Consider the following 205907-nt stretch of genomic DNA (forward strand, 5'->3'; position numbering starts at 1 on the left):
TCATAAAATAAAAGTTTAGTTGTCCAGTACTTGACTCTGTGTTTTACTGAACTAGACTAAGGGGTGTTAACTCTAGGAGCATAATTACATCTATACATAACGAAAACTTGTGCTCTTCCGGTTTGCGTGGTCTTTCTATTTGCGCAAAAAACGGTATGCGATGCTACGATTTTTTTGCCAGCTCAATCACCGTTCTCCTTTGATGCTTGTGCACCAAGTTTTGTTCCGATTGGTGGTCTATTGTAAAAGTTAACGAGGTGTAAATTCTTAAAAACCGTGTGTGCACAGATCGATCGCCTCTCCTGCCAGTCAGCGGCGTGCGGATTAGTCTCTTCTCCTGTCACTCCGCGGGACAGTCCGCCCCTTCCTGCGCTATCGTGTCTTTACTGGAGATGAGGATGGTTTCCAACTATTCGGAGGGACCGGAAGCGGCCCAGCCCAGCCCAGCGCGGGAGATGGAGACGGAAAGTGGAGACTCTGATCCCGGCGGAGGATAACGTCCAGCGACCAGCGCCCGCTGTGAGTCTCCATCGCACCGCCAGCTCCAGCCCCTTCCCCTCTGGTCCCCCTCGCTGGCTCCTGCCCCCCTCCCCCGTGATACTCCCCTCTCCCCCACAGCCCCCATCTTTTCTCCGAGCTCTCTCCTCCCCTGCCCCAACTACAACCCCCCGCCCCCACACACACCCCCTCCCCCAACACCCCCACTCGCCCTGCACATACCCCCGCTCCCCCTACAACCCCCACCCCGCCCCCACCCACCCCCCCCCCCCCTCCTCCCCTGCCCACATACCCCCCACAACCCCCCCCATCCCGCTTTCTAGCTTCACAATTTGTACTTCTCCTATTGTTATCTCCCACTTATTGTCTTTTCATCTCTGGCCTTTGTCCAACCATCTGCTACATTGCTATACAAAGTGTAGACTACGCTTCAGTTTGGTGTGGTCTGGTACTTTATTTGTCACCTGTACTGAGGGACAGTGGAATTCATTTTTGTATACAGTTCAGTACACGTATCACTATACATAAGCACTCAGATACATCTTACATAAGCATCTTAGATACCGTACAAGTGTATAGCAGTAGTAGGCTGAGATAGTGTACAGAGTCGCCAGTTTGGTACAATGATCAAGTCCCATTTGTTGTAAGTGCAGGCATCTTGATCTGAATGTCTGTTGTCCTGGCAGTGTTGCAGGGCCAGTCTGGCCAAGCCTAGCCGTGATGCTCCACCGCTGTAGGCCACGTGCTCAGCCTCTTGGAGTGGCGCCCGGTCCAGCCGAGCCCCAGGCAGAGCTCTCCCGTCCTTCGCTGGTCTGCTTCCCCTGCCGTCAGTCCGTCTCCTTCCAGTCTAGGCGGGCGAGCCGGGACTTGTGGGTAGGTTCTGCGTCGTGGGTCTTTGATAGGTTTGCCAACTGTCCCGTAGTAGCCGGGACATATTGGGCTAAATTGGTTTGTCCCATATGGGACCGCCCTTGACTGCTACTACTCGGGTCAAGAGGACTGTCGGGTTGGAGTGCTGCGTCCGGCCCCGCCTCGCCCGTCCCGACGTAGTGCAGCCCATGGAGTGCAGCAGCAGCGCCTCGCACGTGGCCCCATCGGTCGGCAGCCCGGCCAGCTGTCTGACCTTCGGACCTTCGCTTACCGCCGACACCACCCCCCCCTCCTTCTCATGGCAGATCATCGGTTCATGAGTTGGACGGGGTGCCGGACTTTGCACACGATATCGCGCGGCCCGGGCCAAAACTCCTCAGATGGCCCGCCGGCTGGGCTTTGTGTGCAGTCCAGCACCCCGGCCAACTCCTCATTCACCCAGCCACGGCCGAGTCGGTCAACGAATTGCCATTGGGAATTTGTCTAGTATTTTGACCCTTAGTCCCTTATTTGGGAGCGAGAAAGTCGCGACCCCAGTCTTCGATCCAAGGCGGTCGAGCCCACGGCCTCTGGCAGGCAAGCTGGACCTTGTGGTCGGGTCCTCGATCTTTGGTCCGCGGGTCCCCAGGAGCCAAACTTTTGTCTCACCAAACACTTGTGTTCGCTCTGCCAAGGCCAGCTCAATCTCCCAGTTGCTAAACATTTTAACTCCCCTTCCCATTCTTACACTGAGCTCTCTGTCCTGGGCCTCTTCCATTGCCAGGATGTGGCCACACGCAATCTGGAGGAACAGCAACTCATCTTCTGCTTGGGCTGCTTACAACCTCAAAGCATGAACATTGAATTCTCTCATTTTAGGTAACTAACGTACAAACAGCTCTCCCATTCTTTTCCACATTTTGCCACCCCCCTCTTCATTTGTGCCATGCCTGGATAAGGCAGAGATAGACAAATTCTTGTTTAGAACGGGTGTCAAGGGTAATGGGGAGAAGGCAGGAAAAACGGATTAGGAGGCAGAGATCAGCCATGATTAAATGGCTGAGTAGAGTCGATGGGCTGAATGGCCTAATTCTACTCCGATAACTTGTGAACTTGTGATTCATGATCCATATCCCTGTATTCTGTGCACTTCCACCTCTTAAATGCCACTATCGTATCTGTATGCATTACCATTCCTGCCCATGCGTTCCAGGCCCCCAGCACTCTGTGTAAAAACTTGCCCCGCACATCCTCGTTAAACTTTCCCCTTCACAACTTAGTGCTATGCCCTCTAGTGTTGGACATTTCAACCCTGGGAAAAAGGTTCTGTCTTTGCCTCTCATATATATGCTAGACCACCAGGGGCGCCGGGGAGATGGCTGCCTTGCGAATAAAGTGTGATTCTGATAATCTGATTCTGATTTATATATGTACTTCGATCAAGTCTCCCTCAATCTCTGATGTTACAGTGAAAACTATCCAAGTCTGTCCAACCTCTCCCCGTGGCATTCTGGTAAACCGCCTCTGCACCCCCTCCATATCTTTCAAGTGATGGGGTGACCAGAACTGCATGTAATACTCCAAATGTAGCCTAACCCAAGTCCTACAGAACTGCTTCATGACTTCCTGACTCTTACATTTAATGCCCCCAGCAATGAAGGCAAGCATACTTTACGCCTTCTTAACCACCCTATCCACCTACGTATATATTTATACACACACATACACATAAAAACAAACAATAATAGTTTGTTGAGTCGTGTGTCAGACGACGCATAGCTTGCTGTTGACTTCCGTCATCGTCCAACATGTTGACAGAATTGGTCACCCGACGCGTCACAGAATGCATGGACTGTGACATCGGGAGCTCGCGGGTCCGGGTTGGAGACCGCTTTCCGGAGCTCCCGCAACGCAACATCTCCAGCCCGTGTCGCGGGGTTGGAAAGACCCGGAGCGGGGCCGTACATCGCCCGGCGCGGCTTTAATGGCCGCGGGACATTCCAACTCCCGCCGGGGGCTCCAACTTTGTGACACTTAGACCTGGAGCGGGGCCGTACATCGCCCCGGGCGGCCTTAAATGGCCGTGGGACTTACCATCGCCCGCCTGGGGCTTCAACATCGGGAGAGAAATGGTGCAGGGGAGAGAAAATACTTTGCCTTCCATCACAGTGAGGAGATTCACTGTGATGGATGTTTGTGTGAATTGAATTGTTTGTGTGTCTTGTAGGAATTGTTTTGTTTGTATGGCTGTAGAAACAGAGTTTCGATTGAGCCTCACTGACGTTCAAATGACATGGAATAAATATTGAATTGAATTGAACTGTCGTCGTTTCCGGGGATCGCCACGAGGAGGCTTCTGACATGATCCCCACAATATTAGTGCAAAAAGACAAAACTAATGCCCCCTAGTCTATGTAGTTCAGAGCTTTTTTGGAGGTTGTAGTGTTTAATATCGTGAAGGCTGTAGGGAAGAAGCTGTTCCTGAATCTGGATGTTACAGTTTTAGGGCTCCTGTCCCTTCTTCCCGGGTAAAATGAGTGTGTGGCCAGGGTGGTGTGTGTCTCTGATGACGCTGACTGCCTTTTTGAGGCTGCGAATCCTGTAAACCCCTTCGATAGTGGGGAGGTCAGAACCCGTGATAGATTGTGGTGATGTTCATTTCTGATGTCACTATTGATTCGCAACATTTCATGGATGTCCAATTTTGGGCTGCCAGATCTATTCTACGTCCATTCCTTAATATCACAATTATCCTACCGCACAAAACGGCAGCACAATGGCACAGCTAATCGAGCCGCTTCCTGGTGCCAGGAACCCAGGTTCTGCCCTGACCTTGGGTGTGCAAGTTCACAGGTTATAGGAGCAGAATTAGGCCATTCGGCCCATCGAGTCTTTTTTTATTATTTTAAAAAAAAATTATTAGAAGTACAGTAAATTACAATAGTACAAGCCAGATATATCTTATTACATTTATTGTACCCCTTCATTTTTTAAGCTTTAAGGAAAGGTATAGATAAAGAAAGTAGAGAAGGTGAGAGAAAGAAAGTTGTGTTCGTGTAAAAGAGTGATCAATGAGAAAAAAAATAGAGACCCATTGGTTAGAGAAAAGAATTAAGAAATAGACCCTAGAAAAGAAAGGAGGAAAAAGGAAAAAAAAAAAACCCAAAGCTCTATTATAAAAACCGCGCAAAAGGGTTATACCAACTTCATATTTTTCCTCCCCATTTACCAGATCCTGGCACCATTTCTTTTTTGAAGTACTGATGCACCTTATACTTGTAGCAAGTCGATAAATGCAGACCACGTCTTTTGGAAGTGGTCTGATTTGCTTGCAAGGAGGAGTCTCATATCTTCCAGGTGTAATGTTTCAAACATATTTGAAATCCACATATTTAATGTTGGTATAGGAGCGTTCTTCCAGAATTTAAGTATAAGCTTTTTTCCCATTATTAACCCATAATTAAATAGATTCATTTGAAACACATTTAGTTCAGGGCTACCTTCCATTGTTCCAAAGATAATCCATTCAGGTTTTGGTATCAGTTTTATTTTGAATAATTTTGTAAAGATTTCAAAAATTCCAGTCCAAAATTTTTGGATTTTTATACAAAAAACAAATGAGTGCGCTATGGTAGCTTCTTGAGATCGGCATTTATCACAAATAGGTGAAACCTTAGGAAAAAGTTTACTTATTTTGGTTTTTGAATAGTATAATCTATGTAAGATTTTGAATTGTATTAGAATGTGTCTAACGTTAATCGAGCATTTATGCATATATTGTAAATGTTTATCCCAGCTCTCTTTTGAAATTTTTATAGCTAGTTCTTGTTCCCAGTCTCTTCTAATACCGTCGGTTGAAGGTATTTCTATATTTAAAATAATGTTATACAAGTATGATATTAAGTTTGCTGATTCAGCCTTTGTCTTCATTGCTTCTTCCAGTAAATCTGGTGGCGTCTTATAATAATCTTGTGTATAGTTTTTCAGGTAGTCAGATATGTGAAGATATTCAAAGTAATGATTATTTCTCAGATTATATTTTATTTGTAATTGTTGGAATGATAATAATTTTCCATTTTCGTACAAATCTCCAAGCGTTTTAATTCCTATTCTGTCCCATTGTGTAAATGATTTATCTATAATAGAGGGTTTAAATGTCGGATTATTAGCTATTGGAGGTAACAGAGATAGATTTCTTAATTTTGAGTTATGTTTTCTTTGTTTCCAGGTTCTAATTGTACTATGTATAATTGGATTTTTATTGTATTTTGTGTTATTCAAGTTCATTGGTGAGAGGAGGATCGCTCCAATATTACAAGGGGAGCAGTCCTCTCTCTCAATTATAATCCAATCCACCCGGCCCATCGAGTCTACTCTGCTATTCAATCATGGCTGATCTCTGCCTCCTAATCCCCTTCTCCCCATAACCCTTGACACCCGTTCTAATCAAGAATTTGTCTATCTCTGCCTTATCCAGGTGGGGCACAAGTGAGGGGTGGGAGAGAAGGGGATGAGCTGTTTGTAGGTTAATTACCTAAAATTAGGGAATTCAATTAGAGAATTCATACTTTTAGTTTGTAAACTACGAAAGCAGAATATGAGGTGCTGTTCCTCCAGTTTGCGTATGACCTCACCCTGGCAATGGAAGAGGACTACGGTGGAGCAGCCTTGATCTCTGCCTCCGAATCCCGACCTCCCACCGGGTGACCGACCTCCCACCGGGTGACGCCAGCAATGGCTGCCTCGCCAACAGTCTGTCTGTCCTTTCCTTCTGTGTTTTAATTGTATGTGTTAAATGTATGTTTTTAGTGTTCTTTAGCTTGTTGGGGGGGGGGGGGGGGGAAACGTTTTCTAATCCCTTACCTCGACGGAGATGCAATTTTTTGCTGTACCGTAGCTCCGTCCGCACTGCGGCCTAGCATCGTGGAGTTGGCGGCCTTTGCTGGAGACTGACCTTGAGAGCTCCACCGCGGTCGCCTGCGAACTTACCATCGCGGAGCTCGCTATCCCTTTGCCGGGGTCATCCTCGGAGCTCCAACTGTGGGTGCTTGCGGACCTAACATCATGGAGCCCGCGGTCTCTTGTCAGAGACCAACTTCGGGAACTCGTTACTGTAGGAGTTTTGACCACCACGACTCGGGAGTTTCGATCGTCCTGACGGGGGAGTTTCGATCGCCCCGATGCGGGTGCTTCGACTGCCATCTTTGGGAACTTTGATTACCCCGAAGGATGGTTCGACTGCCTCGACCGAGGGAGAATAAAGAGGAAACAGGTTGGACTATTTTGCCTTCCATCACAGTGAGGAATGTGGGGAATCCACTGTGGCGGATATTTATGTTAACTTTTATGTAGTTGTGTGTCTTGTTGCTTTTTTGTTTCGTATGGCTGTATGGTAATTCGCATATCACTGTACCTTAATTGGTACATGTGACAATAAAAGACCTTTGAAACCTTTAATTCCATTTTCCTGCCTACTCCCCAAACAAACCCAGCCTGTCCAACCTCTCCCCATATCACGTTCACACGTTATAGGAGTAGAATTAGGCCATTCGGCCCATCGAGTCTACCCCGCCATTCAATCATGGCTGATCTCTGCCTCCAAATCTAATTTTCCTGCCTTCTCCCCATAACCCTTGACACCCGTTCTAATCAAGAATGTGTCTATCTCTGCCTTAAAAATATCCACTGACTTGGCCTCCACAGCCCTGTGTGGCAATGAGTTCCACAGATTAACTACCCTCTGACTAAAGAAGTTCCTCCTCACCTTCTTTCCTAAAGAGCGCCCTTTAATTCTGAAGCTATGACCTCTGGTCCGTGACTCTCCCACCAGTGGAAACATCCTTTCCACATCCACTCTATCTACGCCTTTCATTATTCCGTAAGTTTCAATGAGGTCCTCCCTCAACCTTCTAAACTCCAGCGAGTAGAGGCCCAGTGCTGTCAAACGCTCATCATGTTAACCCACTCATTCCTGGAATCATTGTTGTAAACCAGTGTGGAGTTTAGATGTCCTCCTGTGACCAAGTGCTCTGGTTTTCTCCCACCTCCCAATGGGTTGACAGTTAACTGGCATCTCACTTTGTTCCTGGTGTGTGTGTGTGTGAGTGGCAGGAATTGATGAAATTTTTATTTAAATTATGACGTGTAAATAAATGGTTGATGCTCCACGCACAGTTCAATCTTTTACTTGGTTGCATTAAAGACTGTATTTTTTTTTACTGGGTTATGAATTTATTGTTTTTGTTTTTGCTTATTATATATTATCTACATGTATTGTGTTTACAGGCTTGCTACGGCGCTGCAAGTGAGAATTTCATTGTTCCGTTTTGGGAACTACAGCAACTTTCAAGAGAGAGTAAAATCCCAGTCCCATGGTACGAGTTCATTCCAAGAGTACACCTGAGTTTGCCCCGATTTCAAAGTTGGAGATTTACGGTAATGGCCACTCGTCGGTACTCGGGGCTCTCGTGGACATTTTTCATCATGTTGAAAAATCTTCACGAGTCTTCCCGTGCTTACCTGCCGTTAGCGAGTCTTCCCGAGTACCTGCCGTTAGCGCTAAGAGACGTCCCCGAGCTCTGACGTACCCGCTACGTTCATTCTCCGTGCTTACCACGAGTTTGATTTTCTTTAAACACGGGAGAGCTCTTGGAATGAACTCGCACCGTGGGACAGGGCTATCAGATATAGCTGTTAGGTCTAAGGGAATCAAGGGGGAAACAGCCAGAACTGGGCACTGATTTTGGATGGTGGATGGAGACACAAAATTCTGTAGTGACTCAGCGGGTCAGGCAGCATCTCTGGAGAGAAGGAATGGGCGACGTTTTGGGTCGAGACCCTTCTTCAGACCAGAGGTGACCAGAGATATACTCCAGCATTTTGTGTCTACCTTCGATTTAAACCAGCATCTGCATTTCCTTCCTACCGATTTTGGATGATCAGCCATGATCATATTGAATGGTGGTGCTTGCCAAAGATACTAGAGGAGCAATCTTTGGTGCTGGCTCTAAGGGCCGGATGGCCGACTCCTGCACCTATTTAAACGCTCTTGACTTGACTCTCAAGACTAATATGCAGATAGTTACTGGAAAAATGCTGGAGTAGCTCAGCGAAACAGGCAGAGGGAAGGAATGGGGAACTTCACCTAATTGTTCTCTCCAAAGATCCAGCATTTGTGTGACCATCTTCAGTGTAAAGCAGCATCTGCAGTTCCTTCCTGCACACTCTCTAGGCTAATGAGCCTGATGCTGTGTGTGAAGTGTTGAGGGGAGAGAGGGCGGCCTTGACCCGGAAGGCGGAGCGGCGCTGCCGGGGAGCGAGTAGCCCGGCCCGGCCCGACACACAGACACGTCCCGCCCGCCCCACTCTAGCCCCGACACACACTCACTCACTCACCCACCCGGGCCCACGCTGGCCAGGGGACCGGGCACTAGACAGGCCGCAGCTGCCCCGGGCCCAGGCGCTGCCGGCGGCCATGAGTCAGCCCGAGCCCGACAGCATCGCCGACGTCCAGGAGGCCGAAGTACAGGCCCTCAACGCCATCTACGGCCGCGACTTCACAGACCACAGGGACCGCGACCCCTGGAAGGTGAGGTGGAGGGGGGACGGGACGGGGGACGGGGAATGGGAGAGGGAGAGGGGAGGGGAGAGGGAGAGGAGGGGGGAGAGGAGAGGAGAGGGGAGAGAGGACAGAGGGGGAGAGAGAGGAGGAGGGGGAGAGGAGGTGGGAGTGAGGAGAGGGGGGAGAGGAGGAGAAGAGGGGGGAGGGGAGGGGGGGGGAGAGGAGGAGAGGGGAGAGGAGAAGAGGGGGGAGAAGAGGAGAGGGGGGAGAGGAGGAGAGGAGAGGAGAAGAGGGGGGAGAGGAGGGGAGGGGAGAGGGGAAGAGGGGGAAGAGGGGGGAGAAGAGGAGAGGGGAGAGGAGAAGAGGGGGGAGAAGAGGAGAGGGGAGAGGAGGAGGAGGGGAGAGAGGACAGAGGAGGAGGGGGAGGGAGAGGAGGGGAGAAGAGAAGAGAGGAGGGGGAGAGGAGAGGGGGGGGAGAGGAGAGGAGCAAGAGACGAGAGGAGCAAGAGGCGAGATACAGGAAGAGAGGCACAAGAGGCGAGGGGGAAAGGAAGGAGGTGGATGGAATAGGGCTTGAAGGGGAAGAGTGGGACGGGGGGGGGGGGGTTGATGGAGCAGGAGGGGGGACAGAGGAGGAGATAGGGAAAGGGGGAGAGAATAGATGGGCGAGGGGGGTGGGGAGGGCAGGGGATAGGAGGTATGATGAGGGGAAGGGGGGCAGGCGCCTCAGGCCTTGATGCAGGGATTCTGCCTAAAACATCTACAGATCCTCCTCCCCCCCGGGCATCTGTAGTCTTTTAAGGTTTCTCAGTTAATGATGAATGTAACAAAGGTTTAAGTTTATTATTGTCACATGTGCTGAGGTACTGTGACCAGTTTAGTTTTGCATGCTATACAAGCAGATCAGATCAGATATACCATTCAATATCTCAATATACAATTAGTTCAAACTCAAGTACAACAGATAGAGCAAAGTGGAAGTTACAGAGAGCAGGATATAGTCCTCATCTTTGTAACACATCGGTTCCTTAAGACAACTACTGTGTCCAATGTCCTCAATGGGGTAGGGATGAATCATAGTATACCCTAGCTCAGAGCTCTCAAAGGCGGGGTATGCATACCCCCAGTGGTACGCGAAAGGTCTTCGGGGGTACACGGCAATTTTCAGCTATCCAGGGGTGCAGTGCTGCTGGAGCTCACCGGAGCGTCACTCTGGCGCCTCTGTAAACCCCCCTCCCCAAAACGGGAATTTTAACTAGCGGGTGTGTGGTCGGGGTAACCTGATTGAAAGATGGGGAAGGGAAAGACCCATCACTACTGAGGTTCCCTGTAAGAGTGTGGGGAGTGGGGGGGGGAAGGAGCAATAAGACCCAGCAGAGTCAGACAACGTGCGAGGTTGTGGGCCTGGAACTCTGGTGAGGTGATGACTCTGGCCCGCTGGTGGCCGGTGGAGAGGCGAGTGTTGGCGGAGTTGCTGGTGGAGGCCCGTGGGGGGCTGGAGTAGAGGTACAGGTCAGCGGCAGCAGCATCGGTGGCCCCGAGGAGGTGTCCCCAGGGAGGTGGTGAGAGTCGGCAGTTTCGGCGGTCCGGGCCTGGGTTTGGCTGGGAAGGCGGTGAGGGTCGGAGAGGCGGTAGATGTTGTTGCTGCTCCCCGTGGTGGCCATCTCGGCCTTGTGGTGGTCGTATAGGTGGCACGGCGGTCCAGCAGTGGAGCTTCGGGCCTGTGGGCAGGCGGTCGAGTCGAGGAGTGTCGGTGGTGGGACCAGTCTGGAGGCTGGCAAGCTTGTGATCCTTGGTAGAGTCCAGATAGGCAAGGAAGCGTTTGTTGAGGGTGTGGATCTGGCATCGAATGAAGTAGTGGTCCATTGCAGGGGTGAGTGTGAGTGAGTGGGTGGGTGAGTGTGAGTGAGTGGGTGGGTGAGTGTGAGTGAGTGAGTGGGTGGGTGGGTGAATGAGTGGATGGGTGGGTGGGTGAATGAGTGGGTGGGTGAGTGAATGTGTGGGTGAATGAGTGGGTGAATGAGTGCATGGGTGAATGAGTGGGTGAGTGAGTGGGTGTGTGGGTGAATGAGTGAGTGGGTGGATGGGTGGGTGGGTGAGTGAGTAGGTGGGTGAGTGAGTGTGTGGGTGAATGAGTGGGTGAGTGAGTGTGTGGGTGAATGAGTGGGTGAATGAGTGGATGGGTGAATGAGTGGGTGGGTGAATGAGTGGGTGAGTGGATGGGTGGGTGGGTGAGTGGGTGTGAGTGAGTGGGTGTGAGTGAGTGGGTGTGTGTGTGGGTGTGTGAGTGGGTGTGTGGGTGGGTGTGTGGGTGGGTGAGTGGGTGTGTGAGTGAGTGGGTGTGTGAGTGTGTGTGTGAGTGAGTGTGTGGGTGAATGAGTGGGTGAGTGAGTGGGTGTGTGGGTGAATGAGTGGATGGGTGGGTGGGTGAATGAGTGGGTGAGTGTGGGTGGATGGAAAAGGGGTGGGTGGGGTGAAGAGGGATGGGTGGTGGGGTGAATGAGGTGGTAGGTGTGTGTGGGTGAATGAGTGGGTGAGTGTGAGTGGGTGGGTGTGGGTGAGTGAGTGTGTGTGTGAGTGAGTGTGTGGGTGAATGAGTGGGTGAGTGAGTGGGTGTGTGCGTGAATGAGTGGGTGAATGAGTGGATGGGTGGGTGGGTGAATGAGTGGGTGAGTGCGTGTGGGTGAATGTGTGGGTGAATGAGTGGATGGGTGTGTGGGTGAATGAGTGGATGGGTGTGTGGGTGAATGAGTGGGTGAGTGTGAGTGGGTGGGTGAGTGAGTGGATGGGTGTGTGGGTGAGTGAGTGTGAGTGGGTGAGTGAGTGAGTGGGTGAATGAGTGGATGGTTGGGTGGGTGAATGAGTGAGTGTGTGGGTGAGTGTGAGTGAGTGAGTGGGTGGGTGAGTGAGTGAGTGGGTAGACAAAAATGGTGGAGAAACTCAGCGGGTGAGTGGGTGGATGGGTGAGTGGGTGGGTGAGTGAGTGGGTGAGTGGGGTGTGTGTGTGTGTGAAGGCCCAGAGCTGCGGGAGAGTCAGGGCGAGTTGGTGCCGAGCCGCCACCTCTGTAAAAATACATGATTACCGTCTTTTTCTTTGCTTGCTTGATAATTAAATTTCATGATAACAAGAAGCAACTATAGCGCATTCCTTTGTTTTTTGTATAAAAATCCAAAAAGTTTGGAATGAAATTTTTGAAATGTTCACAAAATTATTTAAAATAAAACTGATACCGAATGCAGAATTGATTATTTTTGGAAGAATGGAAGGCAGCCCTGAGCTAACTGCGTCCCAAAATAACCTACTTAATTACGGTTTAATAATGGGGAAAAAACTCATACTTAAATTCTGGAAAGACGCCCCAACAATAAATATGTGGATTTCAAATATGTCCGAAATGCTACACCTGGAAGATATGAGATTCCTTCTAACAGCCAAACCAGACCATTTCCAAAAGATTTGGTCTCCATTTATCGACTTACTACAAGTATAAGGTGCAACAGAATTCTGAAAAGAAATGGTTTCAGGACCTGGTGAGGGGGGAGGAAAAATACGAAGTTGGTATATCCCTTTTATCTCTTTTTTTAACTTTTAATATATCTTCTGTTTTCTTTTTCTCTTTTTCTTTTTCTATGGCTTACTTCTTAACTTTTTTTTGAATTTTTCGTGTCTAAGGGTCTTTTTTTGATCACCCTTTCACACACTTACTATCCTATCTCACTTTCTTTACTTTTCTTCTTTTTAAAGTTTAAAATATGAAGTGGTACCGGAAATGTATTATGTTATTTTTGGCTTATATTATTGTAATGTACACTACTTCTAATAAATAAAATTATTAAAAAAAATAATTAGTGCAACCGTGTAATATTTTGTCATATTATTAAATTAAATAGTATATGTTTTATTGTACCATGAAATACGAATTGTTTTTAACGAGGGGTACAAGATGCTTACAGAAATTTACGAAGGGGTACATTGGCTATCAAAACTTTGGGAATCACTGCCCTAGCTTATGGAAGGACCGTTCAGAGGACGACAGATGGCACAATGGGCTAAGTGTTCGGCTGGCAACCTGAAGGTGGCCGGTTCGAATCCTGCTTGGAGTGTGTACTGTCGTTGTGTCCCTGGACAAGACACTTCACCTACCTTTGCCTGGGACTAGAGACGGAAATTAGCTACTGATTGGCTACAATCTCGCATATTTACATGCAAATGTTCATTAATATGCACTGTCTATAAACAAATTATTATTATTAAATTATTAAGCTTGATAACAGAGGGTAGGAAGCTGTTCCTGAACCTAGTGGTGCGTGCTTTTAAGCTTCTGTGCTTTCTAATGTGCAGGAGCAGGGAAATGGAGGAATGACTGGGGTGGGACAAGTCTTTGATTGTAGGTACACAAAATTGCTGGAGAAACTCAGCGGGTGCAGCAGCATCTATGGAGCGAAGGAAATAGGCGACATTTTCGGGCCGAAACCCTTCTTCAGACTTTGATTGTGTTGGCCGCTTTTCTGAGGCAGCGTGCGGTACAGATGGAGTCAGGGGTGGGAAGTCTGATGATGGACTGTTGTGTTCGATAAATCAGATATCAGAGTTTGATTCACTCAATAATTGATTACACTACTTAAGAGTCAAGTCAAGAGAGGTTTTTTGTCCTGTGTCCCAGATAGGACAATGAAATTCTTGCTTGTTGCAGCACAACAGAATATGTAAACATAATACAGAACAGGAGATAAAAGTTCAGTGTGTCTATATCCCACAGGACATATATATACACCTTAAATAAACAGATAAAGTGCAATAGGCTGTTATTGTTCAGAGTTTGTTTGATGGTGAGTTTAATAGCCTGATGGCTGTGGGGAAGCAGCTATTCCTGAACCTGGATGTTCCAGATTTCAAGTTCTTGTACCTTCTTCCCGATGGCAATGGAGAGATGAGTATGTGGCCAGGATGGTGTGGGTCTTTGATGATGTTTGCAGCCTTTTTGAGGCAGCGACTGCGATAGATCCCTTCGATGGTGGGGAGGTCAGAGCTTCATAATAAGGCAAATACACTCGCGTATCCCCGAACGTACTCGCAAATCCTGAGTACACAGCAGAGCATGCCGCAGGATGTTTCTACACACACTCACGTAAACCCGTACGCATTTGCAAACTCATCAGAGAGGACGCCACCCACAGGATGTTTCGTTGTTGATCACCTGGCACTGTTTTCGACTCTGTCCAAGGCTGAGGTTCCCTCATGGAAAGGGCGCCCAACACCATCCTTTATGGCATTTCTTATCAGAGCAGACCGCGCCACTGCCCCTCTCCCCGAGCCAATCATAAGCCCCCCTTGTCTGCAACGTTTCTGCGCTACGAGCGGCAGGGGCCGCGGGTGGTCTACCCAACTATTGCTGTTGTGTTTAGCTCACCAACGCTTTCCCATAGAATGGCCTGGGTGGGAAAGGCTGCATTCCCACACAACGCAAGTCCCCACACTTGGACAGGTGCAAGGCCAATTCTAGGAGATAACGCATCTGAATCTTGTTTTCAAGAGGCTATGGGAATGTAGGGCTGCTAATTTAGCTGATAACTCCACATTTTAGCTGAAATTGTCTGTTTAACCCTTATACTACACTCCACCCCATGGATTCATCAGCCTACATTAGTGCCCATCTAACCACATGTTACTGAGTATACAAACAATAATAATCAAAAGTACAGTATAATAATTATATCTCTATGAATGTGAGGTGATTTTGTGTCAAACTATCCATCCATGCCATAATGGCGTGAGTTATGTGTTCTATCAGACACTGAGCTCGTCTCGGACGTCTCTTTGAAAGCAGAGCTTATCCCAATGGCCTTGCAAGCATCCCCATGGGTTACTGGCCCCGTTTAATCAGCCCAAACATGCAGAGTGGTGTTTTGAACTTCTGAAGAGTCAACCAGGACAAGATAGTGTTTACCGTGCCATTCGAAATGTCTGCCGCCAGTGACGTCCAGGGCAGAGCTGGTGAAGGTTGTTGCAGTAAGTGCTGTCTCTGTTGGTGTGGTGCAAGGCTGTTGCAAGTGGGGCAGGAGGCTGTACGGTCCTGTATGTACTTGGCCATCCCAGGCCAGTAGATCAGGTTTTGTGCGTGGTCCAGCTGGGTGCCTCTTTGTAGTATTTGTCACGTAGCGATGAGGGGATCACGACTTTATGGCCCTTAACTATGACACCATCCTGTATCCAATTTGGCCTTGAAACTTTTATTATTAACCAACATCAGAAATGGTCATTCAAAAGCTAAAGAAACACTTTTCTACATTGGGCGCACCCGCCCGTTTGCAGACCGACAACGGAAGACAGTTTACCAGCCACGCTTTCAAGCTCTTTGCCAACCGATGGAATTTCCACCATGTTGCGAGCAGCCTTGAATACCCACAAAGTAACGGGCTCGCTGAACGAGCTGTCTGTCTTTTCACATCTTTCTTTTATTTTTAGTGTTTTGTTTGGAGGTCTATTCTTTTTTATGTGGGGGGTGGGGGAGGGGGAAACTGCTTTTCCTAGTCCCTACCTGGTCGGAGAGGTGGCTTTCCTCCGGGCAGCATTTTCGACCCGTCCTCGCGGCCTACCAATGGGTCTGGAGCGGCGTTTCCTGAGGGGACCGGCCGGAACCATGGCTTCGGCGGCAGCACAGCGCTGGAGCGCTATCGCGGAGCGGGCGATGCCTTGCCCGGGTCGCCACGCTGGAGCTCCGGAATGCTGAGACCGCAGGTGAAACATCGTGGAGCTGCGGGTCTGTGGGCTGCGCTGACTTTAACATCGGGAGCCTGGGATCTCTCGGCGAGTGGTGGAGATCCGTCCAGCGCGGCCTGACGGCTTCGGAAACCGCGGTCTCCGGTAAGGAAGCGGCCGTTCCAGGTATCCCAAGCTGCTGAGAGGGTTCTCCCGACACCGGAGCACCATCACCCGGCGAGAAGGGCCTGAAACATCGGGCCCCGTAGCGGTGACTGCGGAGGCCTCAATAGGCCCGACTATGGGTGGACAAGGGGATGGGGACTGGACTTTGTACCTTCCCTCACAGTGTCAACCATTGTAGGGGGATGTTTTTATGTTTTATGTTAAATTCCTTTATAATGTTATGTGGTATTCTTATTAATGTGCTGCAATGGCAACTTGAATTTCACTTCACCATTTGGTGTATATGGCAATAAATGAACCGTTGAACCTTAATGATCCTGAACGCCTGTTTCTGTTCCAGGTGAAACGTCCTCCTGAAATCTGTATTGTGCTGCAGCCTCAGGGATTGCTCAACGTTGAAGAGAGCCACGTAGCAGTCGACCTGCATGTCACCTGCCCGCCCAATTACCCAGACATGTGAGTTCCTGCTCTTCAATGCATAACTTGCTTATTCCTTTTGGAGTTTGGTGGAGGTTGTGCTTAACGGTGTGTGTATGTTCTACAAGCAGTTGTATAGGACTCTGGTGAGACCACATCTGGAGCATTGTGTACAGTTTTGGTCTCCTAATTTGAGGAAGGACATCCTTGTGATTCAGGCAGTGCAGCGTAGGTTCACGAGATTGATCCCTGGGATGGCGGGGATTCCTCATATTCCTATCATATGAGGAAAGATTGAAAAGACTAGGCTTGTATTCACTGGAGTTTAGAAGAAGGAGGGAGGATCGTATAGAAACATATAAAATTATAAAAGGACTGGACAAGCTAGAGACAGGAAAAATGTTCCCAATGTTGGGCGAGTCCAGAACCAGGGGCCACAGTCTTAGAATAAAGGGGAGGTCATTTAAGACTGAGGTGAGAAAAAACCTTTTCACCCAGAGAGTTGTGGATTTATGGAATTCCCTGCCACAGAGGGCAGTGGAGGCCAAGTCACTGGATGGATTTAAGACAGAGTTAGATAGAGCTCTAGGGGCTAGTGGAGTCAAGGGATATGGGGAGAAGGCTGGCACGGGTTATTGATAGGGGACGATCAGCCATGATCACAATGAATGGCGGTGCTGGCTCGAAGGGCCGAATGGCCTCCTCCTGCACCTATTTTCTATGTTTCCATGTTTCTAAGCAAGCCAAAGCAATTAGACTATGTTCATAAGGGATAGGAGTAGAAATAAGCCACTCGGCCCATCAAGTCTACTCCTCCATTCAATCAAGGCTGATCTACCTCTCCCTATCAACCCCATTTTCCTGCCTTCTCCATAACTCTTGACACCTGTTCTAATCAAGAATTGGTCTATCTCTTAATATTTGGTCTTAAAAATATCCACTGGCCTCCACGGCCCTCTGTGGCAATGAGTTCCACAGATTAACTACCCTCTGACTAAAGAAGTTCCTCCTCACCTCCTTTCCTAAAGAGCGCCCTTTAATTCTGAGGCTATGACCTCTGGTCTTAGACTCTCCCACCAGTGGAAACATCCTCTCCACATCCACTCTATCTACGCCTTTCATTATTCTCCAAGTTTCAATGAGGTCCCCTCTCAACCTTCTAAACTCCAGCGAGTAAAGGCCCAGTGCTGACAAACGCTCATCATATGCTAACCCACTCATTCCTGGGATCATTTTTGTAAACCTCCTCTGGACCCTCTCCAGAGCCAGCACATCCTTCCTCAGATATGGGGCCCAGATTTGCTCACGATACTCCAAATGCGGCCTGACCAGCGCCTTATAGAGCCTCAGCATTACATAATTGAACCTCATGGGAAATATAATGGGAGCTATTATGAATTTGATGCAACAAGTCTTTTAGGTGGGTGTGTGTTGTTTAACTTCAGCGACCGGATGTCTTTGTGGAACATGGATCAGATTTTGAGCAAAAGGTAAACTGCTGGAGGAGTTCAGTGGCTGAGGCAGCACCTGTGGTGGGAAATGGACAGGGTCATTTCCTGAAACGACTTTGGGCTGAAGGATGGTCCTGTCTCAAAATGTCCGCTGTCCATCTTTCACAGATACAGTCCGAACCGCTTCCTCCAGCAGTTTGTTTTTTGCTCAAGATTCGTATAGTTGAAGGCTTTTCCACCTCCATCGATTGAGTTTTGGTTGTTTAGTTTTGAGATACAGCCCGAACTGGGATCTCTGAGTCTACAGAAGGGCCTCGACCCGAAACATCACCCTACAGACAGGAAGTGTCACAGCTGGCGTCCTGGTGCCATTGCAACAACCTGGTGCTCAATGCTCTTAAGACAGTGGAATTGATTGTAGACTTTAGGAGAGCTCCCTCTCCCCTCCCCCCACTCACCATCAACAACGCCACAGTCACATCTGTGGAGTCTTTTAAGTTCCTGGGAACCATCATCTCCAAGGACCTTAAGTGGGGGGCTACCATCGACTCCACAGTCAAAAAGGCACAACAGAGGATGTACTTCCTACGGCAGCTGAGGAAGCACAATCTGCCACAGGCAATGATGGTCCAATTCTACACGGCCATCGTAGAGTCTGTTCTCACCGTCTCCATCATGGTCTGGTTTGGCTCAGCCACCAAGCAAGACACCTGGAGGCTGCAGCGAATCGTCCGATCAGCTGAGAAGGTTATTGGCTGCAACCTTCCCTCCATTGATGAACTGTACACTGCAAGGGCCAGGAAGTGAGCGGGCAAGATCATCTCTGACCTCTCTCACCCTGGCCACAAACTCTTTGAATCACTTCCCTCCGGACTGTCAAAGCTGCCACAGCCTGACATAAAAACAGCTTTTTTTCACGAGTAGTAGCTCTACTCAACAGCCAAAAATCTGTAGCCTCCTTTTACTCTGGTATTTTAATTAAATCACATGTTTAATCGATAATGTTTTATTATTAATGTTTAATGTATCATTCACTGTATGTCATGTTGTCACTTGTGGGCGGAGCACCAAGGCAAATTCCTTGAATTTGAATACTTATTCAATGCAAACTTATTCAAACATTCATTCATTCATTCATTCTTTCATTAATTCCTTGTCTTGAGTTTGAAGCAGGGTCTCGACCCGAAACGTTACCCATTCCTTCTCTTGAGTCTGAAGAAGGGTCTTGACTGGAAACATCACCCATTCCGTCTCTCCAGAGATGCTGCCTGTGCCACTGAGTTACTCCAGCATTTTGTGTTTATCTATGGAAACATGCCCTTCAGCCCACTGAGTCTACACTGACCATCAATCACCCGTTCACACTAGTTCTATGTTATCATGCTTTCTCATCCACTCCCTGCTCACCAAGGGCAATCCACAAAGGGCCAATTAACCTACAAACCCGCACGTCTTTAGGAAACCCACACAATCACAGAGAGAATGTGCAAACTCCACACTGACAGCACTCGAGGTCAGGATCGAACCCGGGTCTCTAGTGCCGTGAGGCAGCAGCTCCTGTGGCCCACTGAATCAGCGCCAACCATCAGGCATTCCTCAGCACCTATTCTTCATGAGCCCCAATGTATAATCCCAGCTGATTCTACCTATAATTCCAACTGATTCTACCCTTCAGCCTCACACTTGTACCTTGTACCTTCCGAAGAGTCCACCAGGGATTAGACTGGAAGTTGGACAATTTTATCCTGGACAATTTTTACATTTATCAAGCCAATTAACCTACAAACCTGTACGTCTTTGGAGTGTGGGAGGAAACCAAAGATCTCGGAGAAAACCCACGCAGGTCACGAGGTGAATGTACAAACTCCATGCAGACAAGCGCCCGTGGTCAGGATTGAACCCGGGTCTCCGGTGCTGCATTTTGCTGTAAGGCAGCAACACTACCGCTGCGCCACCGTGACTATTAACCTACCACCCATCTAGCTTTGAGATGTGGGTGGAAACTAAACCATCCAGGGAATCCACTGGAGTCACAGGGATAAATCAGGATTGAACCCCGGTCACTGGAGATGTGAGGCAGTGTTTTCTACCAGCTGTGTCACCATGCCACCAACAAGTTTGGAAGGATGTACATTGTTTAGATGCGTGAGAACTTGGTGGTAGATTGTGGCAAGGTGAAATTGTTGCTAGATGCAGACACAAGACACTGGAGTGCAGGCAGCATCTCTGGAGAGAAGGAATGGGTGACGTTTCGGGTTGAGACTTTCAGGTCTGAAGAAGGGCCTCGACCTGAAACGTCACCCATTCCTTCTCTCCAGAGATGCTGCCTGTCCCGCTGAGTAACTCCAGTGTCATGTGTCTTATCTTCGGTGTAAAAATGCGAATGGCATGTTGGCCTTCATAACAAGAGGAGTTGAGTATAGGAGCAAAGAGGTCCTTCTGCAGTTGTACAGGGCCCTCGTGAGACCACACCTGGAGTATTGTGTGCAGTTTTGGTTCCCTAATTTGAGGAAGGACATTCTTGCTATTGAGGGAATGCAGCGTAGATAAACCAGGTTAATTCCCGGGAGTGACATATGATGAAAGAATAATAATAATAATAATAATAATAATTTTATTTATAGAGCACTTTAAAAACAATCATAGTTGCAACAAAGTGCTGTACATCACTAATCATTGACAAAAAAGTTAATACACACCAATAATAACAATTAAAAGATGGAGTAAGTAAAGATATTCAAAATAAAGAAATATTAAAAACACTAAAAACAGGAGCAAAGTCTCATGCATGGTCAAAAGCCAGGGAGTATAAATGTGTTTTAGAATGGGTCGACTGAGCTTATATTCACTGGAATTTAGAAGGATCTTATTGAAACACATAAGATTATTAAGGGTTTGGACATGCTAGAGGCAGGAAACATGTTCCCGATGTTGGGGGAATCCAGAACCAGGGGCCACAGTTTGAGAATAAGGGGTAAGGCATTTAGAATGGAGACGAGGAAACACTTTTTCACACAGAGAGTTGTGAGTCTGTGGAATTCTCTGCCTCAGAGGGTGGTGGAGGTTGCTTCTCTGGATGCTTTCAAGGGAGAGCTTGATAGGGCTCTTAAATATAGCGGAGTCAGGGGATATGGGGAGAAGGCAGGAACGGGATACTGATTGTGGATGATCAGCCATGATCACAGTGAATGGCGGTGCTGGCTCGAAGGGTGGAATGGCCTACTCCTGCACCTATTGTCTAAAATTACCCTTAGGGCGGGAGGGTGGGAGACAAATTGGGGGGTGGGGATTGGAGGTTCTGCGAGAGAAAGGTGCGCAGAGGAACTTGGTGGAGAGCCATGCTCTGGAATCTAGGGATATACGGGCCCTTCAGCCCAACATACTGACTAAGTCACCCTACCAAGTTAGTCACATATCTTAGCTATCTTAAACCTCAGAGTCCTCTCCAGTATCCTGCCTAGCATGGATGTTAGGCACAAGAGTCTATAGTTCATTAACTATTGAACTATAGCCTATAGTCAATACTCACTATTGATGTCATAGGAACAGAATTAAGCCAATCAGCCCATTCAAGTCTACTCCGCCATTCAATCCCGTCTGATCCACCTCTCCCTCTTAACCCCATTCTCCTGCCTTCTCCCCGTAACCCCTGACACCCGTACTAATCAACAATCTATCTATCTCTGCCTTTAAAAAAAATCAATTGACGTCCTACACAGCCGTCTGTGGCAAAGAATTCCACAGATTTGCCACTGTCTGACTAAATAAATTATTTCTTGGCTTTTTTCTAAAGGTACGTCCTCTTATTCTGAGGCTGCCTCTGGTCCTAGACTCTCACACTGGTGGAAACATCCTCTCCACATCCACTTTATCCAGGAAGAACATGCAAACTCCACACAGACAGCACCCACAATCAAGACTCAGCGGGACAGGCAGCATCTCTGGAGAGAAGGGATGGATGATGTTTCGGGTCGAGGCCCTTCTTCAGACTTCTTCGGGTCACCCATTCCTTCTCTCCAGAGACGCCGCCTGTCCCGCTGAGTTACTCCAGCACTTTGTGTCGATCTTCAGTTTGAACCAGCACCTGCAGTTCCTTCCTACACTACTCTATTTGCTGTTCGGTCCAATGCTAATTGCTGCTCCTCTTGTCATCACCACAGACCTCCAGAAATTGAGCTGAAGAACGCAAAAGGCCTGTCAAATGCAAAGCGGAACCAGTTGCAGGCGGAGCTGGTGACTCTAGCCAAAGCTTGCTGTGGAGAGGTGAGAAAATTAGATTTGCAAAGTAACCACAACTCTGATTAGGCCGCACCCAACTGCTGTTGAAATTGACTGCATATTTGCCCACCAACAGTCTAACTGCTTGTCCAATCGAACATGGGAAATTCCAATGCTGTTCAGATTCAGTTTCGTTTATTGTCACATGTACCGAGGTACAGTGAAAAGCTTTTGTTGCATCCTATGCAGTCAGCGGAAAGACAATATATGATTACAATTGAGCCATTTACAGTGTACAGATACATGATAAAGAAATAACCATAGATGCTGCTGCACCCGCTGAGTTCCTCCAGCAAGTTTGTGTACCCATGATAAAGAAATAACATTTAGTGCAAGGTAAAGTGCGATCAAAGATTGTCCGAGGGTCACCAATGAGGTAGATAGTAGTTCAGCACTGGTCTCTGGTTGTGGTAGGATGGTTCAGTTGCCTGATAACAGCTGGGATGAAACTGTCCCTGAATCTGGAGGTGTGCATTTTCACATTTCTATACCTTTTGCCTGATGGGAGAGGGGAGAAGAGGGAGTGGCCAGGGTGCGACTCGTCCTTGATTATGCTGCTGGTCTTGCCGAGGCAGCGTGAGGTATAAATGGAGTCAATAGAAGGGAGGTTGGTTTGTGTGATGGTCTGGGCTGCGTCCACAATTCGCTGCAATTTCTCGCGGTCTTGGATGGAGCCGTTCCCAAACCAAGCCGTGATGCATCCCTGAATGCCGCCATGTATGGTTCAATTGGTTTACAAACCTACCAGTGAATCTTCTTCATACAATGGGAAATTGGAGGCTTACGTAGTTTTTAAATTTAGATATACAGCGCGGAAACGGGCTCTTCGGCCCACCGAACCAGCGATCCCCGCACATTAACGCTGTCCTACACACACTAGGGAGAATGTGCATTCATACCAAGCCAATTAACCTACAAACATGTACGTCTTTGGAGTGTGGGAGGAAACCGAAGATCTCAGAGTAAACAAGAGATCTCACGGGTCACGAGGAGGACGTACAAACTCCGTACAGGGTTGGGAAAGAGTAACCACATGGACACGAAGGCCATGACCACATATCTGCCTGACACATTTTCTCTGCTAATACAAGGTCAAATTGGGACAGACTGTCACGCAGGATAGTTAAGAGCTTCCTTGGTTAATATTTGGTAGCACTTTGGCCCATTACTACTTCTCACGGGGGTCGTGGAGAAAATAGCCAACAGCCAAAGTCTGTCTGTGCTTAGTGGCATCCATTTTAACAAAACAAGGGGGGGTCACAGCTAATGTGCAGGAAAGAACTGCAGATGCTGGTTTAAATCGAAGGTAGACACAAAGTGCTGGAGTAACTCAGCGGGACATCTCTGGAGAGAAGGAATGGGTGACAGGCAGCATCGCTGGAGAGAAAGAAGGGTCTCGACCCGAAACGTCACCCATTCCTTCTCTCCAGAGATGTCCCGCTGAGTTACACCAGCACTTTGTGTCTACCTTCAATTTAAACCAGCATCTGCAGTTCTTTCCTACACATGAGTTACTCCAGCATTCTGGGGTCACCGCTAAGGCCAGTTATAGTTTCAGTTTAGCTGATTGTCATGTGTACTGAGGTACAGTGAAAAGCTGTTGTTGCGTGCTAACCAGTCAGCGGAAAGACAATACATGATTACCATCGAGCCATTTGCAGTGTATAGATACATGATGAGGGAATAACGTTTAGTGCAAGGTAAAGCCAGCAAAGTCCGAGGGTCACCAATGAGGTAGATCGTTACAAGTATAACATGCTATAACATGACATTTACATTTCGAAGAAACCTTGTGTCATAGAAAATTAACCTATAAAAACACTTGGCAATGGGTGCAAATGAGTTTCAGACTTGACATAAAAGTGTTTTTCTGCTTTCAAAGTCTTTTTACTAGCTGCAAGTTTATTATTGTCACTGCAAGCGAAAAAATACTAAAGGCTGTGTGTTACATTGCTTAATAATCATTGCACCAGTTTCAATAGAAGTGATTAGTTGCCAATTTCAATGGCCACCCGCAGTGAACACGATAGACTGTGTTCCTAGGAGACAATGGTGTCTAATTACTGCAAGGAGGTTACATGGAAACAGTTTTCTTTTCCCTGAATGTTTTTTTTTCCAAGACAGCTTTTTTTTTTCCTGCTGGTCAGTTTCCGAAGTAAGTTTCCACTGGTTTTCTTGTTCCCAATTGAAATGGCATTGTAACCAATTTGGCTCACATAATGCAAACAGTGTTGTATCCAAATTGCCTCATGGAAACACACGTCGCACCATTATAGCCCTGTCCCACGGTTCGAGTTCATTCCAAGAGCTCTCCCGAGTTTTAAAAAAATCAAACTCGTGGTAAGCACGGAGAATGAACGTAGAGGGTACGCCGGAGCCCGGGGACGTCTCTTAGCGGCTCGTAACACTAAGAGACTCGGGCAGGTACTCGGGAAGACTCGCTAACGGCAGGTAAGCACGGGAAGACTCGTGAAGATTTTTCAACATGTTGAAAAATGTCCACGAGATCCCCGAGTACCGACGAGTGGCCATTACAGTAAATCTCCGAGTTCGAATCAGGGCAACTCTTGGAATCAACTCGTACCGTGGGACAGGGGTTTAACTACCTGTGTCGTGCAATCCTGTACTATGGTCTCTCTCTCTCTCTCGTGGCAGGTGATGATATATCTCCTGGCGGAATACGTACAGTCATTTCTCAGTGAAAACAACATTCCTCCCTCCAAGTCGTTTTATGAGGAGATGCTGAAGAACCAGCAAGAGCAGCAACAGCTCCGTGCACTGGAGCAACAAAGCAGGATGGAGGAGATAAAGAAACACGAAGAGAAAATGGTGGGTCCGACCTCTGCTATTACTTCATTCCTTTTGTCGCATCTCACTCTGCTGCACCGTATTGCCAGGAACTTCTCGTTATCAGCTATATTTCCTTTGTCTGAATAAAGGGCCTGTCCCACTGTACGAGGTAATTCAAGAATTCTCCCGAGTTTCCCCTGAATCGAACTCGGAGAATTACGGTAATAACCGTTCGTAGGTACTCGGGGACTCTCGTGGACATTTTTCACAGTGCTGAAAAAACGAGTACCTGCCGTTGGCGTTACGAGCCGCTAAGAGACGTCCCGAGCTCCGACCTACCCGCTACGTACATTCTACGTACTTACCACGAGTTTGATTGTTTTTTAAACTCGGGAGAGCTCTTGGGTAAACTCGTATAGTGGGACAGGGCCATAAGGGTGCCGACCCGAAACATCACCCATTCCTTCTCTCCAGAGATGCTGTCTGTCCCACTGAGTTACTCCAGCTTTTTGTGACTATCTTTGGTTTAAACTTGCATCTGCAGTTCCTCATACACATATTTCCTTTATCTCTTTAAAAAAAAACTATTTACCCCCTTTTAACCTGCTTCTTCTACCTCTATCCTTTGCTCAACATTCAGAAATAGCCTCCAATATCTACAAAACCTATTTCCATCTTTTGCCTTCCGTTCTATGACTTGAAGTCCACATGTCTACCACCAGCTCGACCTAGCATGCAGTCATATGACACTTCAGTTATTTGCCCCAGGTAGACACAAGATGCTGGAGTAACTCAGCGAGTGAGGCAGCATCTCTGGAGAGAAGTAATGGGCGACGTTACTCCCTTATTCAGCAGAGGACAGAATAACTGATGTTGTAAATTACACTTCAAGTAAGAGAGAAATTGAGAGCTAGATGCTCTATTTTACAGTACAGTATAGCACTGGCACAGCCCCTTCAGCCCACAATGTTTGTGCCAAATATGACGTTAAGTTAAACTGATCTCATCTGCCAGTACACGATCCATATCCCTCTATTCTTTGCACTTCTACGCGCCACTATCGTATCTGCTAAAACTTTATTCTTGGAACGCAGGAGGATGAGGGGTGATCTTATAGAGGTGTATATAATCACGAGAATAGATGGGTTGAATGCACTTTTACCCAGTCTTTTACCCAGGTTTTGCCAATCAAGTACAGGACACAGGGCGGTTACGGTTGCCTAGCGGTAGGGTTGCTGCCGGGTCCGCGCCGACCAGCGATCCCCGCACACTAAAGCCCCTGTCGCACTTTCACGACCTAATTGGCGACCTCGAGTTTGCCCTTGACTCATACTCACAGCATGGTCGGCACGAGGTCGTAGGAGGTCTTCGTAACTCTTCCTCATGCTCGTGAGTGGTCTCCGCGTACTCGTGGCCTCAAGTAGGTCGCGGCGTTTTTTCCAGCCTGATAAAAAATGTCCACGAGTTAAAAAAAAGATCGGCATGGAAAAAATTGATACTTTTTACTCGTAGGTAGGTCGTAGGTAGGTCGTGATGGTAGTCGTAGATCGGTAACTGGCCCGAGAAAAAGTGCAAACATTACATCATTTTATCATGTGATCAATTTCCAGTCGTAGCTAGTCGTAGTTGGTCTTAGGTGTGGAAGACTGAGGTCGTAGACATAGTCATAGGAGGTTGTAGACATAGTCGTAGGAGGTATTTTACTTCGGCGAGTCAACACGACCTTGACATTTATTTCAACTCGTCCAGGGTCGTCTAAACTCGTGGATTAGGTCGTCCAAGTGGAACAGGCCCTTAACACTCTCCTACACACACACTAGGGACAGTTTATACATTTACCAAGCCAATTAACCTACAAACCTGTACATCTTTAAGTGTTGGAGGAAACCGAAGATCTCGGAGAAAACCCACGCAGGTCGCGGGGAGAACGTACAAACTCCATGCCGACCGTACCCGTAGTCAGGATTGAACCCGGGTCTCCAGCGCTGCATTCGCTGTAAGGCAGCAAGTCTACCTCTGCGCCACCATGTGTGGGTATCGCTGGTCGGTGCGGTCTCGGGTGGGCCGAAGGGCATGTTTCCATGCTGTATCTCTAAACGAAACTAAATCCTGAATATTGCAAACTCCCCCATTAAAGTAAATGAGTTTTTCCTGTTCACCCCACCTAGGTTTCTCATACATTTGTGTACGTTGGTGGTAAAATAAGGAAGGGTGAAATTGTCTTTAATTTAATGGCGTTTAATTCCGATAAATGGGAGGTGATGCTTTTTTTAAGTTTAACCAGGTGAATGGTGGTGCCCTGGAGAGTGATGAAGGGCAGTGGGATTTGGAAGTACTTCTATAAAGTGGCATCGCAGGCTGATAGGGTGGTGAAGAAGGCTTTTAGCCTGAAACAGTTTCGCGATGTTTTTTGAGTAACACTGTTACATTCTTAATTGTTTTTGAAGCAACGTGAAATCCTCGAAGAGATCGAGAAGCGAAAAGAGGAAAAGAAAGATGCCAGGAAACTGAACCAAATAGCCAAACAGGTTCGTAGACCTCAAGAATATATGTTTGCCATATGCACCCAGATAGGAACCACAATAATGTATGTGCATTGGATGAAACAGCTCAACAAATATAATAAATTATTAATTATTTTAAGTTAACGATCATAGATAGGATAATGCAAAGACCAAATTACGAGAGGCAACCACAGTTGTGTCGATTGACACAAAATTGCTGGAGTAACTCAGCGGGACAGGCAGCACTTGCAGGAACAGTGCCTCATATTTTGCTTGCACAGCTTGTAACCCAGCGGTATGAATATTGATTTTTCCAACTTCGTAACCCTTGCTTTTGCTCTCTCTCCATCCCTCCCCCTTCCTAGTTTTTTCGACCAGTCTCGCTGTCCCTCTGATTAAATTGTATCTCTGTATGCCTGGCCACTCCCTCTTCTCCCCTCTCCATTCAGGCCATAGGTACAGGTGTGAAAACGCACACCTCCAGATTCAGGGACAGTTTCTTCCCAGCTGTTATCAGGCAGCTGAATCATCCTACCACAACCAGAGAGCAGTGCTGAACTACTATCTACCTCATTAGTGACCCTCGGACTATCTTTGATCCGACTTTACTGGCTTTACCTTGCATTAATCGTTATTCCCTTATCATGTATCTGTACACTGTAAATGGCTCGATTGTAATCATGTATCGTCTTTCTGCTGACTGGATAGCACGCGACAAAGCTTTTCACTGTACCTCGGTACACGTGACAATAAACTAAACTGTAACTGTAGATCTTGTTGAGTGCTGGAGCAGATTTGAGGAGGAGAATGGTCTACTCTTCCGTTTTTGTTAGATGCTAAGTCTGAACGCAACGCTCAAAATGTGTGTATGTATCCTTCCACTTTTGCTTCTTTTCTTTCCCCACACTCCAGGAATGGTTAGAAAGTGCCCAAGAAACAGTTCCCGCGAACACTTCCAGAATTGCTGCCTTAAGCCCGCAGCCGAATGCCAGTTTGAACAACAGCGCGATGGACCAGGTCACCCACAAGAAGGGAGGAAACAGCCGTCGCAGAACAAGTTCCAATGGCCGTTTGAAGTATGAAGATGGTGGTAGCATTTCAAGGAGAGTAGAATGCCAGGTGCAGGTTGAGCCTAGATGAAGGGGTCCCAATGGTCAGATGCCACTATTGTATCTGCCTCAATCTCCAACCATGGCAGCACGTTCCAGGCACCCACCACCCTCTTTATAAAAAAAAATAGTCACTCTACTCATCTTTAAACTCTCCCCGGAGAAACATAGAAAATAGGTGTGGGAGTAGGCCATTTGGCCTTTCGAGCCAGCACCGCCATTCAATATGATCATGGCTGATCATCCAGAATCAGTACCCCGTTCCTGCTTTCGCCCCATATCCCTTGATTCCGTTAAGAGCTATAACTAACTCTTGAAAACACCCAGTGAATTGGCCTCCACTGCCTTCTGTGGTAGAGAATTCCTTCTGTGGTAGAGACTCACAACCCTCTGGCTCTTTGAGCTGCGCCCTCTAGTATTTGATTTTTCCATCCTGGGAAAAAGGTTGTGACTGTCTATCCTATCTTTGCCTCTCACTGGTCAGATTTCACCAATCGTCACACTTTGAAAATGGTTTATTGTTGCAATTAGAATGAAAGATTTTTGTGGGCGTTTTGTTTCTTGATAATCTCCTGGAGGGCACTGGAATTGTAGAATGAAACACTAAATGTATAACCAGAGCTCTGTACAAAGATAACAGAGCTCCCTCTCTACTCTGATCCAGAATCCTTGAGATGAAGGTTAATATTCCACTAGTTTAGTTTAGTTTAGAGATACAGTGCGGAAACAGGCCCTCCAGCCCACCGGGTCCGCACCGACCAGCGATCCCCGCACATTAACACTGTCCGACACACATTGGCGATAATTTGTAATTATACCAAGCCAATTAACCTACAAACCTGTTCGTCTTTGAAGTGTGGGAGGAATCTGGAGCTCCTGGAGAAAACCCACATAGGTCACAGGAGAACGTACAAACTCTGTACAGACAGCACCCCTGGTCAGGATCGAACCCGGGTCACTGGCGCTGTAAGGCAGCAACTCTACCGCTGCCTTAGATAATGACAGTGTGCCACCCTAGATTATTTTTGTTTGCTTCTCCATTGGTTTTGTTTTCACGATTCCTATATATAGTTCTCAACAATCATGTTGCTCCTGCACAGTTCTTTATTCTCGCCATTTCAAAATACTCTATCTTATCCCTTTCTAAATCTCCACTCTCATCTCTTTTTACAGTCTATCTTTTGCAATAAGGTCTGGCCATTTCCTTCCACTTCGATCTTAAGATTAGTTTACGAGAATGATCGCTGGAATGAGTGGGTTAACATATGATGAGTGTTTGACGGCACTGGGCCTGTACTTGCTGGAGTTGACAAGGTTGAGGGGGGACCTCATGAAATAGTGAAAGGCTTGGATAGAGTGGATGTGGAGAGGATGTTTCCACTAGTGGGAGTGTCTAGGGCAGGGGTGGGGAACCTTTTCATGTTGGAATGCCGCATTAAGTTAGCTGTAATCTAATAAGGCCGCATCCAAGAAACTTCAATTAGATATACTTCAAAATGTACGTTATTTTGTTAAAATCGCCCTCATGACTTACTAATCATTTTAATTGTGGCCGTCAGTCGGGGAGGATTATTTCTTGAATCTTCTTTTACTCCTTGGTATTTTAAATACGTTCATTTTAAGATTAAAATAAAAATAATAAAAGAAGAACAAAAACATATTAATAAAAATAAAAGGATTTGTTCTACAAAATTTGGATCCATTCAAAAGGCCGCACTTCATGGCCTAGAAGGCCGCATGAGGCCTCAAGGCCGCAGGTTCCCCACCCCTGGTCTAGGGTCAAAGGTCACAGCTTCAAAACAAAAGGACGTTCCTTTAGGAAGGAGATGAGGAGGAATTTCTTTAGTCAGAGGGTGGTGAATCTGTGGAATTCATTGCCACTGAAGGCTTGGAGGTTGTCGATAGGTATTTTTAAGGCCGAGATAGATAGATTCTTGATTAGTACGGGTGTCAGGAGTTATAGGAAGAAGGCAGGGATTGGGAGGGAGAGATTGATCAGCCACGATTCAATGGCGGAGTAGACTTGATGGGCCATTCAATCTGCTCCTATCACTTATGAACTTTCCCGTTGAACTGCCAGAGAGAGGCCTGCAAGCAAAGAGATTGCTTGGCCTTCTGAAGGGAAAAGGCTAGAAGATAGGATAGGATAGACACAAAAGCTGGAGTAACTCAGCGGGTCAGACAGCATCGCTGGAGAAAAGGAATGGCTGGCATTTTGGGTTTGAGACGGCTACTGTGAAGATAGTTTTGTGATGTTCAAACAGATTCAAAAAGCCATTGCATTAACATTGTAATGTCGATTACTTTTCAATTGCAGGAGAGAACGGCAATTTTCTGAATGCAGTAATGAAGACGGTTCTAAAATACACAAAGTGATACATTTTAACACGGGATCGATTGTCCATGTGGGAAAGATTGTCGGTGAGGAACATTTTTAGTCACTGCGTTTTTTGTAAACCCTTTCCTCTCTTGAACCACGGTGGCGCAGCGGTAGAGTTGCTGCCTTACAGCGAACGCAGCGCCAGAGACCCGGGTTCAACCCCGACTACGGGTGCTGTCTGTATGGAGTTTGTGCGTTCTCCCCGTGACCTGCATGGGTTTTCTCCGAGATCTTCGGTTTCCTCCAACACTCCAAAGACGTGCAGGTTTGTCGGTTAATTGGACTGATAAATGTAAAAACTGTCCCGAGTGTTAATGTGTGGGGATCGCTGGTCGGAGCGGACCCGGTTGTTTCCGCGCTGTATCTCTAAAACTAAAAAGTAAATAAAAGTAAATTTCTAGACCTATGTAACAATTGGTGTAACATTATTAGGAGGCATAAGTGACTTGTGTATCTTAATGTGACAGGTGAGAGTGAACATCTGAGCCGAACTGTTTACAATGCTTTGGAAGAATTGACAGGGGATTTTGTGGTGATCTACGAATGGGTTCTTCAGTGGCAGAAGAAGATGGGAAAGTTTCTCACCAGTGAAGAGAAGGACAAAATCGAAAAATGCAAAAAGCAGGTAATGCCGCCAATCTGGACACGCGTTCAAAGCGATCTCGTAGAGTCATAGAGTGATCCAGTGTGGAAACTGGCTCAACTTGCCCACCCCGGCCAACATGTCCCAGCTGCATGAGTCCCACCTGCCCGCGTTTGGTCCATATCCCTCCAAACCAGTCCTATCCATGTTATAGCCCTGTCCCATGGTACGAGTTCATTCCAAGAGATCTCCCGAGTTTAAAAAAAATCAAACTCGTGGTCAGCACGGAGAATGAACGTAGCGGGTACGTCGGAGCTCGGGGACGTCTCTTAGCGCTAACGGCAGGTACTCGGGAAGACTCGCTAACGGCAGGTAAGCTCGGGAAGACTCGTGAAGATTTTTCAACACGTTGAAAAATGTCCACGAGAGCCCCGAGTACCGACGAGTGGCCATTACCGTAAATCTCCGAGTTCGAATCAGTGCAAACTCGGGAGAACTCTTGGAATGAACTCGCACCGTGGGACAGGGCTTTAAGAGACAAAAAACTGGAGTCACTCAGAGGGACAGGCAGCATACCTGGAGAGAAGGAATGGCTGACGTTTCAGCCCAGTGGTATGAATATTGATTTCTCTAACTTCAAGTAACCCTCTCTATCCATCGCCCACCCAAGTCACACTAGCTTCTGATTTTCACCCAACAAACAGCTAACAATGGCCTGTTTCCTTTATCATCGTTCCTTTTTTGCGTATATTTCGTTCATTGTTCTTTATCTCTCTACATCATCGTCTATGTCCCTCGTTTCCCTTTTCCCAAACCCATCTGAAGAAGGTTCTCGACCCGAACCTCCTCTGTCCTATCCATGTACCTGTCTAACTGTTTCTTTAACGTTGGGATAGTCCCTGCCTCTGGCATCTTGTCCCACACACCCACCACACTTTGTGATCTGATTTAGTTTTAATTGTCACTTCTATTTTCTTTGTCAGGGAGGTGGTAAGTTTGTGCAGGAAGGACCCGCAGATGCTGGTTTAAATCGAAGATAGACACAAAAAGCTGGAGTAACTCAGCGGGACATGGAGCAGGTCTGGAGAGAAGGAATGGGTGACATTTCGGGTCTCAAGAAGGGTCTCGACCTGAAACGTCACCCATTCCTTTTCTCCAGAGATGCTGCCCATCCCGCTAGGTTACTCCAGTTTTTTGCGTCTATCTTTGGTGGTAAGTTTGTTGGGCGGCACTAGTCTAAAGGTTTAGGACTGGAACACCATGCATTGTCCTGCAAGGAAGGAACAGCCATTCTCAGCATTTAATTGTAGCTGTCAGTGAGAACTGTCCGTTGAGAACTGTTGGGCACCATATCTGGAGAGGGTCCAGAGGAGGTTTACAAGAATGATCCCAGGAATGAGTAGGTTAACCTATGATGAGCGTTTGTCGGCACTGGCCCTGTACTGGCTGGGGTTTAGAAGAATGAGGGGGGACCTCATTGAAACATACGGAACAGTGAAAGGCCTGGATAGAGTGGATGTGGAGAGGTTGTTTCCACTAGTGGGAGAGTCTAGGACTAGAGGTCATAGCCTCAGAATTAAAGGATGTTCTTTTAGGAAGGAGATGAGGAGCAATTTCTTTAGTCACAGGGTGGTGAATCTGTGGAATTATTTGCCACAGAAGGCTGTGGAGGCAAAGTCAGTGGATATATTTAAGGTAGAGATAGATAGATTATTGATTAGTACAGGTGTCGAGGTTATGGGGAGAAGGCAGGAGAATGGGGTTAGGAGGGAGAGATAGATCAGACATGATTGAATGGCGGAGTAGACTTGACTGGCCGAATGGCCTAATTCTACTCCTATTCCTTACGACCTTATGACTTTATAACTGTGAAACTATTCTCCGTTTTGACTGAACCTGCACAGCTAGGAAAATAATTTGTCAAATGCAAATTGGAGGAACAGCACTTCATATTTGATATTGATGCCATTGACATATTCTTATTCACGGAAATCAAAGTCACTTGTCTAGAATGAACACTGTGCCTGCCCTTGCCACTCTCTGTCTCTTCCATATTTAGTTGAATGTGAAGAGCTGATTTATCATCAGAGAGAGTGGTGTGCGGTGATGGGAGAACGGTTCCTTGCCCATAAGATAGACACAAAAAGCTGGAGCAACTCAGCGAGTCAGACAGCATCTCTGGAGAGAAGGAAGAGGTGACGTTTCGGGTCGAGACCTTTCTTCAGGCCTTGTCCATGTATGACCCGGATTGAGGCTTCTTGGGGTCTGGAATTGAGGATTCCCAAAGCCCCCCTTTTTGCAAATATCCCACAGAATTGCCACATCTGGCGGGTCATCAAGTCACCGAGTTATTCAGCAGGGAAATGGCCCCTCACCCAAACTTGCCCGGTGCCAACCAAAGATCCTGAAATAGCCCCATCTAACGGCGTGTGACCGATATCTAGGCTTGCCGACTGTCCCGTATTAGCCGGGACATCCCGTACATTGGGCTACATTGGTTTGTCCCATACGGGACCGCCCTTGTCCCGTATTTGACTGCTACTACTCAGGTCGAGGGGACTGTCGGATGGGAGTGCCGCGTCCGGCCCTGCCTCACCCGTCCCGACAGCCCGACCTTCGCTTACTGCCCACACCACCACCCCTCCTTCCCATGGCCAATCATCGGTTCATGAGTTAGAAACATAGAACATAGAAAATAGGTGCAGGAGGAGGCCATTTGGCACTTCGAGCCAGCACCACCATTCATTGTGATCATGGCTGATCGTCCCCAATCAATAACCCATGCCTGCCTTCTCCTCATATCCCTTGATTCCACTAGCCCCTAGAGCTCTATCTAACTCTCTTAAATCCATCCAGTGATTTGGCCTCCACTGCCCTCTGTGGCAGGGAATTCCACAAATTCATAACTCTGGGTGAAAATGTTTTTTCTCACCTCAGTCTTAAATGGCCTCCCCTTTATTCTAAGACTGTGGCCCCTGGTTCTGGACTCGCCCAACATTGGGAACATTTTTCCTGCATCTAGCTTGTCCAATCCTTTTATAATTTTATATGTTTCTATAAGATCCCCCCTCCTTCTAAACTCCAGTGAATACAAGCCTAGTCTTCTCAATCTTTCCTCATATGACAGTCCGGCCATCCCAGGGATCGATCTCATGAACCTACGCTGCACTGCCTCAATCACATGGATGTCCTTCCTCAAATTAGGAGACCAAAACTGAGTTGGATGGGGTGCCGGACTTTGTGCGCGAAGTCGCACGATCCCGGGCCAAAACTCCTCTGCTGGCCCGCCTGCTGGGCTTTGTGTGCAGTCCGGCACCCGGGCCAACTCATCATTCACCCAGACACGGCCGAGTCGGTCAACGAATTGCTGTTGGGAATTTGATCCCCTATTTTGACCTTTTGTCCCTTATTTGGGAGTGAGAAAGTTGGCAACCCTACACATATCCCTGTCAGTCTTTCCTATTCCCGTGCCTGTCCAAGGGTAGGATGAAGTATAGTCGAGCATTGATTGAAGAGCTTGGGCCCAATGGCTATGACTATGACTATGTAATGTCCTTCCCGACTCCTCTGCAACTCCCAGGCATTTGTGAGGACACCTTTGCAAGGCTAACTGGAAGCACTTTTGCCTTGTCATAGTGCAGAGGTCAATGACGATAGACACAAAAAGCTGGAGTAACTCAGCGGGTCAGGCAGCATCTCTGGAGAGAAGGAATGGGTGACGTTTGGGGTCGAGACCCTTCATCAGACCAGCATCTGCAGCTCCTTCCCGCACACTCAATTATGGACAGTCTGTCTATTTCATTCTTGCTGTACTTCAATGTGGCATTTATGAGGCAATTGAAAGGCTTGCTAGGCCTTTTGGCAACGCAACCACCAGCCAACCAAGATTTAGTTCATCATTTCAACTGCTTCTGTTAGCAGCTCTTGCTCCCTTGCTCCGACACAAAATGCTGGAGTAACTCAGCGGGACAGACTAGTCTGAGGAAGGAGTCTCGACCCCAAACTTCACCATACCTTCTCTCCAGAGATGCTGCCTGTCCCGCTCGTAATCGGTTCAGTTTAAACCAGCAGCTGCAGTTTCTTCCTACACATTCTGTTTGCTTCCTTGCTTGTCAATCCCCGCAAATCATGTCCCTAAATGTCCGTAATCTGTGATCTCCTACGGTTTCTATCTCATCTGCTTCATTAAATCTCTACTGAATCACCTCCCAGGGGAGAGGTGCGGGGGGGGGGCAGCAAGAGTGGTTGTAGGGGTGAAGGGGGCAGCAAGAGTGGTTGTGGGGGGGAAGGGGGCAGCAAGAGTGGTTGTGGGGGGGGGGGGGGGGGCAGCAAGAGTGGTTGTGGGGGGGGGGACAGCAAGAGTGGTTGCGGGGGTGAAGGGGGCAGCAAGAGTGGTTGTAGGGGTGAAGGGGGCAGCAAGAGTGGTTGTGGGGAGGAGGGGGGCAGCAAGAGTGGTTGTAGTGGTGAAGGGGGCAGCAAGAGTGGTTGTAGTGGTGAAGGGGGCAGCAAGAGTGGTTGTGGGGGGGACACAGCAAGAGTGGTTGTAGGGGTGAAGGGGGCAGCAAGAGTGGTTGTGGGGGGGACACAGCAAGAGTGGTTGTAGGGGTGAAGGGGGCAGCAAGAGTGGTTGTGGGGGGGACACAGCAAGAGTGGTTGTAGGGGTGAAGGGGGCAGCAAGAGTGGTTGTAGTGGTGAAGGGGGCAGCAAGAGTGGTTGTGGGGGGGACACAGCAAGAGTGGTTGTAGGGGTGAAGGGGGCAGCAAGAGTGGTTGTGGGGGGGGCAGCAAGAGTGGTTGTAGGGGTGAAGGGGGCAGCAAGAGTGGTTGTGGGGGGGGCAGCAAGAGTGGTTGTGGGGGGGAAGGGGGCAGCAAGAGTGGTTGTGGGGGTGAAGGGGGCAGCAAGAGTGGTTGTGGGGGGGAAGGGGGCAGCAAGAGTGGTTGTGGGGGGGGCAGCAAGAGTGGTTGTGGGGGTGAAGGGGGCAGCAAGAGTGGTTGTGGGGGGGAAGGGGGCAGCAAGAGTGGTTGTGGGGGGGGCAGCAAGAGTGGTTGTGGGGGGGGCAGCAAGAGTGGTTGTGGGGGGGAAGGGGGCAGCAAGAGTGGTTGTGGGGGGGAAGGGGGCAGCAAGAGTGGTTGTGGGGGGGGCAGCAAGAGTGGTTGTGGGGGGGGCAGCAAGAGTGGTTGTGGGGGGGAAGGGGGCAGCAAGAGTGGTTGTGGGGGCAGCAAGAGTGGTTGTAGGGGTGAAGGGGGCAGCAAGAGTGGTTGTGGGGGGGGGGGCAGCAAGAGTGGTTGTAGGGGTGAAGGGGGCAGCAAGAGTGGTTGTGGGGGGGGGGCAGCAAGAGTGGTTGTAGGGGTGAAGGGGGCAGCAAGAGTGGTTGTGGGGGGGACACAGCAAGAGTGGTTGTAGGGGTGAAGGGGGCAGCAAGAGTGGTTGTGGGGGGGGGCAGCAAGAGTGGTTGTAGGGGTGAAGGGGGCAGCAAGAGTGGTTGTGGGGGGGGGCAGCAAGAGTGGTTGTAGGGGTGAAGGGGGCAGCAAGAGTGGTTGTGGGGGGGACACAGCAAGAGTGGTTGTAGGGGTGAAGGGGGCAGCAAGAGTGGTTGTGGGGGGGAAGGGGGCAGCAAGAGTGGTTGTGGGGAGGAGGGGGGCAGTAAGAGTGGTTGTGGGGTAGGGCAGCAAGAATGGTTGTGGGGGGGGCAGCAAGAATGGTTGTGGGGGGAAGGCAGCAAGAGTGGTTGTGGGGTAGGGCAGCAAGAAACATAGAAACATAGAATATAGGTGCAGGAGTAGGCCATTCGGCCCTTCGAGCCTGCACCGCCATTCAATATGATCATGGCTGATCATCCAACTCAGTATCCCGTACCTGCCTTCTCTCCATACCCCCTGATCTCTTTAGCCACAAGGGCCACATCTAACACCCTCATAAATATAGCTAATGAACTGGCCTCAACTACCTTCTGTGGCAGCGAATTCCACAGATTCACCACTCTCTGTGTGAAAAATGTTTTTCTCATCTCGGTCCTAAAAGACTTCCCCCTTATCCTTAAACTGTGACCCCTTGTTCTGGACTTCCCCAACATCCGGAACAATCTTCCTGCATCTAGCCTGTCCAACCCCTTAAGAATTTTGTAAGTTTCTATAAGATCCCCCCTCAAACCTCTAAATTCTAGCGTGTACAAGCCAAGTCTATCCAGTCTTTCTTCATATGAAAGTCCTGACATCCCAGGAATCAGTCTGGTGAACCTTCTCTGTACTCCCTCTATGGCAAGAATGTCTTTCCTCAGATTAGGAGACCAAAACTGCACGCAATACTCCAGGTGTGGTCTCACCAAGACCACGTACAACTGCAGTAGAACCTCCCTGCTCCTATACTCAAATCCTTTTGCTATGAATGCTAACATACCATTCGCCTTCTTCACTGCCTGCTGCACCTGCATGCCTACTTTTAATGACTGGTGTACCATGACACCCAGGTCTTGTTGCATCTCCCCCTTTCCTAATCGGCCACCATTCAGATAATAGTCTACTTTCCTGTTTTTGCCACCAAAGTGGATAACCTCACATTTATCCACATTATACTGCATCTGCCAAACATTTGCCCACTCACCCAGCCTATCCAAGTCACCTTGCAGTCTCCTAGCATCCTCCTCACAGCTAACACTGCCCCCCAGCTTCGTGTCATCTGCAAACTTGGAGATGTTGCATTCAATTCCCTCGTCCAAATCATTAATATAAATTGTAAATAGCTGGGGTCCCAGCACTGAGCCTTGCGGTACCCCACTAGTCACTGCCTGCCATTGTGAAAAGGACCCGTTTACTCCTACTCTTTGCTTCCTGTCTGCCAGCCAGTTCTCCACATCAATACTGAACCCCCAATACCGTGTGCTTTAAGTTTGTATACTAATCTCTTATGTGGGACCTTGTCGAAAGCCTTCTGAAAGTCGAGATATAACACATCCACTGGTTCTCCCTTATCCACTCTACTAGTTACATCCTCGAAAAATTCTATAAGATTCGTCAGACATGATTTACCTTTCATAAATCCATGCTGACTTTGTCCAATGATTTCACCACTTTCCAAATGTGCTGCTATCCCATCTTTAATAACTGATTCTAGCAGTTTCCCCACTACCGACGTTAAACTAACTGGTCTGTAATTCCCTGTTTTCTCTCTCCCTCCCTTTTTAAAAAGTGGGGTTACATTAGCTACCCTCCAATCCTCAGGAACTACTCCAGAATCTAAAGAGTTTTGAAAAATTATCACTAATGCATCCACTATTTCTGGGGCTACTTCCTTAAGTACTCTGGGATGCAGCCTATCTGACCCTGGAGATTTATCGGCCTTTAATCCATTCAATTTACCTAACAACACTTCCCGGCTAACCTGGATTTCACTCAGTTCCTCCATCTCATTTGACCCCCGGTCCCCTGCTATTTCCGGCAGATTATTTATGTCTTCCTTAGTGAAGACAGAACCAAAGTAGTTATTCAATTGGTCTGCCATGTCCTTGTTCCCCATGATCAATTCACCTGTTTCTGACTGCAAGGGACCTACATTTGTTTTAACTAATCTTTTTCTCTTCACATATCTATAAAAGCTTTTGCAGTCAGTTTTTATGTTCCCTGCCAGTTTTCTTTCATAATCTATTTTCCCTTTCCTAATTAAGCCCTTTGTCCTCCTCTGCTGGACTCTGAATTTCTCCCAGTCCTCTGGTAGGCTACTTTTTCTGGCTAATTTGTACGCTTCATCTTTTGCTTTGATACTATCCCTGATTTCCCTTGTTATCCACGGATGCACTACCTTCCCTGATTTATTTTTTTGCCAAACTGGGATGAACAATTGTTGTAGTTCATCCATGCAGTCTTTAAATGCCTTCCATTGCATATCCACCGTCAACCCATTAAGAATCAATTGCCAATCTATCTTGGCCAATTCACGTCTCATACCCTCAAAGTTACCTTTCTTTAAGTTCAGGACCCTTGTTTCTGACTTAACAATGTCACTCTCCATCCTAATGAAGAACTCAACCATATTATGGTCACTCTTGCCCAAGGGGCCACGCACAACAAGACTGCTAACTAACCCTTCCTCATTACTCAATACCCAATCTAGAATAGCCTGCTCTCTCGTTGGTTCCTCTACATGTTGGTTTAGAAAACTATCCCGCATACATTCCAAGAAATCCTCTTTTTCAGCACCCCTGCCAATTTGATTCACCCAATCTATATGTAGATTGAAGTCACCCATTATAACTGTTTTACCTTTGTTGCACGCATTTCTAATTTCCTGTTTGATGCCATCCCCAACTGCACTACTACTGTTAGGTGGCCTGTACACAACTCCCAGTAGAGTTTTCTGCCCCTTAGTGTTTCGCAGCTCTACCCATATCGATTCCACATCCTCCAAGCTAATTTTCTTCCCTTCTATTGCGTTAATCTGCTCTCTAATCAGCAACGCTACCCCACCTCCTTTCCCTTTCTGTCTATCCCTCCTGAATATTGAATATCCCTGGATGTTCAGCTCCCAGCCTTGGTCACCCTGGAGCCATGTCTCCGTGATCCCAACTATCACGGTTGTGGTTGTGGGGTAGGGCAGCAAGAGTGGTTGTGGGGTAGGGCAGCAAGAGTGGTTGTGGGGTAGGGCAGCAAGAGTGATTGTGGGGGGGGGCAGCAAGAGTGGTTGTGGGGGGAGAGGTCAGCAAGAGTGGTTGTGGGGGTGGGCGAGGAGAGGGGGGCAAGTTTGGTGGTGGGGGGGGGGCTAGGGCGGGGAGTGGAAGGTTGGTGAGAATGTGAGGGGGGGGGGGGGGGGGGGCAAATCCCTAATTCAATCTCTCTCGTGTTTTTTTTCTCCAGATACAAGGCGCGGAAACTGAGTTTAGCTCCTTGCTGAAACTGAGCCACACTAATCTGGTCCGCTACATGGCAATGAGCTGGAGAGAGCGGGAGAACTCGATCGTGATCAGCCTGCTTGTGGAGCACGTCAACTGCTCCAGCTTGGCGGAGGTCCTGGACACTGGGGCCCCTGCTGCTCCCGGCCAGCTCCAGCATTACGCAGCACAGCTGCTGGCCGCCCTCGACTACCTGCACGGCAACTCCGTGGTGCACAAGGTTCTCAACGCCTCCAGCGTGCTGATCGACCTCAGGGGCAACGTCAGGCTGACCGACTACAGCATCTCCAAGCGCCTGGCCGACATCTGCAAGGAGGACGTGTTTGAAGAAACCAAAGTGCGCTTCAGTGAGAACGCCCTGCCCTACAAGAGCGGGAAGAAGGGGGACGTGTGGAGACTGGGCCTTCTCTTGTTGGCCCTCAGCCAAGGGGTGGCTGTGAAGGAATACCCAGTAACGGTGCCCAATAGCCTGCCCGGCGACTTGCAGGACTTTCTCAACAAGTAAGTTGTATATCACCAGCAGTGTGCCTGTTGATGGTCACACACATCTCGTCACATGGTCAGTGTGCCATGAATTGTGGGCACAGACAGAGATGCTCCTTGAATGCCCCTGACGTGCATATTGAAGTGGGGATGTCATTTGTATGGTCCCGCTCCCCTCCATCCTGAGCTCCCCCACCCGATTCTCCATACAATACTACACTCCCATCTGAACCTTCTCTATCTCTTTCATCTCTCTACTCTCCTCTCTCTCTCTTCTCTCTCTCTCTCTCTCTATCTCTCTCTCTCTTCTCTCTGTATCTCTCTGTCTCTATGTCTCTCTGTCTCCTGTCCTCTGTCTCTCTGCTCTCTGTCTCTCTGTATCTCGTCTCTCTGTATCTCTCTCTCTCTGTCTCTCTGTCTCTCTCTCTGTCTCTCTCTCTGTCTCTCGTCTCTCTCTCTGTCTCTCGTCTCTCTCTCTGTCTCTCTCTGTCTCTGTCTCTGTCTCTCGCTCTGTCTCTCTCTCTGTCTCTCTCTCTGTCTCTCTCTCTCTGTCTCTCTCTCTCTGTCTCTCTCTCTCTGTCTCTCTCTCTCTCTCTCTGTCTCTCTGTCTCTCTCTCTCTCTCTCTGTCTCTCTCTCTCTCTCTCTCTGTCTCTCTCTCTCTCTCTCTGTCTCTCTCTCTCTCTGTCTCTCTGTCTCTCTCTCTCTCTCTGTCTCTCTCTCTCTCTCTCTCTCTCTCTGTCTGTCCCTGTCTCTCTCTCTTGTGCTCTCCACCCTCTCTCTCTCTATCTCTGTTTCTCCCTGCCCACTCTCGCCCTCCCTCCTCTCCTCTCAATGCTCTTTCTCTTTCGCCCTCAGTCCTCTGTCTCGCTCCCTCTCACTTGCTCTGTGCCCTCTCTATCTCATAGGTGTGTATGTTTGGAGGACAAAGTGCGCTGGAGCACCCAGCAACTCCTCCAACATCCCTTTATCAAGCCTCCGGTAGTGCGTGCTCTGTCCCCTGGCAGTGAAGACAGCCCAGAAGGTAAGCGGTCCAACCCATCACACTGCACAATATTGTTCTCCCTCAGCCCCGATGCTCAACGCAAGTCGGGTACGTTAGAAGCTAGGAACGACATCCTTGTACTAGTAAATCCTAAAGGCTTTGCACTACGATAATTTCGGTCTCGGTGGCCTACATCGTCTATTGCATCAACTTTTTAATAATATTCCTGCTGGTTTTAATCTAGTTTTAGAGATACAGCATGGAAACAGGCCCACCGTGTCTGCGTCGATCAGCTATAAGATCTCCCATACACTAGTTGTATCCTACACACTGGGGACAATTTGTTTATAGAAGCCAATTAACTTTCAAACCCGCATCTCTTTCGAATGTGGGAAGAAACCAGGAGAAAACCCACAAGGTCACAGGCAGAGCATACAAACTACACACTACACACAGACAGCACCCATCGTCAGGATTGAATCCGGGTCTCTGGCACTGTAAGGCAACATCTCTACCGCTGTGCCACCGTGCCTCCCTCTGTGCTACTTAATGTGAAATTACACTGTAGTATTAGTTTTGCTCTTACAAGCCCTTGTTCCAATTGTCTTCCATTTAACCAGTGGCAGCATTTGTCCACATCCTTTAAATACCATCTTTTTTCAAATACTGCCCTCGAGGCTGTTGGCAATATCTCCTTTACTGCTTTCCAGGAGTTGCTTCTATCGCTTGCCTATTTCTCTAGGCTCCGAAATGTACAAGGATGTTGCCAGGACGAGGTGGAACACTTGGGATATTGAACATAGGGGAAAGTATATACTTTCTGTCAAGACCCTTAACGGCATTGCTGTACCGAGGGATCTTGGGGTCCAAGTCCACAGCTACCTGAAAGTGGCAACACAAGTAGATAGAGTGAGATCCCCTTTCATCGATCAGGGGATTGAGCATAACAGTCTAGTTTAGAGATCCAGCACGGAAACAGGCCCTTTGGCCCACCGGGTCCGTGCCGACCAGCGATCCCCTGTACATTAACACTATCCTACACACACTAGGGACAATTTTTACATTTACCAAGCCAATTCACCTACAAACTTGTACGTCTTTGGTGTGTGGGAGGAAACTGAAGATCTCGGAGAAATCCCACGCAGGTCACGGGGAGAACGTACAAACTCCGTACAGACAGCACCCGTAGTCGGGATCGAACCCGGGTCTCCGACGCTGCATTCGCTGTAAGGTGCCACCGTGACCGTCAGGAAGTTATTTTGCAGCTACTTGGGGTAGGCCGCAGTTCATAAGTTCATAAGTGATAGGAGTAGATTTAGGTTATTCGGCCCATCGAGTCTATCAAGGCTTCAATCATGGCTGACCTATCCCTCCCTGCTAACCCCATTCCCCTTCTCCCCATAAACCCCGACACCCATACTAATCACAAATCTCTGTCTTTAAAATATCCATTGACTTGGCCTCCCCAGCCTTCTGTGGCAATGAATTCCACAGATTCACCACCCTCTGAAATTTGGAGCATTATTATGCAGTTTTAGTCACCATATCCTTTTTACTCCAAGGAAGGGTGGATGTGGAGGCTTTGGAGAGGGTGCAGAAGAGGTTTACTAGAACGCTGCTTGGATTAGAAGGTATTAGCTATAAACTAGAAGTATTAGCTACAAGGGCAGGGTGTGTTTTTGTTGTTGTTGCAGCATTGGAGGTGGAGTGATGATCTAATGGGTTTATAAACGTATGAGTGGAATAGGTAGGATAGACAGTCGAGAACTTTTTCCTCGGGTGGATATATCAAATATTAGAGGCCATTGCTTTAAGGCGAAAGGGGCAAAGTGTAAAGTCAAATCAAGTCAATTTTAGGTACACAAAAATTCTGGAGAAACTCAGCGGGTGCAGCAGCATCTATGGAGCGAAGGAAATAGGCAACGTTTCGGGCTGAAACCCTTCTTCAGACCTCTGTCAAGTCAATTTTATTTCTATAGCACATTTAAAAACAACTCTCGTTGACCAAAGTGCTTTACATCAGTGCAGGTACTAACATGCTACATACAGTGGTACATAGATCAACAATACATACATAAATACATACAGCGTTCCCTCAGAGGACCTCAAGAAAGGCTTGAGAGTAGAAATAGGTTTTAAGTCATAAGAGTCGATGGAGGGGGCAGTTCTGATGAGGAGAGGGATGCTGTTCCATAGTCTAGGTGCTGCACCCCTGAGCTAATGCTTGGACCGCGGGAATGTTTTTATGTAAAGGGCGGTGGGTACTTGGAGCACATGGTATAATGGTGTTGAAGAGGCGTTTATTGATATGCAGGGAATGGAAGGATGTGGAACACGTGGGGGCAGAGTTTAACTTGGCATCATGTACAGAGGTGGACATTGTGGGCCGAAGGGCCTCTTCCTGTGCTGCACTGTTCTATTCTCCTCTTTTCAGATTTGGCCGGAGGAACAGACTGTTCGGAAACCGTTATCCTCAACAGCCACCTTCTGAAAGCGTCACTCTTCACAGACACCCAGAAACAGCTTTCACATTATTACAAAGAGTTTGAGGAGCTGCAGCTTCTGGGGAAAGGTGCCTTCGGAGCTGTAATCAAGGTCATTCTAAGTAATAATCTTGAACTCTTTCCTGTATGCCTCCTGTAGTTTTTAAATTAAGTACTTTGTTTGCACTCTGCAGCTGCTCCTCAACTTACGATGGGGTTAGGGGAAGGTTGTGGATGCTTTGGGAAAGGCGCAGAGGAGGCTTACCAGAATGATGCCTGGTTTAGGGGGTATTAGCTGCAGGGAGAGGTTGGACAGTCCTGGATGCCAGAGGTTGCAGGGCAACCTGATAGACATACATAAAATGATGTGAGGCATAGATTAGTCAGAATCTTTTTTTTCCCAGGATGGAAAAATCAAATATTAGAGGGCATATCTCCGAGGTGAGAGGCTCAAAGTTTGATGTACGGGGCAAGTTTATTACACAGAGTGTGGTGGGTGCCTGGAATGTGCTGCGCGGGGTGGTGGTTGAGACAGATGCGATAGTGGCATTTAAGAGACTTTTAGATAGGCACATGGACATGTAGGGATTAGAGGGATATGGGTTATGTGCGGGCAGATAAGAGTTGGTTTTGGCATCATGTTCGGCATAGACATTGTGGGTCAAAGGGCCTGTTCTTGCGCTGTTCCATGTTTGATAAACCTTATTTATATATATATATATCACAAACAAATCTGCACCTGTGGTGCACGAAGGAAGGGACTGCAGATGCTGCTTTAAACCTAAGATAGACACAAAAAGCTGGAGTAACTCAGTAGGTCAAGCAGCATCTGTGGGATGACAGATGGCACAATGGGCTAAGTGTTCGGCTGGCAACCGGAAGGTGGCCGGTTCGAATCCCGCTTGGAGTGCATACTGTCGTTGTGTCCTTGGGCAAGACACTTCACCCACCTTTGCCTGTGTGTGAATGTGTGTGAGTGATTGGTGGTGGTCGGAGGGGCCATAGGCGCAGAATGGCAGCCACGCTTCCGTCAGTCTGCCCCAGGGCAGCTGTGGCTACAGAAGTAGCTTACCACCACCGAGTGTGACTGAGGAGTGAATGAATAATGCGATGTAAAGCGCCTTGAGTATTAGAAAGGCGCTATATAAATCCCATCCATTATTATTATTATTATCTGTGGAGAAAAGGAATAGGTGGCATTTCGGGTCGAGACCCTCCTTCAGAATTAGTCAGGGGAAAGGAAAATGAGAGATACAGACAGATACAGAGAGATATAGGACAAATGAACGAGACATATGCAAAAACGTATATGATCAAGGCAACAGGCCTTGGCTGTGGGCTGGGTGAAAATGAGTTACAGACAATGAAACTCACCAGGACAACAGTGAATCTAGTACAATGACCAGGGTGGGGGAGGGGCGCAGAGAGAGGGGATGCAAGGGTTACTTAAAGTTAGAGAAGTCAATGTTCATACCGCTGGGGTGTAAGCTGCCCAAGCTAAATGTGAGGTGCTGTTCCTCCAATTTGCGCTGGGCCTCACTCTGACAGTGGAGGAGGCCCGGGACAGAATGGGACGGGGAGTTAAAGTGTTTAGCAACTGGGAGATCATGTAGGCCTAGGCGGACTGAGCGGAGAGGTTCAGCAAAAACAATCGTCCAATCTATGTTTGGTGTCGCCGATGTATAAGAACCCACACCTGGAACAGCGGATACACGTAGATGAGGTAGAAAGAGGTGCAAGTGAACCTTTGCCTCACCCGAAAAGACTGTCGGGGTCCCTGGACAGAGTCGAGGGGGGGAGGTATAGGGACAGGTGTTGCATCTCCTGTGGTTGCAGGGGAAAGTACCTGGGGAGTACCTTGTGGCTCCATTCTCCAAGGTAGACAAAAGTGCTGGAGAAACTCAGCGGGTGCAGCAGCATCTATGGAGCGAAGGAAATAGGCAACGTTTGCACCCTAGCGGCATGAACATTGACTTCTCCAATTACCGGTAGCCCTTGCTGTCTCCTCCCCTTCTCAGCACTCCCTTAGCCCTTTGGCTCCTCCTCTGGCCCCTCACCCTACATCAGTCTGAAGAAGGGTTTTGGCCCAAAACGTTGCCTATTTTCTTCGCTCCATAAATGCTGCTGCACCCGCTGAGTTTCTCCAGCACTTTTGTCTACCTTCGATTTTCCAGCATCTGCAGTTCCTTCTCAAAGACTCCATTCTCCAATTCTATATGATCTTGAGCCACGATGTAAATGTCACGTTATGCTTCATTCTAGGTAAAGAATAAATTGGATGGTTGCTACTATGCCATCAAGCGCATTCTGGTCAATCCGAGCAGTAAGCAGTTCCGCAGGATAAAGGGCGAGGTGACACTGCTGTCCCGCCTGAACCATGAGAACATTGTCAGGTACTACAACGCCTGGATCGAGAAGCATGAAATCCAGCCTGCTCCGAACACAACCGCCGAAAGCGCGCAGGAAACGGCGGAGCCGGGCCCCCCGAATAAATGGGGGTCACCGGATGATGTGGAAAAGAATGCCTCGCCCGCAGTTACGACCAGCTCGGTGGAGTGGAGCACGTCGATTGAGAGATCGTCAAGTACTAAGTGTGGCGACAGGGAGTCGAGTGACGAAGACGAGGAGGAGGAGGATGTGTTCTGTGCATCTTTTCTGTGAGTATGATGAAGGATGAACAGAATGTTTTTGTTTAATCACTGCGGGGGTTACGGGGAGAAGGCAGGAGAATGGGGTTAGGAGGGAGAGATAGGTCAGCCATGATTGAATGGTTGAGTGTACTCGATGGGCCGAATGGCCTAATTCTACTCCTATCACTTAAGACCGTATGACCTTATGAGAATGCCGCCATTAATAGATATTTTCTGTATTCCTGGTCCAGGACACAAAAGATAGTCAAATTGTTTTAGTTTCGTTTAGTTTAGAGATACAGCGCGGAAACAGGCCCTTTGGCCGACCAGCAATCCCCACCCTACACCCACCAGGGACAATTTACATTTATACCAAGCCAATTAACCTACAAACCTGCCCGTCTTTGGAGTGTGGGAGGAAACCAAAGATCTCGGAGAAAAACCACGCAGGTCACGGGGAGAACGTACAAACTCCGTACAGACAGCACCCATAGTCAGGATGGAACCCGGGTCTCTGGCGCTGTATTCACTGTAACTCTACCGCTGTGTCACCATGCCACCAATTCACTTCAATACCAGAGGTTGAGGAGAGACCTGATAGAATATATTAAATTACGAAAGGCAGAGGTACAATAGACGGCCAGAACCTTTTTCCCAGGATAAATAAAAATATTAAATACTAGAAGGCATAGCCTGAAGATGAGAGGAGCGAAAGGAGTTGGCGTTTATTTCACACTGTGTGATGGGTGCCTGGAATGCACTGCCAGGGGTTGTGCTGGAGGCAGATACATTAGTAGTGTTTAAGAGGCTTTTGGACAGGCGCGTGGATTTGCAGGGAATAGAGGGGTGTGAAATAATGTACGGGCAGGTAAGGATAGATAGATCAGCCATGATTAAATGGCGGAGTAGACTTGATGGGCCGAATGGCCTAATTCTACTCCTATCACTTGTGACCTTATGACTTTGTCTTACCACTCTGTTCGGCACAGACGTTGTGGGCAAAAGAGCTCGATCCTGTCAGAAGCCTTTTCCCTTTACCCTAAAGCTATGCGGCGTTGAAATGTCAAAGACCTTTAGGGTACACCTTCAAGGTGAGAGGGCAGAGTTTAGAGGAGATGTGCAGAACAAAGGGTGGGTGATGGGAACACGACGCCAGGGTAGTGGAGACAGGTACATTTGTGGCAGTTTTGGTCCCCTAATATGAGGAAGGACATTCTTGCTATTGAGGGAGTGCAGCGTAGGTTTACAAGGTTAATTCCCGGGATGGAGGGACTGTCATATGCTGAGAGAACGGAGCAGCTGGGCTTGTACACTCTGGAGTTTAGAAGGATGAGAGGGATTCTTATTGAAACATATAAGATTGTTAAGGGCTTGGACACGCTAGAGGCAGGAAACATGTTCCAGATGTTGGGGGATTCCAGAACCAGGGGCCACAGTTTAAGAATAAGGAGTAAGCCATTTAGAACGGAGACGAGGAAACACTTTTTCTCACAGAGAGTTGTGAGTCTGTGGAATTCTCTGCCTCAGAGGGCGGTGGAGGCCAGTTCACTGGATACTTTTAAGAGAGAGCTAGATAGGGCTCTTAAAGATGGCGGAGTCAGGGGATTTGGGGAGAAGGCAGGAACGGGGTACTGATTGGGGATGATCAGCCATGATCACATTGAATGGCGGTGCTGGCTCGAAGGGGCAAATGGCCTACTCCTGCACCTATTGTCTATTGTCTATTAAAGTGGCTTTTAGATAAGCAAGTGGATATGCAGGGAATGGAGTGATATGCAAAGGGAAGAGATAAGTTTATGTTGGTAGCATGTTCGGCACAGACATTGTGGAACAGAAGGGCCTGTTCTCTACCGTTCAATGTTCTAACTAGTAAGACTTGTTTCCATTGTTCCAGCAGACAGAATTTGCTGCATCAGACTACATTTTATTAAGCGGGCAGGGGCAAGCCTGAAAGGCATTGTGGAGGCCTGTGGATCTTTCTCATGGGACCCTAATCAAGTCCTGGGGTGTAAATGGGCCTGGATTGAAATCATTACATCAATAACACCCCAAAAGCCCTTCATTTTCTCATATTCCCTTATGACAAAGAAAGAGGCTGTTCGCCCCATTGAGTCTATGCCAGTTCTCAGCGCATTCAGTGATCCCCCACTTATTTTTTTGTCTGAAGAAGGGTCTGGACCCAAAACGTCACCCATTCCTTCTCTCCAGGGATGCTTGTCTGTCCCGCTGAGTTACTGCAGCATCTTGTGTCTATGGTTTAAACCAGCATTTGCAGTTCCTTCCTACACATATTCATGGGGTAATCTATTTGCTCCTCATGTACCCATCAATGCCCCTCCGATTATAGTGCACAGGTTCTTCTGCCCTAGGGCCTTATTTTTCCTCTTGTTTGCCAAGTTTGCTTGATGTTGTATATTGAATGCCCTCTTTGTTTTTTACAGGCAAGCCAATAGTGATTCAGACAGTGACATTGTCTTTGAGAATGGCGATGAGAACAGTGACATCATCACCACGGTAAGGGACTAGGCACGGTGGAGCAGCGGTAGAGTTCCCGCCTTACATCGCTTACTGCACCAGAGACCTAGGTTCGATCCCGACTACAGGTGCTATCTGTACGCAGTTTGCACGTTCTCCCCGTGACCCGTGTGGGTTTTCTCCGGCCGTTCCGCTCTCATCCCACACTCCAAAGACGCACAGGTTTGCAGGTTAATTGGCTTGGTATAATTGTAAATTGTCCCTAGTGCGTGTAGGATAGTGTTAGTGTGCGGGGATCGCTGGTCGGTGCGGACTCGGTGGGCCGAAGGGCCTGTTTCCACTCTGTATCTCTAACCTAAACAAAATTAGAATGTTACCCAGGAATATTGTGTTTCGGTTTAAGAAGGAACTGCAGATGCTGGAAAATCAAAGGTAGACAAAAGTACCGGAGAAACTCAGCGGGTGCAGCAGCATCTATGGAGCGAAGGAAATAGGCAACATTTCGGGCCGAAACCCTTCTTCTATTTCCTTCGCTCCATAGTGCTGCCGCATCAGCTGAGTTCCTCCAGCACTTTTGGCTATCATATTGTGTTTCTGGTCAGCTTTGTTCAATTGCACCTCTAAGTCAGAAGGTAATGATAGACACTGCAGTACTCTGTTCCATCTAGATATGCTGCCCAGATTTAAATTTATTTCTTGTTGCTATCTTTGGCGTGTGACTGGATAACAACAACAACGACCATCACTTAAGATGTAGAAACAAAGAACTGCAAATGCCGGTTAATACACAAATGGAAACAAAGTGCTGGAGTAACTTAGTGGGTCAGGCAGCAACCCTGAGAACATGGATAGGTGATGTTTTGGCTTGAGACCCTTCTGCAGACTGAGGTCTGAGTTCTGAGGTTGGAGTGTCAGGGGATTAGGGAAGGGCCTGTTTCCACGTTGTAGGTCTCTGTAAGAATCTGCACCAATCTGAACATTAACAATACTCAATGACTTGGCCTCCACATCAGCCATCGAGCCATAGTGGCTGTGGGGGCCAAGTCATTGAGTTTTTTTAATGCGCAGATTAACAGATTCATGATTAGTGCGGGTGTCTGGGGTGATGGGGAGAAGGCAGGAGAATGGGGTTGAAAGGGAAAGATAGATCAGCCATGATTGAATGGCGGCGTAGACTTGATGGGCCGAATGGCCTAATTCTGCTCCTATCACTTATGACCTTATGAACAACGCTTGTATGGCAGTACCATATTTTTGTTCAATTTCCATTCAGGTCTCTTGCAGGTCAAATTGTTGTTCGATTAACTCTTTCAACAGTTATATCCGGTGGGGCGTGCCCGCCCTTCACCGTCAATGGAAACTGCTCATTTCCTTTACTTGCCAAGATGTTGCTTGAAAGGTTTTGTGGGGTCTTGAGTCGTGGACCTATTTACCAGGTGGGGATTGCCGCCGGAGCTGTTTGGGACCTCGAGCCTGCTGGGGTCTCGAGTCGTTGACCTCAAGACGGCTCCTCAAGGGCCTGTCCCACTCGGGCGTCATTTGCGCGTCACGCAGTCGGCGCGCGAAGATTTTGTACATCCCAAAATCCTGGGGCGCCGCGCACGACCGTGCGTCACCGCCTACGTCACCACGCACCATGCGCGCATCACGTGCGCAGCACGACGCACGCGTCGCACTTCGTGACACGTAAATGATGTCGCATAAATACCGCGCAAATGACACCCAAGTGGGGCAGGCCCTTCAGGCTGAGCTTCTTCAAAGATCACAAGGAGGCAGACCAGGGAGGACAATGACCAAGGACCAAAGAGGAGTCCTAGGTGCGGTGTCCGATGTTCTCAGGGGTTATTCCTCCAACGATCCTGCCAACTGCGCCAAGATTGTAGGACGACTGAATTCTCAATGATTTGCCAACTCCAGAAGTAGCAATTCAAAACGTTTTATTCTGGCACAATGGCTGTATGGTATTAAAATATCTGCAGGTCTTAACTAAAAACTGAACGTATCTTAACTAACAAGACAAAGGAACTATGGAATTCAAACTAAAACACTAAGTCTACTCCACTAAAGACTGTACATAACTCACAACCAAATTTCAACTGACAGCTTTCACACAGAACACACTACTGAAAAACAGGCTTCCTTATGTATATAGGGTGATTAGGATGTACCAAGCACCTCCTGCATCGTGAAGGGATCATTAGTTTAGTCTAGAGATAAACGCGGAAACAGGCAGTACGTCATTGTTCACAGTTTAGTTTAGACATTCAGCACAGAAACAGGCCCTTTAGCCCACCAAGCCCGCCCAGCGATCATGTCCAGTTGACCACCGATCCCCGCTGGAGTCTGAAGAAGGGTTTCGGCCCGAAACGTTGCTTATTTCCTTCGCTCCATAGATGCTGCTGCACTCGCTGAGTTTCTCCAGCACTTTTGTATACCAGCGATCCCCGCACACTTAAGTAAGTAAGTTTATTGGCCAAGTATTCACATACAAGGAATTTGCCTTGGTGCTCCGCCCACAAGTAACAACATGACATACAGTGACAGTTACGAATGACTCAGAGAACACTAAACATTAATAATAATAAAACATTAATGATAAAACACCATTGATCAAGCAATTTACACTTATACAGAGCCAATGAACCTACAAACTTGTGCATCTTTGGAGAGTGGGAGGAAACCAGAGATCCCGGAGAAAACCCACGTGGTCACGGGGAGAACGTACAAACTCCGTACAGACAAGCACCCGTAGTCAGTATTGAACCTGGGTCTCTGGCGCTGTAAGGCAGCACCTCTACTGCTGCGCCACTGTGCCGCTCATTCTATCAGTTGCATCTTGAGTTCACAAGCTGCCCTTTGTCAATGTGTTTAGCGAACCTGTTCTCCAGCAGTTAATGATCTTTTTAACAAAATTAACCCCATTAGTGCTCTGTGAGTCCCAACACCCAAAATATAAAGCTGGTTACCCAGGAAATAATTGTGTATGACATTTGACTATTTGGCTATTTGTACCTACTTTGTACTTAACCTTTTGTTTTGTAATAATCCTGTTTGCTTGTGACTTTGGTAGTTTCAGCCTGGAAGAGTTCTGCACTATTAAACCCCTGTCCCACGGTACGAGTTCATTCCAAGAGTTCTCCCGCGTTTGCCCTGATTTGAACTCGGAGATTTACGGTAATGGCCGCTCGTCGGTACTCGGGGCTCTCGTGGACATTTTTCATCATGTTGAAAAATCTTCACGAGTCTTCCCGAGCTTACCTGCCGTTAGCGAGTCTTCCCGAGTACCTGCCGTTAGCGTTACGAGCCGCTAAGAGACGTCCCCAAGCTCCGACGTACCCGCTACGTTCATTCTCCGTGCTTACCACGAGTTTGATTTTTTTTAAACTCGGGAGAGCTCTTGGAATGAACTCGTACCGTGGGACAGGGCTTTTAGATGTTATTAATAGCACGATATCTTTTTCAGTTGACAATTTTAAGATGTTACTCAATATTACAGATAGTTCTGCTATAACACAAGTGATGAATTGAGGAAATTACTCTGCATTTTGTGGCCAGATTGGTCTTAAGGCGACTTTGATCAGGAACTAGAGAAACATTTAAACGTTAGTTTGGAAATTGAAAATTCAAAAATAAAATACCTTGGATTTAAAAGAAGGCAGACAAAAAAATGCTGGAGAAACTCAGCGGGTGAGGCCGCATCTATGGAGAGAAGGAATAGGCGACGTTTTGGATCGAGACCCTTCTTCAGACTAATGTCTGAAGGGGATGGAGTGAGAAAGCAAGGACTATCTAAAATTAGAGAAGTCAATGTTCATATCACTGCGGTGTAAACTCCCTAAGCGAATATGAGGTACTATATAATTCTGATCTTATCACTTATGAACTTATGAAAAAGTATAGGAGGGGAAGAAATTCTGTTCTATACGCCGTCCCCACAGTAAACAGACATTATTCTCTCTTAAGAACACAGCTGCTACTTCAACCACGTATGGCCACTGAAATGGACAAACAATCGCTGCTATTAACACTTTTGCTATGATACTCTATTAAAAAATGTATTGTGCAGTCTTTAGTATATTTAGCTTGGAGTAACAAAAATAAACTGGGAACATAGAACATTACAGCGCAGGAACAGGTCCTTAGGCTCATGTTGTCTGTGCTGAACATAATACCAGGTAAACTAATCCTCCTTGCCTGCATGCGAGCCATATCCGTCCATATCTAACAAGTTTCACAGTTCGTAAAGCCCCTGTCCCATGATGCGAATTCACCCAAGAGCTCTCCCGAGTTTAAAAAAAAAAATCAAACTCGTGGTACTTCATCATGAGTATTTTTCTACCCTTGGAAATTTTTCACACTGTTGAAAAAACTTCACTAGTTTCCGCGTTTCCCGAGTAGCTGCTGTTACCGTTACAAGCCGCTACGAGACATCCACGAGCTTCGTACGTTCTACGTACTTACCACGAGTTTGATTTTTTTTAAACTCGGGAGAGCTCTTGGGTGAACTCGCATCGTGCGACAGGGGCTTTATGATAGATCTGTCGTGAGTTCACACTGTCTATAGCCACCAATAAGCCAATTGGGGAAACACCTTGCGTGAGGTCATCTGTTGCCGGCCTGAATTGTTCTGGTATTTTTTCTTTTTTCTCGCTTCCAGCTTCCCCCCCCGTTGCATTGAGTCTGAGCAAGTGTCTCGACCAGAAACTTCACCGGTCCATTTTCTCCAGAGATGCTGCCTGAGCCCTGAGTTACTCCAGCATTTTTGTTCTATCATTCTGGTAAACCTCCTCTACACTCTTTCTAAACCCTCCACACCCTTGCTGTGTCGGGGTGACCAGGACGGCACACCGCGCTCCGAATGCAGCCCCGCCAAAGCCCAATAAAGCTGCATCATGACTTCTCATCCTTAGATTCAATAAATCTTTGACTTTTCCAACTTGGGAGAAAAAGTTCTGTCTGTCTGCTCTAACCTTGCCTTTCATAATTCTATAACTACAATCAGTCTCTTAACGCTCCAGAGAAAAAAAATCTAAGTTTGTCCAACCACTCCTTGCATCTAATACCCTCTCTAGTCCAGGCAGCATCCTGGTAAGACCTTACTGATTTGGAGTAGGAAACAGTTTAGTTTAGTTTGCAGATAGTTTAGAGACACTCGGCCCACCGAGTCTGCACCAACCAGCGATCCTCACACACTAATACTATCCAACACACACTGGGGACAATTTTTTACATTTACATCAAGCCAATTAACCAACAAGCCTGTACGTCTTTGGAGTGTGGGAGGAAACCGAAGATCTCGGAGAAAACCCACGTGGTCACAGGGAATACGTGCAAACTCCGCACAGACAGCACCCGCAGTCAGGATCAAACCTGGGTCTCTGGCGCTGTACGGCAATAACTACCGATGTGCTGCCTAGGGGTTGTGTAGGGTCAGGGAACTGTACAGGGAAGACCACGGGGAGCAGTAGGATCCATGATGATGCAGGAGATGGTGGTCTGATAGATGTAGGTGGACTCTTAACGATACCATCAAACTTTATTCATCCCCGGAGGGAAGTTGTTCTGCCAGCAGTCACAACACACAACAAGGTACACAAAAAATTGAAATTAAAATTAAGTCAAAAGTGAGAACAAAAAGAAAAGGACAAGCAACTGTTGGCTGGCTGCCATGTGCACACAACAGCACCTTCACCAGAACAAAGGAACAAACACACACAGACTTATCCCCTGGGCAGGGGATTCTAAACTACAGTGTGTTCCCCCCTCACACACACACACAGGGTCTCTCTTTGTTCTCCCACCGTCCATAATCTTGTATGTTTCAATAAGAAACCCTCTCATCCTTCTAAATTCCAGAGTGTACAAGCCCAGCCGCTACATTCTATCAACACATGATAGCCCCGCCAGTGGTAGAGTTGCTACCTTACAGCGCCAGAGGCTCGGGTTCGTCCCGACTAGAGGTGTTGCCTGTACGGAGTTTGTACGTTCTCCCTGTGACCAGCGTGGTTTTCTCCGAGTCCAAAGACGTACAGGTTTGTAGGTTAATTGGCTTAGTATAAATGTAAAATTGTCCTTATGATAAACACGAAATGCTGGAGTAACTCAGCGGGACAGGCAGCATCTCTGGAGAGAAGGAATGGGTGACATTTCGGGTCGAGACCCTTAGTGTTAACTAGACTAAGTGGGTCCCAGCATCACACGGGAGGGCTGGTCACCAATGCAATATTCCACCTCTCCACCAATTCCAATACTGCTCGCCAGTGGGGGGGGGGAGGCTGTCTGTTGCGCTAGTATGGGTGTTGCGGGCCGAATGTACTGGTTTTCAGAGGGCTAGTATAGACATTGTGGGCCATATGGATGCTTAGGCAGGCATCCAACTGTTGCAACGATTTTAAAAGCCAAGCCAAGGCAAACAATTGGGCTGCAGACACCCGACAACCAAAATTCATTTTGTGAACACAAACTTTTTAAAAAGGGCTGCAGCTACTTTACAGCCGCATCGAGGGGACTCACCGTAGAGTAGACTGCGTTCAGTGTTATTCGCAGCTCGGTGAGCCGTGACCCTCTCGCTTCCTGGTCTGGCAGAGACTGAGTGAAGCACGACACTTCCTGGTTTTATAGCCCCTCCCCTGCCGCCAGTGGGGGCAGCAGAGAGAATGGGTAATTTTGTAAAAACATTAATATCTCTCTCATTTTTCATCGACGGAAAAAATCCTCAGCACTCATACGGCGGAGGGGGCTCTGAGCGAGGTGGCCAAAAATGACGGCCGTAGGTGGCGGCGTTCTCTCGGAAATCGCAGCACAGTCGGTCAAAAACGGTCAAGATCAAATATTTAATAATATAGATGTGCGGGGCTCGCAGGTCGGTGCGGAAGTATCTCTAAACTTAGCAAAACTAAACTAAATTTTTGTGTTGCTTGTAAACGTACTAACCAACCCATCTGTATTTCTGTTGAAGTCATTGATAGATATCACAAACAACAGTTCTGATTCTGAAAGGTTCATTTTTAGCAAGAGTAATGGATTTACTTTCAGACTTCATTTAGATCTCTCAATCTTGTAAGTTGCCTTTCACGTATCCCCAGACTGCTCTTGGCTTGTTGGCTGTAGTCGGTTGCTGGCAAAAGATGTCAAGCAGAGGGAATGTAGGAAGGAACTGCAGATGCTGGTTTACACCGAAGATAGGCACAAAATGCTGGAGTAACTCAGCGGGACAGGCAGCATCACTGGAGAGAAGGAGTGGGTGATGTTTCTTCTCTGATGTTTCACCCATTCCTTCTTTCCAGAGATGCTACCTGAGTTACTCCAGCATTTTGTGTCTATCTTTGGTGTCAAGCAGGGTGCAGGAATGCATTGCTCTCTCTTGCCTCTATTGTATATATTATTCGTTTTCTTACAGTTGGGATTCAGGTTCTGCTGTTTTCGCCTATTGGGCACCATGTTATAACACTGTCTCTGCTCTTTAGGGCTTCCGATCCATTGACTTCTCATTCTCTTCTGAACTGGTATGTGTACATAGCAAGCACTGATGGCTTTGGTGGCTAAATGCTTGATATGCAAAACTAGATTGATGTGTGAGCTGTCTCCCTCATGATCAGATCCCAATGGCTTTCAGAAAGAAGGGCATCACATTTGTTCAGGATCACATCTGTGTGGAGCCATACAGCAGAAGAGGAGACCATTCAGTGCCTTGGATCTGCGTTTGTTTTTTGAAAGAACTATCTAATTTGTTCTATTTCATTTGCATTCCCTTCCTAGATGTATAATTTTCAACCTTTCAAGTGTATATTTTTGTTTAGTTTAGAGACACAGCTCGGAAACAGGCCCTTCGGCCCCCGAGTCCGCGCCGACCAGCCATCCCCGCACACTTGCACTATCCTACACACACTAGGGACAATTTACAATTTTACCAATTAGCCTACAAACCTGTGCGTCTTTGGAGTGTGGGAGGAAACCGAAGCACCCCGAGAACAGGTCACGGGGAGAACGTACAAACTCCGTACAGACAGCACCCGTAGTCAGGATCAAACCCGTAGTCAGGATCGAACCAACCATGCCTCCCAATTTCATAGAAACATAGAAAATAGGTGCAGGATGAGGCCATTCGGCCCTTCGAGCCAGCACCGCCATTTATTGTGATCATGGCTGATCGCCCACTATCAATAACCCGTGCCTGCCTTCTCCCCATATCCCTTGACTCCACTTGCCCCTAGAGCTCTATCTAACTCTCTCTTAAATACTCTCTAGAATTTAGAAGATTGAGGGGGGATCTTATAGAAACGTACAAAATTCTTAAGGGGTTGGACAGGCAAAGACGGGGATAAGGAACTTTTTTTTCTCAGCCAGTCTTTAGTCTTTGGATCACTCTTCTTCAACGGGCAGTGGGAGCAGTGGCTTTGACTTTTTTTTTAAGACAAAGATAAATAGAATGAATAAGAAAGTGCCTGGGAAAGTTGGAATATGGAGTTGAAGTTACAGCCAGGCAGTACGGGTTGGCAGGGCCGAACGGCCTACTCTGACCTTCTATGTTTGAATTCTCAAGATCATAAGGAATAGGAGTAGAATTAGGCTATTCGGCCCATCAAGTCTACTCTGCCATTCAATCATGGCTGATCTATGTCTCCCTCCTAACCTCATTCTCCTGCCTTCTCCCCATAACCTCTGACACCGGTACTAATCAAGAATCTATCTCTGCCTCAAAAATATGGCCTCCACAACCTTCTGCGGCAAAGAATTCCACAGATTCACCACCCTCTGACTAAAGAAATTCCTCCTCATCAACTTCCTAAAAGAACGTCCTTTAATTCTGAGGCTATGACTTCTAGTCGTAGATTCTCCCACTAGTGGAACTTTGGTCCTGGTAAATCTTCCCATGTACAGCAGTGCTGCACCAGTAGGTACTTTAGCTAAACAACCGAGCAAGACACTTAAATAATGAATGCTGAAGTGTGCCATCTAAACCATTCACAAACCAGGGAAGGGGAATATGGAACTGTGCTGCATAGACCTGAAGGACCCAGATATACAATATTAGGAACAATCAGTTATCAAGCTGGTAGTCGGTGCCTGAGAATATAGAGCAAAGACTAAACCTGCAGTATCCTGCCGGGTGGCTCTACCGTCTAGTACCTCAAGCTCAAGGGCGGCATGCACTATGGCGTAGCGGTAGAGTTCTTGCCTTGCTGCGCTGGGGACCTGGGTTCGATCTCGACCACCGGGTGCTGCCTGTACAACTTTGTACGTTCTCCCCGTGACCATTGAGATCTTTGATTTCCTCCCACACTCCAAAGACGTACAGGTTTCGTAGGTTTAATGGCTTGGTATAAATGCAAATTTTCTCTAGTGTGTGTAGCATTAAGGGCCTGTCCCACCAGCATGCGATTGCATGTGTTTGGCACGACCAAACGGAAGCGGAGTTCGCGCAAAGTTTGCGCGTGACGTAATTTATGTCATACTCACCAATCAGCTGGGCAGGAGGCGGGCCAACTGAATTTGGACGTTGCACGGTGTCGGGCGGTGACGTCATCACGCAACGGCACGCCGGGCGGTGACGTCATCGCGCAACGCCACGCGCTAGGGGTACGCCATCAAGACGCTGCGCATGCCGTCAATGCGCCTGCGGGCCAATTTGGCGTGTGGAATTTTCGGACAGTGCGGGATTTTCTGAGCCCCGCGCGATGTCGTGACCAGCCCCGCACAACTCCATACGCCTCTGTGCTTGGAAGTGGGACCGGCCCTGCGCAGCCGTACGCCTCAAGCGACCACGTTTGGTCGCGTTAGACGCATGCAATAGCATGCTGGTGGGACAGGCCCTTTAGTGTGCGGGGATCGCTGGTCGGTGAGGACTCGGTGGGCCGAAAGGCCTGTTTCTGCGCTGGATCTCCAAACTAAACTAAACACAATATTGCTTTGCTAAGATTTTTGAGCGGCTGCTGACTTGGCAACAATTCTACCAGAGGTCGACTTAAGTATGTTTATTTCTTAGCAAATATGTGCTTTTTTCTGATGCTAACAACAGCGTGTGTTCTGATTTTGCTAACACCTCGGACTGCTTGACTTGCAATGTGATAATCTATTGTGTTTATCTGTTAACCTACAGAGCAGAGAAGCCACAAGTAAGAAGGATCCAAACAATGAGAAAGTAGCGAAAGCAGAGACTGTGCCAGCACCACAAACTGTGCACTATTTGTACATTCAGGTAACTATTCTATATTGGAGGAACAGCACCTCATACTTTGCCTGGGCAGCTGACAAGCCAGTGGTATGAATATTGAAGATATTCACAAAAAGCTGGAGTAACTCAGCGGGACAGGCAGCATCTCTGGAGAGAAGGAATGGGTGGCGTTTTGGGTCGAGGCCCTTCTTCAGAATATTGATTTCTCTAACTCTACCATTCTCCGTCCTTGCCCCATCCCATGGTCGTACCATTTTCGAAGTCATCTTGTTGAGTCACGGTGGCGCAGCGGTAGAGTTGCTACCTTATAGCGAATGCAGCGCCGAAGACCCGGGTTCGATCCGGTGGCTGTTTGTACGGAGTTTGTACGTTCTCCCCGTGACCTGCGTGCGTTTTCTTTGAGATCTTCCGTTTCCTCCCACACTCCAAAGACGCACAGGTTTGTAGGCTAATTGGCTTGGTAAATGTAAAAATTGTCCCTAGTGGGTGTAGGATAGTGTTAATGTGCGGGGATCGCTGGTTGAAACAGATTCCGCGCTGTATCGCTTTTAAAAATGTTTAAATATTTTTATTAGAAGCAGTGAACAAAAGTATAAACCGTGACATATGACATAATACATTTATTGTACAGTTTCAATTTTAATTTTAGCAAAGATGAAATAGGAAAAGAGAGAAAGAGCAAGAAATAAAGAGAATGAAAGAGAAAGAGAATGTGTAAGAATAGAACCCCTAAACTACCAAATGAGGGTAATCGAAGAGTGAGTAAGTAAAAGAAATAGGCAAAACGTAAAGAAATAAAAAGACAAAAAAGGAAAAAAAAAAAAAAAGTGTTGATATACCTGCTTAATTTCTCTCCCCACCCATCACCCAGTCCGTAAATCGGTTTAATTCCGAAGTTGTGTTGCACCATACAATCCTTGTAATAAATCAATGAATGGTGTCCATGTCTTCAAAAATTGCTCTGATTTTCCTGCTAAGACAAGTCTCATTTTTTCTAAATGTAGCATCTCAGACATGTTTGTAATGCTACATTTAGAAAAAATGAGACTTGTCTTAGCAGGAAAATCAGAGCAATTTTTGAAGACATGGACACCATTCATTGATGTCATTGATCAGACATGTTTGTAATCCACATTTTAAGAGTAGGGGCAGCTGTATTTTTCCAAAATTTAAGTATAAGTTTATCAGACCATAATTAAGGAAACGTCTTTGAAATATTGATAGCTCAGGGCAGGCTTCTGCTGTTCCGAAAATAATCAGTTTCGTGTGGGGGTCCAGTTTTGTTTTTAATGTTTTTGAAAAAATTTCAAAGATTCCTTTCCAAAAGTTATGTAGTTTTATGCAAGAGGCAAAGGAATGTGTTATAGTTGCTTCTTGAAGGAGACATTTGTCACAAATAGGAGATCTTATTCAGTTTAGTCTTTGAGTAGTAGAGTCTGTGCAGTATTTTGAATTGGATTAAAATGTGTCTAACATTAATCTTATATATATATATGTATATATAAGAGATATTTTCCCCATCTGCCTTTGGAATTTTTTAGGCCTGATTCCTCTTCCCATTCTCTTCTAATTCCGTCTGACGATGGAATTTCTATATTTAGAAGGGTATTATACAAGTATGATGTTAGATTGTTTGACTCTGAATTTCTATTCATACCTTCGTCTAATATATCTGGCAGCAGAGTTTAATAATCATGGGTATATGTTTTCAAATAATCTCGAATTTGAAGATATCTAAAATATTGATTACCTTTCAGACTGTATTTCGACTGTAATTTCTGAAATGACAGGATGTCTCCCATCTCGTACAGATCTCCAAGCTTTTTAATTCCTAGTCTTTCCCAATAAATAAGTTTTACCTATAATAGATGGCTTAAACGACGGGTTATTAGCTATTGGTGAAAGAAGAGATAACTTTCTTAGTTTAAAAGCTGTATCTCTAAACTAAACTAATCTACTCGTTCTCAACTGGTACACAGCTAACAATGGCCTGTTTCCTCTATCATCATTACTTTTGTGCATATCTTTCATTCATTTGTTCTATATCTCTCTCCATCACCGTCTATATCTCTCTTTTCCCTTTCCCCTGACTCTCAGTCTGAAGAGGGTCTCAACTCGAAACGTCACCCATTCTTTTTCACAGAGTCGGGTTAACACAACTTGAGACGGACACAAAAAGCTGGAGTAACTCAACGGGTCAGACAGCATCTCTGGAGAAAAGGAATAGGTGACGTTTCGGGTCGAGACCCCTTCTTCAGAAAGGGTCTTGAGATGAAATGCGTGCCAACCCTGGGCGAGAGTTGGCTAGTTGTGTAGTTTGCTGGGTCAGCTGGAATTATGTATTGTCTTGGTTAGCAGTGGATGTGAGTTCCCTGGCCCCTTCTCACACGGTCCCCTTGCCATCAGCCACATTCTTGTGGTTTCCAGAATCTCTGGTGATATCCATGGCAGTTGACAGAGGTTGGGCAAACTTGGGGTGTTTTCACTGAAACATCAAAGGTTGAGGGTGGACCTAATGGAAATATAATAAAATTATGAGAGCCATAGACAGGTTAGACAGTCGGAACCTTTCTCCCAGGGTGAAAACGTCTGAGGCGGTGTGGCATAGCTTTAAGGTGAGAGGGACGAAGTTTAAAGGAGATGTGTGTGGCAAGTATTTTTACTCAGCGGGTGCTGGGCGCCTGGAACATGCTGCCAAAGGTATTGGTGGAGGAAGATACAATAATGGTACTTTAAAGCGGCAGGGTCTCGCAGCGGTAGAGTTGCCGCCTTACAGCGCCAGATTCCCGGGATCGATCCTGACTACGGGTTCTGTCTGTACCGAGTTTGTACGTTCTCCCCGTGACCTGCGTGGATTTTCCCCGGGAAAATGGAGGAGGACTGGCCAAGCTCTGTGCCTTCCACCACAGTGATGAATGCTGTGGTGGATGTTTGTGTAAAATTTTATTGTGGTTGTGTTCTTTATTACTGTACCGCTGCTGGCAACCCAAATTCCACCGACCTTGGTTGTGTGGCAATTAAATTATATCAAATATCAAATCAATCTTCGATCTCCTCCCACATTCCAAAGACATACAGTTTGTAGGTTAATTGGCTTCGGTAAAGATTGTAGGATAGTGTTAGTGTACAGGGATCGCTGGTTGGCACGGACTTTCTCCGGGATCTCCGGTTTCCTCCCACACTTCCAATACGTACAGGTTTGTAGGTTGATTAGATGGGTATCATTGTAAATTGTCCCCAGTGTGTGTAAGGCAGTGTTAAATTGCGTGGATCGCTGGTCGGCGTGGACTCTGTGGGCCGAAGGGCCTGTTTCTGCGCTGTTTCTCTAAACTAAACTAAACTAAACTAAAGGAGGCTTTTAGATAGGCACACGGATATACAGATAATGGAGGACTATTTAGCCATGTGCAGGCAGAGGAGATTAGTTTATCTTGGAAGCATGTTTGACACAGAAGGGCCTGTTCATGTGCTGTGCTGTTCGGGGAATGGGAGAATTTCTGAGAAAACTCGGGCAATAAAATTCCCCCGGCTTTCCCAATAGGCCCACACGTCCCAGGAAGGCAGAAAAATAACATAAGGTTTTTCAACCCTGCATCTTTGCACAATAGTGAGATAAAGCGTCTTGTCTGAGCGATGAGCAATTGCGCTGATGGAAGCGCCCCTCTCACCTTAAAGCTCTGCCACATCGTCTTTGTATTCCCATCCTGGGGAAAAGGTTCTGACCCGCTTCCCCATGTTTGGCTCTCATAATAATTTTATACATTTCTATCAGGTCCACCACCATAATATCACCAGAAATTCATGAACCCACTGAGGTTCATAAGTTCTAGGAGCAGAAATAGGCCATTCGGCCTATCAAATCTATTCCGCCATTCAATCATGGCTGATCTAAGACTGCAAAAAGTTGTGACCACTGCCCAATCCATCACCGACCGGCTCTGACCTCCCCACCATCGAAGGGATCTATCGCAGTCGCTGCCTCAAAAAGGCAGCCAGCATCATCAAAGACCCACACCATCCTGGCCACGCACTCATTTCACCACTGCCATCGGGAAGAAGCTACAGGAGCCTGAGAACTGTAACATCCAGGTTCAGGAACAGCTTTGTCACCACAACCATCAGACTATTGAAAAACGATGACAAATAAGCTCTGAACTACAACAGCTGATCAGCTGCTCCTTGAGGTACCACGGTCTAAGCGGAAGCTCAGAGGGGATAGAGCCTTTTCTGTTGCTGCTCCGGCACTTTGGAACACCTTGCCGTTGCACATCAGACAGGCCCCCTCACTGTCCATCTTCAAATCCTCCCTAAAAACTCATTTTTATTCTCTGGCTTTCGACACTGGCTGAGACATTGCTCCTGTTCTTAGTGCTTTTAATGTCTTTTAATTTTTACTGTTTTTAGTCCTTCGTTTTACGGTTTTTAATGGTTTGTAATAACTTTTTGTCCATGAGTTCTCATGTACAGCACTTTGTGGCAACTGCGGTTGTTTAAAGCGCTTTATAAATAAAGTTTATTATTATTATTATTATTATTATTGTTATTATTATTGCACTATATGTGTTTATTTATTGAGTATGTGTGCATGTGTGTATATATACACACACTGAACTTTTTTCTCCCGTTATGTACTATGTTTACATATTCACATATTCTGTTGTGCTGCAGCAAGCAAGAGTTTCATTGTCCTATCTGGGACATATGACAATAAAACACTCTTGACTCTCTTGATCATATAGATTACTCAATAGCTTGAATCTGAAGTGTTGAGCGTGCAATGATACTGCCGTGCATACAAATTGCTTGTCCCTGGCTGTTTCAGATGGAGTACTGTGAGAAAAGCACTCTCCGAGACACAATCGACCAAGGTCTGTACGCGGACATCAGCCGCCTTTGGAGGTTATTCCGAGAAATCCTCGATGGACTGGCCTATATCCATGAACAGGTTGGTTTGACGAGGGCCATAGATGTAACCATGCTTTAAAATACATCATGTTTTCGTTTCAGATACAACACGAACACACGCCCATTTGTTTCACCGGTTCCACACCAACCATCAGACTGAAGAAGGGTCTCGGCCCGAAACGTCACCCATTCCTTCCCTCCACAGATGCTGCCTGTCCCGCTGAGTTAAGAGCCTGTCCGGGGTGGGAGATTGCAACCTTCACGTGGTCCGCCCTGTTTCAACAAATACAATCAACCCGGCGTGCACAATCAAATAAGATCAAATAGAACAAGTTGTCCTACAACATTTTTTTTTTGTTTTAATTCAAAAATATTTATTCAAATATTAAAATAGTATTTACAATACAATAAAACAAAACACCACCATAATACAAGACGAACAAATATGCTAAGCAACTGCTAAACAACTATATTGCAATCCTTGGCCAGGATACATTCAACCCCCCTCGGTGCCCAGCGGTCGCGGAACTCCCTCAGGGTGCCCGTAGACAGGGCGTATTCCCTTTCTATCCGCACCCGGGCACGGACGTATCCCCGGAAAAGGGGCAGGCAGCCGGCTCGGGTAGAGCCCTCCACCGTCTAGCGCCTTGACTCGCGGATGGCCAACTTGGCCATTGTCCTACAACATTAGGCTGTGCACGCCATACGCAAGAAGAAGTGCCTGTCCCACTTTCACGACCTAATTCACAACCTTTTTTACTCGTGGACGTTTTTCATCATGTTGAAAATACACCCCGACCTACTTGATGCCACGAGTACCTACGACTAGCATCACGACCCGCCTGCGACCTCCTACGACCTTCCTACGACCTCGTGACGACCATGCTGGGAGTATGAGTATGTGGATAGAGAACTGGCTGGCAAACAGGAAGCAAAGAGTAGGAGTAAACTGGTCCTTTTCACAATGGCAGGCAGTGACTAGTGGGGTACCGCAAGGCTCAGTGCTGGGACCCCAGCTATTTACAATATATATTAATGATCTGGATGAGGGAATTGAAGGCAATATCTCCAAGTTTGCGGATGACACTAAGCTGGGGGGCAGTGTTAGCTGTGAGGAGGATGCTAGGAGACTGCAAGGTGACTTGGATAGGCTGGGTGAGTGGGCAAATGTTTGGCAGATGCAGTATAATGTGGATAAATGTGAGGTTATCCATTTTGGTGGCAAAAACAGGAAAGCAGACTATTATCTAAATGGTGGCCGACTAGGAAAAGGGGAGATGCAGCGAGACCTGGGTGTCATGGTACACCAGTCATTGAAAGTAGGCATGCAAGTGCAGCAGGCAGTGAAGAAAGCGAATGGTATGTTAGCTTTCATAGCAAAAGGATTTGAGTATAGGAGCAGGGAGGTTCTACTGCAGTTATACAGGGTCTTGGTGAGACTACACCTGGAGTATTGAGTACAGTTTTGGTCTCCAAATCTGAGGAAGGACATTATTGCCATAGAGGGAGTGCAGAGAAGGTTCACCAGACTGATTCCTGGGATGTCAGGACTGTCTTATGAAGAAAGACTGGATAGACTTGGTTTATACTCTCTAGAATTTAGGAGATTGAGAGGGGATCTTATAGAAACTTATAAAATTCTTAAGGGGTTGGACAGGCTAGATGCAGGAAGATTGCTCCCGATGTTGGGGAAGTCCAGGACAAGGGGGTCACAGCTTAAGGATAAGGGGGAAATCCTTTAAAACCGAGATGAGAAGAACTTTTTTCACACAGAGAGTGGTGAATCTCTGGAACTCTCTGCCACAGAGGGTAGTCGAGGCCAGTTCATTGGCTATATTTAAGAGGGAGTTAGATGTGGCCCTTGTGGCTAAGGGGATCAGAGGGTATGGAGAGAAGGCAGGTACGGGATACTGAGTTGGATGATCAGCCATGATCATATTGAATGGCGGTGCAGGCTCGAAGGGCCGAATGGCCTACTCCTGCACCTAATTTCTATGTTTCTATGAGTCAAAGGCAAACTCGGCAGAGGTCGTGAATTTGGTCGTGAAAGTGGGTCAGGCCCTTTAATCCAGCATTTTGTGTGTATCTTCAGTTCAAACCAGCATCTGCAGTTCTTTCCTACACATGTTCTCGGGGCAAGTGTTTTCTGACCAACCTTTTCTGTTCTCTCATTTCAGGGAATGATCCATAGGGATCTTAAACCTGTTAATATTTTTCTTGATTCCTATGATCATGTGAAAATAGGAGATTTTGGTTTGGCCACTGATCACCTTGCTAACATGGTAAGTTGTGATTTTGTAGTGTATTGCGTTTCAAACAAATTGCTTTTTAAGGAGTGTGCATGCAGTGTAAGATGTGATCCAAGATTAGTGATACATTTTGTGTGGGCTAATTGTGCTTTTGCTCTAGTAGGTTTGGGGAGACCACTATTGCACGCTCCCAAATATTATATGTTGAAGTCAATGATTTCTGACCTTTTAACAGTGCTTTTGTTTTCGTAATTCTTTGATGTGGTCCTTGCCCTTATTTATCCATACCTGAAAAATAATTCCATTACCTTGTGGTAGCCTGCGAGAAGTGGCTCACCTATTGATGGCAACTTGTCCCTCTCAAAAGTAGTTATTGTCATGTGTACTGAGGTACAATGAAAAGCTCTTGTTGCGTGCTAACCAGTCAGCAGAGAGACAAAACATGATTACAATCGGGCCAATTACGGTGTGTAGACACCAGAGCTGCTATATAGTACGGATTTTCCGAAATGCGATAAGAATACGGATGTACTGATTTGTTGTGTAAAATACGGATTAAAAAAAAATCAGCCCGACTTCCTGTTTCACCTTGCTGCTTAAAAAATGCAAGGATATAAAAAGTCATACTGTAACTCTAAAAATGATAGCAGATTAAATCTATTAGTATTTTAAATTTCAAGATCTGGATGATTATTTTTGTAAGCTTTGATCTGCCTGTCCCGCTCCAGCTTTAAACAGCGCTGTGGGCATTACACATAGCGCTATGGCCACAGCGCTATGGGCCACAGACCTAAGGGCTTGGACACGCTAGAGGCAGGAAACATGTTCCCGACGTTGGGGGAGTCCAGAACCAGGGGCCACAGTTTAAGAATAAGGAGTAAGCCATTTAGAACGGAGATGAGGAAACACTTTTTCTCACTGAGAATGGTGAGTCTGTGGAATTCTCCGCCTCAGAGGGGAGGCAGGTTCTCTGGATGTTTTCAAGAGAGAGCTAGATAGGGCTCTTAAAGATAGCGGAGTCAGGGGATATGGGGAGAAGGCAGGAACGGGGTACTGATTGGGGATGATCAGCCATGATCACATTGAATGGCGGTGCTGGCTCGAAGGACCGAATGGCCTACTCCTGCACCTATTGTCTATTGTCTAAACTGTTCAGGGAGGGAGAAGGAAAGAGGGAGTGGGAGGGAGGGAATAAGAGAGGGAAAGAGAGAGGGAGGAAGAGAGGGAGGGACAGGGGGAGGGAGGGAGGGAGAGGGAGGGAAAGAGAGAAGGGAGGGAGAGCGAGGCTTCCAAAGTGGCTTCTACATCATCATCTGGTGCTAAAAGCAGGAAGCAGCCGTTCAAACAGCAGTATACAAAGAGATGGCAATGAATGCACTGTCAAATTAGGGGACCAAAACTGCACACAATACTCCAGGTGTGATCTCACTAGGGCCCTGTACAACTGCAGAAGGACCTCTTTGCTCCTATACTCGAGTCCTCAGATTTAAAGATTGAAGTTTGTGCTAATGCAGGTACTTAAAATGATAAAAGGTTTTTGACAGGAGTTACATTACAATTAAAACACAGAGTACTTGTGCTATGACTCCAGGAAAGCGCTCAACCAAGTAAACCAAGCGCAAAGCCAAAGTAGTATCTAATTATCTAACTAAATATACCAACTTAAAATAAATAGCTCCGTTTGCAAAATACAGCTACCTACATATTAACTAGCTCTTTAAAAAAAAACTAGTCCTGTAGATGGAAGTATATCATTGGGGTTAGCAAGTGGGCACCTCCCTTCACTGGTGTTTCGTTGAGTTAGGCCCAAGACACCTCGGGAAGGGATGATCAGGGTGGGATGATGCAGATCAAGGCAGCCATAATGATGTATCTACTTACTGTTGGAATCAGAAGGCCCTGTTGTAGACCTGGAAACTGAAAGTTTTATTATGCGTGCTAGGTCAATTGAATTTTGAAGGTTGGAGGTTGAAAGACGTGTGGCAGATAAGGCTATCAAAATCAGGTAAATAGTTTAGAGGTTTAGATTATCAGTGAATGGGAAAAGGGGGCTGTGTGGCCTTTACCCTTCACACTTTCCTCTATACTCTTCAAAGACAATCAGACCGATTTCTGTTAACTCTTCCCACAAGGTAATAAGAATCAAGGCTTCAGGAATATAAAGATGCCCTTGGTTCTAGTTATTTTGTAGAGGGTAGCTCACAACACCAGATATCTGGGTTCAATGCTGAACTCTGGTGCTCTCTCTGTCTGGCAGTGTCTCTGTGACCGCGGAGGTTTTCTTCCAGCCGATCGCGTTTCATCCTGCATTCCAGAAATGTGCTGGTTAGTAAGTTAATTGGCCACAGTAAATGATCCCATGTTTGTAGGTGAGTTGTAGAATTTGGGGGACATTGACGAGAATATGGGTAGAATGAAATGGGATTAGTGCACGTGAGTGGCTGATGGTTACCATGCACTTGATGGGACAAGGACGGCATGGTGGTGCAGCAGTAGAGTTGCTGCCTTACAGCGAATACAGCGCCGGAGACCCGGGTTCCATCCTGACTACGGGTGCTGTCTGTACAGAGTTTGTACGTTCTCCCCGTGACCTACGTGGGTTTTCTCCGCGACTTCGATTTCCTCCCACACTCCAAAGACGTACAGGTTTGTACGTTAGTTAGCTTAGTATAACTGTAAATTGTCCCTAGTGTGCATGTGTGTAGGATAGTGTTACTGAGCGGGGATCGTTGGTCAGTGCGGACTCGGTGGGCTGAAGGGACTGGTTCCGCGCTGTATCTCTAAAACAAACAAAAAACAAACAAGGAAGCTATTTCGATGTTGTATTGTTTCTGACTTCATATGAAGCCAAAAACTGTGACCTAAATTTAAAACGTTCACATTTCAATTATTCTTTTCCACAGGAAGGCAACAAGAAGGAAGTCAATGGAAGTGGATCGTTTGACATTATTAAATCAGACCCAACAGGTAAGGATTCATTTTCTAGGTTCCAGTTTCCACCCTGTGGCCCACTGACAGTGCAGACACTAAGCACTTTGTACAATACAATACAATACAAAAGCAGTGCCAACATAAGGGCAATTAAATGCTGGGAACTAGGCTGAGATAGTCCAAGTTCATTTAACCCAGGGCCCACCATGATAGGATAGTGCACTGGCATGTGTGTAGGTAGACAAGATGCATGTTGCAGGGTTGCAATTATTTTAAATACAAAGGAGGTTGGAAACATGTTGCAGTTCAGGCAGAGGGAATCACAGTTAATGTTACAGGTCGATAACCTTTACATCAACCATAATGTTTCTACCTCCACAGATGCTGCCTGACCTGCTGAGTGTTTCCTGGTATTGTTTAGTTTAGTTTAGAGATACATTGCGGAAACAGGCCCTTCGGCCCACCGTGTCCGTGCCGACCAGCGACCCCCGTGCACTAACACTACACGACACACACTAGGGACAATTTAAAGGGCCTGCCCCACTGACGCGACCTTTCAGCGACTGTCTTCGACCTTCAAGGGAGGGGGTTGGGTGGGGGGGGGGTGTGTGGACGTCGCGTGCAAAGTCCGGCACCCCGTCCAACTCGTGAACCGATGATCGGCTGTAGGAAGGAGGAGTGGTGGTGTCGGCGGTAAGCGAAGGTCCGAAGGTCGGACAGCTGGCCGGGCTGCCGACCGACAGGACCACGGGCGAGGCTCTGCTGCTGCACTCCATGGGCTGCACTACGTTGGAACGGGTGAGGCCGGTGCCGGACGTGGCGTTCCTACCCGACAGTCCCCTTGACCCGAGTAGTAGGAGTCAAATATGGGAGAAGAGTGGTCCCGTATGGGACAAACCAATTTAGCCCAATATATGGGATGGCCCGACTCATACGGGGCAGTTGGCAACCCTAGTGGTGCTCCACCTGCTGGCCAGACACCAAACTAGCTCTTCCACCATTGAATTCTTCTCCTTGGGCCTCACTTTGTCAGGAACCTCTCCTCAACCTGCCCTCCATGGGTAACCCTGCCATAGCTCCAAAGATAGACATAAAATACTGGAGTAACTCAGCGGGACAGATAGCAACTCTGGAGAGAAGGTATGGGTGACAATTTGGGTCGAGACCCATCCCGAAACGTCACCCATTCCTTCTCTCCAGAAATGCTGCCTATCCCACTGAGTTACTCCAGCATTTTTTTGTCGATCTTCGGTGTAAACCAGAATCTGCAGTTCCTCCCTGCACGCTGGCATGGCTCCAGATGGTTTAGCTCTTAGAATCCATGCAAGCTTCACCACCACAACAAGGTGGTGACCCTCGGAGATGAGATCAAATGTATTTGGAGTAGATCAATATTTGAGGAATGTTGAGGAATGAAGCGTATGAGGAAACTGGCAGAGAAGAGGAATTGAGGCTTGCACAGATGAGCCATATTTCGCTATCTCAGTATGTATGAATAGCAGGGCAGGCTTGAGGGGCCCGATGGACTAATGCCCCTATTTCCCTGTGTGTATTAAGGTTAGGGTTGCCAACGGCCCCGTATTAGCCGGGACATCCCGTATATTGGGCTAAATTGGTTTGTCCTGTACGGGACCGCCCTTGTCCCATATTTGACTGCTACTACTCGGGTCAAGGGGACTGTCGGGTGGGAACGCCGCGTCAGGCCCCGCCTCACCCGTCCCGACGTAGTGCAGCCCGTGGAGTGCAGCTGCAGCGCCTCGCCCGGCCAGCTGTCCGACCTTCGGACCTTCGCTTACCACCGACACCACCAGTAATCGGTTCATGAGTTGGACGGGGCGCCGGACTTTGCGCACGATGTCGCGCTGGCCAAAACTCCTCAGCTGGCCCGCCGGCTGGGCTTTGTGTGCAGTTCAGCACCCGGGCCAACTCATCATTCACCCAGCCACGGTCAACGAATTGCCGTCGGGAATTTGTCCCGTATTTTGACGTTTTGTCCCTTATTTGGGAGTGAGAACGTTGGCAACCGTAATTAGGGGAGAGGTTAAAATGTTATCAATAGATCTTGAGTCCCACTTGTTATCTGCATTTGTTGAGGCTTCAGTCCTTTTGGTCAGACGACCATCTGATGTTGTCTGGTTTTCATATATCATTATCCCCTGTTCTCAGTGGGCAGTTGACAATATCTAGCTTGCTGTTTCTATCATATAATTTTTAATCAGATATTTATATTTTAAAATCTAGTGAAGATTCAAGTAAACCATGACTGCCTTGTAAAATCTCAAGTTTAATTTAATTGATTACTTTTATTTAATGTAATACTTTATCAACCCTATGCTGTTTGCATGCCATTATTTGATCCTTGCTTTCCTCTTACATTGCATTCATGCAGTGAGTCACTATCTGTTTTCTTTTACCTTTTTAGTTTAGTTTAGAGATACAGCGTGGAAACCGGACCCTTCGGCCCACACTAACACTATCCTACACACGAGGGACAATTTACAATCTTTACCAAAGCCAATTAACCTACAATCCTGTACGTCTTTGGGATGTGGGAGGATACCGAAGATCTCGGAGAAAACCCACGCAGGTCACGGGGAGAACGTACAAACTCCGTACTGACAGGCCCCGTAGTCAGGGTTGAACCCGGGTCTCGGGTGCTGTAATGCAGCAACTCTACTGCTGCGCCACCATGCCCTAAATTCATTGAAATCTTACTTTGTTTAAGCAGTCAGCATATTGCTTGCAACTGAAGATTCTGCTACTACTGCTAGAGGCTGTTCAGTATTCATTCTGTTCACATACTTGACAAGATTTAATTTTCTGGATGCAATTTTGTTCTCTAGATCTCAGGAAAAAAACTTGGGATCACTGCAGATTTCCTAAATTGATTCCTGGGATGAGGATGAGAGAGATTTAAGGGAGGTTGCCTATATGAACTAGAGCCTGGAGGAAGGGGATCTCATTGCGAGGGATTGTCCATCTGATGTGATGACCTGATCCAGGGTCTTGACCTGAAACTTCGACATCCGTCTGACTCCACAGATTCTGGCCCGACCCGCTGAGTTCCTCCAGCCTATGTCGACACAGAATGCTGGAGTAACTCAGCGGGACAGGCAGCATCTCTGGAGAGAAGGAATGGGTGACATTTCAGGTCAAGACCCTTCTTCAGATTGAGAGTCAGGGGAGAGAGAGACTAGAGATACGAAAGTGTAAGGTGTGAAAATGACAGATCAAAGCATAATAAGGAAATGTAGATTATAATAAGGTTCATTGTTAGCTGAGGGGAGGGGGACAAGGAGGCATTAAATCAGTCAAATTAATCAGAAAGACAGTTAAACTAGTTGGAGAACTAGGGTGGGGGAGGGACGGAGAGAGAGGGAAAGCAAGGGTTACTTGAAGTTAGAGAAATCAAAAATTTTACCGCTGGGTTGAAAGCTGCCCAAGCGAAATATGAGATGCTGTTCCTCCAGCAGTTTGTTTTCTGCTCCAGATGCATGTTCAGACTCTTGTGTCTCTATAAGTCCTACTTTAAACTTGATTTGTTCGAATCCCGCTTGGAGTGCATACTGTCGTCGTGTCCTTGGGCAAGACACTTCACCCACCTTTGCCTGTGTGTGAATGTGTGTGAATGTGTGTGAGTGATTGGTGGTGGTCGGAGGGGCCGTAGGCGCAGATTGGCAGCCACGCTTCCGTCAGTCTGCCCCAGGGCAGCTGTGGCTACAGAAGTAGCTTACCACCACCGAGTGTGACTGAGGAGTGAATGAATAATGCGATGTAAAGCGCCTTGAGTATTAGAAAGGCGCTATATAAATCCCATCCATCATTATTATTATTATTTGTGTAAGTGACCAGCTCTGCATTTGTGACAATTGCAGATAATTTAACTGGAATGGTTGGCACTGCCCTGTATGTGAGCCCAGAGGTTCAAGGCAACGCAAAGGCTACTTACAACCAGGTAAGCATCGTGTCTGTATGAAAGGATCATTAACACTGATTTTGAGAGGTACTGAAAACGGCCTATCACATTGTGACTGGTTTAAACCAGGGGTGGGGAACCTTCTCATGTTGGAATGCCACATTAAGTTAGCTGTAATCTAATAAGGCCGCATCCAAGAAACTTCAATTAGATATACTTCAAAATGTACGTTATTTTGTAAAAATCTAACTACTATGTACTAATTTCAAGACATTGTTTGTTAATTCTAAAGTTAACTAACCTTTTAATTACTTTGTTGTGACTGCATTCTGGAGTCTAGAGTCGCATTAGAACTAAATTATGAGCAAAACAGGTGTTAAAATCGCCCTCAAGACTTACTAATGTTTTAATTGTGGCCGTCATAGTCGGGGAGGATTATTTAGTTGAATCTTCTTTTACTCTTTGGTATTTTAAATACGTTCATTTTAAGATTAAAGTAAAAATAATAAAAGACGAACAAAAACATGTTAATAAAAATAAAAGGATTTGTTCTACAAAATTTGGATTCATTCAAAAGGCCGCACTTCGTGGCCTAGAAGGCCGCATGCGGCCTTAAGGCTGCAGGTTCCCCACCCCTGGTTTAAACATTGCTCTCCATATGTGACTGCATGATTTTAATTTATTTTTTGTCCGCTAACCTGTTGTGATAATAGACAATAGACAATAGGTGCAGGAGTAGGCCATTCGGCCCTTCGAGCCAGCACCGCCATTCAATGTAATCATGGCTGATCATCCCCAATCAGTACCCCATTCCTGCCTTCTCCCCATATCCCCTGACTCCGCTATTTTTAAGAGCCCTATCTAGCTCTCTCTTGAAAGCATCCAGAGAACTTGCCTCCACCGCCCAATGAGGCAGAGAATTCCACAGACTCAAAACTCTCTGTGAGGAAAAAGTGATTAGTTTGGCACCTGAATGTGTTGCTGCTGTGAATAGAAGCTGTAGATAGAGCTCTGAGCTCTTCATGCCACATTGACTGCTCAACGACTATACACCACTAGGAGATGTTGTTCTTGGCTGTGCTCAGCAACTCTCCATTTTAATAACTATCTTCCAAATGGGAGTAAATCCTATCTTGAAGAACTCTCTCCAGCAGTTTCCCCACCACTGAAGTGAGGCTCGCTGGCCTATAGGTCTCTGGATTCTCCCTACTTCCTTTCTTAAACAAAGGAACAACAGTGGCCACTGACTCTCCAGTCCTCTGGGACCTCGCCTGTGACTGGAGAAGAAACAAAGATCCTCGTCAAGGTCCCCACAATCTCCTCTCTTGCCCCCCTCAATAACCTGGGATAGATCCCATCAGGCCCTGGGGACTTATCCACCTTAATGTTCTTCAAGAGTCTCAGCACCACCTCCTGTTCTATCTCAAACTGCCCTGGCATATTTGTATTCCCCACACTGATCTCACTGTCCTCAAAGTCCGTCTCCTCGGTGAATACAGATGCAAAGTATTCATTTAGTACCTCACCTACATTCTCCAACTCCAAGCATAAAATCCTTTATCTCTGAGCGGTCCGACCTTCTCCCTGGTCCCCCTCTTATTTTTAACGTACGTATAAAAATCCTTGAGGTTTTTCTGTAATTTGACGCCTATGACATTTCTTGGCCTGCTTCTGGCTCCTACTTGCTTTATATTCCTCATAAGCCCTGTCTGATGCCACCTTCTTAATCCTGACATTCGCTTCCGTTTCCTTCCCGACCAAGTTTATAATGTCCTTGGTCATCCACAGTTCCCTTACCTTGCCGTCCTTATCTCTCCTCCTTACATGCTGATCCTGCACTTTGATCAACTAGTCTCTAAACAAATCCAACATGTCAGCTCTGAATTTACCCCAAAAACAACGGCTCCCAATCTACCCTCCCTCGCTCCTGCCTAATGACATTTTAATCTGACTTGCCCCAATTAAGTACCTTCTCCCCCTCTATTCAAAACAATTAATTAAAAGATATAGTGTGTAGGAAGGACCTGCAGATGCTGGTTTAAACTGAAGATAGACACAAAATGGTGGAGTAACTCAGCGGGACAGGCGGCATCTTTGGAGAGAAGGAATGGGTGACGTTTCGGGTCAAGACCCTTCAGAATAATTAAAGGACAAAGTTACTTGGCACATTAAGAAAAACAAAATCAATGGAATCACAAAACAAATAACATAATTAAAAAAAAATTCTAGGAAGGAATTGTAGATGCTGGTTTACACTGAGGATAGACACAAAAAATGGTGGAGTAACTCAGCGGGACAGGCAGCATCTTTGGATAGAAGGGTCTCGACCCGAAATGTCATACAGAGGTGTTGCCTGTCCCACTGAGTTATTCCACCATTTTGTGTCTATCTTTGGTGATTTAAAAAAAATGTTTGGAATTGCCTGGTGATGAATGAATGATGTTCCTTCTGTTGCCGTGTGTAGATGTTGATGATTCACTGTCATCTCTTGCAGAAGGTGGACTTGTTCAGTTTAGGAATCATTTTCTTTGAGATGTCCTATCATCCCATGGCTACTACTTCTGAGAGAATTTCCGTGCTCTGCAAACTTCGAATGGTAGGTACAACCTGTTCTTCGTCAATGGGGTTGTAATTGATTGGAAATGGATTGTAACTCTGAGGCAGGTAAGTGGAGAAATACTTCGCCTACGTTATCAATTCTGGTCAAAATGTTAAACTGTTAAATCAGAATCAGAATCAGATTTTAATCACCGAGTATGTTTTGCAACATACGAGGAATTTCATTGGCCAGGTCAGTCATACAATTAAAAGCAACAAATCACTCAAAAACACATTTTAACATGAATGGGGGCGCTGCAAGCCGGCGCCCTGTCAGCAGCGTGTACGTTTTTTTCCAACTTTTTTTGTTTTTTTAGTATGTTTTAAAGTATGTTCTTTGTGTGTTTTGTGTGGGGGGTGGTGTGGGGGGGTAAGGGGGAAACCGTTTCGGTCGCCTCCTCCATGGAGAGGCGATTTTTTCCAGGTCGCCTCCCCCGTGGCCTAACAACGAGGATCGGGCGGCCTTTCCCGGAGACTCACCCGGGGCTTCAGCAGCGGGCGCAGTGTGGACTCTCGGCGTGGAGCGGGCGAGCCCTCGCTGGGGCTAGCCGGAGGGGAGCGCTCCGTTTCGCTGGCCCGGGGCAGCCGGCAGCCTGAAGTCGCAGCCTGAAGCCGCGGTCTGCACAGCTCCAGCTGGCTCGGCGTCTACAGCCCTCGTGGGGGACCCGGGGGAAGAAGAAGCCATCACTGCCGGCCCGCGGCCAACTTCTACCGCGGACCCGGCATGGACTTACCATCACCCCTGGAGGGGAGCTTCGACCGCCAGCCCTGCGGTCTGCGGTGCTTCTGGCTGCGGCGCGAATTTTAAATCTTCGACCGCCGGCCTGCGGCCTATAACAACTTAAAGCCGCGGTCTCCGGTTGAGGAAGAGCCGACTCTGGACTGACTCTGGACTCTGGTCCCGACCAAGGGGGGAAATGGAGGAGGACTGGCCAAATTTTGTGCCTTCCACCACAGTGATGAATGCTGTGGTGGATGTTTGTGTTACATTTTTATTGTGTATTGTGTGTTCTTTCTCATTGTACCGCTGCTGACATATTCATTTCTCTTGCACTTTATGTGCAATGTGACGAATAAACCCGTATTGTATTGTATTGTACATCCACCACAGTGACTCCTACACATTCCTCACTGTGATGGAAGGTAAAATAAAGTTCAAGTCCTTCCCTTGTGTTCTTCCTCGGTCGGGGGCTTCGAGCCCTCTGTTGACGGGATGGTCTTGATTCCCGTAGCCAGTGGTGTTCGGGCCCTCCGCATCGAGGCGTTCAGCTCCTGCATCGAGGGAATGTCAGCTCCCCCGCGCCGGGCGATCGAACCTCGCGTCGGGGCTGGTCGAACCTTCCGCGGCGTTGGAGCTCCCGACTAGCCTCTCCCGAAACTGTTTAATTTAGTTTAGAGATACAACGTGAAAACAGGCCCTTTGGCCCACCGACTCCGACCCGTATCCTATCCTACACACCATGGGTAATTTGCAGAAGCTAGTCGTCGGCCTGTACACGATCCATATCCCCCTATTCCCTACACTTCCATCTAGAAGCCTCTTAAATACCACTACTGTATATGCCTCCACCACCTGGTGCAGCCTGAAGCCACAGCCTGAAGCCGCGGTCTGCACAGCTCCAGCTGGCGCGGCGTCTACAGCCCTCGTGGGGGACCCGGGAGAAGAAGAAGCCATCACTGCCGGCCCGCGGCCAACTTCTACCGCGGACCCGGCGTGGACCTGTGCGTTTCAGGCCCCACTACTCTGTGTAAAAAAAAACTTGCTTTGCACATCTCCATTAAACTTTCCTCTCTCACCTTATGGCTATGCCCTCTAGGGTTGGACATTCCCAACCTGGGAAAAAGTGTCTGACTCTCTACCCTGTCTATACAGTGGCTTGCAAAAGTATTCATACCCCTTGAACTTTTCCACATTTTGTCACGTTACAACCACAAACGTAAATGTATTTTATTGGGATTTTATGTGATAGACCAACACAAAGTGGTGCATAATTGTGAAGTGGAAGGAAAATGATACATGGTTTTCAAATTTTTTTACAAATACAAAACTGAAAAGTGTGGCGTGCAAAAGTATTCAGCCCCCCTGAGTCAATACTTTGTAGAACCACCTTTCACTGAAATTACAGCTGCAAGTCTTTTGGGGTATGTCTCTACCAGCTTTGCACATCTAGAGACTGAAATTTTTGCCCATTCTTCTTTGCAAACTAGCTCAAGCTCAGTCAGATTGGATGGAGAGCGTCTGTGAACAGCAATTTTACAGAGATTCTCAATTGGATTTAGGTCTGGACTTTGACTGGGCCATTCTAACACATGAATATGCTTTGATCTAAATCATTCCATTGTAGCTCTGGCTGTATGTTTAGGGTCGTTGTACTGCTGGAAGGTGAACCTCCGCCCCAGTGTCAAGTCTTTTGCAGACTCTAACAGGTTTTCTTCCAAGATTGCCCTGTATTTGGCTCCATCAATCTTCCCATCAACTCTGACCAGCTTCCCTGTCCCTGCTGCAGAAAAGCATCCCCACAGCATGATGCTGCCACCACCATGTTTCACAGTGGGGATGGTGTGTTCAGGGTGATGTGCAGTGTTAGTTTTCCGCCACACATAGCATTTTGCATTTAGGCCAAAAACTTCAATTTTGGTCTCATCTGACCAGAGCACCTTCCTCCACATGTTTGCTGTGTCCCCCACATGGCCTGTGGCAAACTGCAAACGGGACTTCTTATGGCTTTTTTTCATCAATGGCTTTCTTCTTGCCACTCTTCCATAAAGGCCCGATTTGTGGAGTGCACGACTAATAGTTGTCCTGTGGACAGATTCTCCCACCTGAGCTGTGGATCTCTGCAGCTCCTCCAGAGTTACCATGGGCTTGGCTGCTTCTCTGATCAATGCTCTCCTTGCCCAGCCTGTCAGTTTAGGTGGACGGCCATGTCTTGGTAAGTTTGCAGTTGTGCCATACTCTTTCCATTTTCGGATGATGGATTGAACAGTGCTCCGTGAGATGTTCAAAGCTTGGGATATTTTTTTATAACCTAACCCTGCTTTAAACTTCTCCACAACTTTATCCCTGACCTGTCTGGTGTGTTCCTTGGGCTTCATGATGCTGTTTGTTCACTAATGTTCTCTAACAAACCTCTGAGGCCTTCAAAGAACAGCTGTATTTATACTGAGATTAGATTACACACAAGTGGACTCTATTTACTAATTAGGTGACTTCTGAAGGCAATTGGTTGCACTGAATTTTATTTAGGGGTATCAGAGTAAAGGGGGCTGAATACTTTTGCACGCCACACTTTTCAGTTTTTTATTTGTAAAAAAATTTGAAAACCATGTATCATTTTCCTTCCACTTCACAATTATGCACCACTTTGTGTTGGTCTATCACATAAAATCCCAATAAAATACATTTACGTTTGTGGTTGTAACGTGACAAAATGTGGAAAAGTTCAAGGGGTATGAATACTTTTGCAAGCCACTGTACCTCTCATAATTTGATATATTTCTATCAAGTCTCGCTTCAACCTTTCACATTTCCGGCATCTGCAGTTTTGCAATCATGGATGTCCTTCTGCAACCTCGGATGTTCCAGAGAAACCAATCCAAGTGTATGAAACATCTGCCTGCAGCTGAAACCCTCTCATCCATGCAGCATTCTGGTAAACCTCCTCTGCACCTCCTCTCCACATTTGTCCTGTTTATGGGGCAACCAGAAGCGCACGCAATCCTCCAAATGCGGCCTAAAGGGCCTGTCCCACTGTACGAGGTAATTCAAGAGTTCTCCCGAGTTCCCCCCGATTTGAACTCAGAGAATTACAGTAATAGCCGCTCGTAGGTACTCGGGGCTCTCGTGGACATTTTTCAACATGTTGAAAAAACTTCACGAGCTTACCGCGTTTCCCGAGTACCTGCCGTTAGCGTTACGAGCCGCTAAGAGACGTCCCGAGCTCCGACGTACCCGCTACATACATTCTACGTGTTTACCACGAGTTTGATTAGGTTTTAAACTCAGGAGAGCTCTTGGGTAAACTCGTATAGTGGGACAGGCCCTTAACCAAACTCCTATGGAGCTACAATATGACTTCCTGACTCCAAAATTCAATGTCCCCAGCAATGAAGGCAAGCATACCATATGCCAGGGGTTGGCAACCTACGACCTCCAGGCCGAATGCAGCCCAAAACCTAAAATCATCCGGCCCGCAGGCGGATTTTTCCCCCCGTAATCAACCTGCCCGCCGAGCTCTGTCTGTACCGCATCGTGCGCAAAGCCGCCGGCACGGCCGCGCACCTTCTGTGAACACGTTTAAGAAAGAACTGCAAATGCTGGAAAAATCGAAGGTAGACAAAAATGCTGGAGAAACTTAGCGGGTGAGACATGCGAGGATTGCATGAGGCTACCTCACCCGCTGAGTTTCTCCAGCATTTTTGTCTACCTTCTGTGAACACGTGATTTGATGCCTGCCATCCGGGGTGGGATGGGGGCGGGATCCATGTGTATAGATGTGGCCCGACATCCGCTCACAGACATGCGTCCCGGCCCCTATGCAGAACAAGGTTGCCCACCCCTGCCATATGCCTTCCTTACCACACTATCTACTTGTGCTGCCACCTTCAGTGAGCTATGAACTTGGACTCCAAGATCCCCCTGCACATCAATGCTGTTAAGGGTTTTGCCATTAACCATATCCTCTCTCCTTACATTCAATCTCCCAAAGACAATCTGCCATCTCTCTGCCCATCCCTGCAGCTGATCTATATCCTGCTGTATCGCTTTATATTCTGTGTTTTGTGTCTGTCTGTCTGTATAAATTGTATACATGTAAAACTGTCCCTAGTAGTGTGTGTAAGGTGCAGGGATCGCTGGTCCATGCGGACTCGGTGGGCCGAAGGGCCTGTTTCCGCACTTAATCTCTAAACTAAACTAAATAACTTCATCCCCACGGTCTTCAGACTTTTGAACAGACCGTATATAATGACACTATTCCTAATTTTCCATTCTACCTCAATGTGGCACTCATACTTCTTATTTATCTGCACTTTTCCTGAAACTATGCACAGTATATTCTGCCCTCTGTTCGTTTTTGCTGTACTCATGATCTGCCAGGATAGCTCAAGGGCCTGTCCCACTTTCACGACCTATTTTCACAACCTCTGCCGAGTTTGCCCTTGACTCATACTCGCAGCTTGGTCGTTGGAGGTCGTAGGTAGGTCGTAGGCAGGTCGTGATGCTAGTCGTAGGTACTCGTGGCATCTAGTCGGTCGGGGCGTTTTTTCAACATGATGAAAATGTCCACGAGTAAAAAAGTTGTGAATTAGGTGGTGAAAGTGGGACAGGCCCTTCACCAAACACAGTTTTACAATACACATGAAAATAATGAACCAATCCCAGTACTATGTGCTCGTGTACACAGGAGAGGGAAATTAAATGTTAGTTCAATGAAGATATATTGCTGATTGAAACTTTTCCTCTCTCCCAGCCAACAATTGATTTTCCTGAAGATTTTGACGAAGAACAATATTCAAAACAGGTACGTCCTTCAGCTCTGCTTGTCCAGTTGTGACCAGTCAGTCATTGGCTCGTAGGTTGCGGGGCGGGGATTATTTTCAGAAATTGTTGTTTTTTCAGTTTAGAGATACAGAGACAGCCCGCACCGAGTCCGCACCGACCAGCGATCCCCGCACATTAACACTGTCCTACACACACTAGGGACAATTTACACATATATCAAGACAATTAACCTGCAAACCTGTACATTTTTGTTTAGAGATACAGCGCAGGAACAGGCCCTTGCGGCGCACTTTATCAGTCACTTTTGGAAAGGTAGCGGTCTTGATCTCAGTCATAAGTGTTAGGAACAGATTTAGGCCATTTGGCCCATTAAGTCTACTCCGTCATTCAATCATGGCTGATCTATCTCTTCCTCTCAACCCCATCCTCCTGCCTTCTCCCCATAACCCCTAGCACCCGAACTAATCAAGAATCTAGCTATCTCTGCCTTAATAATATCCATTGACAGCCTCCACAGCCTTCTGCGGCAAAGAATTCCACAGATTCGCCACTCTCTGACTAAAGAAATTCATCCTCTTCTCCTTCCTAAAGGAACATCCTTTAATTCGGAGGATGTGACCTAATTCTGCTCCTATCACTTATGACCTTAGAAGACTGAAGAAGGGTTTCGGCCCGAAACGTTGCCCATTTCCTTCGCTCCATAGATGCTGCCTCACCCGCTGAGTTTCTCCAGCACTTTTGTCTACCTCTGACCTTAAGGCCAGTTTGTTTTTTAACTAAAGATTCCAGCATCTGTGATCTCTTCTGTGTCTATATAACAGTATAATAGAGAAAGGAGACATGACTTTGAAATTGTCTTAAGATGGCTGAAGAGGCTCTGTTGTCAATTTGTCTTGATCTCATTAAACAGAACCGTTAGAATGGCTGAGTGGTCAATTGAAGATAGACACAAAATGCTGGAGTAACTCAGCGGGACAGGCAGCATCTCTGGAGAGAAGGAATGGGTGACGTTTCGGGTGAAGACCCTTCCTCAGGCTGAGAGTCAGAGGAGAGGAAGAGTAGACATAAGGAAGGGTGAGGTGTGAAAATGAGACATCAAATGGGACGAGATCAAGGGCAATGTAGAATAGATCATTGTTAATTTGGGGATGGTGACAACAAAGCATACAAAGATAAAACATTAATCAAGGGGTCAGTCAGACTGGCCAGAGAACTAGGAAGGGGGAGGGATGGAGAGAGAGGGGATGCAAGGGAAGTTAGAGAAGTCAATGTTCATACCGCTGGGGTGTAAGCCAACCCAAGCAAAATATGAGGTGATGTTCTTCCAATTTGCGCTGGGCCTGACTCTGACAGTGGAGGAGGCCCAGGTCAGTGTGGGAATGGGAGGGGGAGTTAGAGCATTTAGCAACCAAGTGATCAGCTAGTTTTAGGCGGATTGAGCGGAGGTGTTTCCATGGAGGCTCAGTACAAGCTCTCTGTTGTCCCACGGGTTGCGCACAAGACCTAATATCCCGTTTGCTCCTTTGTTTGTTCTCGTCACAGAGGTTGATCCTCGGGTGGTTGCTGAACCATGACCCGGCCAAACGCCCCACTGCCGTGGAGCTGCTGAAGAGCGAGCACCTCCCGCCCCCCCAAATGGAGGAGTCAGAGCTGCACGAGATGCTGCACCACACACTGGCCAACAACAGCAGCAAGGCCTACCGAACAATGCTGACGCAGATCTTCTCTCAGCGCATCACCCCTGCCATGGATTTCACCTACGACTTTGACATTCATAAGGTAGGAACCAGATGCCGCCAAGATGTCACGTGTCCCAGATAGAACAGTGCAATTCTAAAGGGCATGTCCCACTTGGGCGTCATTTACGCGACATAATTTACGCATCAATACCCGCGCATGGTGTGCATTACGCGCGGATGGTGCGTGCTGATGTAGGCAGTGACGTGTGGACGAGCACCGCGCCCCAGGATTTTGGGATACACAAAATCTTCACGCGCCATCACATGTGGTTAAAGTGCACCCTGTCAGATTTTATTAAAGGCCATTTTTATAGATTTTGGTTTCACCATGTAGAAATTACAGCTGTGTTTGTACATAGTCCCCCCCATTTCAGGGCACCGTAATGTTTGGGACACATGGCCTCACAGGTGTTTGTAATTGCTCAGGTGTGTTTAATTGCCTTCTTAATGCAGGTATAAGAGAGCTCTCAGCACCTAGTCTTTCCTCCAGTCTTTCCACTGTGCTGGACTGAATTTCTCCCAGTCCTCTGGTAGGCGGGTTTTTCTGACAAATTTGTACACACACACGCACACGTACGCGCACACACACGCACGCGCACACACACACACACGCACGCGCACACACACACACGCGCACACACACACACACACACACACACACACACCCCCGTGGGCACATCGAGCAATCCTTGTTCAATGCGTACACTGGCCCGATCCGTATCTCCGATACATTGACGACTGCATCGGTGCAACCTCCTGCACCCATGCAGAACTCATTGTCATTACCACTGATTTCCATCCTGCACTAAAATTCTCTTGGACCATCTTATAACAAGAGGAATCGATTTTTATGACAAGAGGAATCAAATTTTATAACAAGAGGAATCGGATATAGGAGCAAAGAGGTCCTTCTGCAGTTGTACAGGGCCCTAGTGAGACCACACTTGGAGTATTGTGTGCGGTTTTGGTACCCTAATTTGAGGAAGGACATTCTTGCTATTAACGGAGTGCAGCGTAGGTTTACAAGGTTAATTCTTGGGATGGCGGGACTGTCACATGCTGGTAGAATGGAGCAACTGGGCTTGTACACTCTGGAGTTTAGAAGGATGAGAGGTGATCTAATTGAAACATACAAGATTGTTAAGGGTTTGGACACGCTAGAGGTAGGAAACATGTTCCCGATGTTGGGGGAGTCCAGAACCAGGGGCCACAGTTTAAGAATAATGAGTAAGCCATTTAGAACGGAGACGAGGAAACACTTTTTCTCACAGAGAGTGGTGAGTCTGTGGAATTCTCTGCCTCAGTGGAGGCAGGTTCTCTGGATGCTTTCAAGAGAGAGCTAGATAGGGCTCTTAAAAATAGCGGAGTCAGGGGATATGGGGCGAAGGCAGGAACGCGGTACTGATTGGGGATGATCAGCCATGATCGCATTGAATGGCAGTGCTAGCTCGAAGGGCCGAATGGCCTACTCCTGCACCTATTGTCTATTGATTGACATCTACTACAAACCTACTGACTCCCACAGTTATCTCGACTACACTTCTTCCCACCCTTCTTCCTGTAAAGACTCTATCCCCTACTCCCAATTCCTCCATCTACGCCGCATCTGTGCCCAGGATACCAGGACATCCTGGATGATCTCATTCTTTTAGGGAACGGGGGTTCCCCTCTTCCGTCATAAATGAGGCCCTCAGTAGGGTCTCCTCAATATCCCGCGGCTCCGCTCCGCTCTTGCTCCCCATCCCCCCCAGTCGCTAGTCCTCACCTTGCGCCCCATCAACCGTCACATACAACAAAATAATTCTCCATCATTTTCGACACCTCTAACGAGATCCCACCACTAGTCACATCTTCCCATCTCCACCCTTTTCCACTTTCCGCAGAGACTGTTCCCTCCGCAACTCCCTGGTCAACTCATCCCTTCCCATCCAAACTACCCCCTCCCCAGGTACCTTCCCTTGCAACCGCAGGAGATGCAACACCTGTCCCTATACCTCCACCCTTACTTCTGTCCAGGTCAGTCCTGTCAGGTGAGGCAGAGGTTCACTTGCACCTCCTCCAACCTCATCTACTGTATCCACTGTTCCAGGTGTGCACTGCTGTATATCGGCGACACCAAGCGCAAACTGGCCGATCGTTTAGCTGAACACCTTCACTCAGGCCTACGCGACATCTCGGTTACCAAACACTTTAAGACCTTTCTGTCCTGGGCCTCCTCCACTGTCAGAATGAGGCCCAATGCAAATCGGAGGAACAAGCAGCTCATATTTGGCTTGGGCAGCTTACACCCCAGCAGCATGAATATCGATTTCTCTCATTTTATGCAATCCCTGGATGCGCGCTCTCTCTCTCTCTCTCTCTCTCTCTCTCCCCCCCCCCTCTCCCCCCCTCCCCATCCCTCCCTCTCCCTCCCTCTCGTGTATGGCAGTGTATGGCAGTCCATCCTTTCACCCTTTTATTTTATTTTTAGTCCTGTTCACACAAATGTTTGTTGGAGGTCTTTTATGTGGTGGGTGGGGGGAGGGGAAGGGGGAAACTTTATTTCCTAGTCCCTACCTGGTCGGAGAGGGAGCTTCCCTCCGAGCTGCTTCTTCGCCCCTTCCTCGCCCCCTACCATCGACACCATCACGGAGCGGGCGATGCCTTACCGGGTTGCTCCGGAGTGCTGTGACCGCCGACTCCACCATCCGAGGAGCTGTGGCTGCGGGCGTCCAGCCGCGGGCGGGCGGCGCTGGATTTAGAACACCGCGGAGCCTGGGATCCGAGATCGCCAGAGTCGGAGCTCCAACCAGTGCGGCCTGAGGACTTCGGGAGCCGCGGTCTCCGGGGAGGAAGCGGCCGCTCCAGACATTTCCAAGCCGCTGAGGAGTGATCACCCGACACCGGAGTTCCAGCTTCCCGACAAGGGGGCCTGAAAACATCGGACTGGCTGCGGAGGCCACAAATAGGCCCCGACCTCGGGTGATCACAGAGGAAGAGGACTGAACGTTCTGGTGCCTTTCCCCACAGTGGAAAATGTTGATTCTGTTGTGGGGGCACGTTCATGTTGAATTCTATAATGTGTTGTGTCATTTTAATTTTTTTTAATTTTTCTATGGATGTAAGGAAACTTAATTATTTCTTCTATGTAAAGCACTTTGGTTTCAACGCGAGTTGATTTAAATGTGCTATATAAATAAAATTTACTTACTTATTTTTGTTCCGAAGAGTCGCTAGAAAATGTGGTTCAGATTGTAATTTAATCAGTTCTGTCTAAGATTGTAACGGGTTTTTCTGTCTTCAGGGCAGTTTCTCGTTGCAGCACAATATGGTGCAGGAGTTTGTCTGGGAGACTGTGTGTCGCGTATTCAAAAGGCACGGTGAGTGAACGACATTGACATGACCTTGTCCACATCCACTGACCAAACCCCATCCTCACTTAACTCCAGTGCTCTGTGTCTGGCATAAGCTGCCTTGTTTTACATTAACATGTACTTATGCTGTGAGTGGAGGGAGAATAAGACGATGGTAAGACCGCATTTAGAATATTACATAGAAACATAGAAAATAGGTGCAGGAGGAGGCCATTTGGCCCTTCGAGCCAGCACCACCATTCAATATAATCATGGCTGATCATCGAAAATCGGTACCCCGTTCCTGCTTTCTCCCCGTATCCCTTGATTCCGTTAGCCCTAAGAGCTATATCTAACTCTCTCTTGAAAACATCCAGTGACCTGGCCTTCTGTGGTAGAGAATTCCACAGATTCACAACTCTCTGGGTGGAAAAAGCTTTTCCTCATCTCAGTCCTAAATGGCCTACCCCTTATTCTTAAACTGTGACCCCTGGTTCTGGACTCCCCCCCCCCCCCAACAGACCAATGCACTGAAGTCCTGAATAACCACACATTGCGACAATCCTTACCACCTGCCCCCTTTTCCCTCAATGTTCCTGACTTTGCAAGTGTGTAATTTAGTCTGTGCATTTCAACTCTCTTTGCAGGTGCCACTTGGTTAAACACACAGCTATTTATGCCAAAGAACAAAAAGTTATTTGAGAATTGTGAGGGAGCTTGCTTCATGGACCATAGTGGAATGCTGATCATGCTTGCACACGACCTGAGGGTAAGTCGCGTGTTTGTATGGACCACGTGTATTGGCGTAACCTATGAGAATGGCGTGTGGTCTTTCGCCAAGAACACTTGAGTGGCTGTTTACGTACTTTATTTCCCCTGTATTCCTACCCTCATGGCATTTTAACGTTTCTCAAGTTAGTTAATGCCATTACAAAGATGGGTTAATAGCAGAAATTACTGGAAGTTCACAAGTTAAAGGAGTAGAATTAGGCCATTCGGCCCATCGAGTCTACTCTGCCATTCAATCATGGCTGATCTCTGCCTCCCAATCCCATTTTCCTGCCTTCTCCCCATAACCCTTGACACCCGTTCTAATCAAGAATTTGTCTATCTCTGCCTTAAAAATATCCACTGACTTGGCCTCCACAGCCCTCTGTGGCAATGAGTTCCACAGATTAACTACCCTCTGACTAAAGAAGTTCCTCCTCACCTCCTTTCTAAAAGAGCACCCTTTAATTCTGAGGCTATGACCTCTGGTCCGAGACTCTCCCACCAGTGGCCCTTGTGGCTAAAGGGATCAGGGGGTATGGAGAGAAAGCAGGTACAGGATACTGAGTTGGATGATCAGCCATGATCATATTGAATGGCGGTGCAGGCTCGAAGGGCTGAATGGCCTACTCCTGCACCTACTTTCTATGTTTCTATGTAACATCCTTTCCACATCCACTCTATCTGTGCCTTTCATTATTCTGTAAGTTTCAATGAGGTCCCTCCTCAACCTTCTAAACTCCAGCGAGTACAGGCCCAGTGCTGTCAAACGCTCATTATATGTTAACCCACTCATTCCTGGGATCATTCTTGTAAACCTCCTCTGGACCCTCTCCAGAGCCAGCACATCCTTCCTCAGATATGGGGCCCAGGTTTCAAAGGTATTTTATTGTCACATGTACCAATAAGGTACAGTGATTTGCGAATTACCATACAGCCATACTAAACAAAAAAGTAACAAGACACACAACTACATGAAAGTTAACATAAACATCCACCACAGTGGATTCCCCACATTCCTCACTGTGATGGAAGGCAAAATAGTCCAATCTTCTTCCTCTTTATTCTCCCGTGGTCGGGGCAGTCGAGCAACCTGTCGGGGAGATCAAAGCTCCCGCAGCCGGCGGTCGAAGCCCCCGCGTCGGGGCGAACAAAACTCCCCTGTCAGGGTGATCGAAACTCCCGCGGCAGGGTGGTCGAAACTCCCGCGGCTTGGAGTTCCCGAAGTCTGTCTCTGACCAGAGTCCGCGGGCTCCGTGGTGGTAAGTCCGCAAGCACCTGCGGTTGGAACTCCGAGGTCGACCCTTGGCAAACGCCGCCAACTCCTCGATGGTAAGTCCGCAGGCGACCGCAGTAGAGCTCTCATTATAGGTCTCCAGCAAAGGCCACCAACTCCTCGATGTTAGAGTGTGGACAGAGATACGGTACAGAATAAAATGGCATCTCCCTCGAGGTAAGAAATTAGAAAGAGTTTCCCCCCAAATCTCCCCGCCCCCTCCACCCCCCACATAAAACAAGCTAAAGTACACTAAACACATACATTTAACACATACAATTAAAACACAAAGAAGGGAAAGGCAGACAGACTGTTGGCTCACAGTATTCCAAATGCGGCCTGACCAGCGTCTCATAGAGCCTCAGCGTTACATCTGTAATCTGGAAGTGGACCAAGCGGTATCTGCGGAAAGTGAATTAGAGTTCAGGTCTGAGATCTCTCGTCAGTTTTGACTAAGGGTCCCGGACCCTTAATCTCTCAACGTGCACTGGTCTCTCCGCAGATGCTGCCTCTCCTGATGATTGTTTCCTGCATGTCCTGTTTTAGAACATAGAACAGCACAGTGCAGGAACAGGCCATTCGGCCCACAAAGTTTCTGCCGAACATGATGCCTAGCACCTACCCCGCAAGAAATGCAACACCTGTCCCTTCACCTCCCCCCTCGACTCCATTCAAGGTCCCAAGCAGTCGTTCCAGGTGCGACAAAGGTTCACCTGTATCTCCTCCAACCTCATCTACTGCATCCGCTGCTCTAGATGTCAGCTGATTTACATCGGTGAGACCAAGCGTAGGTTGGGCGATCGTTTTGCCGAACACCTCCGCTCAGTCCGCAATAACCTACCTGACCTCCCGGTGGCTCAGCACTTCAACTCCCCCTCCCATTCCCAATCCGACCTCTCTGTCCTGGGTCTCCTCCATTGCCAGAGTGAGCAACAGCGGAAATTGGAGGAACAGCACCTCATATTCCGTCTGGGGACCTTGCGTCCTTATGGCATTAACATTGAATTCTCCCAATTTGGCTAGCCCTTGCTGTCTCCTCCCCTTCCTTAACCCTCTAGCTGTCTCCTCCCACCCTCCCATCCGCCCGCCCTCGGGCTCCTCCTCCTCCTCCCCTTTTCCTTCTTTCTTTCCCCCCCCCACCCCCCATCAGTCTGAAGAAGAGTTTCGGCCCGAAACGTCACCTATTTCCTTCGCTCCATAGATGCTGCTGCACCCGCTGAGTTTCCCCAGCAATTTTGTGTACCTTCGATATTCCAGCATCTGCAGTTCCCTTTTGAACATGATGCCTAGCTGAACTGATCTCATCTGCCTGTACATGATCCATGCCCCTCCCTGCTCTTCCATGTGCCTAAACAAAAGCCTTTTGAACACCACTATCCTATCACTACCACCATTAGCAAAGCATTCCAGACCCCGCCACCCTCTGTAAAAAAATCCTGCCCCACAACCATTGCACGGTGGCGCAGCATTAGAGCTGCTGCCTCACAGCGCCAGAGTCGAGTCGAGTCAAGAAGTTTATTCGTCACATACACATACGAGATGTGCAGTGAAATGAAAGTGGCAATGCTCGTGGACTTTGTGCAAAAAGACAAACAAACAAACAACCAAACAAACTATAAACACAATCACATATTCTTTTACATATTAAATATTGTGGGCGGAAGGAAAAAACGTTCAGTAGAGTTAGTCCCTGGTGAGATATGAGTTTACAGTCCGAATGGCCTCTGGGAAGAAACTCCTTCTCAACCTCTCCGTTCTCACAGCATGGCAACGGAGGCGTTTGCCTGACCGTAGCAGCTGGAACAGTCCGTTGCAGGGGTGGAAGGGGTCTCCCATGATTTTATTGGCTCTGGAGTTGCACCTCCTGATGTATAGTTCCTGCAGGGGGGCGAGTGAAGTTCCCATAGTGCGTTCGGCCGAACGCACTACTCTCTGCAGAGCTTTCTTGTCCTGGGCAGAGCAATTCCCAAACCAGATGGTAATATTTCCGGACAAGATGCTTTCCACCGCTGCTGAGTAGAAGCACTGGAGGATCCTCGGAGACACTCTGAATTTCCTCAATTGCCTGAGGTGGTAAAGGCGCTGCCTTGCCTTACTCACGAGTGCTGCGGCGTGTGATGTCCATGTCATATCCTCAGAGATGTGGACTCCCAGATATTTGAAACAGCTCACCCTATCCACAGTATCCCCATTTATCCTCAATGGTGTGTACGTCCTCGGATGGTGTGCCCATCTAAAGTCCACGATCAGCACAATCAGTTTTTTTGATGTTCAAGAGGAGGCTGTTGTCCTGACACCAGAGTGCCAGATCAGCCACCTCCTCCCGGTAGGCCGGGCTCAGCCACCTCCTCCCGGTAGATCCGGGTTCGATCCTGACTATGGGTGCTGTCTGTATGAAGTTTGTACGTTCTCCCCGTGACCAGCGTGGGTTTTCTCCGGGTGCTCCGGTTTCCTCCCACACTCCAAAGACGTCCAGGTTTGTAGGTTAATTGGCTTCGGTAAAATTGTAAATTGTCCCTAGTGTGTGCAGGATCGTGTTAGTGTGCGGGGATCGCTGGTCGGCGCAGACTCAGTGGGCCGAAGGGCCTGTTTCCATGCTGTACACTAAAAAAAATCTCCATTAAACTTTCCCCCTCTCATCTTATAGCTATTCCCTCCAGTGTTTCAACCCAGGGGGAAAGGTTCTGGCTTTCCACCCTATCTATGCCCCTCATAATTTTATATACTTCTATCAAGTCTCCCCTCAACCCTCACAAATCCAGCATCTGCAGTTTTTTTTCATTTGCAATAATGGATGTCCTCCTGCACCACATTCTGCAATCACTTTGTCGTGAAATATTGTTGGGGCTTGTTTATGCAAAGAAAAATTCAAAGCTGCTACTTAACAATAGAAAATTACAAATGTTTAATTTAGACCATAAGGCAAACACCCCAAAGGCAAGAGTTGGTCTTGACTACACATGTGCTTTTCATCTTCTTTGTTAAGGTGCCGTTTGCAAGGTTTGTGGCAAGAAACAACATCACCAATTTAAAAAGGTGAGTTTACTGAAGCTGCTTGGATTTCACAATTGGGGGTCCATTGTGTGTCTGAAACGTGAAGACCAAGTTAGTCTCCTAGTTGGTGCCAAGTCAGATGACTCTGGTCACTGACAAGCCTTGCATCATTTGGGTTACAGAAAGGTAACATCGATTGATGTTCTGCTTGCTGGTTAGTCCTGTGTGATGTGCCTGTGGGACAGCTAATGTGATGACATGATCAGATTGGGACACGATGCCCCTGTTGCTCAATACCCTGCTGTCATTCACTGTCCAAGCGCATGAATGGAGTCTTAAGGGCCTGTCTCACTTGGGCGTCATTTGCGCGTCACGCAGATGGCGCGCAAAGATCTCGTACATCCCAAAATCCAGGGGCGCCGCGCGTGACAACGCATCACTGCCTACGACACCACGCACCATGTGCGCGTAATGCTCACCATTCGCGCATCACGTGCGCGTCACGATGTCGCGTAAATGAAGCCCAAGTGGGACAGGCCCTTTACTTGAGTTAAGAAGAGTTGATCATAAGGTCATAAGGAATACTAGAATTAGGCCATTCGGCCCATCAAGTCTACTCCGCCATTCAATCATGGCTGATCTATCTCCCCCTCCTAATCCCATTATCCTGCCTTCACCCCATAACCTCTGACACCCGCACTAATCAAGAATCTATCTATCTCTGCCTTAAATATAACCACTGATTTGACGTCCACAGCCTTCTGAGGCAAAGAATTCCACAGATTCACCACCCTCTGACTAAAGAAATTTCTCCTCATCTCCTTCCTAAAAGCACGTCCTTTAATTCTGAGGCTATAACCTCTGGTCCTAGACTCTCCCACTAGTGGATGAGGGGTGGGAAATGATTTTAGGAGACATGACATAAAATTATTTCACTGGTTGGGACCAATTTAATTACCGAAGATGAACCCACAAAAAAATGGGGTAACTCAGCGGGTCAGACAACATCTCTGGAGAAAAGGAATAGGTGACGTTTCGGGTCGAGACCTTTCAAAAGGTGAACCGAAATGTCTCCTATTCCTTTTCTCCACAGATGCTGCCTGAGTTGGCTCCAACTTATTGTGTCTATATTCGGTTTAAACCAGCATCTGCAGTTCTTTCCAACCTATTTAATTACCCTTTGGTGTAAATTAGATTCCATATCATGACTGGACTTTGGACTTAGAATAATGGCGGTGCCCACATGTATAATTTATACAAAAATAATTTCACTGTGCAGTTGCATATGTGATGAATAAAACACTATTGAATATTGACTGGTGTACCACAATAATCAAATGAACACAATTCTCCCCAAAATGCTGCTTCGCAGTATATTGAAAGCTGTGCTTTCCTCCCTGCACTCAAAAGGGCGTCACGGTGGCGGAGCGGTTGAGTTGCTGCCTTACAGCGAATGCAACGCCAGAGACCCGGGTTCGATCCCGACCATGGCTGCTGTCTGTACGGAGTTTGTACGTTCTCCCCGTGACCTGCGTGGGTTTTTTCCCGAGATCTTCGGTTTCCTCCCACACTCCAAAGACGTGCAGGTTTGTAGGTTGATTGGTTTGGTATAAAATGTAAATTGTCCCTGGTGTGTGTAGGGTAGTTTTATTGGTTGAATAGTGCTTTATTGTCACACGTGTAATGTACAGTCAAATTCTTTTTTGCGTGGATCGCAAATGCTCAAATGACTATCGTATGTGTTGCTTATTCTCCAGGTACTGTATTGAAAGGGTGTTCAGACCTCGGAAACGGGACCGCTGCCACCCTAAAGAACTCTTGGAGTGTGCGTTTGATATTGTAACACCAATCACCAGCAATCTGCTGCCAGACGCCGAGGTCATCCACACCATTGCCGAGATCATCCAGTTGTTCCCTGTACTGCAGGTTGGGATTCACTTCATCGTCCGTAACCTCTTCCAATCCAGTTCCTTTTTTTAACACCGCAGACTGAACATGCACAGCACAGCACAGGAACAGGCCCTTCGGCCCGCAACTAGATGCAGCAAAAAAATTTTGCTAGTTGCAGGAAAAATGTTCACAATGTTGGGCGAGTCCAGAACCAGGGGCCACAGTCTTAGGAGATTGAGGGGGGATCTTATAGAAACTTACAAAATTCTTAAGGGGTTGGACAGGCTAGATGCAGGAAGATTGTTCCCGATGTTGGGGAAGTCCAGGACAAGGGGTCACAGCTTAAGGATAGAGGGGAAATCCTTTAAGACCGAGATGAGACAAACATTTTTCACACAGAGAGTGGTGAATCTGTGGAACTCTCTGCCACAGAAGGTAGTTGAGGCCAGTTCATTGGCTATATTTAAGAGGGAGTTAGATGTGGCTAAGGGGATCAGGGGTATGGAGAGAAGGCAGGTACGGGATACTGAGTTGGATGATCAGCCATGATCATATTGAATGGTGGTGCAGGCTCGAAGGGCCAAATGGCCTACTCCTGCACCTATTTTCTATGTATCTATGTCTTAGAATAAAGGGGAGGTCATTTAAGTCTGAGGTGAGAAAAAAACGTTTTCACCCAGAGAGTTGTGAATTTGTGGAATTCCCTGCCACAGAGGGCAGTGGAGGCCAAATCACTGGATGGATTTAAGAGAGAGTTAGATAGAGCTCTAGGGGCTAGTGGAGTCAAGGGATATGGGGAGAAGGCAGGCACGGGTTATTGATAGGGGACGATCAGCCATGATCACAATGAATGGCGGTGCTGGCTCGAAGGGCCGTATGGCCTCCTCCTGCACCTATTTTCTATGTTTATATGCAACATAATGCCAAGTTAAATGGATCTCAGATAGACACAAAATGCTGGGGTAACTCAGCGGGACAGGCAGCATCTCTGGAGAAAAGGAATGGGTGACGTTTCGGGTCATAAGTGATAGGAGCAGAATTAGGCCGTTCGCCTCATCAAGTCTACTCCGCAATTCAATAATGGCTGATCTATCTTCCCCCTTAGCCCCATTCTCCTGCCTTCTCCCCATAACCCCTGATATCCACACTGATCAAGAATCTCTCTATGTCTGCCTTGAAAATATCCATTGACTTGGCCTCCACAGGCAAAGAATTCCACAGATTCACCACCCTCTGACTAAAGAAATCCCTCCTCATTTCCTTCCTAAAGAAACATCCTTTTATTCTGAGGCTATGACCTCTGGCCCTAAGCTCTCCCACTAGTCGAGACCCTTCTTCAGACTGAGAGTCAGGGGAGAGGGAGAGATGGAGATATGGAAGGGTATGGTGTGAAAACAAGAGATGGAGCATCACAGAGGGGGAACAGCGAGAGAGTGTGTTGGAGAATTTTCGTCGGACGTGATCAATATACCGTCTCTTCCCTGCACTGCCATGTGCCAATCTAAAAGCCTCTTAAACGCCACTATCATATCTAGGGTTGCCACCTGTCCCGTATTAGCCGGGACATCCCGTATATTGGGCTAAATTGGTTTGTCCCGTACGGGACCGCCCTTGTCCCGTATTTGACTGCTACTACTCGGGTCGAGGTAGTGCAGCCCATGGAGTGCAGCAGCAGCGCCTCGCCCGTGGCCCCGTCGGTCGGCAGCCCGGCCTTCGGACCTTCGCTTACTGCCGACACCACCACCCCTCCTTCTCATGGCCGATCATCGGTTCACGAGTTGGACGGGGTGCTTGACTTTGCGCACAATGTTGCGCGGCCCCGGCCCAAAACTCCTCAGCTGGCCCGCCGGCTGGGCTTTGTGTGCAGTCCAGCACCCGGGCCAACTCATCATTCACCCAGACACGGCTGAGTCGGTCAACGAATTGCCGTGGGGAATTTGTCCCGTATTTTGTGACCTTTGTTCCTTATTTGGGAGTGAGAACGTTGGCGACCCTAATCTTATCTGCCTCCACCACCTGTTTATTGGTAATGTGTACCAGGCCACCACCATTTTGTGTAAACACAAGTAGATAGAGTGGCAAAGAAGACATATGGGATGTTTACTTTCATAGGTCAAGGCATTGCGTATAAGTGTTAGGATGCATCTTTATACTTCTTTGGTTGGGCAGCCTTTGGAGTATTGTCTGCCGTTCCAGTCGCCCCATTACAGGAAACATCGAGTCACAGTCATACAGCGTGGAAACAGGCCCTTCAGCCCAGCTTGTGCACACCGGCCAACATGTCCCATCTACACTCGTCCCACCTGCCTGTGTTTGGCCCATATCCTTCTAAACCATGTCATATCCAGGTATATGTCTAAATGTTTCTTAAACATTGCGATTGTACCTGCCTCAACTACCTCCTCCAGCAGCTCATTCCATACACCTACCACCCTTTGCGTGAAAAGGTTACCCCTCAGATTCCTATTAAATCTTTCCCCCTCACCTTAACCCTATGTCCTCTGGTCCTCGATTCCCCTACTCTGGGCAAGAGACTGTGCATCTACCTGATCTATTCCTCTCATGATTTTATACACCTCTATAAGATCATCTCTCATCCTCCTGCGTTCAAAGGAATAGAGACCCAGCCTATTCAACCTCTCCCTATAGCTCCGACCCTCTAGTCTCGGCAACATCCTCGTAAATCTTCTCTGAACCCTTTCAAGCTCAACTACTTTCCTATAAAATGGTGCCCAAAACTGAGCACTAAATGCGGTCTCACCAACGTCTTATACAACTGCAACATGACCTCCTAACTTCAATACTCCATACTCTGACTGATGAAGGCCAAAGTGCCAGAAGCCTTTTTGACCACCCCATTTACCTGTGACACCACTTTCAGTGAACAATGCATCTGCACTCCTAGATCCCTCTGGTCCACAACACTACCCAGAGCCCGATCATTCCCTGGTCCTGCTCATGTTAGACTTTCCAAAATGCAGCACCTTACGTCTCTCTATATTAAATTCCGTCAACCATTCCTCAGCCCACCTGCCCAACCGATCAAGAACCCGCTGCAATTTTTGACAACCATCTTCACTATCGACAACACCACCCACTTTTGTATCATCAGCAAACTTGCTAACCTTGCCCTGTACTCATCCAAATCATTGATATAGATGACAAACAGCAATGGGCTCAGCACCAAACCCTGAGGCACACCACTAGTCACAGGTCTACAGTCCGAGAAGCAACCTTCTACCACTACCCTCTGCTTCCTTCCATGAAGCCAATTTTCTATCCATTCAGCAATCTCTCCTTGAATCCCATGGGATCTAACCTCCTAGAGCAGCCTTGTCAAATGCCTTACTAAAATGCATGTACCCGTCTACAGCTCTGCCTCTGGGTGGTGGAGGCAGATACAATAGTGTAATTTAAGAGGCTTTTAGATAGGCAGGTGTAAACTTAGACTTAGACTTAGATCCTTTATTTGTCATTCAGACCTTTCGGTCTGAACAAAATGTCGTTGCCTGCAGCCATACATGTAATAATAAACATCAAAACACACAATAAACACAAATTAACATCCACCACAGTGAGTTCACCAGGCACCTCCTCACTGTGATGGAGGCAAAAATCTTAGGGTTGCTGTCTCTTCCCTCCTCTTCTCCCTCTGCGCTGAGGCAATACTCCACCGGGCGATGGTAAGTCAGTCCCGCGGCTCACTGAGCTCGGCGAACGGGCCGGTTCAAGCTCCGCGGCCCGGGGGTGGTCGAAGCTGCCGCCCTCCAGTCCAGCGGACGCAGCTGTTGCCGCTGGAGCTCCGGAAAACAGGCACCAGCCTGTGACCCACGAGCTCCCGACGATGTCGTCCACTGGCCCGCGGCCAAGCCCCGGATTCAGGTCAACGCCGCCTCAGCCACCGGAGCACCGTCTCAGCCCCGCGCCGGGCAGCCTCAGCCACCGGAGCGCCGTCCCAGCCCCGAGCCGGGCCGCCCTCACGGGAGCGCCGTCCCAGCCTCAAGTCGTGCCGCTGCCACCGGAGCGTCTCAGCCAGCACCGTCCCAGCCCTGCGCCGGGCCGCGCTCACCAGAGCGCCAAGTCGTGCCGCTGCCACTGGAGCGCCCGAACGCCGCCACAGCTCGAAGACGGCCAGCCTCGCGTTGGTGAGTCCTGGCCGGCTCTACCTCCGGAGCCTCGAGGTCGGTCGCAGGTTGGAGGCCGCCAGCTCCGCCATTAGGCCTCAGCGCAGACGGAGGCAGAGAAGGGGGATACGACAAGAAAAAGTCGCATTCCCCCGAAGGGAGAGACTGAAAGCCCTGTTTCGGCCCCCCCCCACACATAACACAACCTAATAACCAAAATGTAACTAAACAAGACAAAAAAAACAACAATAAAAAGTAAAAACAGACGGACTGCAGGCGAGCCGCAGCCGTTCAACAGCGCCGCCACTTCCGGATGGGATATGGATCTTATGCAGGCAGATGCGATCAGTTCAGCTGGGAACCATGCTTGGCACAGGCAAGGACCCATTCCTGTTCTCTGTTCCAGATCGACTTTATTGTTGCGTGCACAAATACGGTGAGGTAGAGGGGCCGTGAACAATCTTGCTCTCCGCTCAACACCAGTCAGGATAGTTGACCACACCATCTCCACAAACGTTCTCAAAGCTGGTGCCCCACAAGATGGCGTTCTCAATCCCCTGCTCTACTCCTTGTACACTCACGACTGTGTTGCCAAATATGGCTCTGAGTCGTCTATACATCACAAACAACAGAGGTGCCCGGGCAGATTCCTGCGTCGCTCCAATGGTCACACATCTTCAAACAGAGTAACACAGTCTGAAGAAGGGTCTCGACCCGAAACGTCACCCATTCCTTCTCTCCAGAGATGCTGCCTGACCCTTCCATCACCACTCTCTGTCTTTTATGGGTAAGTCAGTTATATATCAGACCAAGGCTGGACCTTCACAATGCTCTTGGAAGTGTTGTACAACAGAGGGATCTAGGAGTGCAGGTACATAATCTTTGAAGGTGGCATCACAGGTAGTTAGGATGGTGAAGAAGGCTTTCAGCACATTTTGCAGATGACACAAATCTGGTTGGCAGTGTGAACTGTGAGGAGGATGCTATGAGAATGCAGGGTGACTTGGACGGGTTGGGTGAGTGGGCAGATGCATGGCAGGTGCAGTTTGATGTGGATAAATGTAAGGTTATCCACTTTGGTAGCAAAAAACAGGAAGGCAGATTACAATCTAAATGGCGTCAAGTTGGGAAACAGGGAAGTATAACGGGATCTGGGAGTCCTTGTACATCAGTCTATGAAAGTAAGCATGCAGGTACAGCAGGCATTGAAGAAAGCGAATGGCATGTTAGCCTTTATAACATGAGGAATCGAATATAGGAGCAAAGAGGTCCTTCTGCAGTTATATCGGGCCCTAGTGAGCCCACACCTGGAGTATTGTGTGCAGTTTTGTTCCCCTAATTTGAGGAAGGACATTCTTGCTATTGAGGGAGTGCAGCGTAGGTTTACAAGGTTAATTCTCGGGATGGCGGGACTGTCATATGCTGAGAGAATGGAGCAGCTGGGCTTGTACACTCTGGAGTTTAGAAGGATGAGAGGGTATCTCATTGAAACATATAAGATTGTTAAGTGCTTGGACACGCTAGAGGCAAGAAACATGTCCCGATGTTGGGGGAGTCCAGAACCAGGGGCCACAGTTTAAGAATAAGGAGTAAACCATTTAGAATGGAGACGAGGAAAACACTTTTTCTCACAGAGAGTGGTGAGTCTGTGGAATTCTCTGCCTCAGAGGGCGGTGTAGGCAGGTTCTCTGGATGCTTTCAAGAGAGAGCTAGATAGGGCTCTTAAAAATAGTGGAATCAGGGGATATGGGGAGAAGGCAGGAACGGGGTACTGATTGGGGATGATCAGCCATGATCACATTGAATGGCGGTGCTGGCTCGAAGGGCCGAATGGCCTACTCCTGCACCTATTGTCTATTGACGTTCATGAATCTGAGTATTGAGTAAAGAAGTCGGGAAGTCATGTTGCAGTTGTACAAAACGTTGGTGACGCCACATTCTGAGTCATGTGTTCAGTTTTGGTCACTCTTCTGCAGGGAAAATATGTTGTTAAGCTGGAGAGGGTGCAGAGAAGATTTACGAGGATGTTGCCAGGACTCGAGGGGTTGAGCTACAGGGAGAGGTTGAGCAGGCTGGGACTCTATTCCTTGGAGTGCAGGAGGATGAGGTGTGATCATATAGATGGTATCAAATCATGAGAGGAATAGATTGGGTAGATGCACAGAGTCTTTTACCCAGAGTAGGCGTATCAAGAACCAGAGACAGGTATAATATGAGAGGGGGAAGATTTAATTGGAAGCTGAGGGGTACACTGTGCACACATAGGGTGTTGGGTATATGGAACGAGCTGCCAGAGGAGGTCGTTGGGGCTGGTACTATCACAAGTTAAAAGACATTTGGACAGGTACATGGATAAGAAAACTTTAGAAGGATATGGGCCAAACGCAGGCAGGTGGGGCTAGCCTAGATGGGACATGGGTGAGTTGGGCCGAAGGGCCCGTTTCCACACTGTATGACTGGCTTGAATCCAGACAACCAAGTCAACATGACTCATGCTTCTTAATCTTCTGCATCAGCCAACCATGAGGGAATTGATCAAATGCTTTACTAAAATCCATGTAGACCACATCCACTGCCCAACCTCACCGATCACCTTTGTCAGCTCGTCAGATAAAAACTCAAATCAAATTAGCAAGGCTTGAGACGCCAGGGACTGCTGCTGTAGTGGATTTGCATTGGCGAGCTATACTGTTCATCGCACGCCAGATAGCCCCTACATTTACCGTTGATATTATTATATGCCATAGTGATGGGGAATTGTAACCGAGCTCTCGGCCTGCTTTGAGTTTCATTGCTTTAAATAACTACCCTGCCGAGAAATGTGAAAGTTTAAATTAACAATTCCGTGGGAATTTGCTGCACTAATATTAAACAAGAAAGAACTTGAAGGAAAACTAGTCCCAAACAGTCGTTCCTTTCTTTTTTTAACATAACCAGGATTATAATGTTTAGTTTAGTTTAGAGATACAGCGTGGAAACGGGCCCTTCGGCCCACCGAGTCCGCGCCGACCAGCGATCCCCGCACATTAAAGGGCCTGTCCCACTATACGACTTTACCCAAGAGCTCTCCCGAGTTTAAAAAAAAAAATCAAACTCGTGGTAAGCATGTAGAATGTACGTAGCGGGTATGTCGGAGCTCGGGACGTCTCTTAGCGGCTCGTAACGCAAATGGCAGGTACTCGGGAAACGCGGTAAGCTCGTGAAGTTTTTTCTACAGTGTGAAAAATGTCCACGAGAGCCCCGAGTACCTACGAGCGACTATTACCGTAATTCTCCGAGTTCGAATCAGGGGAAACGCGGGAGAACTCTTGAATTACCTCGTACATTGGGACAGGCCCATTAGGCCTCATTTGGAGGATTGCGTGCGCTTCTGGTTGCCCCATAAACAGGTCAAATGTGGAGAGGAGGTGCAGAGGAGGTTTACCAGAATGCTGCATGGATGAGAGGGTTTCAGCTACAGGCAGATGTTTCATACACTTGGATTGGTTTCTCTGGAACATCCGAGGTTGCAGAAGGACATCCATGATTGCAAATCTCGTACAGTGGGCCAGGCCCTTAACACTACCCTACACACAAGGGACAATTTACATTGATACCAAGCCAATTAACTTACATACCTGCACGTCTTTGGGGTGTGGGAGGAAACAAAACATCTCAGAGAAAACCCGCGGGAAGAACGTTCAGACTCCATACAGACAGTGCCCGTAGTCGGGATGGAACCCGGGTCTCTGGCGCTGTAAGGCAACAATTTTACCGCTGCGCTACCGTGTGTTGAAAGACACAAAATGCTGGAGTCTTTCAGCGGGACAGGCAGCATCCCTGGAGAGAAGGGACATGTTGATATGATTATCCTGGTTAAGTCCGTCAGAACTAATTGCAAGTATCTGGTTTGCAGGAGAGAAACTACAGCATCTATCTGAATCACATCTCCCTGTTGCGATCGGTCCTGCTGCACTGCGGGATACCAGAGGACAAACTCCAGCAGGTGTGCAGCATCCTCTGTGATTCCATGGTAAGGTCATAAGTAATTGGAGCAAAACTATGCCATTTGGCCCATCAAGTCTATTCCACCATTCAATCATGGCTGATCTATCTCTCCCTCCTAACCCCATTCTCCTGCCGTCTCCCCATAACCCCTGACACTTGTACTGATCAAGAATCTATCTATCTCTGCTTTAAAACTATCCACTGACTTGGCCTCCACAGCTTTCAGTTGCAAATAATTCCACAGATTCACTACCCTCTGACTAAATAAATTTCTCCTCATCTCCTTCCTAAAAGAACATCCTTTAATTCTGAGGCTGTGACCTCTAATCCCAGACTCTCCCACTGGTGGAAACATCCTCTCCACATCCACTGTATCCAAGCCTTTCACTAACGTACTACTCTGTACGTTTCAACGAGGTCCCCCCTCGTTCTTCAAAACTCCAGCGAGTAAAGGCCCAGTGCTGGCAAACGCTCATCGTAGGTGAACCTACTCATTCCTGGGGTAAATCAGCGGAGCAGACTCGACCACACAACCAGCAAAAGCTCTGGCATCAGAACGTAGTTCAGTTATTGTCACGTGTACCGAGGTACAATGAGAAGCTTTTTTGTTGTGTGCAAGACAGTCAGTGGAAAGACAATACATGATTACAATCCAGCCATTCACATGATAAGGGAATATCGTTTCGTGCAAGATAAAGCCAGCAAAGTCCGATCAAGGATAGTCCGAGGGTCACCAATGAGGTGCATAGTAGTTCAGCACTGTTCTCTAGTTGTGGTGGGATGGTTCAGTTGCCTGATAACAGCTGGGAAGAAACTGTCCCTGAATCTGGAGGTGTGCGTTTTCACACTTCTGTACCTTTTGCCTGATGGGAGAGGGGAGAAGAGGGAGTGGCCAGGGTGCGACTGGGCCTTGATTATGCTGCTGGCCTTGCCGAGGCAGCGTGAGGTATAAATGGAGTCAATGGAAGGGAGGTTGGTTTGTGTGATGGTCTGGGCTGCGTCCACAATTCACTGCAATTTCTTGCAGTCTTGGATGGAGCTGTTCCCAAACCAAGCTGTGATGCATCCTGATAAAATGCTTTCTATGGTGCATCTGTAGAAGTTGGTGAGAGTTACCAACTTCTCACTAACTTTAGATTAGTTTAGTTTAGAGATACAGCGCAGAAACAGGCCCTTCGGCCCAACGAGTCCGTACCGACCAACGATCCCCACACATTAACACTATCCTAGGGACAATTTTACACATACACCAAGCCAATAAACCAACGCGCCTGTACGTCTCTGGAGTGTGGGAGGAATGGTCTTCGGCAATTTCTTGCGGATATTTCCATTTCTTCCAATTCGTGGTCCCTCACAAACCTTGACTTGACTTGACCTGTCGCTTTGTGTGTCACCTGCTGCAGGCAGTCCCCGGGTAATGACAGGGTTCCGATCTCAGGGACTGCCCGTGCGATGAACTGTTTGTCATTCAATGAACAAAGGTGGCGTGTGTGGGAGGGGGCCACGGTCGGTCACGACTGTGATGGGAGAGCGAGCAGGGGTGAGGAGAGCGGACACCAGCCGGCCCTCAGCGCTCCCTGCCCCGCTCGCTCCCTCCAAACCCCTCATGTCCCCTTCCCATCTGGCAGGAGGTGCCTGAGCATCCATGCCACTGCTCACCCACACACCCGCTCATTTGTGTGATCATAACCGAGCAAGGACCAGGTAGATTGAGGGCAACGGGAGGGACGACAGATGGCACAATGGGCTAAGTGTTCGGCTGGCAACCGGAAGGTAGCCGGTTCGAATCCCGCTTGGAGTGCATACTGTCGTTGTGTCCTTGGGCAAGACACTTCACCCACCTTTGCCTGTGTGTGAATGTGTGTGAGTGATTGGTGGTGGTCGGAGGGGCCGTAGGCGCAGATTGGCAGCCACGCTTCCGTCAGTCTGCCCCAGGGCAGCTATGGCTACAGAAGTAGCTTACCACCACCGAGTGTGACTGAGGAGTGAATGAATAATGCGATGTAAAGCGCCTTGAGTATTAGAAAGGCGCTATATAAATCCCATCCATTATTATTATTATTAATTAACTTTGTATTTAGTCTGGAAGTATTAGTTTAGAGATACAGCGTGGAAGCTGGCCCTTCGGCCCACCTAGTCTGTGCTGACCAGCCATCCCCGCACATTAAGACTATCCTACACACCCTGGGGACAATTTTACATTTTACATTCATACCAAGCCAATTAACCTACAAACCTGTACGTCTTTGGAGTGTGGGAGGAAAACTGAGCAGCCGGAGAAAAGCCATGCAGGTCACGGGGAGAACGTGCAAACTCCGTACAGACAGCACCCATAGTCGGGATCGAACCCGCGATGTAAGGCAGGAACTCTACCACTGCGCCACCGTGCCTATAGACAATAGGTGCAGGAGTAGGCCATTCGGCCCTTCGAGCCAGCACCACCATTCAATGTGGTCATGGCTGATCATCCACAATCAGTACCCCGTTCCTGCCTTCTCCCCATATCCCCTGACTCCACTATTTTTAAGAGCCCTATCTAGCTCTCTCTTGAAAGCATCCAGAGAACCTGCCTCCACCGCCCTCTGAGGCAGAGAATTCCACAGACTCACCACTCTCTGTGAGAAAAAGTGTTTCCTCGTCTCCGTTCTAAATGGCTCACTCCTTATTCTTAAACTGTGGCCCCTAGTTCTGGACTCCCCCAACATCGGGAACATGTTTCCTGCCTCTAGCGTGTCCAAACCCTTAACAATCTTATATGTTTCAATGAGATTCCTTCTCATCCTTCTAAACTCCAGAGTGTACAAGCCCAGCTGCTCCATTCTCTCGGTATATGACAGTCCCGCCATCCCGGGAATTAACCTTGTAAACCTACGCTGCACTCCCTCAATAGCAAGAATGCCCTTCCTCAAATTAGGGGACCAAAACTGCACACAATACTCCAGGTGTGGTCTCACTAGAGCCCTGTACAACTGCAGAATGACCTCTTTGCTCCTATATTCGATTACTCTTGTGTTCAAGGCCAACATGCCATTTGCTTTCTTCACTGCCTGCTGTACCTGCATGCTTACTTTCATAGACTGATGTACAAAGACCTCCAGATCCCGTTGTACTTCCCCTTTTCCCAACTTGACGCCATTTTGGAAGTATTAGTATCCCCTTTTCCCAACTTGACGCCTAGTTCCCTACCGTGGTGATGTTGTCGCTGTTTTCATCGCCATTCTCAAAGGCAATGTCTGAATCAATATTGGCTTGCAGAAAAGCTGCACAATATGTAGCACGTGAAATATCAAGTAATGCTTCCCTGCTTTGTTCTCCCAATTCCACCTGCCTCGTCCTCCCCACCAGATACACACAAAATGCTGGAGTATTTGCTCAGCGGGTCAGACAGCATCTCTGGAGGGAAGGAATAGGTCAAGACCCCTCTCTATCCTCTCCGGCCCCACTGCCTGTTGCAGCGCATTCCATTCACCCTGACCTCTGTTCTTCAGCCATTTTCCTGTAAGGCGCAGGAGGAGGCCGTTACAGATGGTGGCAGAAACTTCCGTTTAGTTTAGAGATACAGGGCAGAAACGGGCCCCTCGACCCACCGAGTCCGCGCCGACCAGCGATCACCCCGTACACTAGCACTATCCTACACACTAGGTGCAATTTGCAATAATACCAAGCCAATTCATCTATAAACCTGCGCGTCTGTGGAATGTGGGAGAACCCGGAGACAACCCACGCGGTCACGGGGAGAACGTACAAAGTCTGTACGGACAGCACCCGAGGTCAGGATTGAAACCAGCTCTGCAAGGCAGCAACTCTGCCGCTGCGCCACCTTCTGTCACCTTAATGCCCCTGTCCCACTTAGGAAACCTGAACGGAAACCTCTAGAGACTTTGCGCCCCACCCAAGGTTTCCGTGCGGTTCCTGGAGGGTTTTGTCAGTCTCCCTAACGGTCGGAAGTGGTTTCCGCTTCTTCAATGTCCCGGCGATTATTTCAAAAAATTCAAAACCGGCCGCAACTAAAAATAGGTTGCCGTTATAAAAATCGGTGATTTTTTAGTCGAAACCGGTTGCGATGCTAATTGAAGGTGGTTGCCGGAGGTTGCAGGTAGGTAAGACCTTCCACTACCTGCAACCTCCGGCAACCACCAACAGTTTCCATATAAATAGCTTGAGGTTCATCTATGGTCTCCTGCAGTCTGACATGCAATGTGAGTCTAAGTATGTGGTCAGGCTGTGGAACATTGTGAACTGGATCACACCTGGATGTCTGAGGGTTCTACCACGATATAGAATTGAATTTAGCCACTAGTAAATGTGCAATCTGTACAAATCCTGACCTTCGTAATTCCCCAGTCTCTAGATCCACCCATTAAAGATTCTGACTGTTCCCATCTCTGTACAAGATGAAACTGGAGTGAATTATCCTGAGATGAGATGAGATGAGACCGATTCTTGATGTTCATGAATAGAATAGAATGCCTTTTATTGTCATTCAAACAGCTTGGTTTGAACGAAATTGTATTTTCTCCAGTCTTACATTACAAAAAAACCCAAGACCCACACTTAACACAGTTTACACTAACATCCATCACAGTGAATCTCCAACACCTCCTCACTGTGATGGAAGGCAAAAGTCTTATCTCTTCCCTTTGTTCTTCTCCCGTGGTCAAGCAGTCCGACTGCTGCGTCAAGGCGACAGGGACAAGGGCTCACAATGTTAAAGCCCCCGGCGGGCGATGGTAAATCCTGCGGCCATTAATCTACGCCGGGCAATCTTAGGCCCTGCTCCAAGTCATTTAAACCTCGCAATTCCAGCGGAAGAAGTTTGCCGTTGCGGGAGCTCCGAAAAGCGGTCTCCCACCAGGGACCTGCGAGCTCCTGATGTTCCTGTCCACCGGGCCTGCGGCCGGAGCCTCTGAAGCTCCTAAGTCGGGTCGCAGCCATGCGCCAACACAGCTCTCCCCGCCCCGAAGTCGGCCAGCTCCGCGATGGCGAGTCCGCAGGCTTCGCGACTGGAGCCCTCAGGTTGGTTCCGGTTGGAGGCCGCCGCCGGCTCCACGATGTTAGGCCCAACGACACCGGAGACCCGACAGGGAAAAAGTCGGGTCCCCGTACAGGGAAGAGATTAAACTGTTTCCCCCACCCCACCCCACACACACATATACACAGCTAAAAAATAATAAAAATTAAAACCAAAAACATCATCTAATGGGACAAAAATTTAACAAACGACAGACGGACTGCAGACGAGCCGCTGCCGTTAGACACCGCCACACTCCAGACTTCAACACTTCTGGCTTGACTTTCCTGTTACATTTCTCATGCAGGAGAGCTCACATGAAATCTGTACCTTTGAACACATTTCTTTAACTACATAATGCTTGTCATAGAGTGATACAGTGTTGGAAACAGGCCCTTCGGCCCAACTTGCCCACACCGGCCAACAAGTCCCAACTACACCAGTCCCACCTGCCTGCGTTTGGCCCATATCCCTCCAAACCTGTCCTATCCATGTACCTGTCTAAATGTTTCTTAAATGTTGGGATAGTCCCTGCCTCAACTACCTCCTCTGGCAGCTTGTTCCATACATCCACCACCCTTTGTGTGAAAAAGTTACCCCTCAGATTCCACAAATACAAATACTTGTGTTTGGTTTATTTCCATCGATCACCATTAATATTTTAACAGTCAACCTCTTCTTTCCTTTATAGGTTGGGAAACTGACCAGGCGAGAGGCAGAAGCCAAGTTCTACAATCTCTCCCTGTCACAAAATAATGTAAGTTTTGTATCAGTTTATTGGCATTCATTCATTCATCAGTGTTGAAAACATTAACAACGCAGTGGTGCTGGTTTCCGACAGGAACGGTGACGGACGCACCACACGTCTCTGTCCTCCAGTTCCTGCGGACTTCCGCCGCTGGAAGTATAGGGTTTAGGTGTGTGTGCTTTATCATCATTCCTTACAATGCTGTGTACGCCAGTGATCGCAACTTCTACTGAAGTGTGGATGGCCGTTGGCTCGCTAGGATCCGCCCTTTGACAGCTCTTGTGTTTGGTCCACAGCCCCCTCCTCACCTGGCAAACCAGGTGGGTGAGATGGTTTAGTCGCCGACTATCCGACCATGGTGCAGGTAGCAAGGGATTACATGGTACCCATGGCGGGGGGGAACTCCCCCCGACCTGATATTGGCAGTGTAATGATACCTGTTTTATTATATGCAACTGTACAGAAAGGATGGACAAAGTCCATTTATTTAAACCAACTGGACAAAGGCAATTGTTCAACTCAGTGAATTTAATTTCACTTCTCTTTTCTGTTCTCTTTGTATTTACGGTGAAAACTCCGTTAATCCAGCATGTTTGGGACATTGGTGGTGCCTGATGTTCCAGAGAGTTGGATGATGTTACATTTTTAATCCGTATTTTTTAAATGTTACACCGAATGTAGTATAAATTTCCCAAATAGTTTCGTAAGGAGTGTGGGAACCGGGACCCTGGTCATTTTAAAGAGCCAATAGGAATTAGGTCCCAGGCAAAGATTCAAGAGAGTTTATTGTCATGTGTCCCAGATAGGACAATGAAATTCTTGCTTTGCTTCAACACAACAGAATATAGTAGGCATAATAAATACAGAACAGATCAGTGTGACCATACACCATTGAATATATATATATACACACATAAATAAGCATATAGGCTATTAAAGTTCAGAGTTTTGTTTGAGTTGAGTTTAATAGTCTGATGGCAGTGGGGAAGCAGCTATTCCTGAACCAGGACGTTGCAGATTTCAGGCTCCTGTACCTTCTACCTGAAGGTAACGGAGAGACGAGTGAGTGGCCAGGATGGTGTGGGTCCTTGATGATGCTGCCAGCCTTTTTGAGGCAGCGACTGCGATAGATCCCCTCGATGGTGGGGAGGTCAGAGCCAATGATGGACTGGGCGGTGTTTACAACTTTTTGCAGTCTTTTCCGCTCCTGGGCGCACAGATAGCCTAATGACGCAGAAACATCAGGATTTGCAAACAGAAGATAGACACAAAATTCTGGAGTGACTCAGCGGGACAGGCAGCATCTCTGGAGAGAAGGAGTGGGTGACGTTTCGGGTCAAGACCCCTCTTAGTTGGCCTTCTGGGGAGAAATCAAATAATCTAAACCTCTACCACTGTAATTGAAACTGACTTTCTCCCTCTCAGCTCTTGCAACTTTACAAGTATATTGATGCGAAGTTGGACATTAAGGAACTGAGCAGTTTGTTGACCCCACTGATGAAAGGGAAGTCGGCAGTTTCTCAGCTGGCTAAGCAAGGCTTGAAGGACCTGCAGGCTGTGATGGAGCATCTGAAGCAACTTCACATCAAACATCAGGTTGGTCGTAATGGCAATGACTAGCTCAAGCAGCAGTTGAACTTTTTGATTTATCATTCAAAAACAAGTTTGGACGAAATTTCATTACCATGCTTCGCTTAGTATTGAACACTGCTGAGCAGATTTGGGCCCCCATATCTGAGGAAGGATGTGCTGGCTCTGCACAGGGTCCAGAGGAGGTTTACAAGAATGAGTGGGTTAACATATGATAAGCACATGTTGGCACTGGGCCGGTACTCGCTGGGGTTTAGAAAGTTGAGGGGGGGACCCGCATTGAAACATAAAGAATAGTGAAAGGCTTGGATACAGTGGATGTGGAGATGATGTTTCCACCAGTGGGAGAGTCTAGGACCAGAGGTCATAGCCGCAGAATTAAAGGACCTTCCTTTAGGATGGAGATGAGGAGGAATTTCTTTAGTCAGAGGGTGGTGAATCTGTGGAATTCTTTGCCACAGACGGCTGTGGAGGCCAAGTCAGTGGATATTTTTAATGCAGAGATAGACAGATTCTTGATTAGTACTGGTGTCAGTGGTTATGGGGAGAAGGCAGGAGAATGGGGTTAGGAGGGAGAGATAGATCAGCCATGGTTGAAAGGGGGTAGACTTGATGGGGCGAATGGCCTAATTCTGCTTCTAGAACCTATCAACTAAGTATAGAGTCATACAATGTCAAAACAGGCCCTTCAGCCCAATTAGCCCACACTGACCAACGTGTCCCATCTGCACTAGTCCCACTTGCCTGCGTTTGGACCATATCCCTCTAAACCTCTCCTATCCATGTATCTGTCTAATTGTTATGATAGTACCTCAATTACCTCCTCTGGCAGCTCATTCCATTCCACCCTCTGTGTGGAAAAAGTTACCCCCCCAGAATCCTATTAAATCTTTCCCCTTCACCTTAAACCTATCCCCTCTGATCCTCGATTCAACTACTCTGGGCAAGAGACTCTGTGCATCTACCCGATCTATTCCTCTCATGATTTTACACACCTCTATGAGATCACCCCTCATCCACCCGCATCCCAGGGAATAGAGTCCCAGCCTACTCAACATCCCCCTATAGCTCAGATCCTCGAGCCTCGGCAACATCCGTGTAAATCTTCTCTATACCCTTTCCAACTTAACAACATCCTTCCTATAACATGGTGCCCAGAACTGAACACAATACTCTAAATGCGGCCTCACCAACGTCTTATACAACTGCAACATGACCTCCTAACGCTTATACTCAATACACTGACTGATGAAGTCCAATGTGCCAAAAGTCTTTTTGACCACCCAACCACCTATGATGCCACCTTCAAGGAACTATGCACCTGCATTCCTAGATCCCTTTACTCCACAACATTCCCCAGAGCCCTACCATTCACTGTGTAGGTCTTGCCATGTTAGACTTTCCAAAATGCAACACCTCACGTTTCTCTGTATTAAATTCCATCAACCATTCCTCAGCCCACCTGGCCAATCGATCAAGATCCTGCTAGAATTTTTGACAACCATCTTATTATTATTTGCAAAACCATCCACTTTTGTATCATCTGCAAACTTGCTAATCCTGCCCTGTACTTATCCAAATCATTGATATAGATGACAAATAGTATGACAAATTGTTGGCTGAGGACGAGATGAAATTAGCAAGAGGATAGGGTGCGGGTGGGACAGAGAGAGAGGGAAAGCAAGGGTTACTTGACGTTAGAGAAGTCAATGTTCATACCGCTGGGGTGTAAGCTGCCCAAGTGAAATATGAGGTGCTGTTCCTCCAATTTAAGTTGGGCCTGACTCTGGCAATGGAGGAGGCCCAGGACAGAAAGGTCAGTGTGGGAAGGGGAGGGGGAGTTAAAGTGTCCAGCAGCCGGGAGATCAGGTAGGTTCAGGCGGACTGAGCGGAGATGTTCAGCGAATCGATCGCCGAGCCTACGCTTGGTCTTGCCGATGTACAGAAGTTGACACCTGGAACAGCGGATACAGTAGATGAGGTTGGAGGTGAACCTCTGCCTCACCTGGAAAGACTGTTTGGGTCCTTGGATGGAGTCACGGGGGAGGTAAAGGGACAGGTGTTGCATCTCCTGCGGTTGCAGGGGAAGGTACCTGGGGAGGGGGTGGTTTGGGTTGGAAGGGACGAGTTGACCTGGGAGTTGCGGAGGGAACGATCTCTGTGGAAGGCGGAAAGGGGTGGAGATGGGAAGATGTGGATAGTGGTGGGATCCCGTTGGAGGTGGCGAAAATGTGGGAACATTATGTGTTGTATGTGACGGCTGATGGGGTGGAAGGTAAGGACTAGTGGGACTCTGTTCCTGTTGCGACGGGGGGGGGGCTGCGGGGTATCGAGGAGTCACAAGTGAGGGCATCATCCGTGATGGAAGAGGGGAACCCCCGTTCTCTAAAGAATGAGGTCATCTCGGATGTGATCACTAAGCACAATGTCAGTGGTGGCTGGAAAGTGAACTTGTATTTCGTTGCGTTGCAGGTGGTGATCAATCTGGGCCTTGTCTACAAGGTGCACCAATACAGTGGCATCATTTTCCAGTTCGTTGCATTTGTACATCGGAGACACCGTGTTGTCCCAGAGACCCTCGCAGCTGGAGGGAGGTTCGACAATCTGGTGAGTTCCCTGACCTTGCATTAGTTTAGTTTAGTCATAGAGTGATACAACGTGGAAACAGGCCCTTCGGCCCAACTTGCCCACACCGGCCAACATGTCCCAGCTACTCTAGTCCCACCTGCCTGCATTTGGCCCATAGCCCTCAAAACCTGTCCTATCCATGTACCTGTCTAACTGTTCAGAGATACAGCAAAGAATCAGGACTCGGTGGGCCGAAGGGCCTGTTTCCATGCAGTGTCTAAACAAAAATAAATTAAAATGTGAGTCTGGCCTTTTTGAATTGCTCCCGTTCTCGTAGCTAAATCTCGACTGTCCATTGGCACAGTGACGCAGCAGCAGTGCCTTACAGCGCCATTGGCTTCTGTAAAATGTTCAAGAAGGAACTGCAGATGCTGGAAAATCGAAGATAGACAAAAGTGCTGGAGAAACTCAGTGGGTGCGGCAGCACCTATGGAGCGAAGGAAATAAGCAACGTTTCGGGCCGAAACCCTTCTTCAGACTGATGCAGGATGGGGGGTGTGGGAAGAAGAAAGGAAGAGGAGGAGCCAGAGGGCTGAGGGAGAGCTGAGAAGGGGAGGAGACAGCAAGGGCTACCGGAAATTGGAGAAGTCAATGTTTATGCCGCTAGGGTGCAGACTGCCCAAGCAGAATATGAGGTGCTGCTCCTCCAATTTCCGGTGGTGCTCACTCTGGCCATGGAGGAGGCCCAGGACAGAAATGTCGGATTCGGAATGGGAGGGGGAGTTGAAGTGCTGAGCCACAGGCAGATCAGGTTGGTTAACGCGGACCGAGCGGAGGTGTTCGGCGAAACGATCGCCAAGCCTACGCTTGGTCTCACCGATGTAGATCAGCTGACATCTAGAGCAGCGGATGCAATAGATGAGGTTGGAGGAGGTGCAGGTGAACCTCTGTCGCACCTGGAACGACTACTTGGGTCCTTGAATAGAGTCAAGGGGGAGGTAAAGCGACAGGGAGGAAAAGTAGCATCTCTTGCGGTTGCAAGGGAAAGTGTCCGGGGAGGGGGTGGTGCGGGTGGGAAGGGAAGAATTGACCAGGGAGTTACGGAGGGAGCGGTCTTTGGGGAAAGCAGAGGGGGGAGATGGGAAGATGTGGCGAGTGGTGGGGTCACGTTGGAGGTGGTGAAAATGACGGAGGACTATTTATTGTATGTGACGGCTAGTGGGGTGGAAGGTGAGGACTAGGGGGACTCTGCCCTTGTTCCGAGTGGGGGGGATGGGGAGAGAAAGCAGTGTTACGGGGTATTGAAGAAACCCTGGTGAGGGCCTCATCTATAGTAGGGGAGGGGAACCTCCGTTCCCTGAAGAATGTGGACATTTCTGATGCCCTGGTGTGGAGCACCTCATCCTGGGAGCAGATGCGGTGTAGACGGAGGAATTGGGAGTAGGGGATGGAGTCCTTACAGGAAGCCGGGTGGAAGGATGTGTAGTCTAGATAGCCATGGGAGTCAGTAGGTTTATAGTGGATGTCGGTCAGAAGTCTATCACCTGCGATGGAGATAGTGAGGTCAAGAAATGGTAGGGATATGTCGGAAATGGTCCAGGTGTGTTTGAGTGCCGGATGGAAGTTAGTGGTGAAGTGGATGAAGTCAGTCAGTTGTGTGTGGGTGCAGGAGGTGGCACCAATGCAGTTGTCGATGTAGCGGAGGTAGAGGTTGGCTTGTGTAAATTGTTCCCTAATGTGCAAGATAGAATTAGTTTACGTGTAATCACTGGTCAGGGCGGACTCGGTGGGCCATAAGGCCTGTTTCCGCATGTACCTCTAAACCCAAACTAAACTCAACTAAGATGAGGGCATCAATGATAAAACTTGCCTTTTTTTTTAAGATAATCATATATAATCAGAATCTTTTTCCCAGAGCATAGACTTTAGTCAAGTGTCAAGATGGTTTTATTGTCATGTGTCCCAGATAGGAAAATGAAATTCTTGCTTGCTGCAGCACAACACAATATGTAAACATAATACAGGACAGGAGATAAAAGTTCAGTGTGTCTATATACCATAGACCATATATATACACAATAAATAAACAGATAAAATGCAATAGGCTGTTATTTTTCATAGTTTGTTTGATGGCGAATTTAGCTGTTCCTGATATATATATATATATATATATATACTAGACTAAGTGGGACCCGTTGGGTCCCAGCATCACACTGGAGGGCTAGTCACCAACACAATATTCCACCTTTCCACCAATTCCAATATTGCTCGCCAGTGGTGGGGGGGGGGGGGCTTTCTGTTGAGCTAGTATGGGTGTTGGGGGCCGAAGGTACTGGTTTCGACATTGTGGGCCGAATGGATTCTTGGGCTGGCAGCCAACTGTTGCAATGATTTGAAAAGCCAAGCCAAGCCAAGGCAAACAATTTGGAAGCAGCCACCCGACAGCCGAAATTCATTTGGTGAACACAAACATGTTAAAAAGGTGAGGCAAACAATTGGGCAGCAGCCACCTTACAGCCGCATCGAGGGGACTCCCTGTGGAGTAGACGTGCGTTCAGTGTTATTCGCAGCTCAGAGAGCCGTGACCCTCTCGCTTCCTGGGTCTGGCAGAGACTGAGGGACTACACTTCCAGGTTTTATAGTCCCTCCCCCTGCCGCCAGCGGAGGCAGCAGAGAGAATGGGGAATTTAAAAAAAACATTAATATCTCTTTGGTTTTTCATCGATGGGAAAAATCCTCCGGTCCCGGAAGGCGGAGGAGGGCTTTGAGTAAGGTGGCCAAAAATGACGGCCGTAGGTGGCGGCGTTCTCTCGGAAATCGCACCAATACGAGCCAAAAGCGGTCAAGATCAGACTTTTAGTAATATACTAGACCGAGTGCAGACCCGTTGGGTCTGTTCCCCCAACGTGCGGTTGTGGGGGGGGAGGCGGCATGCAGCATCACACACTAACTACCCCCCCCCCCGCACTCACGCTAATAGAGGGGAGGAGGGGAGAGAGAGAGAGAGAGAGAGGGGGGGGAGGAGAGAGGGGTGGGGAGAGAGGGGGGGGAGAGAGAGGGAGTGCTGAGAGGGGGGTGAGATGAGGGGCAGGGAGAGGTGGGGAGCAGGGAGGGGGTAGGGGTGTGTGGAGGGGAGGGGGGTTTAGGGGAGGGACGGTGGGGGAGGGGATGGAGGGGGGAGGAGAGGGAGGGGGCGAGAGGAGAGGGAGGGTGGGAGAGGAGAGGAGAGGGGGGGAGAGGAGAGGGGGGGAGAGGAGAGGGGGGGAGAGGAGAGGGGGAAGAGGAGAGGGGGGGAGAGGAGAGGGGGGGGGAGAGGAGAGGGGGAGGAGAAGAGAGGGGGGAGAGGAGAGGGAGGGGGGGGGAGAGGAGAGGGAGGGGGGGGGGAGAGAGAGTGCCTTTTTACTTCTAACCAGTGCTTTTTTACCTCTAACCATATTTTCATTTTCAAACCAAATTAAGGGTACTCACAGTGCTGTAGACATTTGTCAGTCATTCAAAGCTCTGATTGAGGCACACCACTTGCAGAGACTGATTGAGGCACACACACTTCCTGGTTTTATAGTCCTTCCCCCTCCCTCCAGCAGGGGCAGCAGAGAGAATGGGGAATGTTGTAAAAACATTAATATCTCTGTCAATTTTCATCGACGGGAAAAATCCTCGTCACACATGTGGCGGAGGGGGGCTCTGAGCGAGGTGGCCAAAAATGACGGCCGTAGGTGGCGGCGTACTCTCGGAAACCGCAGCACAGAAAGCCAAAACCGGTCGAGTTTTAGTAATATAGATAGATAGATATATGATAACTATTATCCGAGAGATGCTCTGAAAGGTTGCAAATCTATTTGACCTTCTCAATAAATAACTTGTTCCTCTCCCGCCCTTTAGATTCTGGAGTTCCGGGGGCCGCAAGTCACAGGCCCAGTTCCCTCGGCCGTGGGAGTCAGTCTTGCCCTGGATAAGATCTCCACGCTTTGCAGCGCCTCAATGCCAGTGAGTTCCCTGACCCAGGATTTCATTTTTTATTTTTATTTAATGTTGACTTCACCCAATAAATTGTAACGAATGAATTGTGGAAGGATGTGAGTGAGAGGGTGGGATATGGAGGATGGCTGGCAGTGGGGGCAGATTGACGGAGATGATCTCTTTTTGTTGTTTGCCTTGAATGACTGTGACGCTTGTGAAACGCCCTGTTTCAAATCTCCATGGCAAATACTAAACATCTTTCTCCAATCCCAGCTTGCGAGTTGCCATTGCAAGACACTGGTTGTTGCAATGGGGAATATATTAGTTGACAGAGCCATCAGGATCGTCCAGAGGTTGTGGACAGTGGGGATAAACACCGAGCTTCTCTGTGATGTCTCCCAGGTAACTCGCATCAAAGCTGACTGTTCGGTCTACAGGCTGTGTGGTGCGGAAGGGGGGGGGGGGGTGTGGGGCTGGGGGGAATATTCTCAATCAACAACCACTGAAAATTCCCCCTCAATGTTGCGGACGGTGTTTGCATGGACAAAGCCTCGCTTTTCACCCACCCAGTTTGCTGAGGCTGAATTCAGAAGGTCAAAAGTGATAGGAGCAGAATTAGGCCATTCGGCCCATCAATTTTGCTCAGCCATTCTATCGTGGCTCTCCCTCCTAAACCCCATTCTCCTGCCTACTCCCCATAACTCCTGACACCTATCTATCTCCAATAATCTACCTATCTCTGCATTAAATATACCCGTTGACTTGGCCTCCACAGCCTTCTGTGGCAAAGAATGCCACAGATTCACCACCCTCTGACTACAGAAATTCAAATCCCCTTCCTAAAAAGAACGTCCTTTAATTCTGAGGCTTTGACGTCTAGTCCTAGACTCTCCCACCAGTGGAAACATCCTCTCCACATCCACTGTATACATTCCCCTCATGATTTTATACACCTCTACAAGACCACCCCTCAGCTTCCTGTGCTACAAGGAATAAAGTCCCAGCCCAACCTGTCTCTATTGCTCAGGCCCTCGAGTCCTGACAGCATCCACTTTTCTGCATTCTTTCCAGTGTAATGACATCCTTCCTCTTAACAAATATTACGAATACTCTATCCTATCTTTGCCCCCCTTTATTTTTATCAAGTCTCTGCGAGGTCATCTTTCGCTGCAGGGAAAAGTGTTCCATCGTATCTGGTCTCTCCTTATAACAAAGCCCTCCAGTAGTCCTGGCTAGATGGGGTGGGGGGGGAGTGAAAAGAAAGGTGTGCATAGTTGACACTGTATTCCTCGTGAATGGAACCTCATTTCTCGTGCTTCAGGTTGTAATCTCAAGCTCTGCTGTTTTTATGAACAGGAGGAAGTTCAGGAGCATTGCAAACGGACTGGAATTTCTTATTCAATCCTGGTGTCGGATAAAGAAAGCAGACATGTGAAGGTACCAGTGGCTCAGATTCTAACAAATTCTCCCTGTTAAAAGCCACGTTCAATGTAGACAAGTAAATATCTTCCTGTTACTATTCTGTGTCATTATTCCAGTATGGATGGCTAATGACAGGAGGTGTTAAGACCAACCTGTGACTTTATTCTTTGGAGCACAGGAGCTAAAGAGAGAGTCTTTGGACTCAGGGAAGGAGAATCAAGACCCAGAGTACACAGGTTTAAGGCGAAAGGGTAAAGATTTAATAGGAACCTGAGGGGCAAATTTTTCACACGGAGGGTGGTGGATGTATCGAATGCGCCTTCAGAGGAAGTAGCCCCCCTCCCCATAAGCCTCTTCTGGGCCTGGCCACCCACCCCTCATCCTTCCCGACCCTCTTCCTTTGCCCCCCCTTGGTCCTCTCCCTACCCCTGAGTCTCTCCCCCTCCTCCTGAGCCTCTCCCCCCGATCCTCTTTCCCCCACCCCCCACACAGAGCCACTTTTCCCCCACCCTGCAGCCTCTCCCGCTCCCAATCCTTTCCTCCGGATCCCCATGCCCCACTGATCCTCTTCACACATCCCCCCATCCCTCCCCCGAGCCTCTCCCCCCCCCCCCTGGAAATAACACAAGGCTGCTAATTTAAATCTGCTTGGAATGTGAAATATACCAACCTTGTCCCCATTTCTTGTCCCTGTGTTTGAATTAAAATACTGCAGCTTGGACTTTTCCTCTGTGTTGCGGGCAGCTGCTGTGTGGATTACTTACTGCCTGTGCTTTAAGCCAGGTCCATCACTGGGGTGCTGGGCTGGGCTGGGCTGGGGGTGTGGTGGGAACAAGTGGGGTTCCCCAACTCCGTGGCCTTGTGGAGATTGTGGCTCTCTACTGGAAGATCTGGAAGCAGACTCACGGTTTAACGAGGCGTGGACTCGCAGTTCTGTGGTTCAGTTCAGTGCGGTTACGGTTATTGTCACGTGTACCGAGGTACAGTGAAAAAGCTTCTGTGGCCATGGGTGGGAAGGGAGATCCTCTTGCAAGAGTGGGGTGCAGGCCATATCCTGCAATGGCAAATGCTGGTGGCTTTGTGTGGGGGATAGGGTGGATGTAACGGAGGGCTGGAGCATGGAAAACCAGAGAGATGGTGGGAGGGGGAGGGGGAGGGAATGGGAGGGTGAGGGAGAGAATGGGAGACGGAAAGGAGGGGAGAGAGAGAGAGGGAAAGAGAGAGAGGAGGGCCTGTCCCACTCGGGCGTCATTTGCGCGTCATTTACACAACATCATTTACACGTCATGACGCGCACGTGATGTGCGCATATATTGGGCTTTACACGCGCATGGTGCGTGGTGACATAGGCAGTGATGCACGGCGCCCCAGGAATTTGGGACGTAGAAAATCTTTGCGCGCCATCTGCTGACGCGCAAATGACACCCAAGTGAGACAGGCCCTTTAAGGAGAGAGAGAGAGAGAGGGGGGAGAGGGGCAAAGGGTGAGAGGGAAAGGGGGAGAGAGGGAGAGGATAAGGGAGAGAGAGAGGGTATGAGAGGGAGAGAGAGGATTTGAGTACAGGAGCAGGGAGGTTCTACTGCAGTTGTACAGGGTCTTGGTGAGACCACACCTGGAGTATTGCGTACAGTTTTGGTCTCCAAATCTGAGGAAATACATTCTTGCCATACTCTCCATACCCCCTGATCCCTTTAGCCACAAGGGCCACATCTAACTCCCTCTTAAATATAGCCAATGATCTGTACAGAGAAGGTTCACCAGACTGATTCCTGGGATGGCAGGACTTTCATATGGAGAAAGACTGGATAGACTCGGCTTGTACTCGCTAGAATTTAGAAGATTGAGGGGGGATCTTATAGAAATTTACAAAATTCTTAAGGGGTTGGACAGGCTAGATGCAGGAAGATTGTTCCCGATGTTGGGGAAGTCCAGAACAAGGGGTCACAGTTTAAGGATAAGGGGGAAGTCTTTTAGGACCGAGATGAGAAAAACATTTTTCACACAGAGAGTGGTGAATCTGTGGAATTCTCTGCCACAGAAGGTAGTTGAGGCCAGTTCATTGGCTATATTTAAGAGGGAGTTAGATGTGGCCCTTGAGGCTAAAGGGATCAGGGGGTATGGAGAGAAGGCAGGTACAGGATACTGAGTTGGATGATCAGCCATGATCATATTGAATGGCGGTGCAGGCTCGAAGGGCCGAATGGCCTACTCCTGCACCTATTGTCTATGTTTCTATGTAAGGGGAGAGAGAGAGAGGGAAAGGGAGGGAGGAAGAGGGAAAGGGAGGGAGAGGTGGGGCATTGGGGTCTGGAGAGAACTTCCACCCTTCCACTTCACCTTCATCATTGGTGTGTGCTTCTTTGTGGCGTCTCCTCCCCTCAGGTGCGGTCGTTTGAAAAAGACAAACTGATGGAAAAGCGAGTTTTGGAAACTGATTTGGTTGAACATTTCTCCCAGAAGCTGCGATCCGTTGACAAGGGCAGCAGGTGAGCACAGTCGGGCCTGCGGGTCACGGACAACACCATCGGTGCTGCTGCTGCCGTGGATTCATTGGAGCAGAGGGTCAGGCCGGGTCATCCTCTGACGATGGTCACAAAATGCTCAGTGGGGACAATAGACAATAGGTGCAGGAGTACGCCATTCGGCCCATCGAGCCAGCACCGCCGTTCATAGAAACATAGAAAATAGGCGCAGGAGGAGGCCATTCGGCCCATCGAGCCAGCACCGCCATTGTGATCATGGCTGATCGTCCCCAATCAATAACCCGTGCCTGCCTTCTCCCCATATCCCTCGACTCCACTAGCCCCTAGAGCTCTATCTAACTCTCGCTTAAACCCATCCAGTGATTTGGCCTCCACTGCCCTCTGTGGCAGGGAATTCCATAAATTCACAACTCTCTGGGTGAAAAAGGTTTTTCTCACCTCAGTCTTAAATGGCCTCCCCTTTATCCCCTGGTTCTGGACTCAACCAACATTGGGAACATTTTTCCTGCATCTAGCTTGTCCAGTCCTTTTATAATTTTATATGTTTATATAAGATACCCCCTCATCCTTCTAAACTCCAGTGAATACAAGCCTAGTCTTTTTAATCTTTCCTCATATGACAGTCCCGCCATCCCAGGGATCAATCTCGTGAACCTACGCTGCACTGCCTCAATCACAAGGATGTCCTTCCTCAAATTAGGAGACCAAAACTGTAGACAATACTCCAGATGTAGTCTCACCAGAGCCCTATACAACTGCAGAAGAACCTCTTTACTCCTATACTGAAATCCTCTTGTTATGAAGGCCAACATTCCATTAGCTTTCTTCACTGTCTGCTGTACCTGTAAGCCAACATTCAGTGACTGGTGTACAAGGACGCCCAGGTCTCCCTGTACCTCCCCCTTACCTAACCTAACCCCTTCAATGCGATCATGGCTGATCATCCCACAATCAATACCCCGTTCCTGCCTTCTCCCCATATCCCCTGACTACTCTATTTTTAAGAGCCCTATCTATCTAGCTCTCTCGAAAGTATCCAGAGAACCTGCCTCCACTGCCCTCTGAGGCAGAGAATTCCACAGGCAGCATCTCTGGAGAGAAGGAATGGGTGACGTTTCAGATCGAGACCCTTCTTCAGACTGATAGTCAAGGGATAGGGAGGCACAGATATGGACATGGGAGAGGGTAAACAGCAAAAGGTCATGGCATTGACTGCACCAGAGGCATGCTAGAAATGTGGGTACTGGCTAATCGCAGACTTTCTGGTAGAATCTAGATTGAGACAACAAAGTTTAATCTGAGTTCTGGAGGAACTTGGATACTTACAATAAAAATATTAAAGAGAATGGGATGGGAAATGGGGACCTGTGATGCCACACTACACAGGCACAGATTACTGAGGGCAGAGTCATTGATACGAGCAAACCAAATGTCATAGGTAGACATAAAAAGCTGGACAGATAGCGGGCCAGGCAGCATCTCTGGGGAAGAGGAATAGGTGAAGTTTTGGGTTGAGACCCCTCTTCAGACTTAAGTCTCGACCCGAAACGTCACCCATTCCTTCTCTCCAGAGATGCTGCCTGTCCCGCTGAGTTACTCCAGCTTTTTGTTTAAGCATCCAAGCTTAACATCTCCCCTGATAATTAGGTGCACATTGGATAATTTTATCTTCGGTTCAAACCAGCACCTGCAGTTCCTTCCTCCACAAACCGAATGAGGTGTTCACTGCTCTTTTGGGGCATTTGGGAACCAGGATTTGAGGCATCGCTTTCCTTCCTCCTTACTGGAATTACAGGAGGCTACAGATATCTCTTTATGTTTACATTTCAAAGAATTTGATCAAAGTCATATGACTTAGATCCGTCGAGCAAGCTTCACTGGTGGCTGGGTGGTGTGGGGGGGGGGGGGGGGGGGTGGTGGGAGGAGGAGCGAAGAGAGTGTTGCTGTCCTCTGGTAGGGAAATAGACTGCGAATGAACGAATGAATGCTTTATTGTCTCAGTGAGATTCTTTGTTTTGCATACCCGAGGTATGCAAAGAGTCTCCACATAAAGGGCGCCGACAGAGTTACTAAGTATCCCACGCCGGTCCTTCCTTTGTTCCTGGGGGCACGTCCTCCAGCTCCCACGGGGCCCGTCCTCCAGCTCCCACGTGGCACGTCCTCCAGCTCCCACGGGGCACGTCCTCCAGCTCCCACGGGGCCCGTCCTCGGAAGACTAACTGTCTGATGTGGCTCTGAAAGCTGCTTTCATAACAAGAGAAATTCAGTATAGGAGTCGAGAGGTTCTTCTGCAGTTGTATAGGGCTCTGGCGAGACCACGTCTGGAGTATTGAGTACAGTTTTGGCCTCCTAATTTGAGGAAGGACATCCTTGTGATAGAGTGTTCAAGAAGGAAATGCAGATGCTTGGAAAATGAGTCTGAAGAAGGGTTTCGGCCCAGAAACGTTGCCTATTTCCTTCGCTCCATAGATGCTGCCGCACCCGCTGAGTTTCTCCAGCATTTTTGTCCTCCTTGTGATTGAGGCAGTGCAGCGTAGGTTCACGAGATTGATCCCTGGGATGGCGGGACTGTCATATGAGGAAAGATTGAAAAGATTAGGCTTGTATTCACTGGAGTTTAGAAGGATGAGGGGTGAATCTTATAGAAACTTTTAAAATTATAAAAGGACTGGACAGGCTAGATGCAGGAAAAATGTTCCCAATATTGGGCGAGTCCAGAACCAGCGGCCACCGTCTTAGAATAAAGGGGAGGCCATTTAAGACTGAGGTGAGAAAAACTTTTTCACCCAGAGAATTGTGAATTTGTGGAATTCCCTGCCACAGAGGGCAGCGGAGGCCAAGTCACTGGATGGATTTAAGAGAGAGTTAGACAGAGTTCTTGGGGCTGGTGGAATCAAGGGATATGGGGAGAAGGCAGGCACGGGTTATTGATTGGGGACGATCAGCCATGATCACAATGAATGGCGGTGCTGGCTCGAAGGGCCGAATGGCCTCCTCCTGCACCTATTTTCTATGTTTCGGGTAAACACGAGGCCTGATATTGGTCCCCTCCCTCCCCACCTCCCCCTGCTGCAACAGGTGGACCAAGTCAGAAAGTTACGCAGAGAAAATAGAACAAATGATCAAAAGCACAGATGCTGAAATCTAGAACAGAAACAGAAGGTGGTAGAAGCAAGTCAGGCAGCATGTATGGAAGATGAAAGCGTTAACGTTCCACAGCTAACGTTTAGATAAGTGTCAGAATTTCTGTGACCTTATCCACTGGTCATGTTCCCCTGGGCTCACTGCTGGCAACACAAAATATAAAGGAGTGTTGTCTGCCTCAAACTTCTTCTTCTTCTTCTTTCATGTGGCGTGCGCAGCCTAAAGTTGTTCTATTTGATCTTCCGTTTGTGCACGTCGAGTTGATTGCATTAGTCGAAACAGGGCAGACCACGTGAAGGTTGCAATCTTCCACCCCTGCCTCGAACTACCATGTCACCTCATTTGACCTTCGGAGAATATCAAAGATATTCTTTCCATTCTATTCATCTCCCCCCCCCCCGCATTCTCTCGCCAGTTGATTAATTTCCTAACCTCCGCTCAGTCCACCTTAACCTGCTTGATCTCCCGGTTGCTCAGCACTTCAACTCCCCCTCCAATTCCCACTCTGACCTCCATTGTTAGAGGGAGGCCCAGCGCAAATTGGAGGAACAGCACCTCATATTTCACTTGGGCAGCTTACACCCCAGCGGTATGAACATTGACTTCTCTAACTTCAAGTAGCCCTTGCTTTCCCTCTCTCTCCATCCCCTCCCCATCCGAGTCATTGTAATAGTTTCACTGTCGTCCTGCCGAGTTTCATTATCTGTATAACTCATTATCACTTAGCCAACAAAATGGACCGTTTCCTTCATCATCGTTACATTTTTGCATTTCTTTCATTCCTTTGTTCTATATCTCTCCACATCATCATCTATATCTCTTGATTCCCTTTCCATCGACTCTCAGTCTGAAGAAGGGAGGGTCTCGATCCGAAACGTCACCTATACCTTTTCTCCAGCCCGCTGAGTTACACCAGCATTTTGTGTCTATCTTCAGTTTAAACCAGCATCTGCTGTTCCTTCCTACACATGTATAATCTCTTGCCGGGCTCTGGTGGAGGGTGTTGGACCTGAAACGTTAAGGGCCTGTCCCACTTACGCGACCGTTACAGGCGACTGCCGGCACCTGAGTTAGGTTGCCGAAATGTTTAACATGTTGAAAATTCAACGGCGACCAAAAAGACGCAACGACTCTTTGGAGACCTCTCACGACCATAGGACTATGATCATGAGAGGTCACCTGCGACATGTCGCCAGGGGTCGCCTGTATGGTCGTGAGAGGTCTCCTATGGTCGTGAGATGTCTCCAAAGAGTCGTAGCGTCTTTCTGGTCGCCGCTGAATTTTCAACGTTGAAAATTTTGACGACCTATGACAAGTACCGGCAGTCACCTGTAAAGGTCGCGTATGTGGGACAGGCTCTTTAACTGTTTCTCTTTCCACAGTTGCTGCCTCACTTGCTGCAAATTATTTACTGAGAAAAATGCTGTTGATATGATTAGCATCAGGTGAATGGTTGAAGTGGCTGGATTGAGGAAGTGACTGCATTGAGCAACACTGGGAAATAAAGTGCTTGGGTTTATTTAGATATAACAAACGCTCTTGCTGTTAGCTCACTGTTGCGTGATTGATTTTACAGTCTTTCTCCTTGTGTTTAACTTTATGCAGGGAGACTCCGGAGATACTATCCTGTACGGGTCAGGGACTGAAAGGATCTTTCTGCAGTGCAACAGGTAACAGTGGCCATTGGTTTATGACCAAGTGTCCCTCGTTGAAGGAGAGGTGGTGAGGTGGGGGAGTGGGTGCTGCAGAGGTCTTTGTCCCAAACATTATGGAGGGCACTGTATACCTCCAATTCCCTGCATATCCACATGCCTCTCCAAAGTCACTTAAATACTACTATCGTATCTATTCCCGCCACTCACCACTAGATCTGAAGGCTTTAGATCTACCTTTGTATGAAAAAAAACTGGCCCCGCACATCCTCTTTAATCTTTGCCCTCTAGTATTAAAGTATTTAATTTTTCCATCCTGGGAAAAGGTTCTGCGCCTCTCATCATCTGTCAGTTAGAAACTTAGAAATATAGAAAATAGGTGCAGGAGTGGGCCATTTGGCCCTTTGAACCATTCAATATGATCATAGTTGATCACCTAAAATCAGTACCCTGTTCCTACCTTTTCCCCCATATCCCTTGCTTCCGTTAGCCGTAAGAGCTAAATCTAAAAGCCCTGTCCCACGGTACGAGTTCATTCCAAGAGTTCTCCCGAGTTTGCCCTGATTCGAACTCGGAGATTTACGGTAATGGCCGCTCGTCGGTACTCGGGGCTCTCGTGGACATTTTTCATCATGTTGAAAAATCTTCACGAGTCTTCCCGTGCTTACCTGCCGTTAGCGAGTCTTCCCGAGTACCTGCCGTTAGCGCTAAGAGACGTCCCCGAGCTCCGACGTACCCGCTACGTTCATTTTCCATGCTTACCACGAGTTTGATTTTTTTTCAACTAGGGAGAGCTCTTGGAATGAATTTGTACCGTGGGACAGGGCTTTCATTCTCTCTTGAATACATTCAGTGAATTGGCCTCCACTGCCTTCTGTGACAGAGAATTCCACAGATTCACAACTCTCTGGGTGATAGTGTTTTTCCTCATCTCAGTCCGAAATGGCCGATCCCTTATTCTTAAGTTCTCCCCGCAACCTCTGGTGTTTCCACGGACAGCAATCCCAATCTGTTTAATATCTCCCTGTCTCTCCTCCCCTTTTCCAGCTTTCTTCTCCCCCTCCACAATCAAGTCTGAAGAAGGTTCCCGGCCCGAAGCATCGCCTATGAACGGCCTGCGGAGATGCTGCCTGGCCTGCTGAGTTACTTTTGTATGAGAGCATACAATCGTTGCACCAAAATTAGTCGGCTTTGATCAGAGTAGACTCACAGAAGCAGAGGTTGAAAGGATGCAGAAGTGATTCAGCGGATGTTACCTGCACTGGCAGCCCTCAGCTTTAGGGAGAGGCTGGGACATTTTTCTTTGGAACGCAGGAGATGAAGGGTGGCCTTATTGAGGTGTACCAGATTGTAAAGACATGGATAAAGTCAAGGTAGAAGATTCTAAAACTAGTTTTAAAGGGAGGGAGGAGGGAGAGATTTTAAGAGGGGCCTCGGGCTACTATTTCCCTGAAGGTCGTTCTTATCTGAAATGAACTGGAACCTCCAGAAGCTAATACGATTATGACTTTTTTTAAATTTGGATGGATATATTGATAGGAAGAGTTTAGCAGGCTATGAGCCAAATGCAGGCAAGTGGGATGATCCCAGTATGCCAACTTGGTCGGTTGGAGAAAGTTGGGCCGAAGGACCTGTGTCCGTGCTCTGTAGCTCCAGACCCACCATGGTTCTTCCCCCAGCCCTGAGGGCACCATTAGCTGCTTCCCTCAGGAAGAAATAGTCCTGTCTTGTTTGACCAAGTGTGAAGGAGGGAACTGCAGATGCTGGTTTACACTGAAGAGAGACACAACATGCTGGAGTAACTCAGCTGGACAGGCAGCATCACTGGAGAGAAGGAATGGGTGACGTTTCGGGTCGAGACCCTTCAGACTTTTCTCTGTTGTTGCTGAGATTCACTGCGACAGAAATGAGTGCCACTTCCTGCCTTTAGATCTAGAAGGCAAAGTTAAGACAGTTGCACGGAATTTATGAATCTTTTTTTGAAAAGTAATTTTGCTTTCTTCCCACAGGATCGTATGAATCGTATGGGGGTTCAATTACCCCAAACCTTAATTTCATTCCACCCGACAAGTTATCTGCCAGCAACAAACAGCGGCATGCAGAGAAGGTGAGGGGTGGAGATCTTCATTCCAACTTCAGCTAGAGGCTGCTAACATCCTCCTTACCGAATAGCTTAGGAGACTCAAGTCAGACATAACAATTTGAAAATTGGTCAACAGTAAATTAGATGTGTAGGAAGGAACTGGTGCTGGTTTAAACCGAAGATAGACACAAATGCTGGAGTGACTCAGCGGGACAGGCAGCATCTCTGGAGAAAAGGAATAGGTGATGTTTTGGGTCGAGACCCTTTTTCAGACTGAGAGTCAGGGGAAAGATTGTTAAGGGTTTGGACACGCTAGAGGCAGGAAACATGTTCCCGATATTGGGGGAGTCCAGAACCAGGGGCCACAGTTTAAGAATAAGGAGTGAGCCATTTAGAACGGAGACGAGGAAACACTTTTTCTCACAGAGAGTGGTGAGTCTGTGGAATTCTCTGTCTCAGAGGGCGGTGGAGGCAGGTTCCCAAGCGGAATATGAGGTGCTGTTCCTCCAATTGGCGTTTGGCCTCACCCTGACAATGGAGGAGGCCCAGGACAGAAAGGTCAGCGTGGGAATGGGAATTAAAGTTTTTGGCAACCGGGAGATCAGGTAGGTCCAGGAAGACTGAGCAAAGGTGTTCAGCGAAACAAGGGCTAAAAAAAGTATTTTAAGCAGAGCTCACTGTGTGCCCAGTCCTAGTTAACTCAGTACATGCTGTTCCAAAGACGGTGACTTCTGATAACTTGCCCATTTACAATTTGTAAAGATCTAAAGATAAGATATTTGCATGTTAATAGGTTACTGTAGAACCATTAGCACCCGTGTTTGTTGAACCCTGAATCGTCAGCAAACATCTTCAGAAGATGGAATGAACATCATCGTATTTCTTCTGAGTCACCCTCATTCTGCATACCTGCATACGGCACGGTTGCGCAGCGGTAGAGTTGCTGCCTTACAGCACTTGCAGCGCCAGAGACCCGGGTTCCATCTTGACTACGGATGTGCTGTCTGTACAAAGTTTGTACGTTCTCCCTGTGACCACGTGGGTTTTCTCCGCGATCTTCAGTTTCTTCCCACACTCCAAAGACGTACCGTTTTGTAGTTTATTTGGCTTTGGTATCAATGTAAAGTTGTCCCTAGTGTTGCAGGATAGCTTAATGTGCGGGGATTGCTGGTCGGCACTGACCCTCGGCGGGCTGAAGGGAATTGTTTCTGCACTGTATCTCTAAACTAAACTAAACCTTCTTTCTTTTCCAGGTTCTAACAAGACTGAAAACCTTTGTCAGTAACTTGCAGCAGAAAAGCAGTGAAATTGAAGTTTTAATGGTAAGTTCCTCAGCATCAAGAGCGGAACTCGCTATCAAATCATGGAGGGGACGGGGGACACAATTTTTTGGCGGACACACACACGCACGCACGAACGCACACACACACACACCTTCGGAGGCTCAATCCAGCACTAAATGCAGCTAAACGCTGCCTGTGTCACCGGGTTAACTACAGCCTTGTCTCGACTGACGGGACACCAGCGCTGCTTCTCCGCGCTGGCCATATTTCCCGCAAGTCCAGGAAGGCTGTAGGCTCACCTGGTGGGACAGGCAGAGTTGAGCTGTTTCTCTGCGCTGGCCCGTCTGATTCCCGACCAAAGATCCTATAGCGGAGGGTCTTTGCTTCCGACCTCTCTGGCTACCCGTGGAGGGGGGGTGGGTACTCGGAGGGGACGGGACAGCGCCGGAGACCCGGCCGGGATCGATCCTGGCTGCGGATGAGGCGCAGGTCTGTGCAACATCTCCCTCCTCCAATCACCGCGCTCTATCCTCAGTCCCACCCCCCACCCCCCCCACTCCTCCCTCCTCCAATCATCGCGCTGAATCATGTCCCGCCCCCTTTGCCTGCTGACCGACGTCTCTCTCGTCCAATCGGCGCCCTCGATCATCAGTCCCACCCCCACTGTCTCGCGGAAAGCGGAGATTTCACCGGGTTTTAAAATCCGGATGACAAAAACTTGGGGGGGAGATGTCCCCCACCTCTCAAAACATGGAGGGGACGTGTCCCCTCTGGCCCCCCCAGGTTTTCCGCCCCTGCTCAGCATGCAGGGTGAAGAGTATGCACCCAGGGGCTGGGCTACTAGGGTGCTCGATCGGACCTGAGGCAGCCAGAGAGATATTGAAAAACATCATTACATTTCCATCTTTATTGCTTGTTGGAGAAAGATTTCCATTGAGACAAACTGAGCCAAATTAAAGAAGACTGGAGTTTTTGATTAGCGAATCTATTTCAATGTTTCTCTCATGAATGACATGTTTGGGTCGCGCAGAGAAATTTGGCATTTCTAAACACAAATACAAGTACTTGTTTGCTGGGGAGATGCCAGGGCTTGTTGGAGAACAAGGAGATTTGGGATTACATGCAGGGTAATCGGGGTATTGAGGTAATTTGGGTCAGGTCTGGTATTGAGATAATAGCCCTATACCACTGTACAAGTTCATTCCAAGAGTTCTCCCGAGTTTGTCCTGATTCGAACTCGGAGATTTACGGTAATGGCCACTCGTCGGTATTCGGGGCTCTCGTGGACATTTTTCAATATGTTGAAAAATTTTCACGAGTCTTCCCGTGCTTACCTGCTGTTAGCGAGTCTTCCCGAGTACCTGCCGTTAGCGCTAAGAGACGTCCCCGAGCTCCGACGTACCCACTACGTTCATTCTCCGTGCTTACCACGAGTTTGATTTTTTTAAACTCTGGAGAGCTCTTGGAATGAACTCGTACCGTGGGACAGGGCTATAATTTGGGTCAGGCAGCATTTGAAGTAATGTGTGCAATTTTGGTTGCTGCATTTTGTCACCCTGGACGTTGTGCCTATACTCACCTCTGTCCTTCAGGAATTAAAGCTGTACAGCTGGAATCTCGTCCCCATTACTCACGGACCTACACCTCCTGGCCCATTATGCTTTAATTCCATATATTCTCGTCCTCCAATTTAATTCCTGTTTAGCCACAACTTCTCGAGCTGCTGCCCCACATGTTATTGTACCTTCAGTTCCCCATGCTACCAGAGGGTGAGAGGTTTCCCCGACTACAGGAGGTGTCCTGAACCTTCTCTGTGTTCCCATGACTTCAGGATGATGAAATATGAAAGGGCAGACACTTTCTGCGTCTTCTACTGCTCGGCTAGATGGACTGTGAGACGTGGAGGAAGAAACTGCAGGTGCTTCTTTAAACCCAAGATGAGATGTAACTCAGCGGGACAGACAGCATCACTGGAGAAAAGGAATAGGTGCCGTTTTGGGTCGAGACCCTTCTACAGTCTGCAGAAGGTCACCTATTCCTTTTCTCCAGGGATGCTGTCTGTCCCGCTGAGTTACGCCAGCTTTTTGTCTCCATCTTCTGTTTAAAGAAGCATCTGCAGTTCCTTCCTCCACATCTCAGAGCCACAGAGTTACTCCAGCTTTTGGTGTCTATCGTAGTAGGACTGAGTCGTGTTGTAACCCAAACTCGATAAACGACTAGGATTTCATCGCAGTCTGATCTTGCTCTGCCCCCATTTGGCCACCTCACCAGTGGTTCCAATCTATTTGAAGGGTTGCAAGACCCCTCGGCGTGGAGGAGCCCACGCGGGCAGGGGGCAAGACATATCCCCGTTACCAACTCAGCCTTCCCATATCAAAAAGAAAACCTGTTGAATATAATCACCTGTCTGTGAAATGAGCAAGCTTCACCCTTCCCTGAACCAGTGGGTATTCTTTAGTCAGAGATAGATAGATTCTTGATTAGTACGGGTGTCAGGGGTTATGGGGAGAAGGCAGGAGAATGGGGTTAGGAAGGAGAGATAGATCAGCCATGATTGAATGGCAGAGTAGACTTGATGGGCCGAATGGCCTAATTCTACTCCTATTCCCTATGACCAGCCATACCCATGACAAGCTTCTCTGCTGCAAAAGTACACGGGTGTGGAGTTTTCCAGCCACCAGGGACCATCTTGTGGGTATCTGTGCATTTCCTGCTCTAAGTTCCCTTGCCAAGGCTCTCTGTATTACACTGCATCGCTCTCAGCTTAAGGCTGGCCTGGGTCTCCAGTATCTGATGCCATGTAGGAGTCAGTGTCACTGGTTGGTCTCAGCAGAGAGGGGTTGTGTGAAACATTTAGTCAGGGAGGGGGATGAGAGCTTCCCGTCAACTAAGCGTATTATGTAATTTGCAGGTGGATGTGTCGAAGGAAATGGTGAGGAACTTCTTAATGCTGAAGGTAAGATCTCAATCTAAAACTCTCTGCTAACAAAAATTTGCTGACAAGATTGTTAAGGGTTTGGACACGCTAGAGGCAGGAAACATGTTCCCGATGTTAGGGGAGTCCAGAACTAGGGGCCACTGTTTAAGAATAAGGAGAAAACGATTTAGAACGGAGACGAGGAAACACTTTTGCTCACAGAGAGTGGTGAGTCTGTGCCTCAGAGGTGGAGGCGGGTTCTCTGGATGCTTTCAAGAGAGAGCTAGATAGGGCTCTTAAAAATAGTGGAGTCACAGGATATGGGGAGAAGGCAGGAACGGGGTACTGATTGGGGATGATCAGCCCTGATCACATTGAATGGCAGTGCTGGCTTGAAGGGCCGAATGGCCTACTCCTGCAATATTGTCTATTGAAAATCAAAAATTACAGAAGCTATAAATCTGAGATAAAAACAGAAGCTGCTGAAAACACTCAGGTCAAGCAACATGTGAACTCCCCTTACCAAGTGCCTTTGCCCTGAAATGTCAACTCTGCTTCTCTTCCCCTCGATGCTGCCTGACCTGCTGGGTGTTTCCAAAGATTTCATTTTGTATCACTCTCTGTAAATAACTGCTTTGTAAGTGATGTAGTGGGGAAGCATCATGCGACCCTGTGTTTAGAATAGCGGTCGCCTTTCCTGGTTTTCTCCCAGAACACCTGCCTGAGTGGGTGAGCAAGGACTGATCTGTGGAGGTGAGCAACTGGGCTAGTCCCAGTCCTTAGCATTAACTGTGAGGGTCCCCTACTCTGTGACTGGCCTCACCACTCTCCAGATAGTTAGGCATCAACATCCAAACTGACTCGGGTATCTCCACACATTGAGCCTTCTGAATGTTGTAGTCGGCAGGGCAGTACTCTGCATATTGCCAACTTGGACAATATTACATTTACCAAGCCAATTAAGCTACAAACCTGCACGTCTTTGGAGTGTGGGAGGAAACCGAAGTTCTCAGAGAAAACCCACGCAGATCACGGGGAGAACGTACAAACTCCATACAGACAGCACCCGTAGTCGGGATCGAACTCTGGTCTCCGGCGCTGCATTTTGCTGTAAGGCAGCGTCTCTACCGCTGTGCCACCGCGATTGCCCAATTGACAAATGGAATTCTCCTATTCATTTTTAAGGGTGAAACCACCATTCAGGCGCAGCGGTAGAGTTGCTGCCTTACGGCGCCAGAGACCCGGGTTTGATCCTGGCACGGGTGCTGTCTGTACGGAGTTTGTACGTTCTCCCCGTGACCCGCGTGGGTTTTCTCCGAGATCTTAGGTTTCCTCCCACACTCCAAAAACTTACAGGTTTGTATGTGAATTGGCTTGGTGTATGTGTAAATTGTCCCTAGTGTATGTGGGATAGTATTAGTGTGCGGGGATCGCTGGTCGGTGCGGACTCGGTGGGCCGAAGAGTCTGTTTCCGCGCTGTATCTCTGAACTAAACTATAACTTCCAGCAGGTGATGGTTATATTCCGATAAGAGACATGCCTGCATCAAGCTTGTACCCGACTGTAAACTGTTGCACTTGTCTGATGAATGGCTTCGGCCTCATAGCGACCTTGCGATGAAGTGAATGCATGACTGGCTGTTCTGTCCTCTCGTGCACCCTCCTCATCCTCTGCTCTTTCTTTCTCAGTGCGATGGGGATGAGGAGATGTTTAACGACAGTGTCCAAGAGCTGTTCTCACTCCCAACCAAGCCACGCAGCCTCAAGTCCATTTGCGATCAAATCCATCACTTCAAGTTGGTCAAGAGGTGAGATAGAAGGACAGCTGAGTCCCCAGAACACTGAGGAGACTCCTTGTGGGGTTGCTGTAGAGGGTGCGGGGAATAGAGTAGAGGATGGGGTAGTGTTTAGGGTAGACAAGAGTGCTGGAGAAACTCAGCGGGTGAGGCAGCATCTATGGAGCGAAGGAAATAGGCGACGTTTCGTCCCGAAACGTCGCCTATTTCCTTCGCTCCATAGATGCTGCCTCACCCGCTGAGTTTCTCCAGCACTTTTGTCGACCTTCGATTTTCCAGCATCTGCAGTTCCTTCTTGAACGTAATGTTTGGGATGATGTTTCAGGCCAGTCCCTCAATGTTCACACTCTTTCCACCAACTCTTGCCATCATTTATGGAACATTTGCAACACAGCAACTATTTGTTTCCTGCTCACAAAATTATTTCCAAATTGACATCGGCCAATGCTAAACCCTGAAGGTAGACACAAAATGCTGGAGTAACTTCAGACTGAAGAACGGCCTTGACCCGAGACGTCACCCATTCCTTCTCTCCAGAGACGCTGCCTGTCCCGCTGAGTTACTCCGGCATTTTGCGTCTATCTTCCATGTCAACCAGCACTTGCAGTTCCTTCCCACACAATTCTAACCCTGCTTGACCTCAACACACATGGCATTGGAGAGAGTGGTATAAACCCTAATGCCCCTGTCCCACTTAGGAAACCTGATCGGAAACCTGATCGGAAACCTCTTGAGACTTTGCGCCCCACCCAAGGTTTCCGTGCGGTTCCCGGAGGTTGCAGGTGGTTGCCGGAGGTTGCAGGTAGTGGAAGCAGGTAGGAAGACTGACAAAAACCTCCGGGAACCGCAAGGAAACCTTGGGTGGGGCGCAAAGGCTCCAGAGGTTTCCGATCAGGTTTCCTAAGTGGGACAGGGGCATTATCTGTCATCTACTTCATGTTATGAGCTGTCCGTGGACATGTGGAGCAGGGATTAATGTTGATGGATTTAACTATCGGAGGCCTAGACTTTGCTTCGGGAGTGAGTAGCTCTAAATGATTGCCCTTTTGTCTCCACAGAGTGTCCATGCTGGTTCTGTACAGTTACAAGGATGACTACTACCAAGTTATGTTCTAGTCAGGCTCCTGCTTCCAAGGTTGTACAGGAGCACTTGCAGTGAGCAGATGGAACGGATTCTTTTGATGCATTAGGAGTTTCACAAGCACGTTGTGTGGGAGAGCTGGAACGTAGCTTCACAACACTGGGAATATTTGAATCAAATGTATCAGTCCAGCGTGTTGTAGATACACACAGCCCTCATAACCAGTGCTGCACGATCATTGCCATCCCTGCAAATTGTTCTCAGCAATCGTACCTTCATTGTGGCTGCTTTCCCCACACAGGTCTTGTGCTCCAGTTTTATGGAGGCTATCAAGGATTCCACCCTGTACTCTGCTCAGCTTGCAATGGTTGAACAGTGAGGGGGACAGCTCCAGCAGGAGCCACCCAGCCTGAATAGGAAGTAGCTGCTAGTTCTTCCACAACATGAAAGTCAGCATTGGGCTGAACTCATTGTACCAGAACTCATCCCCATTCTCTGAGACATGCCCCAGATACCCAGGCAGTGATGTTCATTGCCACACTGATGCTCGAATCTTGATTATTTCTTCCTTCTATCAACCATTGTGTCCTGAGCCATTTGGGCCTGTCAAGCAGAACAAAATGACAGCAGCACGACTTGGAACAGAGTGCCTTTTAAAACCACCCGTCCACCTTATGATGGGCCATATCCATCCATGGGTTCTTGTTTGCTGTTTTATTAAATATTGACCAAACATAGCAACGTGATCAGCCTGTGCACCGCTCATGAATATATAGAACAAAAAGCTGGAGTAACTCAGCGGGACAGGCAGCATCTCAGGAGAGAAGGAATGGGTAACGTTTCGGCTCGAGACCCTTCCTCAGACTGAGCTGATTTAGGAATCATTTGCTTTTCAAAGGAGAGTCTTTGGATCACCAACAAATCATGGTAGCACCCGATTGCACCTAACTAGGCACCCCAAGCTGTGGCCGATCGCCAGAGCTACTGAGAGGCAGGACAGTTTTGACGGGTTTCAAAGCTGCTGTTGCGAGACTCAGCTGCATTGACATGGTGGTAGTAACACCTTTGGATTGTTACTGTCCCTCTACGAGGCCACGTACTTCTAGTACAGAGAGAGGCTTTGCATCATTGCCAGCAGCCCACTACGGTCTGAGCTTAGTTTGTAGAATTATGGGATTTTGCAGAAGTACCGAGGGAAGTATAACACAAGCTGGCAGCTGCTGGATATGTTGTTGCTGTGGATTGATTGAGGATAATCAAAGGTGAAGAATATTTTTGAAAGGCCTTGTACATTATAGTGACAGATACAAAATGCTGTAGTAACTCAGCGGGACAGGCAGCATCGCTGGAGAAAAGGAGACATTTCGGGTCGAGAGTCAGGGGAAAGGGAAACGAGATATATAGACGGTGATGTAGAGAGATATAGAACAAATGAATGAAGGATATGCAAAAAAAGTAACGATGATGAAGGAAACAGGCCATTGTTAGCTGTGGTCCAGGTGGTACAGAGGGGATACAAAAGTTACTTGAAGTTAGAGAAATCAATACTCATATCGTTGGGTTGAAAGCTGCCCAAGCGAAATATGAGATGCTGTACATTATCATGTTTACTTCAGCTTTTCATACTGCGTTAGTGTTACTGTCACAACACTCAGAGGAACAAGCAAATACCTACCCTGACATTCTGACGTGCCCCTCTGGTGACACTGCTTATTGCTGCCATTTTGCCTCGGGGTCCTGTGGTAAGAGCAGTCTCCAGGTAATCAATTGTTTACACGTGAAATTGTGAAATTCAGTGATGAATGTAAAATGGCTTTTTGCTATAGACTTGATGATCAATAAATTGTTTTTCTGCATGTGTGTGTGTGTGTGTGATATTTAATCTCTGCATTCCAAGATTTCCCCAATTTCCTGGCTCTGTTCCATGTACCTAAAGTAGCGCCAGTGACCCGGGGATCAATCCTAAATCCGGGTGCTGCCTGCACAGAGTTTGTACATTCTCCCCGTGACTATGTGAGTTTTCCCTCGTCCCACACTCCAAGGAAACATACAGGTTTGTAGGTCAATTAGCTTCCGCAAAATTGTAAATTGTCTCTAGTGTATAGGATAGAACTAGTGTACAGGGTGATCGCTGGTTGGTGGAGACAGGGGGCCAAAGGGCCTGTTTCCATGCTGTATCTCTAAAGTAAATGTAACGTTTCATTGGCTATATTTAAGAGGGAGTTAGATGTGGCCCTTGTGGCTAAAGGGATCAGGGGGTATGGAGAGAAGTCAGGTACAGGATACTGAGTTGGATGATCAGCCATGATCATATTGGATGGCGGTGCAGGCTCGAAGGGCCGAATGGCCTACTCCTGCACCTAGTTTCTATGTTTCTATGTATTTATGTACTTAGTTGTCTGTGGAATTCTCTGCCTCAGAGGCCGTGTTCTATGGATGCTTTCAAGAGAGAGCTAGATAGGGCTCTTAAAAATAGCAGAGTCAGGGGATATGGGGAGAAGGCAGGAACGGGGTACTGATTGGAGATGATCAGCCATGATCACATTGAATGGCGGTGCTGGCTCGAAGGGCCAAATGGCCTACTCCTGGACTTATTATCTATTGACTCCAGGGATAATATATTCAGGATATACATTCCCATTAAATCATTAAAACCAGCCTACATTGATAGTACACAACAGTTTTATTGCTTTTTGGCAGGTTATAAAATCCTTATTAAAAATCTAAAGGCAACATTCTTAACCAAATTCATCTGTGTGGACATCTGCTCCCGGGGGGGCTACCACGACAGCAGCCCAATCTATAACGGCAGTTATCACACTCAGCTTGTACACGACCCATGTCAGTTAAAGAAACAAATCTGCTAGTTATATCCAAATCACTCCATTAAAGCAGAAGTTAGCACTCAACTGTACTGACTTCCATTAATAACATTTACAGTTCATTGTACAGTACAGCAAAACTTTGTTGGATCTGCCGGCATTTATAACCAACACCTCTTTGCAGCTGACGGCTTGACTTGAAGGAGTATTTCAAAGTGGGCAAAGATAACAAAGCCAAAAAGAAAACCTTCCCACTGTAGATTTGTAGATGGCAAATGTTGGCTGTGAATGGGGCATGTGTGGATAGCTACAGTTATCTTTATTGTTTGTACAAGATATAACAACACTGCTTGTCACGTATACTTGAGCTGTAATGAAATAGAGTTCAAGAACTGTGGAGCAAGGAGTCCATTTCAGGCACTTGCTGCATTGTTGGGGAGGTGACTTCCCAATTAGGATTGATCAAATTGCGAATTGATCGAAAGGGTGAATCAGAATACTGGAGAAGGACTCTGCAAGGAGGAGCAAGGCTTGAGAGCAGTGCCCTGTAACCCAGTGCACAAAGACAGACCTCTGATTCACCTTGAAGGCACACACAAATGGAGAGTAGCGATTCATTGCTCAGTACCAACTTCAGTATTCAGTCGGCCAGGATTAGTACCTCTTCGCCAATGCTTCCTTGAAGACCATCAGAATCAGGTTCTTATTGTTCATCACATTGTAGCCACACAGATCAATCAGCCGGTCAAAATCAGTAGCAGTGTATGTAAAGTTCAGAGTATTGTATGGAGAATTCTCAGCCTCCAGGACAAAACTGCCATAATCTTTCTCCTCATTCGACAGCCGTTCTGTCCCTGAAAGAGAGGCAGACAGATGACTGACTGTATGGACCGCGTTCCTCACTTTCAATGTCTTTGTGACACACAGCGCAATTTACAGACGGGAAAACCAAGATTACACAAGAGAATTGTAGGCGCTACCATTATGAGGAAGATTTCAGAACGTAAAACATGATTGATGAATGAGTACCAAGTGCTAGGATTAGAACGAGTGAAGATGACCAAAGGTGGATGAGAATTGGTGAGGGAGAGTGAGATGGGAGTACTGGAAGGAGGCAAGGACAGGAGATGTTTAAGAAGCAACTGCAGATGCTGGAAAATCGAAGGTAGACAACAGTGCTGGAGAAACTCAGCGGGTGCAGCAGCATCTATGGAGCGAAGGAAATAGGCAACGTTTCGGGCCGAAACCCTTCTTCAGACTGATGTAGGGTGGGGTGAAGAAAGGAAAAAGGAAGAGGAGGAGTCCGAGGGCTGAGGGAGAGCTGAGAGGGGGAGGAGACAGCAAGGGCTACCGGAAATTGGAGAATTCAATGTTTATGCCGCCAGGATGCAGACTGCCCAAGCGGAATATGAGATGCTGCTCCTCCAATTTCCGGTGGTGCTCACTCTGGCCATGGAGGAGGCCCAGGACAGAGAGGTCGGATTCGGAATGGGAGGGGGAGTTGAAGTGCTGAGCCACCGGTTGGTTAATGCAGACCGAGCGGAGGTGTTGGGCGAAACGATCGCCAAGCCTACGCTTGGTCTCACCGATGTAGATCAGCTGACATCTAGAGCAGCGGATGCAATAGATGAGGGTGGAGGAGATGTTCGGTTCTGAGGACAAGATACTTCTGCCAAACTTACATCCAACAGCAATTGAAAATGAGCAAGCTTGAAGAAGACAAATCTGAGACATTCAAATGGATGACCTCAAGCTCCATCACTATGTTGATATTTGTTACTCATTTACCCTCTCTTGTTCTCCACTGGGAAACATCTTACCTGGGGATACGTAGTTTCGGAATGTGGCATTTGTGAGAGGGAAGTGAATCACAATTGGAACTTTGGGATTGTTTTCATCCTTGAAGATGTAGCATTCCTGCAGGCTTCTTTCAAGTAAGTCTGTAACATCAATCTTTGGGAAAGGGATATTGTTTTCCATGCAGTATTGCTCAGTCTTCTTCAAAACCTGGGTGGGAGAGTAAGGGAAAAGCAAGAAGTTGAAACTGAATGGTGTTTAAGAGACACGTGGAAGCACAGGGAATAGAGGGATATGGATCATGTACCACCAGATTAGTTTAGTTTAGAGATACACTGCGGAAACAGGCCCTTCGACCCACCGAGTCCGCTCCGACCAGCGATCCCCGCACATTAACACTATCCTTCACACACTAGGGACAATTTTATATTTACACCAAGCCAATTAACTTACAAACCTGTACGCCTTTTGAGTGTGGGAGGAAACCAAAGATCTCGGAGAAAGCCCACGCAGGTCACAGGGAGAATGTACAAACTCCGTACAGACAAGAACCCTTAGTCAGGATCAAATCTGGGTCTCTGGCGCTGAAAGGCAGCAGCACCACCACTACGCCACCAGATGAGATCAGATTAACTAGGCATCATGTTCAGCACCAGCATTGTGGGCCGAAGGGCCTGTTCCGATGTCCTGTTCTAACACCTGGGGTATTGAACCCGAGTATTCGATAAACTGTCCAGTGTATGTCCACACTGAATATATATTTTTCCAGTGGACTGAATTTCTCCACCGACATTACAACAAAAAACAGGAATGTGGTATGGGTACATTCTCTATCTCAGAAGTTCTTCACAATCTGACCCTTGCTCCCAACAAAGACATTAACCATATAGAGTGTTTAAGAAGGAACTGCAGATGCTGGAAATCGAAGGTACACAAAAAAGCTGGAGAAACTCAGCGGGTGCAGCAGCATCTATGGAGCGAAGGAAATAGGTGACGTTTCGGGCCGAAACCCTTCTTCAGACTAATCGGGGGTGGGGGGGGGGCGGGGACAAGAAAGGAAAAAGGAGAAGGAGCCTGAAGGCTGGGGGATGGGAGGAGACAGCAGGGGGACTGAGGAAGGGGAGGAGATAGCAAGGACTAACAAAATTGGGAGAATTCGATGTTCATGCCCCCAGGATGCAGACTCCCCAAGCGGAATATGAGGTGCTGTTCCTCCATTTACCTCCCCCCTCGACTCCGTTCAAGGACCCAAGCAGTCGTTCCAGGTACGACAGAGGTTTACCTGCATCTCCTCCAACCTCATCTATTGCATCCGCTGCTCTAGATGTCAGCAGATCTATATCGGTGAGACCAAGCGGAGGTTGGGCGATCGTTTCGCCGAACACCTCCGCTCGGTCCGCAATAACCAAGCTGACCTCCCGGTGGCTCAGCACTTCAACTCCCCCTCCCACTCCGTCTCCGACCTCTCTGTCCTGGGTCTCCTCCATGGCCACAGCGAGCAGCACCGGAAATTGGAGGAACAGCACCTCATATTCCGCTTGGGGAGTCTGCATCCTGGGGGCATGAACATCGAATTCTCCCAATTTTGTTAGTCCTTGCTGTCTCCTCCCCTTCCTCAGTCCCCCTGCTGTCTCCTCCCATCCCCCAGCCTTCGGGCTCCTCCTCCTTTTTCCTTTCTTGTCCCCGCCCCCCCCCACCCCCGATCAGTCTGAAGAAGGGTTTCGGCCCGAAACGTTGCCTATTTCCTTCGCTCCATAGATGCTGCTGCACCCGCTGAGTTTCTCCAGCTTTTTTGTGTAACCATATTGAGTGTTGGTTGCCCACTCAGTACCTATTCGAAGATGGGTTTGTAGTTAGATTTAATTGTCCACCACTGAATTTGGCTTAATGGTTGCACTGAGATACAACCACAAGCATTTTAAGTTCACAATATGAAATAATCTCTTACAGAATTTGGACTCCGACACTGTTTAATGGGACAAATACGCATGAATGTGGTGGTTTCGGAGTAGCTGACGCAGAAAGTGAATGAATTGTATAATAATAATAATAATAATGGATGGGATTTATATAGCGCCTTTCTAATACTCAAGGCGCTTTACATCGCATTATTCATTCACTCCTCAGTCACACTCGGTGGTGGTAAGCTACTTCTGTAGCCACAGCTGCCCTGGGGCAGACTGACGGAAGCGTGGCTGCCATTCTGCGCCTACGGCCCCTCCGACCACCACCAATCACTCACACACATTCACACACATTCACACACAGGCAAAGGTGGGTGAAGTGTCTTGCCCAAGGACACAACGACAGTATGCACTCCAAGCGGGATTCGAACCGGCTACCTTCCGGTCGCCAGCCGAACACTTAGCCCATTGTGCCATCTGTCGTCCTGTATGTGATGACTTGAGGATGATAATCATTTGAGATGATGCTCTAGATTTATCCAGTCAATGGGTGGGCTCCCAAGCTCATCTTGGTGAAAACCATTAAAGGTCTCACATAGAAGACATCTTTATTTATGTATTGTATTTATTTACCTTTGCTGGACATCAGTGGAGCTGCACACTAAATCTCGTTGCACTGACGTGCAATGACAATAAAAGATATATTATATTATTATTCTGTGCAATAATTCTGTTCTCAGTCCTCTCCTGTGCAACGAACTCTTAGAAAGGGCCTGTCCCACTTTCACCACCTCTGCCGAGTTTGCCCTTGACTCATACTCGCAGCATGGTCGTCACGAGGTCGAAGGTAGGTCGTGATGCTAGTCGTAGGTACTCGTGGCATCAAGTAGGTCGGGGTGTTTTTTCAACATGATGAAAAATGTCCACGAGTAAAAAAGGTTGTGAATTAGGTCGTGAAAGTGGGACAGGCCCTTTAAGCCCCGGGCTGCTCAACCACCATCAATCAGCACTTAGTTCAGTTTAGAGGTACAGCATTGAAACAGACCCTTCAGCCCATCGAGTCCGCACCTACCAGAGATCACTGCACACTAAAACTATCCGACGCACACTCGGGACAATTTTACATTTACATTTAGCCTACAAACCTGTACGTCTTTGGAGTGTGGGAGGAAACCGAAGATCTCGGAGAAAACCCACGCAGGTCACGGGGAGAACGTACAAACTCCGTACAGACAGCACCCGTGGTCAGGTTTGAACCCGTGTCTCTGGCGCTAGAAGGCAGCAACTCTGCCGCTGCGCCACCGTGCCACCCCCAACTCTGACTATCAGATACCATGCGTCTAATTTCAATGAAACTTTAACTAATGAATTTAATTTCCACCATGCATTAGTTGGAGGACCATCTAGTGTTCTGTTCTTGTGAGTAGCAGCAACTGCTCGGACTGTACTTATACAGTGACAGCAATGTCCACCAAGTCTCCTCACCTTGAATGGCGATCCGCGGCTAAAACTAAAAGACAGGATGACATCAATGTGCCTCTGTGACTGCAGGGCAAGAGGAAACGCCGAATTGTTTGAAAATCCAGCGTCGACCAGGTGCAGCAGATTTTCCATTGGGGTTAGCTGATTGGGAGATATGGTGCGGCTTTGAACTAAAAAATAAAAATTTGAAAAGCATGATCAAATGAAAAAGTGTAAACTGGCATACTTTTACATCTTATGTAAGATTTTAAACATCATATATCTTGATGCCTCACACATGAAGGAAGAAGTTACACTTATGGTTTCCAAAAGAGTTAAAGGCAGTTACGAGGAAAGACAAGTCACACGTCCATCGAGGCCATCAATAGACAATAGGTGCAGGAGTAGGCCATTCGGCCCTTCGAGCCAGCAACGCCATTCAATGTGATCATGGCTGATCATCCCCAATCAGTAGCCCATTCCTGCCTTCTCCCCATATCCCCTGACTCCGCTATTTTTAAGCTCTCTCTTGAAAGCATCCAGAGAACCTGCCTCCACCGCCCTCTGAGGCAGAGAATTCCACAGACTCACCACTCTGTGTGAGAAAAAGTGTCTCCTCGTCTCCGTTCTAAATGGCTTACTCCTTATTCTTAAACTGTGGCCCCTGGTTCTGGACTCCCCCAACATCGGGAACATGTTTCCTGCCTCTAGCGTGTCCAAACCCTTAACAATTTTATATGTTTCAATAATATATCCTCTCGTTCTTCTAAACTCCAGAATTCCAAGATGGAGATGTAAGTTCAGCGTTGCCACTGCTGCTGTGCCTGGCTGGGGGAGATTTGAGATCCTGTATCAGACTTGAACTGTTACCCAACCAACCTGCTCAAGGGGCCAATGTGGGGGATGAAGGCCAACAGTTACTTTGAGTATTGCTGTCTGTCTCTCACAAACACAAACTCACTATCACCCATTAAAAAAACAAGGGCAAACTCGTACGCAACTGTTTTTTTTTTAGTTTGGTGAAACAGCAAGGAAACAACAGGCCCGTTGACCCACCGAGTCCACACTCAATAATATCCCCTCTCATCCGTCTAAACTCCAGAGTGTACAAGCCCAGCTGCTCCATTTTCTCAGCATGTGCCATCCCGGGAATTAACCTTGTAAACCTACGCTGCACTCCCTCAATAGCAAGAATGTCCTTCCTCAAATTAGGGAACCAAAACTGCACACAATACTCTAGGTGTGGTCTCACTGGGGCTCTGTACAACTGCAGAAGGACCTCTTTGCTCCTATACTCAACTCCTCTTGTTATGAAACAGTGCCTTTAACGGGGGGAAATCTCCCAAAACAGCTTCAGAGAAAAAAGTTGATGCATAGGCATGTTGGGGAGATGCTGGAAAGGATCTCACTGGAGAGAGAATGCACACTCAGCGAGTTAGCAGTGGAAGACACAGCCATTGTCTTCAGTGGCTCAGTGGCTTCATTGACACAGCCACAGCAGAAGGGAACAATTAAACTCCATGATGCCGACAACCACAAAGTGGTGTGATGCAATTAAATGGGAGGGTTACAGAACTGACGAGGTGCAAAAGGCATCCAAAGACAGGCTTGGTGTTCAGCTGGAAAGGGGGTGAAGATTTAGGAAGAAATTTAGGCCCTTAGACTCGAGGGCCCGAGTCTAAGGTTGAGCAGTCTAGGACTTTATTCCTTGGAGCGCAGGTGGATCAGGGGTGATCTAGAACAGGTGAATAAGAATGTGAGAGGAATAAATAAGGTAAATGCTGTCTTTTACCAAGAGTAGGGGTAGAAAGGTTTAAGGTGATCGGGAGAAAGGTTCACCTGAGGGGCAACTTTGTTTTACACAAAAGTATATGGAACGAGCTGCCGGAGGAGACAGTTGAGGCAGGTACTATCTCAATGGTTACAAAACATTTGGACAGGTATGTGGATACAATATGTTTGGAGGGGTATAGGCCCAACGCAGGCAGGTGGGATTAGTGTAGATGGGGCATGTTGGACGGCATGGGCAAGTTGGGCCGAAGGGCCTGTTCCCACACTGTATGGCTATGATCATGAAATGGAAGTGCTATAAAATTGAGAAATGTAGGTCAACATCTAAGGTCTGACACCTCCATGTTCTCCAGCCCCTCACCAGATACCGAGAAGCTTACTGTCTCCAAAGGCATCTTCCGAACTGCACAATGTGTAAATGGTGCTATGAGGTGATTATCATTCAGCAATGCTGTAGTGTAGCACAGTAATTAATTAACATAGGCAATGATGTTAGATGAAGATAGGTACCTTCCCGGCATTTGAAATTGTCATTCTCGTCATACTTTTGGTGCAGGAAGAGCCCCTTCATGAAGTTGTTGGTTTCTGATGTTGTCAAGCGTGATACAAATAGGTTCTTCATCAGAGCGTCCAACATGCCCTGTGGAATGGTCATCTGCATGTGGATTTCAGGCGAATCGCTGGGTATCTCTGCAACAGCACAATGCCAGGCCGTCAACATTTTGTTTGGGGAAGGGGTTTGTTTCTACAGCACAAGTCACCTGAGGAAATGTTCTACGCGATCGAACAAGTGCAGAGCGTGGCAGAGTGGGGAGGGAAGCAGCTCGAAGGCAGAGCCGAGTGACACGTGTAGAAGCTGGGTGGATGGTGGGATGCAGAGGAATGTCCCAGCAGGCTGAACATCTGAGGAAAGGCTTAACACAGTCAGAGAGAGGAGATACCATTGTAACCTCACAGGAGCTGGGGCAGAAACTTGGATGGAGACAGGGGGGAAAGATGTAGCAGGTGAAAATACATTTCGAGTCTGGAGAGGAAATTGAGCATTATAAGGCGGTACGTAGTGTAGCGGTAGAGTTGCTGCCTAACAGCGCCAGAGACCCGGGTTCCATCCTGACTACGGGTGCTGTCTGCACGGATTTTTGTACGTTCTCCCCGTGACCCGCGTGTGTTTTCTCCAAGATCTTCGGTTTCTTCCCGCACTCCAAAGACGTGCAGGTTTGTAGGTTAAATTGGCTTGGCCAATTATTACATGTCTGATATCATGTTGAGGGGGTCTGTGAAAAAGTGTTATTTGAAATGGGAACCCTTTTTATCATACTTTGAAGGTCTAAAGGAACTACCTATTGACTGAGGGCACTTGACAGTAAGTGGGGAGCCACCTTTATTCTGTTTTGTTATTTTATTATTGTTAAAATGTGCATTTGATTTTGTGATATACTTGTATTGTGAAAACATTAGTTGCCAAGGGGTGTTTAGGGAGGGTGGGTTAGAGTTATTTTGTTATTATTATTTATAAAAAACAAAATGGAGGGAAATGTAATGCCATACGTCAGATGAACTGTAATTTTTTTTTCCCCCAATAAAAATAAATTAAATATGAATAAATTGGCTTGGCATAAATGTCAAATAATTGTCCCTGGTGTGTGTAGGATAGTGTTAATGTGCTGGGATTGCTGGTCGGTGTGGACACGGTGGGCCAAAGGGCCTGTTTCCACACTGTATCGCTAAACAAAAACTAAACTAGGATAGAACGTATTATGGAGTCACGGCTGAATTACTGACGGCCCTTGTTCTCAATAATAGGCTGCGTCCTCCTTCACAAGGTAATCTACTCTTGTGAGACCCCAACGTCTATCTGGTTCTCTTCATTTTCAGGGAGCCTGGACCTCTATGTTTTTGCGAGTCAACTGTAGTGAATCTTTGTTTGAACCGGTCTTAAAGTTAGGGGAATAGCAACGGAGAGAGAAAATAGTGAAGATATCAGCTGAAATGGGTGGCAGACGGGAAGTTGGTAGAACGATAAGCAATTTAGGACAATCTAGGGCACCTAAAGCAACCTTGCAAGCCCAGGTCCCGAGGGATCGAGATGGGAAGAGAAGGGGGGGGTGACCATACTGAGCTCAGGCAAGGCTTGGTGGCGCAGCGGTAGAGCTACTGCCTTACAGCGCCAGAGACCCGGGATCGATCCTGACTACGGGTGCTGTCTGTACGGAGTTTGTACATATACGTTCTCCCTGTGACCTGCATGTTTTTTCTCCAAGATCTCTGGGGTTTTTCCCACACTCCAAAGACAAACAGCTTTGTAGGTTATCTAGCTTGGTGTAAGTGTAAGTTGTCCCTCGTGTGTGTAGTGTTAGTGTGTGGGGCTCGCTGGTCGGTGCGGACTCCTTGGGCCGAAAGGGCCTGTTTCCGCGCTGTATCTGGGCTTGTTCTGACCCCTTTCAGGACTTTCATATTAAGAAAGACTGGATAGACTCGGCTTGTACTCGTTAGAATTTAGAAGATTGAGGGGGGGATCTTACAGAAACATACACAATTCTTAAGGGGTTGGACAGGCTAGATGCAGGCAGATTGTTCCCGATGTTGGGGAAGTCCAGAACATGGGGTCACAGTTTAAGGATAAGGGGGAAATCTTTTAGGACTGAGATGAGAAAAACACTTTTCCCCACAGAGAGTGGTGAATCTGTGGAATTCTCTGCCACAGAAGGTAGTTGAGGCCAGTTCATTGACTATATTTAAGAGGGAGTTCGATGTGGTCCTTGTGGCTAAAGGGATCAGGGGGTATGGAGAGAAGGCAGGTACAGGATACTGAGTTGGATGATCAGCCATGATCATATTGAATGGCGGTGCAGGCTCGAAGGGCCGAATGACCTACTCCTGCACCTATTTTCTATGTTTTTATCTCTAAACTAAACTACACTAAAGGCAGCCTTAGTATTTTACCAAGGGTGAAGTTTGCCTCTGAAGGGTATGCTCGTTATTTGGGACCTTCTTAGTATCACTCATAGAGAGATTTGTGGCCCTACACAGTAATCCTACACTGACATCAAGGCGAGAGTTATTTACTGGTCTCGGTCGACAATGAAAGTGGCACCTCTTCCGCTGATAGCATCGCGCAGGCTCCGCATCCAGGTGTTGGTAGGCCCGATCAGCTCCCTCAGGACCTCATCCAGATTTGCTGCAAAAGCACTTCCCCACTGGCCTGTGTAGAAAGAAGCTTTGATTATCAGTGTAGATCTCCTCCACTTCCCTCACATGCACTTATTAAGAGGAGACGTTGCCTATTTCCTTCGCTCCATAGATGTTGCTGCACCCGCTGAGTTTCTCCAGCATTTTTGTCTACCTGCACTTATTAAGAAAGTTACATAGAAACATAGAAAATAGGTGTAGGAGGAGGCTATTCGGCCCTTCGAGCCAGCACTGCCATTCATTGTGACCATGGCTGATCGTCCCCAATCAATAACCCGTGCCTGCCTTCTCCCCATATCCCTTGATTCCACTAGCCCCTAGAGCTCTATCTAACTCTCTTAAATCCATCCAGTGACTTGGCCTCCACTGCCCTCTGTGGCAGGGAATTCCACAAATTCACAACTCTCTGGGTGAAAAAGTTTTTTCTCACCTCAGTCTTAAATGGCCTCCCCTTTATTCTAAGACTGTGGTCCCTGGTTCTGGACTCGCCAAACATTGGGAACATTTTTCCTGCATCTATCTTGTCCAGTCCTTTTATAATTTTATATGTTTCTATAAGATCCCTCCTCATCCTTCGAAACTCCAGTGAATACAAGCCTAGTCTTTTCAATCTTTCCTCATATGGCAGTCCCGCCATCCCAGGGATCAATCTCATGACCCTACGCTGCACTGCCTCAATCACAAGGATGTCCTTCCTCAAATTAGGAGACCAAAACTGTACACAATACTCCAGATGTGGTCTTACCAGAGCCCTATACAACTGCAGAAGAACCTCTTTACTCCTATACTGAAATCCTCTTGTTATGAAGGCCCACATTCCATTAGCTTTCTTCACTGCCTGCTGTACCTACACGCCAACTTTCAGTGACCGGTGTACAAGGACACCCAGGTCTCGCTGCACCTCCCCCTTACCTAACCTAACCCCATTGAGTTAATAGTTAAGACAGGTACATGGATAAGACAGGTTTGGAGGGATATGGGCCAAACACGGGCAGGTGGGACTAGTGTCGCTGGGACATGTTGGCCAGTGTGGACAAGTTGGGACAAAGGGCCTGTTTTCACGCTGCATCACTTTACAACTAATGACATCTTTGTGCAGATGACACCAGAATGACAGCAAATGAATAAGTCCCCCCATGGCAGAGATAGAGGATAAAATGACACTGGCAAAGGGAATTTTATCATAAGGAAGAATTGATTCGATTCAATTTAGGGAAGAAACTCATAATGGAGAAAATACCGTGCATTTTCAGACTTCATGAACTAATGAGGAGATACAGCCTGCAGTCTGGGGAAAGAAACTGCACTTGCTTTTATCATTCTATCCCAAATTCCACATCCCGATGTCTTGGTCACTCCATTCTAAAACTCACAACATTTGCAAAGTTAAAAATGGACATGGTGAAGAAAATCGAGGAACTTCCAGTTGTTTCGATGGCTGAAAGAGCCGTAGGTCCCACTCAACATCCACCGCCTCCTGACTTGTACCTCCCAGTAATAGCCACACGTGATATAACATGATATGACGTGATAATAGCCACTGTCCCCATAACAACACGTGAATGTATCTGCAAATCATGAATTGTTAGCCATACCGTTCAAGAAGCTGATTCTTGTTTCAGGAAACTTCTTTATTAGGTATCCCATGAAGAACTTGCTGCCAAAATGCTGGACTGGAATATAAGCTCCATATCTGGGAATTCCCACTTCGTAAGGAGTGTACTCAAACCATTCTGCAAAAGAAATAAGAATCTGGCAACCCATGTTCTAGGACTGCATTGAATTGTAAGTTAAAACAGAAATCCTGTCTTCTCTAGCTCCCAGCTCATGAAATGGCTACTGTTTCTGACCAGTGGGAAGTAAAGCCCCTGTCCCACTTAGGAGACCCAAACAGCAACCTCTGGTGACCTTGCCCGCCACCCAAGGTTTCCATGAGGTCACCGGAGGTTTTGGTCACTCTCCCTAATGGTCGAAAGTGGTTTCCGCGTAGTCGAGGCTTCATCTAGGTTGCTGCTATTTTTTCATCGTGTTTAAAACCGGCCTCGACTAAAAATAGGTTGCCGTTTTAAAAATCGATCATTTTTTAGTCGCAGGTTTAGTCGAAGCCGGTTTTCTTCATAGTCGAGGAAGGTTTTCAACATATGTGTGGGAGGTGGTAGGAGGTTGCAGGTCACCTTGACCTTGATTTTTTTTTGGGTGGCGGGCAAGGTCACCTTAGGTTGCTGTTTAGGTCTCCTAAGTGGGACAGGGGCTTAACAATACTCTCCTTTAAAGGGCTTTAAACACTCATCAAAGTGTGGTACCATTGAGAATGCGCCAGACTCTGGCATTTGACGTCAAGTTCTATGTCAGAGTTACTTCAAAGCAACAGTATCTCTAGCAGGAGCAGAATGGCCAAGGTGCTCCCCACCCACCTTGGTGTTTCCTTTTGCTGTTACTACGAGGATCTGTGTCATATTATATCCTTCACTGCCTTATAGCGCCAGAGACCCGGGTTCCATCGTGACTAGGAGTGCTTGTCTCTACGGAGTTTGTACATTCCCCCCCGTGGGTTTTCTCCGAGATCTCCGGAGGATGATGTTAATGTGCGGGGATCGCTGGTTGGGACAGACTCAGTGGACCTATTTTCGAGCTGTATCTCCAAACTAAACTCAATTAGAAACAGGCAGAGATATGTACTACCCCCCCCCCCCCCCCCCCCCCCCCCCGGCAAATGTCCACGAGATGAAACCCCAACATTTTCTCAGTGTAACAGGTGCCAGACCTGTACCTCCAAAATCTTTGGCGCTGACATTGCTCTTCACATTTAGACTGGCGTAGACAGGATATGGGTTCTGGCCCCTTCTCACTGCTCTCTGTTGGTCTGACAGCTTAGTCTTATTCTCCTGCTAAAAAGATAAATATTTCACCCACTCTGAAATATTTATATGCACTACTGTACTGCTTGTTTAGGTAAGCACCAACTACTGATTTTAAAATTAGTCAAATATCCAGAAGTGCTTCAGAGGCACAGTATTAAACAAATAGGCGGCACTGTGGAGCAGCAGTAGAGTTTCTGCCTTACAGCGCCAGAGACCACGGTTCGATCCTGGCTACGGGTGCTTGTCTGAACGTTCTCCCCGTGACCTGCGCGGGTTTTCTCCGAGAACTTTGGTTTCCTTCCACACTCCAAAGACGTACAGGTTTGCAGGTTAATTGGCTTGGTAAATGTAAATTGTCCCTAGTGTGTGTAGGACAATAGACAATAGGTGCAGGAGTAGGCCATTCGACCCTTCGAGCCAGCACCGCCATTCAATGTGATCATGGCTGATCATCCCCAATCAGTACCCCTTTCCTGCCTTCTCCCCATATCCCCTGACTCCGCTATTTTTAAGAGCCCTATCTAGCTCTCTCTTGAAAGCATCCAGAGAACCTGCCTCCACTGCCCTCTGAGGCAGAGAATTCCACAGACTCACAACTCTCTGTGGGAAAAAGTGTTTCCTCGTCTCCGTTCTAAATGGCTTACTCCTTGTTCTTAAACTGTGACCCCCTGGTTCTGGACTCCCCCAACATCGGGAATATGTTTCCTGCCTCTAGCGTGTCCAAGCCCTTAACAGTAGGATGGTGTTAATGTGTGGGGATCGCTGGTCAGTGCGGACTTGGTGGAGGGACTATTTCCGTGCTGTATCTCTAAACTAAACCAAAACTAAATCTTCTGTGGGTTCCCACAACATAAGGTGCCCTTGGTATACAGTGCATTCAGAAAGTATTCAGACCCCTTCACTTTTTCCACATTTTGTTACGTTACAGCCTTATTCTAATATGGATTAATTTCTTTTTTTTAAATCAGCCATCTACACACAGTAGCCCACAATAAAAAAGAAAAACCGGCGTTTAGAAATTTTTGAAAAGTAATTAAAAAGAAATAACTGAAATATCACATTTACATAAGTATTCAGACCCTTTACTCAGTACTTTGTTGAGGCACCTTTGGCAGCGATTACAGCCTCAAGTCTTCTTGGGTATGATGCTACAAGCTTGGCACACCTGTATTTGGGTAATTTCTCCCATTCTTCTCTGCAGATCCTCTCAAGCTCTGTCAGGTTGGATGGGGAGCGTCGATGCACAGCTATTTTCAGGTCCCTCCAGAGATGTTCGATCAGGTTCAAGTCCGGGCCCTGGCTGGGCCACTCAAGGACATTCACAGACTTGTCACAAAGCCACTCCTGCGTTGTCTTGGCTGTGTGCTTAGGGTCGTTGTCCTGTTGGAAGGTGAACCTCTGCCCCAGTCTGAGGTCCAGAACACTCTGGAGCAGGTTTTCATCAAGGATCTCTCTGTACTTTGCTCCGTTCATCTTTCCCTCGATCCTGACTAGTCTCCCAGTTCCTGCCACTGAAAAACATCCCCGCAGCATGATGCTGCCACCACCATGCTTCACCGTAGGTATGGTATTGGCCAGGTGATGAGTGGTGCCTGGTTTCCTCCAGACGTGACGCTTGGCATTCAGGCCAAAGAGTTCAATCTTGGTTTCATCAGACCAGAGAATCTTGTTTCTCATGGTCTAAGAGTCCTTTAGGTGCCTTTTGGCAAACTCCAAGCGGGCTGTCATGTGCCTTTCACTGAGGAGTGGCTTCCGTCTGGCCACTCTACCATAAAGGCCTGATTGGTGGAGTGCTGCAGATATAGTTGTCCTTCTGGAAGGTTCTCCCATCTCCACAGAGGAACTCTGGAGCTCTGTCAGAGTGACCATCGGGTTCTTGGTCACCTACCTGACCAAGGCCCTTCTCCACCGATTGCTCAGTTTGGCCGGGCTGGCCGGCTCTATGAAGAGTCCTGGTGGTTCCAAAGTTCTTCAATTTAAGAATGACGGAGGCCACTGTGCTCTTCGGGACCTGCAATGCTGCAGAAATTGTTTTATACCCTTCCCCAGATCTGTGTCTCGACACATTCCTGTCTCGGAGGTCTACGGACAATTCCTTTGTCTTCATGGCTTGGTTTTTGCTCTGACATGCACTCAACTGTGGGACCTTATATAGACAGGTGTGTGCCTTTCCAAATCATGTACAATCAATTTAATTTACCACTGGTGGACTCCAATCAAGTTGTAGAAACATCTCAAGGATAATCAATGGAAACAGGATAAACCTAAGCTCAATTTTGAGTGTCATAGCAAAGGGTCTGAATACTTATGTAAAACTGATATTTCAGTTATTTCTTTTTAATTATTTGGCAAAAATTTCTAAACACCTGTTTTCGCTTCTTCATTCTGTGGTATTGTGTGTAGATTGATGATTTAAAAAAAAAATTTAATCCATTTTAAAATAAGGCTGTAACGTAAAATGTGGAAAAAGTGAAGGGGTCTGAATACTTTCTGAATGCACTGTATCTGCTGGGAGCATTCGTACATGAATAGAGGATAAAGGTTGGGCCCACTCCCACTTCAGGAAAGCTCCCTCCCGCAGTGTCTCAAGAACCTCCCTGTAAGGGTTGGTTAACCATGCCCCCTCCTCAAAGGGAAAATCAAAATCTGGCAGACGCCAAAAACCTGCAATTAACTGAGGATGGTGGCAACACTCAGCAGACCAGGCAGCACCTAGAATATAGAACAATGTAGCTCAGGCCGTTCAGCCCATCACATCTGCACCGGCTGTGATGGCAGACTAAACTATCCCATCTGCCTGCATGTGATCCCTCTATTCCTTGTGTGTTCCTGCATCCATCAAAATGTCTCTAAACCCCTGCTACCCTGTCTGCTTCCACCACCTCCTTTGGCAGCACATTTCAGGCATTTCTTCTCCCGTGCAAAATAACTTGTCCCGGAAATCTTATTTAAACTTTCCCCCCCTCTCACATAAATGCCTCATCGCTTGTATTTGACATTTCCACACTGGGGAAAATGTCTAGCCTATCTATGCTTCTATACCTGATTTAAAAAAATACATGTTTATATATGTAGATGAAACAGTTTTGCTGATTTGATCCGTGCCTGGTTTTGCTGCTGATGACCTGATCCATAATCCATGTCAGGTTTTCCACACCACCACCTGGTGACATGCGGGTAGCCATGTTAGTTAGTTCAATATGTGATTCGGAGCATGCCGTGTGCATTTCAATGACCTTTGGCCTCTCGTCCACGCTGCTATCGGTCAAATCTGACAGGGGCTCAGCCTTGCTGCAAATTTATGGGCTGTTCTGTGTTAAGTCGGGATCGGCAACATCTCCAGAAATGGTTACGCCTCTTGCACCGATGACCAAAGGCAGGGCACTTCACTCTCCTAGCCAAGTGCCCCACCACAGTTACATTCTTGAATAAAATGAGCCACAGGGTAATGAAGCTGTCTCTGCCTTGTTCATTCTTGCCTGGGTTGACTGGGAGATAAGGCCTGAGTGCTCCCAAGCGGACCTTGTAGTGCTATCCAAAGATCCTATAGCGGAGCAAGATAGACCACTCCTGCTAAATGCAATGGGCTGACGTGTAGTACACAACGGAGCGGAACGTGGGCCTTTATTTCATCCATTTCAGTAACCTGACCCGACCCAACTCGCAGTGTAATCAACATTGTGGGGGAACAGTTTGTGTTAATAAATTTAAATTCTGAAAATGAGGAGAAGATTTTTCCCAAGTAACTTTTATTTTTACGAGGATGTTTCCGTAACCAGCTTCCGTCTCCGCACTAGTATCTTTGCTCCGCTACGGGATCTTTGGTGCGGAGACGGAATCCGGTTACAGAAATGGGGCTGAAAATTACCCATGAATCTGCCACTGACCGTACTACGTCTTTTTCGTCGAGTGGACTATCTTGCTCGCTATAGGATCTATGGTGCTATCTGCTGCTGCGTTTGTTGCCTTGGAAACGGAGCTAGCACACTATCAACCCCTATTCTGGAATGTATACTATCAACTCTCACGTTGGAATGTGGTGCTTGAGTGAGCGTTTGAGCATTGCGAAGTCTCACAGACCGCGATAGCTCTATCCAGAGTTGTTGTAGGATCGCAGACGAGCTTTCTTCTCAGCTTGTCATTAAAGAAGTCCGCACACCAACCGGTCTCTAATAAATTAATCTTTGCGACCGCCACATCTGCAAGTTCCTGCAGCCTTCTTTACAGCACAAACGATTCAAAAGTTTCGCCCTCATTCTGGTACCTTGAGAGAAATTTCACATGTTCGATGAGTGGATTAGCTTGAGGGTCACACAACTGTCGAAACTTTCTCTTGAGACACTGCGGGTCTTGTGGCGACTCACGATCGTTGTTCCACCATCGGCAGGTTGATGAGTTATTGTCCCAGCATACACACACTGTTGTGCTCGTTCATAAGCTACATCTCCTGCGAGGAGAAGAAGCATGCTTGCACGGACCATTGCCGGCTTGTCGTGAGAAGTTGCAGCAATAAACAAATCACACTGTCGCTCAAAGGTTCGCCACCGCTGTCCAATTCTGCTATCGAAAACCAGTGGGTCAGGTTTTCTGAAAGCTTTAAAGCCCTGTCCCACGGTACGAGTTCATTCCAAGAGCTCTCCCGAGTTTCAAAAAAATCAAACTCGCGGTAAGCACGGAGAATGAACGTAGCGGGTACGTCGGAGCTCGGAGACGTCTCTTAGCGGCTCGTAACGCTAACGGCAGGTACTCGAGAAGACTCGCTAACGGCAGGTAAGCTCGGGAAGACTCGTGAAGATTTTTCAACATGATGAAAAATGTCCACGAGAGCCCCGAGTACCGAAGAGCGGCCATTACCGTAAATCTCCGAGTTCGAATCAGGGCAAATCGGGAGAGCTCTTGGAATGAACTCGTACCGTGGGACAGGGCTTTTAGCCATGTGCAAAGTACTTATGATACAGAGTCATTATATATCATAACAAGTACTTTGATTTCGATACATAGAGAAACCATTGAAATAAGTACTGCAGGCTCCGAATCATATATTGAACTAACTAGCATGGCTGCCCGCATGTCACCTGGTGGTGGAGTGGAAAACCTGACATGGATGTAGGGGGCGCTGTCCTGTGTATGGCTGCCCTGCCAGCAGTTGTCTGTCTTTTCACCGTTTTATTTTTATTTTTAGTTAGTTAAAGTGTTTTGTTTGGAGGTCTAGACTTTTTTGTGTGGGGGGTGGGGGGGAGGAAACGGGGAAACTACCTTTCAGGGTCCCTACCTGGTCGGAGAGGCAGCTTTTCTCCGGGCTGCAGTTTCGACCTGTCCTCGTGGCCTACGAGCGGGCCTGGAGCGGCGTTTCCTGTCGCGGACCGCCCAGAACCTCGGCTTCGGCGGCGGCACAGCGCTGGAGCGCTATTGTGGAGCAGGCGATGCCTTGCCCGGGTCGCCGCGCTGGATTTCGGTGAGCCGGGAACAACATCGCGGAGCTGCGGGACTGTGGAGCGGCCAGCTGCGGGCGGCGGCGCCGAACTTTACACTGGGAGCCTGGGATCTCGCGACGAGATCGCCAGTTGTGGAGCTCCAACCGGCGCGGCCTTGTCGGCTTTGGAAGCCGCGGCCTCCAGTACGGAAGCAGCCGTTCCAGGGTTCCCATGCCGCTGAGAGGACTCTCCCGACGCCGGAGCAACATCACCCGGCGAGAACGGCCTGGAACATCGGGACTCCGTAGAGGCAATTGTGGAGGCCTCAATAGGCCCGACTATGGGTGAACTGGGGTTGGGGACTGGACTTTGTGCCTTCCCTCATGGTGGGAGCCATTGTGGGGGGATGTTCTTTGTGTTTAAGACTCTCATTGGTGTTATGTCTGTATTCTTTTTTTGTGTGCTGCAAAATGGCAAAAAGCATTTCACTTCACTACACCTCGGTGTATGTGAATGTGACTAATAAAATACCTTTGAATACCTTTGATACCTTTGATTATGAATCAGGTCATCAGCAGCAAAACCAGACACGAATCAAATCAGCAATACTGTTTCATCTACAATATGGTTCTCTCATATATCTCCCCTCAGCCACCAACTCTCCAGCGGAAAAAAATCCAAGTTTGTGTAACCTTTCTTCGTAACTAATACCTTTTAATCCAGATAGCATTGTGGTTAACCTCTTCTGTACCTTCTCCAAAGCCGTCACATCCCTCCTGTAATGGGATGACCAGAACTGCAAACAATACTCCAAACGTGAGCGAGACAACGTTTTTATAAAGATGCAAGGTGACTCGCTAACTTGTATTCAATGTTTCAACTAATGAAGGCAAGTCTGCCATATGCCTTCTTTACTACCTATCCAATTGTGTTGCCACTTTCAGAGAGCTATGGACTATGGACTCTGTTGTTTCTGCTCCTAAGGATCCTGTACTTTCTCTGTACCCTGCTCTTGCTTTAACTTGCAAAATGCAACACCTCCCACTTGCCTAGATCACCCTGAGATCGCATCGAAATATCTTTCCTTAATACTCTGAATGCATCTAATTTCACCGAGAATGTGTTGAACCGTGCTGTGGGGGGTTTGCCACGGTGTTTGTAGAGGCCTCTGTGAAACTCTAGCATGTAGCGTGGAAACAGGCCCTTCAGCCCAACGCCAACCAACATGTCCCATCTACACTAGACCCACCTGCCAGCGTTTGGCCCGTATCCCTCTAAAACCTATGCTATCCATGGACCTGTCCAAATGTTTCTTCAAGGTGCGATGGTACCTGCGCATGTACCTAGAATGATGACTGCACCTGGTCAAAGGGGGGTGGTTCTGACTACTGCTTACCCCAATATTTTCCCAAATCAATGGAGACGGTTTGAGGTGACTAGAGAGGAGAGACTAGGGTGGCCATGGTGGCACAGCGGTAGAGTTGCTATTACAAGTGATACAGCGCTTGCAGCACCAGAGACCCGTGTTCGACCCCGACTACAGGTGCTGTCTGTACGGAGTTTGTACGTTCTCCCCGTGAATTTTCTCCGAGATCTTCGGTTTCCTCCCACACTCCAGGTTTGTAGGTGTAATTGGCTTGGTGTATGTGTAAATCGTCCCTAGTGTGTGTAGGACAGTGTTGATGTGCGGGGATCGCTGGTTGGTGCGGACTTGGTGGGCCGAAGGGCCTGTTTCCGTGCTGTATCTCCAAACTAAACTAAACTAAACTAAAGTAAACAACTATGGTTCTGCTGTTATCTAACACAGTACCTTCCCGTATATAAATGACTCGATGATGAGTCCCCACAGGTCTGGAATGGACACACTATAGCCTGAGCGATTCCTCTCCGCCAGGGCATTAATGTAGTACCCTACCCGATCCTTGGACAGAGCAAAACTCTTACTCCTGGTTACGTGTGGCTTGATTCTCTTAATTGCCTCTCTGATGTCCTTGAGAGACCATTCGGAATCCTGGTACAGATGAGATATGCACCTGGCAAGAAATGACATTGTAATCATGGAGTCAAAGTCACGGAGCATGCAAACAGACCCTTCAGCCCAACTTGCCCATGCCGATCGAGATGTCCCATCTACACCAGTCACACCTGGCCCGAATCCCTCTAAACCTCTTCTCCATGTACCTATCCAAATGTCTTTTAAATGTTGTTATGGTATCTGCCTCAACGACCTCCTGTGGCGATTCGATCCACATACCCTTTATGTGGAAAAAGTTGCCCCTCAGATTCATATTCATCTTTCCCCTCTAACCTTAAACCTATAGTCTGGTCACCAAATTATAGGGAAGATGTCAACAAAATAGAGAGAGTACAGAGGAGATTTACTAGAATGTTGCCTGGGTTTCAGCAACTAAGTTACAGAGAAAGGTTGAACAAGATAGATCTTTATTCTTTGGAGCGCAGAAGGTTAAGGGGAGACTTGATAGAGGTCTTTAAAATGATGGTGGGCGGCGCGACTCTCGTCAGCAGCGGCCTCTGCAGTCCGTCTGTGTTTTATTATTTTTTGTCTCGTTTTTATATAGTTTTTGTTATTTTTTTTGTTGGGGTATGTGTGTGGGGGGGTGGGGGGGAGGGGGTAACTTTAAAATCTTTCCCCTGAACGGGAGACCCGACCTTTTCTTTGTCGGGTCTCCGTTGTCGTTGGGACTGCAACGTGGAGCGGCCTCCAACAGGAACGACCTGGGGTTCCAGCTGCGGAGCTGCCGACTACACACCGTCACGGGGCTGGCCGAGTCCAGAGCGGGTGGAGCGGTGGTGGACGCTGCTGCCACCCGACCTCCGGAGTTTCGGAGGCTGCAACTGCGGGTTTGGCGGACGGCGGCACCGGGAGCCCGCGGGTCCCTGCTGGGTGACCGCTTTTCGGGGCTTCCGCAACGGCGACTTCTCCCGCCCGAGTTGCGGGGTTGAAGAGCACCTGAGCGGGGCCTTACACCATCACCCCGCGCGGCTTGGAATGGCCGCGGGACTTTGCGAGCGCCCGCCGGGGGCTCTAACAACTAGACCCGGTGCGCGGCGTTGCATCACCCGGTGTGGCTTTAATGGCCGCGGGACAATCGCCATCGCCAGCCGGGGGCTTTGACTTTGACTCTGACTCTGACATCGGGGGGGAGAGTGCAGTGGAGAGATAAGTTTTTTTTGCCTTCCATCACAACGATGTGATGGATGTTTGTGTAAACTGTGTTGTGTCTTGGGTCTATTTGTTTTGTAATGTATGGCTGCATAAACGACATTTCGTTTGGACCTCAAGGGGTCCAAATGACAATAAATTGAATTGTATTGTATTGTATGAGAGGGATAGACAGAGTTGACGTGGATAAGCTTTTTCCATTGAGAGTAGGGAAGATTCAAACAAGAGGACATGATTTGTGAATTAAGGGACAAAAGTTTAGGGGCAACATGAGGGGGAACTTCTTTACTCAGAGAGTGGTAGCTGTGTGGAATAAGCTTCCAGTGGAAGTGGTGAAGGCAGGTTCGTTTTTATCATTTAAAAATAAATTGGATAGGTATATGGACGGGAAAGGAATGGAGGGTTATGGTCTGAGTGCAGGTAGATGGGACTAGGTGAGAGTAAGTGTTCGGCACGGACTAGAAGGGCCGAGATGGCCTGTTTCCGTGCTGTAATTGTTATATGGTTATATGGTTATAGTTCTTGATCCCTACTCTGGGTTACTATTCACCTCATGATCTTATACACCTCTATAAGATCACCCCTCCTCCTCCTGCACTCCAAGGAATGATGTCCAAGCCGGCCTAACTTCTCACTATAGCTCAGGCCCTTAAGTCCTGGCAACATCCTCGTAAATCTTCTCTGCAGCTTAACAACATTTTACCTATAGCAGAGTACCCAAATCTGAACACAATACTCCATATGTGAGCTCACCAATGTCTTGTACAACTGTGACATAACATCCCAGCGTCTGTACTCAACATCTGTAAAGATGCAACACCTGTCCCTTTACCTCCCCCCTTGACTCCATCCAAGGGACCAACAGTCTTTCCAGGTGAGGCAGAGGTTCACTTGCACCTCCTCCAACCTCATCTACTGTATCCACTGTTCCAGGTGTCAACTTCTCTACATCGGCGACACCAAGCGCAGACTCGGCGATCGTTTCGCTGAACACCTCCGCTCAGTCCGTCGTAACCTACTTGATCTCCCGGTGGCTCAGCACTTCAACTCCCCCTCCCATTCCCAATCTGACCTTTCTGTCCTGGGCCTCCTCCATTGTCAGAGTGAGGCCCACCGCAAATTGGAGGAACAGCACCTCATATTTTGCTTGGGTAGTTTACACCCCAGCGGTATGAACATTGACTTCTCTAACTTCAGATAGCCCTTGCTTTCTCTCTTCATCCCCTTCCCCTTCCCAGTTCTCCCACTAGTCTCACTGTCTCCGCCTACATTCCATCTCTGTCCCGCCCCCTCCCCGACATTAGTCTGAAGAAGGGTCTCGACCCGAAATGTCGCCCGTTCCTTCTCTCCAGAGATGCCGCCTGTCCTGCTGAGTTACTCCAGCATTTTGTGTCTACCTACTATACTCAATACCCCGACAGATGAAAGTCAGTGCACTGAAAGCCTTCTTGACCACCCTACCGACCTGTGACCCACCTTCTAGATCCCTCGGTTCTGCAACACTCCCCAGAGCCGAACCATTCACTGTGAAGGTAGTGCCCTTGTTTGACTTCCCAAAATGAACACCTCCACATTAAACTCCATCAGCCATTCCTCAGCCCACTCGCCCAACTGATCAAGATCCTATCTACAATACCGCCCACTTTAGTTGTCATTTGCAAACTGGTACATTCTCCTCCAAATCATTGATGTAAACCACAAACAGCAGAGCCCAATACTGATCCCCTGAGTCACACCACTAATCACAGGCCTCCGCTACGAAAAACAACCTTCCACCATCACCCTCTGCTTCCTTCCATTAAGCAAAGTTTCCATCCATTCAGCTATCTCTCCTTGGATCCCATGTGATCTAACCTTCCAGAGCAGCCTACAATAGACAATAGGTGCAGGAGAAGGCCATTTGGCCCTTCGAGCCAGCACCGCCATTCAATGTGATCATGGCTGATCATCCCCAATCAGAACCCCGTTCCTGCCTTCTCCCCATATCCCCTGACTACCATGCAGAACCTTATCAAGTACCTTGCTGAAGTCCATATAGACAATGTCAATGGCTCTGCCCTCATCTTTGGTTACTTCTTCAACCAAATTTGTGAGACACAGTCTCCCACGTACAAAACCATGTTGACTATCCCTAATCAACCCTTGTCTATCCAAATGTATATAAATCTTATACCTCAGAATACTCTCCAGTCACCTGCCTGCCACAGATGCTAGGCTCACTGGTTTAGAGTTCCCAGACTTTTCCTTGCAGCCTTTCTTAAATAAAGGCACAATATTAGCCATTCGCCAGTATTTTGACACCTCTCCCATATCTCAGGCAGGGCACCTGCAATTTCCTCACCAGCCTCCCAATGAGCCTTCAGATATATGTACGTGATCAGGCCCAGGAGATGTGTCTATCTTCATACACCTTAGGACGTTCAGCACCTCCTCGACTCAATACTGTCCTCAAGACACTTCTATTAACTGTCCCAAGTTCCCCAGTCTTCATGACTTTCTCCATTGTGAAAACAGAGGGGGAAAAACTCAGAAGGCTTTGCCCATCCCTGCAGCTCAAAACAGATGACTGCTTTGGTGTCTGAGGGCCCTATGCTCTCTCTAGTCATGTGTAAGAAAGCACTGCAGATGCTGGTTTAAATCGAAGGAATGGGTGACGTTTCGGGTCGAGACCCTTCTTCAGACCGATCCGAAACGTCCCCCATTCCCTCCCTCCAGAGATGCTGCCTCACCCGCTGAGTTACTCCAGCATTTTGTGTCTACCCTCTCTCTACTCACCGTGTTTCCCTTAACGTACTTTATATACTTGTAAAATCCCTTTGCATTTCTCTTAATATTATCTGCCAGGGTTATCTCCTGCCCCTTTTGCTCTCCTGATTTCCATTAACACCTCCAGGGATACACATCATCCCATTTGCCTACACCTGTCTCATACCACCTCCTTTTCTCCTGAGCAGCTCCTCAATTTCTCTCATCATCCAAACCTCCCCACGCCCACCTGCCTTGCCCTTCACTCTAACAGGAACATGCATGCCTTAAACTCTGATCACCACACTTATAAAAGCACCCCACTTTCCGGACGTTCCTTTGCCCCCAAACATCCTGCTCCAAAACAACTTGAGTGAGTTCTTGTCTAATGCCACCAATGTTGGTCATGCCCCAATTCAGAATTTTAACGGGCCCTGTTGTTACCCATAAATATCTTACAACTAATAGGTCCCAAAAAGCTCATCAACAGACACTTTGTCACTTGCCCTTCCCAATTTCAAAGCTTCACCCTCTCCCGTGTCGGGCCCTCTACATATTGCTTGAGGAAACTTTCCTCAACAAGTTTGACAAATTCCACACTATCTAGGCCAGGGGTCGGCAACCTACGGCCCCCGTAACCCGAAATCATCCGGCCTGCAGGCGGATTTTTTCCCCCCGTAATAATCCGGCCCGCCCCGGGCGCCGAGCTCTGGCCGTACCGCATCCTGCGCAAAGCCGCCGGCAAGGCCGCGCACCTTCTGTGAACACGTTTAAGAAAGAACTGCAGATGCTGGAAAAATCGAAGGTAGACTAAAATAGAAAACATAGAAAATAGGTGCAGGACGAGGCCATTCGGCCCTTCGAGCCAGCACCACCATTCATTGTGATCATGGCTGATCATCCCCAATCAATAACCCGTGCCTGCCTTCTCCCCATATCCCTTGATTCTACTAGCCCCTAGAGCTCTATCTAACTCTCTCTTAAATCCATCCAGTGACTTGGCCTCCACTGCCCTCTGTGGCAGGGAATTCCACAAATTCACAACTCTCTGGGTGATAAAGTTTTTTCTCACCTCAGTCTTAAATGACCTCCCCTTTATTCTAAGAGGAAAATGCTGGAGAGACTCGGCGGGTGAGACATGCGAGGATTGCATGAGGCTGCCTCACCCGCTGAGTTTCTCCAGCATTATTGTCTACCTTCTGTGACCACGTGATTTGATGCCTACCAACTGGGCGGGGTGGGGGCGGGTTCCATGTGTACACGTGATAGATGTGGCCCAATGTGGGGCAGTGCCTACTTGGCTGTCACTTGGCAAGGCCAGATGTGTACTGAACACCAGCTTTTCCCCAGTCTCAAATGCAAGAGGGAGGAAGAGGAAAGTCCACGACAGACAGACAGCTTGCTGGATATCACCTCAGGTGTTTCCGACTGCCAACAAGGCCTACAGCTTAGTAATACGACACCCAGTCTGAAGAAGGGTCTCAACCCGAAACGTCACCCATTCCTTCTCTCCAGAGATGCTGCCTGTCCCGCTGAGTTACTCCAGCTTTTTGTGTCTACCTTCGGTGTAAACCAGCATCTGCAGTTCCTTCCTACAGGACGTTGCCTATTTCCTTCGCTCTATAGATGCTGCTGCACCCGCTGAGTTTCTCCAGCACTTTTGTCTACCTCCTTCCTACACATTATATTTGAAGCATTTCCATTGCCTGCTCATCGGGTACTTTGCCTGAGGACTAATTCTCTTGCTGATAACAGGCTCTGGGCATCCAAAATGGAATTTTATCTTCCCTGAATGAACAATCTGCATTTCAACAAGCACAAAGATTGAACAAATTGTCGTTGGGAACTTGGTATCCAATTTCACTCAGGCAGGAGCTTACCAGGCAGAGCCCGACACTCCGAAGATGTAGGTGATACAATTCAACAGCTGCAGTTCCTGCAGTCCCAGCAGGATCCCATAGAGGGAGGTCATCGCTCTCATCCCACCGCCCGAGCCAAGGATCGCAATGATGGGTGCCTGGAGGTGACCAAAAACACAGCGCTCAATGCATTCGCCATGGTTCACTTCTCAACGAGCAGTAACAAGGCAGTGTCATTTTGGTTTAGAGGAACAGCATGGAACAGGCTGAGATTCTCAAAATCCTCGCGCACCACCTGCGTGACGCGCAAATGACACCCAAATGGGACAGGCCCTTAAAGCTTGGATGCTTAAACAAAATTCTGGAGTAACTCAGCGGCACAGGCAGCATCTCTGGAGAGAAGGAATGGATGATGTTTCGGGTTGAGATCCTTCTTCAGACTTTTACCTTGTAGAAGTGAAGCTAATTGGAACTTGTTTAGTTTAGAGATACAGCGCTGAAACAGGCCCTTCGGCCCACCGAGTCAGCGCCAACCAGTGATCCCCGCACATTAACACTATCCTACACACACTAGGGACAATTTTTACATTTATACCAAGCCAATTAACCTACAAACCTGTACGTCTTTGGAGTGTGGGAGGAAAGCGAAGATCTCGGAGAAAAACCCACGCAGGTCACGGGGAGAACGTACAAACTCTGTACAGACAGCACCCGTAGACGGGATCGAACCCGGGTCTCCGGCGCTGCATTCGCTGTAAGGCAGCAACTCTACCGCTGCGCCACCGTGACCGCAGTGGATGTTCTCCCACATCCTCTCCGTGTGAGTGCTGCGTATTCAGACCCGGCTTCCTAATGTGCTTACCTGACTGCTCTTGGGTATCTTTGTCAACTTGAGCACCTTCGCCAGTGCCCTCGCCACCAACTTCTTTCTCTTTGCAAGGAACTCCTTTTCGGGCTCAGCAATATCAAAGCTGAGGCGTACATCGAGATCTTCAAAGCTGTTTAACAAAGACACTCACAGTCAAACCAACTCATTGATCAGCAGATATAACTACAGGTAATCACTCGTCTAACACTAATATGAACATCCTTTATATAATAGGAACTGAAATATTTTATAACTGACCAAATTTGAAAAAATGTTAAGACTGCAAAGATGCTGTCTGGGCTAAAGGGCCTGTCCCACGAGCATGCGACTCCATGCGGCAAGCGCGACCTAACGTGGTCGCTTGAGCCGTACGGCCTCGCGGGGCCGGTCCCACTTCGATCGCCGGAGCCGTATGGCGTTGTGCGGGACTGGTCCCAACATCGCGCGGGGCTCCGAAAAACTGACCGTGTTCAAAAATTCCGCGCGGCAACGGCCTGCCGGCCCGCAGCCGCCTCGACGCCATACGCAGCGTCTCGACGCCGTACGTCACGCGCGAATTTCCCGCGGACTTCGCTCGAACTTCACGTCACTCACTCAACCTCCGCGCTGCCCCCGCGTCCGGTTTGGTCGCGCTCGCCGCATGCAGTCGCATGCTGGTGGGACCGGCCCTGTACGGGGATCACTCGACCTCCGCGCGACCCCCGCTTCTGGTTTGGTCGCGCTTGCCGCATGCAGGTCGCATGCTCGTGGGACAGGCCCTTAACCATAAGACACACACCAAGGTCCGATCACCCTGCGGTGGGCCTGCCTCGACTGAGGGTGTCTTGTGATAAAAGGCCGAAACACCCAGTGACGTTGAGGTACACAACTGAAGATATGTCTGATTGTTAGCAAAACCACCAAGAATGTCAATTGTAGTGAAAAATCTTAGGGATTGTAACATCCAGTCCTACTAATCAATCTGTTGAAATTAATGAGCTTAAAATATTATTCTGCTTTGACAATTAATTTGATCACAAAATCTACAATACGTCTGATCAGATATATCCAAGGACACTGTGGGAAGCTAGAGGGGAAATTGCATGAGCCCTGGGTGAGATTTATGAGCCGTCATTAAATACGGGCGAGGTGCCGAAAGAGTGGAGGCTGGCAAACGTTGTGCCTCTATTCAAGTAGGGCTGCAGGGAAACGGCTGGGAACTATAGGCCAGCGAGCCTCACATCTGTGGTCGGAAAGATACTAGAGAGTATTCCGAGCGAATAGATTAACATGTATTTAAATGGACAAGAGCTGATTAGGGGGATAGTAAGCATGGTTTTGTATGTGGGAGGACGTGTCTCATGAATCAGATCGAGTTATTTTGAAGATGTGCCAAACTGGGTGATGAGGGCAGAGCTGTAGATGTTGTGTACATGGGTTTCAGCAAAACATTTGACAAGGTTCCACGTGATGGGCTGCTTTGGAAGGTTCGATCGCATGGGAGAGATAGCTGAATGGATAGAAAATTGGCTCCATGGAAGGAAGCAGAGGGCGATGGTGGAAGGTTGCTTCTCGGACTGGAGGCCTGCGACTAGTGGTGTGCCTCAGGGTTCAGTGCTGGGCCCATTGCTGTTTGTCATCTACATCAATGATTTGGATGAGAATGTACATGGTTGATTAGCAAGTTTGCAGACGATACAAAAGTGTGTGATTTGTAGATAGTGAGGATGGTCGTCAAAAATTGCAGCAGGATCTGGATCGATTGGCCAGGTGAGCTGCGGAATGGTTGATGGAATTTAATACAGAGAAGTGTGAGGTGTTGCATTTCGGGACGACTGACATGGGCAGGACCTACAGTGAATGGTCGGACTCTGGGGAGTGTTGTAGAGCAGTGAGATCTAGGAGTGCAGCTGCATAGTTCCTTAAAAGTAGCATCACAGGTAGTTAGGGAGGTCAATAAAGCTCTCAGCACATTGGCCTTCCTCAGTCAGAGTATTGAGTATAGAAATTGGGAGGTCATGTTGCAGTTATATTAGACATTTGTGAGGCCACATTTCCAGTCCAAAGAAGGGTCTCAACCTAAAATGTCACCTATTCCTTTCTCCAGAGATGCTGCCTGACCCGCTGAGCTACTGCTTTTTGTGTCTATCTTCAATGCAAATCAGCATCCGCAGTTCCTTCCTCCACATTTAGTGTATTGTGTTCGGATTTAGTCACCATGTTATAGGAAAGATGTTGTCAAACTGGAAAGGGTGCAGAGAGGATTTGCGAGGATGTAGCCAGGACTCAATGGCCTGAGCTATGGGAAGAGGTTGTTGCAGGCCAGGACTTCACTCCTTGGAGCGCAGGAGGATGAGGGGTGATATCTAGGAGGAGTTGATGGGAATGAGGGGAGAATACATTCAAAGTGCGGGGTTAGTGTGTCTCAGTGTTTCATTTTTCTACGTCTATAACCTGAAATATTAGCTCCGTGATTCTGCAGAGATGTTGCCCAACCTGGAGCTGCCGACTGTGAGGGAATCCCCGTTCCAGCGCAGGTTCGCAGAAACAGCAGGTATAGTGAGTACAGTACCCGGAAACTACGGGGAGGCCTCCATTGTGTCCGGAAACGTGGCCGATGGGCAGGTCCACGCCAGACTGAAGCGCAGGGGACTTCGGCCCCCTCTCCCTACTATCCTACTGGCAAATGTACAGTCCCTTGAAAATAAAGTAGAGGACTTAAGGGCAAGGCTGCTTTATCAAAGGGAGCTGAGGGAATGCTCTGTGTTCTGTTTCACAGAGACATGGCTCACCCCCAGCTCCCCAGACTCAGCGGTCCAGCCTGAAGGGTTCTCCATCCACCGTATGGACCGTACACTGGCATCTGGGAAAGGGAGAGGATAGGGTGTCTGCCTCGTGGTCAACACTGCGTGGTGCTCAGACGTGGCAGTCCTGTCCAACTCCTGCTCTCCACACCTGGAACATCTGGCAGTGAAGTGCCGTCCCTTCTACCTCCCAAGGGAGTTCACCTCCATCATCCTGACCGCGGTCTACATCCCTCCCCAGGCAGATGTCCGTCTGGCACTGGAGGAGCTGCACGTCGTGGTCAACAAACTCCAGACGTCTTACCCCGAGGCATTTACCACCATTGCTGGGGACTTCAATAAAGCAAACCTTACGAAATCACACCCTAACTTCCACCAACATGTCTCCTGCTGCACCAGAGGACCTAACACCCTCGACCACTGCTACACCACCATCAAGAATGCCTATTGTTCTATCCCTCGCCCTCACTTCGGTAAATCCGACCCTACAGGCAGCAATTGAAGAGCGCACCCCCAGAGGTGAGAACTGTACAGAGCTGGTCGGGGGGGGGGGGGGGGGGGGGGGGGGGGGGGGCAGAAGAACTCCAGGACTGTTTGGAGTCTGTAGACTGGGCAATGTTCAAGGACTCGGCAACGGACCTAAACAAATACGCCACAGTCGTTACAGACTTCCAACATAAACCTTCCGAGTGTTTCCCAATCAGAAGCATTGGATGAACTCTGAGATCCGCACTCTTCTGAGGACCAGACACCGGGCATTCACGTCTGATGATACAGTGGTCTACAAGTAGTCCAGATACGACCTTGGTAAGGCCATCAAAAAGGCCAAAAGGGACTTCTGCTCCAAATTGGAGGATGAGACAGATGTTTGGCAGCTGTGGCGGGGCCTGAATGCAATCACCTCCTACAAGGCGAAATCAGGAGGCAGCTCGAATGCCGGTGTAACATCACTCCCTGACGAGCTCAATGCGTTTTACGCACGCTTTGATAGGGAGAATACTGATGTGCCTTCACGATCCCCCATTCGCTGTGATGGCATCTCAGTCTCAGTCACAGAGGCCGACGTCAGGAAATCCTTCAGAGGGGTGAACCCCCGAAAAGCACCTGGACCTGATGGTATACCCGGTCGTGTTCTAAAAACCTGTGGAGACCAACTGGCTGGAGTTTTTACGGACATTTTCAACCTCTCACTTCTGAGGTCTGAGGTCCCCACCTGCTTTAAAAGGGCATCAATTATACCAGTGCCCAAGAAGAGCAAGGTGACATGCCTCAATGTCTATCGACCTGTGCCACTAACGTCTATGGCGGTGAAGTGCTTTGAGAGGTTGATCATGGAGCAAATCAACTCCTTCCTCGACAAAAACCTGGACCCACTGCAGTTCGCTTACCGCCACAACAGATCAACGGTGGATGCGATCTCGCTGGCCCTCCACTCCGCTCTGGACCACTTGGACAACAAAAACTCATGTGTCAGGCTGTTATTCATTGATTACAGCTCGGCATTTAACACAATCATCCCCTCCAAGCTGGTTACCAAATTCGCAGAACTGGGTCTCTGCGCATCCCTCTGCAATTCGATCCTCGACTTCCTCATTCACAGACCACAGTCTGTTCGTATGGGTGGAAATGTGTCAGCCTCGATAACAATCAGCACGGGAGCACCTCAAGGCTGCGTGCTCAGCCCCCTGCTTTACTCACTCTATACTCATGACTGCGTAGCCGGTCACAGTGCGAACTCCATCATCAAGTTCGCTGACGACACCACTGTTGTGGGACGTATCACTGATGGGGATGAGTCAGTATAGAAGAGAGATCGAGCAACTGTCCATATGGTGACAGCGCAATAACCTGGCCCTCAACACCAGCAAAACCACGGAACTGATTGTAGACTTTGGAAGGAGTAGGATGGGGACCCACAGCCCCGTTTATATCAACGGTTGAAAGGGTCAAGAGCTTCAAATTCCTGGGCGTGCGCATCACTGAAGATCTCTCTTGGTCCGAGAACACTAATGCAATTATCAAGAAAGCTCATCAGCACCTCTACTTCCTGAGAAGATTACGGAGAGTCGGTTTGTCAAGGAGGACTCTCTCTAACTTCTACAGGTGCACAGTAGAGAGCATGCTGACCGGTTGCATCGTGGCTTGGTTCGGCAACTTGACCGCCCTGGAGAGGAAAAGACTGCAAAAAGTAGTAAACACTGCCCAGTCCATCATCGGCTCTGACCTTCCTTCCATCGAGGGGATCTATCGCAGTCGCTGCCTCAAAAAGGCTGGCAGTATCATCAAAGACCCACACCATCCTGGCCACACACTCATCTCCCTGCTACCTTCAGGTAGAAGGTACACGAGCCTGAAGACTGCAACAACCAGGTTCAGGAATAGCTACTTCCCCACAGCCATCAGGCTATTAAACCTGGCTCGGACAAAACTCTGATTATTAATATCTGTTATTTGCACTTTACCAGTTTATTTATTCATGTGTGTAAATATTTATATTATGGTATATGGACACACTGATCTGTTTTGTAGTAAATGCCTACTATGTTCTGTGTGCTGAAGCAAAGCAAGAATTTCATTGTCCTATCAGGGACACATGACAATAAACTCACTTGAACTTGAACACTTGAACTAGCCTGTTTCATATGTTCATATGACAACATGCCTCATATTTCGTTTGGGCAGCTTACAACTAAGCGGTATAAATATCGACTTCTCTAACTTCAAGTAACCCTCTCTCCATCCCTCCCCCATGCTAGTTCTCCGACCAATCTGACTGTCCTGATTAATTTTGCATTGTATGCCTCGTTGTCACCTTCCCCCAGCTGACAATGATCTTTTCTACATTTTCCTTGTGCTTCATCCACTTTGATCACTCGTTTTTCCTCACCTAACTCACCATATCTCTCGTTTCCCTCTCCCCTGACTCGGTCTGAAGAAGGGTCTCGACCCAAAACGTCACCCATTTCTTTTATCCAGAGATGCTGTCTGTCCCGCTGAATTACTCCAGCGTTTAGTGTGGTCTCCGGTGTCACTGGGCCTAACATCGTGGAGCCGGCGGCGGCCTCCAACCGGAACCAACTGAGGGCTCCAGCCGCGGAGCCTGCGGACCTGCCATCGCGGAGCTGGCTGACTTCGGATCGGGGAGAGCTGTGGTGGTGCGCGGCTGTGACCCGACTTCGGAGCTTCAGAGGCTCCGGCCACAGGCCCTGTGGACAGGAACATCGGGAGCTCGCAGGTCCCTGGTGGGAGACCGCTTTTCGGAGCTCCCGCAATGGCAACTTCTCCCGCCGGAATCACGGGGTTTAAATGACTCGGAGCGGGGCTTAACATCGCCTGGTACGGCTTAATGGCCGCGGGACTTACCATCGCCCGCCGGGGGCTTTAACATCGTGAGCCCCAGTCGCCTCGACGCTGCAGTTGGACTACTGGACCGCAGGAGAAGAACAAAGGGAAGAGATAAGACTTTTGCCTTCCATCACAGTGAGGAGGTGTTGGAGATTCACTGTGATGGATGTTAGTGTAAATTGGGTTAAGTGTGTGTTTTGAGTTTTTTTTGTAATGTCATGACTGCAGGAATGAAATTTCGTTCGAACCTTGTCTGTTTGAATGACAATAAAAGGCATTCTATTCTATCTTCGGTGTAAAGCAGCATCAGTAGTTCCTTCCTCACAATGAATGGAAAACCAGTCAAGCAACTTACCATTTCTGGGCCTTCAGCTGCAGGTCAACGGTCTGCTCCTAAGAGAGAGTACGAAGAGTTTAAGGTCAGACTGGCAGAGAATGAGGCAAGTATAACATGACATTGAAACCCACCTCTTCTTGTGAATGTAATCACCCAGATCAAACTGCAAACATCTTTCCCTTGACGTAACATAATGAAGATAACTTTACGATAAAGCTGCTCTTCGGAAAGGCCATACAGTGAGTACACATCTGGAACTGAATGTAATAATGTTACTCCAGCTAAATGCTGGAAAACGTGCAAATAGTCCTTGCCAACCGCCAACTGTAATCGTTATCAACATCTCGTCACGGTATGTTCATGTTGGAAGGTCATGTCACAGTTCATCGGAGCAGAATTAGGCCATTCGGCCCATCAAGACTGCTTCGCCATTCAATCATGGCTGATCTATCTCTCCCTCCTAACCCCATTCTCCTGCCTTCTCCCCATAACCCCCGACACCCGTACTAACCAAGAATCTATCCATCTCTACCTTAAAAATATCCATTGATTTGGCCTCCACAGCCTTCTGTGGAAAATAATTGCCCAGATTCACCACCCTCTGATTCCTCCTCATCTCCGTCATGTAGATTAGTGGCTCATGCTTTTGTAGTTACGTCCACTAGCTTATTAGCGTCGCGGTCTACTGCACTTGGCAGTCTGAAGTAAATTCTCAAGTGAGAATTTGTCATTGTTTATCCTGAATAAATGGTGTATAACCTGACATGGCATGAGGTCGTTCTTTTCACAAGGACTCTAAATCGACATGGTGTCAGAAGTGGGATTAACGTCTGTTCTGGGACGGGCAACGGGGTACGGGTCTGCCTTGACAATAATCGTTGAGCAGGGGAACCCAAGACAGGGTCACCGCAAATGTTGCGTAAGTTGAGCAAATCCAGGAATACGTCAGATTTGGCCACTTCCTAAAGGAACGTCCTTTAATTCTGAGGCTATGGCCTCTAGTCCTAGATTCTCCCACTAGTGGAAACATCGACATTCATTCTATCCAAGCCTTTCACTATTCTGTACGTTTCAATGAGGTGTCCCCTCAACCTTCTAAACTCCAGCGAGTACAGGCCCAGTGCCGTCAAACGCTCTTCATATGTTAGAGTGTGGTTGAGGCTATATGTAAGAGTACATATTTTCCATATGTGTTCAAGGTGCGTTCGGGAAGGAAGGGGCCACTCACTCCGTACACAGTACACTGGGTGCGCAATTCTCTGCACCCAGACTCAGAATACACAAGATTATGCTTTTTATCAGTGTTGGTTTAAACGATCAGAGCCCATGGGATCGTGGCAGTGGGAGACAGAGGGAGATGGTGGAGGCTTGCGTTTGTGTTCAGATGCCTGTGAGTGTGTACCACAGTGTGCATCGCAGTGATGTACCAGAGGAATCAGTGATTGGACCATTAGTGCGTATTAGACCTGGACCTTGTGAGACCTTGTGACCAATTAAAGATTAAATGTGAATCAGAGAACATAGAACAGTACAGAAACAGGCCCTTCGGCCCACAATGTTTGTGCTGAACATGATGCCAAGTTAAACTGGTCTCATCTGCCTGTACATGATCCATATCCCTCCATTTCCTACACCTCCATGTGCCTATCAAAAAACCTATTAAACGCCACTTCGTAACTGCTTCCCACCACCCCTGCAACACGTTCTATGCCCCCACCACTAAGTAAGTAAGCAAGTAAGTAATTTTTATTTATATAGCACTTTTAAATTAAATCCCGTTGAAGCCAAAGTGCTTTACAGAGAAGAAATCAGATTACCATACATCCATATAAAAGAAAAAAAAGAAAAAAGACACTATAGAATTCAACATAAACGTCCCCCCACAGCAGAGTCAACACTTTCCACTGTGAGGGAAGGCACTAAAAAGTCCAGTCCTCCTCCTCTTAGTTCACCCAAGGCCGTGGCCTATTTGAGGCCTCCGCAGTCGCCGCAACGGCGGGCCGATGTTATAGGCCCTCTCGCCGGATGATGGAGTTCCGTCGTCGGGAGAACACTCTTCCGCGGCATTGGAGTAACTGGAACGGTCGCTTCCTCCCCGGAGACCGTGGCTCCCAAAGTCCACGGGCCGCGCTGGTCGGAGCCCGGCAAGAGATCCCAGGCCCCGCGGTGTTTGAAATCAGTGCCGCCCGCGGCTGGACGCCCACAGCCACCGCTCCGCGATGTTCCCATCGGCGGTCTTCAGCCCTCCGGAGCCCCACCACTGTCTGTGTATAAAAACTTGCCCCGCACATCTGCTGGTGTTGGACATTTTTCCACCCACGGATAGACTCAGATAGTCCACCATATCTGAGCCTCTCATAATTTTATACACTTCTATCAAGTCTCCCCTCAACCTCCGACATTATAGAGAATGCAATCAACATTTATCCAGCCTCTCCCTATAGACGACGTCATCACATCCAGGCACTTGCATTCAGGTCAACCTCCTCTCTGAAGCCACCACATTTTCCCTGTAAAGGGGCGACCAGAACTGCACGCAATAATCCAAATGCAGCCTAACCAGGGTCATAGAGAGCCCAAGGTATTGGAGAGAGAGTGTTGGCATGGATTGAAAACTGGCTGTCATAGAAAACAGGAATAAATGGATCCTTTTCAAGCCCGAGGGATGCAACTAGTTGCGCACCTCAGCGATAGTACCTGATAAGAGTCAGTCATATGGTCATCCAGCAGAGAAAAAGGCCATTCAGCCCAATTTTCCCATGCCAACCAACATGCCCCATCTACTCTAGTCCTACATGCCTGCGTTTGATCCATATCCTTCTAAACCCATCCCATTCATGTATCTGTCCAAATGTTTTATAAACTTTTTGACAGTGCCTGCTCAACTACTCTGGCAGTTTGTTTCATATATCCACCACCTTTGTGTAAAAAAGTTGCCATTCATGTTCCTGTTAAGTCTTGCCCTCCCCCCCTCACCATCCAAACACAACCTTCCACCATCACCCTCTGCTTCCTTCCATGAAGCAAATTCTCTATCCAGCTAGCTAGCTCTCCCTGGATCCCATACGATGTAACCTTCCAGAGCAGCCTACCATGTGGAACCTTATCAATAGACAATAGACAACAGACAATAGGTGCAGGAGTAGGCCATTCGGCCCATCGAGCCAGCACCGCCATTTAATGTGATCATGGCTGATCATCCCCAATCAGTACCCCGTTCCTGCCTTCTCCCCATATCCCCTGACTCCGCTATTTTTAAGAGCCCCTTACAGAGGAGAGGGCAGACTATCGTGCCTCTGCAGAGTTACTAATAGAGCTTTCAGAGTTTCAACAGTACTTAAAAAGAACCATAACAGGATATGTTTAATAAATGCTAGCTGTCCATTGTCATTGACGAAACAAAAGCATTTCATGTTACCTCGGTACAAATGACAATAATAAACTAAATTATTATTTAGTGGAGAGGTGTTGAAATTGCAAACAGCAGCTGAACTACTTAAAAAATATATATATTATTCCCATAAAAGGCATTTTTTGGTTTTAAAACTGACCTGCTTTAGAACAAAAGAAAAAAAAAATCTGCCTACATTAGAATATTTGAATAAAAAATAAACAGGATTGGAGACACTCAGCAGATCAGGCAGCATCTACCGTGGAAGAATTTCAGTTAGTAAAATATCTTTCATCAAAAATGGGAAAATCTGGAAATGAAGTGACGTCTGTTGTACCAACGAGACTGAGAGACTGGCTGTGACACGTATGTGTGGATTAAGTGTCGGTGGTGAAACATGTCAAAGGCAGCTGGCCTCTCTGGAGGAAGTGTACAGAGAAGGGAGTAGACTGGACTCAAGAGGGGAAAACCATAACACTGGAGCTGAGAGATACAAATCACTGCCCGCTGCTGGAAGTTTGAAATAAACAATGCTGGGAAGGTCTGGCAAGTTAGGCAGCGGCTGTGGAGAGAAATGCAAAGAAATGCAGGTGTTGGAAACAGGGAACACACACTGAAAATACCTGAAACACTCAGCAGACAAGACAACATCTACAGAGGATGAACCTAGACAACACTGCAGGCTGCCATTATCCTGCCTAACTGCCTCCAAATCTGAGGAAGGAAATTCTTGCTATTGAGGGAGTGCAGCGTATGTTCGCCAGGTTAATTCCCGGGATGGAGGGACTGTCATGTGTTGATAGAATGGAGCGACTGGGCTTGTATACACTGGAATTTAGAAGGATGAGAGGGAATCTTATTGAAACATATAAGATCATTAAGGGATTGGACACGCTAGAGGCAGGAAACATGTTCCCGATGTTGCGGAAGTCTTGAACCAGGGGCCACAGTTTAAGAATAAGGGGTAAGCCATGTAGAACGGAGATGAGGAAAAACTTTTTTCACCCCGAGAGTTGTGAATCTGTGGAATTCTCTCCCTCAGAGGGCGGTGGAGGCCGGTTCTCTGGATGCTTTCAAGAGAGTTAGATAGAGCTCTTAAAGATAGCGGAGTCAGGGGATATGGGGAGAAGGCAGGAACGGGGTACTGATTGGGGATGATCAGCCATGATCACAGTGAATGGCGGTGCTGGCTCGAAGGGCCGAATGGCCTACTCCTGCACCTATTGTCTATTGTCCTTGAAATAATATTGACCTAATACGCTGAACTCTGTCCCTCCCTCCCACATCCCCACCCACAGACGTTGCCTGACCCGCTGAGCATCCACAGCATTCCCCACCCTTACGTCAGAACTGGTCCGTACAAGAAGCCACAGGCAGAGAGGTGGGAGTGGGTGGGGGGGGGGGGGGACTATTAACGTGCTGAGAAAATGGAAGCTCAGGATCGCATGTGAAGCAGATACCCCCCCAATGATGGGCCGAATGGCCTAATTCTGTTCCTATCCCTTATGAACACTATTAATCTCAGCATCTCAGACTCATAGTCACACATCATGGAAACAGGCCCTTTGGCCCAACAGGCCCCAGACTTGATAGCTTGTGAACACGGCTGAAATATTAACAAATTGAGGATATTCCGACTGCACATGGATAGTAATTGCCAGTTTTGCTCACCTGTCCCAGGGGTAAAGAAACACCCCTGTTCTTCCCCAGAGGAAGCTGCCGCAGTGGCACGGAGCCCGAGCCCACCACATAGGTCTCCTTCGACATTTCAACACTCATGTCCTCCTGTGAAGTTGGACACGTGTTCAAAAGAGCCTTAGATTACAAACCTCCAAGTGCTCTACTGATGTATTTCATATCTGTGATAAGGTAACTTACACATTCCTATAGAACATAGAAACATAGAAAATAGGTGCAGGAGGAGGCCATTCGGCCCTTCGAGCCAACACCGCCATTCATTGTGATCGTGGCTGATCGTCCCCTATCAATAACCCGTGCCTGCCTTCTCCCCATATCCGTTGATTCCACTACCCCCTAGAGCTCTCTCTTAAATCCATCCAGTGACTTGGCCCCCACTGCCCTCTGTGGCAGGGAATTCCACAAATTCACAACTCTCTGGGTGAAAACGTTTTTTCTCACCTCAGTCTTAAATGGCCTCCCCTTTATTCTAAGACTGTGGCCCCTGGTTTGGGACTCGTCCAACATTGGGAATATTTTCCCTGCATCTAGCTTGTCCAGTCCTTTTATAATTTTGTATGTTTCTATAAGATCACCCCTCATCCTTCTAAACTCCAGTGAATACAAGCCTAGTCTTTTCAATCTTTCCTCATATGACAGTCCCGCCATCCCAGGGATCAATCTCGTGAACTTACGCTGCACTGCCTCAATCACAAGGATGTCCTTCCTCAAATTAGGAGACCAAAACTGTACACAATAGATTGCTATAGATTGCTAGAGTCTAAAGAAATTATTTGCAGCCACTTTCGAACTTACAGCTGACATGGCGTCCCACAAACTAATTTGATCACGTAAGTAAGTAAATGTTATTTATATAGCATGTTTAAATCAACTCGCGTTAAACCTAAAGTGTTTTACATAGAAGAAATAATTAAGTTTCCTTACATCCATAGAAAAATTAAAAGAAAGAAAAATGACACAACACATTATAGAATTCAACATGAACGTCCCCCCACAACAGAATCAAAAATTTCCGCTGAGGGGAAAGGTACCAGAACGTTCAGTCCTCTTCCTCTGTGATCACCCGAGGTCGGGGCCTATGGCTCACTCATGTTCCCCTTGAACTTATCTTGGACACAAATCACTGCTGCTTGTTGCTTAGTTGAATTCCTGGCACTAAGAGTATTAGTTTACACTGAAAATGGTGGGTGCATGGAGATGAATGAATGAATGAATGAATGAATGAATGAATGAATGAATTAATTAATCAATCAATTAATTAATTAATTAATTAATGAGTGAATGAATGAGTGAATGAGTGAATGAATGAATGAATGAATGAATGAGTGAATGAGTGAATGAATGAATGAATGAGTGAATGAATGAGTGAGTGAATGAGTGAATGAATGAATGAATGAATGAATGAATGAATGAATGAATGAATGAATGAATGAATGAATGAGTGAATGAATGAATGAATGAGTACATGAATGAATAAGTTTATTGGCCAAGTATGTACACATACAAGGAATTTGCCTTGGTGCTCCACTCACAAGTAACAACACGACATTAAGAATAAAACATAAAACATTAAAACATTAAGAATAAAACATTATGGTTTAAACATGTGAATGAAATTAAATACCAAAGCAAAAGGAGGCCACAGTTGTTTGGTTATTGAGTAGAGCTACTACTTGTGGAAAAAAACTGTTTTTATGTCCGGCTGTTACAGCTTTGACAGTCCGAAGTCGCCTTCCAGAGGAAAGTGATTGAAAGAGTTTGTGGCCAGGGTGAGAGGGGTCAGAGATGATCTTACCCACCTGCTTCCTGGCCCTTGCAGTGTACAGTTCATCAATGGGGGGGGAAGGCAGATATGATATTGGCATTTAAGATGTTTTTAGATAGGCACATGGATATGGACCGTGGCTGGAGATCAGTTTAATTTTGTATCATTTTCGATAAGGACATTATGGGCCGAAGGGCTTGATCCTGTGCTGCACTGTTCTATGTTCAGAGGAAGGGCCTCTACCAAAGGGAACACAGTGATTCAAGGCTGTTCAACATCTACTCAAAGATAACTAGGAATTATCAATAAAGCAAGGATATATGCCACGTATCGAGGAAGAACTTCAATGGTTCAAAGGTCAAGGGACTGGCCATTTTAAAATATGTGAAGCAGTGGAATGTCCCTTCTGAATATAGGCAACCATCCTACTAGCTTAGTTTAGAGATACAGCACGGAAAAAGGCCCTTCGGCCCACCGAGTCCGCGCTGACCAGCGATCCCCGCACACTAACGCTATCCTACACCCACTCGGGATACTTTGCAATTTTACCAAGCAAATTAACCTACAAACCTGCACGTCTTTGGAGTGTGGGAGGAAACTGAAGCACCCGGAGAAAAAACCATGCAGTTCACGGGGAGAACGTACAAACTCTGTACAGACAAGCACCCGTAGTCAGGATGGAACCCGGGTCTCTGGCAACTCTACCGCTGCGCCACCATGAGTTAACGTTTGCTCAACTGGCCACATAAATGGAGGCACCTCATAATTCTTCCAATAAAATTTCTAACTAATTAAGGAGAGGTGGAAATTTAATGGCAAAGCGGGTGTATGTTCTTTATTGTAGGTGTGCTGGTTTGAACAGGGATCAAAGTGTGATCGCATGCTGCTGTCTATACTAAAGGGGCTGTCCCACTTGGGCGACCTAATTAGCGAGTTTAGAAGAGTTTAGGAGAGTTTGAAAAAATGTTGTTGAAGACCTCCTTCCACTATGTTGAAGACTATCTTCGACTAGCTACGACTAACTTCGGGAAAATTGGACACCGAATAGTGAAGACGACCTCCTTCGATCTCCTTCGACCTCCTTTCAACTATGATGAAGACTATCTACGACTACCTTCAACTACCCTCGACTAACATGCCGACTTACTACGACTAAACCTACGAGTAAAAAAAGTATCAATTTTTTTCCATGGCGACCTTTTTTTACTCCCGGGCATTTTTCAACATGTTGAAAAATATGCCGCGACCTAGCTGAGGCCTCGAGTACACGGAGACCACTCTCGAGCATGAAGGAGAGTTACGAAGACCTCCTACGACCTCGTGTCGACCATGCTGCAAGTATGAGTCGAGGGCAAACGCGCCAGAACTCGCGGATTAGGTCGCCCAAGTGGGACAGCCCCTTAAGTGGTATGGCGTAAACTGGGGTGAGTGTAGCGGGTGCAGTTTACCTGCAATTCAGTACTGCTCTGAATGAGGTCGATCTTCAATTGCGGGTCCAAGTTGCTGTTGATGTGGAAGGAACACCTTTCGTTCCACACTGGATTTGCGAGCGGTTTGCGAGTGGTGACTTGCTCCTGCTCAACGGATCCATCCACATTCATTAACACATTATACTGAATATTAACACCTACAGGAGTAAAAACAAGATGGTACATCTGAGTATAAATAGCTGGTAGAGTTACTACCTCACAGCGCTAGAGACCCGTGTTCAATCCTAACCTCGATTGTTGTCTGTGTGGAGTTTGCACGTTCTCCCTTTGACCACATACATTTCCTCCTGGAGCTCCAGTTTCCTCCCACATCCCAAAGATGTGCAGGTTTGCAGGTCGACAAGCATCTGTAAAATTGCTTCTTGTGTGTAGGGAGTGGATGAGGAATGGGGATATCATACAACTACTGTGAATGCGCAATCGATGGTCAGCATGGACTTAGTGGGCCAAAGGGCCTGTTTCCATGGTGTGTCTTTCAATGACACCCCCTGGGAACTATCTAGATCTGTCTGGAAATCCAGAACAACTACACAACGCGATAATGTGTGAACACAAATTGGCAGATTTCTAGACCAAAAACATTTGAATGTTTTAACCCTTTATGGGTCAACGTCAAAATAGAGATCCAAGGAAGGTCAGCCATCTGTAAATTGAGATGACATGACATGCATTGGTAATAGATGCAGTCTTTGCAGGCACTGATGAAGCACCTACATTTCACATTATTAATTTGCTTTCAGCAAATCAACCACATCACAGCATGGGGTGACTCTTTATCAGAGGTTCGTAAGTGATAGGAACAATATTAGGCCATTCGGCCCATCAAGTCTACTCTGCCATGGCTGATCTATATCTCTGTCTTAACCCCATTCTGCTGCCTTCTCCCCATAATCCCTGACGCCTGTACTAATCAAGAATCTGTCTATGCCTTAAAAACATCCATTGATCCAGAGAGGAACTCAACCAATTCTTCTTTGCAATTTAACTCTTCAACACTGTACAGCAATGTCAACGAACACTAATTCCAAAAACAAAAATCATCAAGTAACTTGTCCACACTCACTTTCTTTTTGTCCATCAAGGAGGAATTATGAAGGCAAATTACCAAATGTAAAAATGTGTATGTTTACCAAATTTATCAAAACCCATAGGTTCTGAAAATTTCTTCCCAGAATTTGTGAAAAATGTAGATCATGGGGTCCTTGTAGATCAAACAGGCCCTTCAGCCCAACTTATCTATGCTCATAGCCCTGTCCCACGGTATGAGTTCATTCCAAGAGCTCTCCCGAGTTTTAAAAAAATCAAACTCGTGGTAACCAGGGAGAATGAACGTTGGAGCTCGCTAACGGCAGGTACTCGGGAAGACCCGCTAACGGCAGATAAGCACGGGAAGACTCGTGAAGATTTTTCAACATGTTGAAAAATGTCCACGAGAGCCCCGAGTACCGACGAGTGGCCATTACCGTAAATCTCCGAGTTCGAATCAGGGCAAACCCGGGAGAACTCTTGGAATGAACTTGTACCGTGGGACAGGGGTTTCACCATGATGCTCCATCCAAGCTAGAACCATGAATGAGCATTTGGCCCATATCCCTATGACGTTTTCCTATCCATGTATCTCTCCAACTGTCTTTTTAAATGTTGTAACTCTACCTGCCTCATCGACTTCCTCTGGCAGCTTGTTCCACATACCCACCTCCCTCTGTGTGAAAAAGTCGACCATCAGGTTCCCATTAAATCTTTCCGCTGTTCCCTTTGTGATTTCCCTTCACTGGGAGAGAGATTCTGTGAATTCACTCTATCTATTCCTCTCGTGATTTTATACACATCTGCAAGTCACCCCTCAACCTCCTTAGTTTAAAGGAATAAAGTCCTAGGCTGCACAACTTCTCCCCATAGCTCAGGCACTCGAGTGCTGGAAATATCCTTGTAAATCTTCTCGACACCTCAAGCTTAATAGCATCTCTCCTCGAGCAGGGTGACCAGAACAGAACACAATATTCCAAGTGCGGCCTCACCAAAATCATGGACAACTGTGACAAAACATCCCAACTACTGTACTCAATTCTAGACTGAAGGCCAGCGTGCAAAAGCCTTCTTCACTACCCTAGCATAGATAGGGTAGATGTACAGAATCACCATGAACAAGGACAAAGGCAAAGGACAAAGGACATTTATTGTTACGTACACCAATTGGTGTAGTGAAATTTGAGTTGCTATTTGCAGCACACCAATAAAAGTAAAACACAACATTAAAGAATTTAACATTGAACATAAAAACATCCCCCCACATTGGTTCCCACTATGAGGGAAGGCAGCAAAGTCCAGTCCTCTTCCTCTTGTTCACCCACGGTCGGGGACTATTTGAGGCCTCCACAGTCGTCGCGACGGCGGCCCGATGTTTCAGGCCCTCATTTGAGGCCCCACAGTTGTCCATGATTTTTCACACAGAGAGTGGTGAATCTCTGGAACTCCCTGCCACAGAGGGTAGTTGAGGCCAGTTCATTGGCTATATTTAAGAGGGAGTTAGATGTGGCCCTGGTGGCTAAGGGGATCAGAGGGTATGGAGAGAAGGCAGGTACGGGATACTGAGTTGGATGATCAGCCATGATCATATTGAATGGCGGTGCAGGCTCGAAGGGCCGAATGGCCTACTCCTGCACCTAATTTCTATGTTTCTATGTTTCTATGCCCTCTCGCCGGATGATGGAGCTCCGGCGTCAGGAGAACACTCTCAGCGGCTTGGAGTGTCTGGAACGGCTGCTACCTTCCCGAGACCGCGGCTCCCGAAGTCCACAGGCCGCGCTGGTCGGAGCTCCAACACTGCCGATCTCGGCGAAAGATCCCAGGCTCCGCGGTGTTCGGAGTCAGCGCCGCCCGCAGCTGGAAGCTCCGCGACCACAGCTCCGCGATGTTGGAGTCGGCGGTCTCAGCACGGCGACCCGGGTAAGGCATCGCCCGCTCCACGATGGTGCTTCAGCGCTGCACCGCTGCCGAAGCTGAAGTTCTGGCCGGTCCCGGCAGGAAACGCCGCTCCAGTCCCGTTGGTAGGCCGCGAGGAAGGGGCGAAGATGCGGCTCGGAGGAAAACCGCATCTCCGACCAGGTAGGGACTGAAAACAAAGTTTCCCCCTCCCCCCCCACACATAAAAAGACTAGAAGGCCTCCAAAACAAAACACACTAACTCACCAAACATAAAAAAGGTTGAAAGGACAAACAGCTGCAGGCAGGGCAGCCATACTCGACAGCACCCCCATGAAGATGTGAACACGCTGTTCAGGGTGGTGGTGGAGGCAGATACGATAGTGGATATCTAGGGAATGGATCATGTGCAGGCAGATGAGATTCATTCAGCTTGGTATCATGTTCGACACATTGTGGACTCAGGGGCCTGTTCCTGCACCACACCTTTCTATGTTCCGTCTGAATCAAACACTATTGCCTTTCCACAGACCAGCTGATCAAGCTTCCACTCATGAAAACCATCTTCACTGTTTACGATGCCACCTCTTTTTGCGTCATTTGCAAAGTGACTAATCGTGCTTCGAACAATTCTCACCGGAATCACTGATATAGATTATAAACAACGATGGACTTAGCACCAAGCCCTGAAGCATAACACTAGTCGGGCCTCCGATCTGAAAGACAATCTTCCATTATCACTCAAAATTAGGTAGGGCTTTGCAGCACAGTGCCTCCGCTGGTAGAGCTGCTATCCCACGGCACCAGAGACCCAAGTTCAATCCTGACCTCGGGAACTGTATTTGTGGAGTTTGCAAGTTCTCCCTGTGATCACATGTTCCCTCCGGGTGATCCAGTTTTCTCCCACATCCCAAGGACGTGCAGTTTGTAAGTGAATTGGCCTCTGCAAATAGCTCCAAGTGTGTCGGGAGTGGATGCAAAGGATAGCATAGAACTAGTTTGAATGGGTAAACTGTTTCCACTGACAGCTTTGTAATTTACAAAATAACCATGGTTGAAATGTGAAGGTAGACAAAAATGCTGGAGAAACTCAGCGGGTGAGGCAGCATCCATGGAGCGAAGGAATAGGTGACCTTTCGGGCCGAGACCCTTCTTCAGACTGATGTGGGGGTGGGAAGAAGAAAGGAAGAGGAGGAGACAGTGGGCTGTGGGAGAGCTGGGAAGAGGATGGGAAAGCAAGGACTACCTGAAATTGGAATTCCAATTTCTCCAGCAATTGTCTACCTTCGATTTTTCCAGCATCTGCAGTTCCTTCTTAAACATGGATGAAATGTGGATACGTCTGTTTCTGGATCAAGTTGTTATCAAGGCAGAGCTTGGGGAAGAGTAGAGGCAGATTGAGGAGTACACTTCAAACATGAATGGGAATTTATACATTAAAACAAAGTGGATATGCTGCAGATGGGGACTGAGATCCATTATGCAGACCTTTAGGAGACCACTACTGGTTTATAGAGTCATACGTCATAGAAACAAGCCCTTCACCCCACCTCATTTACAGTCGCCAAGATGCTCTTTCCAAGTTGTCCCATTTGCCCGTACTTGATCCATATCCCTCCAAACCTTTCCTGGCCATCCAGAACATAAAATATAGAACAATACAGCACAAGAACAGGACCTTCTGCCCACAATGTCTTTGCCGACCATGATGCCAAGACCATCACGTATTTGCCTGCACTAAACCCACATACCTGATCTCCCGGTGGCCAAACACTTTAATTCACCTTCCCATTCCCACACTGACCTTTCAGTCCTCGGCCTCCTTCATTGTCAAAGTGACACCAAATGTAAATTGGAGGAGCAGCATCTTATATTTCGCTTGGGCAGCTTGCAACCCAGCGGTATGAATATTGATTTCTCCAACTTCAAGTAACCCTTGCTTTCCCTCTCTCTCCATCCCTCCCCCACCCAAGTTGTACCAGCTTCAGTCGTCTTGTTGAGTCTCATTGTCTGCAGCATTTTCACCTGGCCCACAGCTAACAATGGCCTGTTTCCTTTATCATCATCACTTTTTGGCATATCTTTCATTCATTTATTCTATATCTCTCTATATCACCAACTATATCTCTCGTTTCCCTTACCCCTGACTCTCAATCTGAAGAAGGGTCTCGACCCGAAACATCACCTATTGCTTTTCTCCAGAGGTGCTGTCTGACCCGCTGAGTTACTCCAGCTTTTTATGTTTAGTTTTTTTAGTTTAGAGATACAGTGAGTAAACAGGCCCTTCGGCCCACCGGGTCCGCGCCGACCAGCGATCCCCGCACATTAACACTATCCTACACACACTAGGGACAATTTTTACATCTACCAAGCCAATTAAACTACAAACCTGCACGTCTTTGGAGTGTGGGAGGAAACCGAAGATGTCGGGGGAACCCACGCAGGTCACGGGGAGAACGTGCAAACTCCGTACAGACAGCACCCGTAGTCGGGATCGAACCCGGGTCTCCGGAGCTGCATTCGCTGTAAGGCAGCAACTCTACCGCTGCGCCACTGTGATTAATGTTCAATGATAGGTTGATACTGTATTTATAATTCATGTTATTAGTTAGTAAGTTGACTATGGGCCATATGGTGTTTGACATGCATTATACACTCTGCCCGGCTCCGTTGACTTGCTATGCTGTTGTCAATAAATGGTCTGCTTCACTTACCTGTGCCTGCCACGTGGACATTGTTGGCATTCCTCACGTTAGTCTGCACACAAGTACAGGGCTGTGCCTATTCCAGAATGAAAAAGAAGGGTCAGCTCAGCATTACACCACACAGTCTAATAGAGAAAGGCTTAAGTTTCGTCACTGCAGTGTCCCTTTTCCCACAGGATTCACTGCATTGCACATGCTTGGAAAAGTTGGCCCATGGTGCACGACTTCAGCATCTTCGACACCACAAGGACAAGTTAACTCAAATGCTGCTCACTGCAGGTGAATCTTGGATCTGAGGACAACCCCTACCCTGTGATGAGCGTGAAGGCTCTGAAACATCTTACATTTGCAATTCCCATGTCATTGTAACATAGAAACATAGAAAATAGGTGCAGGAGGAGGCCATTCGGCCCTTCGAGCCAGCACCGCTATTCATTGTGATCATGGCTGATCGTCCCCAAACAATAACCCGTGCCTGCCTTCTCCCCATATCCCTTGATTCCACTAGCCCCTAGAGCTCTATCTAACTCTCTCTTAAATCCATCCAGTGATTTGGCCTCCACTGCCCTCTGTGGCAGGGAATTCCACAAATTCACAACTCTCTGGGTGAAAACGTTTTTTCTCACCTCAGTCTTAAATGGCCTCCCCTATATTCTAAGACTGTGGCCCCTGGTTCTGGACTGTGGCCCCTGGCTAGAAGCCCAAAGGGTAGGATGGGGCTGAAGCCCAAAATGTAATGCCTGGACTGGTTTTTCACCAATGGTTATTGGTTTGCCAGGATCTAGTTAATTAAATAACTTTTATTTTCATTTCACAGTCACTAAACCAAGTGGTATTGTAACTATGTACTTTTCAGAGGTGATCCACGCATTTTGTTTGTTACTTGTAGGCTTACATGTATGTAATTTCATATTAAAATGTAGCTTAGATCTGTTTGGCCCATTAACTCGCAGGCACTTTTTAAGGGCACATTTTGATTACTTTCCATTCTACCATAGAGATATAAAGTCTATAATAGACTTTATTTATATTTCTATGATTCTACAGACCTTGGCTGGGAACCTGGGGCTCACCAAAATTGTTCCCAATTGGGCCCCGCACCTCCTAAGGCCGGCCCTGGCTGCTTTATAGCTCTTTGGTTCGGCTACATTTGGTATATTGCGTTCTAGTCGGCCATTACAGGCTTTGTAAAGGGTGGGGAGGTTGTTTACTAGAATGTTACCTGGGGTTATTAGCTACAGGGAGAGGTCGGAACGACTTGGATTGTTTCCTCTGGAATGCTGGTGGTTGCGGGGAGACCTGATAGAAATATATAACATTATAGAACGAGTTATAGAAAGAGCCATTTAGAACGGAGACGAGGAAACACTTTTTCTCACAGAGAGTGGTGAGTCTGTGGAACTCTCTGCCTCAGAGGGCAGTGGAGGCCGGTTCTCTGGATGCTTTCAAGAGAGAGCTAGATTGGGCTCTTAAAAATAGCGGAGTCAGGGGATATGGGGAGAAGGCAGGAACGGGGTACTGATTGGGGATGATCAGCCATGATCACATTGAATGGCGGTGCTGGCTCGAAGGGCCGAATGGCCTACTCCTGCACCTATTGTCTATTGTCAATTGTCTATTGTCTATTATGAGAGGGATCAAAATGGGTAGACAGTCAGAATCTTTTGCCCAGCATGGAAACATCAAATACTAGAGGGCATAATGTGAGTCAATCATACAGCATAGAAACAGGCCCTTCGGCCCAACTTATGGTTGATGGGATAGAAGTATGTAAAGTTATGATAGAAGTATATAAAGTTATGAGAGGCATAGATTGAGTAGAGCTGTTTCCCCTCAAGGTGGAAATGCCATGGACTAGAGGGCATAGCTTTAAGGAGAGAGGGGTAAAGTTTAAAGAAGAAGCGCAGACAGGTTGTTCTTAATGCAGAGGGTGGTGCGTGCCAAGAACACATAGCCAGGGATGGTGGTGGAGGCAGATTTGATGGTGGTATTTCAGAGGCTTTTTCGAAAGGCACATGGATATACAGAGAATGGTCAAAGTGCCTGTCCCTGTGCTACAGTGTGTTCTATGATATGGCTATGGGTGCGCAGAATAAAAGTGCTAGGTTTCAGGCTGGTAAAACACCTATTTTTGAAGAATAGATCAGTTAGATGCACAGTGTCCCTTGTCCAGAGTAGGTGAGTTGAGGACCAGAGGACATAGGTTTAAGGTGAAGGGAAAAATAGGAATCTGAGGGGTACCTACTTCACACAAAGGGTGGTGGGTGTATGGAACGAGCTGCCAGAAGAGAGAGTTGAGGCTAGGACTATCCCAATGTTTAAATAACCATTAGACAGGTACATGGATAGGACAGGTTTGGAGGGATATGGGCCAAATGCAGGTAGGTGGGACAAGTGTAGCTGAGACATGTTGGCCGGTGTGGGCAGGTTGGGCCAAAGGGGCCTGTTTCCACGCTGTATCACTCAGCGACAATGACTGGTTTTCTGGATGACATCACATGTTCAATATTGGAACTATATCTGCAAAAATAGACAATAGACAATAGGTGCAGGAGTAGGCTATTCGGCCCTTCGAGCCAGCACCGCCATTCAACGTGATCATGGCTGATCATCCCCAATCAGTACCCCGTTCCTGCCTTCTTCCCATATCCCCTGACTCCGCTATCTTTAAGAGCCTTATCTAGCTCTCTCTTGAAAGTATCCAGAGAACCGGCAGAGAATTCCACATTGGAGGGAATTGGAAATGGAAGGGAGCATTGGAGAGAAAGAGGAAATGGAACTAATGATGTTACTGGTTTATGGGAGATGGCTGTGGCTAGCAAAGTAATCTATGGTCCATTTGTGGTCATTTCAAGGACAGGCAAGAGTCAACCATATTTGATATGTGCTTATTTTGTTGGAGTGGTCTCGATAATCCAACAGTTGGCAGGTAAATAGTGATTTGAGCTAAATCCAGTGAATTGCAGATAAAACACCAACTTACCACAATCACACCGTTGGTGATGATCTCGTTTGGAGGATCGTCACTGCAAAGACAGAACAAGGTTGCATTGTAGTGGGGGACAGAGTGATGGGTGGAACCACCACCCAACTGAGGCAAGCTGCACAGTCACTGAAATATTAAGCCCCCATCCACTGTGCTGGACCAGTCACAACACTGTACAATGAGGAGGAGGGAGATGGAATAGAGCAAACACCTTTATCCAGAGACCCTGGAGCAGATTAACTCATGACCTTAAGGTGAGAGGGGAAAGATTTAATAGGAATGCGCCCCTGGCTTTAGAGATTGTGGCTTTAAAGAGGTGGCTTTAGAGATTGTGAAGGCATTAGTAGGGATCTTTCACGAATAACTAGAGTCAGGGGTGGTTCCAGACGATTGGAAAACTGTAAATATTACTCCTCAGAGGGCGGTGGAGGCAGGTTCTCTGGATGCTTTCAAGAGAGAGCTAGATAGGGCTCTTAAAGATAGCAGAGTCAGGGGATATGGGGGGGAAGGCAGGAACGGGGTAGTGATTGGGGATGATCAGCCATGATCACATTGAATGGCGGTGCTGGCTCGAAGGACCGAATGGCCTACTCCTGCACCTATTGTTAAAAAAAAGGGGGGGAAGAAAAGCAGAATAGTGGAAACTGTAGGACGGTTAGCCGGACTTTGATGGTTGGTAAGATTTTAGAGTCCATTATAAAGGTATCTGAGTACTTAAATGAGTACTCATGATAAAATAGGCTGATGTCAGCACGGATTTGTGAAGGGGAGATCTTGCCTGATGAACCTGGTGGAATTCTTTGATGAAGTAAATAGCGGGATAGACAAAGGAGAGTGGATGGAAGTAGTTTAGAAAAAACAGGGACTCTGCAGAAGGACTTGGACAGGTTGGGAGAGTGGGCAAAGAAGTGGCAGATGGAATACAGCATATCAAAGTGTGGAGTCGTGCATTGTGGTAGTAGGAATAAAGGCGTAGACTATTTTTTTAAATGGGGAGGAGAATTCAGAAATCGGAGGTGCAAAGGAACTTGGGAGTACTGGTACAGGATTCCCAAAAAATTAATCTGCAAGTCGACTCAGTAATAAGGAATTCAAATGCAATGCTAGCATTTATTTCATGGGGACTAGAATATAAAAACAGGGATGTAATGATGAGGCTTTATAAGCTACTGGTCAGACAGTATTTGGAACATTGAGAGCAGTTAGGGCCCCATATCTGAGGAAGGATGTGCTGGCTTTGGAGAGGGTCCAGAGGAGGTTGATAAGAATGATCCCAGGAATGAGTGGGTTAACATATGATGAGCGTTTGTCAGCACTGGGCCTTTACTCGCTGCAGTTTAGAAGGTTGAGGGGGGACCTCAGTGAAAGGCCTGGATAGAGTGGCCGTAGAGAGGATGTTTCCACAAGTGGAAGATTCCAGAACCAGAGGCCATAGCCTCAGAATGAATTTGTGGAATTCCCTGCCACAGAGGGCAGTGGAGGCCAAATCACTGGATGGATTTAAGAGAGAGTTAGATAGAGCTCTAGGGGTCAGTGGAATCAAGGGAGATGGGGAGAAGGCAGGCACGGGTTATTGATTGGGGACGATCAGCCATGATCACAATGAATGGCGGTGCTGGCTCGAAGGGCCGAATGGCCTCCTCCTGCACCCATATTCCATGTGTTTATTCTATGTTTCTATGAATAAAAGGAAGTACCCTTGGAAAGGTGATGAGAAGGGACTTCTTTAATCAGAGGGGGATTGAATCTGTTGACAACTTACAGAAGCCAATTAACCTACAAACCTGCACGTTTTTGGAACGCTGAAAAGTGGAGAAAACCCACACGGTTATAGGGAGAACGTGCAAACTCTACACAGACAGCGCCCGAGGTCAGGATCAAACCCAGGTCTCTGGAGCTGAGAGGCACCAACTCTACCGCTGCGCCACCACGCAGATCAAAGGGATCCTTCCCTTCACGAATCCCTTGTTTGCTCATCCATCCCCACCTGTTATTCTCTGTCGTAAGGCAACCACAGGTGGGGCAATAACTGTCCTTTCATTTCTTCCACTCCCTCCTTCCAGGGACTGAAAGTCTTTCCAGGTGAAACAATGATTCACCAGTCTGGTGTACTGCACTCAGCGTTCACTCTACACTGGAGGAACCAAACGCTCAATGGAACAACCAAAACCCCCGTTGTTTGCCACTTTCATTCACCACCCCGCTCCCACTCAGAGCTCTGCGCTTGTGGCCTCCTCCAGCGTTGTAACGAGGTCCAATGCAAGGCCTGAGGAACAACATCTCGTCTTCAGCACTGGCACACTGTCAATGCTCCCTGCAGGACTCAATACCAAAAACCACCCTCCAATTTTAGGTAACTCTCTCACTTTATATTTGTATCAGACTGCCCATGTTTGCCTGCCATCCTTAGAAACATAGAAACATAGAAATTAGGTGCAGGAGTAGGCCATTCGGCCCTTCGAGCCTGCACCGCCATTCAATATAATCATGGCTGATCATCCAACTCAGTATCCCGTACCTGCCTTCTCTCCATACCCTCTGATCCCCTTAGCCACAAGGGCCACATCTAACTCCCTCTTAAATATAGCCAATGAACTGGCCTCGACTACCCTCTTTGGCAGAGAGTTCCAGAGATTCACCACTCTCTGTGTGTAAAAAGTTCTTCTCATCTCGGTTTTAAAGGATTTCCCCCTTATCCTTAAGCTGTGACCCCTTGTCCTGGACTTCCCCAACATCGGGAGCAATCTTCCTGCATCTAGCCTGTCCAACCCCTTAAGAATTTTGTAAGTTTCTATAAGATCCCCTCTCAATCTCCTAAATTCTAGAGAGTATAAACCAAGTCTATCCAGTCTTTCTTCATAAGACAGTCCTGACATCCCAGGAATCAGTCTGGTGAACCTTCTCTGCACTCCCTCTATGGCAATAATGTCCTTCCTCAGATTTGGAGACCAAAACTGTACGCAATACTCCAGGTGTGGACTCACCAAGACCCTGTACAACTGCAGTAGAACCTCCCTGCTCCTATACTCAAATCCTTTTTGTACATGTGTACATTCTGGAACCTCCCTGCTCCTATACTCAAATCCTTTTTGTACATGTGTACATTCTGGAACCTCCCTGCTCCTATACTCAAATCCTTCTTGTACATGTGTACATTCTGGCCTACTGCCAAACGGCCAGATTTTTCCCTTTGTTTCACCACTACTCACAAACCCAACCCCAAACTTTTCCGCTATCGAGACTAAGATGTTCCTTCTCTTTCTCAGTTCCGTTGAAGGCTCCCGCACTTGACCATTCTTCTTTCCACAGATTCTGTCTGTCCTGTGAGCATTTCCAGTTTTTCCTGTATTTAACTTGGATTTCCAGCTATCTGCAGTTTGTGCTCATTATAATTGGAATAACAGTCACTGTTGTTCCTCTGAATGAATCCTCGGACATATAATTTTAAGACTCACGATTTTTCTAAGCGAAACTCCACTTGCAGTTGTTGGTCATCCTGAAAGGAACAGGTTTAAATACAATCAGGTTCCGGCACTGAGTTATTAACTTTCTCTTTCAATCCTGCATTAAGAACAAGTACAGCCGCCAGTCTTTACTGGTGCTGTAAAAAAAAGTTAAAACCTTCCTGGGAGCAGAGTTTAAAATTAACTCACAGCAACCATGCGACAGAAATATGACAGGATTTCCCAATGACCGCTCATAAGTCATAAGTTCATAAGTGATAGGGGCAGAATTGGGCCATTCAGCCCATCAAGTCTGCTCTGCCATCCAATGCATGGCTAATCTGTCTCTCCCTCCTAACCCCATTCTCCTGCCTTCTCCACATAACCCCTGACACCTGCTGTTAACCCTCGCTGTTAGCAAGTGTATGAGCAGGGAATCATAATAGCCCTGCACATTTAAAGCCCTGTCCCACGGTACGAGTTCATTCCAAGTGCTCTCCCGAGTTTAAAAAAAAATCAAACTCGTGGTAAGCGCGGAGAATCGACGTAGCGGGTACGTCGGAGCTCGGGGACGTCTTAATGCTAACGGCAGGTACTCGGGAAGACTCGCTAACGGCAGGTAAGCACGGGAAGACTCGTGAAGATTTTTCAACATGATGAACCGAGTGGCCATTACCGTAAATCTCCGAGTTCGAATCAGGGCAAACTCGGGAGAACTCTTGGAATGAACTCGTACCGTGGGACAGGGGTTTAACATTTCATTAGTCTACAAACCCACCGTTCGGAAATATCAAAGGCCCCAGAATCAGCCTGCCAGGTAACCACCTTGCCGCCCTTCTCAATGAAGCTCCATGAGTTCCCCAGCTACCCTTCCCACTTACCGGACCACTTACCAACACCCCACTTCCCATTACTTGCTCCAGCTCTTCTGCTCCCCAGCACCCACTCTCCCCCTCCCATTTTTTAGACCCCAGTTCTTGTGTTCCAAGAACCATTGAACCATTGAGATAGACACGGATATGCAGGGAATGGAGGGCTAAGGGCCTGTCCCACTTAGGCTATTTTTTGGCAACTGCCAGTGACTGTCATAGTTGTAGCAGGTCAGCGAAAAAACGACGACTGGACCCCCCTTCGACATATAGAATCATAACTTTAATAGACAAATAGAATCATAACTTTAACAACAAAAAAAACCCCAAAGTCAGCACCAGCAACAACCTACGACACCCTGGCAACAACCTACGACACCCTGGCAACAACCTACGACACCCTGGCAACAACCTACGTCACCCTGGCAACAACCTACGACACCCTGGCAACAACCTACGTCACCCTGGCAACAACCTACGACACCCTGGCGACAACCTACGTCACCCTGGCGACAACCTACGACACCCTGGCGACAACCTACGACACCCTGGCGACAACCTACGACACCCTGGCAACAACCTACGACACCCTGGCAACAACCTACGACACCCTGGCAACAACCTACGTCACCCTGGCAACAACCTACGTCACCCTGGCGACAACCTACGACACCCTGGCAACAACCTACGTCACCCTGGCAACAACCTACGACAGCACCTACGTCAGGAGAAGTCAAGCTACGCTCATTGGCGTCAAACCCACTGTCGCCGAAAATGTTTCAGCATGTTGAAAATCTAGCGGCTTCCAGAAAGACGCTACGACTCTTTGGGCGACTGAGGAGACGACTCACGACCATACAGTCGACACCCAGGCGACCATATGGTGACAGCCTAGTCGCCTGTAGTCGTCCAAAAAATAGCCTAAGTGGGACAGGCCCTTTATGGATCACAACATGCAGGCAAATGAAGTTATGTTATCTTGAAATTAGGTTACCATGATGGGTACAGATATTGTGGGCTGAAGGAGCTGCCCCGGTGCTGTACTTTTCTATGTTGTTTATTCTAAATTAAAGAGGAGCCCAAAAGAGACACAAAATCCTGGCGTAAAGGGCCTGTCCCACTTAGGCAAATGCAGGACACCCTGCGCTCACCTCATGATCACCACATGATCGCCACATGTCCGCTGGTGGTCTCTGGTGAGTCTCCTTCATGGTCGCGAGGAGTTCCCGCATTCTGGAAACTAGTCGCGGCCTCAGTAGGGCCACAGCAAATGTTTCAACACGTTGAGAAATTTTCTGCAACCAAAAATTGGTCGCCTTGGAGAAAATTGATACTTTTGTAGTGGTAGGTGCGGTGGTAGTGGGGTCGCCATGTAGTTATAGGTAGTCGAGGTAGCTGTAGATAGTTTTAGTTAATCGCCTTTGCTGACCGGGCATTTTCATTGCCTCATTGGGGGGGAAAAAACGTAAGCACGAGTTTTCAGAACCAAGGCAAACTGACCGGTAATGTTAAATGCCCACCGAACGTCACAGCTGTGTATCTCTGGCTTATTAAAAGTTGTCTGGCTTCTTAAATGTGTCTCCACTCCTTCTCACCCCCCCCTTCTCCCCCTTGTCCCAACCAAATAAAAACTGCGTAGGAAAGAACAGCAGATGCTGGTTTAAATCGAAGGTAGACACAAAACGTTGGAGTCTTCAGTCTGAAGAAGGGTCTCGACCCGATACATAACCCATTCCCTCTCTCCAGAGATGCTGCCTGTCCTGCTGAGTTATGCCCCTGTCCCACTTAGGAAACCTGAATGGAAACCTCTGGAGACTTTGTGCCCCGCCCAAGGTTTCCGTGCGGTTCCCTGAGGTTTTTGTCAGTCTCCCTACCTGCTTCCACTACCTGCAACCTCCGGCAATCACCTGCAACCTCCGGGAACCGCGGAAATAGGCCCTTCGGCCCACCGAGTCCGCACCTACCACTGATCCCCACACATTAACACTACCCGACACACACTGGGGACAATTTACACTTTTAATGAACCTACAAACCTGTGGGTCTTTGGAGTGTGGGAGGAAACTGAAGATCTCGGAGAAAAGCCTCGCAGGTGACAGGGAAAACGTACAAACTCCGTACAGACAGCACCCGTGGTCAGGATCAAACCCGGGTCTCTGCCGCTGTAATAGCCCTGTCCCACGGTACGAGTTCATTCCAACAGCTCTCCCGAGTTGAAAAAAAAAATCAGACTCGTGGTAAGCACGGAGAATGAACGTAGCGGGTACGTCGGAGCTCGGGGACGTCTCTTAGCGGCTCGTAACACTAACGGCAGGTACTCGGGAAGACTCGCTAACGGCAGGTAAGCTCGGGAAGACTCGTGAAGATTTTTCGACATGATGAAAAATGTCCACGAGAGCCCCGAGTACCGACGAGCGGCCATTACCGTAAATCTCCGAGTTCGAATCAGGGCAAACTCGGGAGAACTCTTGGAATGAACTCGTACCGTGGGACAGGGCTTTAAGGCAGCAACTCCAACACTGCACCACTGTGCCGATGGATAGGCCTATCCTCACTGGAACGTCAAAAGCTGAGGGGTGACCTTTGTATTCAAATTCTGTATTCAAATTTATTGTCATTGGCTCAATTAGAGACAACAAAATGAATTTCCCTTTACAGTCAGTAACTTCATAGGTTTATTAAATTATAGAGGGGACAGTCAGAATCTTTCCCCCCGATCAGGAGAATCTAGAACTTGAGGACACAGATTTAAGGCGAGAGGGAATATATTTAAAGGCGATCTGAAAGGTAAGTGAAAGTGGTGAATGTGTGGAACGAGCTGCCAGAGGTAGTTGAGGCAGACATATACAATGATTAACAGACACTTGGACAGGTACTTAGGTGTGAAAGTGTTATGTGATCCTGGTTGGCACAAAATATTGGGCTCAAAAATTCTAACCATGGTTTAACTATATTAGTCCTTCACCCCAGCCGACCAAAGCTAAATTAACAGCATGTATCATTCATGACAATATATATCATCTCATATCTCCTTCTCTGCACTTCACCAGCCTCCTTAGTAACTGGTGTCACATATAATTCAACAATGCATGATTGGGGTTTACACTGAACATTATGGGCGGCACGGTGGCGCAGTGGTGGAGTCGATGCCTTACTGCGCCAAAGACCCAGGTTCGACCCCGACTACGGGTGCTGTCTGTACGGAGTTTGCACGTTCTCCCCGTGACCGTGTGGGTTTTCTCCGAGATCTTCGGTTTTCTCCCACTCTCCAAAGACGTACAGGTTTGTAGGTTAATTGGCTTGGTATTAATGTATAAAATTGTCCCTAGTGCGTGTAGGATCATGTAATGTGCGGGGATCGCTGGTCGGTGTGGACTCGGTGGGCCGAAGGGCCTGTTTCCGCGCTGTATCTCTAAATAAAACTAAATAAGAACAGGAACAACCCCTTCTGCCCACAATGTCTGTGCTGAACCTGATGCCGAGTTAAACTAATCTCATCTCTTGTATGTGATCCGTATTCCTCTATCCCCTGCATATCCACATGTTTGTCTAAAAGCTTCTGAAACACCACGATAACATCTGCCTCCACCATCACCACCCCTGGCAGTGTGTTCTAGGCACAAACCACTCACTCTGCCAAAGGTCTTGCCTCACAAACCTCCTTTAATCTTGCCCCCCTCTCATTACAAACCATGCCCTCTCGACTTTGACATTTGCTTCCTGGGGAAAAACATTATGACTGTCCACCGTATCTAAACATCTATCCACTCGTGAAAAATGATATATTCCATTAACTGTTCAAGAAGGAACTGCAGATGCTGGAAGATCGAAGGTACACAAAATTGCTGGAGAAACTCAGCGGGTGCAGCAGCATCTATGGATAACTGGATTGTTTCTGGGAAAGGGGGACGAGAACCCAAAAATATCAGTGCGTTATGGCACAAAGGAATCTGGATATACAGAGAACATTCCACCCCTTCCACTCTCTCTGGGGGATCTTACAGCCAATTAATTAGTGTTTGCACTGCAGCTGCTCTAGATTAACTACCGTAAGATCATAGATCATAAATGATAGTAGAATTAGGCCATTCGGCCCATCAAGTTTACACCACCATTCAATCTATCTCTCCCTCCTAACCCCATTCTCCTGCCTTCTCCCCACAACCTCTGACACCCGTACTAATCAATAATCTATCTATCTCTGACTTAAATATATCCACTGACTTGGCCTCCACAGCCTCCTGTGGCAGAATTCCACAAATTCACCACCCTCTGTCTAAAGAAATTTCTCCTCATCTCCTTCCTAAAAGATCATCCTTTAATTCTGAGGCTGTGACCTCTAGTCCTAGACTCTCCCACTAGTGGAAACACCCTTTCCACATCAACTCTATCCAAGCCTTTCATTATTATGTACGTTTCAATTAGGTCCCCCTCCCTTCATCCTTCTAAACTCCAGCGAGTACAGGCCCAGCTGTCAAAGGCTCATCAAATGTTAACCCACTCATTCCTGGGATCATTCTTGTAAATCTCCTCTGGGCCCTACCAGAGCCAGCACATTCTTCCTCAGATATGGTGCCCAAAACAGCTCACAATATTCCAAATGCCAGCGCCTGATAGAGCCTCATAACTATATGGCTGGGGTGGGAGATTGCAACCTTCACGTGGTCCACCCTGTTTTGACATGCTATCAACCCGACGTGCACAAACAAATAGATCAAATAGAACAAGTTATCCTACAACTTTAGGCGGTGCACGCCATACACAAGAAGAAGAAGAAAACGTTATGGTTATGGACGTTGTATGACCACCACCAATCTGCACAATGCATCTCTCAACAAGCTAGAACATTTGTTATTCCTCTCAGTATGTTTAGAAAAAAGGACATTTGGCCTGTGACGTTATGTCTTCAAATCAACAACATACCTTCAGGTCTATGGTGGTGTTCATACTGTGGTTAAGTTCAATTTTCCCAATGTCAAAAGCTACTGACGACAGATGTTTTGTCATCTTGACGTTTTCAGTGTAGATGGAGAGCTCCAATACATTCTAAACAGGATGGGAATAAAAAAACACATCTCACCAACAGAACCCAAAATTAGTTTAGTTTAAGAAGGAACTGCAGATGCAGGAAAATCGAAGGTAGAAAAAAGTGCTGGAGAAACTCAGCGGGTTCTTCTTGGTTCTTGGTTTCTTGGTCCTCCAAAATATTCCAACTGGAATTTAAACTGGAGGTGGTGAAGGGAGGGCTTAAGCCAGAAAGGGTTATTGGGAAGAAAGAGCTACTTTAAATTTAGTTGCATCTGGTTGGGTAACTATAGTTGGGTGGAGATTATTCCATGCTTTAATTGTGCGGGGGAAGAACGAATTGCTGTACACATCTGTCTTTGTAGCTGGGATCACAAATTGGATTGAATGCCCTCGTCTGCTCCTAATTGGTTTGGGTTTGGTGTAGGTCTTGTAATCTAATCTATGTCGAGCTGGCCATTTAACATTTTGTAAAAACAGGTCAAACGGTGAGCTTCACGTCTGTCTTGGAGAGGGTTCCACCCCGGAGAATTCAGAAGTTTGGTGACACTCGCTTCTCTCTCATAGGTGTTAGTAACAAATCGAGCTCCAGCAGCATCTATGGAGTATAGAATTGGGGTCGGTTGCAGGTCTGGGTGAGTGAGGCCCGACGTTTCGGGAGAGTCAAAGCGAGGTCCTACTCGTAGCCAGAGTAGATCTCAGTGCCCGGAAGGAGAATTGCTGTGTATGGCGGCAGACTTCCGTTTAGTTTCGTTTATTGTCACATGTACCCAGTGGCGTAGCGTGGGGGGGGCCAGAGGGGCGGTTGCCCCAGGCGCTAAATTTTTAGGGGCGCAAAAAAATAGTTGGATACATTTTTTTTATAAAATGGCAAATAAAATTGTTCTAAAGGCACGCTGCACCTCTTTAGCAGCCTTCCCCTGAATTATTGTAATAAAATGTACATTTTTTTGCCATTTTATAATTTTTTTTATCTAACAATCTTTTTGCGCCCCTAAAATGTATCCAACAATTTTAACCAACCAGCGATCTCTGCGCCGAAGCCACTGCCACTGTCCCAGCCGCCGCTGTCGTCCACTGGGCCCGTGGTCGGGTCGAGTGGCCGCTGCCGCCGGAACGTGCCCCAGCTCCGAGTTCTGGTCGCCGCTGTCCCAGCTCCGAGGCCAGGCCGCCGCTGTCAAAGCCGCCACTGCCGCTGCCCAGCTCCGAGTTCTGGTCGCCGCTGCCACTGTCGCCGCTGCCGCTGCCCAGCTCCGAGTTCTGGTCGCCGCTGCCACTGTCGCCGCTGCCCAGCTCCGAGTACTGGTTGCCGCTGCCGCTGTCCCAGCCGCCGCTACCGCTGCCCCAGCTCCGAAGCCGCCATTAGGCCTCGGCGCAGGCGGAGACGGGGGATACGACAAAAGAAGTCGCATCCCCCGAAGGAAGAGACCAAAAACCGCTAATGAGGCGCAATATTTTAAACTGCCCCGGGCGAGCAAAACCCACCCTACGCCACTGCGTGTACCGAGGTACAGTGAAAAGCTTTTGTCAGCGGAAAGACAATACATGATTACAATCGAACCATTTACATGATAAGGGAATAACGTTTAACACAGGGTAAAGAGAGTAAAGCCTGATCAAGGATAATCCGAGGGTCACCAGTGAGGTAGATAGTAGTTCATGGCAGGGGCGGAAAACCTGGGGGGGCCAGAGGGGACACGTTCCCCCCATGTTTTGAGAGGTGGGGAATATCCCTGCCAGGTTAACCTGCCTGGGCTTGCGGGAAATATGGCCAGCGCGGAGAAGCAGCGCTGGTATCCCGTCAGTCCAGACAAGGCTGTAGTTAACCCGGTGAGACAGGCAGAGTTGAGCTGCATTTAGCGCTGGATTGAGCCTCCGAAGCCTCGCGCGCGCGTGTGTGTGAGTATGCGTATGCTTCCCCGTCCCCTCCATGTTTTGATAGTGAGTTCCGCTCTTGGTTCAGGGCTGCTCTCTGGTTGTGGTAGGATGATTCACTTGCCTTAATACAGCTTGGAAGAAACTGTGCCTAAAACTGGAGGTGCGTGTTTTCACACTTCTATACCTTTTGCCATTCCAAAATACCAAGTGAGCACCTCGGGTAAATAACTTATTGGTTGCTGTTTCCCCTTTGCTCTGCGCCCAGGCAATGCAAAATAGAGGATGATATAACCCTAATGCCTTCCGAATGCAAAACATATTTAAATACTGACATAGAAAATGACAGAAGAACTTAGCTAGTCAGGCAGCATTCGTGGAGAGAGAAACAACCACGATTTCTTGACTGAGATGGCAATGAGAAGATGGGCAGAAAAGAAGTGGCTATCTTTCTTAATGTAGACACAAGGCACTGCAGGTGCAGGTTTACCTCGGAAAGACAAAGTCTGAAGCAGGGTCCCAACCTAAAGCATTACATATCGGATGGAGGAACCTTCACCTAACCAAATAAAGGGGTAGGAAGGAACTGCAGATGCTGGTTAACACTGAAAATAGACACAAAATGCTGGAGTAACTCAGCGGAACAGGCAGCATCTCTGGAGAGAAGGAATGGGTGACCAAATTGGAGGAACAGCATCTCATTTTGCCTGGGCAGCATTCACCGGTAGCAACAGTATGAATATTGACTTCTCCAACTTCAAGTAACCCTTGCTTTCCATCTCTCTCCATCCCTCCCCCTTCCCAGTTCCCCGACCAGTCTGACTGCCCCGATTAAATTTTATCTCTGTATGCTTTGTTGTAACCTTCTCCTCGCTAACAATTCTACATTTCCCCTGAGCTGCATCCCCTTTGATGTCTTGTTTTCACACCTTACACTTCCTTATCTCTGTATCTCGCTATCCCGACTCTCAGTCTGAAGAAGGATCTCGACCCGAAATGTCACCTACTCCTTCTCTCCAGAGATGCTGCCTGTCCCGTTGAGTTACTCCAGCATTTTGTGTCTAACTTGGGTGTAAACCGACATCTGTAGTTCCTTCCTACATATTAACTGACTGAATTGGGAGGTTAGGTGTTGAGAACGTGTGTCAGCATTATTCCGCCTGTAACCTGTGCCTTGGGCTGTAGATGTTGCACACTGTGGCAGACAGCCTGAGCCAGCTTACCTTTATAATGCCCTGGATCTTGTAATTGAAGGTTTCATTCCACTGCAGATCGTTGATGCTTTTTGTCCTGTAGTCGACTACAGATGCGGTGGGGAGGTGCAAGGAGACGTAACAGTCTTTTGCACTCACTGTGGAGAGGCACAGGGGTGATACAATCTAAAACGAGTGTCAAAAATCATCTCAAGAATCACACAGCATGGCAGAGCAAGGCAGGCAATCATTGCCTCTGCCTGTCCTGCATGTAAACATGGACAAATTCACAACGGTTCACACACCATGAAGCCGCATTCTGAGCTGCTGAAGATAAACTTTTGTCTGAAGCTCAAAGGATCCCACGATGTTGCAGATCCACAGAACCGCAGATGCTGATTTACAAAAAGAGATTTACAAAGTGCTGGTGTAAAGGGCCTGTCCCACTGTACGAGGTAATTCAAGAGTTCTCCCTTGATTCGAGCTTGTGTAATGTACGTAGCGGGTCCGTAGGAGTTCATGGATGTCCCGTAGCGGCTCATGCGAGTAACGGTAGGTACTCGGGAAATTCGGTCAACTTGTGACATTTTTTTCAACACTGTGAAAAATGTTCACGAGTAAAAAAATACTCGTGATGAAAAAAATTGTTACTTTTTACTCGTACGAGCCCCAACGTACCCGCTACGTACATTACACGCGCTCGAATCAGGGGAGACCACGGGAAAACTCTTGAATTACCTTGTACAGTGGGACAGGCCCTTAACTCAGTGGATCAGGCAGCATCTCCGGAGACCATGGATGTGTGTGTGTGTGTGTGTGTGTGTGTGTGTGTGTGTGTGTGTGTGTGTGTGTGTGTGTGTGTGTGTGTGTGTGTGTGTGTGTGTGTGTGTGTGTGTGGTGTGTGCGTGTGTGTGTGTGTTGTGTGTGTGTGTGCGCGCCTGCCTAAAGTTGTGGGACAACTTCTTCTATTTGATCTTATTTGATTGTGCATGCCGGGTTGATTGCATTCGTGGAAACAGGGCGGACCACGTGAAGGTTGCAGTCTCCCACCCCAGACAAGGGGTGAGACAAAGGAAGACTCTCTAACTTCTACAGGTGCACAGTAGAGAGCATGCTGACTGGTTGCATCGTGGCTTGGTTCGGCAATTTGAGCGCCCTGGAGAGGAAAAGACTACAAAAAGTAGTAAACACTGCCCAGTCCATCATCGGCTCTGACCTTCCTTCCATCGAGGGGATTTATCGCAGTCGCTGCCTCAAAAAGGCTGGCAGCATCATCAAAGACCCACACCATCCTGGCCACACACTCATCTCCCTGCTACCTTCAGGTAGAAGGTACAGGAGCCTGAAGACTGCAACAACCAGGTTCAGGAATAGCTACTTCCCCACAGCCATCAGGCTATTAAACCTGGCTCGGACAAAACTCTGATTATTAATAACCACTTTCGGCTATTTGCACTTTATCAGTTTATTTATTCATGTGTGTATATATTTATATCATGGTATATGGACACATTTATCTGTTTTATAGTAAATGCCTACTATTTTCTGTGTGCTAAGCAAAGCAAGAATTTCATTGTCCTATACAGGGACACATGACAATAAACTCACTTGAACTTGAACTTGAACAAAAGTATTGAAGAGTTGCAAATTGTAAAGCTAGAGGAAGATAATGTCGATGGAGGGGGGGTGGGGTGAAATAGGGAGAGTTCAGGTGGGGCACAAGGGAGAGAGGGAAGGAAATAAAAAGGAGGGGGTGTTTTGGAAGTTACCTAAAATTGGATCTGTGGCTGCAACTTGCGTGTTCATTCCTGTGTATTTTTCAATTCTTAGACAGGCAATGGTTTGACTTTATCACTGACTACATGTCATTGAATCAAGGAGTCTTGGAAACCATTTCACCACCTTGTGGAAAAAGGCAAAACCCAAAGAAAAAAGGAAATCAAATTGCATTGTCCTCGGCACTTTCGCACAGTTTGTTTGATTGATAAAAACACATCTATTGATGCTCCTGAACACATCATCAGTGATGTAACCTGGGGTCATTGGGTGTTTCGGGTCTTTCAACATCAGACACCCTCGCCCAGGTGACCCAGCCATGATCAGACCACGACTTGTGTTCAGGTGGCCTTCACTCCTCCCCATGGACCTCCTCTCCTGATCCAGAACCATCTCGCGGCCTTCTCCACTGCCTCTGTGGTGTTCTTGATGGCCTTTCTCCTCGCCACTCCGTTTATGCCCAGTGCACTCAAGGCTTTGTAGAGCGATTGCCCTGCAAAACCTCTGCAGCCAACCTCGATGGGCATACACCTTGCCTTCCAGCCCTGCTTACAGCAGTCTATGACCAGCTCTTCATGCTTGGTCATCTTCCTCTCGTGGGCCTCCTCCAGACGGTCCTCCCACGGCACTGTCAGTTCCAACAAGACGATGTTTTTGGTAATTATGTGCATGAAGTCATCTCTGCGGGAGTTCTGGGTGTGAGGAAGCACCATGAAGCCGCTGATCTTGTCCATTCTCAGGAGATGGCCAAATCTGGCGATGATTCCTTGACAACTTTCCCCAAGACGGTGGTAAAAATCGTTCCCAAACTCCTGAGGTGTGGTGCTTGGTTAGATTTCCCATAATGCAACACGTGGCGGCCAACATGAACTAAAGGTTGATGTTTAGCTGCTTCATCAGAGAATCTTGTCACAGCAAAGACTGCTCAGGGAACTGGAACATTACCCTGAAGCATTTCTGACCTATCAATGGGCAGTGCCATAGAATCATACAACACAGAAACAGGCCCTTTGGCCCAGCTTGCCCATGCAGACTAGCCCCACCTGCTCTTGTTTGGATCATAGAAACATAGAAAATAGGTGCAGGAGTGAGTCATTCGGCCCTGCACCGCCATTCAATATGATCGTGGCTGATCATCCAACTGCCTTCTCTCCATACCCCCTGATCCCTTTAACCACAAGGGCCACATCTAACTCCCTCTTAAATATAGTCAATGAACTGGCCTCAACTACTTTCTGTGGCAGAGAATTCTAGAGATTCACCACTCTCTGTGTAAAAAATGATTTTCTCATCTCGGTCCTAAAAGACCGAGATGAGATCTCTTATCCTTAAACTGTGACCCCTTGTTCTGGACTTCCCCAACATCGGAAATAATCTTCCTGCATCTAGCCTGTCCAACCCCTTAAGAATTTTGTAAGTTTCTATAAGATCCCCCCTCAATCTTCTAAATTCTAGCGAGTACAAGCCGAGTCTATCCAGTCTTTCTTCATATGAAAGTCCTGCATCCCAGGAAACAGTCTGGTGAACTTTCTCTGCACTCCCTCTATGGCAAGAATGTCTTTCCTCAGATTAGGAGACCAAAACTGTACGCAATACTCCAGGTGTGGTCTCACCAAGACCCTGTACAACTGCAGTAGAACCTCCCTGCTCTTATACTCAAATCCTTTTGCTATGAATGCTAACATACCATTCGCTTTCTTCACTGCCTGCTGCACCTGCATGCCTACTTTCAATGACCGGTGTACCATGACACCCAGGTCTCGTTGCATCTCCCCTTTTCCTAATCGGCCACCATTTAGATAATAGTCTACTTGCCTGTTTTTGCCACCAAAGTGGATAACCTCACATTTATCAACAGAGGGATCGCATCCCTCTAAATTTTCCCTGTCCATATGTCTTTTAACTGCCTCAACTACCTCCTCTAACAGCTCATTCCATATACCCACCACTCTCTGCATGTAAAGGTTGCCCCTCAGCCCCCTATTAAATTTTTCCCCACTCATCTTAAACCTATAGGGTCTTGATTCCCCTATTCTGGGTAAAAGACTCCTGCGTCTACCCTATCATGAGTTTATACACCTCTGTAAGATCACCTCTCAGCCTCCTGCGCTCCAAGGAATACATTCTTAACCTGCCCAGCCTCTCCCTATAGCTCAGGCTCTCAAGTCCTGGCAACATCCATGTAAATCATCTCTGTACACTTAAGACAGATATAAAAAGTTGGAGTAACTCAGCGGGACAGGCAGCATCTCTGGAGAGAAGGAATGGGTGACATTTCGGGTCGAGACCCTTCTTCAGACAATTTGATTGTTCCGTTTCAGGACATATGATAATAAAACACTCTTGATTCTTGGCCCAGGTTCAATCCTGACTGTGGGTGCTGTCTGTGTGGAGTCTGCACATTCTCTGTTTCTTCACACATCCCAAAGGCATGTTAGTTTGTAAGTTGTGTAGGAAGGAACTTTAGACGCAGGTTTAGACACCGAAGACAGGCACGAAAAGCTGGAGTAACTCAGCGGGTCAGACAGCAAGCTATCTGACCCGCTGAGTTACTCCAGCTTTTTGTGTCTACGATTTGATAAGATAGAACTTTATTTATCCAGGACGGAAATTTGTCTGCTAAGAGGTCATAAAACACAACAAGATACATGAATCATGAAAGTGACAAGTCCAGGATAGGGGGGGGGGGGGGGGGTTGTACAGTTTGATAGCCACAGGAACAATGGATCGCCTGTGGCGTTCTGTGCTGCATCTTGGTGGTACCAGTCTGTTGCTGAAGATGCTCCTCAGGTTGACAAGTCTATCATGGAGTCTATCGTCAGTTTCTAAGTTAATTGGCTTCTGTAAGATTTCTCCTGACTTGTAGGGGGTGGTTGCGGAAGAGGAATAACACAGAACTAGTGTGAATGGGTGATCGATGGTCAGCGCGCACTCAGTGGGGCAAAAAGGACCCGTTCCCATACTTTATTTATTTATTTATCTGTCTATTTATTTATTTAATTCTTTATTTCGGACAGAATAAAAGAATAAAAAACAATGAATCAATTACAACAGGCTTATATCTATCCAGCTGCAGCCAAGATGGGTGCTGACAATCAGCAGGTATCAGCAGGCATGGCCCTCATTATACAAAAAAGGCAAGGATTCAAAACACCTCGTGTAATTAAAATAATGCATGTAACAGCTAAAATAATCTGTTTTCATCTGAACCACCAAGATTTAAACAGGAATGAGACTACTTACTGAAATCTTCCATCACAATATTCCTTCCCTGGAGAACTTTCACCGTTAAGTTGTAGTAGGGTTGTTGCTCCTTCTGAAAGGGGAAGGTGAGTTTTGCTCTTAAATAGATGACACTAAAGAGTAGTCTAATCAAAGGGGAAAATGCGAATGAACATTAATCCTAGAAGATTTCAATACACAATAGACAATAGGTGCAGGAGTAGGCCATTAGGCACCTCGAGCCAGCAACTCCATTCACTGTGATCGTGGCTGATCATCCCCAATCAGTACCCCGTTCAGTGTGTATATATACACATACACACATACTCAAAAAAACAAACAAAATAGTGCAATAATAATAATAGTCTATTGTAGTTCAGAGCTTATTTGGAGGTTGTAGTGTTTGGGACGACAGATGGCACAATGGGCTAAGTGTTCGGCTGGCAACCGGAAGGTGGCCGGTTCGAATCCCGCTTGGAGTGCATACTGTCGTTGTGTCCTTGGGCAAGACACTTCACCCAACTTTGCCTGTGTGTGAATGTGTGTGAGTGATTGGTGGTGGTCGGAGGGGCCGTAGGCGCAGAATGGCAGCCACGCTTCCGTCAGTCTGCCCCAGGGCAGCTGTGGCTACAGAAGTAGCTTACCACCACCGAGTGTGACTGAGGAGTGAATGAATAATGCGATGTAAAGCGCCTTGAGTATTAGAAAGGCGCTATATAAATCCCATCCATTATTATTATTATTAATAGCCTGATGGTTGGAGGGAAGAAGCTGTTCCTGAACCTGGACGTTACAGTTTTCATGCTCCTCTACCTTCTTCCCAGTGGCAGTGGTAAAATGAGTTTGTGGCCAGGATGGTGTGGGTCTCTGATGATGTTTTGAGGCAGCAACTCCGATAAATCCCTTGGATGGTGGGGAGGTCAGAGCCAGTGTTGGACTGGGCAGTCAGTGGTCATGACTCCAAGAGTACAGCTCAAGAGCCATGAAGTGGGATAATAATGGTTAAGTCTTGTCAAATCAGGATGGGCACAATGGGTTGAACCTCCAGGGCCTATGTACAAGTTATGAATTCCCTAGTCTCTCACCGATGCCTATCTCAAATAGACAATTCAAGTGTGTAACCCTCTAACCAACAGCAGCTGGTCCTGAGTTAAGAGAACTTTGCAATGTTTTATCGTGTGCTGAAGTAACTCAGAGGATCAGGCAGATCTCTGGAAGACGTGGATAGGCACGTCAGGACCCTTCTTCACACCAATTAAAGTAGTTGAGAGAGAAAACTGATTTCATTCCAAGAGCTCTCCCGAGTTTGCCCTGATTCGAACTCGGAGATTTACGGTAATGGCCGCTCGTCGGTACTCGGGGCTCTCGTGGACATTTTTCAACATGTTGAAAAATCTTCACGAGTCTTCCCGTGCTTACCTGCCATTAGCGAGTCTTCCCGAGAACCTGCCGTTAACTTTAAGAGCCGCTAAGAGACGTCCCGGAGCTCTGACGTATCCGCTACGTTCATTCTCCATGCTTACCACGAGTTTGATTTTTTTTAAACTCAGGAGAGCTCTTGGAATGAACTCGTACCGTGGGACAGGGCTATTAGAGATCTTTAAACTATCTTTAATCGGAATTTATTTTATCTCGCACTAGATTTTGTACCCTTTATCTGTACACAGTGGACGGCTTGAATGTAATCATGTATAATAATTTATTTAACTGGATAGTGGCCAACACCTCTCCGTGGATTGTCACCTTGTCGTGGTGGAGAAGCTTGTGTGGACCCGAGATCCTGAGAGCGATGCCGTCTGGAGCTATGCTCCTGGTAGGGCCAC

At 47.7% G+C, this 205907-nt stretch overlaps 2 protein-coding genes across 4 annotated transcripts; one reads left to right on the plus strand and one right to left on the minus strand.

Annotated features, from left to right (window-relative positions):
* Positions 1–8638: 8638 nt before the first annotated feature.
* eif2ak4 (eukaryotic translation initiation factor 2 alpha kinase 4) lies at positions 8639–134130 on the plus strand. Of its 3 annotated transcripts, none has more exons than XM_033026581.1 (40): positions 8639–8935; positions 16135–16250; positions 21823–21925; positions 24596–24769; positions 27178–27258; positions 28147–28310; positions 30661–30764; positions 31191–31348; positions 40153–40688; positions 41577–41692; positions 44088–44248; positions 46399–46793; positions 49208–49280; positions 56708–56746; positions 59341–59439; positions 64238–64360; positions 66498–66602; positions 69473–69536; positions 73376–73455; positions 75911–76012; positions 81486–81536; positions 83060–83296; positions 86540–86615; positions 87236–87357; positions 91619–91668; positions 93384–93552; positions 101536–101652; positions 107330–107395; positions 108812–108982; positions 111449–111583; positions 115427–115531; positions 115778–115906; positions 116861–116941; positions 119309–119412; positions 124156–124223; positions 126215–126312; positions 127542–127610; positions 130483–130527; positions 132177–132295; positions 133342–134130. In XM_033026581.1, exons 1-40 carry the CDS (start codon positions 8822–8824, stop codon positions 133397–133399), a joined length of 4977 nt encoding a protein of 1658 aa, XP_032882472.1. In that variant the 5' UTR covers positions 8639–8821; the 3' UTR covers positions 133400–134130. The 3 variants fall into 3 exon arrangements, with proteins under 3 accessions (XP_032882472.1, XP_032882473.1, XP_032882474.1); XM_033026582.1 differs by having other exon boundaries at positions 124159–124223; XM_033026583.1 differs by lacking the exon at positions 56708–56746.
* A 1898-nt stretch (positions 134131–136028) lies between these two features.
* On the minus strand, positions 136029–205469 carry LOC116977288 (cytosolic phospholipase A2 zeta-like). Its single transcript, XM_033027784.1, has 20 exons — positions 205458–205469; positions 204106–204175; positions 199117–199244; positions 195917–196039; positions 190137–190177; positions 186679–186721; positions 183705–183771; positions 178027–178205; positions 174787–174900; positions 169743–169780; positions 163254–163389; positions 162413–162549; positions 156414–156636; positions 149099–149213; positions 147924–148061; positions 146234–146341; positions 143650–143829; positions 141373–141539; positions 138007–138193; positions 136029–137040 (listed from the first exon to the last, which is right to left on the minus strand). Exons 1-20 carry the CDS (start codon positions 205467–205469, stop codon positions 136841–136843), a joined length of 2406 nt encoding a protein of 801 aa, XP_032883675.1. The 3' UTR covers positions 136029–136840.
* Between the last annotated feature and the right edge of the window lie 438 nt (positions 205470–205907).

The sequence above is a fragment of the Amblyraja radiata genome, chromosome 9 (genome assembly GCF_010909765.2).
Source record: "Amblyraja radiata isolate CabotCenter1 chromosome 9, sAmbRad1.1.pri, whole genome shotgun sequence".
In the NCBI taxonomy this organism is placed as follows: domain Eukaryota; kingdom Metazoa; phylum Chordata; class Chondrichthyes; order Rajiformes; family Rajidae; genus Amblyraja; species Amblyraja radiata.

Bases quoted from the DNA above. Each gene is read 5' to 3' on its own strand.
- LOC116977288 (XM_033027784.1), bottom strand. The intron at 156,637-162,412 runs GTAAGCTCCTGC...ATTTCTTGCCAG, and splicing joins GGAGTGTCGGGCTCTGCCTG to GTGCATATCTCATCTGTACC. The intron at 143,830-146,233 runs GTGCCACTTTCA...GTGCTGTTGCAG, and splicing joins CGATGCTATCAGCGGAAGAG to AGATACCCAGCGATTCGCCT.
- eif2ak4 (XM_033026581.1), top strand. From the start codon at position 8,822: ATGAGTCAGCCCGAGCCCGACAGCATCGCCGACGTCCAGGAGGCCGAA. The intron at 111,584-115,426 runs GTGAGTTCCCTG...CCCGCCCTTTAG, and splicing joins GAGGGAGGTTCGACAATCTG to ATTCTGGAGTTCCGGGGGCC. The intron at 127,611-130,482 runs GTAAGTTCCTCA...TGTAATTTGCAG, and splicing joins GTGAAATTGAAGTTTTAATG to GTGGATGTGTCGAAGGAAAT.